The sequence below is a fragment of the Hemiscyllium ocellatum genome, chromosome 6 (assembly GCF_020745735.1).
Source record: "Hemiscyllium ocellatum isolate sHemOce1 chromosome 6, sHemOce1.pat.X.cur, whole genome shotgun sequence".
Classification (NCBI taxonomy): domain Eukaryota; kingdom Metazoa; phylum Chordata; class Chondrichthyes; order Orectolobiformes; family Hemiscylliidae; genus Hemiscyllium; species Hemiscyllium ocellatum.
This window is the reverse complement of record NC_083406.1, coordinates 52,889,779-53,178,136: the sequence shown is the minus strand read 5'-3', so window position 1 is coordinate 53,178,136 and position 288,358 is coordinate 52,889,779. Positions and strand designations below refer to the sequence as shown.

The 288,358-nt window shown below is 42.4% G+C and overlaps 4 protein-coding genes across 9 annotated transcripts; 3 read left to right on the top strand and 1 right to left on the bottom strand.

Moving 5' to 3' along the window:
- The first annotated feature begins 6,267 nt into the window (after positions 1–6,267).
- On the top strand, positions 6,268–6,789 carry LOC132816699 (ferritin heavy chain-like). Its single transcript, XM_060826583.1, has one exon. The coding sequence runs from the start codon at positions 6,403–6,405 to the stop codon at positions 6,736–6,738; it is 336 nt and encodes a 111-aa protein (XP_060682566.1). The 5' UTR covers positions 6,268–6,402; the 3' UTR covers positions 6,739–6,789.
- A 71,872-nt stretch (positions 6,790–78,661) lies between these two features.
- On the top strand, positions 78,662–79,834 carry gja8b (gap junction protein alpha 8 paralog b). Of its 3 annotated transcripts, none has more exons than XM_060826581.1 (2): positions 78,662–79,628; positions 79,695–79,834. In XM_060826581.1, the coding sequence occupies exons 1-2, from the start codon at positions 78,662–78,664 to the stop codon at positions 79,832–79,834; spliced, it is 1,107 nt and encodes a 368-aa protein (XP_060682564.1). The 3 variants fall into 3 exon arrangements, with proteins under 3 accessions (XP_060682564.1, XP_060682565.1, XP_060682563.1); XM_060826582.1 differs by having other exon boundaries at positions 78,662–79,666; positions 79,757–79,834; XM_060826580.1 differs by having other exon boundaries at positions 78,662–79,834.
- A 54,886-nt stretch (positions 79,835–134,720) lies between these two features.
- On the bottom strand, positions 134,721–253,997 carry mre11a (MRE11 homolog A, double strand break repair nuclease). 3 transcript variants are annotated; one of them, XM_060825954.1, is made up of 20 exons: positions 253,945–253,997; positions 253,740–253,840; positions 252,987–253,119; positions 250,891–251,051; positions 244,623–244,710; positions 213,444–213,585; positions 212,229–212,343; positions 211,472–211,657; positions 210,293–210,464; positions 208,432–208,512; positions 200,277–200,403; positions 191,371–191,474; positions 175,678–175,851; positions 172,876–172,938; positions 170,949–171,162; positions 151,971–152,069; positions 147,649–147,704; positions 146,595–146,662; positions 144,802–144,886; positions 134,721–134,874 (listed from the first exon to the last, which is right to left on the bottom strand). In XM_060825954.1, exons 2-20 carry the CDS (start codon positions 253,757–253,759, stop codon positions 134,821–134,823), a joined length of 2,142 nt encoding a protein of 713 aa, XP_060681937.1. In that variant the 5' UTR covers positions 253,760–253,840; positions 253,945–253,997; the 3' UTR covers positions 134,721–134,820. The 3 variants fall into 3 exon arrangements, with proteins under 3 accessions (XP_060681937.1, XP_060681936.1, XP_060681938.1); XM_060825953.1 differs by having other exon boundaries at positions 253,740–253,771; positions 253,955–253,997; XM_060825955.1 differs by having other exon boundaries at positions 253,740–253,771; positions 253,943–253,963.
- Positions 253,998–254,220: 223 nt separating this feature from the next.
- Positions 254,221–269,755, top strand: ankrd49 (ankyrin repeat domain 49). 2 transcript variants are annotated; one of them, XM_060825957.1, is made up of 3 exons: positions 254,221–254,433; positions 263,181–263,437; positions 268,886–269,755. In XM_060825957.1, the coding sequence occupies exons 2-3, from the start codon at positions 263,234–263,236 to the stop codon at positions 269,348–269,350; spliced, it is 669 nt and encodes a 222-aa protein (XP_060681940.1). In that variant the 5' UTR covers positions 254,221–254,433; positions 263,181–263,233; the 3' UTR covers positions 269,351–269,755. The 2 variants fall into 2 exon arrangements, with proteins under 2 accessions (XP_060681940.1, XP_060681939.1); XM_060825956.1 differs by having other exon boundaries at positions 263,126–263,437.
- Positions 269,756–288,358: the final 18,603 nt, after the last annotated feature.

Sequence of the window (288,358 nt, the reverse complement as noted above, 5' to 3'; positions counted from 1 at the left end):
GAAGGGCTTTTGCCCGAAACGTCGATTTCGCTGCACTTTGGATGCTGCCTGAACTGCTGTGCTCTTCCAGCATCACTGATCCAGAAACTGGTTTCCAGCATCTGCAGTCATTGTTTTTACCTCTGTCCCCCATGTTGACTGTCTTTCATCAAACTATGTTTTTCTAAATAGTCATAAGTCCTATCTCTCAGAATCCTTTCCAGTACCTTGCATAACACTGTCTGATCTATAATACCCAGGGATTTCCCTATTTCCTTTCTTGAACAGAGGAACAATATTCGCCTCCCTCCAATCATCTGGTACCACTCCCGTGGAGAGTGAGAATGCAAAGATCATCGCCAGAGGTGCAGAAATCTCATTCCTTGCTTCCCATAGTAACCTTGGATATACCTGGTCTGGCCCTGGGGACTTATCTATCTTGATGTTTCCCTGAATTTCCAGCACATCCACTTCCTTAATATCAATCTGTTCAAGCCTATTAACTTGGTCCACAGTGTTTTCACCATGGTTCTTCTCTCTAGTGAATACTAAATTTAAAAAAAAACTCATTTAGGGCCTCCCCTATCTCTTCAGACTCCAGGCATAAGTTCCCTCCATTATCCCTGAAGGGCGTTACCCTCTCTCTGATCATTCTCTTGTTCCTCACATATGTGTAGAATGCCTTTGGGTTTTCCTTCCGACCAAGGCTTTTTTTGTGCCCCCTCCTAGCTCTCCACATTTTTGAGTTCTTTCCTAGCATTCAATCCTCTAAAGCCAGATCCTTGCTTCCTCAACCTTAAGCAAGCTTCTTCTTTTTGACGAGAAGCTCCTCTACTCTTGCATTCCAAGGCTCCTTCACCTTACCATTCCTTGCCTGTCTCAGTGGGACAAAATTATCCGACATTTGCAACAAGTGTTTCTTAAATAGCCTCCATATTTCTGTTGTGCCTTTCCCATAGAACAATTGTTCCCAATTTATACTTCACAGCTCCTGTCTAAAAGCAGCATAATTTTCCCTCGCCCAGTTAAATACCTTCCCATACTGTTTGTTCCTACCCCTCATTCTCCGGAGTTGCACATTCTCCCCATGTCTGCATGGGTTTCCTCCGGGTGCTCTGGTTTCTTCCCACACTCCAAAGATGTGCAGTTTAGGTGAATTGGCCATGCTAAATTGCCCATAGTGTTAGATGCATTAGTCAGTAGGAAATGGGTCTGGGTGGACTTGTTGGGCCGAAGGGCCTTTCCCGCTGTAGGGAATCTAATTCTAATCTAATCTCTCCATGTCTATGCTAAAGGTGAGGCAGTTGTGGTCACTATCACTGACATGCTCTCCCACTGAGAGATCTAACATCTGGCCTGGCTTGGTGCCTAGCACCAAATCCAATATGGCATCCCCCCACAGTTGGCCTATCTACATATTGAGTCAGGAATCCCTCTTAAACACATCTGACCAAATTAGCTCCATCTAATCTATCTGCATTAAAGAGGTTCCAATCAATATTGGGGAAGTTGAAGTCACCCGTAACAACAAAATTGTTACATCTGCACCTTTCCAGATCTGCTGTCCAATCTGTTCTTCCAAATCTCTGTAGTTATGGGGGGTGGGGGGGGGGGTCTATAGAAAACACCCAATAAAGTGAGTGCTCCTTTCGTGTTAATACCTTCCACCCACACTGACTCAATAGACAAACCCTCCTCAACTACCTTATTTTCTGCAGCTGTGATGCGCTATCTAATTAATTACTCCCCCTCCTCTTTTATCCCCCTCCCTGTTCTTTTTAAAAAGATCTAAACCCTGGAACATCCATGTCTCCTTGATGGCCATAACATTGTGGTTTCAAGTACTGATCCATGCTCAAAGTTCATCACCCTTATTCCTGATATTCCTACATTGAAACAAACACACTTTAACCCATCCCTTTGCCCTATCACCGTGTATCCTTCCTGACATACTCTCTGCATTCTATTTCTGCCATTCGTCAACTACCCTCTCCTCTGATCTGTAGCTCTGGCTCCCATACCCCTGCCAAATCAGTTTAAACCCTCCCGAAGTGCTCTAACAAATCTCCCAACATTATTACCCTCCAGTTTAAGCGGAACCCATCTTTATGTACAGGTCCCACCTTCCCCAGAAGGTACATCAATATATATGTATCTGAAGCCCTCCCTCTTGCACCAGCCCTGAAGCCACGTGTTCGGCTGCACTCGCTCCCCGTTCCTTGCCTCACAAGCTTGTCACACCAGTAATAAGCCTGAGATTGCTACTCTGCTCATCCTGCTTTTTGCCTTCCAACCTAACTCTCTGAAATCACTTTTTAGATCCTCATCCCTTTTCCTGGCTATGTGCACCACAACTTCTGGCTGCTCACCCTCCCCCTTCAAAATCTTGTAGATTTAATTAGAGACATCCCGAACCCTGGCCCTGGGAGGCAACATACCTTTCAGGAGTCTGTTATCAACCAATTACAAGAATGTCGCCAGCATTTGAGGGTTTGAGCGATACAGGGTGACTGAATAGGCTGGAGCTATTTTTCCTGGAGCAGCTCAGGGCTGAGTGATGACGTTGTGGAAGTTTAGAAAGTCATGACGGGCATGAATAGGGTGAATAGCTAAGGTCTTTTCCCCAGTCCCAAACTAATGAGGGCTATGGGCCAAATGCTGGCAAAAGGGACTGGATTAATTTAGGAAATTTTGTCGGCATGGGCACATTGAACCAAAGGGTCTGTTTCCATGCTGTACAACTCTACGACTCTGTGCTCAAAATTCAATATAGAACATAGAACATAGAACAATACAGCACAGAACAAGCCCTTCAGCCCACGATGTTGTGCCGAACATTTGACCTAGCTTAAGTACCTATCCATGTACCTATCCAATTGCCGCTTAAAGGTCACCAATGATTCTGACTCTGCCACTCCCACAGGCAGCGCATTCCATGCCGCCACTACTCCCTGGGTAAAGAACCTACCCCTGACATCCCCCCTATACCTTCCACCCTTCACCTTAAATTTATGTCCCTTGTAACACTCTGTTATACCCGGGGAAAAAGTCTCTGTCTACTCTATCTATTCCCCTGATCATCTTATAAACCTCTAACAAGTCACCCCTCATCCTTCGCGGTTCCAATGAGAAAAGGCCTAGCAATCTCAACCTATCCTCATACGACCTATTCTCCATTCTAGGCAACATCCTGGTAAATCTCCTCTGCACCCTCTCCACAGCTTTCACATCTTTCCTAAAGTGAGGCGACCAGAACTGCACACAGTACTCCAAATGTGGCCTTACCAAGGTCCTACACAGCTGCAACATCACCTCACGACTCTTGAATTCAATCCCCCTGCTAATGAACGCTAATACACCATAGGCCTTCTTACAAGCTCTATCCATCTGAGTGGCAACTTTCAAAGATCTATGAACATAGACCCAAAGATCCCTCTGCTTCTCCACCTTACTAAGAACCCTACCGCTAACCCTGTATTCCGCATTCTTATTTGTCCTTCCAAAATGGACAACCTCACACTTGACAGGGTTGAATTCATCTGCCACTCCTCAGCCCAGCTCTGCATCATATCTAAGTCCCTTTGCAGCTGACAACAGCCCTCCTCACTATCCACAACTCCACCAATCTTCATATCTTCTGCAAATTTACTGACCCACCCTTCAACTCCCTCTTCAAAGTCATTAATAAAAATTACAAACAACAGAGGACCCAGAACTGATCCCTGCGGAACTCCACTTGTAACTGGGCTCTAGGCTGAATATTTACCATCTACCACCACTCTCTGACTTCGACCGGTTAGCCAGTTCTCTATCCAACTGGTCAAATTTCCTTCTCCACTCAAATAACAATCACTTACCTTCCCGACCGGCTTTGCGCTCCGACTTCACTTCCGCCCAGCTCCCGCCGTTCTCTGCTGCGAAAAGACCGTTGGTGTCGAGGTAAGTTCTTAAATAACAATCACTTACCTTTCCGACTGGCTTTGCGCTCCGACTTCACTTCCCCCCAGCTCCCGCTGCTCTCTGCTGCAAAAATATGTTCACAGGTTATTTGGAGTTATAATCCATAAGAAAGATATGCTTGGTGATCTCCTATATTATAAAGATGGTCAAGAGTCAGTGTTGCTTCCTGCATCCATTTAGAATTCTTTCAACTCTTTCCTCATAATTGACTGTATGTTTTTATTAATTTAAATATAACTTTTCTCTTTATCACAATGTTTAAGGTATCTATGTTTGAACATGGATTAAACTCCTTTCCTTAATAACAAACATCAATAACTCTTTCCTTAATAACAAACTTTGTTTACAATATTTCCAGCATTTAAAAAAAATTACATATAAAATTTTCAATTTTAAGAACATTTTAGAATACAGAATGTAAGAGACATTCATGAAAGAAAATAAGTTAACATTTCTCTGAGTTACATTCGAGGACTCAAATGTTTATATTTACCCAAGATATGTTCATGCTGCAATGGTAGCAGGATAAATATCTGAGTAGTGGGGCCAGGCCTGAGGTCAGTCTGTGCAACAACTGCATCAGCAAAAAAGCAGAGTGCACATGCTGTTGAACAGTGACAGCGTGGAACTGAAGTTAGAGATGAAATCATGACTCAAAAAGTGTTGATAAGATTGATGTGGTCAATAAGGTTCAAATACTTAAGGAGAACTAGGCCCCATGGAATGCTCCTCTTCCAATATGTGAGAAATCAGAACACTTCCAATGTGGAAGGTGACTGTGCATCCAAGAAGTGTGTTCAGCTGTAGCTCCTGAATTTCCACATGGGGTGCCTGTTGCTGCAAGTGGACTCACTGTGGAACACCCATGAGGCTGAGAATGCCATGGATAGCATATTTCATGAGCTGGTCATACGACCAGTAAGGGCTATACAGACAGAGAAGAGTTGGGTGACCACCAGAAAGATGAGTAAGCATGGGCAAGCAGTGCAGGAGTCCCTGTGACCAATCCTTCCACAGTCCCTGTGACAATAGTGTTTTGGATACTGTTGAGGGGGGCTGGTATCTCAGGTTATTAGCAGCAGCAGCCAGATCAGTGGCACCACATCTTGCACTGTTGTACAGCAGGAAGGATTGAAGTGTAGGTGAGCAATAATGATAGGAGACTCTATAATCAGGGGCAGATATGCATTCTGTGGCTTCAAGCGAGATCCCAGGACAGTATGTTTCCTCCCTGGTGTCAGGATCAAGGACGTATCTGAATAGGCACAGGATATTCTGAAGGCGAAAGGTAAGTAGACAGAGGTTGTGGTCCATATTGTAGCAATGACATTGGCATTAAGAGAGATAAGGACCTGCAAACGAAGTTCAGGGAATTAGGTACAAAGTTGAAAAGCAGGACTTGTACGCTTGCAATTTTGTTTTTTCATTCATTCACAGGATGAGGGCTAAGGGTGCATTTATTGTCCATCCCTAACTGTTAAGAGTCAAACCACATCGCTATTAGTTTGAAGTCACATGTAGACCAGACAATGTAAGATGGCAGTTGATTTTCCCTAAAAGATATTAGTGAATCCTCACAATAATGTTGTAGCTATTACAGAGACTTAGCTGAAAGAGGGACAAGACTGGCAGCTTAACATTCTGGGATTTAGATATTTCAGGTGTGATAGAGGAGGTATTAAAAGAGGTGGGGTGGAAGGTTACATTATTGATTAGGAAGGATATCACAGCTGTACTGAGGGAAAACACATTGGAGGGCTCATCCTGCGAGTCATGTAAGTAGAGCTTAGGAATAGGAAAGATGCAATAACTTTGATGTGATTTTACTACATACCTCCAATAGCCATCAGTGATTGAGGAACAGATATGTAGAAAGGTTGTGAATAAATATATAAACAACAGGTTATTGTGGCAGGTGATTTTAATTTGCTTAGTTCCAGAAATGTTTCCAGCTGCAGCTCCTGGAAATGTGGATTTTGGAATTAGAGTGGTGGCTGTGTCATTGGAACATCCATGAGGTGAAGTGTCTGGATAGCATATATGGGGAAATGTTCACACTGCAGGCTCAGACTCCACAAGCAGGGAAGGAATTGGTGACCACCCTGCAGAACAAGAGGAACAGGCAGACAGTGCAGGAGCCCCTGCACCTATTTCCCTCCAAGACAGAATTGTGTTCAATGGGAGGAATGGTATCTCGGGGAAAGCACAATAGCTAAATTTGTTGCACCATGGTTGGCTCTGCTGTACAGGGGAAGAGTAAAAGATGTGGGAATGCAACAAAACCTTTCTGTTAATAGTTAATCAGCATTAACAGCTGCATTCCCAGATTAACATGGAGCTCTATGCTTCTTATGCCTACATGTCTATGTATGCCTTCTTTGACTGGATGATGTTGCTCTGAACCACGTTGCCAAATTTTTCCAGCATCAGTCCCATGAGGAATGGGAACATGCAGAGAAGCTGATGAAGTTTCAAAATCAACGAGGGGGCTGTGTGATCCTTCAGGATGTCGCGAAACCTGACCGTGATGAATGGAGCTATACTCTAGAAGCAATGAGGTGTGCCCTCCATCTGGAAAAGACTGTGAACCAGTCTATGCTGGAACTGCGCAAACTGGCTTCTGACAAGGTCGATCCTCATATGTGTGACTTCCTGGAAACTCACTATTTGGATAAACAAGTCCAGGCTATTAAGCAGCTTGGTGATTTCATCACCAATCTGGTCTGTATGGGAGCTCCTCAGAATGGCATAGCAGAGTACCTGTTTGACAAGCACACCCTGGGAGAGAGCAGCAGCTAAACGATCCACCATTTTGAAATCAGTGTGCCTCTAAAACCACCTACAAAATGTTCTTTTCACAAGTGAATGTTTGTTTTTTGTCTACCTTTTTTTGAATAGGGTCAGGTTTTTGGTACTTTTTTCATGGGTAAGGGAATTGAGTAAGGGAAAGCTGAAAGTAAACATGCTTTTGGGTCAAAACTTCAGTGAAACTTTCTATCAAGTGCACAAATTGTGAAGCTATATGGCACAGCTGCTGATTTAAATAAATAAAAGTTTTCAAGTGTTTAAAAAAAAATTGCATTCTCATGGCTAAGACATCTACCAATCACTTGCCAGCCAATCAGCACTCACCTTTCATGCAGTACTGGTTTCCCTACTTTAGGAAGGATAAAATAAAATTGGAGAAGGTTCAGAAAAGATTTACCAAGATGTTGCTGGAATGGAGGGTGTGAGTAATAAAAATAGGCTGGCTAGGCTGGGACTTTCTTTCACTGGAGCATAGAAGGTTGAGAGTTGACCTTACAGAGGTTTATAAAATCATTAGGGGCAACAATAAGACTAGCAATGATCATTTCTCTAGGGTGGAGGAGTTCAAAACTAGTGGGCATATTTTTAAAATGAAAGGACATAGTTTTAAAAAGGACATGAGGGGCAATTTTTCATTTTATAAAGAGTGTGGTTCTTGGTGGAGTAAGGTGGATGAACTTGCAGCATGGGTTTTTACCTAGAACTTTGATGTTGTAGCCATTTTGGAGACATGGATAGACAGGGACGGGAATAGTTGCTGCAGGTTCCGGGATTTAGGTGTTTCAGTAAGAACAGAGAAGGTGTTAAAAGAGGAGGATGTGTGGCATTGTTAGTCAAGGACAGTATTATGTGGAGAAAGGATGTTTGATGAGGACTTGTCTACTGAAGTAGTGTGGGCTGAGGTTAGAAACAGGAAAAGAGAAGTCACCCTGTTGTGAGTTTTCTATAGGCCTCTAAAACATTCCATGTAGAGGAAAGGATAGCAAAGATGATTCAGGATAGGAGTGAAAGTAACAGGGTAGTTATTATAGGGGACTTCAACCTTCCAAATATTGACTGGAAATGCTGTAGTTTGAGTACTTTAGATGGATCAGGTTTTGTACAATGTGTGCAGGACGGTTTCCTGACACAGTATGTAGATAGGCCTACAAAAGGTGAGACCACATTGGATTTGGTACTGGGTAATGAACCAGGCCAAGTGTTAGATTTCAAGGTAAGTAAGCACTTTGGTGATAGTAATCACAATTCGGTTATGTTTAATTCAGCAATGGAAAGGGTTAGGTATGTACCATATGGCAAGGGTTATAACTGGGGAAAGGGCAATTATGATGTGATTAGACAAGATTTAGGATGGGTATGGTGGGGAAGGAAACTGCAGGGATGGGCACAGTTGAAGTGTGGAGCTTGTTCAAGGAACAGCTACTGTGTGTCCTTGCTAAGTATGTACATGTCAGGCAGGGAAGAAGTTGTCAAGCAAAGGAACAGTTGTTTACTAAAGAAGTTGAATCTCTTGTCAAGAGAACGAAGGATGAGACATGAAGCTCAGTTAGGGTGCTTGAAAGTTACAAGTTAACCAGGAAAGACCGAAACAGAGAGCTGAGAAGAGCCAGGAGAGAACATGAGAAGTCTTCTCAAGGAGAACCCTAAAGCTTTCTACAGATGTGTCAGGAATAAAAGAATGTCTAGATTAAGATTAGGCCCAGTCAAGGACAGGCAAGGGAAGTTGTGTGTTGAGTCTGGGGATATACCAATGAATATTTTTCAAAGGCATCAAGTTAAGACAATGTTGTTGAGGAGAATACTGCGATACAGGCTATTACAAAATACGGGATTAAAATCCATAAGGAGGAGGTGTTAACAATTCCGGGAAGTGTAATAATAGATAGATGGGATTTATCCTAGGATTTACTGAGAAGCCAGGGAGGAGATTGCAGAACCTTTGGCTTTGATCTTAATGTTGTCATTGTCGATAGAAGACTGGAAAATAGCAAACGTTGTTCAAGAAGGGGAGTCGAGACAACCCTGGTAATTATAGACCAGTGAGCCTTTCTTTGGTTGTGAGTAAACTGTTGGAAAGGAGAATAAGAGATGGGATTTATAATCGTCTAGAAAGGAGAAATTTGATTAGGGAAAGTCAACATGGTTTTGTGAAGGGTAGGTCATGCCTCACTAATTTATTGAGTTCTGTGAGAAGGTGACCAAACAGGTGGATGAGGGTAAAGCAGTTGATGTAGTGTATATAGATTTCAGTAAAGCATTTGATAAGGTTCCTCACGGTAGACCATTGCAGAAAATACGGAGGTATGGGATTGAGGGTGATTTAGCAGTTTAGATCAGAAATTGGCTTGCTGAAAGAACATAGGGTAGCGGTTGATGGGAAAGGCTCATCCTGGAGTTCAGTTACTAGTGGTGTACTGCAAGGATCTGTTTTGGGGCTACTGCTGTTGGTCTTTTTATAAATGACCTGGATGAGGGTATAGAAGGATGGGTTAGTAAATTTGCAGATGGCACTAAGGTCAGTGGAATTGCGGACAGTGTGGAAAGATGTTGCAGGTTTCACATTGGGATATAGATAATGGGCGACACGGTGGTATAGTGGTTAGCACTGCTGCCTCACAGCACCAGAGACCCGGGTTCAATTCCTGCCTCAGGCGACTGTGTGGAGTTTGCACATTCTCCCCGTGATTGCGTGGGTTTCCTCCGGGTGCTCTGGTTTCCTCCCACAGTCCAAAAACGTGCAGGTTAGGTGAATTGGCCATGCTAAATTACCCGTAGTGTTAGGGGCAGGGGTAAATGTAGGGGAATGGGTCTGGGTGGGTTGCACTTCGGCGGGTCGGTGTGGACTTGTTGGGCCGAAGGGCCTGTTTCCACACTGTAAGTAATCTAATCTAATAAGCTGTAGAGCTGGGCTGAGAGGTGGCAAATTGAGTTTAATGTGGACAAGTGTGAAGTGATTCACAGGACTACAGAGTACTGGGCTAATGGTAAGATTCTTGGCAGCGTGGATGAGCAGAGAGATCTTGGTGTCCATGTACACAGATCTTTCAAAGTTGCCATCCAGGTTGATAGGGTTGTAAAGAAGGCATACAGTGTGTTAGCTTTTATTGGCAGAGCGATTGAGTTTCGGAGTCATGACGTCATGTTGCAGCTGTACAGAGCTCCAGTGCACTTGGAATATTGCACACAGTTCTGGTCACTGCATTATAGGAAGGATATGGAAGCAGTGGAAAGGGTGCAGAGGAGATTTACTAGGATGTTGCCTAGTATGGAGGGAAGGTATTATGAGGAAAGGCTGAGGGAGTTGGGACTGTTTTTGTTAGAAAGAAGATTGAAAGGTGACTTAATAGAGACATATTAGATGATCAGAGGATTAGATAGGGTAAACATGAAGCCTTTTTCCTCAGAGGGTAATGGCTAGCACGAGGGGACATAACTTTAAATTGAGGGGTGATAGATAGAGGATAGAGGTCAGAAGTAGTTTCTTTACTCAGATAGTAGTAAGGATGTGGAACACCCTGCCTGCAACAATAGTATACTCTCTAACTTTAAGGGCATTTAAGTGGTCATTGGATAAACATATGGATGATAATGGAATAGTGTAGGTTAGATGACTTCACAGGTAGCGCACCATCGATGGCCGAAGGGCCTGTACTGTGCTTTAATGTTCTATAGGCTGTGTGGAATGAACTGCCAGAGGAAATAGTGGGCGCAGGTTCAGCTACAACATTTAAAAGATTTTGGATAAGTAGATGAACAGGAAAGTTTGGAGGGATAGAGACCAAACCACAAGCAAATGGATCTCGTTCAGTTTGGGAACATATTTGGTTTGGACTAGTTGACTGAAAGATCTGTTTCCACACTATATGACTCTATGGCACAATCAATGCTTTCCAATGGGTGTGGAAATGAAGGACATCTAACTTTCTGGATAACAAAAATAAAACTAAATGAGGCACAACAGAAAATAATGTAATTATCAAGTTCCTAATATCATGAAATAAGCCGAATTAGAAAGTACAGAAGTACTATTAAAGAAGGGAAAACAATATGGAAATTGATAGAGGGAACACAGAAGTATTTTTAAACATACAGATTTCAAAAGGATAGGCAAAGGCTATTTATGAGTGCTGGAACAGAGATATTCTTGTGTCCAAGGAATTAAATGATCATTTGACATCTTAATGAAGACTCCAGTTTAAAAAAAGGCAGAAGAAATACTGGAAAGGATAAAAGTAGGTAAATGAGATTTTCTTTAAAAGGTTACTGTCCTCAAGATTGAATAGTCACTTAATCCTTACTCCTTAAATTGCAGAGAATTTAGTCAAAATTTATTAAGCCAAAAGGGGATGATGTAAGAACACTGGAGGATTGCAGATGTTCTACACTCCTGTTTGAGAAAGGGAAAATGGACAACCTGAGCAACCAGGCATTCAGTGTTAGAGAAGGTATTCGAGGCAATAATGTACGAAAAATAAAATTCACATTTAGAAAAGTAGGAACTAATAAGCAAAATTCAGGATTAGTATGCTAAAGACAAAAAATATTTGAAGTTAACAGTTACTTTATAAAATAACATGAATAATGAGGATATTATGATTGCAATGGAAATGTAATGTACAAGTACAGAAGGAAAATTATACAGGGCCTTGGTGAGTTTGCATTTGGAATCCTGTGTATAATTTTGATCTGCTAATTTGAAAAAAAGGAAAATTTTGTGTTAGCAGTTGTCAGGAAAGATTCACCTCATTCATTTGTGGGTTGAGGTTCCTGGACATTCACTAACATTCCAGGAGATGGTAATAACAGATATGACTTTTAAGAGGCATTTAGACAGACACATGAACAGGCAGAGATTAGAGGGATACAGAGTGTGTGCAGGTAAATGGGATTAACTTAAAATGTCAGGATCTGTGGAAAGAGTGAACATTTCAAGTACAGTGTGAGTTCTTCAAAGTAGAGTCAGATGGACTTTGGACACTAATTGTGTCTTTCTCCACAGATGCTTCCTGTTTCTCCAGCATTCTGTTTGAGTGACATTTCTAGCATTAGCAGTATTTTGCTGTTGTCAGAACTTATTAAATAATGGAGCAAGCTCTAACAAACCCTGCTCTTAAGTCATATACTCCTGCATATTCTTCTGATTCCAGAAGTTTTTTTAATGTTCCTTGTTCCATGCATGATAAAATTACTGCATTTTCAATAGACTTATTGAATTAATCTGTTAAATGGATCATTCAGCTTTAAAGTATACCTGCTCTCTGCTGATCCTTTCACATTGTTTACTCAGTTGTGTGGGGACTTAGTATCATCAGATCCCAAAGAAATAAAAACAGAAATCGCTGGAAAAGCTCATTTGGCAGCATCTGTGGAGAGAAATCAGAGTTATTGTTTTGGGTCTAGTGACCATTCCTCAGATGTCACTGTTGGAAATGGATGTTTCCAGTAGGCCAATTGCTGATGGACAGCACCAGGCCATCTCACTAGTCAACAGCCCGGTGATGGTCTTGGTACGGCACAACAATAGCCACAGAGCCAGCAGCAACAAGGCCACCATCTTTCTCCTGCTTCATCTTTGTGCTTTGTGACACCCAACAAAGCCACTTCCCATTCTCCAGCACAGCCCAATCAACGGCAAACAGGTACGGTCCTCAGACACTTCCATCCTCACACCCCGATGGCTTGTCCAAGAGGGCGCCAGTGAGGGCGTAGTCTGACTATATTTATGAAAAAAAATCAGTACACATTTATTAATGGTTCTAGTGTTTATGTTGTATTGCTCTTGTGTGGGGCATATTCATTCAGTTAGCAAACGTTCTACTGAAGTGTGAGTACTCCCCCTTTACTAAGATGTTGCTTCAAAAGTAGTTTGCCTCTAGCAGCTACACTAATAGAATTTCAACATTAGTTATCTGATTGTCAGTGTAGTTAAGAAAGAAAGTGACATATTCATGCAGCAGCAATGTGCATCTTTTGATGTATAGTCATAACTGTAGCAAACCCATTTTGTACATCTCATGATCCTACAGGTGAGGCAATGACCAGTTAAACTGGGATGGAGTTAGGCCACAGCACTATACAATTCTGCTTTTGAAAAATCTTTTACATTATGTAATTGTGCACACAAGACCAAAATGATCATTCTCCTCCATTTCTGCTATCTCCAGCAGAATACCATCACCAAATACATACTCCCCTCCGTTTCGCTATCAGCATTGCACAAGGACTATTTACTCTGCGATATCCTGATCCACTCCTCCATCACTTCTGACATTTTCTCACTCCCCCATGGCACCTTCCCATGTATAACACCACACATTCAGCTCCTCCTCACTGTTGAACGTTCCAAACAACACTGAATGACCTGTTCATGTTCCTATGTTTTGATGGTCGTTGAGGATGCAGAATGAAAATTGACCAGTACAACTTCTGAGTATTGTCGTGACATATTTTATTTGAAATTAATATTTGATTTTATTTAATAATGAACTTAAAGCATAATTGTGTTGACATTTGGCTTAAACATGTTTACAATATATGACTTCAGTTTTTTAAATATATGGAGTGATATTTGTCATGAACGGTTTATGAAACGGTTGTTTGGAACTGAAAAGATTCACACAATTCTACATATTACAGCTCATGTTGGTAGGTATTTTTAGTAATACATCTTCTTGTATTTGTTATTGTTATACAGAGAATATTTAATTGAAGGGGTCTTTTGTAGGAGCTCAAAAAATGATTTTATAGTTTATAATTTGGGGAAATTGAATTTCCCCACGGTTTACCAGCTCCAACAAATGAGGCTCACAATGGACTTGTTTTCTCAGACTCTTGTAAACCTTTTCTCAGTGTAAACAAATTAAGTCAACTGGTGTTCAAATGACCTCCAACCAGCTGGAATCATTCTTATTGCTCTGCAGCACAATCTCTTACTGTGTCCACTATGTGACTGTTAGATCTCATGTTTTTCAGCGGGAGCATGAGTGCTGGAAATAGATTCAAAATACGATCTCTTACTTATTTCATAGAACTGTTCAAATACAGCATGCAGCACAAACAAAAGGCGCAAGGTCACGAAGGCACACACAAAAAAAGAAAAACAGAACCAGAACAGGACAGACTAAGAATGAGAGAATCAGAACAGAATCCATGGGCTTCAAAATGGCTTCCTTGATAATCTTTTGTTAGAATGCACACACCCTCCTTTGATTACTATTCATCAGCAGGACCAAGCTGTCACTCTGTGATTGGTTGTCTCATCAATGGCTCATGGCTCAATCACAGTTAGTTATATTTTGAAATTTTTCACAACGTTTTCTGTTGGAGTAACTTTTGCCAGAACTGACAATTATTTAAAAATGTTTCAATACAGGTTAAATAAAAGAATATTGACTTCTGATCAGTTCCTACACAATTATATGGTTTATCACATTCCAATTAATGTTAAAAATCTTAAGAGAGCAAGCGCGAGAGAGAGAAAACCTATCTAATGATTGCTGTTAATCATTGTGGTCTGGTTTGAATCCTTTTCTTAACTAATTTTGGGTCTATAAATATTGATCAAGCAGTTAATAGTGTGAGGTCTAGAATTGTTTTATCTATGGCTTACAGAGTTGAGTCAAATGTTAGTTATGAATTTGAAAGTTGTCATTGCTTTGTCTATGGTTTACAGAACGTTCTTCAAATGTATGTATTAGCTATATCTGTTCTATTGTTCAGATGTCATCATTTGCAAGTGCTAATTTTATTATCTGTGGCTAACTGAGGAAAAATGTTGTCAGCAATAGTTGAGAACAGCCATCTTTTGTTACTCCATGATGGCCAGCCGAAGTTGAATCTGCAAAAATGCATCATTCGAAAAATCCTTTCTCTCTAGGCATTCCAAAGCAAATTTAATGTCAGTCTTTCATGTATCAGATTTTTGCAGATAAATCCAATCACCCAGATTAACAGCATTTCATGCCAAAATCTCCTGGAGTCTACACATGCAGTTGTTCAGCATCAATCAATGTTATTGTATGTAATGGCATTAGATTATGAACATTGGAACAGGAGTAGGCCATTCAGCCCGTTCGAGGCTTTTCTGCCATTCAGTGAGAACATGGCTGATCTGTGGCCTAACTCTACGTTCCTGTAAGGAGTATAACAAACACTACATTGGACAAACAGGAGAAAATTAGCTATCAGGATACATGAACATCAACTAGCCACAAAAAGGCATGACCCTCTCTCACTAGTATCCTTACATACAGATAAGGAAGGACACCACTTCAACTGGGACGACACATCCATCCTAGGACAAGCCAAATAAAGACAGGCACGAGAATTCCTAGAAGCATAGCATTCTAATTGGAACTCTATTGACAAACACATACTCCACCAACTCCATCTACCACCCCCTGAGAAAAGGAACAGAAAGTGACTTCACCACAGGAAATAGCATCACCAACCCAAAGAAACTCAAACATATAAATAGAAAGCAGGAATTTTCAGCATTGCTACACCTGAGGCCCACTGAAGATGTTACCCAGTAGGGTAACGAAATGTCTGGAAATGAACCTTCCTGCTCAGTGAACAAACCTACATCCAAAACCTCAACCTGAGCCACAAATCTTCTCAAAACTCTACATTCCTGCCTTTGGCCTACATACCTTTGCTTAACAAACAATTATTTATCTCAGATTTAAAAACTAACAACAGATGTAGCAGCAACTGTCATTTATAGAAGATTCAACACTATTATGTTATATTTGATGAGCAGAGGGATCTTGGTGTCCATGTACACAGATCTCTGAAAGTTGCCACCCAGGTAAATAGTGCTGTGAGGAAGGCATATGGTGTACTGGGCTTTATTGGCAGAGGAATTGAGTTCCGGAGTCCTGAGGTCATGTTGCAGTTATATAAGACTCTGGTGCGGCCTCATCTGGAGTATTGTGTGCAGTTTTGGTCGCCATACTATAGGAAGGATGTGGAAGCTTTAGAACGAGTGCAGAGGAGGTTTACCAGGATGTTGCCTGGAATGGTAGGAAAATCTTATGAGGAAAGGCTGAGGCACTTGGGGCTGTTCTCATTGGAGAAGAGAAGGTTTAGGGGAGATCTGATAGAAGTGTATAAGATGATTAGGGGTTTAGATAGGGTAGATACTAAGAACCTTTTACCGCTAATGGAGTCAGGTGTTACTAGGGGACATAGCTTTAAATTAAGGGGTGGTAGGTATAGGACAGATGTTAGGGGTAGATTCTTCACGCAGCGGGTTGTGAGTTCATGGAATGCCCTGCCCGTATCAGTGGTGAACTCTCCTTCTTTATGGTCATTTAAGCGGGCATTGGATAGGCATTTGGAAGTTATTGGGCTAGTATAGGTTAGGTAGGATTCGGTCGGCGCAACATCGAGGGCCGAAGGGCCTGTACTGCGCTGTATCCTTCTATTATCCCCTTGAAACTGATTACTAAACTTAGTGATCTCAGACTAACTGGATCCTCAGTTTCCAGATCCACAAGCCACAATCAGTGAAGATTGGGGGCAATATTTCATCTTCACTAACACTCAACGTGGAGCCCCTTAGGGGTGCGTACTCAGCCTCCCACTGTACGCACTGTAAATCCATTGCCAAATATCAGATTTATGCCATTTAAGAGTTCACTGATGACACAACCATAGTTGGTCGGATCTCAGATGGCGATGAAACAGACTACAGATGGGAGGTGCAAGACCTGGGAAAATGGTGCACTGAGAACAACCTAGCTCTCAATGCTGGCAAAACAAAAGAACTCATTATTGACTTTCAGCAGGATGTTACTCGTGCCCCCCCCTACACATTAACAGCACAGAGTTTGAATGAGTGGAGAGTGTCAAGCTCCTGGGAGTGGTCATCCACAACAAGTTTTCTTGGACTCTTCATGTGGATGCACTGGTTACAAAGATCCAACAACGTCACTTCTTTCTCAGGGAGCTGAGGAAATTTGGCATGATGGCGAATACCATTTATCGGTGTGCCATTGAGAGCATTCTGTCTGGATGTATCATTACCTGGTATGGCAACGGTATCATTCAAGATCAGAGACAGTTACAGAGAGTGGTGAACTCGGCCCAGACAATCACAAAAGCCAAATTCCCATCTATAGAGTCCATCTACCAGACCCGCTGTCAAAGAAAGGTCGTCAGCATTCTCAAAGATCCACCCCACCCTGGAAACGTTTTTCTACAATCTCTGCCACTGGGGAGAAGATACAGAAGTCCTTAGGGGTGGCAGAGTGGCTCACAGCACCAGGGTCCCAGGTTTGATTCCAGCCTTGGGCGATTGTCTGTATGGTGTTTGCACATTCTCCCTGTGTCTGCATGGATTTCCTTCCACAATCCAAAGATGTGCAGGTCAGGTGAATTGGCCATGCTAAATTGCCCAGAGTGTTCGGTGCATTCGTCAGAGGGAAATGGGTCTGGATGGGTTACTCTTCGGAGTGTTGGTGTGGACTTGTTGGGCCAAAGGGCCTGTTTCCACACTGTAGGGAATCTAATCTATTGTTGTTAGAATACTGAATGGACTCCCAAACTCTTAACATTCACCTGTACCTGTGTTTTTATTTTTGCCGCTGTTTGTCTATTATTTAACTTGCTTTTTAACTATGTGATCTGCCTGTATTGCTCACAAGACAAAGCTTTTCAGTGTGCCTCGGTACACATGAAAATCAATTCAATTCAATTCAATTCAAGAGTGTTCCATATCTATACCACCCTTTGTGTAGACATTCTTCCCAGCATCTCTTCTGAATGGTTTAATTTTTAGATTGCACCCCCAGATCTAGAATCCCAAACCAATGGGGGTTATTTATCTTGATCTACCCTGTTTTTCCTTTTAATATCTTGAAGATAAGATTACCCCATAAACTTCTAAATTCTACAGAAAACAGGCCTATTTGTGTAATCTCTCCACATAACTTAACCCCTAAAGTCCAGGTATCATTCTTATAAACCTATGCTGTCCTCCCATTGAAGAGTGTGGTGTTGGAAAAGCACAGTTGGTCAGGCAGCATTTGAGGAGCAGGGGAATTGACATTTTGGTAAAAGTTCTTCATCAGGAAAGTTGTACTCCCTCCAAGGCCAATATATCCAACGTAAGGAATAGTGCCCAAATCGGCTGGTTACTCCAAGTTCGGTCTCACAAGTGTTTTATAGAGCTTCAGAATAACATCTGCATCTTTATAATCCAATCTTTGAGATGTAGAACTGAAAACTGTGTTGCTGGAAAAGCAGCGCAGTATCCAAGGAGCAGGAGAATCAACGTTTCGGGCATAAACCCTTCTTCAGGAATGAGGAGGGTGTGCCTTCTTCAGGAATGAGGAGGGTGTGGACCTGACGAGGTAGTCACGGAGGGAGTGGTCCACACCCCCACCAACCCAAATTCCACTCCCAGCACCTTCCCCTGCAACTGCAAGAAATGCAAAACTTGCGCCCACACCTCCCCCCTCCCTTCCTTCCAAGCCCCAAAGGGATCCTTCCATATCCATCAAAAATTCACCCGCACCTCCAAACACATCATTTACTGCATCCGCTGCACCCAATGTGGCCTCCTCTATATTGGGGAGACAGGCCGCCTACTTGCGGAACGTTTCAGAGAACACCTCTGAGACACCCGCACCAACCAACCCAACCGCCTCGTGGCTGAACACTTTAACTCCCCCTCCCACTCCGCCAAGGACATGCAGGTCCTTGGCCTCCTCCATCGCCAGACCATGGCAACACGACGTCTGGAGGAAGAGCGTCTCATCTTCCGCCTAGGAACCCTCCAACCACAAGGGATGAATGCAGATTTCTCCAGCTTCCTCATTTCCCCTCCCCCCACCTTGTCTCAGTCCCAACCCTCGAACTCTGCACCACCTTCCTAACCTGCAATCTTCTTCCTGACCTCTCCACCCCCACCCCCTCTCCGGCCTATCACCCTCACCTTAACCTCCTTCCACCGATTGCATTCCCAACGCTCCTCCCCCAAGTCCCTCTTCCATACCCTTTATCTTAGTCTGCTTGGTACACCCTCCTCATTCCTGAAGAACGGCTTATGCCCGAAATGTCGATTCTCCTGCTCCTTGGATGCTGCCTGACCTGCTGCGCTTTTCCAGCAACACATTTTTCAGCTCTGATCTCCAGCATCTGCAGTCCTCACTTTCCCCTTTGAGATGTAGAAGCCAGCATTCCAATAATCTTAATTCAGAATAGAATAGTTATAGAATCCTTACAGTGTGGAAGCAGACCATTTGGCCCATTGAGTCCATACCGGCCTTCTGAAGAGTGTCCCAGGCAGACGCACCACCCCTACCTTATCCCTGCATTTTCCTGACTACCTCACCTAGCCTGCACATCCCTGGACACTATGGGCAATTTAGCATGGTATTATGACATGGCAGTGAAAATTTCTGTGAATTATATTAAACACCCAGAAAAGCCCACCTCACTCCATAATCTGTTGAAGTATGAGTAACAGAGAACTCCCTAAATTCCACTATTTAAAGAAAAAAAATCAATTTTATTCTTTAACTCCAAAAGTGAATATTAACCAACAACTATTTATAACCCTAAGCTTTCATTCTCTTAAAGGTTTGTTATTTACCTCCAACTCCATAACAATATGCAGATCCAACAAATACCCCTATTAAAATTATATCAATTTAATTTTCAAAACCACATAGCAGCTGTCATCATCAGCTTCTATCTTCTTTCAGCTGAGGATCTGGGTCGTCTTCAGTCTTTTGCTACACAGAGGTTTCAAATGAGCAACACTTTCTATCAAAAGTGTTTTGAAAGTCTCTCTCTCCCTCTATGCATGGCAGGTTGCTCTCTCTCTCTCTCTCTCTCTGTCGCTCGCTAACTCTCAAAATGCCAGCTCCTTTAAACCCCAAACATTGGATCGCCTCATTGCTTCAATGTTGATAAAATAGTAAAATTCAAATACAATTGGATTTTAATGTCCTAGGACATAATTTAAACTGATTAGTTAAATTCAAATGATGGTCAAAACAACTAGTTTACAGCCAAATGTTACATATTTCCAATTTTCCAGTACACTCTGAAACTGATGGTCAGTCACATGACAGTTGCCTGCAAACTCTCACTGTCAAAACAGCCTTCACTCTCTAATACAGTACATGATTTCAACTTCATAACACCTCCCCCTTAAGAAAAAATGAACCATCAAAATGAAAAGATTTTTTTTCTAATTCTTAACCCCACTACAATGAAATACACACATATATATAACATTGGTATCTGTTCAATCTTAATGATACTTTATTCATTAAATCTGCGATAACTCATCTGCCATCACATTCTTATGACCTGCAACATGTACAATTTGTAAATTAAAAGTTTGTAACATAAGACTCCAACAAAATAGTCTCATATTCTTGTCTTTAAATTGTTCCAAGAATGCACGTGGATTGTGATCAGTTTCCATTCTAAATTGGCCCCTCTTAAGGCTTTGCCCACAGGTCATCGTCTCCCTGCCTAACCGAAACAAATTCCCAGCGTCCACCCTTTGTAAGCCATGTAAGTTTCTATTAGACCTCCCTTCAATCTTCTAAACTCTAATGAACACAATCCCAGGATCGTCAGCTGATCATCATATGTTTGATCTACCATTCCAGGGATCTTCCATGTGAATCTCCGCTGGACATGCTCCAGTGCCAGTATGTCCTTTCTGAGGTGTGGGGCCCAAAATTGGACACAGTATTCTAAATGGGGCCTAACTAGAGCTTTATAAAGTCTCAGAAGCACGTCGCTGCTTTTATATTCCAACCCTCTTGAAATAAATGACAACATTACATTTGCTTTCTTAATCAAGGACTCAACCTGCAAGTCAACCTTTAGAAAGTCCTGGACTAGCACTCCCAGTTATCTTTGTACTTTGGCTTTATGAATTTTCTCACCATTTAAAAAATAGTCCATACCAGTATTCTTTTTTCCAAAGTGCAAGACCTCGTACTTGCTCACGTTGAATTTCATCAGCCATTTTCTGGACCACTCTCCTAAATTGTCTAAATCTTTCTGCAGCCTCCCCACCTCCTCAGAACTACCTGCCTGTCTGCCTAACTTCATATCATCGGTGAATTTTGTCAGAATGCCCCCTGTCCCTTCATCCAGATCTTTAATATGTAAAGTGAACAGCTGTGGCTCCAACACTGAACTCCACTTGTCACCATCTGCTATTCTGAAAAAGAACCTTTTATCCCAACTCTCTGCCTTCTATCAGACAGCCAATCCCCAATCCATGCCAGTAGCTCACCTCGAAACCATGGGCCCCCACCTTACTCAGCAGCCTCCTGTGAGGCAGATGACACAAAATGTTTTTGTGTTGTTGATAATGAGGAGGATGGTCCCAGGCTACAACCTGATATTGATCAGCTGGAAAATTGGCAGACCAATGGCAGAGGGAATTTTTCCCTAAAAAGTGCAAAATGATGCATTTTGGGAGGTCTAATAAGAGAAAGATGCTCTCAATCATTAGTAGATACATGAAGAGTATTAAAGAACAAAGGGACTTAGACGCGTGTGTCTAAGACCAAAAGATGCAAGTTTAAAGTCAGGAGCAAATATTTAGAGGAGATCTGAGGAAAACATCTTCACCCAGAAGGTCTTAGAAATATCGGACCTGCTGCCTGAAAAGGCAGTTACTCTTGAAACATTTAAAAGATATTGAGATAAGCACATAAAATGTCAGGACCAAGTGCAAGTAAATAGGATTAGTGTTTATTGGTTGGCATGAATATTTTGGGCCAAGAGGCCTGTTTCTATCTAAATGAGTCTATGACTCTATAAATCACAGAAAGTCCCCCTCCAACTCTATTTTGATTTAGTCCCTGCCCTCCCCTTCACTGTTTGATCACACAGCATTGCCCTTTGATGTGAGGGGCACTGCTTGTCACTGGCCACCCGGGTGTTTTCCTATCTTCCTGGTGGTGGAAATTGAATAAAGATTTGTGCACTTTGTGTCTCTCACTGTGTCTCACACCTGCACACACACCATGGGTGCTGGGGAAAAAATAAGCACTATCACAGTTAGGCGGTAGTGCGACGGTATAGGGAAAAAAATGGCCTTTAAACATTGCCCTTTGATGTGAAGGGCACTGCTTGTCACTGGAAAAAAGAAAAAAAAACAGAACTGTGTTTCACCTTCACTCTTTGGTCACACGGCATTGTCCTTTGAGGTGAAGGGCACTGCTTGTCACTGGACCATTCAGGTGTTTTCCCTTCCAAAAAAAAAAGAAAAAATAAATAAATAAATCACAGAAAGTGGAAGACCATGTTGAGAGAGCAGTTCATAACACATACAGTTTACTGGACTTTATTATTCCGGGCATACAGTTCAAAAGAAAGGAAATTATTTCGAAATTATGTTCTGAGGAAGGGTCAGTCAACTTGAAACATTAACTCTGATTTCACTCCACAGTTGCTGCCAGATCTGTTAAGTTTTACTATCCTTGTCTTTGATTTACAACATCTATCATTTTTTTCAGCTTTTATTTGGAAACTATGCAAAGCCTATATGAAACACTAGTTTTGGCTCAAAGTAAAGAATTACTTGCAGTTATCAGTGCCACACTTTAGGAAGGATGTGAGGACATTTGAGAGAGTGCAAAAAAATTTACAAAAAAAAATCCAGGCGTGAGGAACTTCAGTAATATAGATAGATTAGAGAAATAGGGGCTGTTTTCCCTAGAGACAGAAAGGTTGAAAGACTATTTCATAAAAGTTTTCAAAATCATGAAGTGTCTGCTTTGAGTATATGGGGACAAACTATTTTTGGATTAGTGGTGCTGGAAGAGCACAGCAGTTCAGGCAGTATCCGAGGAGCAGCAAAATCGACGTTTCGAGCAAAAGCCCTTCATCAGGAAGAAACTATTCCCTATTGAGAAAGGATGTCAGAACAATGAAACATTTAGTTTTTTTCCTCATTTATGTATGAATATAACTTCTGGTTCAAAGCCATAGAAGACTGGTTATTTTTAAACTGATCACATACTGAGGGGGATTTGAAAACCCACACATTTCCTTTTTCAGAAATAAACCACACTGGTATTAATTGAAAGGGAAGGGAACTGAAGGCCTTAGTTAATCTTGCCTCTCCTCTTCATAGCATTTTATGTTATAAATATTGTATGGAAGCAAGTTAATGGTTTCAATGGCTCAGTCCTAGTTGCACCTTCCTTTTTCTATATTGACTAGATTTGAAACAACTCGACATCCATACATAAATATGTCAACAATTTGTTCTCGACATTATTTCCTAGATCAGCATTGTTCTGGAAAGCATTTTCCAACTTTAGAAGCTGGTCTATTAAAATGTTTTTGCCATCCATACTCAATAAGTTGTGGAACTAAATGCAACACCCTAGTTTACTTGTAAAAAATTATAATGTGGTTGTTTATTTTTTCATTTTACATTATTCTAATAATGATCAAGTTTGTAATGATAAATAATCTTCATTCATCATTTTGTTCAAGCAACAATGTGATTTAAAAATTAATATGATCAATTTCAGGAATGTGGTTAAATATAAGATAAAGGTAGCACTCGTTAATAGACTTCAGTACTTCATGCTTTCTGATCTTCCACGTAGCAAACCTATGGCTTCTTGAATGGATATGTACTTTCAAGTTGATATGTAGGCCTTATTATCATCGAATCCCTGCAGTGCAGGAAGAAGCCATTCAGCTCATCAAATGTGCACCGACCCTTGGAAAAGCATTCCACTCAATCCCCATCCCCATAATCTGCACTTGTTGACACTACCAGGCAATGTTTAGCAAATCTAATCCACCTAACCAGCACATCTTTGGGCTAGAGCACCTGGAAGAAATCCATGCTGATACATGGAAAATGTGCAGAGTCCAGACAGTCAGACAGAATTGAATCCAGGTTCCCGGCATTGTGATGGAGCAGTGGTAACCATCATGCCACCTCAAATCATAGCAGGTTGTGAGATATCTTGGTAGTTGAAGATCTGGTAGGTGGGTCCTCGGGTGAGCTTTGAAACTGCAAATAGGTTAAGTACTACACCGTGGGCGGCACGGTGGCACTGCTGCCTCACAGCGCCTGAAGACCCGGGTTCAATTCCCGACTCAGGCGACTGACTGTGTGGAGTTTGCACGTTCTCCCCGTGTCTGCGTGGGTTTCCTCCGGGTGCTCCGGTTTCCTCCCACAGTCCAAAGATGTGCGGGTCAGGTGAATTGGCCATGCTAAATTGCCCGTAGTGTTAGGTAAGGGGTAATGTAGGGGCATGGGTGGGTTTCGCTTCGGCGGGTCAGTGTGGACTTGTTGGGCCGAAGGGCCTGTTTCCACACTGTAAGTCTAATCTAATCTAATCTACTTTGGGTGTTTAAGGACTTGCAGCTAGTTTCAGAGTTTTGTTCTCAGGCTGTCTGATCATTCTGATAGACTTGCTGCAACTGCCCATCGACAGCTCTTAGTTTATCTTTTCAAACATACAGGATGACCATAGCTGTCTCACCATGTGACTTTTGACAAGGTCGAGGTTCTAAATAAAGAATTGTGTTACATAAGATTTACACTTCTGAGGCCCACCCAGTCTAATGAACAGTCTGCAAAGACTAGTGGAGAAGATGTCTCCACTAGTAGGAGAGACTAGGACCAGGGATGTAGACTAAGGGTGAAGGGACACCCTTTTAGAACTGAGATGAGGAGCAATTTCTGCTGCCAGATGGTGGTGAATCTCATTATCACAGAGGGCTGAGGAGGCCAAGTCATTGAGTGTATTTCAAACTGAGATAGATAGGTTCTTGATTAAGAAGGGCATCAAGGGTTACAGGAAGAAGGCAGGAGAATAGAGTTAAGAAACACGTGGATCACGATTGAATGGTGGAGCAGACTCGATGAGGTTGAATGGCCTAATTCCACTCATATACTGTATATCTTATGCTATTTTTTGGAACACATTATTCACAGCTGGCCAAGGGAGATATGCCCTATGCTGTTGGCACTCAAAAGACAGCTAAAGACCAGGTACCTGCTCAATCCTATGCAGGAAAGGACCCATGGTTTGGGAATTAGGCACTTAATATATATGCACAAGAAGACAGGTTTGTCAGGGCCACTGGGCAACCTGACACAAAGGTTTCAGGATTGCAGCAAAGTTGTAGGGTCCCTGCATTCTCAGATATGCAAAAGACTGTCTTCATGGACACGATGGCTGCCATGAGGGTCAGGTCCAGCAGTCTCAGAGTCTGCTGTCCTCCGTTACTCCAGCATGTGTGCTTAGCACTAACAGCAGGATGACATGAAAGGCTGGTCCAAAAGGTAAGAGCTCATAGGACCCAAAGAGGCAAAGGGTAGTTGTAGAGGGATGTCTTTGTAATTGGAAGATTGTGACCAGCAATACACCACAAGAATCAGTGTTGGGACCCCTGCTATTTGTTTTGTACATTAATGACTTGCATATGAATATAAAAGGTATAATTAGTGCATTTGCAGGATGACACAGAAATTGTTGGAGTTGTTGGTAATAAGGAGGATGGTCTGATATTGATCAGCTGGTAAATCAGTCAGAGGAATATCAAAGGGAATTTAATTCTCGAAAGTGCAATGCTGTGCATTTTGGGAGGTCAAATAAGAGAAGAATATACAAAATTCCCAAATATTGACTGGGAATACCAAAGTTCAAGTACTTTAGTTGGGTCAGTTTTTGTCCATTGTGTATAGGAGGGTTTTCCTGACACAGTATGTAGACATTCCTCTCATTCCTGATGAAGGGTTCCTGCCGAAACGTCGATTTTCCTGCTCCTTGGATGCTGCCTGACCTGCTATGCTTTTCCAGCACCACTCTAACCTTGACTCTGATGTCCAGCATCTGCTGTCCTCACTTTCACCACAGCATGTAGACACTGCTAACAAGAGGCAAGGCCACATTAGATTTGGTATTAGGGAATGAATCCGGCCAGGTGTTACATTTGGAGGTAGGTGAGCACTTTGGTGATAGTGACCACAATTCAGTTATATTAACTTTCATGATGGAAAAGGATAGACATACGCCAGAGTGCAAGAGCTACAGCTGGGATAAATACAATTATGATGCAATTAGACAAGATTTAGGATGCATAGGATGGGAAGAAAACTGCAGGGAATGGGCACAGTAGAAATGTGGAATTTTATTGATGAGTATGTAGCTGTCAGACAGGGAGGAAGTTGTCGAGCGCAGAAGCCATGGTTTATTAAGAAGTTGAATTGCTTGTCAAGAGAAAGAAGAAGGCTTATGTGGGGATGACCTATGAAGGTTCAGTTAGCACAATTGAGAGTTACAAAGTAGCCAGGAAAGACCTAAAAAGAGAGCGAAGATGAGTGAGGAAAGGGCATGAGACATTGTTGGAGGATTGGATCAGGGAAAACGTGAGAGTTTTCTGTAGGTATACAAGGTATAAAAGAATGACTAGAGTAAGAATAGGGTCAATCAAAGACAATATGGAAAGGTTTATGTGGAGTCAGAGGAGTTGGAGGAAGTGCTAAATGAATATTGTTGTCGTGAGAATATGGAAAAGCAGGCTACTAGACTAGATGGGTTGAGGTTCACAAGGAGGTGGTGTTAGCAATTCTGGAAATTATGAAAATAGATAAATTGCTTGGGCCGAATGGGATTTATCCTCATATTCTCTGCGAAGCCAGGGAGGAGATTGCCAAGCCTTTGATTTTGATCTTTATGTCATCATTGTCTACAGGAATTGTACCAAAAGACTGGAGGATAGCAAATGTTGTCCCCTTGTTCATGAAGGAGAAGTAGAGACTACCGTGGTAACTATAGACCAGTGAGCCTTACTTCAGTTGTGGGTAACGTGTTGGAAAAGGTTATAAGAAATAGGATTTATAATCATCTAGAGAGGAATAAGTTGATTAGGGTTAGCCAACACAGTTTTGTGAAGGGTGGGTCGTGCCTCACAAACCCTATTGAATTTTGTGAGTAAGTGACCAAACAGGTGGATGAGGGTAAAGCCATTGATGTGGTGTATATGAATTTCAGTAAGGCGTTTGAGAAGGTTCCCCTTGGTAGGTTACTGCACAAAATACGGAGGTGATTTCAGTGACTGAAGGTGATTTAGCAGTTTGGATCAGAAATTGGCTAGCTGAAAGAAGACAGAGGGTGGTGGTTGATGGGAAATGTTCATCTTGGAGTTCGGTTATTCATGGTGTACCACAAGGATCTGTTTTAGGTCCACTGCTGTTTGTCATTTTTATAAACGATGTGGATGAGGGCATAGAAGGACGGGTTAGTAAATTTGCAGATGACATTAAGGTTGATACAGTTGTGGTAATAGGTTACAGAAGGACATAGATAAGCTGCAGAGCTGGACTGAGAAGTGGCAAATGGAGTTTAATGCAGAAAAGTGTGAGATGTTTCAATTTGGAAGGAGTAGCAGGAATGCAGAGTACTGGACAAATGGTAAGATTCTTGGTAGTGTAGATGAGCAGAGAGATCTTGGTGTCCATGTACATAGATCCCTTAAAGTTGCCACCCTGGTTGATAGGGCTATTAAGAAGGCACACGCTTTTATTAGTAAAGGGATCGAGTTTCAAAACCATGAGGTCATGCTGCAGCTATACAAAACTCTGGTGAGGCTGCGCTTGGAGTATTGCGTGCAGTTCTGTTCACTGCATTGTAGGAAGGATGTGGAAGCTTTGCAAAGGGTTCGGAGGAGATTTACTAGATGTTGCCTGGTATTGAGAAAAAAATCTTATGAGGAAAGTTTGAGGGACTTGCAGCAGTTTTCATTAGAGAGAAGAAGGTTGAGATGTGACTAAATTGAGACATATGAGATAATCAGAGAGCTAGATAGGGTTGACAGTGAGAGCCTTTTTCAGAGAATGGTGATGGATAGCACGAGGGGGCATCACTTCGAATTGAGAAGTGATAGGTATAGGACAGATGTCAGAGGTTCAGAGATGTTCAGAGAATAGTAGGGACGTCAAATGCCCTGCCTGCAACAGTTGTATACTGGTCAACTTTATGGGCATTTAAATGGGCATTGGATAGCCATATGGATGAGAATGGAATAGTGTCGACTAGATGGGCTGCAGATTGTTTTCACAAGGCAGTGCAACATTGAAGGCCAAAGGGCCTGTACTGTGCTATAATGTTCACATTCTATGTTCTACAATAAATGGTGAGTCCCTCAGGAGTATCAAGGAACAAAGGGACCTTGGTTTACAAATCCGTGGATACCCAAACGTCGTGTGGGTAGTGCTCAAAAGCATAGCGCATCAGGCGGCATCTGAGGAGCAGGAGAATCGACATTTCGGACATAAGCCCTTCATCAGGAATGCGGTTTGTGGGTCAGGGCTGAGAGAAAAATGGGAGGGGGTAGGGTTGGGGGAAAGGTAAATGCAAGGTCTTGCACTTTGGGATAAAGAATACAGGCATGGACTATTTTCTAAACGGTGAGAAAATTCATAAAGCCAAAGTACAAAGGGATCTGGGAGTGCTAGTCCAGGATTCTCTAAAGTTTGACTTGCAGGTTAAGTCAGTGGTTAAGAAAGAGAATGTAATGTTGCCATTTATCTCAAGAGAGTTGGAATATATTAGTGGGCGGCACGGTGGCACAGTGATTAGCACTGCAGCCTCACAGTGCCACAGCGTTCAATTCCCGACTCAGGCGACTGACTGTGTGGAGTTTGCACATTCTCCCCGTGTCTGCGTGGGTTTCCTCCGGGTGCTCCAGTTTCCTCCCGCAGTCCAAAGATGTGCGGGTCAGGTGAATTGGCCATGCTAAATTGCCCGTAGTGTTAGGTGAAAGGGGTGGGTATAGGGGAATGGGTGGGTTGTGCTTCGGTGGGTCGGTGTGGACTTGTTGGGCCGAGGGGTCTGTCTCCACACTGTAAGTAATCTAATCTAATCTAAAAAAAAGCAGCAATATCCTTCTGAGACTTTATACTGGGAATACAATTTTGGGCCCCACACCTCAGGAAGGACATACTGGCACTGGAGCATGTCCAGCGGAGATTCACATGGATGATCCCTGAAATTGTAGGCCTAAAATACAATGAACGGCTAAGGATCCTGGGATTGTATTCATTAGAGTTTAGAAGGTTGTGGGGAGTTCTAGCTAATGCATGGCTTAGAAAGGGTGGGTACTGGGAATTTGTTTCCATTAGGTGGGGAGACTCGGACACATGGGCACAGCCTTAGAATTTGAGGAGGTCAATTTAGAATGGAAATGAGGAGACATTTTGTCAGCCAGAGAGTGGTGGGCTTTTGGAATTCATTGCCACAGAGCGCAGTTTAGGCCAGGACTTTAAGTGTCTTCAAAGCAGAGATTGATAAATTCTTAATCTTGGAAGGAATTAAGGGCTACAGGGAGAGTGCGGATAAGTAGCGTGAAATGCCCAAATGCCATGATTAAACAGTGCAGTTTAAGGTAGCTGGGAAACCGATAGGTGGATGAAGGTAAGGGAGAAGGTGATTGGTCGTGGGGAAGTGCTGGACAAGTCCAGAGGGCGGTGCTGAATTAGAAGCTTGGGACTGAGCTAATATGGTGTGAGGGGAAATGAGGAAGCTGTTGAAATCCACATTTATCCAGTGTGATTGCAGGGTCCAAGGTGGAATAGGAGGCATTGTCCTCCAGGTGTCAGGGGTTAACAGTTTAGAGGTGGAGGGAGCCCAAGATCTACATGTTTTTGGTGAAGAGGGAGGCAGAGTTGAAGTGTTCAGCCTCTTGCAGTGGCAGGGAAAGGTGCCAGGAGTGGGGTATGGGCTGGTTGGGGGTGTGGACCTGACGAGGGAGCCAATGAGGAAATGGTCCATTCCCTCCACGACTCCTTCGTCAGGACTATGCCTCCCAACAGCCCAGTCTCAAGCCTCCAACTGAGCACTACCTTCTGGGTCTGTCCATCACACCCCCTTCCACCCCCTCCCCCCCACCCCTCCCACCCTCCTCCCCCCCCCCAGCAACCGACCTATCACTTTATCCCTCCCCTTCATCCACCTATCGCTTTCTCAGCTACCTTTCCCCCAAGCCCCACCCCCTCCCATATATCTCTCAGCCCAACCCACAAGCTTCATTCCTGATGAAGGGCTTATGCCCGAATTGTCGATTCCCCTGCTCCTCGGTTGCTGCCTGGCCTGCTGTGCTTTTCCAGCACTACACTCTCGACTCTGAGCTCCAGCATCTACAGTCCTCATTTTCTCCTAGCGAATTCTCAAATGTGTCAACATAGGTAGACAGAGGTGGTGAAAAATGCAAATGAGATACTTTCCTTCATTACCTGGGGCATAGGAGTAAGGAAGTCTTGTTACTACATTATTAGACATTGATGGCAACACATGGAATACTATATATGTTTCTGATCATGATTACACTGGAGGGGGGGCAAGAGAGATGACAAGTCTTAGTTATGAGGAGAGACTGGATAGGCCGTGTCTGTTTCCCTTGGAGCAGAGGAGGCTGAGGAGCGATCTGATTGAGGTATATAAAATTATGAGAGTCATAGGAAGAGTAGATTAAGAGAATATTTCCCTGTGGCAGAGCTGTCAACACCAGAGTTGAGAATTGAGTGGTTCAGAGAAGATCTGAGAAGAATTATTTCACCCAGAGAGTCTTAGAAATATGGAACATGCTGCCTGAGAAGGGTAGCAGAGGCAGGTATTTTTGCAACATTAATGAAGCATCTGAATGAACATTTAAAATGCCAGGTCATTTTAGGCTATGGACCAAATGCAGGTAAATGGATAAGTGTAGTTTGGTGTTTGTCAGCATAGGACGGTTGAAAGGTGCTGTATGACTCTGTGACAGGGATGAGGACCTTGAGCTCAAATCCAGGTCACAGGGAGACAGGACAGTGCCAGTAGGTACTCAGCCAAAGTAGGAGTCACAACAGGCCCTGGAAGCATCTCTTGTCAGGGCATTGCAGAGGTGGCCAGACCTTTTACCTCTACCTTCCCAGTTTCCCTCAGTGCTGTCGGAGTTTAAGCCAAGAAGAGTGTATCTGCAATTGGGCAGGTCATACTCAGCATGTTTGGGTCACCATAGCAAACCTCCAGGGCCAACAGGCTCCACTGAGACTGCACTGGGGCATATTGGCAGTGAGAAAAACAATACCTACTGAAAATGCACAGGTGAGATCTTGTTGTAAATAAGATTTCACATTTGTAAATACAGCTGTGTGTGCGAGTGTCTGTTTGCAACTTCACACCAGACATCATAAACCCATCATCCTAAGTTTGAAGTGAGCAGCTCCAACACCAAGTTCAGTCTGTGGGTAAATCACAAGTGACTGCTGTGTTTGTTACTGGACTCCAGCATTCCGGTAAACAAACACAGACATTAGTGGGATTTAGCCACTGTCTTGCATGATCTGGTTAAGAGTGCCTGGGGAAAGGATTTAGACTCAACTCAACAAGATACTTTGAGAACCTAAGTCGTAGACTGCTCTCAGGTGTGTTTCAGCCTTGCTGCGTCTATGTGGTGCTGTTGCTGTTTGAAAGGCCTCACATCACTCGAAATTGAAGCCCTCCTCCTTCACAGATAAAGCAGTTTGAGCTCCAGGTCTCAGAATGCCAGCAGTGTTTGGAGACACTATGATGCATCTGTGTGGCTAAACATTACATGCAAAACATGTTTAGAGAGGTAGTCACAACACAGCTCAAGGGACTAGAGGAAAGATGGAATGGATGACCATCAGATAGTCCAGAAAACAGGCAGGTTGACTTGTGGAAGAATGATATTGTTGCCATCACAAAAGAATGATTGAGGGAAGGGCTGGACTGGTAACAACATTCTGATATATAGGATCTTTAGGCAAAACAGAGGAGATTGTAAAAAGGGTGTGGTCTTACACTCAGTTAGAGAATCAATTGCTGCAATATGGACAGATGTTATCATAGAATCCCTACAGTGTGGGCACAGGCCATTTGGCCCATCGAGTCCACATCAACCCTCTGAAGAACATCCCACCTAGATCCACGCTCTTACCTATCCTTGTAACCCTACATTTTGCATGGGTAGTTTATCTAGCCAGCACGCCCTTGGAGATGGCAATTTAGCAATGCCAATCTACCTAAGCTGCACTTCTTTGGCCTGTGGGATGAAACTGGAACACCCGAAAGAAACCCATGCAGACATGGGAGAATGTGCAAGCTCCACACACACAGTCGCCCCAATAGTGGAATTCAACTTGGTGCTGTGAGGCAACAGTGCAATATCTTGGAAGGGTCTTGAAATGAAGTTTTGTGGGTAGAACACAGGAATGTTAAGGTCAGCCACTTTACTGAGAATGTATTATATGTCCCCAAAGAGTCAGCTGGAGCAAATATGTAGATAGTACACAGAGATGTGTAATTGGGTATAATAACTATACCAGGGAATTTCAACTTTCCCAACATATATTGGGATTGTCATAATGTTAAGGATTTAGAGGGGGCAGATTTCTTGAAATGTATCGGGATGTTTTTTATTTCAGTACAAAGAAAACTCAACAAGGGATAACACAATGCTGAGCTAACAAGAAGGAAAAACCTACTTAACCTCATCTTCAGCAATCCGCCTGCAACAGATGCATCTGTCCATGACGTTATTGGTAAGAGGTCCTTGTGGACATGACGTCCCATCTTCACATTTACGGTGTAAACTATAGTGGATCTAGCAGCTCAAAATTATTCCTCCATGAGGCACTGTTGGCCATCAGCAGAAGTAGAATAGCATTCAACAACAATATGCAATCTTATGTCCCAGCATATCCCCACAGAATCATTACTATCAAGCCAGGGGATCAATCCTGGTTCGATGAAGCGTACAGGAGGGCATGTCAGGAGCAGCACCGGGCACACTGAAAAATGAAAAAACAAGTGATAGATAGAGCTATGCAATCCACAATCAACAGTTCTGATGCAATTCGATGCACTCCATGTGATATCAAGCAATTGTTGGAAGCACTGGATACTGCAAAGGCTGTGGGCCCTGACAACGTTCCAACAATAATTCAGAAGACTTGTATTTCAGGACTTACCCCAAGCCAAGCTGTTCCAGTACATTGGTATTCACCTGACAATGCGGAAAATTGTCAAGGCATGTCCAGTACTCGAGAAACAGAATAAATCCAACCCAGCCAATTACCACCCCATCAGTATACACTCAATAACTAACAAGATGATGGAAGGGGTCATTAATAGTGCTATCAAGCTGCACTTACTTAACAATGATCTGCTTATGCCATTCAATCTGGATTCTGACCTCAGACAGTATTAATTCCCTTAAGAAGTGATTATTCTTGGCATCAAGGCTGAATGGTGCATCAAAGAGCCTTAATGAGACTGGTATCACCAGGAATCAGTAGGAAAACTCTCTGATGATTGAAGTGATAACTGGCACATAGGAAGATGGTTGTGGTTGTTGGAGATCAGTCATCTCAGCTGTGGGACATCTTTGCAGGAGTTCCTCAAGGACCAAGACTATCTTCAGCTACTTCATCAGTTACCTTTGCTACATTATGAAGATGAAATACAGACTGGGTGACTGCTTTGGGGAACACCTACCTTCTGTCCATACAAATGATCCTGAGCTTCCAGTTGCCTCCCATTCACACTTGTGTTCCCTGCCCAATATTTCTCTCTCAGGCCTATTGCAGTGCTCCAGTGAGGCATAGCATAGTGGGTAAAGGAAATGAAATGAGGTGTTCAGGTTCTCAAATTATTGAACTTGATATTCAGTACCCAAGTGGAAACTAGGGAGGGCATCAATCAGGTTGCATTAGCTCATGAATAGAACTGACAAGTTTCACAAGTTCAAGTTCTAAATTGGGGCAAAGCCAATTTTGCTGGTCTTAAACAGGAACTTCAAAAGTTGATTAGGGAGATTGTTTGTAGGCAAAGGGGTGTTTGGTAAGTGGGAGGCTTTCAAGAGTGAGTTAATGAGAATTCAGGGCCAATATTAAAGTGAAGAGCGAGTTTGGCAGGAATAGGGATTCCTGGATAGTGAGAGATATTCAGGCTCTGGTCAAGAAAAAAAAAGGAGACATAAGGCATGTACAGGCAGCTGGGATCACATGAATTCCTTGAGATGTATAAATAATGTTGGAGTACATTCAGATAAAAATCAGGGGAGCTAAAAGGGGACATGAGATGGCTTTGGCAGGTAAGGTAAATGAGAATCTGAAAGGATTCCACAAATACGTGAGGGCAAAAGAGTAACTAAGGAGAGAACAGAGCCTCTAAAGAATCAAAAATGTTGTCTAAGAGTGGAGCCACAAGAGATGGGTGAGATCCTAAATGAATATTTCCTTACTGTTGACAAAAACATGGATACTTGGGAACTCATGAAGGGGACATGAGAGAGCTTTGGAAACTCAGGTTAAGGAGAGTCCAGTAGGATTCTATAAACACGTTAAAAACAAACAGGTAACTAGGGAGAGAATAAGGCCTCTTAAAGATGGGCAAGGCTGCCTTTCTGGGGAACTGCAGGGCATGGGGGAGATACTAAATGAGTATTTTGCAACAGTGTTTACTGTGGAGAAGGATATTGAAGCTTTAGAACTTGGAAAAATAAATAACAACATCTTACTGAGGAGGATGTACCTCTGGAGCCCCCCTCAGACCTATAGTCTCACTACACGGAACACCAACTTACAGACTGGCCAAAGAGCTACACACAAGACTGAAGTACCTAGTAGAAGAGTCACAGCATTCCATTCACTTCACCCAGGAATTCCTAAAAATCGTCAAAAACACCAAAATAGAGGAAGATGAAGCAATGATCTCATTCGACATAACAGCACTGTTCACGTCCATCAACATCGACCTAGCAAAGGAAACACTCACCACACGTTTAGAACAGACCATCACACACACACCAACCACCATCAATCACATTACCAATGAAAACATCATGAAACTAGTGGACCTGTGCCTCACCACCCACTTCACTTTCAACAACATAGTCTACAAACAAACCGACGGCACACCCATGGGATCTCCGCTATCAGGATTCATAGCAGAAGTGGTAATGTAAAGGCTAGAATAAACAGCCCTACCAATCATCAAACCAAAAATCTGGATTCGCTATATAGATGACACCTTTGTCATCACAAAACGAAACAAGATAGAAGAGACATTTAAAATCACCAACAACACCCTCACAGGCATAAAGTTCACCAAAGAGGAAGAAACTGACAACAAACTCGCATTTCTGGACGTCACAGTAGAAAGAAAGGACAAGGAAGAATTACAAACCTGCGTATACAGAAAACCGACAAACACTGACTAAATACTTTACTACACCAGCAACCATCCCAGCAAACACAAACGAAGCTGTATCAGAACACTATTCCAATGAGCCACCACACACTGCAGCACAAACTTCGAAAAACAGAGGAGAACCACCTATATGACGTATTCAAGAAGAACGGATACTCAAAAAACACAGTGCGCAGATTCCTCAAGAACAAACCACGACAAGCAGACAAAACACAGCCAGAAACCCTAACCACCTTACCATATATCAAAGAAGTTTCAGAAATGACAGCCAGACTACTGAGAATCCTAGTAGCACACAAACCCACCAACACTCTCAAACAAAAACTAACAAACTTAAAAGACCCAGTACAACCCATGGGCAAAACCAACGTCATCTATAAAATTCCATGCAAGGACTGCCACAAACACTACGTAGGACAAACAGGAATAAAATTAGCCACCAGGATACATGAACACCAGCTAGCCACAAAAAGGAATGACCCCCTCTCCCTCATAGCCCTACGCACGGATGAAACAAAAAAATCACCACTTCAACTGGGACAACACATCTATCCTGGGACAGGCTAAGCAAAGACATGCCAGAGAATTCCCAGAGGCCTGGCACTCCAACCACAATGCCATAAACAAGCACATAGATCTAGATGCCATCTATCAACCCCTCAGAAAATGAACAGGAAATAACATCACCACAAACCCCAGGAACCCCATCCAGGAGAAAGATATAAATAGAAAGCAGGAGACAACAGCTTCACTTCACTTGGAGGTCGCCACTGATGATGTTATCTAGCCAGGTAATGAAACGTCTGGATATCAAACCTACAATTCAGCGAGCAAACCTACACCCTAAACCTCAACCTGAGCTACAAACCTTCACAAACCTTGCGGAGGATGTACTGGTTGGCTTAAAATGCATAAAGGTGGACAAATCCCTGGGATCTGATAAGGTGTACCATAGAACATTGTGGGAAACTAGGGAAGAGATTTCTGGGCCCATTGCTGAGATATCTATATCATCAGTAGCAATGGTGAAATGCCGGAAGACTGGAAGTTAGCTACTGTGGTACCACTGTTTAAGAAACATGGTAAGGAAAAGTCAGGGAACTATAGACTGGGTGCGCTTGACATCTGGTGGGCAAGTTGTTGGAGAGAATCCTGAGAGACAGGATTTACATGTATTTGGAAAGGCAAGGACTGATGAGGGATAGTCTGCATGGCTTTGTGAGTGGGAAATCATGTCTCATGAACTTGATTGAACCTTTTGAAGTAATGAAGAGGATTGATGATGACAAAGCATTGGACATGATCTATATGGACTTCAGTAAGATGTTCGACAAGGTTCCATATGGTAGACTAGTCAGCAAAGTTAGATCACGTGGAATACAGGGAGAACTAGCCATTTGGCTACAGAACCGACTTGAAGGTAGGAGATGATGGTAGATGTTGTTTTGCCATGTGACCAATGATGTGCTATAAGGATCGGTACTGAGTCCACTGCTTTTTGTCATTTATAAAAATGATTTTGATGTGAACATAGGAGTTATTATAGGCATGTTAGCCTGACATCAGCAGTGGGGAAAGTGCTAAGTTATTAATGATATAATAACTTAGTATTTAGAAAACAGTGACAGAATCAGTCTTAGTCAGCATGGATTTGTGAAAGGGAAATCATGCTTGACAAATCTTCTAAACTTTTTTTTAGGATGTGACCAGGGTGAACTAGTAGATGTTGTGTATCTGGACTTTCAAAGGCGTTTGACAAGGTTCCACACAAGAGATTAGTCAGGAAAGTTAAAGCAAAAAATGAGGTCTGCAGATGCTGGAGATCACAGCTGCAAATGTGTTGCTGGTCAAAGCACAGCAGGTTAGGCAGCATCTCAGGAATAGAGAATTCGACGTTTCGAGCATAAGCCCTTCATCAGGAATAAGAGAGAGAGAGCCAAGCCGGCTGAGATAAAAGGTAGGGAGGAGGGACTAGGGGAGGGGCGATGGAGGTGGGATAGGTGGAAGGAGGTCAAGGTGAGGGTGATAGGCCGGAGTGGGGTGGGGGCGGAGAGGTCAGGAAGAGGATTGCAGGTTAGGAGGGCGGTGCTGAGTTGAGGGAACCGACTGAGACAAGGTGGGGGGAGGGGAAATGAGGAAGCTGGAGAAATCTGAATTCATACCTTGTGGTTGGAGGGTTCCCAGGCGGAAGATGAGGCGCTCCTCCTCCAGCCGTCGTGTAGTTGTGTTCTGCCGGTGGAGGAGTCCAAGGACCTGCATGTCCTCGGTGGAGTGGGAGGGGGAGTTAAAGTGTTGAGCCACGGGGTGATTGGGTTGGTTGGTTCGGGCGGCCCAGAGGTGTTCTCTGAAGCGTTCCGCAAGTAAGCGGCCTGTCTCACCAATATAGAGGAGGCCACATCGGGTGCAGCGGATGCAATAGATGATGTGTGTGGAGGTACAGGTGAACTTGTGGCGGATATGGAAGGATCCCTTGGGGCCTTGGAGGGAAGTGAGTGTGGAGGTGTGGGCGCAAGTTTTACATTTCCTGCGGTTGCAGGGGAAGGTGCCGGGGGTGGAGGTTGGGTTGGTGGGGGTGTGGATCTGACAAGGGAGTCACGAAGGGAGTGGTCCTTGCGGAACGCTGATAGGGGAGGGGAGGGAAATATATCCTTGGTGGTGGGGTCCGTTTGGAGGTGGCGGAAATGGCGGCGGATAATACGTTGTATGCGCAGGTTGGTGGGGTGGTAGGTGAGAACCAGTGGGGTTCACTGGTGCCCTCCACCGCATCTCCTCCACTTCCCGCTCCTCCGCCCTTGAGCCCCGCTCCTCCAACCGCCACCAAGACAGAACCCCACTGGTTCTCACCTACCACCCCACCAACCTGCGCATACAACGTATTATCCGCCGCCATTTCCGCCACCTCCAAACGGACCCCACCACCAAGGATATATTTCCCTCCCCTCCCCTATCAGCGTTCCGCAAGGACCACTCCCTTCGTGACTCCCTTGTCAGATCCACACCCCCCACCAACCCAACCTCCACCCCCGGCACCTTCCCCTGCAACCGCAGGAAATGTAAAACTTGCGCCCACACCTCCACACTCACTTCCCTCCAAGGCCCCAAGGGATCCTTCCATATCCGCCACAAGTTCACCTGTACCTCCACACACATCATCTATTGCATCCGCTGCACCCGATGTGGCCTCCTCTATATTGGTGAGACAGGCCGCTTACTTGCGGAACGCTTCAGAGAACACCTCTGGGCCGCCCGAACCAACCAACCCAATCACCCCGTGGCTCAACACTTTAACTCCCCCTCCCACTCCACCGAGGACATGCAGGTCCTTGGACTCCTCCACCGGCAGAACACAACTACACGACGGCTGGAGGAGGAGCGCCTCATCTTCCGCCTGGGAACCCTCCAACCACAAGGTATGAATTCAGATTTCTCCAGCTTCCTCATTTCCCCTCCCCCCACCTTGTCTCAGTCGGTTCCCTCAACTCAGCACCGCCCTCCTAACCTGCAATCCTCTTCCTGACCTCTCCGCCCCCACCCCACTCCGGCCTATCACCCTCACCTTGACCTCCTTCCACCTATCCCACCTCCATCGCCCCTCCCCCTAGTCCCTCCTCCCTACCTTTTATCTCAGCCGGCTTGGCTCTCTCTCTCTTATTCCTGATGAAGAGCTTATGCTCGAAACGTCGAATTCTCTATTCCTGAGATGCTGCCTAACCTGCTGTGCTTTGACCAGCAACACATTTGCAGGAAAGTTAAAGCTCATGGTATCGGAGGTAATGTATCGACATGGATAGAGAACTGGTTAGCAGGCAGGAAGCAGAGAGCTGGAATCAACAAGTCCTTTCAAACTGCCAGGCAGTGATGAGTGGGGTGCCACAGGGATCAGTGCTGGGACCTCAGCTGTTCACAATATATACTAACTATCTGATTGAAGGAATTGAATACAATATCTCCAAATTTTCAGATGACACAACGTTTGGTGACAGTGTGTGTTGTGAGAAGGATGCTAAGAGGTTGCAGTGTGACTTGGACAGACTGGCTGAGTGGACAAATACTTGGCAAATGCGATATAATGGGCTAAATGTGAGGTTATTGTTACGACACAGTGGTGAACCCTTCTACTAATTAAATCAAACACCCAGAAAAGTTCACCTCACCCTGTAATCTGTTAAAAATATGAGTGATAGAGAGCTCCCAAATTCCAGTCTTTAAAGAAAAAGATTATCAATTTATTTTTTAGCTCTAAAAATGGGCATTAAACAACAACTCTTTAAAACTCAAAGCTTCTTTTCTGTTAAAAGTTTGTTATCTACAAATCAGAATTCACTTACAACATTACTGAATGAAACACAAGGAACAGAAAACAGAATACCAAATAACTTATCCTATCCAAAAACTCAACAGACTAACCCACCTTAATGATGCTGCTCCCACTACATGCAACAATCCCCATTAACACCCCTTGGAACAAAAGGTAAAATCAAACACAAGTTCTTACAGGATAGAAGTCAAAGAGAGAGTACCAACCTGGACCTGATTCTGGGTCCAGTAGCTTTTCCACATTACCGATGAAAAAAAATACTGAGAAAAGCTGAGCTGGGAGAACTGGCCACACCCCTTTCATTAGATGAAAGTTTCACCTAGTTGATTTTAACCTTTCTGCGAATCCTCTTGCACGGATGCCTACCTTGAAGAGGTTCTCCTCTCTGTACAAGGATCTCAGTGACTCTCTCTCTCTCACTGCAACCCCCAGGTGCAATGAGAGAGAGAGTCACTGTGCCCTGAAACTCGTCAACCATGTCCTGAAACAGACTCGCTACCACAGCCACATCTGCTTCCTCAGTGCTTGTCTCTGCAAACAACTTATCCCACTTGGACTCCATATTACATTCAAACCAGCACAGTTTGAACAGGACAACCAGTACAGACTACAAAATGCAAAACCACCAACTACGGTTGTCCTTCAGGATCCTCCGCTCACGCTCGCAGCCATGTACTGCCACCTAACCTCTCAACAGTCAGCTATGCCTCAACTGAGGGCCACACTCTCTCGGAACTGCAAAGGACCCCTTCTGTATTATATCCTAAGAAGAATTCATACTCTCAACAAACAGTATGTCTCCATCATCTCAAACATCAAAAACTATAAGTGCAACAAATTCTTATATATCCACCTCCAAAGCCAGCACTCCTCAAACATTCTAGAAGTTTCCCCCGGCCTCTGGAACTGCTTGGCCACCATTAGCCACCATCCCCACGGTGATCGATGATACCACTTCTGCCCCCATCGCAGCAGCTTCCGCATCCACTTCTGCCCCTCTCGATTTCACATGCACCATGTGTGACAACACTTCTGCCCCTCACATCATTGCTGACATCACACATTCCACGACTTCTGCTCCCCACTACCGACACGCCCCTCCCCCCGCAGATCCCACTGTCAACATCCGCGCCCAACAACCCTGCTAGTGATTCCACCCCCATTCCCCCTACCACCACTCCCACTCCAGTTACAGGCTCCACCTCTACTCCTAGCTCCACAGCTATACCATGTCCTAGGTCCTAACTCCCAGCCCTGCTGAGTTTTCACCATCCCCCCAGACCTCCCCCTCACTGAGGACGAATGATCAGTCCTCAGCAAAGGCCTTACCTACATCCCCCTCCATCCACGCATCAATGAATTCAATACACGTCATGGCGCGAACACTTCTTCCGCCTCCTCCAACTCTGAACTTACTTTTACAATCAGGATTCCCGCCCACCTTCTGAGGGCCCCTTTACCCATCTCCAACACACTCTATCCATCTGGACACCCCGTGCTGGCCTATTAGCCACCCTCAATCTCTTCATTTCCAACTGCTGCCAAGACATTAATCGCCTCAACCTGTTTGACCCCCCTCCCCCCACTCCAACTTCTCATCCTCAGAACACACAGCCTTCCAATCCCTCTGCTCCAATCCCAACCTCACCATCAAAACAACGGATAAAGGGGGTGCAGTGGTAGTTTGGCACATTGACCTCTACACTGCTGAAGCCAGGTGCCAACTCAAAGACATCTCCTCCTACCGCACCCTCAACTATTACCTCACCCCCCCCTCCCCCAATCACCAAAACATCATCTCCCAGGCCATACACAATCTCATCACCTCAGGGGATCTACCACCCACAGCTTCCAACCTCATAGTTCGGGAACCCCGCACTGCCCGATTCTACCTCCTTTCCAAAATCCACAAGCCTGACCTCCCCGGCCGACCCATTGTCTCAGCCTGCTCCTGCTCCACAAAACTCATCTTCACCTACCTCGATACTCTCCTGCCCCCTAGTTCAGAAACTCCCCACATATGTTCGCGACACCACCCATGCCCTCCACCTCCTCCAAGACTTCCGTTTCCCCAGCCCACAATGCCTCATCTTCACCATGGACATCCAATCCCTCTACACTTCCATCTGCCATGATCAGGGGCTCCAAACCCTTTGCTTCTTCCTCTCCTGACGCCCCCAACAGTACCCTTCCTCTGACACTCTCATTCGTTTGGCTGAACTGGTCCTCACCCTTAACATATTCTCCTTTGAATCCTCCCACTTCCTCCAAATGAATAGGGTAGCCATGGGCACCTGCATGGGCCCCAACTATGCCTGTCTCTTTGTTGGCTATATAGAACAGTCCATCTTCCGTAGTTACACTGGCACCACTCCCCACCTCTTCCTCTGCTACATTGATGACTGCATCGGCGCTACCTCATGCACCCACAAGGAGTTTGAGCAGTTCATCAACTTCATCAACTCATTCTACCCTGACCTTAAATTCATCTGGACCATCTCTGACACCTCCCTTCCCTTCCTTGACCCCTCCATATCCATCAATGATGACCGACTTAACACTGACAATTTTTTACAAACCCACCAACTCCCACAGCTACCTGGATTACACCTCTTTCCACCCTACCTCCTGCAAAAATGCGATCCAGTATTCCCAATTCCTCCGCCTCCGCCGTATCTGCTCCCACAAGGACCAGTTCGACCACAGAGCACACCAGATGACCTCCTTCTTTAAAGACTGTAATTTCTCTTCCCGTGTAGTTGAGGATGCTCTCCAATGCCTCTCATCCATGTCCCGCACTTTCGCCCTCAAACCCCACCCCTGCAACAAGGACAGAATCCCCCTGGTCATCACCCTCCATCCTACCAACCTCTGCATAAACCGCATTATCCAATGACATTTCCACTACCTACAAACGGACCCCACCACCAGGGATATATTTCCCTCCCACCCCTATCTGCTTTAGTGGGCGGCATGATGGCACAGTGGTTAGCACTGCTGCCTCATAGCGCCAGAGACCCGGGTTCAATTCCCGCCTCAGGCGACTGACTGTGTGGAATTTGCACGTTCTCCCCGTGTCTGCGTGGGTTTCCTCCGGGTGCTCCGGTTTCCTCCCACAGTCCAAAGATGTGTGGGTCAGGTGAATTGGCCATGCTAAATTGCCCATAGTGTTAGGTAAGGGGTAAATGTAGGGGTATGGGTGGGTTGCGCTTCGGCGGATCGGTGTGGACTTGTTGGGCTGAAGGGCCTGTTTCCACACTGTAAGTAATCTAATCTAATCTTTCCACAAAGACCAATCCCTCCGTGACTACTTGGTCAGGTCCACGCCCCCTAACAATCCACCCTCTTTCCTGGCACCTGCCCCTGCTACCGCCAGAATTGAAAACCTGCGCCAACACCTCCCCCCTCAGCTCCATCTAAGGCCCAAAGGAGCCTTCCACATCCATCAAAGTTTCATCTGCACATCACAAATGTCATTTATTATATCTGTTGCTCGTGATGCAGTCTCTTTTACATTAGGGAGACTGGATGACTTCTCGTAGAGCATTTTCGGGAATAACTCGCAACAATCAACCCCACCGCCCCACTGTCCCCTCCCACTCTGCCGAGGATATGCAGGTCCTGGGCCTCCTCCACTGCCACTCCCTCACCACCTGATGCCTGGAGGAAGAATGCCTCACCTTCTGCTTCAGGACACTTCAACTCCAGGGCATCAATGTGGGCTTCACCAGTTTCCTCATTTCCCCTCCTCCACCTTACCCCAATTCCAACCTGCCAGCTCAGCACTGTCCCCACGACCTGTCCTACCTGCCAATCTTCCTTCTCACCTATCCGCTCCACCCTCCTCTCTGATCTATCATCTTCATCCTCACCTCCATCCAGTTATTGCACTCTTAGCTAGCTTCTCCCCAGCCCCACCCCCTCCCATTTATTTCTCCAACCCAGAGGGTCACTGCCTTCATTCCTGATGAAAGGTTTTGCCCGAAACGTCGATTTTCCTGCTCCTCAGATGCTGCCTGACCTGCTGTGCTTTTCCAGCACCACACTAATCTTGATATCCTTTTCAATGTATGCATTTTTCTTAAACTTGAAAGCCTTCTGACTGAGGCAGTATCTGTTATCTAGTACCAAATTGGCACTAAAACCTTTCAACGTCCAGACTTTTCAGAGTCTATGTCATTTATGTCTGAAAAAAAAGGACTGCGCAACCTTGTTAAAAGAAAAGCTTCATCACACAATGTATAGTTAATAAGTTTGCAGATTACACCAAAATTGTTGATGTGTTGGATATCCAAGAAGATTATCTCACAATACAACAGGATATCAATCAGTTGGGCAGGTGGTCCGAGGAGTAGCAGATGGAGTTTAATTTAGATAAATGTATGGTGCTGCATTTTGGAAAGGCAAATCAGGGCAGGACTTATACACTTAATGGTAAAATCCTAGTAGTGTTGATGAACAAAGACACCTTGCAATGCAGGTACAGAGTCTCTTAAAAGTGGAATTGCAGGTTGACAGGATAGTGGAGAAGGTGATTGGTATATTTGCCTTTATTGTCCAGTGCATTGAGTAAAGGAGTTGAAGCTATACAGGATGTTGGTTAGGCTACTTTTGGAATGCTACATTAATTTTGGTCTTTCTGCTATAGGAAGAATGTTGCAAAACTTTAAAGGGTTCAGAAAAGATTTATAGGGATGTTGCAAAGGTTGGCAGATTTGAGCTATTGGGAGATGCTAATTAGACTGGGGCTATTTTCTATAGAGTGTTAAAGGCTAAGATTTATAAATCTTATACAAGTTTAGAAATCATAAGGGGCATAGATAGGATGAATAGCTATGGTCTTTTCCCCAAGGGTGAAGACAGTAGAGGAGTGGCAGAGGCTGGTACAATTACATCATTGAAAAGGTATCTGATGTGTACATAAATAGGCAGAGTTTAAAGAGATACAGTCCAAATGTTGGCAAATGGGACTAGATTAATTTAGGATATCTGGTCAGCTGGTTAAGTTGGACAGAAGATTCTGTTTCCATGCTGTTCAGTTCTATGTCTCTATGACTGTATGTGTCTTGAGAGAGTCCATATTACAGAAGAGGAGGTGCTGCAAGTCTTTAAACACAAAATCCCCAGGACCGGATGAAGTGTTTACCAGAACATTGTAGGTTGCTAGGGAGGAAATTGCAGGGTCATAGCAGAGACACTTGTATCATCAACAGCCGCAGGTCAGATGCCTGAAGAGTTGATGGTGGCTAATATTGTGCTTTTTTAAAGAAAGATTCAGGGAAATGCCCAGAGAATATAGACCAGTAAGCATTTGTGGTGGATAAGTGTGAGAGGGGATTCTGAAAGACAGGATCTACAGACATTTGGAAATGCAAGGACTAACTTGAGATAGTCAGCATGGCTTTGCGTGTGGAAAATTGTGTCTCATGAATTTTATTAGGTTTTTTGAAGGGGTAACCAATAAAGTAGATGAGGGCAGTGTAGATGTCTACATGGAATTCAGAAAGACCTTTGACAAGGTATCACATGGTAGACTGTTAAGTAAGGTTACATTTCATGGGATCCAGGAAGGGTAGCCAATTGGATACAAAATTGGCTTAAAGGTAGAAGACAGAAGATGCTGGGAAAGGATTGTTTTTCACTCTGAAGGCCTGTGACCAGAAGTGTGCTACAGGGATCGATTCTAGGTTCATTATTATTTATCATTGATATAAATTATTTGGATAAGAATTTAGGAGGTACGGATTGTGAGTTTGCAGATGACACCAAGATTATTGGTATAGTGAACAGTGAAAAGGTTATCTGGGAATAGAGCTGGATATTGATTAATTTGGCTCGTCAGTTGAGGAAGTTTAATTTAATTAAATGTAAGGTGTGTCAAACCAGGGCAGGATTTACACAGTCAGTGGTTTGGCCCTGGGCAGTGTTATAGAACAAAGAGATTTAGGGGTACAGGTTCATAACTTCCTGCAAGTGGAGTCACAGAGAGGCAAGATGGTGAAGAAGGCTTTTGGTATGCTTGCTTTCATTCGTCAGAGCATTGAATATAGGAGTTGGGATGTCTCATTGCAGTTGTACAAGATGTTGGTTAGGCTATATTTCTTTTATTTATACACAGCATGTGGTCATTGCTAGCTAGGCAGTATTTATTGCCTTTCCCTAATTGTCCAGAGGGCAGTTAAGAATCAATCACATTGCTATGGGCCAGGAGTCATGCCTGGAGCCAGACGAGGTAAAATTGGCAATTTCCTTCCCTGCAGGACATTAGTGAACCAGGTGGGTTTATCTGACAATAAGGAATGAATTCCAGATCATTGAATTCAAATTCCATCATTTGCCATGGCGGGATTCATATCCAGGTCCCCAGAACATTACTTGGGGCGCTAGACTAACAATCCAGCGATAATATCACTAGGCCATCATCTCCCCATGCAGTTCTGATCTCCCTAATATAGAAAGGATCTTATTAAACTGGAAACGATGCAGGAAACGACTTACTAAGACACTACTTGGACTTGAGGTTTGAGCTATGAACAGAGACTGGATAGGCTGGGAGTCTTTTCTGTGGAACGTAGAAGATTGAGGGGTGACCTTATAGAGGTCTATAAAATCATGAGAGGGATAGATATGGTAGGTAGCTAACAGTTTTTCTCCAGGAATCTGAAACTTGAGAGCATAGGTTAAAGGTGGGAAGGGAGACATACAAAAGGGTGCAGAGTAGTAATGTTTTCACACAAGAGATGGTGAGTGTCCAGCACAGGCTGCCAGATATAGTGGAGGAGGCGAGTACAATTTTATTGTTTAAGAAACATTTGTACAGGTACATGATGGAACAGGTATGCAGGAGCACAGACCAAAAGCAGGCAAATGAGAATAAATTAATTGTGAAAACTGGGCAGTATTGACGAGTTGGCTCGAAGGGCCTGTTTCCATGCTGTAACCATGCTGTATGACTCTATATATCACCTAGCTAGTGTCAGTTCTGAAGGGTCACCAGACTCAAAACATTAATTCTGTTTTCTCTTCACAGATGCTGCTAGACTTGCTCCAGCAACTTTTGTTTTTGATTCATCAATGGATATTCGCTGATGACTGCAAAATGTTCAACACCATTTGTGAATCCTTAGATATTGAACTAGCCCATATCCAAATGCAATAAGATCTGCAAAATATCCAGGCTAGGGCTGAAAAGTGGCATGTAATAATTTGCACCTCACAAATGGCAGGCAAAACCCACCTTCAATGAGAGAGAATCTAACCATCAGCCTTAGACATACAATGACATTAGAATCACTCCCCACTATCAACATAATGGAGGTTATGATTGACCAGAAAATGAACAGGACTTGCCATATTAATACAGTGGTTACAATAGCAGGTCAGAAGCTGTCAATTCTATGGTGGTTAACTCATCTCCAGTCCCCTTAAAGCTTGTACATCATTTGCAAGGCACAAGTCAGGAGTGAGATGGAATAGTCCCGACTTTCCTGAATGGGTGCGGCTCCAAGAAGCTTGACACGAGCTAGGACAAAGCAGGTCACTTAATCGACATTTCAGCCATAACTTTCAACATTCACTCCCTTTATCACTGATGTTCAGTGACAGCAGTGTATACCATCTCTAAGATGCACTGCTGCAATTTTCCAAGGCAACCTCAGTAGTTGCAGTTACCTTGCAATTTTACAAATTGCAACCTCTAACATCTAGAAAAACAAGGGCAATAAATATACGGGAATACCAGCACTTGCAAATATCCCTCTATGTCTCACACATTTGGCATTATGTTGCTGTTCCTTCGTTATCACTGCATCAAAATTTTGGAACTCTGTCCCCTCACAGTATTGATACAGTCTCCATATCCCAAGGACAGCAACGGTTGAGAAAGGTGCTCAAGACAACCTTCTCTGTAACAATTTGTATTAGATAATAAATATGAACGTAACTAATGATGCCTACATCCCATGAATGAATTTTTATAAGGAAACACTGTTGGCTCAAAGCACAAAATTAAACAGGACACAATATTCAAATCAAGAATTTATCATTATGTTTGCATTTTTTGAAGAGTCCTTTTAAGTATTCATTTCTTGTGTAAAATCTCCTTTCTTGAATGTTTTCACAAAAACTATTTCCCCTCGAGGTACTAGAAGAATTCCCAAAGAGATTATACCTGCACATTGGGCCACTTCCAATTAAGCAGTAGTACTTTTTGTCTCATTTGTTAGTGATAAGTGGGTATCTCTAGTGAGAGCCAGCAGTTTTTGCCCATTCCTAATTGCCTTTGACTCTGTGGCTTCTTGGGCCATTACAGAAAGCAGTCAAGAGTCAATCACATTGCTGTGGGTCTGGAGTCATGTTTAAAGGTAAAGTCACCATAGTCCTGGACCTTAGGGTTGTCCCTCATTTCAGAAAGGTGACTAATGGTTTTTAACCAAGGGTCACCATGTCTCAAGCAGCAGTTGATGTTGAGAAGGCAGCATCATTATCGTGACCTCATTGAAGTCATGCTTTGGTCTCACTGCAATCGCCCAATCAACTGAGCTGACGAACCCCAGATCATGTGCAGACCAGACCAGTGCAAAAGGCAGATTTCAATCCATAAAAGGACATTAGTGAACCCAATAGATTTTTATGACCATCTGCAATGAACTCATGGTGGTTATTACTGAGTCTTATTTCTAAATCCAGATGGATTAAATCAGTTTAAATTCCAAGTTACCATGATAAGTTTTGAGTTCTTGACCCCAAAGCATCGATCAAATGACATTACCACCACAGCACCATCTCCTCTTAGGGCTGTTCTATATCCCTCACCCCCACTGAGTAAATACCCACTTTAGAACTTGATAGAACATGAGAAAAATGTATTTGGCTTGTCTATTCTGTCCATAAGGTGATGCAACCTCTTCAGCGCCTCATTCCTGATGAAGGGCTTATGCCCGAAACGTCGAATTTCCTATTCCTTGGATGCTGCCTGACCTGCTGTGCTTTAACCAGCAACACATTTTCAACTGTGATCTCCAGCATCTGCAGACCTCATTTTTTACTCTTCAGCACCCTCCCCAGTTTCTTGGAATGCCATGATGTAGGGAAGGAAAAGAGGAAAAAACAACGCTGACAAATTGGAAAGCCAAAACAAAAACAGAAACACAACAGATCTGTCAGCATCTGTAGAAATAATAAATATGTTGGATTTTGTATTGTTCATTGGCACTGGAAAAGATGAGATTACTAAGTACATGAAGAAATTTGGAAAGTGGCAGGGGAAAGTGGAAAATTCCTTAAAATCAAACCAATGCAATTAATTTCAAAGAAACATTGGTGAAATCCAAAACATCAAATTTACAAAGAGCAGGTAAATACTTCAGGAAGTGGAAACTATGGTATGTGAAAACATGGAAATCCTTGGAAACAAATTTGAAATAAAACAGGTTTGACATTGAAATACATGAAATGTCTCTGTAAAGCATTCAAAGAGCTGAAGGAATAGTTTGTATTAGCACTCTCACATGGAGTGGTTGCATGTGCTGCAATGGATGCTTCAACAAATTAATTGTATATTGTTCCATCTTCCATTGTAGCTTTTTCCTAAACATTGAGGTCAGCAAAAACACAGAGAAGAGGAAATGGGTGGCGCGCCATACGCAATCAGATCAGAGTAAGATAATCTTTTTGCTGTTTGTGCCCTGATTAGCAGAGGTCGTGGATTGCTTTAATGGTTCAATCTCATATCACGCATGACAAGACCTATTAAATAGAAACATGTTGCTTGATCATGACATAATGTCTTTTTTCAAAATCCTTTTACATTCTGTCCCACATATGGCTGAGCTGTTGCCTCTTCCTATACCAACAAGCAATATTTAAATGAAGGTGCAGCTTTACTGCCTTTTGTACATAGTGATCCAACTGTCAATCATATGACTTTGGAATTCTGGATAAAGCCTGAAGCTAGAAAGGAATATCAGAACAGAACATTTCTGACAAATCTGAACATTGTTGTAAATTATAAAAAAGGCAATCACAAGTGAAAACTATTGAAAGCCAAAGGTGCTTTTAAATAGAACAGCCTCTGCAAAATATCCCTTTCTTATGAATTCAAGATTCTCATTGGATACTATGACAAATAAACCTGAGTGCAGCTACATTCCTTACATTTTAATGTTAATGCAAAGCTCAAGATAGCCCACAACAGCACAAAACTCAGGGCACAAATGAAACATTCAGCCCCAGGCTGATTTATAAGTTGAAGCTGAGTAGGGCTGTGTGAAAGTTGTTTTGCTGTCTGAAAGTTATATTGCTGTCTGACCATGATCTGACTCTTGATTAAGGCTTTATTTCTGCTGATTGAGATATTAATGTGAAGCCAAATTGCTTCGGGCCAATCCAATGATTTGTATGTGAATGGTTACTCAAAGTTGTCCTTCAGTAAACCTATCAGTGAAAATTGCTGGATCAATTATAGAAATGCAATTGGTTTATTCAGGAAGTGGCAACAGCTCAAGCTCAAAGGACTGTGACTTTAAAAGGATTTTGGTTAAATTGCCTGATGCAACAATTAAATTAAGCTAATGGAAACTTTCATTAGAGTTAACACAGCAGAACCCAATAAATATTTAAATGTTACTTAAATAACTTAAGTTCCAATGGTGATGATTTGGAGATGCCAATGTTGGACTGGGGCGTACAAAGTTAAAAATCACACAACACCAGGTTATAGTCCAACAGGTTTAATTGGAAGCTCACTAGCTTTCGGAGCGACGGTCCTTCATCAGGTGATGAAGGAGCGTCGTTCCGAAAGCTAGTGTGCTTCCAATTAAACCTGTTGGACTACAACCTGCTGTTGTGTGAGTTCCAATGGTAATAGACATGTTTGGGTAACACTGACATAGCCAATAAATTTGATGCAGCAATGATGATGTTGGTGCATCATAGCGGCTGCTGATTTCTTCTAGGCTGGACAATCACCTTTAAATTTTAATAAGATACCACCAATATGGAGAACTAATATAAAACAAAATACTGCAACTGCTGGAAATCAGATATGAACACTGAAAATGTTAGAATTACTTAGCAGGGTGGGTAGAATCAATGGAGAGAGAAAAAGAATTAACAGACTCAACTTCCTTTTTCACTAATTATGAGTTGTGTTGAGTTTTTTTGGAGGGTTTTCTGTACGAAGTCTATCAAATTCTCTTGCTGAATTTCACCAGAGACACCACATTAGTTATCCAGGCTGCCCCTATGACATCCCTCACATCTGATTCCTGCACAATTGTACCATGTGCTGTTCTCAGCACACTTGTCACTTGCTGGATAGCATCTAAAAGATTTGCATTCCTCATGTCTGCGCCATCTTTAAAAGATTGGTTTACACCCAGATGAATATTGGCATTCTGGATCTACCCTGCTTGGTCGAGGACATTTACAGATGATATCAGAGGAAGGAAAGGTGGCACTGTGATTTCCCAACAGGGAATTGGAGGTCTTGGTCAAGGGGTTGTTACAAAGTAGGGATGCCCTCTTCCTGGAGGGTACTACCTAGTCCTGCCAGCCTGGTCCAAAGCCTCCATAATTCAGAGGAATGGCCAACACAAGAGCAAGGAGGTCAATAACCATACCTGCTGTGCCAGGGTAAGTGCCACCCTCTTCTTTCTGCTATCTCTCAATGATTCACTCTCTGCTATTGCACCTACCTTTCACAAAGACTCATGCTCAGCAACTCTCATTATTGCCTGCAATATTCTCACTTACTTGTTGTTACCATCTCCATTGTCCCTGCATGGCCTCTGTGGTGACTATTCACTGTCATATCACCACCATTGCCTCATTTTCACCAGCATTAACAGCCATGTCAGCCACCATCATTGCCTTTAATCCTTGCCTTCCTCTCATTACAAGAGAAAACAATCACAGCACAGCAAAGAGAGACCGTACAGGTATAAGGGCTTCAGACATTTTAGCTTTTTATTACCTATAAAGAGAATCCTGTCCCTTGCAGGTGAAGTCAGGCACTGATTCTGTGGAGATGCCGAGACATTCTCCCACCCCTTGCACAAAGGTTTCTACATTATGAGGTGAATGGGCCCTCTATCTTCACTGTGCCTGCTCCCTTCTGACCCATTCATACTACAAGAAGACCTGGCATTGTCAGTCCTGTATAAATACAACAACCCCAGGGTCACCTAACTAAGCTACCAGGGCCACAGGCATCCCTTCACCCCAGCTCCAGAACCAGGGCATGGACTAAGATGGAGTGGGAGGGAGAGGAGAAGGAAGGCCAATTGAGCATATTTTAGTGGCAGGCATGACAATATAGCATACACGATTCTGATGTTTGCATAAATGTTTGTGCCTATCATTTTCCACCTATTCCCTGGCATATGATGTGACCGTCATCAAAAAGTGTAGCGCAGGAGAAACACAGCAGGTCGGACAGCATCTGAGGAGTAGGAGAATCAATATTTCAGGCAGAAATCCTTCATCAGAAATATGGGGAGGGTAATGGCTGCAAGATAAATAGGAGGGGGGTTTGGTGTGGGGAAAAGGTAGCTGGGAAGGTGATAGGTAGGTGTAGGTGGGGGATGGTGATGATAGGTCGGAGCAGAGGGTGGAGCAGGTAGGTGGGATGGAAGATGGACAGGTAGGACAGTGCAGAGATCCCCTGTAGACATTTCCCTCAGCAATAAGTATACTGTTTTGGATACTGTTGGGGGGGAATGATCAAAGTTTGTGAGAAGATTTGTAGCTCGGGTGCTCGTTGTTGTGGTTCTGTTTGCCGAGCTGGGAGGTTTTGTTGCAAACGTTTCGTCCCCTTTCTAAGTGACATCTTCAGTGCTTGGGAGCCTCCTGTGAAGCGTTTCTGTGCTGGTTCCTCCGGCATTTATACTGGTTTGAATCTGCCGCTTCCGGTTGTCAGTAGCTGTCCGCTGCAGTGGCTGGTATAGTGGGTCTAGGTCGATGTGTCTGTTGATAGGTGGATGACCTACCAGAGGAAAGCTATAGCAGACAGTTCTCTGGCACTGAGCCTGACACTGTGGCAAAGAAGGGAAGGGGGCCGAATAGAAAAGTACTCGTGGTAGGGGACTTGATAGGGGAATCGACAGGAGATTTTGTGGTCAGAATTGGGATTCCCGAAAGGTATGTTGCTTCCATGGTGCCAGGGTCCGGGATGTCTCCGATCGGGTGTATAAGGCTTTAAAAAGGGAGGGCGAACAGCCAGAAATCTTGTTACATATTGGCACTAATGATATAGCCAGGAAAAGGATCGAAGATATAAAAAGTGATTTCAGGGAGTTAGGATGGAAACTGCAAAGCAGGATGAACAGAGTAATGTTCTCTAGTTTACTATCGATGCCACGAGATAGTGAGGTGAGGAACAGGGAACGGGCGCAGCTTAATACGTGGCTGCGCAGCTGCTGTAGGAGGGAGGGCTTCAGATATGTAGATAATTGGGATGCCTTCTGGGGAAGGTGGGACCTGTGGGTTGCATCTGAACTGGAAGCGGACCAATGTCCTGGGGGTGAAAATGTGTTGCTGGTTAAAGCACAGCAGGTTAGGCAGCATCCAAGGAACAGGAAATTCGACGTTTCGGGCAAGAGCCCTTCATCAGGATTGAGGAGAGTGTGCCAGGCAGGCTAAGATAAAAGGTAGGGAGGAGGGACTTGGGGGAGGGGCGATGGAGATGTGATAGGTGGAAGGAGGTCGAGGTGAGAGTGATAGGCCGGGGTGGGGTGGGGGTTCTGTCTTGGTGGCGGTTGGAGGGGCGGGGCTCAAGGGCGGAGGAGCGGGAAGTGGAGGAGATGCGGTGGAGGGCATCGTCGATCACGTCTGGAGGGAATCTGCGATCCTTGAAGAAGGAGGCCATCTGGGCTGTACGGTATTGGAACTGGTCCTCCTGGGAGGACCAAGACAGAACCCCACTGGTTCTCACCACCAAGACAGAACCCCACTGGTTCTCACCTACCACCCCACCAACCTCCGTATACAGCGTATCATCCATCGTCATTTCCGCCACCTCCAAACGGACCCCACCACCAGGGATATATTTCCCTCCTCTCCCCTATCAGCGTTCCGCAAAGACCACTCCCTTCGCGACTCTCTCATCAGGTCCACACCCCCCACCAACCCAACCTCCACTCCCAGCACCTTCCCCTGCAACCACAGGAAATGCAAAACTTGCGCCAAACCTCCTCCCTTACTTCTCTCCAAGCCCCCAAGGGATCCTTCCATATCCGCCACAAATTCACCTGCACCTCCGCACACATCATCTATTGCATCCGCTGCACCCGATGTGGCCTCCTCTATATTGGGGAGACGGGTCGCCTACTTGCGGAACGCTTCAGGGAACACCTCTGTGACGCCCGGACCAACCAACCCAACCACCCCGTGGCTCAACACTTTAACTCTCCCTCCCACTCCACCGAGGACATGCAGGTCCTTGGACTCCTCCATCACCAGAACATAACAACACGACGGTTGGAGGAAGAGCACCTCATCTTCTGCCTGGGAACCCTCCAACCACAAGGGATGAACTCAGATTTCTCCAGTTTCCTCATTTCCCCTCCCCCACCTTGTCTCAGTCGATTCCCTCGAACTCAGCACCGCCCTCCTAACCTGCAATCTTCTTCCTGACCTCTCCGCCCCCACCCCACCCCAGCCTATCACCCTCACCTTGACCTTCTTCCACCTATCACATCTCCATCACCCCTCCCCCAAGTCCCTCCTCCCTACCTTTTATCTTAGCCTGCCTGGCACACTCTCCTCATTCCTGATGAAGGGTTCTGGCCCGAAACGTCGAATTTCCTGTTCCTTGGATGCTGCCTAACCTGCTCTGCTTTAACCAGCAACACATTTTCAGCTCTGATCTCCAGCATCTGCAGACCTCACTTTTTACTCAATGTCCTGGGGGGGAGGTTTGCTCGAGTAGTTCGAGAGGGATTAAACTAGTATGGGCAGGGTGGTGGGAACCTGAGCTGTATACCGGAGGTGAGAGTTGATGCAGATGAGGCAATAGCGAGTGGGAAGGATTTTCCTGGGAAGGAACCAAGGTATCAGTTAAAGTGTGTTTGCTTTAACGCAAGGAGGATCAGGAATAAAAGTGACGAACTTAGAGCATGGATCAGTACCTGGTGCTATGATGTTGTGGCCATAACAGAGACATGGGTTTCTAAGGGTCAGGAATGGTTGCTGGATGCTCCAGGGTTTAAAGCATTTAAAAAGAATAGGGAGTGTGGGGGAAAAAGGAGGGGGTGTAGCACTAGTAATCAGAGAGGGTATCACAGCTACAGAAGCTTCCATTGTCGAGGAAGATCTCCTACCGAGTCAGTATGGGTGGAAATTAGGAACAGCAAGGGAGCAGTCACTTCTTTAGGGGTTTACTACAGGCCCCCCAATAGCAGCAGGGAGATGGAAGAAAGCATAGGTCGGCAGATTTTGGAAAAGTGTGAACGTAGTAGGGTTATTGTAATGGGTGACTTTAACTTTCCCAATATTGATTGGAACCTCCTTTGAGCAGAAGATTTGAATGGACCTGTTTTTGTAAGGTGTGTTGAGGAGGGTTTCCTAACTCAGTACGTTGACAGGCCGACGAGAGGCCATTCTAGACTTAGTGCTCGGAAACGAGCCGGGACAGGTATCAGATCTTGTGGTGGGAGAGCATTTTGGTGATAGTGACCACAACTGCCTCACATTCTACATAGCTATGGAGAAGGAGAGGATTAGGCAAAATGGGAGGATATTTAATTGGGGAAGAGGAAACTATGATGCGATTAGACATGAGTTAGGAAGCATGGATTGGGAGCAACTATTCCATGGTAAAGTCACTATAGACGTGTGGAGACTGTTTAAGGAACAGTTGTTGCAAGTGATGAATAAATATGTCCCTCTGTGACAGGCAAGAAGTGGTAAGATAAAGGAACCTTGGATGATGAGAGCGGAGGAGCTTCTTGTCAAAAGGAAAAAGGTAGCTTACATAAGGTGGTGGAAGCTAGGGTTAAGCTCAGCTCTACAGGATTACAGGCAGGCAGGAAGGAGCTTAAAAATGGTCTGAGGAGAACCAGGAGAGGGCACGAGAAAGGCTTGGCAGAATGGATTAGGGAGAACACAAAGGCATTTTACACTTACGTGAGGAATAAGAGAATGGTCAAAGAAAGAGCAGGACCGATCAGGGGTAGCATAGGGAATTTGTGTGTGGAGTCTGAGGAGGTAGGGGAAGCCATAAATGAGTTTTTTGCTTCTGTCTTTATGAAAGAAATGAACTTTGTAGTGAATGAAACTTTTAAAGAGCAGGTGTACATGCTGAAATGGATAGAGATAGAGGAAGCTGTTGTGCTGAAAATTTTGTCAAACATTAAGATTGACAAGTTGCCAGGCCCAGACCAGATTTATTCTCGGCTGCTTTGGGAAACTAGAAATGTAATTGCTTCGCCACTTACGAAGATCTTTTCATCCTCGCTCTCCACTGGAGTCGTAACTGAGGACTGGAGAGAGGCAAATGTAATTCCTCTCTTCAAGAAAGGAAATAGGGAAATCCCCAGCAATTACAGACCAGTAAGTCTCACATCTGTCGTCTGCAAGGTGTTAGAAAGGATTCTGGGGGATAGGATTTATGACCATCTGGAACAGCATGGCTTGATTAAATGCAGTCAACACGGCTTTGTGAGGGGCAGGTCATGCCTCACAAACCTTATATAGTTCTTTGAGGATGTGACTAGAAAAGTTGATGAGGGTCGAGCTGTGGATGTGGTGCACATGGACTTCAGCAAGGCATTTGTTAAGGTTCCCTATGATAGGCTCATTCAGAAGGCCAGGAGGAATGGGATTCAGGGGAACATAGCTGTCTGGATACAGAATTAGTTCGCCAACAGAAGACAGCGAGTGGTAGTAGAAGGAAAATATTCTGCCTGGAAGTCTGTGGTGAGTTGTGTTCCACAGGGCTCTGTCCTTGGGCGTCTATTGCTTGTAATTTTTATTAATGACTTAGATGAGGGGATTGAAGGATGAGTCAGCAAGTTTGCAGATGACACAAAGGTTGGAGGTGTCAGTGACAGTATAGAGGGCTGTTGTAGGCTGCAGTGGGACATTGACAGGATGCAGAAATGGACTGAGAGGTGGCAGATGGAGTTCAACCTGGATAAATGCAAGGTGATGCATTTTGGAAGGTCGAATTTGAAAGCTGAGTACAGGATTAAGGATCGGATTCTTGACAGTGTGGAGGAACAGAGGGATCTTGGGGTGCAGGTACATAGATCCCTTAAAATGGCCACCCAAATGGACAGGGTTCATAAGAAAGCATATGGTGTTTTGGCTTTCATTAAAAGGGGTATTGAGTTTAAGAGTCGTGAGATCTTGTTGCAGCTCTATAAAACTTTGGTTAGACCGCACTCGGAATACTGCGTCCAGTTCTGGTTGCCCTATTATAAGAAAGATGTGGATGCTTTGGAGCGGGTTCAGAGGAGGTTTACCAGGATGCTGCCTGGACTGGAGGGCTTATCTTATGAGGAGAGGTTGACTGAGCTCGGACTTTTTTCATTGGAGAAAGGGAGGAGAAGAGGGGACCTAATTGAGGTATACAAGATAATGAGAGGCATAGATAGAGTCGATAGCCAGAGAGTATTTCCCAGGGCAGAAATGACTAACACAAGGGGTCATAGTTTTAAGCTGGTTGGAGGAAGGTATAGAGGGGATGTCAGAGGCGGGTTCTTTACACAGACAGTTGTGAGAGCATGGAATGCGTTGCCTGCAGCAGTTGTGGAAGCAGGGTCATTGGGGACATTTAAGAGACTCCTGGACATGCACATGGTCACAGAAATTTGAGGGTGCATACATGAGGATCAGTGGTCGGCACAACATCATGTGCTGAAAGGCCTGTTCTATGCTGTACTGTTCTATGTTCTATGTTCTATGACAGTTCAAAAGGGTGGTGCTGAGTTGGAGGGCTTGATCTGGGATTTGGTGGGAGGGGAAATGAGGAAATGGGTGAAATCGACATTGATGCCGTGTGGTTGGAGGGACCCAAAACGGAAGATGAGGCGCTCATCCTCCTGGTGTCGGCTGGCTAGGATTTGGCAGTGGAGGAGGCCCAAGACTTGCATGACTTTGGTGGATTAGGAGGGGGTGTTGAAGTGGTAGGCTACAGGTCAGTGGAATTTCTAGGTGTGTGTGTTCCAGAGATATTCTCTGAAACTTCAATTCTCTTGCTCATCGGATGCTGCCTGTCCAGCATGCTTTTTCAGCACCACACTTTTTTACTCTGATCTCCAGCATCTGCAGTCCTCACTTTCTCCATATCATGTCATCATGCCAGATGTGGTCATTCACTGCAACAACCCCCCATCCATCGTAAAACCAGTATGCTTCTGACCTTGGATAACCCCATCTCACATTATCTCCTTCCCAGCCATTCATTATTGAATCACTCCCTTATGGATACTGTGACACATTCCCTTCACAACTAATATCCTCCCTACTCCATAGCCTGCAATCCCCTCAAATATTAATTTGCCAAGTCTCAATCCAAGGATAATAGCTGCTTTCGATGTCATCCCATGCCTGCTTAGTTGCTGTGGATAGATCCTATGGAATGATCCTGTGCAAGGTTGAAACCTTTGAACAACCTGACTAGATAGTTCCAGGATGAGAAGTGCTGAGATCCCTGACCGGAGGTTATACACGTCCCCAACTATGTTCACCATATCTCTTGCACTGGCCACTATGGAGCCACTCCCCAGATTGCAGAGGCACAAACCTCCTGACCGAGATCACCTTGACCAGATATCTTACCATTGCCAATCCCAGGACTGCAATTGGAGGCTGTCTTTGACTTACCGTGCCAGGTCCCCCTAACTAACAGGAACTTCCATGGGTTTTGATCAGGACAACTCACCTAAAAGTTCAAGATATGGTTGACTACTTGCTGCATATGCAGTGTGTAGAAGTTAGATTGAAGTACCTCATCGCTATACAGCAAGATCACTCCTACCTCAAGCAAGGCTGACCAGCAAGGCCAGCTGCCAGGTTGTGTGACTTCACTAATTGGCACAGCAAAGCAAGGCAAGGCAAGGCAGGGTTGTGCGAGCATGCAAGTAAGTGCTAAGTCAGCAGTCTGTAGTGGAGAAAAGAACAGTCGGAGAGTAAAGATTGCCAGATGTGGGAGAGTCAGAGTCGATAATGTGTGGCGCTAGAAAAAGCACAGCAGTTCAGACAGCATTCAAGGAGCAGGACAGCAGGATTCCTGATGAATTCTCTTCTCCTCAGATGCTGCCTGACCTGCTGTCCTTTTTCTAGCACTACACTTCATCGAAAGAATAATAGAACAGATCTACAAAAAGAGGGAAGGAAGGAGAAAAGTATGAACAGTAAAGAATGTGGCAATGTAATAACTAAGTGAATACTAGATATGCCTTAAAGAGCTGCAAAATCATTAGCAGTCTGAAAAAAATGGAAGGTTGAAAATGATCAACAAGTGTTCATTCCAAAGTTTCCAAGGTGCCTAATCAAAGGATGATGTGCTTCCTAAATTTCTGTTCATCGGGCTTCTTTTGGAGGCTCAATAGAAAGAGGTCAGAGTAGAAATGAAGTGCAGAATTAAAGTGAAAAATGAATAAAAGCTCAGGTCAACTGAATGGAACTGATCATCTTATCTGTACACATGTCCCTAGTGGAAAGTAGCCAGGATTGCAGGAAATTAAAAGATTCTTCTCTGAGAAGAATTATGGATGATGGGAAGGGAAGAAGTCAAAAGGCAAGTTATCGACAATAAGTATGCCAGGAAGGAAAAACAATTCTAAGAGAGGAATAAATCAACTATGACTTACCAAGTTTAGGAGATTATATAACTTGAAAGACAAAGCATGTAAGGAGGCAACATTTCAGTGATAATCCTGAAGACTGGGATAAATTCAGAATTCAGCAAAGGAAGACATAAAGATAATAAAGAGAGAGAAAATTAACTAAGATTATGAACAGATCTTGATCAGTTGGGTCATGGGCTGAAGAGTGGCAAATGGAGTTTAATTTGGATAAATGTAAGATTTTGGTAAAACAAGCAAAGACAACACTTATACATTTAAAAATAGGGCCTTGGGCAGTGTTGTAGAATAGAAAGAGCTTGGGGTTCAGATACATATTTCTTTGAAGTTTGCACTTAGATAGGATGGTAAAGAGGCATTTCACGTGCTTGCCTTCATTGTTCAGACCTTGAGTATAGGAATTGGGATTATTGTTAGAATGGACCAGTTGGACCAAAGGGTCCATTTCTGTGCTATATGTCTCTATAACTATGAGGCTATAACTATGAAGACTAGCAAGGAATATAAAAGTTAACAATAAGACCATATTTAAACATCATAAAAGGAAAAGAGAAGTCAAAGTAAACGTAGGCCCATCACTATCAGAAGAGAAGTAGTATTTGGCAAACTAATGGAGGTCGAGCCAAATAATCCCTTGGCCTTGATGGCTTGCATTCGAGGATCCTACAAAAAGTAGCTGCAGCATTATGGATACATTGGTTATAATCTGTCAAAAAGCCTTGGATTCTGAGAAGCATCGAAGGATTGGAAAAGTGCCAATGCAACACATCTCTTCAAAAAGGGAGGAAAGTAAAAAGCAAGTAACTATAGGCCAATTAGCCTAGCATCTGTTGTTGGAAAAATGTAGGAAGTCATAATTTAATCAAGCAAAATCAGTATGATTTCATAAAAGGGAAATTGTGTCTAACTAAATTATAGAAGGGAACCAGTAAATGTGTTATATTTGGACTTCGAGAAGGCATTTAGCAAGGTACCTCATAAAAGGTGAAGTCATGAGACAACAGCCCATGGTGTTAGAGATATATTGGTGTGGATAGAGAACTGGCTAATGGGCAGGAAACAGTGAGTGGAAATTTGGGTTTCTTTTTGGGTTTACTGACCTGTGACTAGTGAGTTTCCATAGGGATCAGTGCCGGATTCATAACTGCTTACAATACATTTAATGACTTAGAGGAAGGAGGCAAAGGTACTGTAGACAAACTTTCAGATGCCATAAAAATAAGTGAAAAGGCAAGAGAGATAAAAACTGTTTACAGAGAGATGTTGATAGGTTAAGTAAAGAAGTGGGCAAGAAATTGGCAAATAGAGTACAAAACGGAAAAATGCAAAATTGTTTATTTTGGAAGGGAGATCAAAAGTATTAGAGAACAAAAGAGTATTATTTATATAGAGGGAACAGCACAAAGCTGTAATTCAAAAGGACTTGAGGGTACTTGCACGTGAAGTACAGAAAGCTAGCACACAGGTACAGTGTTTAATTAGGAAAGTTAATGGAATGTTGACTCATCTTACAGGTTCATTCCTGATGAAGAGCTCATGCTCAAAACGCCGACTCTCCTGCTCCTCGGATGCTGCCTGACCAGCTGTGCTATTCCAGTGCCACACTTTTCAATTCTGATCTCCAGCAACTGCAGTCTCAGTGGATCTTCTACATATTGACACAAATAACTCCCCTGGATGCACTTCAAGAAATGTGCCCCCTCCCAACTGTAGACAATCCTAATTTATGTTGGGAAAGTTGGAATCCTTGAGTACTGTTACTCTTACAGATCTGTGAACTGTTTACATATTTGATCCTCTATTTCCAGATGACTCTTTAGGTGCCTATAATACACTCCCAGTAACGTAGCTGCACCTTTAATATCCCCAAGTTCCCGTAATATTCCTAAGTTCTATGCACAAAGCCTAATTTTAGGAGCTTTTCAAATTATCATCTCTGCTTGTGGCAGTAATTGACTGCTTAATAAATACCACCCTTTTTGCAATTTCCTCTGTCTTCACTAAAGAATTGAATTGAATTGAATTTATTGTTACATGTACTGAGGCACAGTGAAAAGCTTTGTCTTGCGAGCAATACAGGCAGATGACATTGTTAAGGATCATACATAGTAAATAATAGGTAAACAGCGGCAAAAACAAAAACATAGGTACAGGCAAATGTTAACAGTTTGTGAGTTCATTCAGTATTCTAACAACAGTCAGGTAGAAACTGTTGCAAAACTGGCTGTTGTGTGTGGTCAGGCTTCAGTAACTTCTCCCCAATGGTAAAGGTTGTAGAAAAACATTGCCAGTGTGGGATGGATCTTTAAGAATGTTAGCAGCCTTTTCTTGACAGCGAGCCTTGTCAATGGATTCTCTAGATAGGAGGTTAGCCTTTGTGATTGTCCAGGCCAAGTTCACCATTCTCTGTAACCATCTCCAACCTTGAATGGTACTGTTGCCATGCCAGGTAGTGGTACATCCAGACAGAATGCTCTCAATGGCGCTCCAATAAATGTTGGCAAGGGTATTCGCCGTCATCCAGAGATTACAATCAGTGAGATCTTGCTTTTTAATCTAGTGCCGAGCATCCTGAATTCGTGTTGTAAGACCTCATTCTTCATTTTTCCCATATCATTGTTACCAAAATCTATCACAACCTCTAACTCATCGCCCTTCCCTTTCAGGATACCCTGGACCTGTTCAATGACATCCCTGGCCCTGGCACTCTGAAGGCAACACACTATCTGCAGAAACAGCTATCTGCTCCCTGACTAAAGAATCCCCTATCACTATTGCTCTTCCTTTCTTCTTCCACCCCTCATACAGTCAAGCTGCTTGATGTAATTGAAGTTTATCTCTGACTGCATTTCTCCATGGTACCAGCACCCTCATCAGCTTCCAAAATGGAATGCAGTTAGTGACTGGGACTCCAGAGGACTCTTGCTTTACCTGCCTGTTCTGTCTTGTGGTCATCCCATTTCTTTCTTTCCTCTAGTCCTTTGAGCTGTGGTGTGATGACCTCTCTAAATACACTAACCATGTGACTCTCAGCTTTGCAGATGTGCTACGGTGTCTGCAACCACTGCTTAAACTCCAGACCTAGAGCTCCAATTTGTGCAGCTGGTACAATTTTCTGCACATGTGGTCATCTGGGACACTGGCAACATCCAGGACTCCACATATATGACAAGCTGCACATTCCACTTTGCTGGCCTCTCCTGTCATCTTTAAACTTACAATTAACACCTTAGACTAAAATCATTAGACTTATTTTCCAAGACTTTCTGCTCTATCACTAAGGTTAAGAAAGATAAGATTGTCTTATGAGTAGCTAATCAGATTGCAGCTCTACTGTTTGGAGTTTAGAAGAATGAGATGTGATCTCATTGAAATATATAGCATTCTTAACAGACTTGACAGGGTTAGTGCCCCTCTTGGGACAATCTAGCACCAGACAGCATAGACTGAGATAAGGAGGAATTTCTTCTCTCAGAGAGTTGTGCATTTTAGGAACTCCTTGCCATAGAAACCTGTGGGGGAACAGTCCTAAGTATATTTAAGGTTAAGATAGATTCTTGATTAGATGGGGAATCAGGGGTTATGGGGAAAAAACAGGAAAGTGGCTATGAGGAATGTTGGATCAGCCTTAGAGTCAGAGAGATATGGAGATACAGCACGGAAACAGCTCTATCCATCCAACTCGTCTATGCTGACCAGATATCCTAAATAAATCTAGTCCCGTTTGCCAGCATTTGACCTATATCCCTCTAAACTGTTTGTATTTGTATACTCATCCATATGCCTTTTAAGTGTTATAATTGTACCAGCCTCCACCACTTCCTCTGGCAGCGCATTCCATGCACCTGTGTGAAAAAGTTGCCCTTTAGGTATGCATCAAATCTTTCTCCTCTCACCTTAAACCTATGCCCTCTAGCTTTGGACTCCCTAGTCTGGGGAAAATACCTTGTCTATTTACCCTATCCATGCCCCTGATGATATTATAAACTTCTCTCAGGTCACACCTCAGCTTCTGACACCCCAGGGAGAATAGCTCCAACATATTCAGTCTACCCCTGTAACTAAAGCCCTCTAACCCTGGCAATGTCCTTGTAAATCTTTTCTGAACCTTTACAATTTCACAATATCCTATAGCAGGGAGACCAGAATTGCATGCAGTATTCCAATAGTGGTTCAACCAATGTCCTGTTTAGCTGCAAGATGACCTCCCAATTCCTATACTCAATGCTCTGACCAATAAAGGCAAGCACACCAAACACCTTCTTTACTATCCTATCTATGTGAGATTCCATTTTCAAGGAACTATGAACGTGCACTCCAAGGTCTCTTTGTTCAGCAACACTCCCCACAACCTTGCCATTAATGGTTCTGTTCGCCGAGCTGGGAATTTGTGTTGCAGACGTTTCGTCCCCTGTCTAGGTGACATCCTCAGTGCTTGGGAGCCTCCTGTGAAGTGCTTCTGTGATCTTTCCTCCGGCATTTATAGTGATTTGTACCTGCCGCTTCCAGTTGTCAGTTCCAGCTGTCCGCTGCAGTGGCTGGTATATTGGGTCCAGGTCGATGTGCTTATTGATTGAATCTGTGGATGAGTGCCATGCCTCTAGGAATTCCCTGGCTTTTCTCTATTGGCTTGTCCTATAATAGTAGTGTTGTCCCAGTCGAACTCATGTTGCTTGCCACCTGCGTGTGTGGCTACTAAGGATAGCTAGTCGTGTCGTTTTGTGGCTAGTTGGTGTTCATGGATGCGAATCGTTAGCTGTCCTCCTGCTTGTCCTATGTAGTGTTTTGTGCAGTCCTTGCATGGGATTTTGTACATTCCATTGGTTTTGCTCATGCTGGGTATCAGGTCCTTCGTTCTGGTGACTTGTTGTCTGAGAGTGGCTGTTGGTTTTGTACAGTTATGAGTCCTAGTGGTTGCAGTAGTCTGGCTGTCAGTTCGGAAATGCTCCTGATGTATGGTAGTGTGGCTACCTTGAATGAGTGGATTGCCTTATTAGCAAAGGCTAGATAAGCTAGGCCTGCAGAGGATGAGTCAGTTAGAAAAGTCAGAAGGGACTTGTCTGGATGTATGTTGAAAGGATTGCTCCTCTTGTGGGAGAATCTATATAAAAATAAATTTAAAACACACAAGGCAATTTTTTTCTGTCTAAGAGGGTTATGAGTTTTTGAAATTAGATAGGTCAATCTTGATTTTAAAGGTGATGAAAGATTATTGGGGATATGTAGGAACGTAAATTTGAGATTAAAAACAAATCAGCCATGGTTGATTGAATGGTGGAGCAGGCTCAGAGTGTTAAATGACCTACTCTTGTTCCTTGTTGTTACAGAAAAAGGAACAGGACAGCAGAGGAACAGATCCTTCAGCCCACAAAGACTGCACTAACACATGCTAAAAACCTTTTGTTTCTATTGGGTCTGACTCCATCAATTCCCTGCTAGTTCATCTATCTGTTGAGGTGCCGCTTAAACATTGCTATTGTCTGTGCATTAAAACAATGCAAGATTGTCCAATCTTTCCTTTTTACTAATAGCCTCCAAACCAGGCAACATTCTGGTAAACTATTTCTGTAGCCTTTCCGAAGTCTCCATATCCTTCTGGTAGTGTAGCAACCAGACTACAGGATGACCCCTGTATTCGTGGGTCCAGTTACCGCAGTTTCAGTACCGCAACCCAAACATATAGAAAGGGAACATTCCGGAACTAGGGACCAGGAGGTTTCCATTGAAATGAATGGGTTCACTCCTATCCGGGGTTGTGCGGGCTTCTGCAGTAGGTCTTGGAACGTATCCCCTGCGGTCCGTGGTTGGGGGGTGGGGTGAAACTACTGTATACACAATATTCCATGCTGTAGAATATTCCTTTCTACAGTATGGTGACCAGAACTGCATACAGTAGTGTCCTTCTTTTTGAGGCAAGACATATACTTTTGTAAAATGTGAGGTAGATTTTGGTGTTAAATTGCAGATGGAGTTTAATCCAAACACATGTAAGGTAATGTATTTTGGAAGATCTAATGTAGGAAGGAAGTACACATTAAAAAGTGGAACCCTTAATAGCATCAACGTACAGAGAGAACTAGGCATATAGATCTACAGTTCCCTGAAAGTGGCAACATATTTAGATAAGGTGGTCAAGAAGGGGTATGCTTGCCTTCATCAGTCAGAATATAACAATTGACAAGTAATGTTCACAACTGTATACCTGTTGTCTCTATGTCAGTAGTACTGACATGACCCATATATTTGAATTAAACAGACCTAGCAGCTGTAAAAATGGACATCCAAGACGCAGTATGGACCATGAGCAGCAGTCATTTCAGAGAAGATTCACGAAGGTGATCGCTAGCATAGAGTGAGTGCCTCATAAGCAAATGCTAACAGGTTGGCATTCTATTTATTGAAGTTTAGATTCCATTGAAACAAATAGAATTCTTAAGGGGCTAGACAGAACTAATGCTGAGAGGAGATTTCCTTCATGGGAGAGTCTTGGATCTAAGGGCATAATCTCAGAAAAAAAGGGAGCTAATTTAATACTGAAATGAGGAATTTCTTTTCTCAGATGGCTGTGAGTCTTTGGAACTACTTGACACAAAAAGCTGTGGGAGCACATTCCTGCATATTTAAAGCTGAGATAGACAAATTATTTATCAGTAGAGGAATCAGGAGTTATGGAGAAAGGTCAGGAAAATGAATGTGAGGAACAGCCATGATTCTATTGAATGGTGGAGCAGTTTTGAGAAACGAAATGGTCTATTCCTGTTCCTGTTTCTTAGGGTGCCATGGTCTTAATAAGTAGTCATAGAGTCATAGAACGTAGAACAATACATTTCAGAACAGGCCCTTCGGCCCTCGATGTCGCATCGACCTGTGAACTATTCTCAGCTCACCTCCCAACACTATCCCATCGTCATCCATGTGCTCACCCAAAGATTATTTAAATCTCCCTAAGTGGCTGAGTTAACTACATTGGCAGGTAGGGCATTCCACGCCCTTACCACTCTCTGAGTAAAGAACCTGCCTCTGACATTTGTCTTAAATCTATCACCCCTCAATTTGTAGTTATGCCCCCTTGTACAAGATGACGTCATGATCCTAGGAAAAGTACTCTCACTGTCTACCCTATCTAATCCTCTGATCATCTTGTATGTCTCTATCAAATCCCCTCTCAGCCTTCTTCTTTGAATGAGAACAGGTCCAAGTCTCTTAGCCTTTCCTCATAAGACCTTAATACAGCATGGAAACAGACCTTTCAGTTCAACTCGTCCATTATGACCAGGTTTTCCAAACTAAATAGTCTCATTTGGCTCATATCCTCTAAATCTTTCCTATTCATATACCTGTCCAAATTTAAATTTTGGAACTGCACTTGCATTTAAAACTTCCTCTGACAGTTCTTTCCACATCCAAACCACTTTCTGTGTGAAAAAGTTGCCCCTAGGTCCCTCTTAAATCTTTCTCCCTCACCTTAAAATTATGCTAGCTAGTTTTGAACTCACCTACCCTTGGGAAAAACCTCTAGCTGTTCACCTTGTCTATGTTAAAAATCACACAGCACTGGTTATAGTCCAACAGGTTTATTTGGAAGCACTAGCTTTTGGAATGTTACTCCTTTATCATAACCACCTGATGAAGGAGCAGCTCTTTGAAAACTATGTTTCCAAATAAGCCTGTTGGACTATAACCTGGTGTTGTGTGATTTTTAACTTTGTACACCCCAGTCCAACACCAGCACCTCAAAATCATCACCTTATCTATGTTCCTCATGATTTATGAACCTCTGTAAGGTCACTGCTCAACTTCCTACATTCCAGGGAAAAAAAGTCCCAGTCTTCCAAATCACCCTGTCCGGATAAAATCCTTGTAAACCTTCTTTGCTCCCCTTTCAATATAATATTATGTTTTCAATAGCAGGAAGGATGCACAAGACTCTACACTATGCTCCAAAAGTGACCTCACCAATATCCCATACCACCACAACATGATGTCTCAACTCTTGTTCTCAATGGACAAAGTGATGAAGACCTTCTGTTCGAAACATTGAGTCTCCTGCTCCTCGGATGCCTTTCGACCTGCTGTACTTCTCCAGTGCCACATCTCTTGACTCCCGCTCTCAATGCTCTGACTAATGAAAACAAACATGTTCTTCAGCACCCTGTCTACCTGTGATGGCACTTTCAATTAAATATATACCTATACCTTCAGGTCTCTCTGTTTGAAAACATACCCAGAGTCCTGTCATTTAATGTGTAAGTCCTTCCCTTATTTGTCTTAACAAAATATAATATTTTGCTTTTATCCGAATTTAAACTCCACTTTACTCTCCTCTGTTCAGTTGATCAAGATCCCATTGTATTCTTAGATACTCTTCTTCAGTATTCACTATTCTAGCAACTTTACTGTCATCTGCAAACTTCCTAAATCATATATATTCCTCATCCCTCTGGAACACAGTTGGTCACAGGCCTTCGGTCCAAAGCAAAACCTCCACCACTACCTTCTATCTCCCACTATTAAACCAATTTTGTATCCAATTGGCTCGTGCTTTCTGGCTCCTATGTGATCTAACTTTGCTAATCAGTCTACCATACAGAACCTTGTCAACAGCCTTGCAAAAGCCATGTAGACAATATCTACAAATTAAGTCCCCACCAACAATGTTCCCACGACTGACATCAGACTCACCAGTCTCTAATTCTCAGGCTTTTCCTTGCAGCCTTTCTTAAATAAAGGCATAACATTTGCCACCTCCAGTCTTCTGCCACCTCACCTATGACTGTAGATGATACAAATATCTCTACTCGGACTGCCGCAATTTCTTCCCTAGCTTCCTACAATGTTCTGGGATACTCGGGATTGTGGGATCAGGTCCCATAAATTTATCTACTTTAATGCTTTCTAAGAAATCCAGCACCTCCTCTTCCATAATGTGGATTGTTATCAAGGTATCAGTGTTTATTTCCCCAAGTTCCTTGCTTCCATATCCTTCTCCACATTAAATATTGATATGAAATATTCATTTTGTACCTTTCCTATCGCTGCTGTTTCCAAACATAGACAGCCTCATTGATCTTTAAGTGGCCCTATGCTCTCCTTAGTTGTTCTTTTGCCGGTAATGTATGTATGGATTCTCTTTAACCATATCTAGGTGAAAGTGAGGACTGCAGATGCTGGAGAGTCAGAGTCAAAAATGGTGCTGCTGGGGAAGAGCACAACATGTCAGATAACGTCTGAGGAGCAGGAGAGTCGACATTTTGGGTATTCCTGATGAAGAGCTTATGCCTGAAATGTCGACTCTCCTGCTCCTTGAATGCCGCCTGACCTGCTGTTCTTTTCAGCACCACACCTTTTGACTCTCAACTTTTTCTGTCAAGACTACATCATATCCCCTTTTTGCCCTGCTGATTTGCCTCTTAAGTATACTCCTACTACCCTTATACTCCTCAAAAAGATTCACTTGATCCCAACTATCTAAGAGGGAGTTTAGATAGGGCATAAGCAATCATGGTTAGCTGGGGAAGATTTTTTTTTTAGATTACTTAGATTACTTACAGTGTGGAAACAGGCCCTTTGGCCCAACAAGTCCACACCGACCCGCCGAAGCGCAACCCACCCATACCCCTACATATACCCCTTACCTAACACTAAGGGCAATTTAGCATGGCCAATTCACCTGACCCGCACATCTTTGGACTGTGGGAGGAAACCGGAGCACCCGGAGGAAACCCACGCAGACACGGGGAGAACGTGCAAACTCCACACAGTCAGTCGCCTGAGGCGGGAATCGAACCCAGGTCCCTGGCGCTGTGAGGCAGCAGTGCTAACCACTGTGCCACCGTGCCACCGTAAAGGCATACATAGTATTCTCAAAGTATTAAACAATCAAGGAGCGGAGGAAGTAAAGACAAAAACTGTCATGAGAGAAAAAGTATAAGGGAAACTAATGGGGCTTAAGACCAGTACATCCATTGCATTTTATACGATACATCCTAGGATATTCAAGGAATTAGCTACAGAGATAGTGGGTGTGGTGGTCATTATCTTTCAAGAATCTCAAGATTCTGAAAAAGTCCCAGAGGATTGGAAAACTGACAATTTAATTCCTTTATTTGAAAAGGGAAGGAGACAAAAATGATAGGGTAATTAGCTTAATGTTTGTTATTTAGAAAAGGTGAATGTTTATTTCAAAGGATGCAATAGCAGAGTATTTAAAAATAATTAATATAATCAAGCAGAGTCAGCATAGCTTAATAAAGGAGAAATCAAATGCATTTGATTTCTTTGAGGTGCTAACACCCAGGATAGATAAAGGAGAACCAATGGTATTTAATAAGTTATTGCATTTTTGGCTACATAATAAGAGTCCACGGTGTTGGAAGTAGTACAGTAGTACAGTACAGCGCAGGAACAGGCTCTTTGGCCCACCATTTCTGCACTGACTATGATACCATTCCAAACTAATTCCATCTGCCTGTCCAGAATATAGAGTCATAAAGTCACACAGCGTGGATACAAACTCTTATGACCAACTCATTCACGCTAACCACGTCTCCCAAACTAAACTAGACCCTCTATGTACCTCTTATTTCCTGCCTGTTCATGTATCTGTCTAAGTGCCTTTTAAACATTGCTATCATATCTCCTTCTACCACCTCCCTTGGCAGCATGTTACAGGCACCTACCGTCACCTGTGTAAAAACCTTGCTTCACACATGTCCTATAAAGATATCCCCTCTCACTTAAACCTAAGCTCCATAGTATTTGATATTTTACCTTGGAAATTGGTAAAGGATTCTAAATATCCATCCTATCCATAATTTTATATGCATCTATCAGGTGGCCCTTCAAACCCCAATGCTCTAGTAGTAGATGATCTAAGTTTGTCCAACCTCTCCTTAGATTGTGTTCTAATCTAGGCAACATCCTGGCAAACCTTTATATCACCCTTGCCAAGCCCTCCAAATCCTTTCAATAATGTGGCAAACGGAACTGCACACAATACTTCAAATGCGGCCTAACTGAAGTTTTATACAGTTGAACATGGCTTGCCAACTTTTAATACTCAATTCCCAATTGATGAAGGCAAGGCCTTTAGGGTGCTGCCATTTACTGTTTATTTTCCTCTTGCATTTAACCTCCCATTTGCATGATAGCCAATTTCCTAGATGACATAAAAATATGTGGGAAGGCAAGTGGTAAGGATGACACACCATCTGCAGAAGGATTATATACAGTTTAAGAGAGTGGGAAGAAACTTGGTAGATGGAATACAATTTGTGAAAATGTGACATTATACATTTTGACAGGAAGAATAGAGGAGCTGAATATTATTTAATTGGGAAATGCTGCACCACAGAGGGATTTGAGACTTATGGAATCATAATGTAGTACAGCATAGAAACAGACCCTTTGGACCAACTTGTCCATACTGACCAGACATCCTAATTTGACCTAATCCCATTTGTGAGCATGTAACCCATATGCCTCTAAACTCTTCCAGATGTCTTTGAAAATGTGTAATTATACCTGTCTCTACCACTTCCTCTGGCAGCTCCATCCAGAAATGCATCACCCTCTGCATGAAAAAAGTCCTTTTTAAATTTTTCCCAGCTTAAACCAATGCTGTCGAGTTTTGGATTCCCCCGCCGTAGGAAAAAACATTGGCTATTCACTCTATTAATGATTTTATAAACCTTTACAAGGTTACCCCTCAGCCTCTGAAGGTCCAGGGGAAAAAAAAACTACAGCCTATTCAGCATCTCCCAATAATTCAAACCCTCCAGTCCAGGCAACATACTTGTAACTCTTTTCTGCACCCTCTCAAGTTTAACTACATCTTTCCTAGAGATGGGAGTTTGTGCATAAATCATAACATGTTAGTATACAAGTTCAGCAGGGAAATGGGAAGGTAACTAGAATGTTGGCTTTCATGTCAAAGGCAATGGAGTATGAAAGTAGGGAGGTTTCAGTAAAACTACACAAGACATTAGCCAGACCACAGCTGGAATGCTGTTTTGATCCCCTTGTCTAAGGAAAGATGCACTGGCACTCAGGGCAAATCAGGTTCACTCATCTGTTCGTGGGTATTAAGGGAATTTCTTTTGCTGAGGGATTGAATAGATTGGGCCTAATTTAGAAATATTAAAGATGATCTGTTAAAACATACAAGATTCTTAAGGAGACTTGACAAGATAAGGATGGAATGGGAGAGTGGGAGAGTCTAGGATCAGAAAGCATAATCTCAGAGTGAGGGATTGCACATTTAAAATACAGATAAAAGGAATTTCTTCTCTCAGAGAACAGTGAATCTATGGGATTCTATACTACAGGGACTATCAAAGCTGTGTTGTTAAGTATATTCAGGGCAGAGATAGGCAGAGCTTTTATTACTAAGGGAATTAGGGTTTACGGAGAAAAGGTAAGACAGCGGAGATGAGATCAGCTATGATCTTATTGAATGGTGGAGCAGACTCGACAAGCTGAATGGCCTACTTCAGCTCCTTTGAGGTATTCTCTTATCATCTTATTGCGAGGCAAAATTCTGGTACTGAAAAGCTGGCCCAGCAACACTAGATCTTTCAGTAGCCCCTCTTTCCTATTATTTTCTATCCCATTGCTCCAGCCACAGAAAACTACAACTGTTTAAGATGGGCGGTAAAGACAAACCAGGAAACTATAGACCGGTGAACCTGACCTCGGTGGTGGGCAAGTTGTTGGAGGGAATCCTGAGGGACAGGATGTACATTTGGAAAGGCAAGGACTGATTCGGGATAGCCAACATAGCTTTGTGCATGGGAAATCATGTCTCACAAACTTGATTGAGTTTTTTGAAGAGTAACAAAGAAGATTGATGAGGGCAGAGCAGTAGATGTGATCTATATGGACTTCAGTAAGGCGTTCAACAAGGTTCCCCATGGGAGACTGATTAGCAAGGTTAGATCTCATGGAATATAGGGAGAACTAGCCATTTGGATACAGAACTGGCTCAAAGGTCGAAGACAGAGGGTGGTGGCAGAGGGTTGTTTTTCAGACTGGAGGCCTGTGACCAGTGGAGTGCCACAAGAATAGGTGCTGGTCCCGCTACATTTTATCATTTATATAAATGATTTGGATACGAGCATAAGAAGTACAGTTAGTAAGTTTGTAAATGACACCAAAATTGGAGGTATAGTGGACAGCGAAGAGGGTTACCTCGGATTACAACAGGATCCGGACCAGATAGGCCAATGGGCTGAGAAGTGGCAGATGGAATTTAATGCAGATAAATGCAAGGTGCTGCATTTTGGGAAAGCAAATCTTAGCAGGACTTAATGGTAAGGTCCTAGGGAGTGTTGCTGAACAAAGGGACCTTGGAGTGTAGGTTCATAGCTCCTTGAAAATGGAGTCGCAGGTGGATAGGATAGTGAAGAAGACGTATGGTATGCTTTCCTTTATTGGTCAGAGTATTGAATACAGGAGTTGGGAGGTCATGTTGCGGCTGTACAGGACACTTGTTAAGCCACTGTTGGAATATTGTGTGCAATTCTGACCTCCTTCTTATCAGAAAGATGTTGTGAAACTTGAAAGGGTTCAGAAAAGATTTACAAGGATGTTGCCAGGGTTGGAGGATCTGAGCTACAGGGAGAGGCTGAACAGGCTGGGGCTATTTTCCCTGGAGTGTTGGAGGCTCAGGGGTGACCTTAGAGAGGTTTACAAAATTATGAGGGGCATGTATAGGATAAATAGACAAAGTCTCTTCCCTGGGGTCTGAGAGTCCAGAACTGGAAGACATAGGTTTAGGGTGACAGGAGAAAGATATAAAAGAGATCTAAGGGGCAACTTTTTCACACAGAGGGTGGTACGTGTATGGAATGAGTACCAGAGGATGTGGTGGAGGCTGGTACAATTACAACATTTAAGAGGCATTTGGATGGGTATATGAATAGACAGGGTTTGGAGGGATATGGACTAGATGCTAGATTGGGTTGGGATGTCTGGTCAGCATGGACGAGTTGGACTGAAAGGTCTGTTTCCATGCTGTACATCTCTATGACTAGATCATTTCCCAAACTCCTCTCAATATTGTTTTCCAGTGAAATTGAGATATCTTTTACCATTGTATTTCTTTATCAACATACTCTATATAATGCTTGATGCATTTAATGGTACCTGTTCCCTAATCCCATTCCACAAATGTAAATTTGTCCTACCAAGGTACAATCTGGCTAGTGTCCAGTAACATTTCATTTTAAAATAGACAAAGTGTGAGATCCCAGCTTCTTTTTTAAGACAATAAAGAGATAAGGTTGTAAGCAAAAGATAATAAATATTATTTTACAAAGTTGACACAATTCATATTCTAATATGAACTTCACACGACATAACTATGAAAAGTGCCAACTTTGATCAAACATTATACTGAGCAGAACAAATAGCAAATGAAGTTCAGACAGATCTTGCAGATTCCTAATCAAACACTGCACCCAAATATTATTGACAATATGGGTCATCAAATCTCATTAAATTTTTCCAATAAATTCAGCTTCCTTAATTTTTGAAAATATTTAACTTTGGAAATTCCTCAAAAGCTACAACATCTTGCATTATCTTAATGACTGCTCACATTCCAATATTTCACTCATCTTTCCTAAGACTATAGTTCCATATTTTCTTGAACCTGAACTCTAGTAAATACTTATAGAATTCAAGATTCTTCAAAGACAGCTAACTTTATCAAGTTGATCCTGCTCCTATTTTTCTCCAATCACTGACATATCTCAGTTGTGCAGTAGAAAGACTGCATGCTTCACTCTTGCTGTCAGTTGCATTGAGCTAATATGGACACACAGATTCTCTGAACCTCCACGTTCCTCAGGCTTTTTCCTGAGCTCAAGCACTAATATTTAGTTGCATCTTTTGCTTCAAGGACTTCTGCTGAATCTTAATTGCTTGAAGTTTTCTGCAGCAGCAACATTTATGAATGGAGCCTTTTCATCCTGCTCCTTGATAAATGACTGACCAGCAAACCCAAAGGTAGCAACCTTCTCTTCTAACTGCCCCAATCCAAATGATTAAAACTGACTGCTCAGTCATCCTTGACTTGTTCTACATGACCTACTGAAATCCTCATAATAAAACCTACCCTTATTCCTGCCAACCTTGAATTTTGCAAGAAAACCCAGTTTCTGGACTATTATAAAATTCAGATTCTTGGTTTTCTCAATACAAATGGATGCAAAAATAATGGATTGCATCGCACCTGCATCACACCTTGAATCATCCCCACCTGTTGGTGGGGGCTCTCTCTAATAATCACACTTCTCTGAATGGCAGGGCGGGGGGCAGCAAGAAGGAGCAAATAGATTTGGAGTTGGCAGGAACAGAAATTGAAAGATGATTCACAGAATTTGACTTTTCCATGTTATTTTAATAAAAATCAAAATAAAATATACTAATATTCTCTGAAGAAAGTACATGGGTGAGATTATGACCATGTTGATGTTATCCTATAAGATTGAATCAATCTGCACATGGAATAAGGGCAAGTGTGAATGTCTGGTGGGTGGAATTAAGGTCTGTTTCTTAAATCATACGAAGTTGGAGAGTATTAATGTCCAAAGAGACCGGGTTGTCCTTGCCCAAATGTCAACTCACATTTATGTGATTGAATTCCATTTGCCACTGATCAGTTCATCTATATCTTCCTGTAATCTAAAGCTATCTCCTCACTGTTTACCACTCCAACAATTTTTGGACCATGTGCAAACTTACTGATTAAACCTCCTACATTCAAATCTAAATCATTTATTAGTATCGTAAACATCAAAGGTCCCAACACTGACCCCATGTGATGTGAATGAACACAGACTGCTGGTCAGTAAATGATCCTTCAATCATTACCCTTAGCTTCCTGCCACTCAGCCAATTGTGTATCCAGTTTACCAAATCTTTGGATTGCATGGGCTCTTACTTTTGTTATCAGTCTCCCTTATCAAAAGCATTGTTGAAATTTGAGTAGGTTACATGAAAAGCATTGCCCTCACCTAGACACTATTAACCTTCAAAAATTTCAATCAGGTTGGTCCAACATGACTTCTTAACAAAACCATTTTGAATGTTCTTGATTAATGCCTACCTCTCAAAGTTTAGATTAATTCTGTCCCTCAGAAATGCTCCCAGAGTTTGTCCGCCACCAAGGTTAAACTGACTGGCCTTTAGTTTCCTAGTTTGTCCTTTGGATTTCCTTCAGTCCTCTGGCACCTTAGCTGCACTTAATGGCAGTTCTCTATCTCTTAAACTCAGGTTATTTTCTGACACCAAATTTGGCATTAGGTCAAAACTTATGAGGATGGAGTAGAATTGTTGTCAAATGCTTTTGCTATTGCATGGCAATTGTTGGTGAGAATCTGTGAGAGAGCAAATTATATTCTACAGTTAAAATGAAGAGTTACCATACTATATTCTCTGATACAAGATAAAAGAAATACTCAAACCCAGAGACTCCGTGGCACCTATGGGAGAAGCTTCAGTTGTCTTGTCAGGTTGATATTGAGAACAGGGTGATAGACATTTGATGTAATCACTTGCTCAATGGTAAACTAAAGAGTTTTAATTTCTGTTGGCAAAGAATTCTCCCATGCAGCAGAATCCAGCAGAATTCGAAATGCAATGCTTTCAGCAATTGCTAGAGCAGAGAGATCTTACCTTTAAATGCTGCAACCTTGAATTAGAAGTCTGTCCTCTTCAGCAGAGATGTAATCTTACTGCTCACTATGCTTGCTGCTGTTAACTTGTACTTAGTCAATCCTTGAGCACTGTTTTCTGGAGCTCACTATTTAAGTTACAGAGGAGGATTTATTTTCTGTACTGTAGGCCTACAAAGTGAAAAAGAAAGCTCAGAGAGATTTGATAGAGATTTTCAAAATAAATTAGTTAAGGATAAGGTACTCCTGATCATAAGAGAAACAAGAGCGAGACAACATAAATTTAAGGTGATCTGCAAACAAAACAAGGATATAATAATTAAAATGTGTTTACTCTGTGAGTAGTTAGAATATGGATGGAAGTATTACTTGTAAATGTGGTGGAGGTATTTCAATTGTGGCACTCAAGAGGATACTGGATGATTATTTGTGCAGAAATGACATGGAGAGATATGAGGAAAAGCCAGGGGGCAATAGAACTAGTGCAGGCATGATGGAACAATAGCCTCTTCTGCACCATCACAAATCTGAGTTTCTGTTCAATGGCATCAGGAGTTGCCTCATATCTCTGCAATTGGTCACAAAGCCACAAAATTGCCAAGAGAAATGTGAAAGAGGTCCAAGTGAGAGTGTAAATCACTGTAATATACAGCTAAAAAGACAGGCAATATTTCATCAATATCAGCACTCCTGCTTGTTGGAGCTTCTTATAAGCAAATTGAGTGCTGAGTTTCATATGTTACAGCAGTGACATTTCGAATACACTTGCTAGTTTTCTGGTTGGAGATGAGGATAATCCCCAAATCTCTCCAGCTATCTGTTTGAGACATTTTTTATCAGTTGTCCGTGTTTTTTCCAACAGTTATAAATGGAGTTACAACATTGTGCATGGATGTTGATCCTTACCTGAGAATTCTTTAGACAGCAGGCATGACCAAGCATTGACTCAGGCAGAATATCATATTTGTATTGTCTATTGATTGGAGATGCTAAAAGCCAACATTTTAGTAGTGTGCCTTTTAAATTCCACATTTGGTCTTTTAATCCTATGGCTTTACTTTACTGAACAGATAGGATTTCATCTATGATTGGTGTAGACTGACTATCCCAATTATAGTCCAATCTCCGGGGAATTCTCAGGAAAGAACACAGAGTGCAGTGAGCCGCAAAAAGCCTCATCACTGACCTTCCACTTTACACAACAGAATCTCAGTAACATCTCATCATCAAGACTGTAGCACATTCCAGAGCAAATTGATTGACATAAATCTGGCATAACTTGGCTTAAACTGGTACATGCACATGCCACCCTTTCGCCCTGAAAGGAGCTTCTAAAGTAAAGGCTGGAATGAGTTTGACAACTCTAGACATCACGAATTTCGCTGCGTAAACTTCAAAGTGGCAGCAACAGGCTGGAAAAGCCTATGTGGATCGCGCGCTCAGGTGCTTGTTTAGAGCCGCAAAATTGAGGGGTGTTGGAGAGAGCTGTCTTGGGTGTTCTGCGGCAGTCTGTCTGATGAAGGAATAACCATAATGCTGTGGCAGAGGCAGTTCTGGGGCATCTGAAAGAGAAATTTTCCGAGGGCATTATTCGAGACAGTTTGACAGCTGGGGGATGGGACAAAACGCATTATAATTACCAACTGCCATTAATTCATTTTCAATCCAATTTCCAAAAACTTCAAACCTCTGCGCTTCCTCTGTGTTTGATATTCACGCGATGTTGTGGATTCAGTTCCATGCAAATGTGTTTCCGACAATGTGCCATCGGCAAATCAACAGCTTTTCTGTTTCCTTTCTGATTAAGTTATTGAAAATTATTTGCCACCTCATTTTACTGCAGTGCAGTTGACATTTGATATTAGAGTACATGTCATAAATTTGATTAACTTTAATAAACAATCTGGAGTGATCAAGTTGTTTTGTTGGTAATTGCACGGTAAAGTGAGTTTGTAGCAAAAATAGAAATTGTTGGAGAAAAGCGGAGTCAACGTTTCGGGTCCAGTACCTAACCCAGTGTTCTCCAGCAATTTTCCGTATTGTTTCAGGTTCCCAGCACAGGGACTTCGAAATCATTTCAAATATGTTTGAGCTAGTTGGAACCGCGTAAAGTTTCTTTTTTAACTTGACGTGAAACCGAAAATGAGTTGTGTTTAGATTATGATGTGACTGGGTAAGGCATTCCATAGGGGACGGTATCTAGATGTGTAAATCAAATATATGTATGAACACATTTACATGTGCAATATGTTGGTGTGTCCTTTTCAACTTTAACCTGGGTATATGCTCACTTTGTAAAACTGCAGGATGGTTTTGCAAATAGGGGACACACATTTCTGTGGACCATGCCTTCAACAAGGGTCATGTGAACTGTTGCTGGGCGTGACCCCACAGGTCTCCTGCTGTACGCTGCACGGTTTAAATATTGCTGAAACTAAATACCGAATGCTCAGAGCCCACCGTTTTCGAGCTGTGCGAGATCAGCCTGTATCATTTCCCAAACTGTGTCCCAGGATCCCAGCAACCAGTGAGTTTGAAGTTCAAATTGCCTTTACATCAGCAAGGTGCCAAACTAATGGAGTTGAAATTATCTTCGAGGAGGTGTTCGGTTGGAAAGCGCTATGTTTCCAGTTGTTCTTTGTGTGTTATTTGCTCGGGCTTTTTGAATTAGTTTATTTTGTATTAAAAATAACCTTGCTTGGGAAATATGGGAAACTAAGTGCAGGAACAGGCGCGACAGATTTTTGATTGCGAGATAATACATCGTCTGCAGTGAAGTAAAATTAACTGAATTACCACCCCTTCCCCCTCCCCACACCACCGTTCTTTCATTCAAACCAAATGTATTGTTTTCTTCAAAACAGGTGAGCAATGGGTGATTGGAGTTTCCTTGGGAATATTTTGGAGGAAGTGAATGAGCACTCCACTGTGATCGGAAGAGTGTGGCTGACAGTGTTGTTTATTTTCCGCATCCTTATCCTTGGCACGGCTGCCGAGTTCGTGTGGGGGGATGAGCAGTCTGACTTCGTTTGCAACACTCAGCAGCCGGGCTGTGAAAACGTCTGCTACGATGAAGCGTTCCCCATCTCGCACATCCGACTCTGGGTACTGCAGATCATTTTCGTATCCACGCCGTCCCTGGTGTATGTGGGCCATGCGGTGCACCATGTCAGGATGGAAGAGAAGAGAAAGGACAGGGAAGAAGGGGACAGACAGCAGCACATGAACACTGAAAGGCTACTCTTAGCTCCTGAAGAGGCTCTGAAAGACATCGGCAAGACCAACAAGAGATTTCGCCTGGAGGGGACCCTGCTGAGGACCTATATCTGCCACATCATTTTCAAAACCATCTTTGAGGTGGGTTTTGTGGTTGGTCAGTACTTCCTGTACGGGTTCCGCATCTTACCCCTGTATCGCTGCGAAAGGTGGCCTTGCCCCAACTTTGTTGACTGCTTTGTCTCCAGGCCAACGGAGAAGACAATCTTTGTGATTTTCATGCTGGCCGTAGCCTCGGTGTCCCTCTTCCTGAATTTCGTGGAGGTAAGTCACCTGGGCTGGAAGAAGATCAGGTTTGCTTTCCGAGAGCCTGGCCAGCAGCCTGAAGCCTACCCAGAGCCCAAGCCATACCATTCCATTGATGTTGCTTCGGTACCGAAAGCGAAAGGGTACAAGCTCCTGCAAGAGGACAAACCTACTCCCCCTTTCTTCCAACTGACAGCAGCTGGGGTAGACCTGAGCTCGGTGCCGTCCATCACCTATCCGGAGAAAGCAAAGGGTGTTGGCCCGGTAGATAACCTGGTAAAGATTCATAACGAGACTTTGCTGTCTTACCAACAACATGAAGATGCAGATCCCGAGCAGCAGGCTGAACAGGCGGTACAGGCTGATCCCGATCCTGTCCCACTCGCAGAACCCGAGGAAGAGGGAGAGAAGAACGAACTGGAACCTCTGACAACAGCCAATGAGAGCCTGGCAGATACACGGCCCCTCAGCAGGTTAAGCAAAAGCAGCAGTCGAGCTCGCTCTGATGATTTAACTGTCTGAGGTAAATACCGCTACCAAGAGTGTTCGAGGAGCCTAAGTGTAAAAACCACCGGGAAAACTAATAGCCGGCCTGGACGAATTCTGCGAAGTCTTGAGAACAGTTGCAATGAGCTCAAGACGGAAAAAAAAATGTTCAACTCTTCAGCTCTATGCCTTCGTTTTCACTGAATGACATCGCAACAGTTACACAATAAGAAACCTTTAACGTCTTTAGAAGACCAATAGGACCCCGGTGTTTTTTTTTAAAAGATATTCTCGATGTTTAGTATCAAAGTGTTCAAAGTATTTGCAACTACAGGTACATTAACCAGACCGTTAACTCCCAAATCGATGTGGATCCGAATTCTCACACGTTGAGGTGTGTCATTGGGATGCATAAGTGCCATTTGAAAGATCAAAGTTCAAATTTTGGGCTTTAACTGATGTGCACCTGCCTTGCGCTCAGTTATTCTCGGCCTTTCATAGCTGGGCAGTTAAACCTTTCATTCAGAAACTTGACCAACTCTTCAGCTGTGGAGTGTAGCAACCTTGTGATGACGATCATTTTGAGGAGAGTGGGGAGGGTGTCGCTTCGTAGCATCGGCGAATTCCTAGCCTCAGCAGAAATGCTGCTCTCCTGCTGTTTCATAGAAAGGTCTTGATTATTTAGGTAAATGTTTCCACACTAATACCCATTGCCAATCCACCCCATCCCACCCCTCCCCTCCCCCTGCTTTGAATGGGAGTTTTGAACCATTTATGTACCGATAATTCGAATAAACTACAGTAATCCAAGAAAGCAGTTCACCACCATTTTCTCCAGGGCGACTAGGGACGGGCAGTAAACGCACACATCCATTAATGATTTTTATTTAAAAAAAAAGACGCGTTTGTAGATTATAAAGCATCTCGCCCCGCACTCAGTGTCTACGTGTAGACATGTCAGGTACATTTACTGGAATTTACATTGCTTGCAGTATCCGCAAAAAAGCAAACTCCACGTTTTTTCAAATATAATCAGCAATATCCGAGAAAACAGTCAAAAACCGAAATCTAGCTTGTCAACGTAAAGGGAGGGTTATCTGCCCTTTCCCCCTCATCCGTACAATATTTAAAAAGATGTAAATATAACTGGTTCTGAAATCTACTCAACGAGTTGTGCTCTGTTTCTGTGCATCAAATTTGCATACCATTAGTTATGGCGCAAAATGTTCATATTCGAGTGCGAATGGTAATTGATTGACAAATGTTCAACATGTGAACAGTCAGCTGAACTTCGCCTCTACCAATACTTGAATTTTTTGAGCTTTACAATCTCTAGAATATTGAGCAATAACTAAATTAATTCAAATCCTGGTGTTCTGGAATATTAGGACATCTTTATCATTGGATTCCACTGTAGCACTCAAATTGCTTAGACAAGGGCTAATGGTGCAGCTGGATCAAGTTGATATGGTTAAGTGCTTCATTGAGGCACTAATGCAGCCTATGAACCCCAACTCATCTGAAAGGAACCTGGATTTGGACCTGAAGTACTGTAATCAGCAAAAGTAGGAGGCAGGTGCTGAAAAATGGATGAGGTGTGGACACAACGGGTGGAATGGCCTCCTTCTAAATTGTAAAATTCTATGATTAGGATGGGTGCAGATGCAATATGCCAAATGACCTATTTCTATACTAGAACATTTCTATAAATAGAAAAATGTGAACAGCACTTATAAGATGCAATCTCTTTTCAGAAGAAAATGGATGATTCTAATCCCAAAGAGGAATCAAGATTCCTGGGTGAAAGCAAAAGATTGGGGATTGATGGAGTCAAGTGAATGCAGTACTCTGAGCTTTCATTGTGCAATACCCAACAGTGGCAATGATAACAATGCAGAAAAAGTCAGCTATCCTACTTGAAAAGGCATAAGTATACCTACAGTGCAACAGCAGGCTATTCAGCCCATCAAGTCCACATTGCCCCTCCAAAAAGCATCCCACCCCATCTCTGTAACCCTGCATTTGCTATGGCTAATCCACCTAGCCTGCACATCCCAGCATACTGTGGGAAATTTCACATAACCAATCCACCTAGCCTACCCATCTTTGGACTGAGGGAGGAAACTGGAGCACCCAGAGGAAACCCACAGATACAGAATGTGCAAACTCCACAGAGTCAGTCACACCAATCTGAAATCAAACCCAGGTCTTTGGCACTGTGAGGCAGTAGTGCTAACTGCTGAGCCACCATGCTGCCATAATAGTCACAACTATGACTGTTTATTAAATATGTGAGTAAACCTGTGTTTTACTTTATTACCTCTCTGTCTAGTAACAACTCATCTTGTTTAACACTAAGAACTAAATTTTCATTAGTTCTTTGGGATATTTAGATCATTGAGAGATTATTACGTACATTTCATCCTTGCCTGCCATCAAATGTGAAATGCTCAAAACTTGCAAGAATGATATGCTCCAAATAAAGCATCATAAAAATGCAAAATACATATTACAAATTGTACTACCAATAACAAAAGGTTTACAACTTGAGCTCTTTAGTCTGCTTTTAGTCATGTTATAACTTTGAATTTATAAAACAGTCATGTTCAAAATAAAACATACATAATTTGTCTTGTTTCTACATTTAAAATATCCATTGTTGCCTTCATTACTTAAGTGCATATGACAGACATTGGCATACAAAACGTACTTTTGAGACAGTTACAGTGTTACCTTCAAGGATGAGACAGGCTCTTGTGGTGCATTGATGTTGTCCAGAACATCTGTGTACAAATCTCACATTCCTCGGAAATATAGGTTACAATGTGACTGCATAGGTTAACTATATCATTTTATATCTGCGGACTTGAAGTGGCAATACTACACAGGCTTAAAAAGTCTAACAAGGTTTATTGAAATATTGGATGTCTACATATTTGTATCTATAGTTTGCCTGGTGGTAATGATTGCTGCTTATATAGTAATATAGAATTAGATGTACACTTCCAGGGACATTGGAAAAGAGCAGGGCAGTAGCTATTTTAGATTACTTACAGTGTGGAAACAGGCCCTTCGGCCCAACAAGTCCACACTGACCCGCCGAAGCGCAACCTTCCCATACCCCTACACCTAACACTATGGGCAATTTAGCATGGCCAATTCACCTGACCTGAACATCTTTGGAGTGTGGGAGGAAACCAGAGCACCCAGAGGGAACCCATGCAGACATGGGGAGAGTGTGCATACTCCACACAGTCAGTCGCCTGAGGCAGGATATGAACCTGAGTCTCTGGCGCTGTGAGGCAGCAGTGTTAAGCACTGCACCAAATTGGTAGTTCTTTCTGATAACCAGAGTAAACACAGTGGACCGACTCATGTTCTTTGTTGAATTTATCATGAAGTTATTAGATACACGATTCTTCAGGCGCTTGAGGTTCGCTAGGAACGTGACGTGACGTGACGACAGATGCAGAGCCCAACCGCTTGTATTTGTGGAGTCCATGGACCATGTATGGATTGGGTGTGGGTCTTTTGGGAAGCCTTCTCTGCTTTTGGTTGCACTTCATCCCATGCTCCTGATCTTTGGGCATCCGGTGCAGCGGGAGGGGGGTGGTGCGGGCTGTAGGTCAGAGGACCTCCTCATGGGCCTGGCAAAACTGGTCATAAATCGGTCTAGGCAGCAGGCCATGTTGGGGGTTCATTATTGCTGATAGCCATGGAAGAGGGGCAGGCAACATCCAAGCCAGAGTCTTTGGAGAAGGAGCACATGGTGTCTACTAACTTCCTCAAACTACTCTGGGAAGGGTGCACACCGCAGGTATTGGACCGTTTTATTTCCCCCCCTGACTATTTTTATTTAATCCCTGTCCTCATCTTCACTTTCTTGATCAAACAGCATTACTATTTGATAATGGCATCACTTGTCACTGGCCACTGGGGTGTTTCCTTTCTTCCTGGTGGAAGAATATAAATAAAGATTTAAACACCTGTTGTTCTTCACTGTCATACACACGACATGGGTGCTGGGGAAAATAAGCACTACCACAGTTAGACAGTAGTGTGGGGTAAAAGATGATAAAAGGAATTCTAGTTAACAAAACTGGCTTTGTAAACCAGCCAGTTTAGGAATCAGGTTTTCCCCCAAAAACAAAAGCAGAAACCAACAGCAGTAAACCATTGACTATGACCCAGCCAGCACAGAATCAGTCCCCTAAACAGAGGAGATTCTAAATCTCCTGCTTATGGTATTATTAAATAATAGAGTTTACAAAACAGTTAACATTAACAGCTGTGTACAGAGAAATAACAATATTATAAAAGTGAGAGAAGCAGCAAAGCAAGGCACCAAACCCTACCATTCAACCAGCTTTCAGGGAAATGAGGACAAACCTCAAATCCCACTTTCAATCACAAAACAGTAGCAGTAACAAATACATACAAGACATCCAATTAGATAAAAAGCAGTGCATAGGTTACAGACACCCATCCATCCCTCCCACCTTCCTACCACTCAAGCAGTCCACCCCTGCGTCCCTCCTGGCTCTCAGTCCACTGACATCTTCCAGCCACTCTAGGACAGCCTGTCCCATTTCAGGACGACAGTGATCAGGACACAACCTTCCAGCTTCCCTAATTGCCCTTCACACCTTTCTGCAACCTCCAGGACAGCCCTTCCTGGTACCTGCCAAGGGTGACAGCATGATCTTCTGGCTCTAAGTCTGCCCTGACGTACCATCTGGCTCTCGCCCACCCCAATGCACCATCCAGCCTGTGGACTGCCCAGACACCTTCCAGCCACCTCCAGGACAGCCTGCCCCCTTCCCTGGGCTGCTCTGGGCACTGTCATCCTGAGAAGGGGTAATCGGGATGGGCTATCAGAGAGGTGGTCAGGTGTGTCAGAACAGATGAAAGCCAGAAGGTGCATGGGGCAGGCCAAGATCCAAAAGGCTTGTGAGCTGTCCTGTGTACCTTGGTCCCAGGGAAGGGGGTGGGCCGTCCCACCCTACACAGGGCAGCCCATAAGCCTTCAGGATCTTGGCCTGCCCCAACGCACCTTATGGCTTTCGGCTGCTCTGACACACCTGGCCACCTCTGACAGCCCGTCCCAATTACCCTTTCTCAGGATGACAGCACCCAGGACAGCCAACCCACCTTCCAGCTCTCAAGGTGACCAGCGTCAGGATGGCTTACCCTCCCTCTGGCTTTCGGGACAACCTATGAGCCTCCCAGCTGGCAATAAGGCTGGGCAGACTCTGGGAACACAAAACAGTGCAGTTGATAAGCCCAACAAGCAATACATCTGATTCAATTACTAACAGAGTCCTTTCTGGTACACAGTCCATTCCCAAGAAGGGTCCACTCCAGTATCTCTGACAATGCATTCTGCATAGAGTCTACAACTTAAAGCATAGTCCACTCTTGAAGATAGCAAGTACACACCCCACAGCACAAAGAGGTGTTCAGTCTCCATACAGGCCTGGTTTATCCATAGAGAACCAGTCCCACTCACAGGAACACAACACATTTTGAAGGTTCAAGTAACTCACTGGGGTTTGGTCCACTCCCAAACTCCAGGACACAGCAAATTCTCACCTCCAGCACGCACGCACGCACACAGATGTTCAGTCTTTACAGAGGCCTAGCTCACCAACAAGGGCACCCACAAGAGCAGCTCATCTGGAAAGATGTATTTTCTCAAGGGCTCAGTCCAAACATGTTTTTTAAAACTACCAGACAGCAAGGACTAAGCCCTACCACAAAATCAACAGTCCTTTCACAAAGTAAACGAGAAGAGTAACACACAAGTCAGCCAATGAATCAACAGTTTTCTAATGAGACCAGAGTTACACCTGATACACATTTGACTGATCTACACAGTCATTTAGAAATCAGTCCTCAATTAAAAAATGGAATATCCAATTAACAAAACTGGCTTTGTAAACCAGGCAGTTCAGGAATCAGATTTCTGCCAAAAAAGCCACCAGCAGCAGTAACACATTGTGCTGGCTAGGCCACACTCAGTCAGTCCCTTAAACCGAGGAGGATTTAGAATCTCGTTTCTTTTCTTATATAAAGAGATATGTATTTTATTTTTCTTTTCTTCTTATTTATCCTCCCATACTACTGCCTAACAGCAGTAGTACTTATACTTCCCCCAGTATCCGTGGGGTGCGTGCAGGTGAAGACGGTGAAAGACAACAGGTATATAAATTTTTTATTCAATTTCCACCACGAGGAAGAATCGCCCAAGTGGCTAGTGACTATCAATGCCCTTCTCAAAGGGCAATGCTGCTTGATCAAGAAAGTGAAGGGGATTTAATCAAAATAGTGGTAGAGGTAGAGGGGGAAAAATAAAGCACTCCACTCCCTGCGGTGCCCACCTCTCCCTGAAAACCAAGGGTGTTGGTAGACAGTGTGCTCCTTCTCCAGGGACACCTGGGCACAGGCATAGCTGCAGAAGAGGGGCAGACAATCTGCCATAATTACCCTGTCCACAGCCCTGTTCATGACTAGTTGGCCAGGCCCAGGAGCAGGCCCACAAGAAGGTCCTCTCGCCTATCCTCCCCCCTCCGCACCAGGTGCCCAAAAATCAGGAGCATAGGACTGAAGTGCAGCCAAAAGCAGAGGAGAAAAGAAAGCTTTGACAAAAATTCAAAGAGGGAGTGCAAACATCCACACCTAATATATGGTCCACCGACTCCGCAGCACCACAGAACAAGCAGTTAGTCCATGAACAATCTTAATCTGCAGTTGCAGCAGAGTGTTGCATGCAACACTTAGATCAGAGAGAAAAAGGGGCAGGATTCCTACATAAAAGAGCCCTCCACTGGAGACCCCCCACCACCCAGTGGTAATTGCACACGCCAATGCATGTATTAGTAGTGGATAAGGGGAAAAATAGAAAAAAAATTGGTGGATGGTGTGTAGCAGCAGTTGATAAAGGGTCCGCCATTTTACATCCCTGAAGGGAATAAAATTAAAATTGCGGGGGTGGATCAAGTTGTGGGGCATAGGTTCCTGCAGGAAGTACAGGACCTTAGGGCCCATGTGAAATTCCATCCAGGTAGGGTTGAGCACAGACTGCACACCTGAGCATCCTCAACTGGTGCACTGTATCAGGTCCAAGCATCACCGTTTTAAGGAGTGAAACGACAGTGGCCATGAACCAGACATCTACCACTGCCCTGCTCGCTATATCCTGTGGCAGTATCCAGCCCAGATGCCCACCACATCCCTGACCCTGGTCACCCCTGCAACCATGGCCCTCCCCTCCGACAGCCACTCAAACCAATGGGTACAGATTCATGAGCAACAGCTCCCTGACATCAGCCACTACTCCTGCCGGAAGGTAGGCGCAGTGCGATTAGACTATGTTCCAGTAATCAGGTCCTGGTAAAAGACAGGCAGTGTCCTGAGACCGACTTCCGAACAGTCATAATGAACAGGAGCTGCTTGTCATAGTTGAGGTTACACAACTGGTGGAAAATTTTGCTGCAAGGCCTGAAGGTGGAAAATCATCACCTGGATGTGGATGCACACCAGCAACCGACCACCCTCCTTAACAGGGAGACTCCGGACCTGCGCAGTGATCCAGCGAGTCTTTTTGTCCCAGAAGTGAACCAACATTCTCTGGATGTTGGCAACAAAACCAAGAGGGACCAACTAGTACAACATGTCAGCCACCAGCTGGTTTGTGACCAGCACTCTGCTCTTGTAAGACAGCACTCAGCAGTACTGTCTGGCAGCCTAGGTGAGCTGAGACTTTGGCCTCCAGCTCTTGCTATTTGGCTGGCCAGAATTCTTCAGCTGTAGTAGACCCACCCAGATAGGAGATGGGTGGTACTCCAGCTGAAACCCCATAACTCCTCTGGCAGAGCCCACCCACCACAGACCAAATGAGCAGTCCAGAACATTTGGCCCAGTTGACAACGTGTACACTCGTGCATCCTCCCCAGGTCAGCTGGGAAGGAGCAAGTCAGGGAGACCACACCCATGGAGAAAGTGAGGACTGCAGATGCTGGAGATCAGCTGAAAATATGTTGCTGGAAAAGCACAGGTCAGGCAGCATCCAAGGAGCAGAAGAATCAATGTTTTGGGCATGAGCCCTTCTTCAGGAAGCCCGAAACGTTGATTCTCCTGCTCCTTGGATGCTGCCTGACCTGCTGTGCTTTTCTAGACCACACCCATGCTCACACCGCTACTTCCTCAAGGGAGGCAGGAAAGACTCCACACTCAGGGAATACAGCTAGCTGGACAGGGGGCAGACCTGACATAGTGCCCCTTCACTTTGGAAGAGGAGTATCAGTGACCCATTAACTTTAACCAGACGCTCTGCAGCATCTGGTCAGCTCCTCTCAAGTTACAGAAGCATCAAGCCTTCTGTGTCCCCTGGGCTGAGCTGCAGCAGGTTCACAGACTTCTACAAGCATCCTTGCTGGATGGATCCGGAGAGAACAGATCCGTGTAATAGAATTGAATTTGGGCCCTGATACACCCCGCAACAGAGACAAGCACCCATTGTCAGCCAGCAGCACAGTGAACCGCTGACAGGTGCCACACCTTTTTCCAGCAAGTAGAAGGGGGAAACAGTGGTCCAGGTCCTGGTAGAGCTGAATCCACGACTTCAAGTACTCGCCCTGGGACTTAACGAGCTGCAGGTCCCGGAGCCTGGCCTTCACTCCATACACCTCCCACAGGGCCAGGTCCACATCAGGCTGACCAAAATGTGACTCCAGAACAAGCACTTCCTTCTCCAACTCAACCCCCTCACATACTGCTGACAGAAAATGTGAGCCTTGCCCATGTCCCATCATAGCCTCAAAGGGGAAGCTTCCCCGCTTCCTTCTCCAGCTGGCCCAGAACTGACAAAACAAGTCCCAGAACAGGTCATCCTCCAGCAGCAGGTTGTTAAATTGCCAGTATATGGACCTGAGCTGGGTGCCAAACTGGAGGAATTCTACCCACACTTTATGTGGTGTGTGTAGCATCTGCCACATGGAGGCCACTGGAAAGCAGGAGGCATAAGCCTGTGAAATATACAGGTGGTCAATTCTAGACACTCAGACTCCAGGCCTCATGAAGGTGAAGGCAATGGAGTCAGCATGGAGATTCTGCCAGATGTCCAGCAGATTGAAGGACTTGACTATGGCCCACAACCACCTCCCCCACATCAAACCAGACCAGGCACTGCCCTGGTCCCTGTCAGAGGATGCAGTTAAAATCTCCCAAGGACAACACACTGGTCTTCATCAATGGAGGCAAGATGAGCAGACACTTCTCCACAGAAGTGTGTTTGACTCTGACAACGGGAGCTAGTCATTCACAAAGTGGAGCACCACACCTCCCAGCCAAACCATCAGGTAAAACAAGTGGCCTGGTACAAGCTCTCTGACCCCCTCAAGATCTTCAGCTGAAAATGTGGGGCCAAGAGGATAGCCACCCCACAAGATCTGCAGATGAAGTGACTCATGTAGACACTGCACCCACCTTGCCACTCCAGGAGCCAGGTGGCTTCATCTCCTGGAATAGCATGGATTTCTGGCAGGAAGCACGCTGCATATTTCCTGACCTGAAGGGCCGAGAAGGCCTGGAATCTGCATTGTGAATCCCTGCTGCTCCTCTTGTTGAGACTGGGTAGTGGTCTTCACGGTTTGTGCGAAGATTTGTAGCTCGGGTGCTCGTTGTAGTGGTTCTGTTCGCCGAGCTGGAAGTTTTTGTTGCAAACGTCTCGTCCCCTGGCTAGGAGACATCATCAGTGCTCTGGAGCCTCCTGTGAAGCGCTTCTTTGATGTTTCTTCCGGTATTTCTAGTGGTCTGTCCTTGCCGCTTCCGGGTGTCAGTTTCAGCTGTCCGTTGTAGTGGTTGGTATATTGGGTCCAGGTCGATGTGTTTGTTGATGGAGTTTGTGGACGAATGCCATGCCTCTAGGAATTCCCTGGCTGTTCTCTGTCTGGCTTGCCCTATGATAGTAGTGTTTTCCCAGTCAAATTCATGTTGCTTGTTGTCGGAGTGTGTGGCTACTAGGGATAGCTGGTCGTGTCGTTTCGTGGCTAGTTGGCGTTCATGTATGCGGATTGTTAGCTGTCTTCCTGTTTGTCCTATATCGTGTTTTGTGCAGCCCTTGCATGGTATTTTGTAAACTACATTAGTTTACATGAGCAAAGCCAGGCAGCATCCAAGGAGCAGGTGAATCGACATTTCAGGCATAAGCCCTTCTTCAGAACTGAAATACTGGATTGTTTTGGGCAGCACAGCGGCACAGTGGTTAGCACTGCTGCCTCACAACACCAATGACCTGGGTTCAATGCCCACCTCAGGCAACTGTGTGTGGGGTTTGCATATTCTCCCCATCAAACTGAAATACTGATGTATCCAAACCCTGCCCTGGGACAATCTGTGGGGGAGAGGGCTCCCATGCCAGGGTGAAGCTGGTACAGCCACAAGGGCATTGTTGTGCCAGTGTGGACAAGGGTAAGGGTCCAATCCTGGGGGGAGGGGATTGGGTGCAAGATGTGCTTGGTCTTCTGTCCAACTGGACGCTCACTCCACTCCCCACCAGAGGTGGAGGCACTAGGAGCTTTCACTCCACTGACAGGCCCTTTGCCCGGGGTGGGGGGTGGGTGTAGAACCGAGAAGAGGGGGAATAGGTGTAGCAGCACCACCCGTGACTGCCATTGGAGGCTAGGCAGCATTCTGGGTGGGGCAGTTCTTTATATGCACCACCTTGCAGCACAAGTGGCACTGCGTGTGGTCCAGAGGATGTGGTAGGCCGCACCCTCACAGCAGAGGGTAAGAGAGCAGAAGATGGGGGGGCAGAAGGAGCTCGCTGGCAATGAAGGGCAGGACATTGGAGATCATTAACCTCAAAAAATGGTCAACGGGAAAGAATGTCCCATCCACACAGGGAGCCCCTTCTGCACAGCCAGGTGGACTGCCTGCTCAGTCCTCAGGAAAAATACAGCCTTCCTGTACATCTGGGTAGCAGCAATGTCCAATGGGCTGACCACACTAGCCATGGCCTTACAGCAGACCTTGATGGTCATGGTGGGATGGGGATAAGCATTATCACCCAGGCATTTAGTCAGATGCCTGAAAAGGTGTTGAGATTGTAACTGGGGCTGGAGCAGCTGAGCCTAAGGGAGAGGCTACTCTGGCATAGGTGCGGTTTTGCCTGCTGTCTTAGGGCTCGCTATGTTGAGCTGCTTCTCAGGTGGTCTTCCTCTTTACGGGCCTTGGGTAATGACAAATTTTATGGCTCAGGCAGCAGCAGCCCTCAGGTCTGGATGGGCTGCCAGGCAGCAGCGACAGTGTTTAGGTATAGGCAAAGCCCAGGCTGCAGTGGGAACAGGCCCAGGCTGCAGCAGTGGTAGCTGCTCATGCAGTTGTACACAACTCTAAAAAAGGAAAAGAAACTCTCCTCAATGGAAACCAACAGCAGCAACAACATACTGACTGTGCCCCGCCAGCACAGAATCAGTCCCCTAAATTGAGGGAATTCTAAATCTCATTGTTATATTAATTTTATTAACAGTAAAAAAAGTTAATAAACAGAAAGCAGTTCACAATAATATATACAGTTTGAGAGATGAGGACAAACCTCAAATCCCACTTCCATTCATCACAAAAAGATAACAGACAGACAAGACAGTACAATCAAATGAGAAACAGTGCATAGAACACAGACTTAATATAGCTTAAAAAAGACACCCATTCACACCACAGTGATCAGACAGTTCTTGACTAACCTTGCTGTAGGACAGTCCGGTCTCCAGCCACCCTGCATAGTGTCCGACCCTCCCCAGGCCTGCTTTCCTTCAGGCTGGAGGTTGATCACCCAGCTCCCAATTTCCCCATGTACTGACGATTACCCCAGGCTGGTGGGTGGCCTTCTGGTTACCTTGCGTACTGACTGACCCTCCCCATCCCACTTTCTTCCGACATGCTCATCAGCCACTGTTTCCTGGTCACCCTGCATAGTAACCAACCACCTGCTTTCCTACAGTTGGGCTGTCAGACTTACAGCACCCAGCCACATTGCGTACCGACTGACCCTGTCTCCTGGCCAGTGTTCCTATGGACTAGCCATCGGCTGTCCGGCTCCCAGTCGCTTTGCGTACTGACAGGAAGTCCAACTGGGGAGGACCAATGGGCTGCCATCGGCTGCCTGGCTTAGCCTCCGTGTATTGAACAGCCTTCCCTATACTGACTTTCCTGTGAGGACACTATCAATAAGCCTGCCCATCCCTGGCCTGTTAGTCATTGACCCCCAGCCTGCCCCTCCCTGTCGGAACACATTCAGCTGCCTAGCCCCCCCGTCACCCTGCATATTAAACAGACACCTCCCCAGCCCACTTTCCCCCAGTCCAGTCATTGACCCTCCAGCTCCCAAAAACACCCACATATGACTAGCCCACTCTGGCCTGCACTCAAACAATTACAAACCCACATAACAGTAACAATTCACAAAATCCTCAATACAGTTTCCAGTACAACAGCAGAGTCCAAACCCAAACTCCAGCACCCTGCAAATGCTCACCTCCCAGCATACAGAGGCATTCAGTCTCCATAGTGGGCCTTGTCCTCCCTGGAAGGGCCAGGCCTTTATCAGGGAAAGTACGTTGTGAAGCTGCAGTTAACTCTTAGGGGTTTGGTCTACTCAAGGGCATACACATACACATACACACACAGTCTGCAGAGGCCTGGCCATCTAAAGTACCAGGCCCACTCTCAGGAACAGTACATTGTAAAGGTGCAGTTAACTCACAGGGGTTGGATCCACTCGAGGAAGCAATTGCTCACATCCCAGCACACAGATATTCTGTCTTTACAAAGGCCTAGTTCCCCACAAAGGACCTGCCCTACCCATACAGAACCAGCTCATCTGGAAAGTTTATTTTATCACAAGGACTCAGTCCAAACACCAAAAGAAAAATGGAAACATTCAAAAAAACAACCAGAGTGCAAGGGCTAGGGCCAATGGGCGGAAAAGTAGCAGATGAGTTTAATTCAGATAATGTGAGGTACTGTATTTTGGGAAAGCAAATCTTAGCAGGACTTATACACTTCATGATAAGGTCCTCGGGAGTGTTTCTGAACAAAGAGACCTTGAAATACAGGTTCATAGCTCCTTGAAAGTGGAGTCACAGGTAGATAGGATCGTGAAAGGGCATTTGTATGCTTTCCTTTATTGGTCAGAGTACTGAATACAGGAGTTGGGAGGTAATGTTGTGGCTGTACACTACATTGTGTGCAATTCTGATTTCCTTTCTATTGGAAAGATGTTGTGAAACTTGAAAGGGTTAGAAAAGATTAACAAGGATGTTGCCAGGGTTGGAGCATTTGAGCTATAGGGAGAGGCTGAACTGGCTGGGGCTGTTTTCCCTATAAACCTTAGAGGTTTATAAAATTATGGAGGAGCATGGATAGGGTAAATAGTTTAAAGTCTTTTCCCTGGGGTCATGGACTCCAGGACTAAAGGGCATAGGTTTATAGGTTTCAGGTGAGGATGGGGTGGTGGGGGATATAAAACAGAACTACAGGACAACGTTTTCACACAGAGGGTGGTATGGTATTGGAATGAGCTGCCAGAGGAAGTGGTGGAGGATGGTACAAGAGGCATTTGGATGGGTATATGAATAGGAAGGGCTTGGAGGGATATGGGCCAGGTGCTGGCAGGTGGGACTAGATTGGGTTGGGATATCTGGTCGGCATGGACAGGTTGGACCGAAGGGTCCGTTTCCATGCTGTACATCTCTATGACTATGACTATGACTATGACTATGTCCAGCCATATAAATCAACAGTCCTTTTCTCAAAAGCAAAAGAAGAGAAAAAAAAGTGTAATGTACAGGCTGTAACCAGCCAGTGAAACAACAACTCCAAAATGAGAAGTTACACCTGTAACACATCATTTAAAATCAGGCAGTTTAAAAGCCAATCCTCAATAAAGGAATGCCAGTCAACAAATTGGCTATATGGTTCAGCCAGTTCAGGAATCAGGTTTCCTCCCAAAAAACCAGCAGCAATAACACTGCCTATGACCCAGCCAGCACGCACAGTCAGCCCCCTAAACTGCAGAGACTCAGCCTCCTGGTTAATTTTATTAAACAATGCTAACTGTTTTGTAAACTCTGTATTAAACAGCTATATAGAGAGAAAACAGCAATTTTGCAAGGGAGAGGAATTGCAAAGCCTGGCCCCAAACCCTACCATTCAACCAATTTTCAGGAAATGAGGACAAACTTCAAATCCCACTTTCAATTATCACAAAACAATAACAAATACATATAAGACAGTCCAATTACATAAAGTGCATAAAATACAAACCTGCCAGCAACCACCCATCCTTCCCACCTTCCGCCTCTCTATCCACCCCATGCCCCTTTCTGGTTCTTGGTCTGCCTTGACACCTTCCAGCCATCTCTGACAGCTCTCCCAGTACCAGCCCGGGATGACAGTGCTGAGGACAGTCTACCCACTTTCCAGTTCTTGGTCTGCCTCTACATACCATTTGGCTTGCACCCACCCAAATGCACTATCCGACCTGTAGACTGCCTTGACTCCTTTCAGTCACCTCCTTCCCTGGGAGGATGGCACACAGGTCAGCCCACAAGCCTTCCAGATCTTGGCCTGCCCCTAAGCACCTTCTGGTTCTCAGCCGCTCTGACACCTTCCAACGGTCGAGGATAGCCCGTCCCAATTACCCCTTTTGGGAAGACAGTAGTCAGAACGATCTACCCATCTTCTGGCTCTCAGGCCAACCAGCATCAGGGCAGCCTATTCAACTTCACGTTCACACATCAGCTTACCCACCCTCCTGCTCTCAGGGTGACAGCTTTCAGGATGACCCATGAACCTCCCAGCTCACAGAGAGGCCTGCAGACCCAGGGACACATGCAGTACAGATGATAACCCCAAGCAACAAGAGAGTAAGTTACCAAAAAAAAAGAGTCCCTTCTGGTACACAGAGTCCATTACATTTTGAAGAGAACTGTTTATGGTAGAGTCTATTCCTAAGAACAGAGTCCACTCCAGTTTACAAAGTGCATTATCAGAAATAGAGTCCACTCCAAGCTGCAGAGTCCATTGCTAAAAAGAGAGAGTTCACAACTGTAGGCAGAGTTCACTACTGAAGGCAACAAATGCACACCCCACAGGTGTTCAGTCTCCATAGAGTCTTGACACAATATGTAGACAGGCCAACAAGAGGTGAGGCTATACTGGATTTGGTTCTAGGTAATGAACCAGGCCAGGTGTTAGACTTGGAGGTAGGTGAGCACTTCGGGGACAGTGACCACAACTCAGTGACTTTTACTTTAGTGATGGAGAGGGATAAGTGTGCACTGCAGGGCAAGAGCTGCAGCTGGGGGCAGGGAAATTATGATGCGGTGAGGCATGACTTAGGATGCGTGGATTGGAAAAACAGGCTTCAGGAGAAGAACACTAATGATATGTGGAGATTGTTCAAGGAACACCTATTGAGTGTCCTTGATAAGTATGTACCAGTCAGGCAGAGAGTAAAGGGTCTTGTGAGGGAGCTGTGGTTTAATAGGGAATTGGAATCCCTTGTGAAAGGGAAGAGGGCTGCCTATGTAAAGATGAGGCGTGAAGGTTCAGTTGGGGCGATTGAGAGTTATAAGGTAGCCAGGAAGGATCTGAAGAGAGAGCTAAGAGCAGCGAGAAGGGGACATGAAAAGTCCTTAGTTGGTAGGATTAGGGAAAACCCAAAGGCTTTCTATAGGTATGTCAGGAATAAAAGGATGACTAGGGTAGGTATCGGTCCAGTCAAGGATAGTAGTGGGAAGTTGTGCGTGAAGGCAGAGGAGATTGGTGAGACACTAAATCAATACTTTTCGTCAGTATTCACTCAGGAACGGCACTCTGTTGCTGGTGTGAATATTGAGTCACAAGTGATTAGAATGGATGGCCTTGAAGTATGTAGGGAGGAGGTTTTGGGAATACTGGAAAGGATGAAAATAGATAAGTCTCCTGGGCCTGATGGCATTTACCCTAGGATCCTCTGGGAAGCTAGGGAGGAGATAGCAGAGCCATTGGCCTTGATTTTTATGTCGTCATTGTCAACGGGAATAGTACCAGAAGACTGGAAGATGCGAATGTGGTCCCCTTGTTCAAGAAGGGGAGTAGGGACAGCCCGAGTAACTATAGGCCAGTGAGTCTCACTTCTGTTGTGGGCAAAGTCTTAGAGAGAATTGTAAGGGATAAGATTTATGAACATCTGGATAGGAATAATGTGATTACGGATAGTCAGCATGGTTTTGTGAAGGGCAGGTCATGCCTCACAAACCTTATTGAGTTCTTTGAGAAGGTGACTGAGGAGGTGGATGAGGGTAAAGCAGTAGATGTGGTGTATATGGATTTTAGAGTAAAAAAATGAGGTCTGCAGATGCTGGAGATCACAGCTGAAAATGTGTTGCTGGTCAAAGCACAGCAGGCCAGGCAGCATCTCAGGAATAGAGAATTTGACGTTTCGAGCATAAGCCCTTCATCAGGATGAAGGGCTTATGCTCGAAACGTCGAATTCTCTATTCCTGAGATGCTGCCTGGCCTGCTGTGCTTTGACCAGCAACACATTTTCAGTTGTATATGGATTTTAGCAAGGCGTTCGATAAGGTACCCCATGGTAGGCTAATGCAAAAACTACGGAGGTATGGCATTGAGGGTGCATTAGAGGTTTGGATTAGGAATTGGCTGGCTGGAAGGAGACAGAGGGTAGTAGTTGATGGACTAGGTTCATCTTGGAGTGCAGTTACTAGCGGTGTACCACAGGGATCTGTTTTGGGACCGTTGCTGTTTGTCATCTTTATAAATGATCTAGAGGAGGGGCTTGAAAGCTGGGTGAGCAAGTTTGCGGATGACACAAAGGTCGGTGGAGTTGTGGACAGTGAAGAAGGATGTGGCAGGTTACAGCGGGATATAGATAAGTTGCAGAGCTGGGCAGAAAGGTGGCAGATGGAATTCAATGTAGCTAAGTGCGAAGTCGTTCACTTTGGTAGGAGTAACAAGAAGATGGATTACTGGGCTAATGGTAGGCTACTTGGTAGTGTGGATGAGCAGAGGGATCTTGGTGTCCATGTACACAGATCTCTGAAAGTTGCCACCCAGGTAATAGTGCTGTGAGGAAGGCATATAGTGTACTGGGCTTTATTGGTAGAGGAATTGAGTTCCGGAGTCCTGAGGTCATGTTGCAGTTGTATAAGGCTCTGGTGCGGCCTCATCTGGAGTATTGTGTGCAGTTTTGGTCGCCATACTATAGGAAGGATGTGGAGGCATTCGAACGAGTGCAGAGGAGGTTTACCAGGATGTTGCCTGGCATGGTAGGAAGATCGTATGAGGAAAGGCTGAGGACTTGGGCCTGTTCTCATTGGAGAAAAGAAGGTTTAGGGGAGATTTGATAGAGGTGTATAAGATGATTAGGGGTTTAGATAGGGTAGACACTGAGAACCTTTTACCGCTAATGGAGTCAGCTGTTACTAGGGGACACAGCTTTAAATTAAGGGGTGGTAGGTATAGGACAGATGTTAGGGGTAGATTCTTTACACAGCGGGTTGTGAGTTCATGGAATGCCCTGCCAGTAGCAGTGGTGAACTCTCCCTCTTTATGGTCATTTAAGCAGGCATTGGATAGGCATATGGAAGTTATTGGGCTAGTGTAGGTTAGGTAGGATTTGGTCAGCGCAACATTGAGGGCCGAAGGGCCTGTACTGCGCTGTATTTTTCTATGTTCTATCAGTACAGAACCAGGCCCACTCACAGGAACACAGTACACTGTGAAGGTGCAGTTAACTCACAGGGGTTCAGTCCACTCCCAAACTCCAGGATACAGCACGTGCTCACTTCCCAGCACACATAGGTGTTCAGTCTTTACAGAGGCCTAGTCCTAGGGCCAGGCCTACCCACAGGAACAGCTCATCTGAAGAGTTGTATTCTTTTCCCCCCAGGACTCAGTCCAAAATACCAAACAAGTGAAAGCACGTACAAAACAAAAAAGAAAACTAGAGTGCAAGGACTACGTTTGCCACAAAATCAACATTGCCCTTTTCTCAAGGTGAAAGAGAAAAGAGTAACAGGCTGTAGCCAGCCAGTTAAACCGTTCCCTAATGAGAACTGAGTTACACCTGAAACACATTTACTGTATAGATCAGGCAGTTTTTTTAAAAAAAAACAACCTTCAATAAAAATGAATACCAGCTCATAAACTGGCTATATAGTTCAGCCAGTTCAGGAATCAGATTTCCTCCAAAAACAGAAACCAACAGCAGTAGTACACACTGACTGTGACCCAGCCAGCACAGAGTCAGTGCCTAAATGGAGGAGATTCTAAATCACCTGGTTACTTTAAAAAAAAACAAAACAGTTTAAATTAGGGAGAGGAATGGCAAAGCCAGTCCCCACATCCTACCATTCAACCAGTTTTCAGGGAAAAGGACAAACCTCAAATCCCAGTTTCGAATCATTACAAAAAACAATGACATTTTTTTTAAGAAGTGCAAAAACACAGACCTCCAGCAAGCCATCAGTCCTTCCCACCTTCCAGCCACTCTAACGCAGCCCAGTCCTATATCCCTTCCAGCTCTCGGTCCACCCTGTCACCTTCCAGCCATGTCTAGGACAGCCAGTCCTGCTTCCCAAAACACCTCCCTCCCAGGATGACAGTAGTCAGGATAGCCTGCCCAACTTCTGGCTTCTCCAGCCACCCATCACACCTTCCAACCACCTCTAGGCCAGAAGAGAGTAACAGATAGGGTGTAAAAAGCCAGTGAAACAACAATCCCCTCATGAGAACTCAGTTACATCCAAAACACATTAACTGTGCAGATCAGATTTGAAAACCAGTCCTCAATAAAAAGGAATAGCAGTTAACAAACTAGCTATATGATTCAGGTTTCCTCCAAAAAAAACAAACAAAAACCAACAGCAGCAATACCACACTGACTGTAACCTCAACCAGCACAAAGTCTGTCCCCTAACCTGAGGGGATTCTAAATGCCCTGGTTAAACTGGTCAGCCAAAGCTTTCCTAATTGTCCCTAGTTAACAACCTCAATCTCAAAGTTAACAAGATCCAGCTGGTTCCAATCACTATCTCCACCCAACCCTCATTGTCTGTGAACACGTACAATCTCAACCAGGCAACTATCTTCATTCACCAAATTGTTTTGCAAAGTTGTAACTTACTCATTCTTTTGATTCACCAATATACAAACTGTTCTTACCCTATTTAAATTTCTCAAAGGTATTTGGAAGCCTGTACAAATTTCTTGGCCTGGATTTTATAGTGGCAATATTAGCAAAATTGTCAGCATCTCTTTCATTACTTTCCCTGGAACTGACAGCCACCTAAGAATCTGCACAGATATCAAGTAAAATGGAAAGTCAGCAGTTGCTGACAGTAAACCTATACCCTGCCATTGACTGGTGGATAGATATTCTGGCAGGCAGCCATCTCCAGTGCAAATGATTTGACAAGAACTTGTATTACCAAGTTGTTACTCTCACTGTAAAAAAGCCTTGAAAATATACCATTATATTAAATGAAGTGAACATGGATGATAATGCCTGATGCAAAGTTCCAACCTGAAATGTCAACTCCCCTGTTGCTCTGATGCTGTTTGACCTGCTGTGTTTTTTCCTGCTCCACACTTGATCAACTCTGACTTTCCAACATCTGCAGTCCTCACTATCTCCAGAATTACTGATAGACAGGCAAAAGGCCCTGAAAAACTCACATTATATTAGTGGATTATCAAATTTTTATGTACTATTTCTAGACATTTTAAAATCAAAATTCCCTTTTATAAAATTTCATCTTTTTTATATGAATCCAATTATAATTATTGATTTGAATATGTGAAAATTTCAATTTAAAGTAAAGGATAGTAATTACTTTAAACTTCTGAATTTATTGTGATTACTTTGATGTAATTGGTTGCTTAACTGTTTGTGAACACCACTGTGCTGCATTCTACCACATCCCAGGACTTGGTGTCAAATTTAACCTACTGTCAGGGATAGGGAAACCACACCATAGAGATTATTACATTTTAGTGGAGAGCCATCTGTGAGGACAACACCAAGTGTCCTTCCTTTGTCACTGACCAAAAACTCTTAAGTCATTTATAATGATTCACTCTACTGACAGAGGCAGCCTCATGGCTCCATGAGTACACTGCTGCCTTACAGTGCCAGGGACCTAGATTCAATTCCAGCCATGGGTAATCTTGTGGAGTTTGCACATTCTCCCAGTATCTATGTGGGCTTCCAGTAGGTGTTGGGGTTTCCTCCCACAGTCCAAACATGTTCAAGTTAGTGTAGGTTGGTTGGCCATGCTAAATTGTCCATAGTGTACAGTAATGTGCAAGCTGGGTGGATTACCCTGTGCGACTACAGGAATAAAATAGGGGTCTGGGTCTGGGTGAGATGATCTTCAGAGGGTCGGTGCAGGCTTCATGGGCCAAATAGCCTCTTTCTGCATTGTAAGGCTTCTATATGATTGGCAAGGAAACTGAAAATATGAAAATGTATGAAAATGTTCCAAATCTTTTTCTAGTATCTAAAATAAGGTGGTAAACAAAGCATTAAAATCTACAGTTTCAAACATTGGATCTATCTAGCGAATTACTGTTTGTCTTAAATTCTAAGGTAAAGTGCTTAAATCTTTCTTCAGAAAGAGGCAGATAAACAATAGGGTATGTTTTGTCTAATAATGAAATTGTTTTGGCTTTGTGTAATATAGAAACTTTGCTTAAGACAATGTTTCATAATGATACACTCATAACGCTTGAATCGGTTAGAAAATAATTGTGTGCCTTAGGGAATGAAAGGAGCAAGCAAATCAGAGTAACAGTGAGAAAGAACAAACAAAAGAAATACTCTCAATTGTGTGGGACAATGCGACACATATAAATTGAGCCATAGTACAATAGAGACACAGACAGAAAATGAGCATAATTGAGAGATGGAGAAAGAAAAACTGTGACGAAAGATTGTGAGACAGAAAAACAACAGACAAGAAACAGAAAGAAATTATTAATGTGAAAGTGAGGATTAGAAAAAAGACTAAAGTACAAGATGGAACAAAAGTCAGTAGACTGAATTTTCCATCCAGCATCAGTTCCCCAATGCCATGCCAAGCTATCCATGTTGCCAGAATACTGATCAGTGCAACATTTTAGGAGATTTTCTAATTACTGCTCTGTGTTCACAGTTTTTTCAAAACGTCACAACTGATGGTCCCCTCAGGATGTGCATAACTGCTACAATCATTACAACCTGTGGTATGATCACACGTCGTCAGCAATTCAAAGCAGGTTCACTAGGTTGATTGCAGATCCAGTGGGTTTCTCAAATGTGGAGAGTTTGACAAGGTTAAGCCTGTACTAGTTGAAGTTTGGAAGAATGAGAGGAGATCTTATTGAAACAGCTAACATTCTTGGTATAGCAGGTAGGTGGGAGTGCTTGACAGGATGGATGTGAAGAGGTCATTTCCCTTTTGTTAGGAGAGTCTAGGACCAGAGGGTCTGGACCAGAGAGTCTAGACCAGCTCTGAGAATAGGGGGTCACTAATTTAAAACAGTGATGAGGAAGAATTTCTTCTCTCAGAGGTTAGCAAATCTGTGGATTTTTTTACTGTGGAGATCTGCAGAGAATGCATCATTAAGTATATTCAAGACTGAGAAAGATGGATTTTATTTAAAGGAATCAAGAATTATGAGAATACAGCTGGAAAGTGGAGTTGAGCATGATCAAATTAGTTACGATCTCATTAAAGAGCAGAGCAGTCTTGATGTGCTGAATGGTATATTTCTGCTCTGTCATAATAAGTCTTTTAGTCTAAAAATACTGTGATTTTATAACAGAATAACTATAAATAGCAGATAAGACTTAATAAAAGGTAAGTGAATTTAAAGGAAAGAAACTAAAAGAGAAGAATTTATAAAATAAGAGTTTTTACAAGGTGATAGGCTATAAAAATTCTGAAAGCAATAAATGACTACAGAATGAGTGACTATGAATTAAAGCATTTTGCAATAATTTTATGCAGATCAATGTTATTGAGAATTAATTACGAATTGAAACATAAATACGAAGTTTTTAAAAATCTTTACAACATTCTACATTGAAACTGCATTTATGAATACAGAGAATAGGATTATGAAATTAGATGGGTTTAAAATACTTTGACAGTAAAAACTTTGATCAACACATTTGAAGAAATGTAAAATCATGGAATTCTTCCTAACAAAGTTTAGATCAGATAAAGAGCTGGTACAGATCAATAGTGGATGTCAAGGAGGAAACAATTTGAGATATAAAGTTGCTTTAAGGTTAAGCACCAAATCTGAGAGAGAACAATTTAATACACTACATTACTACATAGGTCCATTAGCAGATCACATTATCAATCCCCAGATATTAAAGGAATAGGCAGACAATGATATTAAAATCTTTGACAACTTCTATGTACACTAAACATAAACGGTCTATTGGTTAAAACATACAAATATGGAGCTTTGCAAACAGAGTTGAAAACAGATGGAACAGTTGTTCACATGCTGCTCAATCTTTACTATATCTTTTAAGGAAGATTCAACTTACGAAAAAGCTATCCAAATCAACTTGGCAATAGAGGCCAAGAAAATCATCAGAAAATCCTGCAAGGAGAAGAACGAGTTCTCTGAGGACAAACAAAGACGATCAACTTCAAAAGTTACATATACTTTAATCAATTGTATGATAAATCAACACAAAATATAGACAATGCTGCAGATGAAAATATGCCATGTTAATGTTGCAGTGCAAAAAAAAAGTGAGCAAACACAATGTCTAGCTAAACACAATGTACTTAACCGAATTTCCACAAAACCGCTTTTATATACTCAAACAGGTGTACTGTATTGTGGGAGCAAGCAACACTGCTGGGTACACACCCAAACAGGTGTACACAATGGAAACAAACATCACTGTGAATATATTTGAACAAGTATAAACAATTTATCCAAACATCAGGCGGGATACATACATGAACAGGTGTACACAATGGCCAGATACTCATGAACAGGTGTACGTAATGAAACCAAACTTTAGGCCAGATACACACATGAACAGGTGTACACAACGGAACCAAACATCACTACTGAGTACACACTTGAATAGATGGACAAAGTTAAAAATCACACAACAGTGGGTTATAATTCAACATGTTTTTTGGAAGCACTGGCTTTTGGAGCACTGCTTCTTCATCAGGTGGGTGTGGAGCAGAATAATAATACACAGAACATACAGCAAAAGATCACAGTATCGTATAACTGAAATGAAATATTGAACAAACCTGGGTTGTTGTTAAATCGTTTATCTTTTAGAATGGGTTGCAGGTTTCGGTTCATTAGTATGAATTTCTTTTAAATCACCTTCTCAAGATAATTTAAGGTTTTATAACAAAAGGTGACATCTCAGCTCAGACAATGCATTAAAGGCATGAGGTTAGATACTAGCTGTGTCCCAATCTTGAGTCAGACTGGTTCTATTTCCAAAGTGGAGCAGCCTCAGTATTCAACATCTACAACTACCAATCTCCGAGCACCATCCCACAGCTCATCCGCTTTATTCACGACCACAACATTTTCATCTTTGACAACCAGTTCTTCATCCAGACACATAGAACAGCCGTGGGGACCAAATTTGCACCCCGATATGCTAACATTTTCATGCACAAGTTTGAACAAGACTTCTTTGCTGCACAGGACCTCTAAACAATGCTATACACCAGATATATTGACGACATTTTCTTCCTCTGGAGCCATGGTGAGGAGTCACTGAAACAACTACACAGTAATGTCAATGAGTTTCATCCCACCATCAGATGTACCATTGACTAGTCCTTAGTATCTGTCTCATTCTTGCAAAAATGCATCTCCATCACGGATGGGCACCTCAGTACCTCACTCTATTGCACACCCACGGATAACATCAGAATGCTGCACATCTCTAACTTACATCCTAAACATGTTAAAACAGCCATTCCTTACGGACAAGCCCTGTGCACACACAGGATCTGTTCCATTAGAATCCCTACAATGTGGAAACAGGTCCTTTGGCTCAACAAGTCCACATCGATCCTCCGAAGAATATCCCACTCAGACCCATTACTCTACCCAATCACTCTACATTTCCCATGACTATTGCACCTACCTACACATCCCTGAACACTATGGGCAATTTAGCTTGTGCTTGTACACCTAACCTGTACATCTTTGGATTATGGGAGGAAACCAGAGCACCCAGAGGAAACCCAGGCAGACGGGAGGAGAATGTGCAAACTCCACACAGATAGTTGCCTGATGCTGGAATTGAACCTGGATCCCTGGCGCTGTGAGGCAGCAGTGCTAACCACTGAGCCACCATGCCACCCCAGATGAGGAGGAGGAAAGTGACAGACACCTGAAGGTGCTCAAGGATTGCCCTCATAAGAACAGGGTACAATGATCAATTCATCGATAACCATTCCGACGTATCACAGCAAGAAACCATAATGACCTCTTCAGAAGATAAAAACGAGGTTGCACCCAATAGGTACCCTTCCAGTACTTCCCAGAAACCAACAAACTATGCCATGCTCTTTACAGCTTACAACACTTTATCGATGAGCATCTTGCTATGACCTTCCCTATATCTCCAATTTTTGCCTTTAAACAACCACCAAGCCTTAAACAGATAATTGTATGCAGCAAACTGCACACATTCACTCACACTCTCTCTATTTCTCTCTCTCTTTCTCTCTCTCACATACACGCTCACTCACATAAAAGTCTATAGGGTGGATTTGTATTTGCAGAACTATATTTGCAGAAACATTCTATTTTGCTGAAAAAATGCACAATCTGCAGTCAGTCGATACAGTCAGTCAATCCATGTAATATTTTATAAATTCCACTTTGGAAATGGAACCAGTCTGACACCAGATTGGAATCCAGCCAGACTCTAACCTCACACCTTTAATGCATTGTCTGAGTTGAAATGTTATAAAACCTTAAGTTATCTCAAGAATGAATCAGTTGTCCACATTGGAATCAAAACATCAATGCTGTATACACACATGAAGGGGTATAAATAGTGGAAACAAACATCACTGCTGGTATGCACCTGAGGAGGTATAAGCAGTGGACACACATGTCACTGCTGGACACATACTTGAACAGGTGAACACAGCTGACCTAAACATCACAGTTGGGTACCTAACCAAAATGGTGTACACATTGGAATCTAGCATCACTGTAGGTAACACAACTGAACAGGTTTACACTGTGGTGCCAACATTATTGTTGATGTACAACTGAATAGATGTACACGGTGAAAGCAAAGATCACTGCGGTCTACACATCCAAACAGGTGTGCATAATTGACGCAAACAAAACTACTCGGTCCACAACTGACCAGGTGTAGGCAATGCAACCAGGCATCACTGTTAGGTACACATTTCGAACAGGTGTACAAAGTTGATCAAAGCATCACTGCAGGGTATACACAACCACACAGGGTTACACAGTGGACCCAAAGATTATTGCTAGGTACACGCGTGAACAGATATGCAGAATGGAATGAAACATCATTGCTGGATACACACCCAAATAGTTGTACGCAATGGACTCAAATACCATTGCAGAGTACACACTTTAACAGTTACACACTTTTGACACAAACATCACTCTTGGGTATATAACCAAAAAGGTGCACAGTGGAACCTAGCATCACTGCTGGGTACATAACTGAACAGGTGTACACAGCAGGACCAAACACAAAGAACAAAGAACAAAAAACAATACAACACAGGAACAGGCCCTTCAGCCCTCCAAGCCTGCACCAAAACATTTTGCCCTTCCACACTAAAACTGTCTTCACTTACAGGATCCGTATCCCTCTATGCCTTCCTATTCATGTATTCATTCAGTTGCTTCTGGAATGCTACTATTGTGTCTGCTTCCACCACCTCCTCTGGCAGCGCATTCCAGGCACTCACCACCCTTTGTATGAAGTACATTCTTCGCACATCACTTTTAGATTTCCTCCCCTGCACCTTGAACCTGTGTCTCCTCATAATTGACCCCTCCACGCTGAGAAAAAGCCTCATGCTTGCCACTCTCTCCATGCCACTCACAATCTTACAAACTTTTATCAGGTCACCCCTCAACCTCCTGCATTTCAATGAAAACAAACCCAGTCTATCCAGACTTTCTTTGTAGCTAAAAGCTTCTATAGCAGGTAACATCCTGGTAAACCTTTCCTGTACCCTCTCCAAACCATCCACATCTTTCTGGTAGCATGATGACTAGAACTGTATACAATATTCCAAATGTGGTCTAAGTGAACTTCTATAAAGCTGCTGTATAACTTGTCTATCCTTATACTCAATGCCCCTTCCAACAAAGGGGCTAAAAGCATTTTTTACAATCTTATCTACCTCTGCTGCTGCCTTCAGTGATCTGTGGACCTATACACCCAACACCATTTAAATACTCCTAAGGTATCTGCCATTCACTATATAATTTCCACCTGTACATGACCTTTCAAAATGCATCACCTCATACTTGTCCAGATTAAATTCCATCTGCCTTTATTCTGCCCAAGCCTCCAACTAATCTACATCTTGCTACATTCTTTGACAATTGTCCTTGCTATCCACAACTCCACCAATCTTTGTATCATCCACAAACTTATTAATTAGATCAGCTATGTTTTCCTCCAAATCATTTATACAGACCACAAACATCAGAGGTCCTAGCAAAAATTCCTACGGAACACCACATGTCACAACCCTCTATTCGGAAAAGCATCCTTCCACCATTACCTCTGTCTCCTGTGACTAAATCAGTTCTGTACCCATCTTGCCAGCTCACCCAGTACCTGCTGCTTTTGTACTAGTCTGCCATGAGGGACCTTGTCAAAGGCTTTTCAATGTAGACAACATCAACAGCTTTTCCCTCATCAATCATCTTTATCAACTCCTGAAAAATACTCGATCAAGTTAGTGAGGCACAATCTCCCCTGTACAAAACCACAAATGAGTCCATTTGCTTCTAACTGCATATCGATCTTATCCCTGAGAATCTTTTCCAATAATTTCTTTACCACTGACGTGAGGCTCAGAAGCCTGTGATTGCCTGAATAATCCCTGTCAACCTTTTTAAACAATGGGACAACATTGGCTATTCTCCAGTCCTCACCTGTGGCCAAAGAAGATACAAAGATGACTGTCAAAGTTTCAACCATTTGTTCCCTTGCCTCCCTCAATATTCTGGGATAGTTCCCAGCAGGACTCCCAGACGTATCTACTCTAATACTTTTTAAGATGCACAACATCTCTTCCTTTTTAATCGCAGCTTGGCTTAGAAATTTGACACTCCCTTCCCTGAGATCATCCTCCACCAATTCATTCTCTTTGGTGAATACGGACACAAATAATCATTTGGGACCTCACCAGTCCTCTTGGCTTCACACATAGATTGCATCCTTTGTCTTTGAGTGGGCCAACCCTTACCCTAGCTATACTCTTACATTTTATATGTGTGTAAAAAGCCTTGGGTTTTCCTTAATCCTGTGGTAATGATTTTTCATGATCCCTTTTAGCCCTTCTAATTCGTTCTAATTCAAAGTTCTTTCCTACTTTCCTTGTATAGAACATATAAGATAGAACAATACAGCACAGTACAGGCCCTTCAACCTCTGATGTTGTGCCAGCCTTTTATCTTACTCTAAAATCAGACTAACCTACACACTTCATTGTACTAACTGCCATGTGCCTATGCAAGAGTCGTTCAAACGTCCTAATGTACCGGACTCTACTATCCCTGCTGGCAGTGCATTCCACACATCCACCACACTCACACTCTGAGTAAAGGACCTATGTCTGACATCTCCCCAAACCATCTCCTAACTACCTTAAAATTATGCTCCTTGTGATAGACACTGCCATCATGAGAAAATGGCTTTCCATCAATCTATGCCTCTCAACATCTTGTACACCTCTATCAAGTCACCTCTCATCCTTCTTCAGTCCAATAAGAAAAGCCTTAGCTCCCTCAACCTTTCTTCATAAGACATTCGGTCCAGGCAGCATCCTGGTAAATGTCCTCTACACCCTCTCTAAAGCTTCCATGTCTTTCCTATAATGAGGCGACCAGAACGGAACACAATATTCCAAGTATGGTCTAACTAGGGCTCTACAGAGCTGCAGTAGAACCTTATGGCTTTTTAACTCAACCCCCTACTAATGAAAGCCAACACACCATGCGCACTCTTAACAACCCTATCAACCTGGGTGGCAACTTTGATGGATCTATGGACATGGACGCCAAGATCTCTCTGTTCCTCCACACTGCCAAGAATCTTGCCTTTAACACTGTATTTTGCATTAAAATTCAACCTTCCAAAGTGAATCCTTTTACACATTTCAAAGTTGAACTTCATCTGCCACATATCACCCCCGATCTGTATCCTGTCAATATCTCACTGCAACCTACAACAGCCCTTCACTCCACTAACGTTCATGTGATCAGCAAACTTACTAACCCATTCTTCCACTTGCTCATCCAAGTCATTTTTTACAATCACAAAGATCAGATAACTCCTCTCTATCACCCCTTCAGCCTCCCGAAAGATCTGAAGTTCATCCAGCTCCAGTTCTCTAATGCAGTCTGTGAAGAGTTGGGGTTCACTTCTCACAGGCAAAGTCAGCAGGGACACCATTGGTGACCCTTACCTCCCACATCCTGCAAGAGGAGCATGCAACTGCCCTAGCCTGCATCCTCTCTGCTCTAAATTACCAAAAGAGATTGAATAAATGAAAAAAACACAAAAGAAACCCTTACCATACCAACTCTCCACACATGGTCTTTTTTCTTGGTTAGAGGAGGAAGACAGGTGGGAGCTACTACTCGTGTAGTGTCTCAGGTTTAGCCACAGCCCAAATATATTAGTTCACGTACCCAGCAATCCCCGTATCCACCCCCACTCCAATTGAGCCTTCACTCCACCTATTTACCTCCTCTGCACCCGTTCCGGCCATCTCCGAGGTGTCGGCTGAGGTTATTGCCGCCCATAGTGTTGTGTTATAGAGCTGTTTGGCCCTTGACAATTTGCTAGTGGCACAAGGTGACACCTGTGCTGTTATTGACTCCGAGTGCTGCCCGTATATTCCAGATGCCTTGGACAATATAACTATCCTAGCAGATCACAGACGCATGGAGGTGGATAAAACCCATCAGGAAGGGAAATAGTTTCATGATTATAACCGCCCAGAGTGGCTATGATGGCTACAAGTTGGATCTTGGGGCTCATATCTTTTGCATGCCTTCCTCATGTTCATTGTCATTGTCATCGCTTGTTGCATTGTTATGGCTGCCCTTAACTCATGTTGTAAAATTTTGACAGTGAACCCACTTTGAATCGCCTGTGAGTCACCCCCTTTCTGGCCCCACTGATGATTACTGGATGTAGATGGTCTGTTCGTCATGCTCCCGTATGTCTCAGGTAACAAGGGATGACTGAAAACAGAAACTAACTAAAGAACAAATAACTAAAGAATAAATAACTAAAGAAGAAATACTTGTAGAAACAAAGGTGTGGTACGCATTCCCAGAAACAGTGATCTCTGTGTGCATATGTACAGAACACAAGAAACAGTCTTTTGCGGGCTTTTTTTGTACATGTCATCCAGACTGTAAAAACTGTTGTTCCTGTTGTTCTGGGAGTGACAGCATGGTCAAGTCCTATGGTTAGGGTCAGAATCACATTGCCCCTCCCAAAAGCTTTTGATTTAATAAATTTGATTCACATCATTCCTGATGAAGAGCTTTTGCCCAAAATATCAATCTTCTTGCACCTCTGATGCTGCCTGACCTGCTTTGCTTTTCTAGCACTACTCTAATATTGGCTATTCTCCAGTCATATGGACATCACCTGTGGCCAGAGGATACAAAGGATACAAAGATGCCAGCCAATGCTCCAGCAATTTGTTCTCTTGCCTCCCTCAATATTCTGGGATAGATCCCATCAGGAACCAGGGCTTTATCTATTGTAACACTTTTTAAGATGCACAACATCTCTTCCTTTTTAATAACACCTTAACTTAGAAATTCGACATTCCTTTCTGTAAGATCATCCTCTATAGAACATGGAACATTACAGTGCGGTTCAGGCCCTTTGCCCTCGAAGTTGCAGAGACCTGTGGAACCAATCTGAAGCCCATCTAACCTATACTATTCCATTCCTGTCCACTTGCGTATCCAACAACCATTTAAATGCCCTTATAGCTGGTGAGTCTACTACAGTTGCAGGTAATGTGTTCCACACCCCTAGCACTCTCTGAGTAAAGAAACCACCTCAGACATCTGTTCTATATCTATCGCTCCTCAATTTAAAGCTATGCCCCTTGTGCTAACCATCACCATCTGAGGAAGAAGGCTTTCACTGTCCAACCTATCTCAGACTCTGATTATCTTATATGTTTCATCTAAATCATCTCTCAACCTTCTTCTCTTCAAGGAAAACAGCCTCAAATCCCTCAGACTTTCTTCATAAGACCTACCCTCCACATCAGGCAACATCCTAGTAAATCTCCTCTGAACCCTTTCCAAAGCTTCCACATCCTTCCGATATTGCGGTGACCAGAACTGCACACAATACTCCAAGTGTGGCCGCACCAGAGTTTTGTACAGCGGCAGCATGATGCCATGGTTCTGAAACTCGATGTCTCTACCAATAAAAGTCTAATACACCACATGCCTTCTTAAGAACCCTATCAACCTGGGTGGCAACTTTCAAGGATCTATATACATGGTCACCGAGATCCCTCTGCTTGCCTACACTATCTAGAATCTTACCGTTAGCCCAGTAATCTGCATTTGCAAATTTGCTGATGACACAAAGCTGGGTTGCAGGGTGAAATGTGAGGAGGATGTTGTGAGAATACAGGGTGACTTGGACAGGCTAGTTGAGTGGGCGGATGCATGGCAGAAACAGTTTAATGTGGATAAATGTGTGGTTATCCACTTTGGTGGCAAGAACAGGAGGGCAGATTATTATCTAAATGGGGTCAAGTTTAGTAAAGGGGAAGTACTACAAGATCTAGGTGTTCTTATACATCAATGAAAGCAAGCTTGCAGGTACAGCAGGCAGTGAATGACGTGCTGGTCTTCATAATAAAGGAATTGAGTAGAGGAGCAACGAGGTCCTTCTTCAACTGTACAGGGCCCTGGTGAGACCGCGCCTGGAGTATTGTGTGCAGTTTTGGTCTCCAAATGTGAGGAAGGACATTTTGGCTATTGAGGGAGTACATAGATCCTAGAAAGCTGCCACCCAGGTTGATAGTGTTGTTAAGAAGTCACATTATACAATATCAAGAACAATATAATCTGCTCTCTAGCTGCTACTAATAGGTATTGCTCTAAGAAATTATCACAAAATAATTTGATGAATTCCTCACCCAGGTTACTGCTGTCTTCTGACTTTTTCCAATCCAAATTAAAATCACCCATGGTTGTTGCTACCTGTTTATCACAAGTACCCAATATTTCCTCTCCTATATGTTATGGCATTTTGGGTTACTGTTAGGGTGCCTGTAGACCACTCCCCCTAATGAATTATTTTCCCTATTATTCCTCATCACCACACAAACTGCTTTACATCCTGATCTCCTCAATCAAGGTAATTGCTAATGATTAACAGCGATATGTGTCAGCGGAGGCTTGGAGGGCTGAAGAGTCTGCTTCTTTGCTGTATTGTTCTTTGTTCTAAGATTTGACAGCATTTAGTCTTAACATCTTGTACACTTAAGATGTATTGCCCTGCACGAAAATGGGATGGCAGTAACATAAAAGATGACAAAATCTGTAAGTTGATCCAGTCAAGTTATAGACTGGTAGCATTGCATTGATGTTGTGGTCAAACAATCACAGGGTCAAATTTGTACATTCTAAATTGACCCAGAACTGGAAATCTCAGACCTGACAGAAATTTGGCCAAACTAATTTAAACAGTCGCAAATAGTGATCAGCTACTCAGAACAGTAGCAACCAAGATCAATGAGGTTACAACCAGCCCAAGGGTTGCGTATTGGAGATGCATCAATCAGTTGGTCTGGCATCTTAACCGCCCGAGTATGTGCACTTTACACTTCGTGGCACAGCAACAATAAAGCGTTTTGGTGCAATCCCATCGGATGATTTGAACTCATTGACCAAAGGTCACAGAAGATTCTGGAAGGTCAGGAATGAAGGGGGATCAGTCACTCCCTCAGCAACAGTACAGCAAAGACTTCACCTGGCCCAGCAACAGATCTCCCAGAAATTGGTGTGGGTGGAGGGTGGGGGGGGGGGGTGCCCTGAGGAAGAGAGGAATAGATAGGTAGAGAGAGAGAGAGCGAGCCTGCCCTGACTCCTGTGAGATCCAGCATCATGGAAGAGAACCAGCTATACATAATAGAAGAGATTCCAATGGGCTAGCTCGAACATGAGGATCATTGAGGTAATTTCCTTGCTCAGATGGGTAGAGCTACATAGAGAGTAAATGTGGTGGGAATTTGGGAAATCCTCCTATATAGTTTTAGTAATGAAAACTCTCTTAATAAAATCGAGTTAAACCATAAACCGAATTGTCTGATGCTACGATGTTGTCACGTACAGGTAATGTACAAGACTTTATGTAGGTAAAGGTGTCATTGTCCACCTCACCAACAAGAGAGTTTGGATAAAATATTTTTAATACATAAACTAGTTGAAGTGTCAAAGCATGGACAAGAAGGTTCTCTACGTGCCTAACTGCAGAACTATACAATGCATAGCACTTCAATGCAGCAATAAGCCTTGTGTTAGGATCAAGTGGCAGTACATCAAACAGCATCCATGGAGAGAATGCAAAAGAACATTTCAAGTCTAGATGATTCTTCATCAGAAGTGTGGACAGTGTGAGAGTTGGAGTAATGATTCAAGATGTGCATAAGCATAAGGGGCAAGAAGGTGACCAAAAGAAAATGGCTGACATATGAATTTGACTAACTTAGCTATAGCAGCAGCACTAACGCATAGTAGGTAGCAGAAGTGGTAAACAAGTTGCAGCTGGTTCGAAGCAAGACCACAAGGTCAGCAGAAGTCAGAAAACAAGCAGCTAGACAGATAACAGAATAATGAAGCCCCTTGACAGATAACGAAACCAGACAATGGGCGACCTTACTCATAGCAAAACAAGTCCAGGCAGGAAAACCACAAGGCCGACATTTATGTCACAAACGAACCTCGTGACTGATAACGAAGGACGACCGTTGAGAAACAACTTGGAGTGGACAATGGGCGGTTGTCAGCTGCCTGGACAAATTGTAAACACTTGAGGGGGGGCATGTGTCCAGCTGCGCTTGCAAAATTGGGGTAAACAAGTAATGGAAAAGTACCGGTTACTCAAGATTGAGAATCACCTGACTCAACAGGGGGTGGAGTTTAAGGGTATATCAGGGGATGCTTTGTAACGATCAGGGTCCCTTTCTTTGAGGGGTACCCAACTCTGCAGACTTGCTAATTGCTAATAAACTTTGTTTTCCTGAATTTGTCTTGAGCAGACTTTTTACGTCTCACAGACAGAGCTGAATTAATGCAATAGTTAGTTGGGGTGGGGGGTTGTTGGGAATGCTGGGGGAGAAAGAATGTTTTTAGTTCAGATTAAGTGAACGGAATGTGACAATGACAGAACAATGTTGTGTCTAACTGCCAGACTGGAAAGAACAGACAGTACCACTGGAGTGGGGCAAGGGGAGAAAGGATATGGTGACAGAGCATGTAACAATCAAAGCTAGAAGAAAGTGAAGGAAGGGGTTCACAATTCGAAGATGCTGAACTCAATGCTGAGTCCAGAAGGTTGGAAAGTGCCCATTTTGAAGATGAGATGTTGCTCCTCCAGCTTTTGCTGTGATCCACACATTGAGGACAGACAAATGGGTATGTGAGCAAGACACTGTTCTAAAATTACTGGCTATGGGAAGGTTGGGGTCATGCTTGCACATGGACTGGAAGTGGTCTGCAAAGCAGGCACAGGCACCCAGTTTGCATTTGGTTTCTCCAATATATAGTAGGCCACATTGTGTGCAGTGAAGTTTGAGGAGGTACAGGTGAAATGTTGCTTCACCTGGAAAGACCATGTAGGCCCTTGGATGGTGAGCAGGAAGAAGGTGAAGGGGCAGATGTTGCACCTTCTGTGGTTACATGGGGGGGTGGGGTTGGTGGTCAAGGACTGGACTAGGGTGCCTTGGAGGGATCAATCCCTGAGAAATGCAGCGGGGAATGGGGGTAGATGTGTTTGGTGGTGAAGTTCCATTGGAGTTGTCTGAAATGGCAGAGAACAATTCTTTGAATGCAGAGGCTGCTTGGATGAAAAGTGAGAACAAAGGGGACCTAATCCTGCTGTTGTGAGTGATGGGAAAGGGTGGAAGCACGGGTGATAAGTTGGATGTAGTGGGTGCAGTAGATGCAGTCAACCACAGTGGGTAGGAAACCATGGTTATGGAAGGTTTTGGAAGGTGGCATCATCTGAACAAATATGATGTAGGTGAGGGAACTGGGAGAATGGGATGGAATGTAGGGTGGGAAGAACTGTAGTGAAAATAGCTATGAGATTCAGTGGCTTTTTAGTTGGTGCAGGTAGATAGTTTATTCTTTGAAATGGTGGTTAACACAGCTTTCAAATGGTCGAGTGCCTCCTGGCACGGTTCTGTCCACCAAAACTATGTGTTCTTCTTCAGCAAATCGGTTAATGGTGCCACTACACTGTTGACATTTGGAACAAACTTCAAATAGAATCCATTCAGTCCTAAGAATAGAAGCACCTCTTTCTTTGAGGTTGGTCATGAAAATTCGTCGATGGCCTTTGTCTTTGTGTTCCCTGGGGTCAACCTTCCGTGACCAATATAATGTCCCAAGAACATCACCTCTGCTTACGTGAATTCAGTTTTATTAAGTTTATCACCAGTTTTGCTTCTCATGGTCATTCAAAAAGCTTTGCCAACTGGACCATATGATTTTTCCAGGAATTACTAAAGATCACTACATTGTCCAAATAGACTGCACAGTTTGTTAACCTAGCGACAACTCTGTTCATGAGTCTTTGGAATGTGAAGGGTGCATTCTTCATTCCAAAGGGCATCACTTTAAACTGATACAGTTCATTTGGGGTTACAGCACAGAAATTTTTTTTGCCATCTCTGATAAAGGTACCTGCCCATAACCACGCAGTAATTCCAACTTGATGATGTAACTGGCTTGTCTGACTTTTTCGATACAGTCCTCTAATCTTGGTATTGGATATGAGTCCAGTTTTGTAACGGCGTTGATCTTCCAATAAATCACGCGGAATCGTTGAGTCCTATCCTGTTTGGGAACTAAGATGATCAGCGAACTCTACACACTCTTGCTTGGTTCGATGATGCCCTCGTCGAGCATGGCCTCCACCTAAACTTGGACCTGCCTGGCTTTGAAAGGATTACACCGATAGGAGTGTTGTTTTATTGGAGCAGTAGTCTCTACATCTACTTCATTTGTCCTCCTCATCTGATTCTTATGTATGTCATATGTTTTTATACTGCAGTAACAAATCTTTCAACTCTGTTCTATGCTCCTGAGACAGATAGCTTACTAACCTATCCCATTCCTCAAGGACTTCATTTCGTAATCCATTTTGAGGCTCTTCCAAATCCACAGCATCTGGATTTGATTCCCCACCCTGCGGGGCAGTAACTAACACCTGTTTCTCCAGTTCTTTCTCTCCAGTATAATATGGTTTCAACATGTTCACATGACATACTCAATACCTTTTTTAAATATGGCATCTTTACTAGATAGCTCACCTGACTCAACTTTTTCTCAATTTGATAGGGAACACTAAACCTGGCTTTGAAGGGATCTCCTATCACTGGAAACAGTACTAACACTTCCTCCCCTCGGGAAAATGTCCAACTCTCAGAGCTTTTATCTGCCACTTCCTTCATTCTACGCTGTGCCCTCTTTAGATGTTGTTTAGCTAATTCACCTACTCGAGTTAATCTCTCCCTCACCTCCGATACATAATCTAAGTGTGAGATCTCCAGCTTTGGTTCTGTCAATTTTTCTTTAATTGATTTTAAAAACCTCTCACCTCATGCCCGAATATTAACTCAAAGAGAGTAAACTGAGTAGATTTGTTTCGGGCATCTCTAATGGCAAACAATACCATTTGGACACCTTTAACACAATCATTCAGGTAATCCTGACAGTATACTTTCAACATGATCTTCAAAGTCTGAAGCCACCTTTCTATACCTCCCTGGGATTCAGGATGATATGTATTGGATTTTAAGTGCTATATACATAAGCTATCCGTAACCTCCTTAAACAGCTTAGCAGTAAAATTTGACCCTTGATCCAACTGAATGTCTCTGAGTAGCCCATACTGTGTGAAGAAAGCTACTAACTCCTCTACTACCCTTTTTGCCTTGATACTCCGTAATGGAATTGCCTCCGGAAATCTGGTAGACATATCCATTATGGTTAACAAGTTCTTGTTCCCACTTTCCCAAGTTCTTGGGCGGGGGTGGGGGGGTGGGGGGGGGGGGGGGGGGCCTACACAATCAATTATAACCTGCATGAAATTTTCTTCAATGTGGGAATTAGCAATGAAGGTCCTGGTTTTATTAAAGCTTGTGGCCTACCTACCATTGGCATGTATGACACATACGGCAAAGGTAACCACATCCTTGTGTATTCCAGACCAATAAAAATGTTTTTGTATCTTAGCCTGAGTCTTTTGTACCCCTAGGTGACCTCCTACAGGTAGTTCATATGCTACCCATAACACCTCCCCTCTGAGTGCTACTGGCAACACAATCTGGTGCACTTCAGCCCATTTCTCCTCTGCACTAACCTGCCGTGGACAGCATGGTGGCTCAGTGTTTAGCACTGTTGCCTCACAGCAGCATAAACACGGGTTCGATTCCTGCCTCGGGTGACTATCTGTGTGGAGTTTGCACATTCTCCCTTTATCTGCGTGAGTTTCCTCCCACAGCCCAAAGATGTGCATGTTAGGTAAATTGGCCATGCTAAATTGCCCATAGTGTTCAGGGATGTGTAGGTTAGGTAGATAGTCTGGGGTAAATGTAGAGTAGTAGAAAAATGGGTCTGGGTGGGTTACTCTTCAGATGGTCGGTGTGGACTTGTTGGGCTGAAGAGCCTGTTTCCACACTGAAAGGATCCTATGATTCTAACAAGCTGAATTCCTGGAACTGACACTCTGTCAATCACTCCCACTGTAACTTCCCCAGTCTTGAGTTGGCACTCCAACCTGATTTTACACAGGGGAACACTAAATTTCTGTCAATCTATCCCACAAATTACCACACTCTTGAGTAACAGATCAGACCCATGTGTGTATTTGCTCATCCCTTACTATCAGCGACTGGTTAGATCCTGTATCTCTCAAAATTATAATTTCTTTCCTTCTCCCCTTTGTTCTTTCTGAGTAAACTTAACCCAAGAGGTGAATTCTTTGTAGAAATCAGATACTAACTCCATACCAAACCTCTGCCTAGGCTGTACACTCTCCTGCAGTTCCTCAGCTCTTCTTGGTGTCTTCTTTACTACCTTCACTAATCCACTGACTTAGCTTCTTTTACAACATCTTTTCCCACAGTGCCTTTCTTTAACGACCAGCACTGTGACTTTACAGTGCACCTTTTCCAAGTACGCTTCTGAAACGGCCAGCACGGTAACTTTCTGTGTCCCACTCCATTACAGTGAAAACATCTGAGGCCTTTTGCCTCTTTTTAACCCTCTTGGGCTTCTTTAACATGTGGTAAATTCTTCCCAATGTTCTCTACTCTCAGTTTTGTGGTGTAGGATCTCCTCTTCTCCCAACTTCCATCCCCCACAGGATGACATTCTGGCTAGAAGCTTGTCTTATGCACCAGCATCTGCTAATTCTGCTGCCCTTCTCACTGCCTGAACTTTCTGTTCCTCCTCATATATTCTTACCATCTTTGAAAGTGGGTTTTAAACTCCTCCAGCAGAATAATCTCTCGTAGAGCCTCATGGGTCTTATCTATGTTTAAAGCACACACCCATCTATCAAAATGACTATGTTTAATTCAAAAGAATTAAGCATAAATCTGACCTGATTCCTTTCAGATGAAAAGAATCAGTCAGAATAAAGACAATGAATCTCAGTCCATAAGACTGTCAGCCTAACTCATCATACAGCTATAAAAACAACAGCTGAAGTTATTTTGCAGTAATTAAAGCTTTTTTAAAAAATGACTAAGAAATAGATTCCAGTTAAAGATTGTTCAGATAATCACAGAGATAAATTCCAACATAATTATTCATACAAGTATACACGAAGATACATTGATAACTAAAAAGCATTAGGGGAAAAGATTCAAACATAGATGTGAAAGTTAGGTAGTCTCACCTGGCATATCCTGTGAGAAACAAATGGCTTGAAGCTCATAGTCAAAGAATGCTAACTGTAGAGGTAATTACAAAACCTTATATATAACTAACTTTATGAATGTTACCAATCTAATAGCAGTTAGTTAGAACCAGCTGTCTGTTGTATATTTTATACATAATTAGGACAGTGGAAAAATATAAAAGGAGAAACAGAATTTGATGGAGATATGAAAGGAATATAATGGGCAACAGGATTCAAGCTGTCCTTAGATATAAGCACGTTCTGGGAAGCAAGTCGAAGAAGTACAACCAGTAACTGTGGAATGTGAATTAATAGTATGCATTGGAAGATCTCTAAGGCCTGGAGATGACAATATCTGTTAAACATCATGACATCATGGTAATCTAGGTCTGTTCACAGGAGTGTCTATCGTCGATTACATGTTTCACAGGATTAGATGTATAGAATAACAAAAAGGGCACAGTAACTACATTGAACATAGTTATTGTAACACAAATTGTATAAAAATATTGTATTTCACTGTAAACACTAGAGTGTCATTGATCTCTCTCCCAACCTGATTTAAAGACTAAGAGAACAATTGGTTCTCACAGCAAGGCCAAATTTGTGGGGAATCTTTGTCCTTCCCCCAGCATGAACCAGTGATTGCTTCATAAGAATAAAGACTGCCATGTGCTCGAATCTAACCCACCTCCCGAGTCTTTGTCCCTGGTTGGTGGGGGTGGTTTTGCTCCTATAAATTGGCGAGCCAGCTAGGAGCCTCTCTCTGAAGTCAGCATATCTTGGGCCATGATTTGGGTGAGTACGTTTATTCACCCCATGTTTAGGTAAGTACGGCATTTGCTCTGTGAGAGCTTCTATCAGTCAGGACATAAAAAAATATTTTTTAATTGACCAACAGGAACTACAGGTGTGATAACAAAGGCCTGTACTAACAGGAGAGTGCAGGCGAGGCAAAAGGATTGTCTCAACAAAAGCCCATGGTGATGAATAGGTACCAGCATTAAGTCAGCACACAAGGAAAAAGGACTGGGCAGGTCTCATAAATAAGCGCCAATAGAGACAACAGGCTGTCTCACCCATAGGCCTGTGCTAACTACAGTAATAAGCACAGGAAAGGTGAGAAGGACATCTTGCCTCAAACAAAGGACTGTGCTAACGAATAAGCGGAGGAGTGACAATGGATTGTCTCAAAAAAAAGCTACAAAAAAACTCCAGAAGAATGTGAGGAAAGGACCGGGAAAAAACCCAATGGGGTCCAGACCTATCCATTCTGCAGACTGTGTTTGAGAAAAATAAAGCCTTAATTAGGGACATGAAAAGACACAGAAAGGGTTAATCATCCTTGCAGCTCTGTTTAAACAGAACACCAAAAAGGCACAGAAACAAGCTAAAATAGCTAGAGTTCATATGTGAGAAAAAGAGAGTGGAAGATTGGTTCTAGCTAGTTTGCTAAATGTTGTAGAAGTATTTTGTTGTCTGGTTTTAATGCACTTTTGTTGGTTGCTACATGTCATCTTGTACAATTTATGTGTTTTTGTTCCCTGGACTTCGAGATCTGTTAGCGGTGTACCACAAGGATCTGTTTTGGGACCATTGCTTTTTGTTATCTTTATAAATGATCTAGAGGAAGGACTTGAAAGCTGGGTAAGCAAGTTTGCGGATGACACGAAAGTCGGTGGAGTTGTGGATAGTGAGGAAGGAAGTGGTAGGTTACAGCGGGATATAGATAAGTTGCAGAGCTGGGCGGAAATGTGGCAAATGGAATTCAATGTAGCTAAGTGCGAAGTCGTTCACTTTGGTAGGAATAACAAGATGATGGATTACTGGGCTAATGGTAGGCTACTTGGTAGTGTGGATGAGCAGAGGGATCTTGGTGTCTATGTACACAGATCTCTGAAAGTTGCCACCCAGGTAAATAGTGCTGTGAGGAAGGCATATGGTGTACTGGGCTTTATTGGCAGAGGAATTGAGTTCCGGAGTCCTGAGGTCATGTTGCAGTTGTATAAGACTCTGGTGAGGCCTCATCTGGAGTATTGTGTGCAGTTTTGGTCGCCATACTATAGGAAGGATGTGGAAGCTTTAGAACGAGTGCAGAGGAGGTTTACCAGGATGTTGCCTGGAATGGTAGGAAGATCGTATGAGGAAAGGCTGAGGCACTTGGGGCTGTTCTCATTGGAGAAGAGAAGGTTTAGGGGAGATCTGATAGAAGTGTATAAGATGATTAGGGGTTTAGATAGGGTAGATACTAAGAACCTTTTACCGCTAATGGAGTCAGGTGTTACTAGGGGACATAGCTTTAAATTAAGGGGTGGTAGGTATAGGACAGATGTTAGGGGTAGATTCTTCACACAGCGGGTTGTGAGTTCATGGAATGCCCTGCCCGTATCAGTGGTGAACTCTCCTTCTTTATGTTCATTTAAGCGGGCATTGGATAGGCATTTGGAAGTTATTGGGCTAGTATAGGTTAGGTAGGACTCGGTCGGCGCAACATCGAGGGCCGAAGGGCCTGTACTGCGCTGTATCCTTCTATGTTCTATGTTCTATGTTCTATCTGTGCCGACTTTGAAGTTAGTTTGCATTTTGGGAATCTGGGGTAATTTAAAAATGTGGTGTGTGCTTCTGTAAGTGGGAAACTTAATGCAATGTCCTTTTAAAAAGCTATCAATGCTTGTTCAAAGCATAAATTTGCGATAAAATGTTGACAAAAATTTGGTTTATGAAGCTTAGTAAAAATTTACTGTTTGGAATTGGCTCAGTGTAGTGTTTGGACTGAGGAAATTCTAGAAATTACCATTTTTGGAATTTCATGTTTTAGAAATAGTTAACTTCCAAACACTGTTTTGATACATGAGTGAATCATTACATTTGCACATTGCAAATGTACTTTGGTGTGAAAGTATACAAGTAATTGGGAATTTGGAATTTTGGAAATGCAATTATGTTTCAACAAAATTTTAATGGTATGTTCTAAAATCTGAGAAAACCAATAGAGAAATTAGGAAGGGCAAATTGAACAAAGGAAGTGGTTTTTTTGTTAAAGTATTACATTTTTTTGCAGTAGGTGGAGAGTTGGATGATGTAATTAGAGTTTACACTCCACCCCCTTTTTTGAATCAGTAGTAGTGTAGTTGTTCAATACTAATTAACCAGTACTGTTTGATGAGAAAGGATGACAGTTGTTTATTTTTCAGTATTAGAGAAGTACTGTGGAAACATTAGAAATATTAGGTATTAGAAATTCCAATGTATAAAAATTGTTAGTGACTTTGAGAGAATAAACAGAATTTCACATTTGGACAAATTTACATCGAGATATCAAATATCTAGAGTTATCAAGTAACTTTAAAAAAAAGGGACATCTCAGAGAAAGAACAAAGCATGTTTTTTCTGAACTAAACAGAAATGTTTGACTTCTGTTTTAAAATATTGTAAGATTAAGATCCATGGGCTGCAAATCTCCTCAGATGGCTAGAGTTAGATAGGTGATAATAGTTAAATTGCAAAATTGGATGATATGAAGTAATTAAGGATGAAGAGCACTGACAGAAGAAAAACATATTAGAGAATGGGTCTCAGACACCTAGTTGACAAAAGGGTTAGTAGTTTGGAAGAGCACAAAAACATGGTTTAAACGATAAGACACTGACACCTCATCAATTGAGAAACTGATTTTAAAACAATGAAAGTAGTATTAGTGAAAGGGATGGGAAACATAGTCCGAAGGTAAAGCCTGATGAACATGAGAGCTGTACTGTTTCATAACATGAAACTGCAACTAAGTTGGGTGCTTACATATGAAAGCAGTGCCACTCTGTGGTACAATTGTTCACAAAACTGGCAGATTAAAGAAGTATTTTCAAAATGGATACAGATGAAGACAGCTGGCGAAATTCTGAGTCCATGTATAATGTTATTTTGCTGTTACTGGGAGAGGTGGTCTGTTGGTAGGGAACTGGAGGGTAAAATAAAACAAATTAAGGAACCTGAATCTGGAATGTATTGAAATTTAGAACAAATTATGTAAATATATTAACTAAAAAAGATTTAGACAATAATTTTCTTACCTTAGTCAGGTGACATTATCGAAAATGAAAAAAAAATGTTACTGTTAGAGGGATAAGACAAGTCTTAGGACTGTTTAACTATTGTAGGAACTTTGTAGAAAATTACAGCAAACTAGCAAGAACTCAGCAAGGTTGGGGGATGGGGGTGTGCTAGCTCAAAGAAAATTGAATGAGGACCTAAGCAAGAGATGTCCTTTGTCAAAATCAAAAACTGGCCTCTGCACCAGCACTAGGACTTCCTGACCTGAAAAAGCCCTTTCACCTCTTTTGCAGTGCTGGAAAGGGCAATCAGTCTGGAGTATTGCTACAGAGACAAGCTCCAGCCTGTGGGATACTACTTAGGTAAAATAGATCTAGTCATGGTGGGACAACACTTGAGTGTTTGAGTCATCTAAGATGCTACAACATCCTGCCCCTTGACACAGCTAGGGAGGATGATATTACACTCCTCACATAGTATAATCCGGCTATTGGAAGCTGGCAAGTTGAGAAGTGTTACGGCGAGCCAAATGGGAAGCTGCACTCTCGCCAGGAGACAAATACGTGGAAGGGGTTAAAGTTAATAGATGTGAATCAAGAAGAATAGAAACATAAATGTATTCCCCTCATGGAGCAGGAAGGAGAGACAGGGTTGAGTTAAGAAAGAGCAAATGGACCGGCCAAATATAAAACGCATATTTGTAGATGGGGTGCAGAAGTACTATAAAGCTGAGGCCCAGTTCCTCCACCTCCACTGCATCTGTTCCCAGGAGGAGCCATTCCACTCCAGAACATGCCAGATGGCCTCCTACCTCAAGGTCCACAATGTCTCCTCCCACATGGACAACAATGCCCTCCAGCATATTTCCTTCACTTCCCACACCTCCACACTTGAACCTCAACCGTAACAAGATTAGAACCCCTGGTCCTCATCTTCCACATCACCAGTCCCCAGATACAACATATCATCCTCTGCCATTTCTGTCTCCTATAAACAGACCCCACTCCCAGAGATATATTTCTCTCCACACCTCTATCAGCATTCCACAGAGAATATTCCCTCGGTGATGCTCTTATTAGGTCCACGCCCCCGCCACCAACCCTCCCTCTCTCCCGCCACCATTAGAGATCTAAAATCTGCACCCACACCTCCCCCCTTGCCTCCATCCAAGGTCGCAAAGGATCCTTTCACATCCAGCGGAGATTTTCCTGCACATCCAAACACCTCTGATGAAGGACTTTTGCCCGAAACATCAATTTTCCTGCTCCTCGAATGCTGTCTGACCTGCTGTGCTTTTCCAGCACCACTATAAACTAGACTCTGATCTCCAGCATCTGCAGTCCTCACTTTTGCCTACCTCATCTACTGTGTCCATTGCTCTTGATGTGGTCTCCTCTACAGAGGGGAGAAAGGACGTCAAATTGTGGAATGCTCCAGAGAATATTTCCAGGACATGCACCAAATAATCCAACCACTTCAACTCAACTCACCCTCCCACTCCACCAAGGACATGAAAGTCCTGGGCTTCCTCCACTGCCAAATACTAGCCAGCCGACGCCTGGAGGTAGAATGCCTCATCTTCTACTTAGGGACCCTCGAACCACGTGGCATCAATGTCGATTCCACCAGTTTCCTCATCTCTTCTCTCCTATCTTATCTGAGATTCAACCCTCCAACTTGGTACTGCCCTCTTGAACTTTTTCCACCTGTCCATCTTCCTTCCTATCCTCCCCACCCTCTGCTCTGACCAATCACCATCACCCACCTATCACCTTCCTAGTGACCTACCCCTCAGCCCCACCCCCATCCCATTGATCTCTCAGCCCCCTTGGGCAACCAGCACCCCCCTCACCCACATTCCTGATGAAGGAATTATGCCTGAAATGTCAATTCTCCTGCTCCTCAGATGATGCCTAACCTGCTGTATTTTTCCAAAGCCTCACTTTTTGACATGAACACAGACGGTGTAGTCTGTGACTACATGATGGGATGAACAAGACAAGATTATGTTACCTCAGGTGAAAGTGTAATTCAGCATGAGACCCTAGTCAAGGGTTTAGCGGCCACGGGAGGCAGCAGTATTTAAGCACAGAGAAAGATTCAGACACCAAAGCAGAGAGGAAATGACTATGCAGAAAGTGTAGCAAAAGCAACGTAAGAACAAGAAGTTCTTACAAGCAGCCGTTAGAGAGCAACAAACCAGCTCAGAGGATAAAGCAGAATGGATTAAAAATGGAGCAGCATTAGGAGCAGATGATATTTGGAGTAAGGTGGTCACTCCCATATTCTGTCAACAGATCCTGTGCAATGTTGACCACGGATGAATACATATAGGGTAATGACACAAAATGACACAGGTAATACCTACTTGCTCGTGGTGGAAAGGAATGTGAAGAGAGAGCTAAGTTTTGCCTGAGATGCACTGCATGTGCACAGGCAGAACCAGGACAGAAAATTAAAATCAAAATGAGCCATCAGTACCATCCACAGGGACCATGGGAACACATCCAAGTGAACTTTATGGGACCACTCCCACAAACTCAAAATAAGAAATTCTGTCAACCAATTTAGCAGATAAATAAAAGCTTTCCCCACAAAGATCTGTACTGCAACCTTGGTGACAAAAATATTGGCAGCTGAAATAATATACATGTTTGGGGTTGGGGTAGGGAGTGGGTGGGGGAAGAGGTTGTCATACAACTAGGCTCAGATCAAGGGAGAGTCAAGATTAGAGTGTTGCTGGAAAAGCACAGCAGGTCAGGCAGCACCCAAGGAGTAGGAAAATCGACACTTCAGGCAAAAGCCTTTCATCAGGAATGAAGCAGGGAGTCTCCAGATGGAGAGATAAATGCGAGGCGGGGGGAGCTGGGGAGAAGATAGCTAAGAATGCAATAGGTGGATGGAAATGGGGATGAAGGTGATAGGTCGGAGAGGAACGTGGAGTAGATAGGTGGGAAGGAAGATTGGCAGGTAGGGCAGGTCATGAGCATAGTGCTGAGCTTTCAGGTTGGAACTGGGGTAAGGTAGGGGGAGGGGAAATTAAGAAGCTGGTGAAGTCCACATTGATGCCCTGGGGTTGAAGTGTTCTGAGGCAGAAGGCGAGGCATTCTTCCTTCAGGCGTCGGGTGGTGAGTGAGTGGCGGTCAAGGAGGCCCAGGACCTGTATGTCCTCAGCAGAATGAGAGGGGGAGTTGAAATGTTGGGCCACAGGGCGGTGGGGTTGATCGGTATGGGTATCCGGGAGACGTTCCCTAAAGTACTTTGCGAGAAGGCGTCCAGTATCCCCAATGTAAAGGAGACCGCATCGGGAGCAACGGATACAATAAATGACATTTATGGATGTGCAGGTGAAACTGTGATGGGTGTGGAAGACTCCTTTGGGGCCTTGGATGAAGGGGTGTGGGGAGATGTGGACGTAGGTTTTGCAATTTCTGCGGTGGCAAGGGAAGGTGCCAGGCGGGGAGGGTGGGTTGTTGGGGGGCGTGGACATGATCAGGTAGTCATGAAGGGAACAGTCTTTGTGAAAAGCAAATGGCAGTGGGGAGGGAAATATATCCCTGCTGGTGGGGTCCTTTTTTAGATGGTGGAAATGTCAGCGGCTTATGCAGAGGTTGGTGGTGTGGAAGGTGAGGACCAAGGGATTCTGTCCTTGTTGCGGTTGGAGGGGTGGGGCTTCAAGGCGGAGGTGCAGAATGTGAATGAGATGCATTGGGTGGCATCTTCAAACACATGGAAAGGGAAATTACGGTCTTTAAAGAAGGAGGCCATCTGTGGTAGAACTGGTCCTCCTGGGAGCACATACAGCAGAGGTGGAGGAATTGGGAATACGGGATAGCAATTTTGTAGGAAGAAGTGTAATCCAGGAAGTTGTGGGAGTCGATGGGTTTGTGAAAAATGTCAATGTTGAGTCGGTTGTCAGTGATGGAGATGGAGAGGTCCAGGATTAAGGTTGGGTGGAATGTGTTGGTGAAGTTGATGAACTGTTCAACATCCTCGCGGTGGTGCCGATGCAGTCATCAATGTAGTGGAAGAAGAGGTGGGGAGTGGTGCTGCTGTAACAATGGAAGATGGACCGTTCTACGTAGCTGACAAAGCAATAGGCATAGTTGGGGCCCATGTGGGTGCCCATGGCTACCCTTTTTGTCTGGAGAAAGTTGGAGGATTGGAAGGGGAAATTGTTAAAGGTGAGGACCAGTTCAGCCAAACAAATGAAAGTGTCAGTGGAAGGGTACTGGTGGGGTCATTGGAAGAGAAAGAAATGGATGGCTTGGAGGCCCTGATCATGGTGGATGGAGGTGTAGAGGATTTGGATGTCCATGGTGAAGATGAGGCATTGAGGGCTGAGGAAACGGTAGTCTTGGAGGAGGTGGAGGGTGTGGGTGATGTCTCGAATGTATGTGGGAAGTCCTTGGACTGGGGTGATAGGACAGTATCGAGATAAGTGGAGATAGGTTCAGTGGGGCAGGAGCAGGCTAAGACAATGGGTTGGCCTGGGTACTCAGACTTGTGGATCTTGGGAAGAAGGTAGAACCGGGTGATGCGGGGTTCCGGAACTATGACATCAGACCAAGGAACCCACTTCACAGGCAAGTAGTTGAAGGAAGCATGTAAACTCTTGGCAATAACATAAAAGATTATATCCCCTGCCAACAAAAGAGCTCAGGTATGGTAGAGAGAATGAATAGAATGCTGAAAAATGCTCAGACCAAGGCAAAGGTAGGTGAAGGAGTTAAATGCACCTTTTCCCTACCAGCCATTCTGATGGTACAAAGGGAAATGCTTTCGAGGGTCACTGGACCAAAACTCTTTGAGCTCATTATGAGATGAGCAATGACACTCCCCAGAAGCGAATTATAGGGGGAGCAGAACTCACTAACAGCGAGGGACAAGTAGGGCAGCACAGTACCTCACTTCAAAGGGCCTGGTGAAAATAATGCCAAGCAAGGGAGCCTGGTCCCCCCGTTGGGACAGACGTCATGAGGTAATATTGTCAGGTAACAGGAGTGAAAATGTGTTGCTGGTTAAAGCGCAGCAGGTCAGGCAGCATCCAAGGAACAGGAAATTCGACATTTCGGGCAAAAGCCCTTCATCAGGCTTTTGCCCGAAACGTCGAATTTCCTGTTCCTTGGATGCTGCCTGACCTGCTGCGCTTTAACCAGCAACACATTTTCAGCTCTGATCTCCAGCATCTGCAGACCTCACTTTTTACTACTAGGTAACAGGAGTGCACTTAATTATGAAAATAATCCGGGATTAGTGGTGCTGGAAGAGCACAGCAGTTCAGGCAGCATCCAAGGACCAGCGAAATCTACGTTTCGGGCAAAAGCCCTCCATCAGGTATAAAGCCAGAAAGCCTGAAGCGTGGAGAGATAAGCTAGAGGAGGGTGGGGGTGGCCGTCTTGGAACACTTCAACCCCAGGGCATCAATGTCTACTTCAACAGTTTCCTCATTTCCCCTTCCCCCACCTCACCCTAGTTCCAAACTTCCAGCTCAGCACTGTCCCCATGACTTGTCCGGACTTGTCCTACCTGCCTAGCTCCTTTTCCACCTGTCCACTCCACCCTCTCCTCCCTGACCTACCATCTTCATCCCCTCCCCCACTCACCTATTGTACTCAATGCTAATTTCTCCCCACCCCCACCCTCCTCAAGCTTATCTCTCCACGCTTCAGGCTTTATTCCTGATGAAGGGCTTTTGCCCGAAACATCGATTTCGCTGCTCCTTGGATGCTGCCTGAACTGCTGTGCTCTTCCAGCACCACTAATCCAGAATCTGGTTTCCAGCATCTGCAGTCATTGTTTTTATCTCCATGAAAATAATCCTACCTAACTAAGAGTATATAGAAATTAATAGGATAACATTCCATCCTGCTCGTCTAGTATGTTCCCTCTCTCTCATCTTTCCCTTTTGCAGGTTTTAAGATCCCTCACCAATTGATCACTGACAGGCACTTGGAACAGGATCCTCAACCCCTGGATAGCAGGTGGAAATGATTAAAGTCATTTGTTAGGGCAGCATGGTGGCTCAGTGACTAGCACTGCTGCCTCCTAGCAGCAGGGTCCCAGTTTCGATTCCAGCCTCCGGTGACTGTGTGGAGTTTGCACATTCTCTCCATGTCTGTGTGGGTTTCCTCCCACAGTCACAAAGATGTGCAGGTCAGGTGAATTGGCCAAGCTAAATTGCCCATGGTGCTAGATGCATTAGTCAGAGGGAAATGGATCTGGGTGGGTTACTCTTCGGAGGGTCGGTGTGGACTGGTTGGGCCAAAGGGCCTGTTTCCAACACTGCAATGTTGACTGTAATTAAGAATATTACTGATATTAGCATAAGCATGAAGATGCTAATCCTCTGTGGGCTCCTTGTGGTTTTGGGGAAGGATATAAATGCCCAAATGGGGCAGGAAAATATAACATCAATAGCACCCACTACTGGGTCCAGTCGAAGTCAGCAGGATATGACCTGATCACCTTTGTTGGCTGGTACTAATCCTCACAATAGCCCTCTTTGTCACACAGACTAGCACTTCAGAAATAGGGAAACCCAATGGTGTGATTTGTGAGAAAAAAAAATGGATCCTAAAGGGCTAGAAGTGGGAATTAGTAACTGTACTCAGACATACATCATCACCAGCTTGTCATCAATTCACAATGATACCTGGTTGACCTTCAGGAAACGCACAAGTGAGGGAATGTTCCAACAACACTGGTACCCGAAATCGTTATATCTATCCCCAACAATTTGGAGGAAATTATCGATTTAGCTGATCACATCTTAAAAGAAATGAACAAACTTAAACAACAGCCATCTTCAACCCTATGGAGTTGGGTAGCAGGGTGGCTGGGACCCTGGGGAATGCTTATTGTCCAGATAACAGTAATTTTGATGGTATCAGTATGTCTGTATTATCCTGTTTATGGCTTACTCAAGTAATTTGTTACAATAATGAAGAAAATGACTGTGGAAGAGCCACAGATCAAGAAGGTAGCCCTGCTCTGTACCACCAAAACAACAGAGTTCTAGTGGAATGACTAAAGAAAATGACCAGCTCATTATATGGCGGGAATAGGATCGTAGATGCAACATCGCCGAAAGGAGACTACTCACGGATTTTGCTTTGGACTTTTCGTTAATAATGTCCCTATGGCCATAATCTGACCTAGGCTCAAAGGGTGGGGGGGGATCTATTGGAGCTGCCCATATTTGACAGATATAAAATAACTGACACACTGATTAAAACACAATTAAAAGCCTGCTGTAGTATTTAAGTCAAACAATGGTATCTTTGAGAAGGGGTTATTCCAAGGCAAAAGGGAGCATTGCATGAACAACAGCTGCAAGGAGTGTTGGTAGAGACAGGCTTGATCAGAAATGTCCAAAGATCGAGTGAAGATTTGTAACAAACATTAAAGGAGGAGGTAAACCTCTACCAACCAACACAGATGAACTAGTGACTGTGGCTTGTAAACATCTGGAGAATTAAAGAAGTTCATTACACTACAACAAGTGATTGTTTCCAGTCTCGATGAAAATATGTTGTCCCATTAGATGAAAAGAATCAGTCAGAATAAGGCCAATAAAACTCAGTCCATAAGACTATCAGTCGAACTCATCATACAGCTATAAAAACAGCTGAAGTTATTTTGCAGTAATTAGAGCTTTTTTAAAATTACTAAGAAATAGATGCTAGTTAAAGATTGTTCAAATAATCACAGAGATAAATTCCAACATAATTATAGACACAAGTAAACAAGAAGATACATTGATAACTAAAAAGCATTAGGGAAAAGATTTAAACATAGATGTGAAAGGTAGTCTCACCTAGTATATCCCATGAGAAACAAATGGCTTGAAGCTCATAGCTGAAGAGTGCTAACAGTAGAGGTAATTACAAAACCTCACGTATAACTAACTTTACAATAGAAATGAATGTTACCAATCTAATAGCAGTTAATTAGAACCAGCTATCTGTTACATTTTATATGTAATTAAGACAGTGGTAAAATATAAAAGGAGAAACAGAATTTGATAGAGATATGAAAGGAATATAATGGGCAACAGGATTCAAACTATCCTTAGAGATAAGCAAGTTCTGGGACATGTTCAAAGAAGTAGAGCCAGTAACTTTGGAATGTGAGTTAATAGGATGCATAGGAAGATTCCTAAGCCTGGAGATGACAATGTGTGTTAAACATCATGAGATCATGGGAACATAGATCTGTCCACAGGAGTGTCCATCATTGATTACGTGTTTCACAGGATTGGATATATAGAATAAGGGAAAGGGCACAGTGACCACGTGATTGTTGTAACACAAAATATATAAAACTGTTGTATTTAATTATAAGTGCTACAGTGTCATTAGTTAATATCGAAAGAGAGATCAAAGATTACAAGAACAACTGGGTTCTCACATTTATGGACGGCACTGTGGTACAGTGGTTAGCACTGCTGCCTCACAGCGCCAGAGACCCGGGTTCACTTCCCACCTCAGGCGACTGACTGTGTGGAGTTTGCACATTCTCCCCGTGTCTGTGTGGGTTTCTTCCGGGTGCTCCGGTTTCCTCCCACAGTCCAAAGATGTGCTGGTCAGGTGAATTGGCCATGCTAAATTGCCCGTAGTGTTAGATAAGGGGTAAATGTAGGAGTATGGGTGGGTTGCGCTTTGGCAGGTCGGTGTGGATTGGTTGGGCCGCAGGGCCTGCTTCCACACTGTAAGTAATCTAATTGAGGTCAGATTTGGGAGAGATCTTTGGCCTAATCTCTGCATGAACTGGTGACTGCTTCAATAAGAGTAAACACTGCCAAGGGCCTGAATGCTGCTCGCCTCCTGAGTCTTTGTTCCCGGTCAGGATGAGGGATTTCACTCCTACAGATTGGTGAGAGCCACGAGCCTCTCCTTGAAGTCAACATATTTTGGGCCACAATTTGGGTATGTTTATTTAACACACTTTTAGGTAATCATTGGAATTTGTCGTTTCAGACCTTCAAGTAAGTTGGATACAAAAAAAAATCCTGCCTGTCTCCTGTGCCTTTGTCCTTGGTCGGAGGGGTGGGGGGTAGAGTTGTTGGCATGGTTTCGCTTCTACACAAAGGATTCATCAGTCCCAAACATTTTAAAATTACTAACCTACCTGCCATTTCGCACTGTATCAAATACTTTCTGAATGCCCACACATAAAATATAACAGTACTCCACAGCACTACTCTCATCCATCGTCTGTGACATCTCAATTATATTTGTCAGACATGACTTACTCTTGACTGTCCAGTTTTTTTTTAAGTTACATTTACCTAACCCAATCTTATCCATCAGTTTAACCTCAGTGATGTCAAACTAACAGGACTATAGTTTCTTGGATTACCTTTTGTCCCTTAAACAAGGTTGTAACATTTGCAATCCTCCAGTTCTCCTGCAACTAATCTGATGTTTAGGCCCGGAAAACGTCAGTCAATAGCTCCGCAATTTGCTCCTTTAAGTATCTCAGCAAAATAGGATGCGACTCATCCGGTCTTACTGACATCCCTACTGGGAGTGCTGCTAGCCCTTTTAGCACCTCGTTTTTATCTATCACTATTCTATTCAGTTGCTCAACACCCATAATTTCAACTAGGCCATTATCATCTTATAATTTGGTCAAACAACATATTAATTTAGTATTTTTGCCACATCCTTTGCTTCATTGAGCAACTTACTTTACTTGCTCCTTATAAGCCCCACTCTATCCTTCACTAATCTTTTACTATTAATATGTTTGAAGAACATTTTATCATTTATTTTAGTGGAGCCTGACATCCTTTCCTCATGCTTCCTCTTAGGAGAAAGTGAGGACTGCAGATGCTGGAGATTCATTCCTGAAGAAGTACTTATGCTCAAAACGTCGATTCTCCTGCTCCTTGGATGCTGCCTGACCTTCTGCCTTTTCCAGCAACACATTTTTCAGCTCATGCTTCCTCTTAGCCTCCTTTATTTCAGTCATAGCTTCTCGCCTATGTTTGAGTACTGATTTCTATTGCTATTATTCCAGTATTCATTACATGCCTTTCTTCTTCCTCATTAATAATGAAATATTTACAGAGGATTGGTTACAGACACCTACAGGATCTTGTAACAGAGAGATAACTGAGAATGACAAGACATTGATTTCATCTCCCAGATGTATGGCATGGCATGTCAGGATGGCAGCAGAACAAACACCACTAGTTTGACTAGCTAAAGAATGCTTGGCAACGTATATTTAAAGAGAACCTTCACAATTATGAAACCATTTTGAGTGAAGCAAAAGAGGTTGCAATGGATTCGGGATTACTGGTGATGTCTGGCTGCCCATTGTCCCGTATGGGCGGGAAGAAGCTATGTTTAAGAGTAAAATCTTTTGATTTTTTTGTTGAAGTGTGCTGGTGGACTTCTGGAATGTCACCCCATGCAATTGGTAGTGCAGAGGGGATCTGGCAACCATCTGTCATCTGGTGGATTTTTGCTGAATCACATCTTTTGACAATAATGTCCTGCCTTGACTGAAAATGCAAGGGGGCCAGCAGACACTTGCGCTTCAAAGGCTGAGGCTAGGGGGTGGAATAGCAACTCAAGTTCAGGAACCGTTGGCATAATAAGTCACTTCTGTGAGGCATCTCAGGGTTGGTCATGGGGAAACAGAGTTTAAGGCAAGGACAGGGAAGTGACTTTCAGCTTCCCTCATTTGCATTCCCTAATACCCATGATTGGTACTGACCAAGGCAAAGGCTAAATGCTCATCTGCCCCCAAACATCGCAGGTAGGTCACCCCATTTTACCAAACAGCTGTCAGTGTTCTCTCCTTTTGGAAATACAGTCACTTAGTGGTGGCATGAGGAGATATTAATTGGTTATTGAGGGCCTAAATCGGTAATGGCCAGGAGGGTGGAACTTGAGCTTGAGCTCCTACAACTTAATCCTGTGGTGATAGGAAGGGGCTGGGTATCTCCTGTTGCCAACCACCATATATACTATGTAAAAGTCGATCTCACGTAAAAGTCAACCCCTTATTTTTGCCCAAAAAAAATCTTGTATTTTCCATATATCTCATGTAAAAGTCAATCCTGCTATATTGCATTATAAACCTCTTACAAAGAAAACTTCATGTTCCCATCAACGTACAAATAAAGTCACATTCATCACAATAACTCCATTCATTGTACTTTAAGTACAATATTGTGTCTCTATTCCTTCATTCATAACTCTACTTAGCTCACTTGGTTTACTACAGCACATTTTGATTCAGTCAGTCAGACTGGCTCTAAGTCTATCAGTACTTCTCAAACTTTGTTCACTATACATGCAAAGGTTAATATCATTAGGAGGTTAATCATTTAATTGTGCCAGACCTGAATTTAAAAAAGCACAGCAGGTTAGGCAGCATCTCAGGAATAGAGAATTCAACGTTTCGAGCATAAGCCCTTCATCATGAAGGGCTTATGCTCGAAACGTTGAATTCTCTATTCCTGAGATGCTGCCTAACCTGCTGTGCTTTGACCAGCAACACATTTGCAGCTCTGATCTCCAGCATCTGCAGACCTCATTTTTTACCTGAATTTAAAAAAAGAGATATACTAGCTACATAAACCTTTAATTCTTTGACAAATGTGTCAATGTCGTTATGATTCATTACACAAAATAAATGGGAAGAAAATGGAAGAATTTGGCAGAATTTAATAAATGTTTCATTAAGTGCGCCATTTTACCAGGCCACGACGTTGAAGAGTGTGATTTTGCAGGATTTCAATGAATCTTTGTCATGTTAGATTTTCCTACCAGTACGTACAAATAAAATTTACTACCAGTAATTCATTCTTGTGTCTCGTGCTTTTATCTGTTAATTCTCTTTACCGTAATTCAGTGTTTCTTCTTTACCCAGGATACAGTATTAAACTGTCTTCCACATCCCACCCCACTTCAAAACATTGCAGACTGTTTCTCAGGTGGGAAATCTACACCCCAAAGGTCAATACTGATGCTTTTAAATTTTATAAAAATATTACACATTTAAGTTTTAAAGATCCAAATGTGCATATTAAAATGGGTATTTAATACAAGGCTCTAAGAAGTCTAATATGTGAAATATGTAAAATATCAAAGAGTTTAAGTTTCTGAACATTTACACAAGAGCAATCCTTCTTCAACCTCTTGCAGATTCATGAACATTAAGAAAAGACTATTCAGTGGATTAAACCACCCCAAAGTAACCAGGCAAAGCATTTAAGCTTTTTTTAAATTTAAAAATGATTTACATTGAATATAGATCTATAGATGGAAAACAGTTCTGTAAATAAGCAAAAATCAAAGTACTGTATTCACATCCACTTAGCTATCTAATTATGTGTCAGATAACATGCTTAAGCAAGAACAGTTTTGAAAAATCTTTTGTTATATATTTATTGTCACTGAAACCATTAACAAAATCTTCCAGAATATAAACCATCAGCACATTATGAGGGTTTGATTAGTTGTTATCTTCTGTTTCCTTTGGCGGTTGCAGAACTTTTAAAGGGATCAAATTCATCCTGGGAACAAATACATAAGGTAGATATAAATTAGAATAAATCTCTCTGAACATAAGTGATCTAAAATTCCAGTAATCTAAACACCACATCAATTAGGATGTGTCTGCCAGAAATTCAAATCAGTTAGATGTTTATTCAATATTCACATTTAAAATAAGCAATTAACCTTTAAACTAGTGTAGTGGTAAACATTAAAAAGACATAGGTACATTAACAGTCGAAAATGTGGTGCTGGAAAAAAAAGCGTAGATCAGGAGAATTGACATTTTGAGCATAAGCCCTTCATCAGAAAATCTCCTACTCCTCGGATGCTGCCTGATCTGCTGTGCTTTTCCAGCACCACGTTCTTGACTCTGATCACCAGCATCTTCCGTCCTCATTTTCTACGAGTAGGTACATTAACATTAAGAATTAATGCTTAGAAGTAGAATGTTTGACATGCAAAAGTGTTATTTTGGTAACCTGCTGTATTGGTTAACTCAGTTTGTTAGTACCGAATTAACAATAGATACAATATCCAAAAAGTCAAGATGTCTTTAGCCAATTAAAAAAGGGATTACCCAGTAAAATGTATAAGTGTGATTTCAAAAATATGTTGATTTGTTGTTTTAACAACTCCAACGCACTAAAATAGATAGTCATTTATGACTGAGTGATATCTTCTTTATATCGTCTAGTCTACGGAAAAGCATTTCATCTTAATGCTACTTTCAATAACTTAATGTATGAAATACAAACATGAAGCAGTTTATTGTAGAAAATAGAATAATGTGTGGGGAAAATAATTGTCATACTAAAAGAACAGGTTGGAATGAATGCCCAAAGTTCAGTCCAAGAAAGAGGATGTTAAAGGTCGCATCTTTTACATGTTTGGACTTCCCAAAACTCTTGGTAATCTAAGATGGATGACAAGAAAAAAATTGTGGCTGTAAGACATATTTGAGGTACAGTGTTGAAGCTGATTTCCTCACATTACAGGAGCATTAATTACTGTTTTATAAGCTGTTGCACTGTTTTGGTACTTTGGGAAAAAGATCAAAACAACAGCACATTAAAAAAGGAGGAAGAGACACAAAGGTAGAGATAGCAGAGATCGAGAGAATCCTTAGAGTATAAAGGCAGTAGGAGAATTCTCAAGAGGGAAGTTAGGAGGGCAAAAAAAAAGACATGAGACAGCTTTGGCAAAGAGGGTTCAGGAGAATCCAAACAGATATTATAAATACATTAAGGACAAAGGGAGAGAATAGGGCCCCTCAAAGATCAGCAAGGCAGCCTATGTGTGGAACTACAGAAATCAGAATCCTGCAGTGTGGAAACAGGGCCTTTGGCCCAACAAGTCCACATCAACCCTCTGAAGAGCAATCCTCCCACACCCATTCCCGCTACTCTAATACTCTACATTTACCCCTGACCTAACCTACACATCCATGAACACTATGGGCAATTTAGCACAGCCAATTCACGTAGTCTGCACATTTTGGATGGTGGGAGGAAACCCACACAGACACAGAGAGTGTGCAAACTCCACACAGAGTCAGAGGCTGGAATCGAACCTGGATCCCTGATACTGTGAGGCAGCAAATGGGGGAGGAGGAGATACTAAATGAGTATTTTGCATCAGGGAGAAGGGCATGGAACATATAGATTATGGGGGAAATAAGTGGTGACATCTCAAAAATGTCAAAATTACTGATGTGATGGTGCTAGATGGCCTAATGCATAAAAGGTGGATAAAATCCCCAGGGCCTGATCGGGTTACTGAAATCTGTGGGATGCTAGGGAAGTGATTGCTAGGCCCCTTGCTGAGATATTTGTATCACTGATAGTCACAGGTGAGGTGTTGGAAGATTGGAGGTTGGTTAACTTCATGCTACTATTCAAGAAGGTGGTAAGGAAAAGCCATGGAACTATAGACTAGTGAACCTGTCTTCAGTAGTGAGCAAGTTGTTGGAGGCAATCCTGAGACAGGATTTACATGTATTTGGGAAGACAAGGACTGATTAGGGATGGTTAAAGCTTTGTGCGTGGGAAATCAGGTCTCACTAACCTGACAGTTTTTTGAAGTAGTAATGAAGAGGATTGATGAGGGCAGAGTGGACATGATCTACAGACTTCAGTAAAGTGTTTGACAAGATTCCTCATGGTAGACCTATTAACATCCACATGGAATACAGGGACATCTAGCTATTTGGATACAGAACTGGCTCGAAGGTAGAAACAGAGGGAGTGGTGGAGGGTTGCCTTTCAGATTGAGGCTTGTGACAAGTTGAGTGCCACAAGGATTGGTGCTGGGTCCACTACTTTTTATTGTTTTATGTAAGTGATTGGGTGTGAACATAGGAAGCAATTTAGCACAGCCATTCCACCTAACCTGCACATTTTGGATGGTGGGAGGAAACCAAAATTGTAGGTGGAGCGGCTAACGAAGAAGGTTACCTCAGAGTGCAATAGAATCTTGATCAGATGGGCCAATGGGCAGAGGAGTGACAAATGGAGTTTAATTTAGATAAAAAGTGGGGTGCTGCATTTTGGAAAGGCAAATCAGGACTGGACTTGCACACTTAAGGGTAAGGCCTGGGGGGTGTTGTTGAATAAAGACCTTGGAATGCAGGGTCATAGATTCTTGAAAATAAAATCGCAGGTACATATGATAGTGAAGGCAGCATTTGATATAGAATAGAGTATAGCACAGTACACACCCTTCAGCCCAGCATTGTTTGTGCGGAGCATTTATCTTATTCCAAGATAAAGTTACATACCCCTCAATTTACTGCCTCCCATGTGCTTGGCCAGCAGTCTCTTAAATGCCTCTAATGTCTCTGACTCTTACCACTGTTGGTAGTGCATTCTACACACCCACCACCTCTCTGTGTGAAGAACCTACATCTGGCATCTCCCCATACCTTCCTCCAATCACTTTAAAATTATGCCTGTATTAGTCAGAGCACTGAGTATAGGAGTTGGAGGTCATGGTATGGCTGTACAGGACATTGGTTAGGCCTCTTTTGGAATAATATGGGTAGTTCTGGTCTCCCTCCTATAGGAAGGATATTGTGAAACTTGAAACATTTTAGAAAACAGTTGCAAGGATGTTGCTCGAGTTAGAGAGTGTTTGAAATATTGGGAGAAGCTGGATATGCTGGGGCTGTTTTCCCTGGAGGTTCAGCGGCTGCGGGGTGACCTTTTAGAGGTTTATAAAACCATGAAAGGTATGGATGGGGTGAATAGACAAGATCTTTTCTCTGGGATGGGGGTGGGAGTCCAAAACTAGAGGATATAGATTTAGGATGACAGGGTAAAGATTTAAAAAGGGACCTAAAAGGGCAACGTTTTTATGCAGAGGGTTGTGAGTGTGTATGTATGGAATGAGCTGCCAGAGGAAGTGGTGGAGGCTGGGACAATTACAACAACATTTACAAGACATCTGGCTGGCTATATGAATTGAAATGGTTTAGGGGACATGGACCAAATGCTGGGAAATGGGGGTAGATTAATTCATGATATCTGATCAGCATGGACCGAAGATCTGTTTCCGTACTCTCTTTATGACTGACTTCACAGCATATTAAAGGACTTTTGAGATGCAGTCACTTACAGACAGACAACATGGCAGTCATTTCTTATTCATTTAGGGCTCACAACCAATATTGAAATAAATAGCTAGGTTGTTGGTTGAGGAATAAATATTCACCACAAGAGAACTTTTACCTTTCTACTTTGATTTGTGCAGTGTGAAGATTTGTATCATGTGAATCCGAAAACAGGGTTTCATTCAAACGATGATCGGTTGGATTTTTGCAGAGTCATGGGGACTCCACAGACCTACAAAACAGTGAACAGAGTTCCAAAATTCTGGCCCTGGCGACTTCAATTTTTACTGGTACTGGCTGCATATATTCCAAAGAGAATGCTTTAAGGGAGTTTGTATCTCAGCCAACTAATCTATAATGATGTTTGGCTGAGAACTGAAGTTCTTATAAAAGTTGCAACTTATTGAAGCATGGAAGTAAAAAACATTGCTTAACTGGTGACTTCAATTTCTTAGCTCTTTTTAGCAATGGGTCAATAACTATTTACAATACACAAGTTAAAAATGTGAGGTGCTTATTATTTGTCATTAAAAGGTCTGGCTGATAGTACAATCCATAAAAGTGTCAGTGGTGGAAATGTTTCGTGCAGTTTCACATATGCAATCGATCAAGGAAATGTCATGAGTTAGTATGCAGAGTATGAGAGACCATCAGAAGGACGCACGCACAATTGACATTTTAGGACAGCATTAGAGTGAGGCAGTTGAAGAAGGGGTACTTGAAGCTCAGTTTCAATGAAACTCAGCTATATCATGCAGATGGTGGTGCATGTATGGAACAAGTTGGCTAGAAATTTAGGTGGTTACAATTACATTTGAAAGGCACCTGGATGGGTATATGAATAAGAGGGATGTGGGCCAAATGCTGGCAATAGGACTAGGTCAGATTTGGTTGGCACAGACGAGTTGGATTGAAAAGGTCTGTTTCTGTGCTGTATAACAAAAACTAATTATTAGATTAGATTAGATTACCTACAGTGTGGAAACAGGCCCTTCGGCCCAACAAATCCACACCAACCCGCCACCCACCCATACCCCTACACCTAATACTACGGGCAATTTAGCATGGCCAATTCACCTAACCTGCACATCTTTGGACTGTGGGAGGAAACCGGATCACCCGGAGGAACCCACGCAGACACGGGGAGAATGTGCAAACTCCACACAGTCAGTCGCCTGAGACGGGAATTGAACCCGGGTCTCTGGCGCTGTGAGGCAGCAGTGCTAACCACTGTTCCACCGTGCCGCCCACGGGAGGTCTCAAAACAAATTATTAGGTAGGTCACAAAACAAAAATGGAAGAACCTCAATAGAAAATCTGAATATATTTCCAATATGTTGTTTTACTAACATACCCTTGTGGGTGCCATTTCCTCCTGGCAGCATAGGGAGAATCTGACAAAAGGAGCAGTGCTCCAAAAACTTGCTATTTCAAATAAACCTGTTGGGACTAAAACCTGGCATCGTATTACTTCTGACTTTGTCCACCTAAGTTCACCACTGGCACTTCCACATCTTAATTGATAGGACCCCTCTCATTATATTAAGAATCTTTATTACTCTGTTCAGCATCGAAATAATGACATAACTGCTAGCAAGTTGGAAACTAATGAAAAACCTTTTGTGCATTCACTGGTATGTTCAGAATTTCAAATGCACAAAAAATTTGATTTAAATTGCTGGTTATAACAAATATTTGTAAGCATTCTTAAGGCACTTTTTAGCATCATATCAAATTAAACTAGTCAACATTAAGTCTAAATATACAAGTACAGAAACAGTAGCTTCTTCCTACAAGATCAATATTTGCTTCAGCCCAACTGATTTGAAATATAGTGGATAGGTAGACATAATTGTGATAAATATGATAAAGGCAGCTTATTTTGCCCATCCAACACTGTAAAAAATGCAACTGCAGTGACCTACTTTAAAAAGTTACAGATAGTCATGATATTCTCAGAAAAGGTGCTAAAATATGCATTAATTGTGCCCATTGTTAAACAAGTAGCCTATTAACAGACTTACCACATTTCTTATTTATGTAGAGATGGAAAAACCCATGCCAAACTAGACTGTTCCTATGGTATACAAAGACTTAAAATTGATTGCCGAGAGGCACAGCAACCATTGAGTCATTGAGGCATACAGCACAGAAACAGACCTTTTGGTCCAACTCATCTGTGCCGACATGACATCCCAATCAGATCTAGTCACATTCGCCAACATTTGGCCCATCTCCCTCTAAACCCAATGCAAAAGTCAGAACTGCATATGCTGGAGATTAGAGTAGAGAATGTGATGCTGGAAAAGCACAGCAGGTCAGGAAGCATCTGAGAAGCAGGAGAATCAACATTTCAAACATCAATAGTCTGGTCCTTCTAAATCCTTCCTATTCATATACTCATCCAGATGGTTTTTAAATGTTGTAATTGTACCTGCTTCTATCGCCTCCTCTGGCAGGTTGTTCTACCTCACCACCCTATTGTGAAAAAATTACCCCTCAGGTCCTTTTTAATCTTTTCCTTCTCACCTTAAACCTGCGTCCTCTAGTTTTGGACTTTCCCATCTTAGGAAAGAAATCTTGACTATTCTCCCAACCATGCCAGCATGATTTTATAAACCTCTAAAGGTCACCCTCAGCTCCAGGGAAAATAGCTCCTGTGTATACAGCTTCTCCCCATAACTCAACTCTCCAGTCCTGGCAATATCCTTAAATCTTTTCAGCACCCTCTCAAACTTACCAACATCCTTCCTATAAAAAGGACAACCAGAAATGCACACAATAGTCTAAAAGCAGTCTCAATGTCCTGTGCAGCTGCACCACGACATCTCAATTCCTATCTGCAATGTTCTGACCAATGAAGGCAAGAATGCTAAACGCCTTCTTCACTATCGTGTCTATTGCAGCTCCAATTTCAAGGAATTATACACCTGCACCTCAGGTCTTTGTCTGGCAACACTCGCCACGACCTTACCATTAAGTGTAAAAGTCCTGCCCTGGTTTGTCTTATCAAAATGCAACACCTCATATCTATCTAAATTCAAATTCATCTGCCATTCCTCCTCTCACTGGCACATTGTACTCAATCTTCAATGCCCACTATATCACCTATTTTGGCGTCATTTACAACTTACTAACGTTATAGAGCAGATCAAACCTCCTCAAAATATTCAGAAGATAGTTCAGACTTTAACTGTTTCTTATTTTAAAAAGGTAAATGTAAGGTGTTGTGTTCTGGCTGCAACTTGATTGTCTTAAATCCAGTGGTTTGACCAAAAACACACTTGATACATCCACTATGGTTAAAATACAGAAAAAAAGGAATTCGGATAACTTTATTCTATTGGAAAGTTTAACAGAATAATACTAAATTAACTGTTCAATATAGTAACATACCATAAACGCAACCTTGGCAAAAGGCAAATCACATGCAATTCCCACAGCCAAAGAAGAAACAAAATCAAGAGAAAATTCTGACAGGATGTAGCAGCCAGGAAAGATTTACTGCAACCTACAATGCTGCTGAGACCCTAGCAAAAACTATGAACTGCTGAAAGCTAAAATTAAACATCCCAGTTCAGTGAGAGCTTGACCTCATCTATATAGGCTTCACAAGCTGTTTATTCTAGTAGACCACTGGACACTTAATACCTTTCATTAAAACAAAAGGTCAGGACAAAGTAACCTCTTAAAGCTATGGTATCTTCACACTAATCATGCCTCCTGCATTCAGATCCAAATTATTTACATAAAATGAAGGCAGGCAGTAAACCCAGCATCAGTTCCTTGTGGCACACCACTGGTCACAGGCCTCCAGTTCAAAAAGCAATCCTCTATCCCCTTTATCTCCTACCTCTAAGCCAATTTTTATTCAATTGACTAGCTCTCCTGGGTCGCGTATCATATGATCTAACTATATACTAACCAGTTTTACCATGGAGAACCTTGTTGAATGCTTTGCTGAAGTCCAGATACACAATGTTTAGCGCTCTGCCTTCAATCATAGAGTCATAAAATCATAGAGATGTACAGCATGAAAACAGACCCTTTGGTCCAACCTGTCCATGCTGACCAGATATCCCAACCCAATCTAGTCCCACCTGCCAGCACCCAGCCTATATCCCTCCAAACCCTTCTTATTCATATACCCATCCAAATGCCTCTTGTTGCAATTGTACTAGCCTCCAGCACTTCGTCTGGCAGATCATTCCATACACGTACCACCCTCTGCGTGAAAATGTTGCCCCTTAGGTCTCTTCTATATCATTCCCCTCTCACCCTAAACCTATGCCCTCTAGTCCTGGACTCTCCAACCCCAGCGAAAAGACTTTGCCTATTTATCCTACCCATACCCTTCAACTTAGTAAATCTCTATAAGGTCACCCCTCAGCCTCTGACGCTCCAGGGAAAACAGCCCCAGCCTGTTCAGCCTCTCCCTGTAGCTCAAATCCTCCAACCTTGGCAACATCCTTGTAAAATTTTTTCTGAACCCTTTCAAGTTTCACATAGGAAGGAGACCAGAAGCCCACGCAATATTCCAACAGTGGCCTAACCAATGTCATCTCTTCAGAAAATTCAAGTTACTGAGACACTATCTCCCATGCACTATGCCTAATCAGTCACTGCCTTTCCAAAGGGGATGTAAATCCTGTTCCTCAATCCCTTCCAACATTACCCACCACTGACTTAAGGCTCACTGGCTTTTCCTTCCAGCCTCTCATATAAAATGCCACATTAGCCAACCATCAGTCTTACAACACCTCAACCATGACTGTTGATCATACAAACATTTCAGGAAAGGTCCCAGCAATCTTTTCCCTAGCTTCCCAAGTAGTTCTAGGGTCCTGGGGATTTATCTACCTTTATGCATTTTAAAACGTCCAGTACTCCTTCTGTAATATGAATCTTTTTCAAGACATCATTTACTTCCTCAAGTTTTCACGACCTTATCCATAGTAAATACTGATGTGAAATAAACCAAACTGCACAAAATTAATTATGCTTTACATATCACAGCATGCTCCAACAACAAACTGCGCATGTTCAAATATTAAAATAGTTTTCAAATGCCTTGTCAAAGCGATATTACATTTCCCATATTGGTTTGGAAATCTAGTTTTAGCTATTGTCAAGTATGTTTCAGTGGAATTTATTAAAGCATGATCATTAAAAGTTGCAGAGTTTTGATTATTGGTGTGAAAACTAAATGAAAATTAACCATGATTTACAAGATACGAGTTAATATTTGCAACCATCATTGTAACTGCAACACTCTGTATAACAAAAATCAGTCAACTCATTTCAATCATATGCTGCTGAAAAATTCAGTTCCAAATTCTCTCACTATGTAAAGTTTGAACCCTTATGCTTTCTTTTTATCAACAGGTCTTCCATACTTGTCCGGCCACCTTTAATAACTTATGTATATATCCACACAGGACACTCTGCTCCAGCATACCCTTTAGAATAGTATCCTACCTCCACGCTCTTTGCATCAAAGTGCATCACCACACACACCTCTCTGCACTGAATATTATCCAATTTCATCATCAACAGATGCCATCTTTCAGATGGACAGCACTTTCAAACATTCAGAATCTCTCACCTGCCACAAAGCCAAATGAAGTACAACAACCAAGCAGTATTGGTTCTTTTAAGTGTAAAAGGTGCTAGAAGTTGAGTACCAGCATTTCAAAAGCTTTCGATTAAATCATAGCAGCATTCACCTCCCAATGTGACAACATTAAAATCAAGAAAAGTTGCAAGGACAGACTTAGTAAAAGAATTAATCAGTTTAATGTCAATGGTGGGTAAGGTTTAGAGACAACAGTCAAGGATAAAACAGACTTTGAGAAAGTCTAACTCAAATCTGTAAAAAGGCAGATTATACTCTAACATAACTGAATACTTTGAAGAAAAGCATGACAAAGTATTAGATAGGAGAAAGGGTAACAAAATTGAAGCTTATGCAATAGAGAGGTCTACATTGCCTTAAAAAAGATAGAATAAGAACAGAACAGAGAGATGTGGTAAATGGTCATTTGTTTAGTTGGAAGATGCTAGTCAGTGATGTTAGTGAAGGGTAAGTGCTACAACAGTTCCTTAGTTGATTAGTATTAATGATTTGAATTGTGCAATACAGGTTAAAATGCTACTGAACTTGAGGTATGTAACAGAATGCACAGACAAGGTAGCAGATGAAATTTAATTCAGCTGTTCTGATGAAAAAAAAAACCCATTCACCCGAAACATTACCTCTGTTTCACTCTAGATGTTGCCTGACCTGCTGAATACCATCAATAAGTGAACAATCAAGAGGAATAAAAGTAGAAATTACCTCATCATCGTCATCATAAAAATTTACTCCTTTAGACTGGTTTTGTGAGCCTCTTCTACTGAAAGATCCTGATCCACTTGAATTCCTTTTTAAATGAAAAAAAGATCACAAATCAACAACTGGAATAATTATCTGTTTGAAATTCAAAAAGGGCTGTTTCATGAAAAACACACACATTTCTATAGAGGACGTCTTGTGATGTAATGGATAGCATCAATTCCTTGACTTCAGTTTTGCTAACCCTCCTTGATCAAATGCTGCCTTAAACTCAAGGGCAGTCACTCTCACCTCTTGAGAATTCAGCTCTTTTGATCATATTTCAGTGCAGTCAAACAACTTTTAATGGTTCAACCTTAATCTGAGCACAGGACTGGTCTTCATCAACACCCGTGTGTTTGTTCACAGGGTGCTTCCAATGTCCTTCCCACAGTATCTCAAACTTTTCTGTATTCCAGTTTAACATTTGTACTCCTGGAAGGTTCCAATTATGTGAAACACAATGATATCAGAACATCTCAGGTAATGATGGCATCCTGGGTTCTCCTGCCCTAGTGTCATACATGAGACAAACACGGCATTTCAAAACTGCTACTGCACTAATGTGCCACGATGACCTGAAGACAGTTTGGAGAAAGAAGATCTGTTAAAAATAAAGGAGAGGTGGGGGTGGAGAACCTGACTACTGAAGACTTGAGGCTGCAATGAAAATGTGTAGATTGCTGCTGTGTGGCAGTGCTGGATGTAATTTACACAGCTTCATCTGTGCACTCTCTCCCTTGGCTGACAGGCAGATTTTGAAGTTTTAAAACTGGAGAAAAAAATGTGTAAAGAAAATTGCTTCACACCAATGCTGCATGTTGCCTGACCACAATTCAGTATAGAAACATGACTTTAAAAACCCAACTACTATACCGGAGTAACCCAATTTAAAAAGAAACGCCGAAAATAAAAACTATTGACTCATTTACTAGTTTGGTTGGTATTTAATATTCAATTCTCTTGTAGAACAAATACTTTTCAACAGAGCACTTAAAATCATTTAATCAGTATCTGTACATGGAAGAAACTTATTTTGAAGACCTACTTAAATAGTCGCAAACAGAGGGGGAAGACTACCCTCAGCATACTCATTCTTAGAGTCTGGAGCCCTGATTATTTTTTATAGGCAAAATGATCAGATTTACAGCAGCTAAAGGTTTTCTTTACTTCTGATGTTTCACATATTTCACTAGGGGTTGGTTAATTCAGTTGGTGACCTCAACAGCGTGGATTCAATTTCTGTTCCAGCTGAGGTTGCCATGAAGATCCCACCTTCTTGATGTCATCCCCTCAGCTAAGCCACCACTGTTCATCTTTAATGAGAGTGCAGCCTTATGGTGCTCTGGGACAATGGCAACTTCACTTTTCTTTATTTCACATATACCGAAACTAGAATTAAGCAGCACGTTTAGATTAGATTAGATTACTAACAGTGTGGAAACAGGCCCTTCGGCCCAACAAGTCCACACTGACCCGCCGAAGCGCACCCACCCAGACCCATTCCCCTACATTTACCCCTGCACTTAACACTACAGGCAATTTAGCATGGCCAATTCACTTGATGTTTTTGGAAGCCTGCAAATTACTTTCATTAATCGGATTCAGTTAATATTTGTCTACAAAAGAAGTACTGTACATTCTTAAAAATGGAAATCAGCAAATTCTAGATGTCTTCAAGTCTCCAGCTGTTATTCATTCCCAAACTAATAGCTGTTAACATCACATTCTACTATATGAGAATGAAGTATGCATACCCCTGATTTTGTTTTGCGAAGCTGGATAGACAAGATTCTTCCATATCTGAATCATCACTAATTATGACCTGTAAAATAAAATTTAACAAAGAGTTAGGAAGTTTCTTCAGGGTTTTCAAAACTTTGAGATATAAAACAGGAACTGCTGAAAATACATAGTAAAACACCAAATCTGTAGAGTGAACACATTCATAAATGGAATATAATGCCTCACTCCAGAATTTGCCTGGGAATTGGAGAGAGGGCTATTTGGACATGAAGTGATCGATGGAGCCATGGAGATTCCTAACTTGAAGCAGATGAAGTCATAACTTGTGCCATCATGAATATTTTGGGGCCTGGCATACATGAAAAAGGCAAATGCTTCCACCATGGTTGGTGGTGTCCTTCACTTTGCACAATACCACCTCTCATCCAATCCCTAAATGTACAACCTCTTTTTCTTCTAGTCTATCCACCACTCTGGTAGAGAAAAAACAAGCTAAATGCCTCCCATACTCACCTGCCTTCTACTGCTCAGTGTATTATGGCAATGGAAGTACATTAAGAACCTGAAGTGGTCTAAAAAGACCTTAATCTGTCTCCACTGCCACTGGGCAGTGGGAGATGGGCATTTATTGGCTTCTTTGGTCAACAAGCTTTAGGGTAGACAGACCTACGGGGAACCTCACCTATTCCATAGTAATGTGGGGACCAAATGGGAGTGGGCGGGAAGGTGGGTTCTCAGTTGCCATGTGTCACTCATGCCTAAAACATACTTAAAGGGCCATAAAATCTACCTTCATGTGACTGGAATACTACACTTTATTTTTGACTTCAAATGCCACTATCTGCTGTGGTGGGATTAAACTAACTTCCCAGTGAGTCTCTAGATTACTGGATGAGCAACAATGCCATCGCGCTATTACTTACTTCCTAATGTTAGACTCTAACACCCCTTGATCTTAAAGCTACACCTTGGTCTTGATTCCCAGCTGCATGGTCATGGTAAATTGGATTAGCATAAATGAAATGATCATTTACAAAATAAGTTGTAGACTACTTAACATTTTACCTCCTCAGGACTTTGATGCAAAGTCTGTGCTGTGCGTCGACTAGATCCTTTAAAAGCTGAAAAGAAAAATTGTTTGGTTACTGGTAATCAACATTGAGGAAAATATTCTGTTATATAATAGAAAATTATGGCAAGCCACAAGTAAAATGGCAGCTTCAAAACCTACAACTTCTACAAACATTCAATTCATTTCAAGTGTTAGTCAAGTCCCATGGATTTGCCCACAGTGGTCTCGGACTGCAGTATGGTTTCCGATGCTTAACCAGTTTATTGTTTATATATCATAGCAAATTTTGCTGAAGTAATATCAATGATTGATAAAAGCTAAAATACAACTTCATTTTAATACCATCTACTTGCTACTTTAAATTGCTTGCATCAAAAACGGTTGTACTAAGATAATTTACTCAATTTGAAGTCAATTGCAATGAATTATTAGATAACTTAAAGTATGAATACAAAGTTCAACAATGACTAAAAGACTGTAAAGTTTGCATTTTTCTTATTTCCTGTGGTAAGTTGCTTGTTCATGTTGAGTTGCACTGTCAAAATCTAAACTCAGATACACAATCATAAGTATCAAAACACTCCAAATACCCACATCTACTCATCCACTGCCAAAAAATATGGCTTGAAATAACATCTAATAGCTTAACCAATATAACATTATGAGTTTGGTTCAAATCCACAATTTTCAGAACATGACTCAGTTATGGCTTGGTATGGATAGCACAGTGGTTAGCACTGCTGACTCACAGCACTAGGGACCCAGGTTCAACTCCATGGGTACTCTGGTTTCCCCCTCCACTGCCCAAAGATGTGCCGGTTAGGTGAATTGGCCATGCTAAATTGCCCATAGTGTTTAGGGGTGTGTAAGTTAGGTGCATTTGTCAGGGGAAAATGTAGCAGAATAAAAAGGTATGCAAAGTGGGTGGTAATCTCCAGACTACATCCACGGTCACATGTGAGTGAGGATATAAACAGGAAGATATGGCAGATTAATGCATGGCTGAAGGATTGGTGCAGGTGACCTGTTCAAGAGGGGCAGGTTGCACCTGAACTGGAGGAGACCAATATCTTGACGGCCAGGTTTGCTAGTGCTACAAGGGAGGGTTTAAACTAGTTTGGCAATGGGGTGGGAACATCAACAGCAGGGATGCAAGTGCGAGGCTCAAAAGGAGATACAATAATCAGAAACTTTAAGTTGAAGAGACAGGTCAGGCTGGAACATGACAGGGAGCAAGGAATGCCTATTGGATTAAATCGCACCTATTTCAATGCAAGAGGGCTGACAGGTGCGGCTGATGAACTGTATGAATAGGTACGTGGGATTGGGATATGATAGCCATTACAAAAACCTGGCTAAGGGAGGGGCGGCTTAATGTGCCAGGGTACAGGCGCTTTAGGCAGGACAGAGGTGGAGGAAAGAGGGGAGGGGGAACAGTTACCTTTTGATTAAGTGTCACAGCAGTTGTCAGAGATGAAATAACTAAAGGACCATCCAGTGAGGCTTTGTGGGTGGAGCTAAGAAATAAAGGGGATGGTGATGTTGTGGTTTGACTATAGACCTCCATATAGTTAACAGGAATTAGAAGAACAAATATGCAGGGATACTGGGGAGACTTACAGGAGCAATTGGATTGCCATAGTAGAGGATGTTAATTTTCCTAACAGACCAGGACTGCTATATCCATTTATATGCATGAAGGTTTGGATTGGGTGGGATTTGTTAAGTGTGTTTAGGGAAGTTTCCTCAAGCAGTATATCCTACTTGAGAAGAGGCAAAACTCTACCTACTCTTGGGAAATAGGCCAGGACAGGTAACGGAGGTTGAAAGTGGGGAGCACTTTGGTCCCAGTGACCACAGTTCTATTAATTTTAAGATACTTATTGAGAGGGACAAAACTGGCCCACAGGTTCAAAGTCAAAACTGGGGCAAGGTGAATTTTGATGGAATCAGTCAGCAGCTTGCAGGGATTGATTGGAGTAGTTTATTTACAGGCAAAGGGGCCCCTGGCAAGTGAGAGGCATTTAAAAAGTGAGACAGCGAGAGTTCAAGGTCTATGGGTTCCTGTGAGGGTGAAGGGTAAGGCTCGCAGGAACAAGGAATTTTGGATGTCAAGAGATATTGCTGCTTTGACCAGAAAGAAAAAGGTGGCATAGCTCAGCTACAGGTAGCTAGAGTCAAGGGAATCCCTTGTATATAGGGGATTCAGGAGTTTACTGAAGGAGGAAAAATCTGGGGGCATGAGATAATCTTCTCAGCCCAGGCTAAGGTGAATCCAAAGAGGTTATTTAAGTATATTAAAAGGAAAAAGAATAGCTAGACAGAACAGGACCCCTCAAGGGCCAAAGTGGACATTTGTGCATAGAACCACAGGAAATGGACACAGCCCTCAATGAATATTTCTCCTGTTTACCCTGGAGACAAACCATGAAGACTTGGGAAAGTTAGTGAAGATACCTTAGGGACAGTTCATATTGCAGTAGAAGTGGTATTGGGTGTATTAGATTTATGAAGGTGGATAAATCTCTTGGACCCAGCCAGACCAGATGTAAGTAAGGAGGCTAGAGAAGAAGTTGCAGAACCCGGATTGATATTTCTGCATCATTGTTAGCCATGGGCGAGGTCCTGCAAGACCAGAAGGTAGCAAGCGCTGTGCTCTTATTCAAGAAGGGCTGCAAAGCAAAACCAGGGAACTATAGACCAGTAAGCCTAACATTTGTGGTAGGTAAGTTACTCAAGATGATCCTGAGAGATAAGATACATGAATTTGGAAAGACAGAGTTGGATTAGGAGCAAATTAGCTTCGCTTTGTGTGGGAGACCATGCCTCACAAATTTGTTAGAGTTCTTTGATTAAGTGACCAGGAAGGTTAACGAAGGTAGGATAGTAGTTGTAGTCTATCAAATGCCTTGCTGAAAACCATATAAGCTTCCACATAGTAGGCTTCTCTGGAAGGTTAATCACATGGAATCTAGGGGGAGGGCTGGATGATAGGAAGCAGAGGATAATATAGTGGAAGGATGATTGTTGGACTGGAGTGCCTCAGGTGTCAGTGCTGGGCACATTACTGCTTGTTATTTACAATGATTTAGAGGGGAAATGTACAAGGCATGATTAGTAAGTTTGCAGATGACACTAAAATAGGTGGTATTGTGGATAGTGAGGAAGGTGATCAGAAATTGCTTGATTAGCTGGGGAAGTGAGCTGAGAAATGGCAAGTGGAGTTTAATAGATAATTTTCAGGTCTTGCATTTTGGAAAGAAAGATCAATCAGGGCAAGAGTTTTCATGGCAAATGGTAGAGCCTTAAAAGAAAATAAAAAGGAAGAAGGACTGACCTCAGAGTTCAAGTGCAGGATTCTCTGAAAGTGGAGTCACAGGTAGACAGGACAGTGAAGATAGCATTTGGCACACTGGCCTTCAGGTCAGGGCACCGAGTATAGAAGTTGGGAAGTTACACTGCAGTTGTATAGGACGCTGGTAAGACTGCATTTGGAGTATTGTGATCAGTTTTTGCCACTTTGCTACAGGAAATATGTTATTGAAGTGGAAACAGTGTAGAAGAAACTCAAGCATGTTGCTAGGACTTAACTGTGAGTAATAGGGTGAGATTGGACAAGCTTTTTCTTTAGAGTGGGTGGGGGGAAGGGGGGGAGGGATTTATAGAAGAGCATAAGATCATAGAAGCATGGATAGGCACTTTTCTTCCCCCCAGGGTTGAGGAACCAAGGACAAGTGGGCATTAGTTTAAAAGGTTAGGAGGGGAAACAAAAAAAAGGAAACCTGACAGGCAGAAATTGGTGCTCATATGGAATCAGCTGTTAGTAGAAATGGTTTAGGCAGGTACATTTAAAAAGCATTTGGACAAATACATAGGTTTTGAAGGATATGGGCCAAGTGCAGAGGAACAGGGTGACTGTGAATGGACATGATCAGCATGGACCAGTTTGGGCCAAAGGGCCTGTCTGTGCTGTTGGACTCTGACTAAATTTTGACATTTGCTCCAGTCAAAAAGGTAAGCCATAGATAGAACCCAGAGAACAGGAAATGTGCAACATTTGACTACAAGTCTATAACAATTCATGCAACTACTATATTTAGTAGCATACCTAATATAGTAATACAGATAGTGTAATGCTCAGCAGGACATTAAAGTAGTATTTAAAGCAGATTGTTAATGTAACCTTTACAAAAGTTAATTGCAGTGGGAAATAAAAGAAATGCTGAATTTTGTAAGGAACATCTTAACAGCATATTCTGAATAAAGGATAATATTCAAACTATATTCAGTGGCTTGCAGACATAGGTTGACCTACCATCCATGATAAACTTATTCTTTACAGGAGTAACGACTGGAGCTTTGTAAGTCCTGCTGGAGAACTTACATTCGTTGTTAGTTTCTCTTCCGCTATTCCCTAATGAATAAAAGGAGATTATTCAATATCTCTACAATGTATAGCATTGAAATATATTAAAACAAAAATGCAATTTTTGCAGTTATTTTCCATCAAGTCAGAAATGTCTCCTTGAACATTTTGAAAAACAGAGAAGTTGTTAAACAATTAAAATGTGTTTACAAGCATTAAGAATCTTTAAGTTTGGAAAAAAAGTTAATTTTCATATCAGATCAATTAGTCATTTATGTTTGCATATTCCTTGTGCAGTTTTTCTAATATGAACCATTTCAGATCCCTACAAAAATGAACAAGGGTGTGCTTTGGAAACAAATCACTGACAGTCTCCTTGACTAGATGTCACTTAAAATGGATGTGAAGCAAATATAAAACATACCAAATCATTTGTAAATTTTTTAAAGTATTCATTCATGGGACAAGAGAGTCGCTGGTTACTCCAACATTTATTGCGTAGGGCAGTTAAGAGTCAACCACATTGCTGTGGGTTTAGAGTCACATGTAGGCCAGACCAGGTAAGGATGACAGTTTTCCCTCTCTAAAAAGAACATTAGTGAAGATTTTTCCGACATTCAATGGTTTTGTGTTCATCATTCTCTTAATTCCAGACTACTATTGCATTCAAATTCCATCATCTGCCATTGTGGGTTTAAAACCAAGAACTTTACCTGGGTCTCTGCAATAATAGTCCAGCGATAATAGCCTATGGGCATCATCTCCCCACAAAACTGAAATACTTCTGAGAATGGGGATCAACTTATAGACGGAGTATAAAAATGTGAACCACCAGTGTAAGTGGGCAAAAGAAAAAAAGTATTCTGTTCTCTCCTTGTGAAGATTTGTGAACGTGAACCTTGCGGAGACACAAACCTGTCTTTTGGATGTGTCTTATGTTAAAGCTCCTAATTAAGTTATAGTTTGGAGTTATTTCTTCATTAGCTAGCTCTTGATCTTATTCAAGATGTTACATCCCATACTAACAAATTGCTATTTTTGCATAAACCAGCAACCATAAAGTAATCTATAAATTCACTCTATCCTTATCCATCCAACGATTGACAAGAACTTACACAAACACGAGCAGGAAAATCGACATTTGAAAATTACTATAGGTTCGATAATATTCTTAGTCCATTATCCTGAATCTTGTTTTCTCATGTCCATTGGTTTTCATTAAAATGGTTTTTTGAAAGTTTCCACTCCACTGTTCGGATGCTTGTCGGATTGAAATTCATAGTCGGTATGGCATAGTTTGTATTGATGTGTTTGCCACTGACTGGTGAATTATTAGAGATTAATTATTCTGGCATCATGATCCGAGTGGTATTTTGCCACAAAGCAGATATTTTCTACCCATAAAAAATTGATACAAAACCAGTTGTTGCTCTGAAATGGGCCATTTAAGTGATAGAGCTGAAAATGTGTTGCTGGAAAACCGCAGCAGGTCAGGCAGCATCGAAGGAGCAGGAGAATTGACATTTCAGGCATGAACCCTTCTTCAGGAATGGCTCATGCCCATTTAAGTGATAGTACAGGTAGCTCTAGGCTTGTGCAACCCCGTATTATAGAAAAATCGTTTGAAGTGTTGGTGATGTAATCATTTACAGCCAGCACACTTTAAAAATTCACACAGTTCAGAAACAGTGTCCCCAATTTGTCAATTGAGTTATAGAGAATTCACATAAACAAAATGTGTTATAGCAGAATTACCTGTATACCTATTCCATTTCTATTGGCAATGTAACCATTCTGACAATTTTGGAGTTCATTTTGACACATGCTTCTCAAGATCAGGTCAGTGGCTGACCCCTTTAAGGATGATTTCTTCTATTCTTGCATCAGTATTCACAAATCAAATTCTCTTGCTACACTACATTTGATAATTCAGCAAATGGTATGAATTTAAGTTTTAAACCAACTTCAAAATTTCATTTTGCTGGGACCCACTTCTGTTAATTGCTCAACATTCATAAGATTAGAGAAGTATTTTTTTAAACTTGATTTGTAGTATTTATCAAATTATGATCAAACAAGGAGGCATCTATAGGAAATTTCCTCCATTACTTTTAATGAGCACGAAAAGAAAGAAAACAATAACCCAGTTATATGATTAAAACCTATCTATTGCCATTTATTATCAGTTGAAATTAACTGTATCTTTTGCAAAATGACTTTTACAGTGAGGGCACCCTTAATACAGTTCACAAAATTGACTAAACTGATTCAAAGAGAAGCCTGTTTGGGTGTAAGGCAATTAAGCAGTTATAGAGTGGTGCTGAAAAAGCACAGGTTAGGCAGCATCCAAGCAGCAGGGGAAAGAAAATGGACGTTTCAGGCAAAAGTCCTTCATCAGGAATTAAGGCACAGGCTTCATTTCTGATGAAGGACTTTTGCCCGAAACATCCATTTTTCCTGCTCCTCTGATGCTGCCTGACCACCTGTGCTTTTCCAGCACCACTCTAATCTAGAGTTGAAAATGTGTTGCTGGTTAAAGCACAGCAGGTTAGGCAGCATCCAAGGAACAGGAAATTCGACGTTTCGGGCATAAGCCCTTCATCAGGGCTTATGCCCGAAACGTCGAATTTCCTGTTCCTTGGATGCTGCCTAACCTGCTGTGCTTTAACCAGCAACACATTTTCAACTGTGATCTCCAGCATCTGCAGACCTCATTTTTTACCCACTCTAATCTAGACTCTGGTTTCCAGCATCTGCAGTCCTCACTTTTTCCCAGTTAAACAGTTATGTTAGTCCCCTACCACAAACGAAAATAATGACAACTCACTATGTGGTAACTAAACTATTATAAATCTGTTAAATATATTACTTTAAGGACTTGTAATTTTTTAAAAAAGGGGCATAAAGCAGTTACATAAAGATTAGCAAAGATACCTGGAACAAAAACTGGTTTATAATTGTAGCAACAAAAGCTTTTCCAAAGTCGATCCAAAACTTCCAAAAAGCCTTTAACAAGGTAACTTTCACCACATCACTCCATAACTTAGGTTTAAGACCATTAGACATAGGAGTGGAAGTAAGGCCATTCGGCCCATTGAGTCCACTCCGCCATTCAATCATGGCTGATGGGCATTTCTACTCCACTTACCAGCAATCTCCCCGTAGCCCTTAATTCCTTGTGACATCAAGAATTTATCAATCTCTGCCTTGAAGACATTTAGCGTCCCGGCCTCCACTGCACTCTGCGGCAATGAATTCCACAGGCCCACCACTCTCTGGCTGAAGAAATGTCTCCATATTTCTGTTCTGAATTGACCCCCTCTAATTCTAAGGCTGTACCCACGGGTCCTAGTCTCCTCGCCTAACGGAAACAATTTCCTAGTGTCCACCCTTTCCAAGCCCTGTATTATTTTGTAAGTTTCTATTAAATCTCCCCTTAATCTTCTAAACTCCAATGAATACAATCCCAGGATCCTCAGCCGTTCCTCGTATGTTAGACCTACCATTCCAGGGATCATCCGCTGGACACGCTCCAGTGCCAGTATGTCCTTCCTGAGGTCTGGTGACCAAAACTGGAACAGTACTCCAAATGGGGCCTAACCAGAGCTTTATAAAGTCTCAGTAGCACAACAGTGCTTTTATATTCCAATCCTCTTGAGATAAATGACAACATTGCATTCGCTTTCTTAATCACGGACTCAACCTGCATGTTTACCTTTAGAGAATTTTGTGGTATCAATAGAAATGAGAGAAGACACTTGATTAGTGAAAAGTTAAAAAAAAAGGACTGTGGTTTCCTCCCACAGTCCAAAGATGTGCGGGTCAGGTGAATTGGCCATGCTAAATTGCCCCTAGTGTTAGGTAAGGGGTAAATGTAGGGGTATGGGTGGGTTGCGCTTCGGCGGGTCGGTGTGGACTTGTTGGGCCGAAGGGCCTGTTTCCACACTGTAAGTAATCTAATCTAATATCAACACCAGGTTTTAGTCCAGCAGGTTTATTTGGAAGCACTAGCTTTCAGAGCATTGCTCCTTCATCAGGTGATTGAGAATAAAGACTAAGAATTTATAGCAAAGGTTTACAGTGAGTAATTGAAATTATATATTGAAAAAGACCTGGATTGTTTAGAATGACTATGCTGGTTTCAGTTCTTTCATCGGAAATCGGAAAACACCTTTGTTTAAATGTTACATTCTCCAGTGCACTTCAACAATTGGTGTCATGTCAGCTCAGATAAAGGTGTTGAAGGTGTTAACTCCCTGAGAGGCTCGGTCTGTGCCACAATGGTCAGACTGATTAATAAAAAAGATTTACATTGTGGCACAGACAGCCTCTCAGGGAGAGAACACCTTCAACACTTTCATTGGAGCTGACATGACACCAATTATTAAAGTGCACTGGAGGATTAACTTTGAAAAAAAGTTTTGCAATTTACATATTAAACTGAAACCAACATGGTTATTCTAAAAGATGAGACTTAAACAATCCAGGTCTTTTTCAATATGTAATTTCAGTTACATCACACTGCAAACCTTTGCTATAAATTCTATGTCTTACAATAGTGTACTCCACAACCACCTGAAGGAGCAGTGCTATGAAAGCCAGTGCTTCCAAATAAAACTGGACTATAACCTAGTGTTGTGATTTATTTTTTTTAAAAAACTTGTACACCCCAGTCTAACACTGGTGTCTCCAAATCACAACTGGATGAGTATTGGACTTTAATTCCAAGGCTTTATAGTTAATAGATATAGCTCAACTGGAGACATTAGTAGTGGTGTGCCCTAGGCATTGGGCCCAAGTCCACTACTGCTCTTAATGCTTTTCAATAAACGCCTCAGCTTTATGGAGATTACGGTTAGCAGTCTGAAGATGACAACATTTGTGCAAGGGTTAAAACAAAAGACAAGTGAAATCAAATTAATAAATATTTGGATGTGCTTGGGAATGGACTACGGTCAGGTCAACAAGACATGAAAGAAATCATAGTTGTTTTAAAGGCAATGCTTCTTGATTAGTTTTTAGATTAGATTAGATTACTTACACTGTGGAAACAGGCCCTTCGGCCCAACAAGTCCACACCGACCCGCCGAAGCGCAACCCACCCATACCCCTACATATACCCCTTACCTAACACTACAGGCAATTTAGCATGGCCAATTCACCTGACCCGCACATCTTTGGACTGTGGGAGGAAACCGGAGCACCCGGAGGAAACCCACGCAGACACGGGGAGAATGTGCAAACTCCACACAGTCAGTCGCCTGAGGCGGGAATTGAACCCAGGTCCCTGGCGCTGTGAGGCAGCAGTGCTAACCACTGTGCCACCGTGCTGCCTGTCTCTTTTAAAAGAGACTATGTCTATGTCCAGATTAGAATGGCGCTGGAAAAAGCACAGCAGGTCAGGTAGCATCCAAGGAACAGAAACAAAACAAAAACATTTCAGGCAAAAGGCCTTCATCTGGAATTCCTGATGAAGGGGTTATGCCTGAAGTGTTGACTCTCCTGCTCTTCAGCTACTGCCTGACCTGCTGTGCTTTCAGCATACACTTTGAATCTGCTCTCCAGCATCTGCAGTCCTCACTTTCTCCTAGTATACTGGCTGTGGATAGCCAGCTCAGTCAGTCCCCTGAACTGAGGAGAGATTCTAAATCTACTGGTTACATTGGTCAGCCAGGACTCTGGGGTAGTTAACCCAGGCCAATCAAGGACCTCAGTCAACAAGGTCCACTTGGTTCCGATCATTACATTCCTTCCTCACTAAGTCCAGGGATGAACACTGGTCTTTATCATAACCTTTCCAGCCAAGTTTTTACCCCAGGTCTGTTTCCTCTGATTTGGAGAGCACGTATCAGACCATTGCCCACCTCTTGCAGCCATAATGTCTCAGGAGAGTATCCTCCTTTTCTGGCAGGAGAAAGTGAGGACTGCAGATGCTGGAGATGAGAGCTGAAAAATGTGTTGCTGGAAAAGCGCAGCAGGTCAGGCAGCATCCAAGGAGCAGGAGAATCGACATTTCGGGCATGAGACCTGCTGTGCTTTTCCAGCAACACATTTTTCAGCTCCTTTTCTGGCAGTAATGGTATAGAGACTGTATTCACTTCAGTCTTTGTCATTTCCTCAATACTTGTCGGAGGGGGAGAACCAGTGACTTGACAGGCCTTCGGGCTGTTCGGAGGGGCCAGGCACGTTTTGCTCCTGCCCAGTTTGTGAGGTATCAAGGCGATGTTTCAGATGATCCAGGTGTTTGTTCAGAACTAATCACCTACCCGAACTTTGTAAAGTCAGGTCCTTGACTAACATCAACCTCACCTCGCATCCATACAGGACCATTTCCATGGTTCTGACACCAAACTTCTTCCCCTGAAATAAATTGTCTCTCACTTAGAGGCAGCATATGGCTAATATTGGCATCCCTGCCGCTATTTCAACACCCCTCCCCGGCCCAGGAATATTAGGTTTACTCTGGTGCGGAGTCTTCTCCCCATCAGCAATTCTGCTGTAGCTATCCCTGTTGTGCGTGGGGTGGTCCTAGAAAAAGAAACGAACAGGAGCCAGGAAAGTTTGGTATCCATTTACGCTATAGGCTGTTTCATTAAGCCTGCTTCAACATTTGGATGGATGGAAGGAAGGTAGGGAGCTGAATGCCATTGGAATTTAGGAAACATTCAAATTATATGCTGGTAAGTGACCAATGTCCATGACTAATACTTCAGAGTCCCTGTATCATGAACAACGCTCGCAGCTTCTCAGTGGTCATCCGTGTTTGCTGACCAAATGTTATGCATATCCAACCATTTTGAATGGGCATCCACAACGACCAGGAACATTGAGCACATAAAAGGATCAGCATGGTCAGCATGCAGAGTTGAGGTTGACATGGCCATTCACACAAATGTGAGGGCATAGCTGGTAGCAATTCTATGTTACTGGCACTAGGAACCAATGCAGCTTTGTCAGCATCTAAACCTGACCACCAGGCAGCTTCTTGCTAGCATCATCTTTGAAACCCCTGGATGTCTCTGGTGAAGTTCAGCCACTATTGGACAGTGATCTTTACTCAGGACAATCACCCTTGCTCCCTATAGCAACAGGCCATCCTCAACAGTGATCTGGTCTTTCCGGAAATGTTTCAATGCATGTTGCGATTGCTCTTTTGTTTGCCCCATTACCACAAGCTGTTCTACTTTCACTAGTAGAGAATCACTTTGTCAGTGATGACCGAAAGGGTGTCCACAAAGTATAAAACCAAAATGGACTCTTCCAGGGGAAATCACCACTGGTGAAGTATCTGCTAGTGGGAGGCCACTCAGGGCATCTGCATTAGCCACTTGACTTTCTGGACGGCGTTCTTTCTTGTACTTTTACACACTGAGAATAAGGGCTCAACTCTGAATTCTACATGGAAACTATGGGCAGCACAGCCTTGCATTCTTCTGTAGCCCTAGCTGGGGTTTGTGATCTGTTACTATGGCAAATTCTCATCCGTTAAAAAAAAAGGTACTGCTGGAACTACCTCACAAAGATGACCAATTGCTCCAATTGGCTGATGCCGAATGGATCTATGTCCAAAGTTCAGGAAGTATACACTATTGAGTGTTCCTGTTGGGCTAGTGAGCCAACATTACTTCAGTGCTATATGTGGTGGCAATGCATGTCAGCACTTCCTATTATTTCTGATCATAATGCTCCAACATGTTGGATGACAATAGCTTTGTTTCCCCACTTCCCAAGAAGGCTACTTCTTCCCTATGGAGGAATTTCCAAGGCTGCCCTGTTCGACCAGTAGGTGTAAGAGTGCCAAGATGGAGGGCAATTTATGAATGAATTTTCTGTAATGATTCACTAAGCCAAGGAAAGACCTAAGCTCTAGTACAGATGAGAGCTGGGCTCCTTTGTCCACCCTTACTTTCTCTTCCAAGAGGTGTACCCTAGTTTTGGCAGCTCTGTAACCTGAGTAGATCAGTTGCAGTGCCTGGAACACATTTTTCCCCAATCTAAGGTACATGCCCATCTGGGAGAAACATTTAAGCATATGTCCAAGTTCTCTAATGTTCTTTACTGACTTTCCCTATTATTAGTACATCTAGATAAATGGCAGCCTGGAATAGCCCCTATAAAAAATGTTCTCCATGATGTGCTGGGAAAAAATAATGTGCAGGCTGGTGATACTCCAAATATCAGTCTGGTATAATACCTTATTGGTATTACTTGTAGCAAACTTCTGAAACTCCTTAGCTTGTTGCAATTGCAGGTAGGTATGGCTCATTTCCAACTTCAGAAAGGACAGCACCCCCCACCAACTTTGTGTACAAGTCCTCTACACAAGGGAATGGGTATTAATCCATCTGTGAGCAGCTGTTTGCTTAAAATCCTCAAAAAAATAGACTGGACCATCAGGTTTCACAAATCAGTATGACTGATGCTGCTCATTCTACAAACAGCAATGTTTTGAGGATTCCTTTAGTTTCCAGTTTCCTGATTTCCGCTTCTACTTTTGCCGCAAGGCAAAAAACACTAAGTGGGCCTTTTAAAAATCTTGGAATGGCTTCCTGGTCAACATCTAAAGTGGCTTTGCCAGCTTCATAGTACCCAGCCCTTTCTGAAAAACTCCTGGAATGTTCACTACAACTTCACTAAGGCAACCATGTTCTAAACAAAAACAAAGTGTCGAGACAATCTAGGTGAATCTTTCTCAACCAATTCCATCCTAGTAGGCTTTTGGCCCAAGCCTTGTACTATCAGCAGTGGTAACCACACCAACTGCTTCTCATAGGAGACCAAAACTGAAGTTGTAACCTTAATCTGCAGTGGTTCCCCAGTGTATGTTCTCAGTTTGGCAGAGGTCTTGCACCAACTTAAGGATTGGACACCCGAGCAAAATCTTGTTAAAGAAATCTTCTGCAAGCACAGATACAGCTACACTGGTACTGACCTCCATGGGAACAGGGTGACCAGTGAACCAAACATGAATTTTAAATCTGTTTTGATTTGGACATTGTTAAGCAATTTAATTAATCCAACCACATATAGGGGTATTTTCCATGGTGTGCACTCACCCAAGTAGAACATAGAACAGTACTGCACAGAACAGGCCCTTCAGCCCACGATGTTGTGCCGACCACTGATCCTCATGTATGCACCCTCAAATTTCTGTGACCATATGCATGTCCAGGAGTCTCTTAAATGACCCCAATGACCCTGCCTCCGCAACTGCTGCTGGCAACGCATTCCATGCTCTCAGAACTCTGTGTAAAGAACCCGTCTCTGACATCCCCTCTGTACTTTCCTCCAACCAGCTTAAAACTATGACCCCTTGTGTTAGTCAATTCTGCCCTGGGAAATAGTCTCTGGCTATCGACTCTATCTATGCCTCTCATTATCTTGTATACCTCAATTAGGTCCCCTCTTCTCCTCCTTTTTTCCAATGAAAAAAGTCCAGGCTCAGTCAATTTCTCTTCATAAGATAAGCCCTCCAGTCCAGGCAGCATCCTGGTAAACCTCCTCTGAACTCTCTCCAAAGCATCCACATCTTTCTTATAATAGGGCAACCAGAACTGGACGCAGTATTCCAAGTGCAGTGTCACCTAAGTTTTATAGAGCTGCAACAAGATCTCATGACTCTTAAACTCAATCCCCCTGTTAATGAAAGCCAAAACACCATATGCTTTCTTAACAACCCTGTCCACTTGGGTGGCCATTTTAAGGGATCTATGTACTTAGATATGTACCCCAAGATCCCTCTGTTCCTCCACACTACCAAGAATCCTATCCTTAATTCTGTACTCAGCTTTCAAATTCGACCTTCCAAAATGCAACACTTCACACTTATCCAGGTTGAACTCCATCTGCCACATCTCAGTCCATCTCTGCATCCTGTCAATGACCCGCTGCAGCCTACAACAGCCCTCTATACTGTCAAGGACACCTCCAACTTTTGTGTCATCTGCAAACGTGCTGACCCATCCTTCAATGCCCTCATCCAAGTCATTAATAAAAATTACAAACAATAGAGGCTCAAGGACAGAGCCCTGTGGAACACCACTACCACTCGCTGTCTTCTGTTGGCCAGCCAATTCTGTATCCAGACAGCTATGTTCCCCTGAATCTCATTCCTCCTGACCTTCTGAATGAGCCTACCATGGGGAACCCTATCAAATGCCTTGCTGAAGTCCATATACACCACATCCACAGCTCTACCGTCATCAACTTTTCTAGTCACATCCTCAAAGAACTCGATAAGGTTTGTGAGGCATGACCTGCCCCTCACAAAGCCGTGTTGACTGCATTTAATCAAGTCATGCTCTTCCAGATGGTCATAAATCCTATCCCTCAGAATCCTTTCTAACACCTTGCAGATGACAGACATGAGACTTACTGGTCTGTAATTGCCAGGGATTTCCCTATTTCCTTTCTTGAAGAGAGGAATTACATTTGCCTCTCTCCAGTCCTCAGGTATGTGAATGAGTTCTCTTCCTCACTTCAGTCCTTGCAGTACATCTTTGCTGTCAAGTCTACATACCGGCAGCAACTATTTTGGCTTCCCTGTCCAGATTCTCGAATTTTTTAGCCATTTGGCGGAGGCTCAGCTTTGTTGTGGAGTTTTGCTGTAGGCTGGCCTAGGAACCTTCAGTTCAGGATATTCCCTGCCTGAGCCTCTGCAATTGCCTACACAAGTGGCATTCCCTAACTCAGTCAGACAGATGACAGTGTCCACTTCCATTGGGATGCCCTGTAGTTCCACATTCTATTTGCCACTTTTATAAAACAAGACTTTAGCTAGTGGGCTCTTCTGCACGGTTACATCATTAATTCCACATACCTAGTGGTCTCAGTGCATCTCATTCAGACTTGACCCAAAATTATATTCCTGTCAGTTTTAGTGTCAGGTGCCTCTAGGAAAGTAAAGCTCTTTATAACCAAAAGTGCTGCAGGTCTGCAAGCAGTCGGAAGGATTATTTGCTGCTTTTCGTCTGCCACAATGTCATTTGTCCAGAAAAATAAATTGCATTCTTTTCAAATACTGGGTCCAATCTTCCACAGCAGGATTAACTGTGTCAAGCTTCCTAAACAAAGGCACAATGTCAGAAATGCTTGCAACCCGACATTTTCAGTGCTCTTTTTTCTCAACACCACTAAAAATAAACCGCACAGAGGCTAGTATCCTGTCACCAAGTCACCGTTTATTTACTTCTGCACTGTACACTGATGTGGCCAACAACCTCAGAGTTAGTCTCCTGAACTGAGGAGATTCTAAACCTACTGTTTATTTCTATTTTATGAAATGGCACAAACAGTAACAATAAACAATAGCAGTATTCACAAAAAAAAAGGCTATTTACAGGATAAAGGGACAGCAAGGCAAAACCCCAAACCCCACTGTACAACAGGGAAGTGAGGATGCACCTCAAATCCCAACTTATATTAAGGAAAGAGTAACAAACCAAGACCCCTCGGAATCCTAGTAGCACACAAACCCACCAACACTCTCAAACAAAAACTAAACTTAAAAGATCCAGTTCTATCAACAAACACTTCGACCTGGACCCGATATACCGGCCACAGCAGTGGACAGCAAGAACTGACAACCGGGAGCGGCAGAGACAAGCCACTATAAATGCTGGAGGAAACATTGCAGAAGCACTTCACAGGAGGCTCCCAAGCACTGAGGATGTCACCTAGAAAGGGGACGAAATGTTTGCAACACAAACTCCCAGCTCGGCGAACAGAACCACAACAATGAGCACCCGAGCTACAAATCTCCCAAATTTTGAAGACCCAGTACAACCCATGGACAAAACCAACGTCGTCTACAAAATTCCATGCAAGGACTGCCACAAACACTACGTAGGGCAAACAGGAAGAAAGTTAGCCACCAGTATAAATGAACACCAGTTAGCCACAAAAAGACAAGACTCGCTATCCCTACACACGGAGGGAAAAAAAACCCACAATTGCGACTGGGACAGGCTAAGCAAAGACATGCCAGAGAATTCCTAGAGGCCTGTCATTCCAACCACAACACCATAAACAAAAACATAGATCTAGATGTCATCTTTTGACCCCTCAGAAAACAAAACAGGAAATGACATCACCACAAACCCCAGGAACCCCATCCAGGACAAACATATAAATAGAAAACAGGAGACAACCGCTTCGCTTCACTTGGAGGTCGCCACTGATGATGTTACCTAGCCAGGTAATGAAACATCTGGATATCAAACCTACGGCTCAGCGAGCAAACCTTCACCCTAAAGTAACAAACTCGTACAAGACAAACAAATAAAAGTCAATAGAACAGACCCCTGGCAACCGAGCAAACCACATAACCCAAACACCAATCCCATTTTTCATGAAACTGTACAAAATACAAAAACAGTTGACAACAAACAAAAGCAGTTCACAAACAAATTACAAGGAAGGGGCAGCAAGACCAAACCCCATTGTGTAATCAGTTAACAGGGAAAGGAGGGCGAACCACAAACACCACCTTCAGTAAAAAATGAAACAGTAACAAACAGGCAAGACAGTCCAATCAAATAGAACACAGAATACATTCCCTCCAGCATCCCAGCAAGCCACCCACCCCTCCCACCTCACCTATTTTGTATTTTTAATAAACTGGCTTTTGAGTCAACCAGTTAAGAATCAGGTTCTCCAAAAAAAAACCAACAGCAGCAGTAACACAGTCAGTCCCCTAAACTGAGGAGATTCTAATAAAATATAACCAGGAGATTTAAACAGTACAAAATACACAGCTAACAAACAGAAAGCTGCAGTTCACAAAAAGAAACTATATACAAGGGTAAGGGCAGCAAGGTCAAACCTCAAATTCCACTTCCAATAAATCATAAAGATAACAAACACAGACAAGGCAGTGCAATCAAACAACAAATAGCTATATTGGGTCTGTGTTCTAGTGAAAAGACACCTGACACTAGTCCCCACATATACTGATCAGCCCATCCTGTGGGAGTCTTCCTGTAGGACAGTGGCCAACCTGCATTATGACCGATCCTCCCCAGACCTACTTTCTTCCATTAGTGGTGCTGGAAGAGCACAGCAGTTCAGGCAGCATCCAATGTGCAGTGAAATCGATGTTTCGGGCAAAAACTCTTCATCAGGAATAAAGGCAGTGAGCCTGAAGCGTGGAGAGATAAGCTAGAGGAGGGTGGGGGTAGGAAGAAAGTAGCATAGAGTACAATGGGTGAGTGGGGTAGGGGATGTCGGTGATAGATCAGTGAGGAGAAGGTGGAGTGAGTAGGTGGAAAAGGAGCTAGGCAGGTAGGACAAGTCCGGACAAGTCAGGGGGACAGTGCTGAGCTGGAAGTTTGGAACTAGGGTGAGGCGGGGGAAGGGGAAATGAGGAAACTGTTGAAGTCCACATTGATGCCCTCGGGTTGAAGTGTTCCGAGGCGGAAGATGAGGCGTTCTTCCTCCAGGCATCTGGTGGTGAGGGAGCTGTGGTGAAGGAGGCCCAGGGTGTATGCTTTGCTCCCAATGCGGTCTCCTCTACATTGGGGAGACTGGGAGCCTCCTAGCAGAACGCTTTAGGGAACATCTCTGGGACACCCACACCAATCAATCACACCGCCCCGTGGCCCAACATTTCAACTCCCCCTCCCACTCTGCCGAGGACATGGAGGTCCTGGGCCTCCTTCACCGCCGCTCCCTCACCACCAGATGCCTGGAGGAAGAACGCCTCATCTTCCGCCTCGGAACACTTCAACCCGAGGGCATCAATGTGGACTTCAACAGTTTCCTCATTTCCCCTTCCCCCACCTCACCCTAGTTCCAAACTTCCAGCTCACACTGTCCCCCTGACTTGTCCGGACTTGTCCAACCTGCCTAGCTCCTTTTCCACCTATCCACTCTACTCTCTCGTCCCTGACCTATCACCTTCATCCCCTCCCCCACTCACCCATTGTACTCTGAACTGCTGTGTTCTTCCAGCACCACTGATTCAGAATCTGGTTTCCAGCATCTGCAGTCATTGTTTTTACCTACTTTCTTCCAGGCTGGTTAATGACCACCCAGCTCCCAGTCACCTTTGTACTGGGGGACTACGCCAGGCTGCTTTCTAATGAGCTGTTTGTTGGCCTTTTGACCTCCAGCCACTCTGTGTACTGACTGACCCTCCCCAGCCCACTGTCCTCCAACACTGTCATTGGCCACTGGCTCCTGGTCACCCAACGTACTAACCAACCACACCTGACCTGCTTTCCTACATTTGGCCTGTTAGCCTTTCAACACCTGACCGTCCCGCATACTGACTGACCTTTTCTCCTGGCGAGCATTCCTACTGACCAGCCATTGGTTGTCTGTCTCCCAGCCACCCTGAGTACTGACTGGTCCTTCCCCAGTCAGCCTTCCTATGGACTGTCTGGCTCAGCCTCCCTATGTACTGACTAGCCTGTCCTATATCTGCTTTCCTGCGAGGATGCTATCAGTTACCTGGCCCCAACCAACCCACATACTGACAGGCTCCTCCTGGCCCACTTTCCTCCAGACTGTGGAAGGACCCTCCGGCCTCCAGCCAGCCCATGTACGGGCTGACCCTCCCCAATCAGCTTTCCAGTGGGCATGCTGTCAGCTGCCTAGCCCCCAGCCACCCTGCGCACTAACAGTACAACCGCCGCCCCCCCCCCCATCAACTTCCTTGCCCGGAGACATGGTACATTGGGGAAACCGAGCAAAGGCTACGACAACGGATGAATGGGCACCGCACAACAATCAATAGACAGGAGTGTTCCCTCCCAGTTGGGGAACACTTCAGTGGTCCAGGACATTTAAACTCAGACCTTCGGGTGACCATCCTCCGAGGCGGACTTCGGTACAGGCAGCAGTGAAAAGAGGCCGAGCAGAGGCTGATAGCTAACTTCGGTACCCAAAGGGAGGACCTCAACCGGGACCTTGGGTTCATGTCACATCACAGGTGACCACCATTGCACTATACACACACCGAGATACTCCTATATATACACACACACACACACTCACTCCTATACATACACAGACTCACATATACACACCACAAACCCCCTTACGGACACACACACTCCTACACTCACACATGCACCCCCTCACAGACAGAAGACACTGCACTCACTACATACATTTTCTCACACTCACAACCCCTAACCCAGACAGAAACACTCACACAGACAAAGACCCAAATGCACACATATATTTTGTGGGGTGAATCTGTACTTGCAGGGTTACATTGTCCTTTGCTCAAAAACTGCATGAATTTATGTAAAACTCCATTCTCTCACTTTTTAGATTAGAATCAATCTAAACATCGTGGCATAGACAGAGAACACAGGGGGCTAACACCTTCAACATATTGTCTAGCTATCACCATTGTAAACAGCTAACCTGAAAATGCAACTTTTTAAAAAAAGTTTTGTGATTTAACATGAAAGAAGTGAAACTATCACGGTATTCTAACAGATGAAAGGCTTAACAGACAATCAATTTTTCAATGTATAATTTCAGTAAATTTTTGCTATAAAATCTGTGTGTTAGGATTGAGCCCTCCACTACCACCTGATGAAGGAGTGACACTCTGAAAGCTAGTGTGCTTCCAATTAAACCTGTTGGACTATAACCTGGTGTTGTGTGATTTTTAACTTTGTACACTCCAGTCCAACACCAGCATCTCCAAACCCTAAATTGAAGAGATTCTAAATCTCCTGGTTGTGTCAGTCAGCCAGTTCTTTCCTGATTGGCCCAGGTTAACAACTCCAATCAAAAGCTCATAGTCAACAAAGTCTACCTGGTTCCAATTACTACAGTTAGTCATTGACATGGAGGGCTGTGCAGGCCAAGTCATTGTGTGTATTTAAGATTTGGAGGTGCCAGTGTTGAATTGGGGTGGACAAAGTTAAAAAATCACACAACGGCAGGTTATCGTCCAACAGGTAAATGCACTAACTTTTGAGGCACTGCCTATTCATCAGGTATTTGTTGCATAACCACCTGATGAAGAGGCAGCACCTTGAAAGCTAGTGTTTCCAAATAAACCTCTTGGACTATAACTTAGTGTTGAATGTATTTAAGACAGAGATGGATAGGTTTGACTCTGGGTCTATCTCTCTCTCTCCTAGTGCGGCCTGACCAGTGTCCTGTAAACTGCAACATAACTTCCCAACTTCTATACTCAATCCCCTGACTGATGAAGGCCAGTGTGTCAAAAGCCTTCTTCATTGTCCTGTCTTCCTGTGACTCCACTTTAAGAGAACTGTGAACTCCAAGATCTCTCTGTTCCACTACATTCTTTCGACCCTGCCGTTCACCACGAAACTTCTACCTTGATTTGACTTTCTAAAATGTACGACCCCACATTTATCTATATTAAACTCCATTTGCTATTTCTCGACCCACTTACCCAGCTAATCAAGGTCCTGCTGCAATTTCTGCTAACCTTCCTCACTATCCACCATACTGCCTATTTATTGTCATCTGCAAACTTACTAACCATGGCTTGTACATTTTCATCCAAATCATTGATATAGTAAGAGGATCAAGGGTTACAGGGAGAGGGCAGGAGAATGATGTTGAGAATTATATCAGCCATGATCAAATGGCAGTGCAGAATTGATGGGCTGAATGGTCTAATTCTGCACCTACATATTATAGTCTAATCACATTGTAGCCTATCTCAAATGATTGAAACAATTAAAACACCTCTGCTTACACTCCAAAGGTGAGAAAAATAAAAGTGCCAACCTACTTCTCTCACCCTTTGTAATTGCCAGGCAATAACAAACAGCCACAGATAACTGCAAGTTAATGTGGCCCAGTAAAAATGAACGCAAGCATTATTTGCAAAAAGCAAGGTTGAAAGAAACAGAGTGGCAGTGTTGCGGATGTTACCATGCTGAGAACACTCAAGGTTCATGACTAATGTAACTATGCTGTGTTGAAAGCTAGTAGTTTTACAAAAAGAACCAAACAATGCTTCTTTAACTGTTGATCAGTCCATCTATCAAATACTTTCATTTCCCCAAATGAAAGCTGACATAGTTGCCTCAGGTCCAAACAAAGAGCTAAAGGAAGGATTCTTGATTTAAAGAGCATTTACTCCTTAAAAAGGTCCAATTGTTTCACAGCATTTATTTTTAGGAGGTGACCAGCCTTGGGGTTTAGTAGTTAAGTTAACAGCTGGATATTGTCACGACTGATTCCAGAATACTAACAGATTTGTGGATGACTACAAACATGAGGTTAAAATATTCATGTGTTGCGTGACAGACTCGATAATAAGTAATTCTTTATGCTACAGAATTGTGTCCTGTGGAACACACTGCTGACTAGTGTGCTTGGTGCTAATGCTAGGGATGTCCTCAACTTAACCAAAGGTCCACATGATCTCACAGACTGGTTTTAACCATCTGAAAGCGTCAGAGAGGAATTTTCAAAAGAATATTTTTCTTTATTGATTTGAATTTCTTGGTCTCTCCCAGAAGGTTGAATGTGAGAATAATTCAGGTGGAAAAATAAATATTTAGCTATAATGGCACCGTCATTATTGTATGGAACCAACATGATAGACCTAGTTTAGTTTGTGAAGCTTGGTAAGCATGGACGAGTTGGACCATATGGTCTGTTTTCATGCTGTAGGACTCAATGGCTTTTCTTGCCTGTCAACTATGTTTAGAGTCATAGAGTCCTACAGCATGGAGACAGACCCTTTGGCCCAAACCGGTGCATACCGACCAAAATGTCCGTCCACGCTAATGCCATTTCCCTGCACTTGGTCCATATCCTTCTAATCCTTTCCTATCCATATAGTTGTCCAAATGTCTTTTAAATGATGTTAATGTACCCGCCCCAACTACTTCCGTTGGCAACTCATACCAGCCTCTGTGCAAAAAAAGCTGCCCCGTTTCCTTTTATTCTTTCCCTTCTACCTTAAACTGATGCTCTGTTGTCTTCGATTCCCCAAAACTAAGTGCATTCACCCTATCCATGCTTCTCATGATCTTAAACACCTCTAAAAAGCTCCCCCCACCCCCTTAGTCTCTGATGCTCTAAAAAAAAAGTCCTAGCTTGTGCAACAACTCCCTATAAACCAGACCATTGAGTCGAGGCAATATCTTGTACATTTCTTCTACACTCTTTCCAGTTTAATAACATCCTTCACAAAGTGATCATGACTGAACGAAATATTCCTAGTGCGGCCTGACCAGTGTCCTGTAAACTGCAACATAACTTCCCAACTTCTATACTCAATCCCCTGACTGATGAAGGCCAGTGTGTCAAAAGCCTTCTTCATTGTCCTGTCTTCCTGTGACTCCACTTTAAGAGAACTGTGAACTCCAAGATCCCTCTGTTCCACTACATTCTTTCGACCCTGCCGTTCACCACGAAACTTCTACCTTGATTTGACTTTCTAAAATGTACGACCCCACATTTATCTATATTAAACTCCATTTGCCATTTCTCGACCTACTTACCCAGCTAATCAAGGTCCTGCTGTAATTTCTGCTAACCTTCCTCACTATCCACAATACTGCCTATTTATTGTCAACTGCAAATTTACTAACCATGGCTTGTACATTTTCATCCAAATCATTGATATAGATAACAAACAGTAATGGGCCCAGCACCGACAACTGAGGAACCCCACTAGTCAGAGGCCTCCTGTCCAACAAACATCCTTCCACTATAACCCTTTGCTTCCAACCATTAAGCCAAATTTGAATGCAGTTTGCCAGCTTGCCCTGGATTCCATGTAAATTAATCTTCCAGAGCAGCCTACCATGTAGAACCTTCTCAAAGGCATTTCTGAAATCCACATAGACTATGTCTACCGCCCTGCCCTCATCAACATTCCTGGTCACTTCATCAAAGAACTCGAACAAATTTGTGAGGCATGATCTCCCAAATTGTGAAGTATGTTTGTATAATATAAACAATTCTTACTGCTTCCTCTTCTGGATCCTCCTCTTGCTGTGGAAGAACTTTGGCCTCTACTGCTGGCCCTTCCACGACCTCTGCCTCTCCCTCTGTTAGCTATGGGCACGCTACTTTCATCAGAATCTGCAGCTTTTTCTTCAGAAACGACCATGTCATCATCACTAATTAATGAAGAGGTATCTTTTCCTTCAGTTCTGTGAGCTCTGGCTCTACTCATTGCCTTTTAATTAATGGAGAGAGAAAAGACAACTGTCCATTAGAAAAAGGTTTATTGTAATAACATTAAGCAAGTATTATCCATATTAATTTGACAGTTACCTGGTGCCAATATCCAGATTATGGGCTTGGCTGATATATACTTAGTGATGCTATCTCTTTGCATGTATTAAAATATTATGGGGATCAATTTGAAGAGAAATTGGAGAGAAAGTCAGCCAATTTAACTCCTGTGAAGCAGAACTGGGATTACCGTTAGAAGATACGCATTAAAGTTCTGAAGTTAATATCTTGACACTTGTGTTATTAATATTTATGCAACTTATCAAGATTACTTTGATAACAAGGTGCACACATCTAGAAGAAGGGCAGCAGGTGCGTATTGATACCACTGCCTGCAAATTTCCTCCAAGTCACACACTTTACCAAATTTGAAATGTATTGTTACTATTGTCATTCATTCAGTCACTGGGTTAGAATCCTGGAATCCCTTCTTGAAAAACACTGAAATTTATCTACAGAATAACTGCTGCAGCAGTTCACGTGATCTTCTCATGGGTAATTACGATGGGCAATAAATAAGGGAGAAAATACAAAAAACCAAAATGTTTGAAAATATGCATTATTCATTCCTTTTATATTGCAGGCCAATTTGCCATGTTCACCCCAGTCTGGTTTGCATTATCTTGCTCCTCATGAAACAATAGCTGAAGGTTTTGGTACAAATTAATTTAAATCAATTTCTAATACCAACAGCATTGCTACTTTAAATACCTAATTTATAGAACTCGTTGTCTTAATAGGCTGAATAACACATTCTCTAGAATTTAATAAAAACAGAATCTAATTCAGTGACTGAATGAGTGATAATAATGATGACATATTTCAAAGTTAGGAAAGTGTGTGACTTGGAGGAACTTTGCACGTAGTGATGTCCATATGCATCTGCAGCCCTTCCTCTAGATTACCCCAATTTACAGAAATGCAGTTCACATTGTTGGGCTTACTCCAGTGATTTGGGAGCAAGAGCAATTTGGGGCTTAATACTATTTGACAAAAATCAACAGATTACAGCTTTTAGTTCCTGGTTAATGATGAATTTACTCATTAAGTTAAGCAGAAATTGAAGGATTGAGATTTAATCAATAAGAACACCAGCCAACATTCATTATCCTGATCATTATTCTGTGACGTCAACTGAATTGTATACAATTCAAGTGGATACACAATCAGGTTCAGCTCTGACACAACTGAGTGAATTGTTCTCTAATGTTCAGTACTCATGTTCACACATCATGAATGGACATTTGAGCAAAATACCAGGGAGATGCTGAATTAACCATCCTGATAAAATTACAAAACATGCAGACATTAGAATACCATTCCTTTTGAATTCAGCAATTGTGTTATAAAGCTAAGCAGACATGTAAGGACAACATGCTCTTATTTGCCTGAAAATATTCATGGATTACAGAGTACTCAGTATGACATCTATATTTAATTACTGGAGAATCTTTATGGGTTTGGAGAAGTCAAATCTGTACCCATGTGTATACAGGGCAGCAACAGTACATCATTCTAAAATCTGGAAATATTTTAGTTGCAAAGTTTGCACAGTCCAAGTCCAGATGCAGTGTGTAAAAGGCAGAGTACAGCTGTGATATTTAATTAAAGACTTGAAAATTAATACTGAATCACTATATAGAAAACAACTTGCCTCTTGAACTTCTTCATCTTCTTCAGCTGTGTTTTTTCTCCGGGTTTCACGAAAATGGCGAACCTAAAAGTTAAAGATGAGTTAATTTATGAAATACCTAAATAATAAACAGAAACCACAGCATCAACCCAATAACCAGACAAAATGATACATTCTGTACTGATGAAGGAACCAATTATTGTTCAGATAGTTAAACAGAATATTTTAAGTATGTGACTTATGAAGTTTTTATATTTCTAATAATCCTCTCAATTGTTCTGTTGCACAAAATTCACTTTAATACAAAATCACATAGATTTTGACAAAATGAGCTCTCTGAACTAAAGCGTAGAGGCTATGGGGAAAAATATGTTCATAGAGTACAATCTAAAAGTGGTCTTACACAAACTTCTTGCTCAAGGGACTTAACTATCCTTATGTTTTTCAAACTTTTCAGCACACCCTCCTTCTTAACATCAACCTGTTTGAGCATATCATCCTGTTTCATGTTATCCTTACAAGGTTCACTAAGTTGATTCCAGAATTGAAGGCTTATGAGGAGAGACTGAGTAGACTGGGATTATATTCATTGGAATTCAGAAGAATGAGGGGGGAATCAGAATTCTATAGAAATATATAAAATTATGAAGGGAAAAGATAAGGTAGAAGTCGAGAGAATGTTTCCACTGGCAGGTGAAACTAGGACAAGAGGGCATGGTATCAAGATTAGAGGGAGCAGATTTAGGACTGAATTGAGAAGGAACATCTTCATCCAGAGGGTTGTAAATCTGGAATTCCTTGCCCAGTGAAGTAGTTGACTCTACTTCAGTAAACATTTTCAAGTTAAGATACATAAACTTTTGAACAATAAAGGAATTAATGGATATGGTGAATGCACGAGTGAGTGGAGCTGAGTCCACGAAAAGATCAGCCATGATCTTATTAAATGGCAAAGCAGGCTCAGTAGGCCAGATGGCCTACTGCTGATTTAGTTCTTATGTTATGTATAAAAATAATGCAGATATAGGAAGAAAGCAGAAGATTGGCGCTAAGTAATGATTTTATTTAATGAGCCAGCGCAAAAACGAGGTGAATAGCCTCTTTCTGTGCTGCAACATTAATTCTATGATACATACTGGGGTATGGTTGTATTTGAATTGATCATTGATTGACATCCTCCCCAACTGCATATATTCACGTGAGAACATGAACAATATGCTGTACGATCACAACTAGATTTGTATTTGTTGTCACTTGATGCACACCTTTCCAGAACATCAGTGGTAAGGAGAATTTCTATTTTCTCTTCTTAACCAAAGGGGCAACAATCAACTCAGCAAAACCAGGAATTACATTTGAATTGGTATGATCCCACACCACAAGTGCAGGCTCAGGATTAGCACTGCGACACCACAGCGTCAGGGACCCAGGTTCAATTCGTCTCGGGCGACTCTCTGTGTGGAGTTTGCACGTTCTCCCTGTGTCTGCGTGGGTTTCCTCCGGGTGCTCTGGTTTCCTCGCACAATCCAAAGATGTGCAGGTCAGGTGAACTGGCCATACTAGGTTTCCTTCGGGTGCTCCGATTTCCTCCCACAGTCCAAAAGTGTGCAGGTTAGGTGAATTGGCCATGCTAAATTGCCCGTAGTGTTAGGGGCAGGGGTAAATGTAGGGGAATGGGGTCTGGTTGGGTTGCTCTTCGGCGGGTCGGTGTGGACTTGTTGGGCCGAAAGGCCTGTTTCTACACTGTAAGTAACCTAATCTAATCTAAAAAGGTGTTTGGTATGCTTTCCTTTATTGGTCACAGCATTGAGTATTGGGAGCTCATGTTGCGGCTGTTAGGCCACTTTTGGAATATTACATTCAATTCTGGCCTCCTTCCTATCAATTGTGAAACTTGAAATGTTTCAGAAAAGATTTACAAGGATGTTGCCAGGGTTGAAGGATTTGAGCTCTAGGGAGCTCGAGAGAGAGGCTGAATAGATTTGGTCTGTTTTCCATGGAGCATCAGAGAGTGAGGGGTGACCTTTTATAGGTTTATAAAATCATGAGGGGCATGGATAGGGTGAATAGACAAGGACTTCAACTGGGCCACATGTAAACAACCTGACCTATCTGACCCCTCTCCTATCATTCACAGTATCAGGTTTAGGGTGGCTCGCAGGCAGCCAGCGGAAAATGGCACAGCACCCTTTTCTATGGGTCCACTCAACTGGCTTTTCAAGGATTTGATACAGAACCATTGTCATCAGTCATTCTTATGAAGTTGGCATTAAGGAAATTTTTAGATTTGGATTTGGATTTGGATTTTGCAATTGATCCTTATTCTGTTTTCGAGCAATATTTATATAAATTTACTTTCTCAAAGTTACCAGGTAGTAACTCGGACCAGGAAGTCCACTCATCCTTTTCACTCCATTGTCTAAGGACTAATATAGAGAATAACAGCAATGATAGACTTACATTTCTTGCGTGCCATCATCTGATAATAAGACTGACTGTTCAACAAGATTAATTTTCCCTCATTCACACCTTGATATCTCTGTCCCCAGCTTTGTTCTAATCTGGCTAGTTGCAGTGCCATGGGATCCTGCTTTCCTCAGTTACTATTCTTGCACAACGGTTACAGACTTCAACACAGATGGTGAGTAACGGTTTTAGCTTTCCACCTGATGATTCAGCATTTATTTATTTTGATTGCTCATCTGTGAAGACCCTTGGAATATTTTCCCAAATTACAGTTGTTTTCCATAACAAAGCAATATTTTGTTGAAAGCCAGTATTTCATGATATAGATATGTGTTAGAAAATATTCAGGTAATTTACCTCTTCATCAATCTTGTCTTCAGTCGCATCAATGTGCCGATCCTTCAAAAACCGTTGTGTCTTTTCCAACTGAAATTTTACCAGCTCATCAATAGCATCTTTTTCTTCTTTGTCAACAAACTCTTGCACAGCTTCTCCCATCCCTCTTTCAGTCAATAGTGATAACTGGACATTCTATAGAGAAAAAGTAACATCTCAGTTTCAATAATCTGCACATATTTTGTCAACAAACATTGGATCGCATATCACTAACCTACTGGAAATGTCACAGGATGGGGTTGGGATTACTGTTCATCCACATCTGCTGTAAAGCTGCTGCTTTTAACTCAGAGGAAACTAAACAAATAGGCTAGGTTTGGAGCAGTACTGCTACCAAAGGGGACACAGCTAAGATGAAGGGAAACACTGTGGGTGGCACGGTGGCACAGTGGTTAGCACTGCTGCCTCACAGCGCCTGGAGACCCGGGTTCAATTCCCAACTCAGGCGACTGACTGTGTGGAGTTTGCACGTTCTCCCCGTGTCTGCGTGGGTTTCCTCCGGGTGCTCCGGTTTCCTCCCACATTCCAAAGATGTGCAATTCAGGTGAATTGACCATGCTAAATTGCCCGTAGTGTTAGGTAAGGGGTATATGTAGGGGTATGGGTGAGTTGCGCTTCGGCGGGTCGGTGTGGACTTGTTGGGCCGAAGGGCCTGTTTCCACACTAAGTAATCTAAACTACGGTGTACATAACTACAAAGGGGCCATTTGATCTGTGACATGTTAGAACCAATCTGTAGGAAGTAAAATCCTAGTCAGTCAATGATTGAAGGAGGTTTCAAGATGCTCAGTCAAGAGGCAACTTTCCTTATGCATGGGTAGAGTTTCTACTCATGGGAGTAAGAATAAATAAAATAACCAAAAGAACTCCAAATGCTGAAAACTCTAGAAAGAAAAATCAGAAATTGCTGCAAAATCTCAGCAGGTCTGGCAGCATTTGTGGAGAGAAATCAGAGTTAACCCTTCTTCAAATTTTCAATTAATTTACTTACTTACTTAGACTTACAGTGTGAAAATAGGCCCTTCGGCCCAACAAGTCCACACTGACCCGCCGAAGTCCAACCCATTCCTCTACATTTACCCCTTTACCTAACACTAGGGGCAATTTAGCATGGCCAATTCACCTGACCTGCACACCTTTGGACTGTGGGAGGAAACCGGAGCACCCAGAGGAAACCCAGGCAGACACGGGGACATTGTGCAAACTCCACACAGTCAGTCACCTGAGTTGGGAATTGAACCCGAGTCTCTGGCGCTGTGAGGCAGCAGTACTAACCACTGTGCCACCATGCCACCTTCTGAGGTTTTCCAGTAATTTCTATTTTTGCTTGATAGAATAAGAATATATAGTCCATCTGTTAGAAAATAGGGCAGTAGTTTTCAACCTGTGTGCCGTGGTATATTGGTGAGCCACAACAAGATGAGAGGTGCACCTCAAAAGTTTCAGGAAGCAATGCTGCTTCACTCAGCATCAAGGTCTCATCTGTGTTGCCAATCTCCTCCAGTATCTGCTAACATTAGGCTTGTGCATGCACAGAACCAAACGTTCAGTATGAGCATGTACATTGATCGTGTTTTTCCAGTATGAAAAGAAACTGCACATGAAAGAGATGCACAACTGAAACAGCCGGTAAACTGACTGCCTGTCTGTACATGTTTCCACATTACCATGGATTTTAAAGTGAATATTTTTTCATTGTTTTTTGTTATGCCAGTGATTCAATTCTTAGCCTCTCTAAAAAATACACAAAAGCAGTGGAGTAACATTTGCAGGCAGCCCTCCCCACATCATGTGTGTGCACCATGCATACCGGCAGGCTTTGTTTCCCACCAACTAGGAAATTGCAATTGACTCTTTGCATTTTATTCAGGTCCATTGCTCATGCATAGTTAGAAATAGTTGAGTTGACAAGATTTTGAAAATATGCCTGTGCTCACAGTCAAAGATGGATTTGAAACATTACTGCTTTTGATTCTTCTTTAGCTTGTTGTGTGTACTATGTTGCAAACCCCTCAAGTAAAGCCAGACCCATAGCAAGTGCAAGTAAATATGACATACATGACTAATTAATTCAGCTGAAGAAAGTGGGTATACCATGAAACTCTTTGTCTCATTGAAGTCTGCCTTGACACGAAAAAACGTTGCGACTACTCAGTTAAGTGACAGTTCTAAGGAAAGAGGTGGGTGAGACAATCAATGCTAACCTCATCTCCATTTACCGCCACACAATGCCTAAAGATGTATAAAGACCTTAGAAGAGTCCCCAATGTATGTGAAAGCACAGGTTTACATGAAAATTCTGTAAAGCTGATAGACATAATTCACTTTTATATCCACCATAGCTTCACGGGTCAACTTGCCCGGTTCTTGGAGAGGCAAAGAAATGGAAAAGACATTTAAAAAGCCTGAGAGGAGGCACACCAAGTTCCTAATCCCTTCTCACCTTCATGGGAATTAAGTTTTGGGTAGTAAGTTCCATAAATGACCTTCCTGTCCACTGCCTACTGAAGTCATTAAGTGTCACTGCTCAGAGTAAACCAACTAAAAGCAGACCTGCTACAAGCATCCCTCCTTGGGAAACAAGACTGCATAGCTTGTAATGTAACACGGCTTCAAACAAAAATAATGGAGGGTATACATAGAACAGGTAATTGGATACTGAGAGCCCCCTATTGGCTTTGCTTCTGACACCCTTGGCCTTCACTGCTTGCAAATGCACCCTTAAAATCATCCGCAAGTCCCAAAGATCGCTTAGCTTGGTCTGGGTTTTCATTCTCAGCAGCAGCTGTGGCCTTCTGGAAACTACCAAACACCACAGCTGCTGGTTTTGATTGGTTGACAGTACCTGGCAGTAGGGATTTCAACCCTTTCAAGAATGTGATTCTAGGCAAGATGAGCCATTGCCCTCTTAGTGCTCGATGGGAAGAAGATTTCAGCTGGCCTTCCTCCCAAGAGGTGTCTTGGTGCTTTAGTGGTACTGAGTAAGTCATCTGCCAAACTGAGAGGACTTTGCCCACAATGTGGGCATGTAAATTAACAAGCATGAGACAGGAGCTGTGTCAAAGGAGAGGTGTTTAAATGTAATGTACTCACAGTAGAACAAGGCAGGCATCTGTAAAAAAGTGCAAGTAGTTGCAATCCAACAAAAGTGCAAGTAGTTGCAATGAGGCCTCTCAGCACCAGGGACTCAGGTTTGATTCTAGCCTAGGGTGACTGACTGTGTGGAGTTTGCAAATTTTCCCCATATCTGCATGGGTTTCCTCCCACTGTCCAAAGATGTGCAGGCTCGGAAGATTGGCCATGCTAAATTGCCCAGAGTGTCCAGGGATGCGCACACTAGGTGAATTAGCGATGGGAAATGCAAGGATAGGGTAGAAGTGTGGGTGGGATGCACTTCAGAGGGTTGGTGTGAACTTGATGAGCCAAATGACTTGCTTCCACACTGTAGGGATTCTATGATCAGATTCCTGTCTGCGTAATTATCTATTGTAAAGGGAAAGGGTGCCTAAACAAGCAGTAATGAATAGACACAGAAGGGAACCAAGAAAGTACAAAAAGGCAGCATCACACCATTGAAAATGTGTTGCTGGAAAAGCGCAGCAGGTCAGGCAGCATCCAAAGAGCAGGAGAATCGACATTTCGGGCATAAGTCCTTCTTCAGGAAACATCGATTCTCCTGCTCCTTGGATGCTGCCTGACCTGCTGCGCTTTTCCAGTAACACATTTTCAGTTCTGATCTCCAGCATCTGCAGACCTCACTTTCTCCTCGAGCATCACACCACTGCAGAGAGATAATAGAGGCAGTAACACATGGAGAATAACATCTAAAATTAGTGCTTTTGATATAGTCTGTTGCTGCAAAGTTCTAATATTTAGCTGCAATATTGCCAAAGTGGTATGTGCAAGTCAACTCAAAAAGTAATTTTCTTTCTTTGTTCAAAAGGAGGATCTTGCAAATCAGATTACATGTACTCAGAAGTCCTAACAAAACCCCAAATTCTGTTGTGATATTTCATGTATTGGAACAGTAGCCCAAATGCATGAACCTGAGCGGATCTGGAATACAATACAAATAAGTACTAGTGATCAAATTGTTTCATGAGGCATTAAAGAGATAACTTTAAGCATCTTTGGGGTGGTACGGTGGCTCAGTGGTTAGCACTGCTGCCTCACAGCACCACAGAACCGGGTTCGATTCCCACTTCGGGTAACTGTCTATGTAGAGTTTGCACATTCTCCCCATGTCAGTGTGGGCTTCCTCCGGTTGCTTCGGTTTTCTCCCACATTCCAAAGATGTGCAGGTCAGGTGAATTGGCCATGCTAAATTAGCCATAGTGTCAGGGGTAAATATAGGGTATGGGTACTCTTCAGAGGGTCGGTGTGGATTTGTTGGGCTGAAGGCCCTGTTTCCATACTGTAGGGAATCTGATCATCTACACAGTCTAGAGACCTCAGATACCAAGGGTCCAGTCTTGAAAAGAATAACAATAAGAGAACATTTGAAATGCAAGCAGTGGTAACAATTTCCTTGTGTAATGACGATTTATGTTCACACTGACATGCTGAAAAGGTTGTGCATTCTGATGATTTCTTGAGCAATGTTGTTGCTCCTTGGTCCTGGCAGAACCACACATAGCAGCAAGTTGGAAGAACATGCAGGGACAGAACTATGAACCTGGGGTCCCTCATTAAGCATCTACATGTAGGCGACACATAAGAACATGTGTGATAGATGTCGTCTTTATGGATTTCAGTAAGGCCTTTGATAACGTTCGACAGGGTATGCTACACTGGAAGGTTAGATCGCATGGAATCCAGGACGAGCTGGTAAATTGGATATAAAGTTGGCTTGATGGTAAGAAGTAGAAGGTAACAGTGGAGGTTTGCTTGTTGGACTGGTGCTCTATCCACAAAGGCTCATTTGGGCAAGGCTCACATCCACATCTTCTGTCAGGAGTACGTGAGAGGGTCAACAAACAGGCTGAAATGTAGGATCAAGGAGTTAGAGAAGGAGGTCTTTGACTTTGAATCATGTCTCAGTCAGATGTGAAGCCAGTCTTGAAGGGGCGTGTATGAAGTGAGGAATGGTGAGCTCCGATACCTGCAGTTGGATTCCAGGGTGCAAACATGGGGTCACAGATCTGGCTCCTTGAGGACTTGGACTGTGACTTCTCCTTCTACTATTCACTGGAAAAAAAGGCACTTCATTAGAAGCTCCTTGTGCTGCTGGCCAACAATGGGTCCCTCAACTCTAATTCAGAGGGCATCAGAGCCTAGATCAAATATGATTATATGGCATTGTTCTCTCTGTACCTGTCCAGCAAGGAATCTCAAGAGTTTTATGAGAGAAGCTGCCACAGGTCAGCCTGGGAGATGTTCAATGCTCCAATCACCTTTGAGGAGCTGACTGGTGCCCTCATCCGGCTCTCAAGGGGCAAATCCCTCGGCTGGATGGGCTGGCATGGAGTTCTTCATGGCATTCAGGGAAGTCCTAGGGTGGGGTGCGACTGTGCATGGGACCTGAAGGAATGTTTTGTGGCTGAACAGTGCCCTTTTCTTGGTGCAAGGTGTTCATTGTCCTGCTGCCTTGTTTACTTAAGAACTGGTATCTTGTCTTTCTCAGCACGGATCACAAACTTTTCAGCAAGGTGTTGTCAGCTCGTCTGGGATCCAGGCTAGACCATATGATCCACCATGATCAATCATACACCGTGCTGGGCCGGATGATCCATGACAATGTCCATCTGGTCAGTGACCTGATCCATTTTTCCCACAGGACTGGTCTATAGAATACCTTCCTGTCAATCAGGGGAAGGCATTCAACAGCGTTGATCACAAGTACCTACTCAGGACTCTGCGAGCATTTGGGCTTGGGACCCAGTTCATTGCCTAGATCTGATGTCAGTACACCTTCCCAGAGTATGTGATTGAAGTTAACCGGTCCTTGACAGCGTTCCATCATTTGGTAGGGGAATGCATCAGGGTCGTAGCTTGCTCAGCCAGCTTTATTCCATGGGTGTATAGTCTTTCCAATGCCTCTTGCGGAGGAGGTTATCACCGTTGCTTTTGTGCAGGCTGGGCACTGAGGTGGTTCTTTCTGCCTATGCCGACGACATGTTCCTCATGACCCAGTTGACCTCAGGAGGATGTATGAATGCCAGGTGTTGTAGTCAGACACGTCCTCCATCAGGATTAACTGGGCCAAATGTTCTGAATATCTGGTCAGTCTGCAGCAGGTGGATTCCTTAACAGAGGAGTTACAACGGTTCAGCTGGAGTGTCACCCATTTCCTCTCTCTGGGGGTCTATCTTAGTCTAGTCGAAGAGTCCTGGCCGGCAAATTGGCAGCAGCTGGAGGCCAAAATCTTGACTCGCTTAAGCTGCTGGATAGGACTGCTCCTGTCTGGTTTAAACCCAACTGGTGGCCTCCATGCCATTGTACCGGCTGGCCCTTTGACCCTTCTTCCTGGTTTTGTCACAAAAGGCCAGAAAATTTTGTTTCATTCCTTCTGGGACAAAAAGGTACACTGGGTCATGGCAGCGGTCTGTGACTCCCCATTGAGGAAGGTGGTCAATCGCTGGCGTGCCTTTGCACCCAGGTGGTGACTTCCCACCTTCAGACCTTGTAAAGATATCTTTATCTCGAGCCTCCTCCCAGATGGTGCGCGTGGCGGTGTATTTTTCCACCAGGTGCGTGACCTCAATTACATCACGCACTCCTGTTTATTGACCAAGAGGGTCTGCAAGTTGCCCTCAGAATTCTGCCAGTCTTTCACTAGGGTCTGATCAATATCAGGAACATAGTCAACTCGCCCTGGGCCTTCCCACCATCAGGAGTAGCAGCTGTCATCAGGGAGCCATACCTCACAAACCCACATCTTTACCATCATGACTTTGAGTGGCTGGTGGCAGGGACGGCCATATCAGCGGGGGTGACCAGAGTCAGGAAATTGCTGGTAGAGGAGGCCTAGGTTGGATGTAGGTGCAGGAATTGGCAAGCAGGATGGGGAGGGACATCCAGCTGGAAACTGATGTCATTTCTCACCTGAAAATGCCAAAGCACAGACATGTCTTCGTGCACGAGTTGTAGGATACTCAGGTGTGCAGCTGAATCTATGTACCCTGCTCAGACAGAATTTCACTTTGGCCGCAAAGTCCTAAATGTCCCTCAGGAGCCTGCGCCCCACAACCTGAGCCACCTGGAAAATCACAGGTCAGGCAGCATCTGAGGAGCAAGAGAATTGACATTTCGGGCATAAGCCCTTCATCAAGAATTTCTACCTCCTGCATATGTGTTGTGTCTCTTTCGGGGAGGCATAACAGCAGTTCCTGTGTAGACTGCTGTTACACACCATCCACCTAGGCTCTTATGTCTGCCACATGGATACGCCTTGGTGTGCTTATTTGCCTTTAGTAGTTGGGTGGGGGCGGGGAAATTCCCTGTGGAACGCTCCCTACACTGGAGTCCTCCCTCTTTCCCTCAGGAAACTGGGTGGAGTGTGTTGCATGCAGCAGTCACATGGAACAGCAAATTAGGGCAGTTAACAGACAGCGCAATCCATGGATTATGTATATATTTGCTGTGGGTGTTCGCACTCACTTTTTAGTTATTTGAAAAACACCTCTGTACTTTTCGTTGAACTTCAGCCCCACAATCTTGATTTTTGGGCACCCGGTGCAGAGGGGTGTGGGCAGATCGGAGGACCTCCAACAGCAGGTTCAGGTAGCAGGCTATGGAGGGGGTAATTTCTGCCAACAGCCTGCCCTCTTCTGCAGTTATGTTTGAGCCCAGGTCTCCTTGGAGAAGGAGCATGTGGTGTCTACCAATGCTCTCGATGCCTTTTAGGGAGAGGTGAGCACGGCGGGGAATAGAGTGCTTTATCTCCTGATTCAACTCCATTTGATTGTGGCCCCTCCTTCCCTCCCTAACACTCCCCTCACTTTTTAGATGATAACATTGCCCTTAACAGGCTTTGCTTGTTAATGTTTCATTAGCCACATTGTTTTCTTGATGGTGGAAAAATGAATAATAAAGTCTTCGCACAATGGTGTCTTTTTAACCATGTGACTGTATATTAAAAAGAACACTATATACAGCCACAGGTAATTCAGGGGAAAAAAAATGAAAATAAAAATTGAGCAGTAGGGGCCCTCTTGTGGTACAATGGTAGTGTCCTTATGCCTGGATGAGAAGGACTGTGTTCAAGGCCTACCTGCTTCAGAGACATGTAGTGAATCTCTGAACAGGTTGATTAAACAATTAGGAAAGAAGAAAAAAAGGCTCTGTTGGGGCCCTATTGTGGTATTAGGGTAGTGTACCTACCTCTGGATCTGGAGGGCTCAGTCCAAGTCCCACCTGTTCTCAGAGGTATGTAATGTCATCTCTGAACAGGTAGGTTAGAAAAATTGGCTCAATAAAGAAAAAGAAAGGCCCTGCTGAAAGTGCACAGTTACGAAAGAGAGATCACATCTAGAAAGAGACATAATCGAGTGAGTATATAGCTCAGGGAATTTGGTGGCAATGTGGGAAGCTGGTGCAGGGAGGAACAAGGTAATTTTTGTTTGCTTTTTTTAAAATCTCATAACTTGTAAGGTTCTTTTTAAACAGGATAACTGAAGCCCAGGATCAGAGGCCCACTACATGCATTACATCACAGGTAAACCACAAATTCAATGGTTGGTAAAAATTGATTTGCTTTTAAATAGAATGTTAATAGGGAAATAAAAACCAGTATACAGTTTTTAAAATAAAATTAGGAACTGAGTGATTCAGAATAAAAGCCAGGTCAGGCAATGTGTTGTAACAACATGATGTAGGAGCTGGTGAACCCCATTGTGATTCAGTGTGACCGCACTCGTTGCAACTTTTGGTCGCTTGAGAAACTCCAACTCAGAATTGATGAGCTACAGTCTGACTTTTGAACACTGCGATTCATCAGGGAGGCAGTCACACCCACCTTAGATCAACTGTCTCAAATTCAGTTAATAGTTAGGGTCAGGACAGTGTGATTACAAACAAGGAAGATACAGGGATCCAGGAGGCAGTGCAGAAGGAGTCTCAGCCCTTGAGTTTGTCCATCGGCTTACACATCCCTGCTCCCTATATAACTGAGAGTTGGGGCTATACAAAGGATCACATGGTGGTAATAGGGACACATTCAAGAGGGTGAAGAAAACAGAAATGTAGTTGTAATTGGCAATAGTGTAGTCAGGAGAATAGATACTTCTCTGTGACCAGAGTCAAGTGTTCCAAGGCTTTGCTGCCTGCCTGGCGGCCGGGTTCAGGAGATCTCATCTGGGTTGCAGAGGACATTGGATTGGGAGGAGAAAGATCCAGTTGTCATGGTCCATGTAGGTACCAAAGTTATAGGTTGAAAGAGGAGCACTTGGCTGAGTTAAACAGCAAAACCAGAAATATAATAATCTATTTGTTTTAAAATAGTTATGGAAAAGGATAGATATGATCTAAGAGTTAAAATTCTAAACTGGAGTAAGGGCAATTTTGACGGTATCATGCAAGAACTTTTAAAAGTAGACTGGGAAGAAGCTATTCACAGGTAAAGGGGCGGTTGGAAAGTGGGAGGCCTTCAAACATGAAATAAGTACAGTCCAGAGGCCCTGTTCCTATTAGTGTGAAAACCAAGGCTGGCAGGTATAGGAAATGCTAGATGACTAGAGAAATTGAGGTTCTGGTTAAGAAAAAAAAAGTATATGACAGGTATAGATAGATGGGATTGAGTAAAAGTACAAGGCCAGTAGCAGTATACTCAAGAGGGAAATCAGGAGGGCAAAAAGGGGACATGAGATTTCTGCTCCTATGTATTATGGTCTTATGGAATGAGCTGCCAGAGAAAGTGGTGGAGGCTGGTCTAATAACAACATTTAAGAGACATATCGATGGATAGATGAATAGGATGGGTTTAGAAAGCTATGGTAAAAACAAGGACTGCAGATGCTGGAAACCAGACACTAGATTAGAGTGGTGCTGGAAAAGCACAGAAGGTCAGGCAGCATCCGAGAAGCAGGAAAATCGATGTTTCAGGCAAAAGCCCTTCACCAGGAATAAAGGCAGGGTGCCTGCAGAGTGGAGAGATAAACGAGACGGGCATGGGGGTGGGGAGAAAGTAGCATAGAGTACAATAGGTGAATGGGGGTGAGAATGGAGTGATAGGTCAGAGAGGATGGTGGGGGAAGGTAGCAAAGAGTACAATGGGTGAATGAGGGTGGGGATGAAGGTCAGAGAGGAGTGTGAAGTAGATAGGGGGAAAGGAAGATAGGCAGGTAGGACAAGTCATGAGGGCGGTGCTGAGCTGGAAGGTTGGAGTTGGGGTGAGGTGGGGGAAGGGGAAATGAGGAAACTAGTGAAATCCACATTGATGCCATGGGGTTGAAGTGGTCCGAGACGGAAGATGAGGCGTTCTATGGGTCAAATGCTAGCAAATAGGACTAATTTAATTTAGGATATCTGGTCAGCATTGATTGGACCAAAGGGTATGTTTCCATCTGGCACAACTCTATAACTCTGGATTGCTACCTGAGCCACAACCAAATTGGCAATGGGTCAACAAGATTAAAGAGATAAATGCATGGCTTAAAGATTGATGTGGGAGAAATGGGTTCAAATTCGTGGGACACTGACACCTGTCAAGGGGAAGAAGGCAGTTGTTCCAATGAGAGGGGCTTGATCTGAATCATGCTGAGGCATTATGAATCACATAACTAGGGTTATGGAGAAGGCTTTAAACTGAAGTGGCAGGGTAGGTTTAGTTGTATGAAAAATTTTGGAAAGAGTTACAGGAGGGATGGGCTCAGCAGAGGTTAAATTTTCCTGAACAATTAATAGAACAAAGAGAATGGAAAGAGTCAGGAATCCAAGTTGACACATCAAATAAGGGGACAATTATGAGAAAGGGGGACAGTCAACGCAGGGTGTTGTATTTAAATACAAACGTTCTACAAAACAAGGTAAATGAGCTTGTAGAACAGATTGAAATTGGCAGGCATAATAGTTTGGTTATTACAAATGTAGCTGTAGGGGAAATCAGGGCTGAGAACTAAATATTCAAGGATCTATATCCATGAAAACAATGGGTAGAGGGGTTTGGATTGCCTTGTTAGTACGAGATTAAATTAAAATTATACTATGGCAATAAGTGATATAGTATAAAATCTGTGTGGGTAGAGTTGAGAAACAGCAAAGGGAAAAGCCATAAGAATTGTGTACGGACCTCCTAGCAGTACGCAGGACATGGGAAAGTAAAATAAATTAGGAGGTAGAAAGGAATGTAAAAAAGGCACTGTTACAATAATCATGGGGGACTTCAATATACAGATGGTTGGAAAAATCATGTTGGTAACAAATCTCAAGAAAAGGAATCAGTAGAACGTCCATGATATGGTTTTAGAGCAGATTATGTAGAGCCCACAATGGAACATGCAATTCTGGATTTGAAGATGTATAATGAGACAAACTCAATTCGTGAGCTTAAAGTGAAGGAACCTCTATGTGTCAGTGACCATAATATGATAGAATTCACCCTACATTGAGAAGGAGAAGATTGAATCAGATCTAAAGGTATTACAATTGAGTAAAGATAACTACAAAGACACGAGGAAGGAATTAGCGAGGGTTGATTTGAAGGGAAGCTTGGCAGGGAAGATGGTGGAGCATCAATGACAGTAGTTTCTAGGGATAATCCAGGTGGCACAGAAGAAATTCATCCGAAGGAAGGAGAAACACATGAAGTGGAGGATGAGACAACCATGGCTGACAAGGGAAGTCGGGACAGCAAAAGAGAAAGCATATAATATGATGAAGATTAAAGGGAAGCCAGAGGATTGAGAAGACCAGAAGAGTCAGGGAGCATCCCAGAAGTTTGAAAAACATCCCTCTTTAAGAAAAGAGGGAGGCAGAAAACAGGAACCTATAGGCTGGTTAGCCTAACATTGGTCATTAGTAAGATTTCAGAGTCCATTATTAAGGATGAGATTGTGGAGTACTTGGAAGTACATGGTAAAATTGGGGGACTCAGCATGGCTTCATGAGGAAGTCATGCCTGACAAATCTGTTTGAATTCTTGAGGAGGTAATGAGCAAGTTAGACAAAGGACAGTCAGTGGACATAATCTGTTTGTATTTCCTGACGGCCTTTAAACAGGATGCCACACAGGAGGCTGCTGTATAAGGTAAGAGGACATGGCGTTAGGGAAAAGGTACTGGTATGGACAAAGGATTGGATGACTGGAAGAAGACAGTGTGGATTAAAGTGTTTTGTCCGGATGGTAGCTGGTGGAGCTCCGCAGGGGTCAGTGTTGAGACCTCAACTATTTACATTATACATTGACAATCTGGATGATGGAATCAAGACCATTGTTGCTAAGTTTGCAGATGACACAAAAATAGGTGAAAGGACAGATAGTTTTAAGGTAGGAGGAAAGCTGAAGAAGGACCTTTACATGCTAGGCAAGTGGGCAAAGAAGTGCCAGATAGAATATAATGTGGCAAATTGTGAGGTTATATATTTTGGTAGGAAGGAAAGAGGCCGAGAGCATTTTCTAAATGGGGAAAAGCTTTGGAAACCTGAAGTGCAAAGGGCCTTGGGAATCCTACTTCAGGATTTTCTTATGGTTAACATTCAAATTCATTTGTCGGTTAGGAAGGCAAATGCAATGTTGGCATTAATTCCAAGACAGCTAGAATACAAGAGCAGAGCTGCACTGCTGAGGCTGTATAAGGTTCTGATCAGAGCACAATTGAAATATTGTAGACAGTTTTGGGTCCCATATCTAAGGAAAGATGTGCTGGCATTGGAGGTATTCAGAGGAGGGTTACAAAAATGATCCCAGGGATGATGGGCTTGTCATATGAAGAGCGATTGAAGATTCTGAGTCTGTACTCCATAAGACCATATGACATAAAAGCAGAAATTAGGCCACTCAGCCCATTGAGTCTGCTCCGCCATTCAATCGTGGTTGATAAGTATCTCATCCCCATTCTCCCGCTTTCTCCCCGTAACCCTTGATCCCTTTGATGCTCAAGAACCTATCTATCTCAGTCTTAAATATACTCAGTGACCTGGCCTCCACAGACTTCTATGGCAATGAATTCCATAGATTCACTCTCTAGCTGAAGAAGTTTCTCCTTACGTATGTTCTAAAAGGTCTTCCCTTTACTCAAAGGCCTTTACCCTTGGGTCTGAGACTCTCATACGAATGAGAACATCTCCCCAACATCTACACTGTCCAGGCCATTCAGTGGCTTGGATGTTTCATTTAGATCCCCATATCATTGTAAACTCCATAGAATATAAAGCCAGAGTCCTCAAACATTCCTCGTATGTAAAGCTATTCTCATGAACCTCCTCTGAACACACTCCAGGGCCGGTACATCCCTCCTGAGATATGGGGCCCAAAACTTCATACAATACTCCAAATGTGGTCTAACCAGAGCCTTATTAAGAGCCTCAGAAGGACATCCCTGATTTATTCAAGTCCTCTCAAAATAAATGCCATCATTACATTTGTGTTTCTAACTAGTGACTTAACCTGCAAGCTTATCTTCACTGAATCCTAGACTAGAACTCCCAAGTCTCTTTACACTTCAGGCTTCTGAATTTTCTCCCCGTTTAGAAAATAGTCCATGCCTCTATTCTTCCTACCAAAGTGTATGACCTCACACTCCCCCACATTGTACTCCATCTGCCACTTCTTTGCCCACTCTCCTAACCTATCCAAATCCTTCTGCAACCTCCCCACCTCCTATATGCTACCTGTCCCTCTACCTATCTTTGTATCGTCTGCAAATTTAGCCAGAATGTTCTCAGTTCCTTCACCTAGATCGTAATGTATAAAGTGAGAAGTGGTGGTCCCAATACTGACACTTGGTCTCGAGAAGGACCCTGTCATCCCACTCTCTGCTTTCTGCCAAGCTTTTATCCACACCAGCACCTTGCCTCTAACACCATGGGCCCTTGTCTTACTCAGGAGCATCCTGTACAGCACCTTCTTGAATTCCAGGTTGAGAACATCCATTAGCTCTCCTTGGTCTAACCTGCTCACTACTTCCTCAAAGAATTCTAGCAGATTTGCCAGGCATGGCCTCCCCTTAATGAAATCATGCTGACTTTGCCCTATTTTATCATGGACTTCCAAGTATTCAGAAGTCTGATCCTTCACAATGGATTCCAGGATCTTACCCATGACTGAGATTAGGCTAACTGGCCTGTATTTTTCCATCTTCTACCATCCTTCCTTTTTAAACAAGAGTGTCATCTTAGTGACTTTCCAGTGCTCTGGGTCCCTCAATGGAGTTTAGAAAGATGGGGGGGGGGGGGAAATCTGATTGAAACTTACAGGATACTGAGAGGCCTGGAAAAAGTGGACATGGAGAAGATGTTTCCACTAGCAGGATTGACCATGACTCAGGGGCATAGCCTCAGAGTGAAGGGACGATCCTTGAGAACTGAGATGAGGAGGACGTTCTTCAGTCAGTGGGTGGTGACTCTGCAGAACTCATTGCCACAGAGAGCTGCGGAGGCCAAGTCACTGAGTGTATTTAATAGAGAGATAGTTGGTTCTTGATTTAATAAGGGAAATCAAGAGTCGCTGGGACAAGACTCCATTGCTTGAATGGCCTAATTCTTCTCTTTTATCTTATGATCTTATTCGGAATGTAGTTTGAACATGCAGTAGCATAGAAATCTTAAAATAGCATAATAAGTGCACTAATAAAAAATTCAAATAATTTAGATTAGATTACTTACAGTATGGAAACAGGCCCTTCGGCCCAACAAGTTCACACCCACCCACCGAAGCGCAACCCACCCAGACCCATTCCCCTACATTTACCCCTTCACCTAACACTACATTCACCTAACCTGCACATTTTTGGATTGTGGGAGGAAACCGGAGCACCCGGAGGAAACCTGTGCAGACACAGGGAGAATGTGCAAACTCCACAGAGAGAGTCGCCTGAGACAGGAATTGAACCCAGATCTCTGACGCTGTGAGGCAGCTGTGCTAACCACTGTGCCACCGTGCCACCCACAATTTAACCTGGAAATTTTATTTCCTAATTTTTTCACACACAATAACGATTTCCACTTATATCATTCTTTTCCCCATCATCAGAATGGTATACTTCAACAAGCAATAATGTAGAGTAACTATGAAATTTTATTATTTTTATTCTGCATCTATATCACAGCATTCAAATTTTCTAGTTTATATGCCTTATTTCAACATTTGTCATATAAACACAGCAAATTTGTAGAACTAAATTTATTGTATGATTAGAACTTCTGATGGAAAACTGAATTACTAATGCCTACTTTATCTATATTTCATTCTGTAGCAAATTTTCTCATTTTCTATTCTAAAATTGAAAGCAAATAGATAACCAAATAACTTTTGCTGTGATTGCTGGTATGTCCAAAATAAAAATTTAGTAGCAAGAATTAAAAGCAGCAATTACATTTAAGTATTTTTTTAAACCGGACTAATATTGATAGTGCATTATGTGACAAATTAGGTAAACCTTGAATTTCGGAGGCCGATTTTGTGTAATTCAATTTTTCTTCAAACATTCATTTACATATATGAAGAGGAATTTTTGATGTACATAATTAGTTTAGACTTTGAAAATGTCATTAACTTACTTTCTCGGCAGTCTTGAAATACTGTTTGACCAGATCCTCCACTCTTAAGGTTATTATTTCTGAAGATTTATTTGCAAATTTTTCAAAATTAATCTGTAGATCATCTGTGAAAATCAAACAAGAAAACAAATTGCCAATCACCAAATTATAGTGCAATATTCCCCATCAAAATAATTGGCCTGGCACTGACAATTGTAAATCGTGCAAAAATTCAGACAGAGAGCAAATATTTAATTAAATATAAACACCCAAATATTACTGCTCAAGTAGCATTGCTCCACTAGCTTAGACAAGTGGAAGGCTGGAAGAACACAGCAAGCCAGGCAGCATCTAGAGGTGGAGAAGTTGATGTTTCGGGTGTAATCTTTAAGATTTTTTGTCAAAGTAACACGTTCCACCACATTCTGTTGAAATACCAGCTGTATTTTCCACATTAATTTCAGATTTAATTTGCAACAGAAATCTAATTCTAGGCATAAGAAGGTCAAGTACCCTGTTTAACAATGTGTTTATTATTGACAAAAAGGCACAAATGTGGAGTTTTATTCATTTAAATTTTCATTTTTTGGGGGTTATTGTATAAGTTTGCAAATGTTAATTTTCCTACCCCCAACTTTTGTTTTTACTTTCTCTCTCAGTAGAATTCTTCTTGTTCACTGTCACTCAGTCCTTGTTCACTCAGCTCAGAAATATTTATCTCTCAGTTATCGACTTTCATTTTCAGCAAATTTAATGGCAGATATTTTAATCTTTGGGGTTACAGGATAACGTTAGGTATGGTTCCAGTTTTGGGTCAGATATTTAATTTGAATTAAACTCTGTACACATAATCAAAGTACTCACTGAACAGTACTATACTGCAGTCAACTGCACTGTGAACATAACAAACTGGACACATTCACATTTAGTTCAATTGAACAGTGGATGACCAGGGATGTTATGACCTTGATCAAAAAGATAAAGGGAGCATAAATAAGGTTGAGGAGGAAGGGAACTGATGAAGCTCTTGAAGTATATAAGAAAAGTAGGTAAGAACCTAAAGGAGGAATTAGAAGGGCTAAAACGGGTCATGAAAAGTTGTTAGCAAACAGAATTAAGGAGAATACCAAGGCTTTATATACATATATAAAAAAAAACAAGAGGGTAGCCAGGGAAAGGGTTGGCCCACTCACAGACAAAGGAGTTCTATGTATGGAGCCAGAAGAGGTAGGTGAGATCCTAAATGAATACTGTGTCGGTATTCACCAAAGAAATTTGAATTGAGTTGAATTAGCCTTCCTGTCACGTACTCAAATGAGTACAGTGAAAAGTTTGTAGTCGCCACATTACAGCACCATCTTAGGTACAAAGGTACCAAGGTACACGTACTTAAGATCAAATTCTTAAGAAACAAAATAAATAATTAGCAAAGTAAAGAAATAAACAGTGGATCATAACAGGTTTTAGGAATAATTTAGAAAAATAAAGTTACAAGTTCTGAATATCAGTGTTTCTGACCCAATCCTTGCTGGCACCTAGCCTCAAGAGAGACCTCTGCCACTGCCTGCACTGGACCCACCAACGTAGGCGTCGCTCCACTTTAGGCACCATCTCTTCACTCCTGGGCCCACTTTGTTGATGCCACTTCAGCCATACTCATCCCTGAATAATTATAGCTTGGAGCCTCTACATTCACATACCACTTCTCAGATCTCTTTGTTGCTACTGTGGAAGATGATCTCAGAGAAGGGAGTGTCAAGTTTCTAAGCCAAGTTGTTATTAAAAAAGAACAGGTGTTGTGTGTTTTAGAAAGTATCAAGGTAGATAAGTTCCCAGGTCCTGATGGGATCTATCCCAAAATATTGAGGGAGGCAAGAGAACACTTTACTACAGCATTAACAGACATCTTTGTATTCTCTTTGGCCACAGGTAAGGCCCCAAAGTACTGGAGAATAGCCAATATTGTACCATTGTTTAAGAAGGGTAGCAGGGATAATCCCGGAAATTATAGTCCTGAGTTGTCATCAGAAAATTATTGGAAAAAATTCTCAGGGACAAGATCTATAAGCACTTTGAAGCAAATGGACTTATTAGCAATAGATAACATGGTTTTGAACAGGGGAGATCGTGCCTCTCTAACTTTAACAAGTTTTCTGAGAAGGTGACAAAGTTGATTGAGGAGGGAAAAGCGATTGATCTTGTTTACATGGACTTTAGTAAAGCCTTTGAAAAGGTCCTTCATGGCAGACTGGTACAAAAGCTGCAGTCACATGGTATCAGGGGTGAGCTGGCAAGATGGATATAGAACTAGCTTAGTCACAGGAGACAGAGGGTAGCAGTGGAAGGATGCTTTTCTGAATGGAAGGTTGCGACTAATAGTGTCTACAGAGATTAGTGCTGGTACCTCTACTGTTCGTGGCCTACGTACATGATTTGGAGGAAAACGTGGCTGGTCTAATGAATAAGTTTGCAGACGAAACAAATATTAGTGGAGTTGCAGATAGTGAGGAGGATGTCAGCCGATACAGCAGGATATGGATCAGTTGGAGGCATGGGCAGAAAAGTGGCAGATGGATTTTATTCTGGGCAAATGTGAGGTGATGCATTTGGAAGGTCAAGTACATGTGGAAATTATACAGTGAATGGTGAACCCTTATCTGGCTGTGCATGTCCACAGATCACTGAAGGCCACAGTGATAAGGCCTATGGCATGTTTTCCTTCAATGGAAGGGGCACTGAAGTGTAAGGATAGTCAAGTTATGCTGCAGCTTTACAGAACTTTGCTTAGACCACTCTTGGAATATATGTACAATTCTGGTCGCTGCACTGGCAAAAGGATGTGGATGTTTTGGAGAAGGTACGGAAAAGGTTTACCAGTTTGTTGCTTGGTAGGGGGGATTTTAGCTACGAAGAAAGTTTGGATAGACTGGAATGCAGGAGGTTATGGGGCAACCCGATAGAGGTTGGTAAAATTGCAAATAGCATGGAAAAGAGTGAAAACAATTAGACTTTTTTCAGGGTGGAGAGCAATTACCAAGGGACATAGGTTCAAAGTGCAGAGGGGCAAGTGTACAAGTTTTCATTAGTGTCAATAAAATTTATTATTGACACTGTTTCTAGTCAAAATTTTCTTTATTTCACACTGGATGCGGGAAATTATTTAATTTGTAAATCCTCTCTGGAAATTTCTATGAACCCCCAGGAATTCATGGTGTCCAGTTTAGGAAGCAATAGCTAAATTGATGGATTTACTTTTGCCTAAAGTAACAAATACGCATTAATATAAATAGCTATTTGAAGGAACAGAAGACAAATAGTGCTTAAAATACACTCTGTTGAAGCTTTTCATTTTGCATTCATCAGGACAAATCACAAGTAATGCATTTATACTGTAAAAGAGCAGAGTACTGGTTGTTTGGAAAGTGAATTCTGATTGGTAGAGATCTAGCGCAAAGAATGTACCAGACAGATAATAACTGAAAGTTAACTGACAACCTTTGTTCATTTTAGGTCAGACAGGCTGACTCATCAAGATATTGGCTGAGGAATGAATGGCTGATATCTAATTTTGTGAAGAAAAGCAGCTGCTTTGTGAAAGACGACAAGAAATAATAACAGGAATAGGTCACTCTACCTTTTGACCCTGCTCCACCATTCAACAAATTCATGGCTGATTCCAACACTCTTCAGATGCACTTTCTTGCCCTTTTCCCTTTGATTATCTCATTCTTAAATATACACAAGGAGTCTATCGGCCCAGCTATGCATGACAAGGAGTTCCAAAGACTCTCAACGCTCTGAGAGAAGAAATTGGCATCCCTTAGTTCTGAGACTGTGTTCTCTTGTCTTAGACTCTCCCATGAAGGAAAACATCCACTCAGCATTCACACTGCCATTCCCCTTAAGAATCCTGTCTGTCTCATTCTCCTCAATTGTCAATTCCCAATTTGTTTAACCTTTACCATAAGACAATCCCTCCACATCCAGGAATCATTCTGATGAACCTTCTCTGAACTGTCTCCAATAAAATAACATCTGAAGTAAAAGGACCAAACCTGCCTACAGTACTCCAGATTGGGTTGCATCAGCACCTTGTAAGATGTGTACACATATTCTGTTTGCAAAGAACAGGGTCCTGTGTCAGCCGTTGTTTTTCATTTAAAAGGTGATCTTGGAATTAGACTCAAAAACAGAAATTGCTGGAAAAACTTGGAAGGTTCTGAAGTGGATCCAATACGTTAACACTGCTTTCTCTCTACAGAAAGATGCTGCCAGATCTGCTGAAATTTATAGCAATTTCTATTTTTGTTAGAATGAGACTGTTCTATTCCTTTTAAGTGAAGCCTTCAAACAAAAATAAAATTCTTAATGCATAAAACAGAGCTTCAGAAATTTAAATGGTCACTAATAACAACAAATAAAAATTAAATTGTCACTAAATAAAAGCTACAGTTATCATTTAAGGACCAGTTGCCTGACAGGCAATTACTGAAAGCCTGATATAAGCGCAGTACCGCGTGCAAATTGATCTTCTTTGGACTTTGCAGCAACTCAAGGGTCACTATGTAGAATCTGCAACTTTCTTTTTCCAATTTCAAATTCAGTGCAAATTCTTATTTCAATAAATTACTGAAAATAGAAAAATACTCCCTAATATCAATCCCACTGATTGCAAAAAGCCATTACAAACTGGATAGCAAGAGTGGAATGGAGAACATGCATTTGTGTTTATAAAAAGGATGGATGACAGAAGATTTAATAAATAAAACTCTGACATTTCTTCAAGAGACTGATGCTACTAAAGTTATGACAACTTATTAGTTGTGTTACAGGATGAATGATCCACAGGCTGATGAGCTGAAATCCCAGCATCGCAACTTAAGAACTTTAATTTAATTTTAAAAATCTAATTTAAAACACTGGCATCAGAAGAACTCTCTCATTCATTTGATCAGTACTTAAGCAATCACTCCTTCAACCAGATCGCTTTCCTTTCAACAGTTGATGGGTTAGATTCTGCCTGAGCAAGGATTCTTATCTTAGGTTGTTAAAGCAAATCCAATAGTTGCTTGCCCTATGCACATAAGTTCCAGATCCATACGTAGGGCCCAACACATTGTTTTGCCGCAATTTTTAATATGTTGTTCATGGAAAGTTGGGGAGGGGGGAGCTGTTGTGTGAGAGGGTGACAGGGGACACCCATAATTCTATTCAGAGGGGAAGTGAAAGTTTTTGACACAACAAAAGTGAAACAGTACCAATATAATTTCAAGTCAGTATTCTGTAAAATTTGGAAAGGAAGGGTGATGCTCACATGCACCTGCTGGCCTTCTTCTACACGGTAAAGAACACGGGTTTAGAAGATGCTGCCACAGCAGCATTTGCTGAGCTGCTGCAGTACATCACACAAATGGTACACACTGGTGTTACTGTTCATCAGTGATGAAGTTAGGGGATGTGGTCCCAATCAAGCAGTCTGTTATTGTCAAAATTCGTAAGCATTGTTGAGGCTGCACTCAGACAACCGAGAAGGAAGTGAGTAACTTGCTGCAGGATTCCCAAGCTGTGAACTTTCTTGTAGCCACAGTATTTATGTGGCTGGTAGAGTTCAGTTTTTGCTTAATTGTAAGTCTAGGATGTTGATAGTGAAGAATTCAGTTCATCAAAGGCAATACTTAGATTCCCTCTTGTTAGGAATGGACATTGTCTGATATTTGTGTGACACAAATGTTACTTGCCACTTAACAGCCAAATTCTGGATGTTTTCCAGGTCTTCCTCCATATGGACATGGGTGGCTTTAGTATCTGAAGAGTTGCAATCAGCACTAAAGATAGGGCAATAAACAGCAAACATTCCCATTTTGGCTCTTAAGATGGAGTGAATATTATTGATGAAGAAACTAAAGATGGCTATGTCCAGGACACAATCCTGCAGAACCTCTGCCGAAATGATCTGGAATCGAGATGACTGACCCCAAAAACCATTAACATATTCCTTTTTACTAAGCATGGTTTCAGCCAGCATAGTGTTTTCAATCTGATCCCCTTTGGTTCTGGTTTTACTACATCTCCTTGATTCTATATTTAGCCATAGGCTTCCTTCATGTCAAGAGCAGTCAATCTAACCGCACCTCTGCACTCAGGTTTTTCATTCATGTTTCTACCTAGGCTGTAATGAGGTCAGGAGTTAATTGGTCCTGGCAGAACCAAAACTGAGTACCTATGAGTAGGTTACTGCTTTGCAAATGCTGTTGGATAGCACTATCCTTGGCCCCCTGATAATTGAAAGTAGACAGAAAGAGCAGTAAGTGGCCAGCTTGGATTTGTCCTGTTTTTCTGGAGGGAACATACTTGGGCAATTTTCTACATTGTTGGGTAGATTCACCATTGTAAATGTAGTGGTGCAGCTTGCCGAGGGGCACAACTAGTCCTGGGGCACAAGTCTGCAGTACTAATGCTAACATGTAGTCAGTATCTGGTGGCCCAGTCATGTTTCTAGATATTGTGTGGAGTGAATCAAATTAGAGTCACAGCGATGCACAGCACAGAAACAGATCCTTCGGTCCAACTCATCCTTGCTGACCAGATATCCTAAACTAATCTCATCTCATTTGCTAGCACTTGGCCCATACACCCTTCCTAAACTTGAAATAGCCTCCATCAGTTCCTCTGACAGCTCATTCCATACACGCACCACTTTCTGCCCCATAGATTTAAATTTTCCCCCTCTGAACCTAAACCTACGCCCTCTAGTTCTGGACTCCCCGACTCCAGGGGAAAAGACCTTGTCTATTAATCTTATCCATGCCGCTTATGACTTTATAAACCTCTGTAAGGTCACTCCTCAGCCTCCGATGCTCCAGAGAAAACAACTCTAGCCTACTCAGCCTCTCTTTATAGCTCAAACCTTCCAACGCCCTTGTAAATCTTTGTTGAATCCTTTCAAGTTTCACAACTGAAGGGAGACCAGAACTGCACGCAAGATTCCAAAACCCAAAATTGTTTGAAGATTGACAGCTGTGATGATTGGGACCTCAGGAAGAGGTTGAGATGCATCATTTTTGAGTGAACATTGTTGCCTTGTCTTTTGCACGGACATGTTTGCCTCCCGCCGCCCCCCATCATTGTAGCTAGAGATGTTTCTGACATCTACACCTCTTACTAGTTGTTTAATTGAGCACAACCATTCACAACAGTATGGATCAGGACTACAAAGCTGAGAGCTAATCTGTTTGTTGTGGGATCACTTAGCCCTGCCTATTACATGCTGCTTCCACTGTGTGGTATGCAGGTAGGCATTTTTAAGGTACGTTTGGTGTAGTTCCTGGTATGCCATCCTGCATACCTCATTGAATTAGGGTTGTTGTCCTCGGTGGAGAAAGTGAGGACTGCAGATGCTGGAGATCAGAGCTGAAAATGTGTTGCTGGAAAAGCACAGCAGGTCAGGGAGCATCCAAGGAGCAGGAGAATCGACGTTTCAGGCATGAGCCCTTCTTCAGTTGTTGTCTTCGGTTAACGGTAATGGTAGAGTGGGGGGACAAACCATGAGGTGAACTGTCGGTGAACATAATTCTACTACTGCTGAACACCCACAGCACCTCATGGATGCCCAGTTCCTAAATTTATTTGATGTCTGCCCCGTTTAGTGTGGTGATAAATCCACAAAACATAATGGGGGCATATCCTTAATGAGAAGATGAGATGCTGTTTCAACAGTGACTTGCAATGATCATTCCTACAGATACCATCATGTACTGACATTTCTGGCAAGTCAGTTTATCCCTTTCTATGATTACCACATCACCCTCTGACCCAGTCTGGCAGTTATTACCTTTAGGACTCAGCCAGCTCAATCATTAGTGGTGCTACTATGTCAACTTTGGTTCTGAGCATTGAGATCCTTCACGTAGCATCCAAGGAGCAGGAGAATCGACGTTTCAAGCATGAGCCCTTCTTCAGGACCTGAATATTCTCCTGCTCCTTGGATGCTGCCTGACCTGCTGCGCTTTTCCAGCAACACATTTTCAGCTCTGATCTCCAGCATCTGCAGTCCTCACTTTCTCCTATTGGGATCCTTCACCAAGAATGCATTCAATGTCCTCTCACCCTCATGGAGGATTACTGACTCATCAGTAGAGGGCGGTGGTAGATGATAATCAGTGGGATCTTTCCATACCCCGTATTTAATCTGATGCCATGAGACTTCATTGCATTAATAGTCATGTTAACAACTCCCAGAACAACACCCTACTGACTGAATAACAATTGTGTCTTCGACTCTGATGGCACTGCCCTGTTGGTAGAACAGGATATATCCAGGGAGAGTGAGGATGTTGCACTCACGGATAATGTCAGGCAGTTGCTTGAGTTTACTGTAGGACATAATGAGTTCTGGTGCAAGGCCCTAGCTACTAGTATGCAGCGCTTTGCAGAGTCAACAGATCTAGGTTTGCTGTGGTCATCTCAAATTCCTGAATCATGCTGGGTGTCCCAACCAGTTTCATTCCTTTCTTTTGACTTTGCAGCAGTTTAGTACATTTGAATGACTTTCAAGACCATTTCAGTGCTGTAGTTAAGACCCATCAACATTTTGGTCAGTGTGGAGTCATGTGTAGGCCAGATTAGGTAAATACAGGAGACTGCCTTCCCTAAATGGAATTAGTGATCCAGATGGATATTCCAACAATCAACAATAGTTACATGATCACCACCTTTTAACTCCAGATTTTAGTGAACTCAAATTTCACCATTTGCTATGTTAGGATTCGAACCCTACCCCAGAATATTAGCCTGGGGTCTGCATTATTTGTTCAGTGACACTCCATTACTGCATCCTCATGAAATTGCAGTGCAAAAGCCCACAGAATGTTTGTGGGATGATACAAATTTATCAAATGTGTGTTGCTGACCAAACAACTCAGGCTTACCTTTTTTATCTTTCTGATCCCTATGCCGGAAAAAGTGAACAATGTCCTTAGGGTTGGCAACTCGTTCTACAAATTTTTGGCTAAATCGAAGAGTACTGAAAGGTTCAAATCCACCACTATAATCCACCTGAATCACATCAAAGAAAGAAATCATACAACTCAATACAATTTACGTTTCAATTTGTGACAAATTGTTGAAATAATTTGTGAACAAAGTCATTACTTTCTTGATATTTTTAGATTCATGAAGAAATTAAGTTGCCTAGAATTCAAAGCATATTGTTTCTCATAAAAATAACTAACTGAATACTGCTCATGACAACTGTGCTAATAACATTTTTATCAATTATGATCAAAATGTCCATAACATTTTGTATCCAACAGCCAAACATAAAGATCTCAAAAGTTTACCAATTAAAATTTTCTGATGAACTCCAATTAGTCTACTGCAGGACAATTCAACTTGACTGTTTGCTGTAATTTCTGAAACTTTACATAAAACTTGTTTGATTCATTTTCATGTTTAAAGCCTTATAAAATAAGATGTGCATTTAGATTGCATTTTCCACAATCTCAGGACCTTGAATTAAATTTTGCAACAATTTGAAATGTAATCACTGCAATGGGAAATAATCGAGTCCTTAATGTATATGCTTATAAAAGATGACACATCATTAAATCAATCATCTCTGCTCTATCCTACATAGTTAAAAATCACACAACATCAGGTTATAGTCCAACAGGTTTAATTGGAAGCACACTATCTTTCGGAGCGACGCTCCTTCATCAGGTGATTGTGGAGGGCTCGATCGTAACACAGAATTTATAGCAAAAATTTGCAGTGTGATCGAACTGAAATTATACATTGAAAAATTGATTGTCTGTTAAGCCTTTCATCTGTTAGAATACAGTGAGAGTTTCACTTCTTTCATGTTTAAATCACAAAAACCTTCTTTTTAAAGTTGCATTCTCGGGTTAGCTGCTAACAATGGTGATAGCTAGACAATATGTTGAAGGTGTTGGCCTCCTGTGTTCTCTGTCTATGACCTGATGTTTAGATGGATTCTAATCTAATAAGTGAGATAACAGTGCTTTACAGAAATTCATGCAGTTTTTGAGCTCAGAGTTCTACAACTCTACAATTAAACCTATTGGACTATAACCTGGTGTTGTGTGATTTTTAACTGTGTACACTCCAGTCCAACACCGACATCTCCAAATCATGACTATCCTAACATGTTATCATACCATTACCACTACACTCTATTTTCCATAAAGTCATCAAGGTCAAAACAAATCTTCAATCCAGAAAAGAAAACTCCAATTCACATTTTCACGACTTAATTCAAAGAACTCTTTGCAATGGAAAACCTTTTAATATCTAGTTCTCTGCTTTCATAAATTAATGGCCCAAGTCTTCCTTAAAGCATATAGCTGAAATGGCCTGCACAAGTGGACCAAGATAATCCTTTCATCTTTAATTAAAAAGATGTCAAACAAATCCAACCGAAGTTTATGCTAGGGGTTTAAAAAACACTTAACTGGAGAAAGGCCAATTTCAGGGGGTTGAGAATGGGCCTGTCCCAGGTGAACTGGAATGCCAGATTAGCAGACATAATTATAATTGAACAATGGACTGCCTTTAAACAGTTGATGGGCCAAGTACTGCTGAGGCACAATCTCACAAATGAGAAAAAGGAAGACAAAACTAAGCTTGATGAGGAATGTAATATAGAAACAGATGAAGCAGAAAAAGAGTTCACATGATAAATATTAGGCTGTTAACATAAGTCAGAACCAGGCTGAAAACAGTAACCTTAGGAAAGAACACAAGAAAAGAATGGAAATAAATAAGACTTATAAATAGGAAAAAGGTCAGTAAATAAGAGGGGCGGTGACAATTAGGAGCTAAAAGGAAACCTACGTATAGAAACAGAGAACTTACCTGAGATACTAAATTTGCTGTTTGCATCTATGCTTCCCAAACAAGATGCTGAAGTCAAAGTGAATGAGGTAGTTGATCATAGAACAGGGAACAATACAGCACAGTACAGGCCCTCCAGCTCAAGATGTTGTGCCGGATATTTATCTTAAACTAAGATCAACCTAACCTCCACATCCCTCAATTTACTGCCATCCATGTGCTTGTCCAGCAGTCGCTTAAATGTCCTTAATGTCTCTGACTCTACTACTACCATGGTAGAACAGGGACAGGAATGGCTGTTGCAGGTTCCAGGGTTTAAGTGTTTTAGTAGGGTCAGAGGTGGGGGTAAAAGAGGAAAGGCGTGGCATTGCTTGTCAAGGATAGAATTACAGCGGTGGAAAGGACGATGGATGAAGACTCACCAGCTGAGGTAGTTTGGGCTGAGGTTTGAAATAGGAAAGGTGAGGTCACCCTGTTAGGAGTTTTCTACAGGCCTCCTAATAGTCCTAGAGACGTAGAAGAAAGGATTGTGAGGATGATTTAGGAGAAAAGTGAAAGTAATAGTGTGGTTGTTATGGGGGACTTTAACTTTCCAGATATTGACTGGGAAGGCTATTGCTCGAGTACGTTAGATGGGTTGGTGTTTGTCCAATGTGTGCAGGAGGGTTTCCTGACACAATATGTAGACAGGCCAACAAGAGGTGAGGCCATACTGGATTTGGTTCTGAGTAACAAATGAGGCCAGGTGTTAGAATTGGAGGTAGGTGAGCACTTTGGGGACAGTGACCACAATTTGGTGACTTTTACTCGCGTGATGGAGAGGGATAAGTGTGCACCACAGGGCAAGAGTTATAACTGGGGGCAGGGAAATTATGATGCGATGTGGCATGACTTAGTATGCGTGGCTTGGAAAAGTAGGCTTCAAGGGAAGGGCACAATCGATATGTGGAGCTTGTGCAAGGAGCAGCTATTGAGTGTCCTTCATAAGTACGTACCTGCCAGGCAGGGAGAAAAGGGTCGTGTGAGGGAGCCGTGGTTTAATAAGGAATTGGAATACCCTGTTAAAGGGAAGAGGGCGGCCAATGTAAAGATGAGGCGTGAAGGTTCAATTGGGGCAATTGAGAATTATAAGGTAGCCAGGAAGGATCTAAAGACAGAGCTAAGAGCAGCAAGGAGGGGACATGAAAAGTCATAGGTTGGTAGGATTAGGGAAAACCCAAAGGCTTTCTATAGGTATGTCAGGAATAAAAGAATGACTAGGGTAGGAATAGGTCCAGCCAAGGATAATAGTGGGAAGTTGTGCGTGGAGGCTGAAGAGATTGGAGAAACACTGAATGAATACTTTTCGTCAGTATTCACTCAGGAACAGGACATTGTTGCCGATGTGAATATTGAGTCACAATTAATTAGAATGGATGGCTTTGAGGTATGTTGGGAAGAGGTATTGGAAATTCGGGAAAGGGGGAAAATAGATAAGTCCCCTGGGCCTGATGGCATTTATCTAGGATTCTCTGGGAAGCAAGGGAGGAGATTGCAGAGCCATTGGCCTTGATTTTTATGTCCTTGTTGTCTACAGGAATAGTGCCAGAAGACTGGAGGATAGCAAATGTGGTTCCCTTGTTCAAGAAAGGGAGTAAGGATAGCCCTAGTAACTGTAGGCTGGTGAGTCTCACTTCTGTTGTGGGCAAAGTCTTAGAGAGAATTGTAAGGGATAGAATTTATGAACATCTGGATAGGAATAATGTGATCAAGGATAGTCAGCATGGTTTTGTGAAGGGCAGATCGTGCCTCACAAACCTTATTGAATTCTTTGAGAAGGTGACTAAGGAGGTGGACAAGGGTAAAGCGGTAGATATGGTCTATATGGATTTTAGTACGGCATTTGATAAGGTTCCCCATGGAAGGCTACTGCAAAAAATACGGAGGTATGGCATTGAGGGTGAGTTGGAGGTTTGGATTAGGAATTGGCTGGCTGGAAGACAGAGGGTAGTAGTTGATGGTAAAAGCATCAACTCATCTTGGAGTGTAGTAACTAGCAGTGTTCCGCAAGGATCTGTTTTGGGACCATTGCTGTTTGTCATTTTTATAAATGACCTGGAGGAGGGGCTAGAAGGTTGGGTGAGCAAGTTTGTGGATGATACGAAAGTCGGTGGAGTTGTTGACAGTGAGGAAGGATGTGGCAGGTTACAGCGGGATATAAATAAGCTGCAGAGCTGGGCAGAAAGGTGGCAAATCGCGTTCAATGTAGCTAAGTGTGAAGTGATTCACTTTGGTAAGAGTAACAAGAAGATGGAGTACTGGGCTAATGGTCGGATACTTGGTAGTTTGGATGAGCAGAGGGATCTTGGTGTCCATGTACATAGATCTCTGAAAGTTGCCACCCAGGTAAATAGTGCTGTGAAGAAGGCATACGGCGTACTGGCTTTTATTGGTAGAGGAATTGCATTCCGGAGTCCTGAGGTCATGTTGCAGTTGTATAAGACTCTAGTGCGGCCGCATCTGGAGTATTGTGTGCAGGTTTAGTCACCTTACTATAGGAAGGATGTGGAGGCACTGGAACGGGTGCAAAGGAGGTTTACCAGGATGTTGTCTGGTATGGTAGGAAGACCGAATGAGGAAAGGCTGAGGCACTTGGGGCTGTCTTCATTGGAGAAAAGAAGGTTTAGGGGTGACTTGATAGAGGTGTACAAGATGATTAGGGGTTTAAATAGGGTTGACAATGAGAACCTTTTTTCACGTATGGAGTCAGCTATTACGAGGGGGTATATCTTTAAATTCAGGGGAGGTATGTATAGGACAGATGTTGGGGGTAGATTCTTTACTCAGCGAGTCGTGAGTTCATGGAATGCCCTGCCAGTGGCAGTGGTGGACTCTCCCCCTTTATGGGCATTTAAACGGGCATTGGATAGGCATATGGAGGACAGTGGGCTAGTGTAGGTTAGGTGGGCTTGGGTTGGCGCAACATCGAGGGTCAAACGGCCTGTACTGCACTATATTTTTCTATGTTCTATGTCTATGTTATAGAGCTGCTGCAGTAAAACCTCATGGCTCTTAAAATTAATGCCCTGTTGAGGTATTAAATAGAATGAAAAAAAACGGTTGAAGAGTACAAGAAAAGCTAGCTATATTTAAAATTTACATGTCACCACGAGACGATGCCAAGGATGAAAAGGGAATGAAGGATAAAAATTATGGAGAATGAGCCATCTTCCATCAATACAGGGGCACTACAAGATGAACTACAAATGTTTCATTCTTTTTAAAAATTGACTGATCAATTTTAAATATAGTTAGGCTTTCCAATATCACCACTTCAGCAATTTTTAGTCCATCCAGTATCTCAATTATGTCTTTCACATTTTAAAAAAGATATAAGTAAGGGTGTAATCTGTTTAACCTATGATGGAAAAGCTTTCTGAAATGATGGTCCAGGAGGAAGTTAGTAGTTACAGTCATTCCTCTATATCTGCAAGGATTCCAAAATAACAAAACACATTACTGAATGGGCAATTCCAGTGTCAGAATAAAGTGAGGACATCAGATGTTAGAGATCAGAGTCGAAGTGTGGCACTGGAAAAGTATAGTAGGTCAGGCAGTATCCGAAGAGCAGGAAAGTCAACATTTCGGGCATTAGTCCTTTGTTAGGGATAAAAAAAAATGACTGCAGATGCTGGAAACTAGATTCTGGATTAGTGGTGCTGGAAGAGCACAGCAGTTCAGGCAGCATCTGAGGAGCAGTAAAATTGACGTTTCGGGCAAAAGCCCTTCATCAGGAATACAGGCAGAGAGCCTGAAGGATGCAGAGATAATTGAGAGGAGGGTGGGGAGAAAGTAGCATAGAGTACAAAAGGTGAGTGGGGGAGGGGATGAAGGTGATAGGTGGGGGGGGGGTGGATAGGTGGAAAAGAAGATAGGCACGTAGGACAAGTCATGGGGACAGTGCTGAGCTGGAGGTTTGGAACTGGGGTGAGGTGGGGGAAGGAGAAATGAAGAAACTGTTGAAGTCCACATTGGTGGGTTGAAGTGTTCCGAGGCGGAAGATGAGGTGTCCTTCCTCCAGGCGTCTGGTGGTGAGGGAGCAGTGGTGAAGGAGGTCCAGGACCTTCATGTCCTCGGCAGAGTGGGAGGGAGAGTTGAAATGTTGGGCCACAGGGCTTGTGGTGGATTAGTGTGGGTGTCCCAGAGATGTTCCCTAAAGCGCTCTGCTAGGAGGCGTCCAGTCTTCCCAATGTAGAGGAGACCGCATCAGGAGCAACGGATACAATAAATGATATTGGTGGATGTGCAGGTAAGACTTTGATGGATGTGGAAGGCTCCTTTAGGGCCTTGGATGCAAGTGAGGGAGGAGATGTGGGCACAGGTTTTGCAATTCCTGCGGTGGCAGGGGAAGGTGCCAGGATGGGAGGGTGGGTTGAAGGGGGGTATGGACCTGACCAGGTCATCACAGAGGGAACGGTCTGTGTGGAAGGCGGAAAGGGGTGGGGAGGGAAATATAGCCCTGGTGGCGGGGTCCGTTAGGAGGTGGCAAAAATGTCAGTGGATGATTTGGTTTATGCGAAGGTTGGTAGGGTGGAAGGTGAGCACCAGGGGCGTTGTTAGGGTTGGATGGGTGAAGTCTGAGGGCGAAGGTGCGGGATGTGGACAAGTTGTGTAGGAGGGCATCTTTAACCACGTGGGAAGGGAAATTGCGGTCTCTAAAAAAGGAGGTCATCTGGTGTGTTCTGTGGTGGAATTGGTCCTCCGGGAAGCAGATACAGCAGAGGCGGAGGAGTTGGGAACACGGGATGGCATTTTTGCAGAAGGTATGGTGGGAAGAGGTGTAATCCAGGTAGCTGTGGGAGTCGGTGGATTTGTAAAAAATGTCGGTATCAAATCGGTCGTCATTAATTGAGATGGAAAGGTCCAGAAAGGGGAGGGAGGTGTCAGGTAAATTTAAGGTCAGGGTGGAATGTGTTGGCGAAGTTGATGAATTGCTAACCTCCTCATGAGAGCACGAGGCGGCGCCAATGATGCTGACTTTACATGTACAAATTGTTAAGTATGGAAATGCAAATGAAGAAGGTTGCTAAAAAAGCATATAGGATCCTGAGTTTTATATGTGAAGGAGCATACAAAAGCAGCAAAGTGCTGATGTAGCACTGGTTTGACCTCAACTGGACTACTGGATATAGCAATTTAAGGGGAATACTGACCAAGAGCTTTAGAAAGCATGCAAAAAAGCAAATTTCCATGGATCAAAGACTTCAATTACATGAAGGAACAGGAATTGTTAAACTTAACGAGATTAAAAGATGATTTGATTAGGTGTTCAAAATCATAACGGATCTAGACAAAGTCAAAGCGGATAGGGCAAAACTGTTGGTAGTGGAATCAAGAACCAGAGGACACAGATCTAAAGCCGTCAGCAAGAACAACAAAGATCAAATAAAGAAAATTGCTTTTATATACTATGTGGTTAACATCTGGAATACCCTGCTAGAGAGTGCTCCAGGCAGATTCAGTTGTAGTTTTCAAAAGGGACTCGGTAAGTAACTGAAAGAAACATTCCAATGGGCTCTGTAGAAACAGTTGTGAAGAGGAGCTAGCTAAATTTCTCTTTCAGGGAAGAAATCCAGCACATTTTGAACAGGTTAAATGGTCTCCTCTGTGCTGTAATGATTATGTGATTCCTGTACCACTACACAGCATCACTAAGTTAAAGGCCTGGATTTCTTGTCCAAGTATCAGAGTACCTAAAATTAGTGAACCCACAACTGAGCCTTTACCAAGACTTCTATATTCCCAACTTTGAGAAGGTCAAAACAGAACTCAAAATGTGGTTTCACCAAGTTAAAAAAAGAAACCAAAGCTAAAATTGGCATGAGCAGTAATACAACAATGACAATATTGAATTGACAATCAACTTTATAATATAATGGATTTGCTTTACTATTCTTTTAAACAATAATCTTCACCATATTGATTATACACTTTCAACTGATCCATTCACTACTACTTCCAGGCCTTTATTCTATTTAGGAGCCTTGAGCATTCGAACGTGTTTTAGACAGAATTGTGAATATACATGTTACACAACTCAAAAGAATATCTATTCGTGATATTTTACCCATGATAGAAATAACCCTTACCATCTTAGTTCTTCAAAATTAACTTTACTTTCATTTTTCTGCTTACCCACTTTACCTGCAACTTATAAAAAAGGCTAATCCATTAAAAAAAAACAATACTGACTCTCAATCTTATTAGAGGCTTTTCTGGTTGACGAGGGTTTCCTATTCGCTCTCTTTCAGCAACATCCAACATTCCTTCCACCTACAAGATAAATACAGATGACAATGTGTGTTATCATTCAATTAGTTCAAAATAACAATTGTCCAATAGAAACTAGTTCAGAGTCTCTATTGCAATAGTCTCAATATTTGCTCTGTAGATATTTATCACGTATTCTACTTAGGTATGCTAAAACATTCTCAAACAATCCATAATAAAATTTAAATTAACTGTGGCAATAGAAGTGCACAATTTCTGATCATACTTATATGACCATAGTGCAAACATTCTGATATAAGTAAGTATAAATAAGTTTCAGTGAATTCACTGTAGTTTCTACAGCGTTGTCATGTTACAGCAACACAGCATTTCGAGAAGTGCATGGATAGATTCAGAACTGTGCCTTCAATTGTGAAAAAAATCATTCTCTGGAAGGGAGGAGATAGATTCTTGCTTATGAGTCCAACATGAATAAGTTCGTTCTATGTGGGGAATTTGTTGTCATTCTCAAGTATTGATACAGATCAATTTAGGAATACAAACTGCTTAATGTGCTGTTTTAGCACTCACCCCTGTCCTACTACTTCCAACAGTTCATTAGTTGTGACCTTAGTGGTGGTTCCAAAATCTATTTTCATACATTACTGTTATCATAGTATGTTTGGTGTCATTTATGAATATATTTATAGCCTGTCATTGCTTTGAGGGAACAAAATAACAAAAAAATTCAAATGTCAGGAGAAAGTGAGGACCGCTGATCTTGGAGACAAGAGTCAAAGTCTGGCTGTGGAAAATTACAGCAGGTCAGGCAGCATTCGACGAGCAGGAAAGTCAACATTTCTGGCATAAGCCCTTCATCAGGATTGCTGAAGGGCTTATGCCCAAAATATTAACTCTCCTGCTCCTTGGATGCTGCCTGGCCTGCTGTGCTTTTCCAGCTCCAAACTTTTCAATTCAAGTGTCAGACCCACCTATTTATACTTAGCACATAAGAATATATCAAAATCTTGTGCATCATTGCCAGGGCTCCTTCAGTAGAAAAAACTGCCAGTCCACCAGGTGAACTTACATTGCTGAAATGACACTGCCAAAAGTTTGCTATATCCCCAAAGGATTCTTTGCTCATACTCTTATTTCTTTCTTTTTATGATTAATAAGACTAGTTGGATGCTTGTCATAATTTCACTCACAAAATCAATTTATAGAGAATTTGATCAACCAACTTAATGAAGTACAATTGCTACAAATCAATTAAAATAAGTGATTTCATCAATGCAAGTAAAGAATACAGTTTAATTATGCTTAAATACTTAGGGTTCCAAAGATACTTAGGCAAATGATTACATTATTACATTGTTACATTGCAAACGAGTGCGGAATTGAGAGAAAAAAATAAGAATCATTAGTACCAGTATCCTTGACTAAACAAGAATGGTTTTTGGCAGAACCAACTCAAAAACATTAAGAACTGAATCACTCTACGGAAATACAGTAAAAAAAAATCAAAGATCAATTCCAAATTTTTCAGCTCCTATTTTCTAAATTAGAAAATGACTATGTATGTTAACACAGCTCCTTGAAATATTTCAATCATGCTTTGTTCTAGTTCCTGATCACCAATGGCAGGCATCATACATTGCCAAAATAAGTCAAACCAAAGGCTTCTGCTAAAATCATCAGAAATTAGGAAGACTGCAAGCATTCTAAAGGGCTCCCCCAACAAAATGCAATCTTAGGAGAAAAGTTCTTACAATAAGCTCAGCACCATCTTCTGCAGTGTGGCTTAGGTTGGGAAATGACTTGCTGTATTCTATTGATTTACCTTCTCTACACAGAAAGCCTCTATTTTCTGTGTGACTTTGGGATGATCTGGGTTAAATATATCAGGATAATCTGCAAGGACAACATCTTCAATAAAGAACTGGCGAACTGTTTTCAAAGGAATCTTCCGCATGTTCATTTTCTTTCCTTTAATTCGCAACAGCCCAATGTGTCTGAAAATCAAGAGAAATAAAACTTTATAAATATCACTACTAACAAACTGATTAATGTCATCCATGTTGACCTCACCTAATTGTGACTCAATTATGTAGACTTTAAAGCAATTCAACAGATATTGAAGTGAATGTTTAAAATCCATGTTGCTCGACAGCATACCATTAACTCAGCACATAAATCTGACAGGATTGGTAAGCTGACCACTACATCCAAATTTCTTATATACTTCGTGCATGAATCTCTGCACTAGTAGTACAACTTCAGCATTTTTTTGAATTCTGGATAACAGATACTTAAAAGTGAAATATGCTTAAAATTCAATATGTTTTAGACTGCAATTTAGTCATTGCAACCAAATGGCAGACCCAGAAATATCAGTGGGAGAAATCAAACTTGACAAGGAAGGGAAACTAAAGGTAATCCTTTTTTTTCTCCAATGATATTTAGTTCATGGATCACATAAACAGGTTGCTATACTGTGACTTTATTACTGTGGATTTTTAAAAAATCTATCCACTAAATAAATAGCAGAATGTGTATGTCATAGCTCTCAGTTTCTTAAAACGAAAGTTGAAAGAATCATTTTGTATAGCAAGTAGTCCAGTATATCTTAATATTTTGTTTGCTTTAATACATATAAAGTGTCAAGAAATTTCTAATTTAGTACAGTCGAATGTCAAGTCAAAGTATTAATTTAGTGGGAAGAAAGTTAGTTAAGTTTTCAGAGCATTATCAGCTCAAAGATTGCAAGCCACATCATACCAACTTCATTCAGACAAATATCATAATTCTTTCATCATTGCTGGGGGCCTATCCTGAAATTTCTTCTTAAAATCATTATGAGAACATCCCTCAGATGCCTTTTGCAAGAATAGTTTACAAGGGCAGCTAATCAATATCAAACTTTTAAAAATATATTTCTAACAGTGAGAAATGCCTCTCAACTATCTCTACAATTGTGTCAGAATAAGATTAGCAAAGTAGACTGTAAAAAGGCATTTACTTCTTTACAGCTTCTCCTGGAGAAAGAGAAGTAACAACTGTACTTCCGGGCTGTGAGACATAGAACAGCTGCTGTTCATTTCTTGTTGGAGCTATTTTACACTCATGTTCATGTCCCCAAATAACAAGGTCCAGAAAATCATCCAAAAATTGCTCAGGAATGTAATTAGTGGCTCCATGTTTGCTCCTGTTAAGGAAATAACAAATTGCATAAACATTCAAATATATCATATTCATCTACAAAAGGTATTTTTAAATGGAAATACTCGCAATACCAGTGTAAAATTTCTGATTCACTTCTTTAAAAGCACTACCGACACAAAAGTAAATATTTTTGCACTTTTAAATTAGTTTCTTCAACAGCTCAATTTCTTAAAGAGATCATGGCAAAATTTACTAATGGCAGGTTTCATTAAGAATTTTTTCTTGAAGGGAGTTTTTTTCCAGCATTTCTAGTGGTTCAGCGATATTCACATTCCAAATACCATCACATCAGAGTAATAAAAGCTTTTACTGCTTTCTCTTTCATAACATTTGGCATTATATGTTTTTAACTCCCCGATGTCACCTAATGACTTCTCAATTATAAGCAAATGCACCAAGAAAAGTTCTGAAATATCACACCAGAATTTTTAAATTAATGCAGACATCAATCCAAGCAATGATATTCAATCTTCTCCCCTCATCCAATCTTCCAATTAAATTTGATTGATAATGTTATTTTCCACCAAATCATTCATTTATTTGTTTTTTCTTACCTGTTTTGATGAATGACAAATATGTTAAACCAGCTGTCTTCATCTTCCTTTGGCCTAAGCATAGTAACTTGCTTGTTTACAAACATTCTGTAAAGGCGCTCATCTGGGATGGCTCCTATGAAATCATACAGCACACACAGTACTTTAACAAAATTCAAAATTGATTTCAAGTTAAATAAGACACATTACTTTTTAAAATCACAATTCTTAAATTCCTACAACTACACTGATTGGCATTACTTGTACCGAACTCAAACAATTGTACTAAACATTTTGAAAATAGTTTGTTGACTATCCCCCTCCCCAATCATAATTTCTCTAAATCTCAGCATCTGCTAAATTTTAAAATTATAGATTCAGGTAACAGCTGATATAGTCATAGAGTAATAGAGATGTACAGCACTGAAACAGACCCTTCTGTCCAACTTGTCCATGCCGAACACATATCTTAACCTAATCTAGTCCCATTTGCCCATATCCTTCAAAACCTTTCCTATTCATATATACATCCAGATGTTTTTGAATGCTGTACTTGTACCAGCCTCCATTACTTCCTCTGGTAGCTCATTCCGTACATGCACCAACCTCTACATAAAGAAGTTGCCACTTAAATTTTTACCCTCTCACCCTAAACCTATACACTCCAATTCTAGACTCCCCAATCGCAAGAAAAAGGTCTTGTCTATTTGCCCTATCCATGCCCCTCGTGATTTTATAAACCTCTAAGTTCACTCCTCAGCCTCCACATGTAGCCTTAAGAGGGATCCTGTTCACTGATCAGAACATCCCAACAGTGTCACTAGTCTGAACCTAAGTGAGGACAAAACAGAGTCGAATTAGCCACTTGACCTTGTCAGATGGATAGTCTGTGCTAGTACGGTTGTGCTGGTTACATCTGGCAAGGTTGCTCAGAAGCAGGAACAAACTGCTGAGCCACGTAACCACAGGTGTTCTAATGAGCAAGTTCATCTGCTGGTGTGAACCACTGCTCATCTCAAAAAAAATCACCACAAAGATTTTAATGTTTAATTTAATATTTAAGAGAAATTGTCTGCTGTATTTGGTTACGTAGTAAGGTTCAACACTTTATAATTAACTCAATGTGAAGAATTTTGGTATTGCAGAAAATACAAAAGAAACCATAAAAATGCATGCTCTTAAAGCAGACATGAGTAAACATGAGTGTTGTGTTTAGACTAAACTCAAGAATCTCACCTAACCCATACAGTGCCAGCTTAGTATTTCCTTTCTGCATCAGAACAGGGCTAATGTCAGTCTTCTCCACAGACAAAGACCGACCAAAATGATTTACCAATCCAGCACAGCTCAAAAGATCCAAGGCACACAGGGCATCTGCCTAAAAAAAAGAAAATTTTCCAGTAAAATTAAGATGCAATATATACTGAATCAAATTCGAAAAAATAGAATGAGAGGGCCCAATGACTTTCTCCATTGTTTTTATTTGAATCCTTCTTTTACATACCAAATAAACCTCAGAATAAATAATTGGCAGTACAGTGATTAGCACTGTTGCCTTACAGTGCCAGGGACCAATGTTTGATTCCAAGCTTAGAGTCATAGAGTTGAACAGCATGGAAATAGATCCTTCATTCCAACACATCTGCGATGACCAGATATCCTAATCTGACCTTGTCCCGTTTGCCAGCATTTGGACCACTTCACTTTAAACCCTTCCTATTCATATGCCCATCCAAGTGCCTTTTAAATGTTGCAATTGTACTTGCCTCCACCATTTCCTCTGGTGGCTCATTCCAAACACACACCACCCTCTATGTGAAAATATCACCCTTCGGGTCCTTTTTGAAATCATTCCCTCTCACCTTAAACTGATGTAGTTTTGGACACCCCAACCTACAAAAAGACATTGGTTATTCAACCAATCCATGCTCATGATTTTATAAACCGCTACAAGGTCACCCCTCAGTCTCCAGTGCTCCAGAGGTAAACATCACAGCCTATTCAGCCTCTCCCTATAGTTCAAATCCTGCATTCCCAGCACCATCCTTGAACATCTTTTCTGCAACCTCCAAGTTTAACAATATCCTTCCTATAGAAGGATGACCAGAACTGTATGTCGTATTCCAAAAGTAGCCTCACCAATGTCCGGTACAACAGCAACATGACATCTCTGTGTGGACTTTGCACTCTCTCTGTGTCTGCATGGGTATCTGCTGGTGCTCTGGTTTTCTCCCACAGCCCAAAGGTATGAAGGTTAGGTGGACTAGCTATCCTAAATTGCCCCATAGTATCCAGGGATGTGTAGACTAGTCAATTAGCTATGGTAAATTCAGGGTTGCATGGATAGGGTGGAGGGAGGTCTGGGTGGCATGCTTTTTGGTGCATGATGGGCTGAATGGCTTCCTTCGCACTTTAGGCATTCAATGAAAACAAAGAACTCCAGGTGTTGCAAATCTACAGCAAAAGCAGAAATGTCTGGAAAAACTTACCAAGTCTATTACATATGTGGAGAGAAACAGAGTAAACATTTTGATTCTGATAACACTCAACAATGTGGGAGGTTGTGAATTTAGTAGAAAGGGAAAAAACAGCATGCATAAAGTTTCTGAAGATAAAATTGTACTGGGCCAGTGAAGAATATAAAGAAAGCAGGAACGAACTGAAGCAGAATTAGGAGAGCAATTAATGGTAGGGGCTTAGGTAGTGTTTTACAACAGAGGGACCTGGGGTGCAGGTAGATTAATCTTTGAAGTTTGTGTCACATAGAGACAGGGTAGTTTAAAAGGCATTTGGCATGCTTGTCTCCATTGCTCAGTTCTTTGAGTACAGAAGTTAGGAAGTCATGTTGAGGTTGTACAGAATATTGGTCAGGTCTCTACTGAAATAAGGCTCATGCCCGAAACGTCGATTCTCCTGCTCCTTGGATGCTGCCTGACCTGCTGCGCTTTTCCAGCAACACATTTTCAGCTCTGATCTCCAGCATCTGCAGTCCTCACTTTCTCCTCTCTACTGGAATACCTTGTCCAGTTCTAGTTGTGCAGTTACAGCATGGATATTATCAAGATGCAGAGGTTCAAGCTGAAGAGATTTACAAGGATGTTGCCGAATATGGAAGGTTTGAGTTATAAAGAAAGGCTGGATAGGCTGGGACTTTTTCACTGGAACATAAGAGACTGAGAGGTGACCTGATAGATATTTATAAAATTATGAGAGGTCTAGATAGCTAATGGTAATTGTCTTTTCCCTAGGATGGGAAATTCCAAGACATTTTTAAAGTGAGAGGAAAAGAATTTAAAAATCACACGAGTAGCAAATTTTTTTTATAGAGAGGGCTGTTCGCATGTGGAATGAGCTTTCTGAGGAAATGGTGGATGCATGTACAATTACAATTTAAAAGACATTTGGATGGGTACATGAATAGGAAAGATTTGGAGGGATATGGGCCAGGAGCAGGCACGTGGGACTAGTTTAGTTTGGGATTATAGGCAGCATGGACTGTTCCTGTGCTGTTTGACTCTGTGACTAAGAAAGGTTGAAAAGAATCTTAAGGCATTCTATCCATACATTAAAAAACAAGGGGATAACAAGGGAGAAGGTCAGACCACTCAAGAATAAGGGAGGGAACTGTGCATGGGGTCAGAAGATGTGGGTGAGATCCTAAATGAGTACACTGTATCAGGATTCACCCAGGAGAAAGATATGGAGGATAGTAAGATTAGTATGGAGTATGCTGATATGCTCGAGCATTTTGAGATCAAGAAAAAAGTGGTGTTGCGTCTCTTAAAGAGCATTGAGATCAGTCCCCAGGGCCCAATGGCCCCAGGTTATTGAGAGAGGCTAGAGAAGAGATTGTTGGACCCTTGACCAAGATCTTTGTATCCTCACTAGCCACTGGAGAGGTCCTGGACGACTAACAAGTCTCTAATGTTGTTCCTCTGTTCAAGAAGGGAAATAGGGATAATCCAGGAAACCACAAACCGGCAAGTGTCACATTGGTTGTTGGGAAGCCACTGGAGAGTATTCTTAGAGATAGGATTTATGAGCATTTGGAAAAGCATGGCCGAATTAGGGACAGTCAACATGGTTTTGTGTGGGCAGGTCATGCCTTACTACTTGATTGAATATTTTGGGGAGGTAACGAGGGTGATGGATGAGGGTACAGAACCACTTATTTCTTGATCTCAAAATGCTCTAGCATATCAGCATGCTCCATACTAATCTCACTATCTTCCATATCTTTCTGCTGTGTGAATACTGACTTAATGTACTCATTTAGGATCTCACACACACCTTCTGACCCCAAGCACAAGTTCCTTCCTTTATCCTTGAATAGTCCGACCTTCTCCTTTGTTGTCCTCTTGTTTTTTAATGTAAGTATAGAATGCCTTGACATTCTTTTTAACCTTTCTTAGTCATAGAGTCATACACATGTTATTTACATGGATTTTAGTAAGACTTTCAACAAGGTCCCTCATCGTAGACTATAAGGAGAGGCTAGAAAAATGCAGCATGTTTTCTCTGGAGCAGTGGAAACTTGATAGAAGTCTATAAAATTATGAGATGCATAGATAAGGTTGACGGTCAGAATCCTTTTCCCAGAGTTCAAATGTCTAATACCCAGGGTCATGCACTTAAGGTGCGAGGAAGAAAATTCTATGGAGATGTAAGGGGCAAATTGCTTACACAGTGAGTGGTAGGAGTCTGAAATGCGCTGCCAGGGTGGTGCTAGAGACAGATACAATAGGGGCAACTTAGGAACTTTTAGATAAGCACATAAACATGCAAGGAAGGAGTGGAAGGATATGGACCAAGGGCAGGCAGGAGGGATTAGTTTAATTTGGCATCATGTTTGACACAACATTGTATGTCGTAGTATTCTATGACTTAGATGTGTGTAGGAAAGGCTGGTAACTAAGTTTGCAGGAGACACAAACTTGGAAATTTTGTTGTGAAGTGGACATAAGGAAATTGCAGATGGATACAAATAGATGAGTAAGTGGGCAAAAATGTGACAGAGTATAAATTTGGGAAAAGGTGAAATTGTTTACTTTGTCACAAAGAATAAAGAAGAGTATAACCTAAATGGAGAACAATTGCAGCACTCCAAGCTGCAAAGGGATCTAGTTGTTCTAAGTGTACAAATCACAGAAAGCTGTTATGCATTTATGGCAGTGATTGCAAACGCTAATGGAATGCAGAAGGGAGGGGAATTCACTGAACATTTTTAAGGTTGAGTAGACTTTATAAAGCAACAAAATAAAATGTTATCAGATGTAGATGGGAATGTGTAATTCAAGACAAACAGATCATCCATGACCTTACTGAAAGAAGAAGCAGACTTGAGGAGCCAAATGGCCTACTTGTGCCCCTAATTTGTATGTTCATTTTCTGCTAATTTTAACAATCGTAAACTGCAGCTGAGAGCTACATGTGCTATTTAATGTTTCCAGTGGACCAGTTCATGCAAGACGAGCACTGGTTAGTAGTAGTTGTCTACTACTACTAAAATCACAGGTAAAGTTACTATAGCCCCCCGAACGATAAAGGCTGTTCTTTCATTAGACAGACCTGACTGGTGTAGAGTTTAACCGGAAGGTCACCATGCCTCAGACAAGGGGCAAGGTTGAGAAGGTGAACCTTCATGGTCACCCCAACCCATGCAGAAAACCAACCAGTGCAGTTGGCGTCATTCTGTATCGCAAATCAGGCATCCAGGTAACTGAGCTATCAAAGTCATCCTGCACCTCCTAACGGCGATGTGTAATTCAGGCTGCAGCATGTGCTTAAGCAGCTTAGGGAACTTCACTAAAGCAAAAAAAGCCTTGATATAGGAGACAGGCTCTCTATCTTCAAGGAATCAGGTAGTCCTTATTAATTTCATTCCACACTGTAAGTAATCTAATCTAATCTAAACAGACACAGCAAACACAACAGGAACTGACACCATCACAATAAATGGCAGTAGTAGAGCCCAAGAATATGGGTAGAGTACTGTAAGAGTTCAATGATATCACACAAGTCAATGCACTATATGGTATATCCTCAAATCCATAAATGAACCACAAGCTTCAGACACAGCTGAATGCACCACAGCCCCCTCACTTTCCTGACAATATACTCTTGATTAATCACAACTCAAAACTAACGTGCAAACTGTGGCTTCACTTGACCTTTACACATTTGACACCAACATCCCATACATTTATACACTGCCAGCTTTGCAACTACAACAGACATCACGCATGCATGTTGCATCAGGTTCAATGACAGGCCAAGATATAGCATAATTGCAGGTTGCAGCATCTTTGCCAGTACAAAAAAGCATGGATGCATGTTCCTTACCCTTATGGAAGAGACCACGCTCAACATCATTGAAGCAGTCATAACAGAGCTTACATCCAAGGTGGTTTTGGCATTTGTTGCCAGCACTGTGACAATGCTGTGCTTTAATAGATCATTTTGTCCTTTTTTTGTGAAGAGAGTTTGTAAGGGAGAGGTCCAAGCCATCTACCAAAGCCACTAGGGTAAACAGCTTGTGAGGCGATGAGGTTTTCTTTTTAAAATGTTGGAACAGAAGCAGCTGGATGGGAGTGACCAGCACTCACAGACTAGCATTTTTAGATTTTAGCTAGTTTTTTGGTTTAATTTTAAGCAATTGTTGTTGTGGGCTTAAAAAAGTGGGAGCTTCTTTTCCTTCTCTCAATTATAGCCAAAAACTAGAGGTTCTCTTCCTAGTCTGCTAGATTGCATGTGAGACAAAAACTGTTTTTATGAACTTGCCTTTTTGCCAAATGTTTATGTGATGTTACTATTTTTGAACCATTAATTATTGTAGTTACTGTATCTATTATTCTGTAGGTATTCCAATAGAATTAAGTTATTCTAAGGTCTTCCTTCTTGTGTGATATTTTAACTATAGTGTTTAAATAAATACTATTTCGCTTAATGTCCAGTAGTTTGACCAATCGAATTGCATCTAGAACACAGCATATTAAATTGGCCTTTAAAATAAGAAAATATCAGGGTCGAGGTTATCTTCCTAAAATATTTTAAGGGGGTCTGGTCAGGATCAAAATCTCTAATGCCAGGTTGGGTTTAGGATTATTGAGCTTGAATGGCAAATGTTAATGTCTTGTGTTTCACATGTTGAATTTGGTTAGTTTAAACAGAATGTACCTTGTGAAGTAGTGGCCCTTTCAGTCAATGAGTTTTCTGGGGGTGAAAGAAGTCACTCCTGGAGTTTTACAGAAAGTGAGCAAGGCACAGTTTTTGAAAGTGGCAGACCAGCTAGAGCTGGGGTTGCCTTTGTCCTTGCGAAAACGGGAGGTAATTGCAGCAATAGCTCAACATTTACAATTGCTGTAAATGCCATTAGAATTTTTGGAAAAGACTAAAATTCAGTTGCAAATGAAGCCACTTGAATTATAGGCAAAAGAAAGAGAAAAATTAAATGAAACAGTTTGCATTATGACTAAAAGTGGAGGCTAAAGGAAAGAATAGCCGTAGCATTAGAAAAAGAGAGGAAGACCATTGCAGAAGAAAGGAAGAGACGAAAAGCCCATATGGATGCCCATGGCTACCCCTCTGGTCTGGACTGCATCGGCGCCACCTCGTGCTCCTGCGAGGAGGTTGAGCAATTCATCAACTTCCCCAACACATTCCACTCTAACCTTAAATTTATCTGGATCATATCTGACACCTCCCTTTCCTTCCTGGACCTTTCCATCTCCATTAATAACAACCAACTTGACACCGACAATTTTTTACAAACCCACCGACTCCCACAGCTACCTGGATTACACCTCTTCCCACCCTACCTCCTGCAAAAATGCCATCCTGTATTTCCAATTCCTCTCCCCTCGCCATATCTGCTCCCAGGAGGATCAGTTCCACCACAGAACACACCAGATGGCCTCCTTCTTTAGAAACTGCGATTTCCCTTCCCACGTGGTTAAAGATGTCTTCCAACACATCTCGTCCACATCCCACATCTCCGCCCTCAGACCCTATCCATCCAACCGTAACAAGGACAGAATGCCCCTGGTGCTCACCTTCCACCCTACCAACCTTCACATAAACCAAATCATCCACCGACATTTCCGCCACCTCCAAACGGACCCCAACACCAGGGATATATTTTCCTCCCCATCCCTTTCTGCCTTCCGCAAAGACCATTCCCTCTGTGACTACCTGGTCAGGTCCATGCCCCCCTACAACCCACCCTCCCATCCTGGCACCTTCCCCTGCCACCGCAGGAATTGCAAAACCTGCGCCCACACCTCCTCCCTCACCACCATCCAAGGGTCTAAAGGAGCCTTCCACATCCATCAAACTTTTACCTGCACATCCACCAATATCATTTATTGTATCCATTCCTCCCGATGTGGTCTCCTCCACATTGGGGAGACTGGACACCTCCTAGCAGAGCGCTATAGGGAACATCTCTGGGACATCCGCACCAATCAACCATACCACCCTGTGGCCCAACATTTCAACTCTCCCTCCCACTCTGCCAAGGACATGCAGGTCCTGGGTCTCGTTCACCGCCCCTCCCTCACCACCAGACACCTGGAGGAAGAACACCTCAACTTCCACCTCGGAACACTTCAACCCCAGAGCATCAATGTGGACTTCAACAGTTTCCTCATTTCCCCTTCCCCCACCTCACCCTAGTTCCAAACTTCCACCTCAGCACTGTCCTCATGATTTGTCCTACGTGCCTATCTTCTTTTCCACCGATCCACTCCACCCTCCCCCTTGACCTATCACCTTCATTCCCTCCCCCACTCACCTATTGTTCTGTATGCTACTTTCTCCCCACCCCCACCCTCCTCGCATTTATCTCTCCACCTTTGAGGCTGCCTTTATTCCTGATGAAGGGCTTTTGCCCAAAATGTCGATTTTACTGCTCCTCGGATGCTGCCTGAACTGCTACGCTTTTCCAACACCACTCTAATCCAGAATCTGGTTTCCAGCATCTGCAGTCATTGTTTTTACCTGCCTGCAGACAATGTTTCAGGAACCTAAGGAGGAAACCTGGTCAAACATACATTGAGCTAGAAAGGATCAAAGTAATTTTGATAGGTGGATAAGGGCACTGAAAATATGATACTCTTATAGAGATAATTATTTTGGGGGAGGTCAAAAATTCACTTCCTGAAGACTGAGACCTCATGTGGAAGATCAAAGAGTTAAAGCTGCAAGATTAACAGCAGAAATGCTTGATGATTATAAGTTCATTCATAAATAAACATTTGGCTTTCAACATCAATGTCAATCTGTGAGGAAAATAAATTCTGGATAGAGAAATTCTTAGGTACTAAGGGAAAAGAAGATCTTATTGAAGATAGTAAAGACAGTTTACCACAGGGTAAAAAGGAAACCCATAGGGGGAAAGAGAAGTTAAAAAAAAGCTCAGGTATTTTCACTGCAATAAAGTGGGCCACATGAAGCCACAGTGTGGGTGACTTAGAAAAAGCAATGGGAAGATAGATGTGGGAAAACAGGATAAGCCAGTGAGCTCTTTTGAAGTATTAAAGGAAAATACAGTGGAAGCTAAAAAGAAATTGAATGCATTATAATGTACAACCTGATCAGGGACTGGTTGAGAAGAATTTTTTTTAGATTAGATTACTTACACTGTGGAAACAGGCCCTTCGGCCCAACAAGTCCACACCGACCCGCCGAAGTGCAACCCACCCATTCCCCTACATTTACCCCTTTACCTAACACTACGGGAAATTTAGCATGGCCAATTCACCTAACCTGCACATCTTTGGACTGTGGGAGGAAACCGGAGCACCCGGAGGAAACCCACGCAGACACGGGGAGATTGTGCAAACTCCACACAGTCAGTCGCCTGAGTTGGGAATTGAACCTGGGTCTCTGGCGCTATGAGGCAGCAGCGCTAACCACTGTGCCACCGTTACCTGTCTTAAAGAATTTACTTGTCTATGCTAGAAGGAGCAGTTAAGAAATTAAAATTTTATGAAATATGGGAGCAGGTCAATCGTTGATAGTAAGAGCTGAGAAAATATGTAATTCAGAAGGACTATTGCCAGAAAAAATAGTAATATGTGGAATTCACAGTGAGGTGAGAAGTGCTCCATTACATGAAGCGAGTTTGGAGAGTTTGGTGAATTCCAAGAATACAATTTATCCTTGATCATGATATAGCTGGATTACAGATAGGAGTGATGCCTACTGTGGTTGAAAAGCTAGAAGTACATCAGGCAACTGAGATGTTACAGGAAGTATATCCTGGAATTGTTTCCTAACTGTGTGAATAAAAAGGTCACAAAGCCACAGGTTAAATCAGAAGGACAAATTAAAAGATAAAGATAAGGAAGTTGAAGTATAATTATAAGAGATCATGTTTCATCAAATGGTTGAGAAAAAATGTAAACAGGTGAAGGACAAAGTGGATATTTTTAACTCAGAAAAATTAAGTGAATTACAACAGAAAGATGGAATCGGAAGCAGTTGTATCAAAAAGCATACACTGAAGAAGAATCTGAGTGTATCCCAGAATGTTTACTATTTTAAAAATAACATCTTGATGGGGAAATGTGCATTCAAATGGATGAAAAATGGACAGATGTTCACCAAGTTGTTTTACCGGTAGAGTACAGAAAAGGGATATTGCAAAATTACTAGTATGAGCTCATTTGGGAGTAAGGAAAACTCAAGCCAAAATACAAAAACATGTTTATTGGCCTGGACTGCATAAGCATATGATTGAATTTGGCCGGGCCTGTTATATGTGTCAGATAATTGGGAAAATCTCAGACAGAGATAAAACCAAAACCTTTAATATCCATTTCTGCGATTGAAGAACCTTTTACAAGAGTCTTAATTGAGCGCATAGGACCCTACCTAAAACAAAAAGTGGGAATCAGTATTTGCTGACCATAATGGATGTGCCCACTAGATTTCCAGAAGCCATTCCATTACTCAATATCATGGCTAAAAGGACTGTAAAAGAATTACTCAAATTTTCCACGTGATGTGAACTACACACAAAGATATAATCAGATTTAGGGTCAAATTTTACATCAAAATTATTCAAGGAAGTTATGGATAGCTTAGGACTAAAACCATTCAAAACCAATGTGTACCATTCAGAATTGCAAGGAGTGGTGGCATCAAAAATCTGCAATGTTACTGGTGCAGTTATAGAGTTAGTGTTACTTCCAGGAGGTGACACTTTAAAAGTGAGGTTTAGCAGTCTTTCTCAAATAGAAAGGAGATTGATTGAGGTGAATTATTTGATAAGAACACTAGATATACAGAAAACTCAGTGTGTGTGTGTCAAGTTTTGACTGGGAAGGAAGGCAAAAAGGAGAATGGGTTACTGGTTACAACACAGAGTGACGAACCAAGGTCAGATGATTCTGAATTTGACATTCCTCAAATTCAATAGGACAATGAGGAAGTTCTCAAAAATTGGGATAAATTATTGAGTTAACTTCTATACGAAAATCAAAATGACCTGACAGTATTATAATCACATGGGGAATTATGAGGGAATAAGTACTCATCTAATTATGCATTATGTAAGTATAAGAAATGTTGTTAACCTTTCCTATAACAACATTCCTAGACTTAACCCTCTAAAGTTGGCACAGGTTCAAACAGAGATTAAAGGCATATTCAAAAGACAACATAATCGGTGAGTTGCAGCAACTGGAGCCCATCCATATTATTACTGCCAAAACCAGATGTTAACCAATGAATGGACTAATGCAAAAATCAATGAAGTTACAAAATCTGATTCATATCCTATTCCGCATTTGGAAGACCACATTGAGAAGGTAGGGCAAGCAACTTGTATTTCCAACAAGATACCAGCAGGTACCTTTATCTGAAAGAGCAAAAAACCAATTTTAGCTTTCATGACACCAAATGGACCATACCAATTTAAAGTCATGCCATTTGATATGAAAAATGTGCCAGCGACATTTCAAAGATTAACCAATGAAGTAATTTCTAGATTATGCAATTGTGTGGTGTACATCGATAACCTGCTAATTTTTAGTCACACGTGGAAAAAATATTTGCAGCATCTATCAGAATAGCTTGATCAGCTTCAGGAGGCAGGCTTGGTGATAAATCTGTTCAAGAGTGAGTTCACATGGCTCACTTTTTTAGACCAGTGGTTAGCACTGCTGCCTCACAGTGCCAAAATGGGTTCAATTCCTGCCTCGGGCAACTGTCTGTGTGGAGTTTGCACATTCTCCCCACGTCTGCATGGGTTTCCTCCGGGTGCTCCGGTTTCCTCACACAGTCCAAAGATGTGCAGGTTAGGAGAATTGGCCATGCTAAATTGCCCGTAGTGTTAGATGAAGGGGTAAATGTAAGGGAATGGGTCTGGGTGGGTTGCTCTTCGGAGGGTCGGTGTGGACTTGTTGGGCCGAAGGGCCTGTTTCCACACTAAGTAATCTAATCACTTTTCTGAGCCATGTCATTGGATATGGACAGAATGCCCCACAGGATATGAAAACAAAGGTTATTGGAGAGTTTCCCAACCATCAAAGATGGTTAATCAAATACTACAATTCCTGGGATTGTACGGTTTTTATCAGAAGCTCGTCCCAAATTTTAGCAGTGTGGTGTTCCACTGACTGACTTGCTGAAGAAGTATAGAAAATTTTAGTGGACAGGAGTCTGTCAGAAGGCATTTGACAGCCTGAAAGTTGTGTTAATGGCTGGTGCATTGTTAGCCACACTTAAGTCAAGCAAGCCATTCAACTTGACTATCGATGCGAGTGATGTGGGTGTTGGTGCTCTTACAAGAAGATAATAAGAAGAAAGATAGTCCTACTGGGCATTTTTTCTGAAAAATAAATGATCAATGGAAATACTTCATGATTAAAGAAAGAAACCCTGAGCTATGATTTGGTATGCCAACATTTCAACATTTATATTTCCAATAATGTGCCTGAGACAATTCTACCTACTGATCATAACCCATTCAAGAGTTTGGAGAAATTTAAGGACAAAAATTCCAAACTGCTTCGATGGAGCTTATTATTGCAGTTACTCAATTTGAACTTTATACATGTGGCAGGACAAGAGAACACAATTGTCAATGCATTGTCATAACTTTGATAAAGAAAAACGGAAGCGTTCAGTGGCGGGAATAAAAAACTGAATGTTTGCATGCTTAGAGGGAATGTTATATATATGTCCTGGGTTTTTTTTTAAACAGAGGCTGTAAGGCAGAGGCACTGAGCGATCTACCGAAATCATTGGAATAAATAGCTGTGAGGTCTTGAGTTTTTTTCAAAGTTGAAACAATAGAAGCAGCCTGAAATGGTGTGGTAGGCTCTCACAGACCAGGATTTCTAGTTTTGTTTTTGATTTTAGATTAGATTACTTACAGTGTGGAAACAGGCCCTTCGGCCCAACAAGTCTACACCGACCCGCCGAAGCGCAACCCACCCATACATATACCCCTTCCCTAACACTACGGGCAATTTAGCATGGCCAATTCACCTAACCCGCACATCTTTGGACTGTGGGAGGAAACCGGAGCACCCGGAGGAAACCCACGCAGACACGGGGAGAACGTGCAAACTCCACACAGTCAGCCGCCTGAGGCGGGAATTGAACCCAGGTCCCTGGCGCTGTGAGGCAGCAGTGCTAACCACTGTGCCACCGTGCCGCCCTTAAGCAGTTGCTTTGTGGGGTGTTATGAAGTTGAAGTTCAGCAACTTCGATTAACCAAACGGGACAGGCAGGGAGTATTTTGTTCGGATAACTGATTGTTCAGATAAAGGATAACGTTTTTACGGGACCTTGAGATCTTGTTTAGATAATCCGAAATTCGGATAACTGACAGTCGGAATACAGAGGTTATTCTGTACTGTACCTTTAAGAGAGAGGCAACAATTTTCTGAACTGAGAGATTTCAAGCACCTGTGTATACAATTAGATGGTAGTCCTAGAGCGTACTGGAAAATTGAAACCATGTAACATGGATATGTGTGTATTGTTTGCTGTTTTGACAACAATTCAAATTTAACCAGTTTCGATTTTGCAGGATACTAAAACCCAATCAAGTTTGAATTTATTGTTTTGCCAACATTGAACCAATGAGACTGTCTGATGTTGGGGCTATAGGAAGGAGGACATTTTGAAAGTTGGTCAGACAGCAACTGTCATAGACAGAAAAACTGCCAGAGAGCTAACTGCCTATCTAATAACTTGCTCTCAAAAGAAAATATAAAACACTCTCCTTCAAAGGTACATTTCGAAGTAAAGTTTATTCGCAGTAAAAAGAAAGACAATAACTCATGGAGATCAGCAGAGAAAAACTGAAGACAGTAGAGAAGATAAAAACTGTGATTTTGAGATAAAGTTAATATAATTTTAGTGAGTTTTGAGAAGATTTATAATTCAGGCTGAGGTTCTGGATATAAGTATGTTCGCTAAGCTGGAAGGTTCGTTTTCAGACGTTTCATCACCAGACTACGTGAGCCTCCAATCAAGCACTGGTGGTATAGCTCGCTTTTTATCTATGTGTTTAGGTTTCCTTGGGTTGGTGATGTCATTTCCTGTGGTGATGTCATTTCCTGTTATTTTTCTCAGGGGGTGGTAAATGGAGACCATAGCAGGTTAGCGCAGAGGAGAAATGGACAGACGTGTACCAGATTATGTTGCCGGATGCACACAGACAGGAATTATTACGGGTAGCACATGAATTACCAGTAGGTGGTCACCTAGGGACAAAGAAGACTCAGGCCAAAGTACAAAAGCACTTCTATTGGGCTGTACTGCGCAAAGATGTTAAATTTTGCTATACATTTCATGTGAAATGTCAAATGGTAGGCAAACCACAGGCAGTAATAAAACCAGCATCTTCGTTGCCAATTCCCGCATTTGAAATACCTTTCACATGGGTTATGATTGATTGTGTAGGTCCACTCCCTAAAACTAAGAGTAGCAACAACTATTTGTTAACCATAATGGATGTGTCTACCAGATTTCTGGAGGCAATTCCATTATGGAGTATTAAGGAAAAAAGATTGGTGGTGGAGTTAGTACCTTTCTTTACTCAGTATGGGCTACCCAGAGAGATTCAGTCAGACCAAGGGTCTAATTTTACTGTTAGGCTGTTTCAGGAAGACATGGATAATTTAAGCATACAGCACTTTAAATCAAGTGTGTACCATCCTGAAGCCCAGGGAGCATTGGAAAGGTGGCATCAGACACTGAAAACCATGTTAACATCATATTATCAGGATTACGCGAATGATTGGGATAAAGGTATTCCATTCGTATTGTTTGCCACTGGACACGCCCCAAATGAATCCACTGAATTTACTCCCTTTGAGTTAATATTTAGATATGAAGTGAGATGGCCTCTGAAACTAATTAAAGAAAAATTGATTGAACTAAGGTTGAAGATCTCACACTTGGATTATGTATCTGAGGTGTGGGAGCAATTAAACCAAGTAGGTGAGTTAGCTAAACAGCATCTGAAGAGGGCACAGCATTGAATGAAGCAGGTAGCAGACAAAAACTTTAAAATTGGGGATACCATTATCAGTTACCAGTGTTATAGAACATAACAGCGCAGTACAGGCCCTTCGGCCCTCAATGTTGCACTGACCTGTCATACCAATCTGAAGCTCATCTAACCTACACTATTCCATATACGTCCATATGCTTGTCCAATGATGACTTAAATGTACTTGAAGTTGGTGAATCTATTACCGTTGCAAGCAAAGCACTCCATACCCTTACTACTCGCTGAGTAAAGAAACTACCTCTGACAAATGTCCTATATCTATCACCCCTCAATTTAAAGATGTGCCCCCTTGTGCTCGTCGTCACCATGCTTGGAAAAAGGCTCTCCCTGTCCATCCTATCTAATCCTCTGATTATCTTACATGTCTCTATTAAGTCACCTCTCAACCTTCTCTTTAATGAAAACAGCCTCAAGTCCCTCAGTCTTTCCTCATAAGACCTTCCCTCCATACCAGGCAACACCCTAGTAAATCTCTTCTGCATCCTTTCCAAACCTTCCACATCCTTCTAATAATGCAGTGACCAGAACTGAACATGTTACTCCAAGTGCGGCTGCACTAGAGTTTTGTACAGCTGTAGCATAACCTCATGGTTCTGGAACTCGATCCCTCTATTAATAAAAGTGAAAACACTGTATGCCTTCTTAACAACCCTGTCAACCTGGGTGGCAACTTTCAAGGATCTGTGTACCTGGACACCGAGATCTCTCTGCTCATCTACACCACCAAGAATCTTACCATTAGCCCAGTACTTTGCATTCCGGTTACTCCGACCAAAGTGAATCACCTCACACTTGTCTGCATTAAACTCCATTTGCCACCTCTCAGCCCAGCTCTGCAGCTTATCTATGTCTCTCTGTAACCAGCAACATCCTTCATCACTATCCACAACTCCACCGACCTTAGTGTTGTCTACAAATTTATCAACCCACCTTTCTACGCCCTCATCCAGGTCGTTTATAAAAATGATGAACAGCAGTGGACCCAACACTGACCCTTGCGGTATGCCACTAGTATCTGGACTCCAGGATGAACATTTCCCATCAACCACCACCCTCTGTCTTCTTTCAGCAAACCAATTACTGATCCAAACTGCTATATCGCTCACAGTCCCATTCTTCCGCATTTTGTACAATAGTCTACTGTGGGAAACCTTATCGAACGCCTTGCTGAAATCCATACACAACACATCAACCGGTTTACTCTCATCTACATGTTTGTTCACCTTCTCAAAAGAACTCAATAAGGTTTGTGAGGCACAACCTAACCTTCACAAAACCGTGCTGACTATCCCTAATCAATTTTTTCTTTTCTAGATGATTATAAATCCTCTCTCTTATAACCTTTTTCAACAACTGAAGTAAGGCTCAGTGGTCTACCAGGGTTGTCTCTACTCCCTTTCTTGAACAGGGGAACCACATTTGCTATCCTCCAGTCTTCTGGCACTATTCCTGTAGACAATGACGATTTAACAATCAATGCCAAAGGCTCGACAATCTCCTTCCTAGCTTCCCTGAGGATCCTAGGATAAATTCCATCCGGCCCAGGGGACTTATCTATTTTCACACTCTGCAGGATTTCTAATACCTCTTCCTTGTGAACCTCAATCCCACCTAGACTAGTAGCCTATATCTCATTATTCTCCTCGACAACATTATTGTTGTTGCCAGTATTGTTACCAGTGGAAGGACATCCCTTCAAAGCCAGGTTTACTCGTCCCTATCAAATTGAGAAAAAGTTGAGTCGGGTGAACTATCTCGTAAAGATGCCGGATAGGAAAAAAAAACTGGATCGGGTATGTCATGTGAATATGCTGAAACCTTGTCATAATAGAGAGAAGGAACTGCAGAAACAGGTTTAGTTATTGCCCTGTAGAGTAAGGAATCAAGTCTATATGTGGATTTTGACGTACCTCAAAATATGTTAAATAATGAGGAAGCTCTTGAGGAATGGGATAGGATAGTGAGCTATCTGTCTCAGGTGCAAAGAACCCAATTGAAAGGTTTGTTGCAGAGTATGAGGACATATGCAGGAATAGAATGAGAAGCACTAATATTATTGTCCATGAAGTGAAGTAGGGAATTGGTTCCGATGAAACAACACCCCTACAGATTTAATCCTCTCAAAGCCACATGTGTCCAGAATGATGTGGGTGTGATGCTCAACAAAGATATTATCAAACCGTGTCAGAGCAACTAGAGCTCACCGATCATATTAATTGCCAAATCTGACTGGACTCAATGATTTTGTGTCAACTATCGGAAGGTCAACACCATAACTAAATCAGACTCCTATCCAATAACAAGGTTGGACAATCTACTTCTGAAAATGTGTTGCTGGAAATGTCAAATTTCCTGTTCCTTGGATGCTGCCTGACCTGCTGCACTTTTCCAGCAACACATTTTCAGCTCTGATACTCCAGCATCTGCAGACCTCACTTTTTCCTGGACAATGTACTTACTGCATAAAGTTGGATTTACTGCATGGTTATTGGCAGATACCTTTATCAGAGAAACTAAAAGAAGTTTCTGCGTTTGTAACCCCAAATGGGCTATATCAGTTCAAAATGATGCCTTTTGGAATGAAGAACGTATCAGCCACATTCTAAAGATTCATGAAGTGAATTGTGGACAGATTAACAAATAGTGCATGTCATTGGGTGATGTTGTGATGTTGTGATGTTTAATGAGTCATGGAAAGATCACATGATAGAGTTGGCAGAGCTCTTTGAACAATGAGAAGCAAAACTGGTAATGAACTTAAAGAAAGCTGAATTCACGAAGGTAGAAGTGACGTTCTTGGGACATAACATTGGACATGGAGGGCTGACCCCAAGGAATGTGAAAATGAAGGCCGTCAAGGATTTTCCATGGCCATCCTCGAAGTTAGTGGTACTTTGATTTATGAAACTAAGCGGACTCTACTGGAAGTTTGTTCCAAACTTCAACAACATGGTGGCACCACTGATAGATTTATTAAAGCAGACCTCAAAATTTGGGAATGCCAGGAGACATTTAAGAACTTAAAAGCTGTATTTACCACCGCATCAGTTTTAGCTACACCAATTTTTTTGAAACCCCTCAAAATTGCAATCGATGCTAGCGATATAGGAGTTGGAGCTGTTCTGCTACAGGATGATGATGATGGAATTGATCGCCAATTGGCTACTTCTCAAAGAAACTCAACACCCACCAGAGAGAGTATTCTACCATCGAGAAAGAATTTTTGAATTTGGCACTGGCCTTACAACATCTTAATGTCTACGTGACAAAAATGTGTCAGAGATAGTTGTGTACACAGACCACAGAATTAAAGACAAAAGTATGAGACTATTTCGTTGCAGTTTTATGTTACAGACTTTTAATTTACATATCATACATGTTGCAGGTTGTAGAAATATGATAGTAGATGCATTATTGCGCATTTAAAAGAAAAGGTGCAGATAAGATTGGACAGTATCGATTCCAATAACTTAGGTTAATGACATATATATTTCACAGTAATGGGATTAAGAATTAGAAAAAAAAGCCCTCTTTTCATTATGTTGGTAGATTTTTTTTCTGAGGGGGAAGGCGTTATGGAAGTTGAAGATGTGTATTGTACCTTCCAGAGAGAAAGAATGCTTTTCTGAACGAAGTATTTACAAGTACCTGTGCCTATGACTAGATGGCAGTCCCAGAGTGTATTGGAAAATTGAAAATATATAACATTAGACTTTGAAGCGGATACCTGAGTTTTGATTGCTGTTTTGACAACAATTCAAATTTAACCAGTTTAAATTATGCCCCCCTGCATACTAAAACCCAACTGAGTTTGAATTTATTGTTTTGCCAACATCGAACCAATGAGATGAACCAATGTTGGGGCTATAAGAATGCGGATATTTTGAAAATTGATCAGACAGCAATTGCTGAAGAGAGAGAAACTGCCAGAGAGCTAATTACCCATCTAACAACTTGCTCTCAAAGAAATTAGAAAACACTCTCGATCAAAGGTACCTTTCCATATAAAGTCTATCCGCAGTAAAAAAAAAGACGATCCAGCGAGATCGGCAGCAGGAAAATTGAAGACAGTGGAGAAGACAAAGACTGTGTGATTTTGAGATTAAGTTAATGCAACTTTAGTAAATGTCTTATTGGAACAACATAATTTTATTGAGTTGGAGTCAGATAGTAAGCAATTAAGAGAAAGGGGGACTTAGATTTATGAATACTTTTTGTTTAATGTTTACTGTTAGACTTGGGAAATAAATTAATGTTCTTTCCTTTAAATAGTGAAATTTAGGAGTCCTTTGTCACTCATATTTTAACAGATTACAAGGTGAGGCGAGCTTTCTCTGCGTGTTTGGTTTAATTAACAGAGGCCTCCCTGTTATAACTGTGGGCTTGAAGAAGTGCAAGGTTTTTTTCCCCTCTCTCGATTACAGCCAGAAGCTGGGGATTCTCTTCCTAGACTGCTAGATTACATGTGTGACAAAATCTGTTTTTCTGAATTTACCCTTTTGCCAAAGGGACATTACTATGTGGGAACAGTTAACTAGCAATAGTTACTGTATCTGGTATTCTGTTAAGTTGCCCAATAGTTTTAAAGGTATTCTAAGTTCTTCTTTCTTTTGCTGTATATTAACTGTAGTGTTTAAATGAATTGTATTTTGCTTTATATCAAGTAGGGGTTTGACCAATCAAATTGTATCTAGAACACAGTATGTTACATTTTCCTCAAAAATAAGAGAACGCTAGAGTCTAGGCTACCTTCTTAAAACACTTTGAAGGGGGTCTGGTCTGGTCCATAACACTATCTTCCTACCTAAGCTGGTTTTGCACAACTCACGGCAACTTAGGGCGGCACGGTGGCACAGTGGTTAGCACTGCTGCCTCACAGCGCCAGGGACCTGGGTTCAATTCCCGCCTCAGGCGACTGACTGTGTGGAGTTTGCACGTTCTCCCCGTGTCTGCGTGGGTTTCCTCCGGGTGCTCCGGTTTCCTCCCACAGTCCAAAAGATGTGCGGGTCAGGTGAATTGGCCATGCTAAATTGCCCATAGTGTTAGGTATGGGGTATATGTAGGGGTAGGGGTATGGGTGGGTTGCGCTTCGGCGGGTCGGTGTGGACTTGTTGGGCCGAAGGGCCTGTTTCCACACTGTAAGTAATCTAATCCCTTTCACCTCAACTCACTTTCTTATCATTTACAAACTACAGGTAGTAAAGCATTATCTCTTGCCTTACCACCGTGCACTCACTGGCACCATACTCAAGCCTTTGTGCACAATAACAAAGAATTAAAAATGGCTAAGCAGTGGCTCTAGAGCATGACTTACAAGAGTGGGTTAGAGATCAGGAATCTTGTAGCAAGTGATTTCCCTCCTTGCTCTCCAAAACCCTGTCCACCATCTACACCTATGATGGAATAACCGGGATGAGTGCAGCTCCAACAACACTCAGAAGCTTGACACCTTCAAGACAAAGCAGACTGCTTCGTTCCCACTATGTTCACAAACATTCTGTAACTTCATCTTAGAGCTATAACTGATGCTCAGTCACAGCAATGTATACAATCTACTAGATGCATTGCAGGAATTCCTCAGACAGCACTTTACAAACCCACAATCACTACCAACTAGAAAGAGAAGGTTGGCAGATACATGTGAATACTACCACCAGCATGTTCCCCTCCAAGCCACTCAACATTCTGAATCGGAAATATGTCACGATTCCTTCACTATTGCTGGACAAAATCTTGGAACTCCATGCTTAACAGCATTGTAGATCTACCTACATGAAACACTACTTTTAAGAAGACATCTCATCAGCACCCTCACAATGGCAACCAGGGATGGGCAAGACATCTGACAGGCAATAAATGCTGGCCCAGCAATTCACCTGAACCACACTTTGTACAATTAAATAGTTGCTGGATTGCGGTACATGTAGTTAGATGGTATCTCACATGCCTCAGTGGTACAATCATGTCTGCAGCCAGTTCTTCATAGGATGCTCCTTACACCAAGTAGTAACCTACTGAGGGTAAAGAAAGATGGGAAAAGCCAAAGCAGCGGTGATTAGATGATAAAGTCAACTATTTGGAAACTTCACTCACATGCTTATAGGATTGTCTTACAAAGTGCACCCTGAAAGGCCAAACCATTATGATTAACGATACACCTGGCTGGCTTGTAGACACATGGATTGCAACATGTATGCAATTGATAACATCCTGGTCACAAAGCCTCTGATCTTCATGGCTTGACTGGATGCATCTGTTTTGAACTTGATATCCTGGAATACTCTTTGATACAATACTGGTAGAGTGGCTGATAGACTGGAGATGGAGGAGTTAGCAATACCACTCAACCTGTTCTCACCGTCTTTAAAATGGGCGGCATGGTGGCACAGTGGTTAGCACTGCTGCCTCACGGCACCAGAGACCCGGGTTCAATTCCCACCTCAGGCAACTGTCTGTGTGGAGTTTGCACGTTCTCCCCTGGACTCCTCGGGGTCCTCCCACAGACCAAAAATGTGCAGGTTAGGTGAATTGGCCATGCTAAATTGCCCATAGTGTTAGGTGAAGGGGTAAATGTAGGGGAATGGGTCTGGGTGGGTTGCTCTTCGGAGGGTCGGTGTGGGCTTGTTGCGCCCAAGAGCCTGTTTCCACACTGTAAAGTAATCTAATCTAAGACATCTGACTGATACATTTCTGGGCAGATGATAGCAAAACTTAACAGACACTTATGACAGAGCCCTGAAATCAGCAAGACACAGCAAAACCAAAGTCACTATCATGACCATATGCCATGGGTGATCTCCAATCCGACTGGCCTAATCAGGTCATCCTCAGCCAGGGTCAACAGGTTAGTGCAGTGCAGCCTTCAGAGACACCACCTCTCCAACAGGTCTATGAAGCTGATCGTAAGCGTCTGGTGCATATGTGGGATAGCACCTTCTTCTAGGTACAGCCATTAGGTCAATCCCTGTACTGCATCTTTCTTACAATTTTGTAGTTTGGCATTGGAAAAGTTAATGACTTACTATCATTATCTTCTCACAGACTCACAGATGTTTACAGCACAGAAAACCACTTGACCTATCATGTTATGTCTGTGCCAGACTACACAAATCCCATTTTCCAGTTCTCAGCCCATAGAGCTAGAAGCAATAGCAAAACAAGTACTTAAAATGTTGCTTGAATGTTATAATAGTTTCGGAACAGACCAGAAAAATCTTATTCATGTTTACGGGCCGTTCTGCTGTAACATGCATTCGTTAGCGCAAATTGTCTATAATGCGATCGAGGAATTATGGACATTGTTTGAATAATGCGAACATTCTACTGAATGGGTATAACAATTTTCCATTAGCGGTTTCCTGCAGCGCAATTTTCTATAGTGGTTTTCCATAGCGCAATCTATAGCGCAAGGTTATAGAGGGACACAATTGTCGCGTTATTGTAAAATAACCTGTATATCAAACAAGCATCTAGAACCCCTTAACTCTCTCAAGTGAAGAAATTCAGTTTAGAAGTTCTAAAATATTAATGATCAATGTAAAGTTTTTAAACTACACTTATGGTTTTAAACAAATATTCGGTCTGTTGTGGAGTTGAAAGTGTGTCCTGTGAGAGAGAGGGAAAGTTGAAAAGTGTCATGTGGCTAACTGCAGCACAGAGTGTGCTGGATAATTTGAAGATGTAACATTTGGCTGTGAAACAAATTGGTGAGATTTGTTGCTATGTTTCCACAACAAATCAAATTCAATCAGCTTAAATTGTACCCCAAGATACTAAAGCCCAATCAAATTTTGACAACATCAAACCAATGAGATGATCCAACGTTTTCTGGTATAAAAACAGGCATTTAGCCTGAGAGGCTAAGAGGCTGCCACATACACACAATCCGCTAACCATCTCACTGAAAGGTACCTTTTTCATATGAAAATCTTTGCAGTCGAGGACCGAAGATGATCCAGAGGAAATCTACAGACAGAGGAAGTTTGACACCTAGACGGCAACTGGTGCTGAAAATTGATTTGCTATAAATTTAATATAGGCTTTATCGGATCAGTATATTGTTATAAAGTGGGAGGTAAAGTGTTAAGACAAAAGAGGCTTATTGTGTAGATAGTTGTTGTTTAATGTTTTTTTTGGAGTTAAAGAATAAATGTTGTTTTTCTTTGAATAGTGGAATTTGGGTAGTTCTCTGCCCGTTTCTACCTCCTGCCCAAAATCCACAAACCTGACTGCCCCGGCCGACCCATTGCCTCAGCTCGCTCCTGCCCCACCGAACTCATCTCTGCATACCTCGACACGGTCCTGTCCCCCTTAGTCCAAGAACTCCCCACCTACATTCGGGACACCACCCATACCCTAAACCTCCTCCATGATTTTTGCTTCCCCGGTCCCCAACGCCTTATCTTCACCATGGACATCCAGTCCCTGTACACCTCCATCCCCCATCACGAAGGACTCAAAGCCCTCCGCTTCTTCCTTTCCCGACGTACCAACCAGTACCCTTCCACTGACACCCTCCTTCGACTGACTGAACTGGTCCTCACCCTGAACAACTTCTCTTTCCAATCCTCCCACTTCCTCCAAACCAAAGGAGTAGCCATGGGCACCCGCATGGGCCCCAGCTATGCCTGCCTCTTCGTAGGATATGTGGAACAGTCCATCTTCCGCAACTACACTGGCACCACCTTTTCCTCCGCTACATCGATGACTGTATCGGCGCTGCCTCGTGCTCCCACGAGGAGGTTGAACAGTTCATCCACTTTACCAACACCTTCCACCCCAACCTCAAATTCACCTGGACCGTCTCAGACTCCTCCCTCCCCTTCCTAGACCTTTCCATTTCTATCTCGGGCAACCGAATAAACACGGACATTTACTATAAACCGTCTGACTCCCACAGCTACCTAGACTACACCTCCTCCCACCCTGCCCCCTGTAAAAACGCCATCCCATATTCCCAATTCCTTCGTCTCCGCTGCATCTGCTCCCAGGAGGACCAGTTCCAATATCGTACAGCCCAGATGGCCTCCTTCTTCAAGGACTGCAGTTTCCTCCCAGACGTGATCGACGATGCCCTCCATCGCATCTCCTCCACTTCCTGCTCTTCCGCACGAGCCCCGCCCCTCCAACCGCCACCGGGACAGAACCCCACGGGTTCTCACCTACCACCCCACCAACCTCTACATAAGCATATCATCCGCCGTCATTTCCACCACCTCCAAACGGACCCCACCACCAGGGATATATTTCCCTCCCCTCCCCTAACAGCGTTCCGAAAAGACCACTCCCTCCGTGACTCCCTCGTCAGGTCCACACCCCCCACCAACCCAACCTCCACTCCTGGCACCTTCCCCTGCAACCGCAAGAAATGCAAAACTTGTGTCCACACCTCCTCCCTTACTTCTCTCCAAGGTCCCAAGGGATCCTTCCACATCCGCCACAAATTCACCTGCACCTCCACACACATCATCTATTACATCCGCTGCACCCGATGTGGCCTCCTCTATATTGGGGAGACAGGCCGCCTACTTGCGGAACGTTTCAGAGAACACCTCTGGGACACCCGGACCAACCAACCCAACCACCCCGTGGCTCAACACTTCAACTCCCCCTCCCACTCCACCAAGGACATGCAGGTCCTTGGACTCCTCCATCGCCAAACCATAACAACACGACGGTTGAAGGAAGAGCGCCTCATCTTCCGCCTAGGAACCCTCCAACCACAAGGGATGAACTCAGATTTCTCCAGTTTCCTCATTTCCCCTCCCCCTACCTTGTCTCAGTCAAATCCCTCAAACTCAGCACCGCCTTCCTAACCTGCAATCTTCTCCTGACCTCTCCGCCCCCTACCCCACTCCAGCTTATCACCCTCACCTTGACCTCCTTCCACCTATCGCATCTCCAACGCCCCTCCCAAGTCCCTCCTCCCTACCTTCTATCTTAGCCTGTTGGACACACTTTCCTCATTCCTGATGAAGGGCTTATGCCCGAAACATCGAATCTCCTGTTCTTTAGATGCTGCCTGACCTGCTGCGCTTTTCCAGCAACACATTTTCAGCTCTGATCTCCAGCATCTACAGTCCTCACCTTCTCCTCCTAGTTCTCTGTCATTCATTTTAACAGATTATGAGATGGGGTGAGCTTTTCTGGGTATCTGGTTTAAATTAGCAGAAGGGTTTACCCCATGTTTGGGGACTTGTCCAGGATTTAGACGGGTTGAGATATATCCAGTCTGAGATTTGGACAGATTTGAATAGATTTGGGGTATGAAAGATCCCAGCAGATTTCAACACTTGCCCATTAGTGACCGAGATCTTTAAATAAAAACGTAGGTGAGACAATTTGTTTAATTATGGTTACTTGTGGTTGGTTAAATTAAAAGTGAAAAAAAAAGACTCAAAATTGCTAAAGGGGTTCTGGGATTGGAATATGATTCCCAAATTTGCTAAGAAAGTTTAGAAGGAAAAAAAACCTTACTTTTAGACTAATAAAGAGTTTAGAATTGCGTTTAACAAAGGACAGAAGTAAAGTTGAAATCGTAAGGGAATTACTCAAACACTTAGGTGTGTCAGAGAAACAGACAAGTGCAGTAGAGTTAGAAAAACTTAAATTACAGTTGAGGACAATGGAGTTATAAGAGAGAGAGAGAGAGGAAAGAGAAAGGGAGAGAGAGAGAGAGAAAAAGAGAAAAAGAAAGGTAAAAGAAAAAAAGGGAAGATTCTTAGCTGAGCAAAGAGAGATATAAGAAAGGGTGAGAGAAAAAGAGAGAAGAGAAATGGAGCTAGTGAGGTATTTGTAGCATTGTTGGATAAGGGGTCAAGAGATTATGAAGAGGACAAACAGGCTATTTTAAGTGCTAATGAATTGGTTACAGAAGCATTTAGGCAGCGGCTCAGAATCCTTAAGAAGGTACCAGGTCAGGCTTATGTTGAGTTCAAAAGAATTAAACACAGTCATTTTGATAGATGGACGTAGGCATTAAAAATAGATAGGACCAATGAAATCTATGAGAAATTATTCTGCTGGAAGAGTTTAAAAACTCACTTCCGGGGGACGATAAGAATTCAGGTGGATGAACAGAAAGTTCAGGAAATAAGAAGGGCAGCAGACAAGATTTGGATGCGAGCATAAGAGGTACAGTTAGTAAGTTTGCAGATGACACCAAAACTGGAGGTGTACTGGACGGCAAAGAGGGTAACCTCATATTACAACAGGATCTGGACCAGATGGGCCAATGGGCTGAGAAGTGGTAGATGGAGTTTAATTCAGATAAATGTGAGGTGCTGCATTTTGGGAAAGCAAATCTTAGCAGGATTTATACACTTAATGGTAAGGTCCTAGGGAGTGTTGCTGAACAAAGAGACCTTGGAGTGCAGGTTCATAGCTCCTTGAAAGTGGAGTCGCAGGTAGATAGGATAGTGAAGAAGGCGTTTGGTATGCTTTTCTTTATTGGTCCGAGTATTGAGTACAGGAGTTGGGAGGTCATGTTGCGGCTGTACAGGACATTGGTTAGGCCTGTTGGAATATTGCATGCAATTCTGGTCTCCTTCCTATCGGAAAGATGTTGTGAAACTTGAAAGGGTTCAGAAAAGATTTACAAGCATGTTGCCAGAGTTGGAGGATCGGAGCTACAGGGAGAGGCTGAACAGGCTGGGGCTGTTTTTCCTGAAGCATCAGAGGCTGAGGGGTGACCTTATAGAGGTTTACAAAATTATGAGGGGCATGGATAGGATAAATAGATAGCCTTTTCCCTGGGGTCAGAGAGTCCAGAACTAGAGGGCATAGATTTAGGGAGATAGGGGAAAGATATAAAAGAGACCTAAGGGGCAGCTTTTTCACGCAGAGGGTGGTACGTATACGTATATGGAATGAGCTGCCAGAAGATGTGGTGGAGGTTGGTACAATTGCAACATTTAAGAGGCATGTGGATGGGTATATGAATAGGAAGGGTTTGGAGGGATATGGGCCGGGCGCTGGCAAGTGGGACTAGATGGGGTTGGGATAGGTGATCAGCATGGACGGGTTGGACCAAAGGGTCTGTTTCCATGCTGTACATCTCTATGACATGGCAGATGAATGCATGCTAGGGCATCAGACAAGGTTTAGCTTCCTGAAGAAGGGCTCATTCCCGAAACATCGATTCTCCTGCTCCTTGGATGCTGCCTGACCTGCTGCGCTTTTCCAGCAACACATTTTCAGCACTGATCTCCAGCACCTGCAGTCCTCACTTTCTCCTAGAAGGTTTAGCTTCTGGCAAGAATTTCATCCTGCGAGGGATAGAAGTTGGGAGATGGGGAGATCCTACACTATGAAACAGAGTAGAAAACTCCGGTAATTGTTTACCACAACTTAAAAAAAGCCCAAGAGGGTTGAAAGGAGGTGAAAGGCCTCAGGTGCTTCCACTGTGGTAAAGTGGGACACGAAAAATTACAGTGCTGGTTGTCAAAGAAAGGCAGTGTGGGAAAAGATGTGGTAAAAGAAGGTAAGCCGGCATTAGTGGAAGTAGTAAAGGAAACCCCAAGAAAAGTCGTGGAGCTCCAGGACAGTGCCTAGGCAGGGGCTGGGTATGGAGTTAGTGCCTGATCTCTATAAAGAATCTACCTCTTTGGGTAAAGTTTACTCAAAGAACAGGGGGAGAAGGACAAGAAGTTATAATTTTGAGAGATACAGGATCTAATCAGTCTATACTAAGAGATGAACATATTTGCATTCTTTCTGACCTGTTACCGGATAGAGTGGGAATTTGTGCAATAGATGGACTGAAATTTAGCGCTCAGGTTGGAGTGCCAACTCAAGACTGGGGAAGTTAATAGTGAGAGTGATTGACAGAGTGTCAGTTCCAGGAATCCAGTTTGTTCTTGAAAACAATTCAGCAGGCTCCAAGGTGGGAGTGACAGCCCTTGTTGTGGAGAAGCTCAAGGAAGACCAGGCAATTGAGGGGGTAAAAGAAAAATACCCTTGTATTTTCCCAGATTGTGTAGTATCAAGATCCCACTACCATAAGTCACAGCACAAAGCAAAAACTAAAGAGAAAGATGAAGGATTTGAGGTTCAGTTAACGGACACCCTGTTTGTCATATTGGTGCAGGAAAAATCTGAACAGGCAGAGGGACAGGCAGAACTCTTTAGTCCTGAAAGACTAATATTCGTGCAACACAAAAACGAGGCTAAAAAAAGATATATATGGGGATGCGTACTTAGAAAAGGAGGCAGAGAAATTTTCTGAGGGTTATTGACTGAAAGATAGAATCCTAAGACGAAAATAGACACCATCAACTACAGGTTAATGCAGAGGAGAAATGGGCAGAAGTGCACCAGATTGTGTTGCCGGTAGCATACAGACAGCAAGTGTTATGGGTAGCACATTAACTACATGTAGGAGGTCACCGAGGGGCACAAGGTCAGGCTAAGGTACAAAAACATTTCCATTGGCGTGGAATGCACAAGAATGTGGTTAACTTTTGCCGTACATGTCATACATGCCAAATGATAGGAAGCCACAGGCAGTCATAAAACCAGCATGTTTGTTGCCAATTCCCGCATTTGTAGAACTTTTCATGCGGGTTGTGATTAATTGTGTCGAGAACCAAAACTGGGACCTAGTTTTGCGAACCCTAATGGATGTGTCTACCAGATTTCCGGAGGCAATTCCATCATGGAGTATTAATGCAAAAAGGGTGGTAGAGGAGTTAGTAGCTTTCTTTACCCAGTATGGGCTACCTAGAAAAGTTCAATCAGACCAAGGGTCTAATTTTACTGCTAGGCTGTTTAAGGAAGTCATGGGTAGCTTAGGTATGCAGCATTTTAAATCAAGTGTGTATCCCTGAGCTTTAGAAAGATGGCATCAGACCCTGAAGACCATGTTGTCAGTATACTGTTAGGATTATCCAAATGATTGGGGTAAAGGTATCCTATTCATATTATTTGCCATAAGAGACGCCCCAAATAAATCCACTCAGTTTACTCCCTTTGAGTTCATATTCAGACACGAAGAGAGAGAGGCCCTTTGAAATTAATTAAAGAGAAATTGACAGGACCACATACTAGGATTATGTACCAGAGGTGAGGGAGAGATTAAATCAAATAGGCGAGTTAGCTAAACAGCACCTAAAAAGGGCACAACATAGAATGAAGCAGGTGGCAGATATAAAATTCTGAGATTCGGACATTTTCCATAGGGATGATGTATTAGTATTGTTACCAGTGGTAGGAGATCCCTTCAAAGCCAGGTTTAGTGGTCTCTCTCAAATTGAGAAAAAGTTGAGTCAGACTGGAAAAAAACTGTATCGGGTATGTCATGTGAACATGTTGAAACCTTGTCATAATAGAGAGAAGGAACTGGAGAAACAGGTGTTAGTTACTGCCCACAGAGTGATGAATCAAATCCAGATGTTGTGGAATTTGATGTGCCTCAAAATACATTAAACAATGAGGAAGTCCTTGAAGAGTGGGTTAGGTTAGCAAACTCTCTGTCTCAGGAGCAAAGAACGCAGCTGAAAAGTTTGTTATAGCAGTATCAGGACATATGTAGGAATAAGATGGGGAGGATGAATGCTACTGAGCGTGAGGTAGATGTAGGTAATGCTGTTCTGATAAAACCCCTATATGCTTAATCCTTTCAAAGCCAGACAAGTCCAGAAGGAAGTGGACACGATGCTCAACCAAGATATCACTGAACCTAATCAGAATGAGTGGAGTGTGCTGATCATGTTGGTTTCCAAACCTGATGGGGCTCAACGATTTTGCGTGGACTATTGGAATGTCAACATCGTAACAAAATTGAACTCATATTCAGTACCAAGATTAGAAGACTGTATCAAGAAAGTTGGAGAAACCAGTTACCTCACAACCAGTTACCTCAGATACCTTTACCAGAGAAAGCAATAGAAATTTCTACATTTTTTTACCACAAATGGGCTAGACCAATTCAAAATGATGCCACTTGGAATGAAGAACACCCCTGCCAAATTCCAAAGATTCATGAACAGAGTTGTGGCTGGGTTGTAATATTATTTTCGAGTGGGAGATTGATAAATTGTTAAGACAAAGGAGGTTTATAGTGTAAATAGTTGTTATTTAATGTTCTCTTTCAAAGTTAATGAATAAATTGTTATTTTTTTTCTTTACATAGCGAAATTTGGATGGTTCTCTGTCACTCATACTTTAACACATTACAAGGAGAGGTGAGCTTTTCTGGGTGTCTGGTTTAAATTAGCAGAAGGGTTTACCCCGTGTTATAAGAAGTCAAAAGAAACAAAGGCAGACATACCCAGCAATTTCTTATAGCATTATACTTTGATTTTGTAGAAGCAGCTCTGCTGCTGGTGTGGAAAATAAAGAGCATGAAAGAATGGGAAGGGTTAAAGCATGGACTCCACTGCTGATCTGTTGCAAGGGGTCTGTGGAATGCAAGATGGAATTAGAATAGTGGAATGCTCTTCCACCAATTTGCAGAGTAAGGTTGAGGCTGAAAGGTCACTATGGCAAGATTAAATAACAAAGTTAGTAAAGTTAGCCTCACTTGTTGAGTATCATTATGACAAGATTGGGACCATGAATATTTGGGACATGACATTTAATATCTAATTAATAGTTAGTAGAGTCAGTCTGCTGGAGACTATTGACAATAAATATCTAATCATGGCATTAGAATAACATTAAATAGAATGTAGGAAAATCTATAGGGGCACAACTAAAGAGATGATAGGAACTAACGTCACTGGTTTATTGTGTAGCTAGAGTGAGGTACTTTGATTAATTTAGTTGGACATGCTGATAAGCTAACGGAAACATGATAAAAAAAACTACGGACCCTGAGGTTCATGGGCACTTGAGAATCTGCTTTCTCAATGTCACGGTTTTTTGTTTGCAAATAAAAGACCTATTTCTTGAAGAACTCTCTGCGTTTCCTGGTGATTCTCTACATTTTCTCCATGACACTGACTGCTGTTTCTGAGAACTTTGCACTCTTGCTGCTCATCTTAACTTTGCTCACAAGTCATACACAGTTCTGTCACCAGTCAACCTCCTCCTGGGCCCTCATTTTGCTCGATTCTCACACAGATACTGCCTGCCTGTTTGGGTCCTCTCCTGGCTCATGTCTTTCTCATATACAGTCATGGAAATGCCACTATTCCCTTACCTTTATTTATCACTTAACTCTTTGTTGATTGAAGCTATTGCTCTAGGCACTACTTTTCATCAATCTAAAAGCCAATTCTACTGAGCAAACATATTATGCTGCCATGTACAATTTCACGAAATGATAAAGCTGCAACTTCAGAATTTTTTTTTAAATCTCTCAAATACTTCTTTCACAGGGGCAACATCAACATTTGTTCAATCATACAAGGTCAAGGACCAGACAGTGAAAATAATTAGAAAGGTGACATATTTTATCATCTTCCATTTTGATCTACTTGTATTGCCTAAATGGCTGACAAGGGCAGATTCAGTTGTGGCTTTCAAGAAGGAATTCAATAAGTACCAAAGGGAATCCAAATTTCAAGACTTATGAAGAAGCTTAAGGAAGTGGAACCAGTTTGCTTACTTTTGCAGAGAGTTAGTCAGACTCAATACATGTGGAGACCATCTGGCTTGCTGTCATCATGCTAAGATTTCATGAAATTCTTCCTCATTGCAGTTCAGATGAAGCAGACTAGTTCTTCTTCCTTTTCACTGGATGTCCCTTGTCAAAGTCTACAAGTTTTCAGTAAAAGGTATCAACTTGTACACAAACCTTTAAGCAATAGTTGCACTGTGCCTTTGGTCAAGCATTACAACTTTGGTCTAAAAAAAGCCAGCATGGATGAGAAAGACCAAATGCTGCTTTCTACCATTATGATTCTGTAATTTCAGTTTACAAAATAAATGAATCTTACCCCTGTAGGATCGTCATGGTTACCATGAATACTGAAAACTGGAGTAGAGATGTTTAAGTTTCCGTCATGATAATTTACCCATGGAAATCTGTAAAAAAAAAGTTATAACAGCAAAGTGGTTTCAGTTTTTTATTAAAAAACCAAGCCCAAACTTTGCCCCTTGAAGGACAAGAACAGTATATATACTGGGGTAACAGCTCTTCAAGTCACATACACCAGCCTTGGTTGGAACCAGATCTTTGCTATCAGAGCCTAGGAATTAACTGTCAATCATTATTAATTGGTGTGTTCTCCTGACACCATCTCTATCAACCAGAATTCACTTGCCAACCAATCAGCATGCTCCTCCCATACAGTATAAATGTTGTTTTTCCCTTATATTGTGAATTGCCCTGATGAATGCAAAATAAAAAGCTTCAATAAAATGGATTCTTTTGTTAGCAATATTCATATAACTGTTCCTTCATGGTCAAGCAAAGTCCTGGCACTCCTTTGTAGCACTGTGGCTGCACCTACCTGAACCTATGGCAGAAGTTCAAGACAGCAGCTCCCCACCACCTTCACAAGATCAACAAAGAATAAGCAAGAAATGTTGGCCTAGGTGTACTGTTTTATTTTACACAGTTTGCTCTTTATTTTTGTGAGGAGCCTCAGGTTTAATTTCCAATTTGTGCTGAATTAATCTCAGCTAGTGTGGTAGTCATTTCTTCTCTGGTGCGATAAGTGTGTTCCTGTGCGATCCCACGCTATCTAAGAATCACAATACAAATAACACTTAAAGTGTTGCTCATGCAAACACACTATACCAACACGTCTTAAAAGTTTATTTTTTAGAACCAGCGTCCCCTATTCATCAATTGCCTTACAGTGAATTCAAATTGACAAAACGTGCATAATAGCAGTACGACCTGTAATTGGAACAAGTTGATCTCAATTTGCTGGGTTAAATAATGTGGTTCAAGTTGTTCAAGGATACAATCACATTCAACTGTGATGGTCTGGAGGTCAAATTCACTGTACTCATCAAGATATCCTTAAAATGCTTAGCTAACTTAAATATTGGAGAAAGCATTTTGGAAGGGAATTAAATCAATTGTTTAATAGATTGAAGAACATTGTTTTGGTACATTGAACTGGATTCTGGGTTTTAATGTGCTGTAGAATGGAGCCTTGGCAGGTTCCTGGAGTGCATCATATAATTAATCCACCATTTGTTGATACGTTGGTTGTCGAGACAATAAACGTTCAAGGTTATGAGTAGAGAATCGATCAAGTTGATTTCTTTGTCCTGGACTGTGTTAAAATTCTGAAGCGTTGTTAGAAATGCACTTATCCGGGCAAGTGGAAAGTACTCCATCACACTCTCAACCTAAAGCCTGTATCCTTTGTGTATGGGAAACAGGCTTTAGAAACTCAACAGGTGAATTACTCGCTGCAGAATTCCCAGCTTCATCTAGCCACAGTCTTTATAATGGTTCAGCTACCTTTCCGGTCTTTGGTAACCCCAGTATATCAATCGTGGGAGATTCCACTGGGAAATACCATTGAATGTCCTGAAGTGATGCCTAGATTCTCTCTTGATTGAGATGGTACTTGCCGGGCACTTGTGTGGCATGAATGATGCTTGTCAATTTTCAGCTCAAGCCTGGATATGTTCTCCAGATCTTGCTGCATTTGTATATGGACTGGTTCAGTGTTGTAAAGTGCTCAGCGTACATCTCCACTTTTGAACTTATGATGAAGCAGTTAAAAATGGCAGGGCCTGACACTCCTCTGAATAACTACTGTAGACATGTACTAGAACTGATAGACCTTCAACAACCACATTCATCTTTGTGTTAGCTGCGACACCGACCAGTGGAGAGTTTCCATCTCATCACCATCCCCCTGCCAACCAAATTCTCATTGTCTCCAGTTTTGCTGTGGCTTCTTGATACCACACATAATCAACTGCTGCTGTGATGTCAAGGACAGTCATTTTTACCTCACATCTGGAACTCAACACACTCATCCATGTTTGATTAAATTTATAATTAGACCAAAGGTTGAGCAGCCCAAGCAGAACTCAAACTGAACACTGGTGAGATTAATTCTGTGCTGCTTGATAGTCCTTTTTTAATTCTTCTGAAGCACGGTGTATGGCAAAGGTCCTGACATCATCCCAGTAGTTGATTTGAAGATGTTGCAGATTTAGTTATGCCATATGCCAAGCAGTTCCAATATTTACCAAAAAATAGTATTTTCCAAAAGAACACAATGCAATGAGACCAATTTTGCTCAATTTAGCATGTCCTTAAGAATATAGCCAACTTGGTTAGTAGTGGTATAACTGAGCCAGTCTTGGGGATGGTGTTCAGTCATTCACAGAATGTGGGTATCACTGGCTACATTTATTGCTTATTCTTCAGCACATTCCTGTAATTCTTGAATCACCAGACATCTTCCTTCCCTAATGGATATTAGTGAACCAGATGGGTTTTCCCCAACATTTAACAATGGTTTCATGGTCACCATTCAATGAAATGAATTTTTTTACTGAATTCAAATTCCACCAATGGCTATGACAGGATTCAAACGCAGGTCCCCAAAACATGACCTGGGTTTCTGGATTAATAGTCCAGCAGCAATTCCTGTCCTTGGCTAAGATGTGCCATCTCAAATATATTCTGCTCCTTCCAATTGGTGTTCAACTACTGAGAGAAATTGAGTAACAAGAAGTTTCCATGCTCATTTTTGATCTGATGCCATGAAACTCTCTGGGTTCAGAATCAATTTGAGGACCACAAGGTCACTCCCTCCGGAATACCACATTGCCTCTGCTGGATCTGTCTTGCTGGTGGGATAGACCAGTGCAACACTATCTCACTGAGGGATGGTGGCGATGTCTAGGACATTAACTGCAAGATATGATTAGGTTAGTATGAAGGGGTTAGCTCGTTGCTTGACTGATCTGTGAGACACTTCTCCCAATTTTGCAACAAATCACAAGATGTGAGGAAGGATGATTTTATAGGATCAGCTGTAAAAGGCATGCATTTATTATTTCCTGTATTTAGGATTCTGCCAGATGCCACATTCAGTTTTCTTTCTTTTGACTTTTTTCAAGCAGTTTTAGTACAACTGAGTGGCATGGCAAGCCAGTTCAAGTAGCAGTTGCAAGTTAACTATACTGTATAGCACAATGCAACATCTCATCAATGCTGCCAAAAGCATGCAGCACCAAGAGTGCTTCATCAATGTGGAAAGGAAAAGGACATCTCCTATGCAAACAAGATGTTGACTTAATTTTCACTGATTGTCTAGGGCAGGTGAGGTGATTTTGACAAGAAATCAAGATTTAAATTCTAGAAGCAAAGTATTCAGCTAGAGATTCATTTACAGAAAAATAAGCAAACTAAAACAAGTTAATTTATCTCAAATATATTTTGTTTTAGCAAGATATAGAAAACATTCAGAAGCTGTTCTTTAATCTTAGAGAGGGAACTTCCATGACTCCATTGTATACAAGAGAAAGAGTTCTTTGCACACTGGCAAATCACTACAAGTAAGTTGAGCAAATATGTAGCAAAATTGAACAAAACTAAATAAGACACTAAAATGGAAAAATATTTAGAAAGGCAAAATTTCAATCCTCCAGTTCAACCATCCAGATGCCAATTCAGCATACTCAGTACTAGCAGACATAAATTAAAGTGTCCTAAAAGGTGTCATGCTACTAGGCAAAAATAAGTACTTTTGCATAACATACCTGTTCACGCCAACATTAATTTAATTGCTTATTGGATTTTACTACATGAACAAAAATATGATCAGCAGACACCACCCCAGGAGAACTTGATTGTTCCCAGATTCTACGTTGGATTGTTTTACTAAAGCAACCCACTATAGTTTATTCTTAAAATTATTATGCAACGAAATAACAATTCGAAAAGATAAAAAGCTTAAGAGATGGTGAGAACACTTAGATTTTACAGTTCATTTAACTATCACAAGATTCTCTATATTTGATGCAAGCTTGCTCGTGGAGTTGGAAGGTTTGTTTCCAGATGTTTCATCACTCTACTAGGTAACATCAGTGAGCCTCCAGTGAAGCACTGGTGGTAAGGCCCGCTTTTTATTTATGTGTTTAGGTTTCCTTGGTCATTTCCTGCAGTGACGTCGTTTCCTGTTCTTTTTCTCAGGGCATGGTAAATGGGGTCCAAGTCAATTTGATAAGAGTTCCAGTTGGAGTGCCATGCTTCTAGGAATTCTCGCGGGCGTCTCTGTTTGGCTTGTCTTAGGATGGATGTGTTGTCCCAGTTGAAGTGGTGTCCTTCCTCATCTGTATGTAAAGATACTAGTGAGAGTGGGTCATGTCTTTCTGTGGCTAGTTGATGTTTATGTACCTTGGTGGCTAATTTTCTGCCCATTTGTCCAATGTATTGTTTGCTACAGTTCTTGCAAGGTATTTTGTAAATGACATTAGTTTTGCTTGTTGTCTGTATTGGATCTTTAAAGTTCATTAGCTGTAATTTAGTGTGCTAGTGGGTTTATGGACTACCATGATGCTAAGATGTCTGAGTAGTTTGGCAGTCATTTCTGAGATGCCTTTGATGTAGGGCAGGAGTGGCTAGGGGTTCTGCATGCGTTTTGTCTGCTTGTTTGGGTTTGTTTTGAATACACTATATAGGTGATTTTCCTCTGCTCTTCGTAGTTCTTCTGTGCTGCAGTGTGTAGTGGCTCATTGAAATAATGCTCGAATGCAGCTCTGTTTGTGGGGGTTGAGAGGATTGCTCCTGTAGTTCAGTGTTTGGCCTGTACGTGTTGTTTTCCTGTAGACGCTGGTTTGAAGTTCCCCATTTGCTGTTCGCTCTACTGCGACATCTAGGAATGGCAGTTTGTTGTTGTTTTCATCCTCTTTAGTAATTTTATGCCAGTAAGAGTATTATTGATGGTTCTTGAAGGCTTCCTCTAATTTGTTTCATTTAGTGATGACAAATGGCATCCACGTAGCGGACCCAAAGTTTGGTTTGGATGGTTGGCATAGCTGTTTGTTCGAGTCTCTGCATTACTGCCTTTGCTAGGAACCTTGATATCGGAGATCCCATGGGTGTTCCATTGGCTTGTCTGTAGGTTTTGTTGTTGAAGGTGAAGTGGGTGGTACGGCATAGGTCCAATAGCTTGACGATGTTGTATTTGCTGATGAAGTTGGTGGTGTTTGGTGTATGTGCCTTTGATTCTTCTAATAATGTAGTCAGTGTCTCCTTGGTCAGATTGACGTTAATGGATGTGAATAGGGCTGTTATGTCAAAGGATCAGATACTGAACTATAGATGCAATCATCCCAACATCCACAAAGGAACTGCAGTAAACGTTATTTCAATGAGCCACCACACACTGCAGCACAGAGGAACTACAAATAGCAGAGGAAAGTCACCTATACAGTGTATTCAAAAAGAACACATACCCAATGAACACAGTCCGCCGATTTCTCAGCAACAAACCCAAACAAGCAAAGAGCATGCAGAAACCCTAGCCACTCTCCCCTACATCAAAAACATCTCAGAAATGACTGCAGCCTACTCAGATCTCTTGGCATTATGGTAGCCCACAAACCCACCAACACACTAAACTGCAACTAATGAACTTTAAAGGCCCTATATAGACAACACGCAGAACCAATATCATTTACAAAATACCTTGCAAGAACTGTAACAAAAACTACATTGGACAAAGAGGTAGAAAACTAGTCACCAGGATACATAAACATCAACTAGCCACAAAAAGACATGACGCACTCTCACTAGTATCTTTACATACAGATGAGGAAGGACACCACTTCAACTGGGATAACACATCCATCCTAAGACAAGCCAGAGACATGCACGAGAATTCCTAGAAGCATGGCACTCCAAATGGAATTTTATCACAAACACGTTGACTTGGATCCCATTTACCATGCCCTGAGAAAAAGAACAGGAAATGACATCACCAATCCAAGGATATCTAAACACATAAATAAAAAGCGGGCCATACCACCAATGCTTCACTGGAGGCTCACTGATGACGTTTCCTAGCATGGTGATGAAATGTCTGAAAATGAACCTTTCAGCTCAGCAAACAAACTTACATCCAGAACCTCAATCTGAGCGACAAATCTTCTCAAAACTCGCTAATTCTCTATACTTACATTTCTTGGCAAGAATGGTAATTTGATTATATCAGTCACCAGGAAAACTGAACTTAATAAATTATAAACTTAAAATGTCTAAAATCAGAAAGTACTTACTTGCTAAAAGCAAAATTAACTGACTGGTCACTTAAAATTTCGAAGTGTATTGGATTATCGCCCATGCAATATTTTCTCAATAGCTCCATACAGGTATGCAATGTCTTGCGAGAAGGTTTGTTCTCATGAAAGAGATCACCACCCAACAATATAAAATCTACCTAGGTGGAGGAAAGAAATGGAATAAAATACATTTCTGTCTCAATTCTGGCTGATGCAAAGCAAAAATAATGTAAATGCAAAGTTTCCGTTTAGCTGCAAGAACTATTTTCTACACTAAATGTTAGACTAATTAAATGACATATTGTAACAATTGTCTGACACAATATTAGATTAGATTAGATTACTTACAGTGTGGAAACAGGCCCTTCGGCCCAACAAGTCCACACCGACCCGACGAAGCGCAACCCACCCATATCCCTACATTTACCCCTTACCTAACACCACGGGAAATTTAGCATGGCCAATTCACCTGACCTGCACATCTTTGGACTGTGGGAGGAAACCGGAGCACCCGGAGGAAACCCACGCAGACTCGGGGAGAATGTGCAAACTCCACACAGTCAGTCGCCTGAGTCGGAAATTGAACCCGGGTCTCAGGTGCTGTGACTAACCACTGTGCCACCGTGCCGCCCACAAATGTGCAAATGCGTCCAACAGATCATGAAAATTCTCAATTTAGCATCTGAGCAGAACTTTTGTGGCTTCTCAGTAAAACAGCTTTCCTGACCAAGCTATGCCTTGGTGCTCAGCAGCTAAGTTCAGAGCAGCCCGGGTAAAGTCAAGTCAATTATTCTTTCAGATAGTGAGCAACAAAAACAAACAGCTTTGAGTTACAATAATTCAACCATGAACTCCTGCCTCCCTCATATTTTTACTCAAGAAATTAAGCATGAAGGTCAATTGAAGAAAAATATTATACACAATCTTCAGAGTAAAACTAAAGCAAGTATGACAGAATCCACAATCAGGAAATGTAGGCTCAACAGAAGATTCTGCCAATAGTTCAAAAATATTGAATAATTTGTAAACAAATTCACAACTGTGAGGGATCTATCTTAAATGCAACAATATATGACAAAAAAAACATTCTTTTCATTCAAGGACCAGTGGTCAAGATCAACAGCATTTAACAACTTACATCTATATCGCATCTTTAAAACAGAACAAAAAGTCCCAGTTCATTGCAAAGTGAAAGAAAGTACACTACAAACCAAAGTGTAATTAAAAGTGGGATGACCATATTCTTGGTTAAAGATCTATTGGCCAAATATAATTTATAGTTGTAATTCAAGGAATATGAAATAAAATATGATTTACATTCAATTCTATGACATACAGTTCCTTGGCATGTTAAAATTATTGATTTGACCTTTCAAGCTTCCTCCACTATTCAATAGGATCTTGGCTGATCATTCTACTCAGTACCTTGTTCTTTCTTTCACCATATCCTTTGATCCCTTTGGAACCCAGGAACTAAATCTAACTCCTTCAAAACTTTCAATGTTTTAGGCTCAATCACTTTCTGTAGCTGAGAATTCCACAGGCTCACAAGTCTTTGGGTGAAGAAGTTTCTCCTTCCATTTATAATGGAAACTGTAAGTATGAATCTCAAGAGTAGTCAAATACACCTTTGCCACTTTGAGGCTCTGTTGACCATTCGTAACTTTTAATTTATATAAAACTCTCCTGTTATCTCAAATGTACTCATTCTATACCTATTCCTGGCAGTATCTCAGCTTCAATAATCAATACTGGCTTCAAGTCACCAAGTGCTTCACTTGCTTCACTTCTTCAACACTTTGCATTTTTGGAACCTGAAGCAGCCTAGGGTTTGACCTTTGTGAATTACCTTGGGATACCTTTTCTTTTCTACATGCTACATGAATATAATTTGCTGTTCTTTAACTCTTAACTAAAACACTCACACAACTCATTTAAAATTATCGTAAGTATTTTGTTGTAGTTAATACTAAATTTCAAATAAACTATAGACTCCTGCAACAGGTTAGGAATTCTGACTGAGATACAGCAATAATTGCTTGAATGATTGCTAGTGTTATTACACAACATTAACACTGTAAATGGTGACTTACCACATTTTCCTGTGCACATCTTAAAATCTCATCAAAAGTAACAAGGGTATCATTACCCCTTATGGCATCTTTTTCCAAATAGCCCAGATGAAGATCAGTTGCAATCAAAATTTTAAAAGTATCCTCATCATCCCTGTAATTACAAAACAGAAAATTAATTCACATTAGAGAAATCCAAGGGATCAAACAACACCTTTCTGAATAAAGTGACCTAGTTATTGGTAGTACATGAGTCTAAGATTAGTTCAAGTCCTCTATTTTTCATTCCATCCCATACTTAAAAAGGGTAGACAATTAGTCTACTGCACCAAATCTTAACATTTCCCAGACCTATAACACCCAAACAATAACTTACAATTTAACAAGATAACTAAAATAAATGAATAACTTTAAAACTTAGCATCAATATTCAATTATATTAGAGAATTCAGACATGCAACTGAACCGGTCCTGGCAATGCCAAATTCGAGGTAGTGGTATCTCAATCTAGTTCGCTTTAAGTATTCTCTACATAGGAAAAGACGTAAGCATTCGGGCAAATCAGCAACCTACTACTTCAAGAAACTGGATGAGATGGCCAGAACTGACGAAATCCAAGGGTGCAGGTTCTTTCCCCAGAGAGGCTCAAGGAGCCATGAAGCTCTGCAAAACTCTTTAATCTCTTTCACCTAAAGTGACTTTCAAAAATTAAAGTACAAAACCAGATTTTGAAATATAGACTGAGCTACAAATAAACTTTGCTCCATAACTTACAGATTACGTTCAGCACTCATCCTGTTCAACAGCTGAAAGTAAACAAACACACAGCTCGATTTATGACGTTTTCATACAGATCTGGAAACGGAATAAAATTTCTGAAAGAGGAAAAGCAGAATTAAGTTAGCAGTAAGACCAATAATTAAGCAGCCACGCAATCAAGAATAAACCCTAGAAAATTCCCCAGCGAGAAATCAAACACCAAAGCTCGCCTCTTCCTCGGCCCCACACATGGAACACAACGAGGCTCAATGGCCCAAACCTGGGAGACAGCCAATCCACTTCTATTGGCCAATCAAAATTACCGTCCAAACTGACCAATCAATGCTCCTAGACTTGACCGATCGAAAGCCGCCATCCCTGTTGGCCAATCGCCGCCCCAGAAACCGACCAATCAGTCACCGCTCCCGAGAACGACCAATCATGGTCCTCGGAGTTGATCAATCGTTTCGCCACCAGGAGGCGGAGGAACACATCTATTTAACCGAGGCGCGGTTCATGGCGTTGGTGGATGATTGTGTTTGTATTGGTGCTGTTGCCTTTTAATTTGGTTTTAGTGAACGATTGGAAACTGCGGAGTTCACGTGTTTGTGCACAATTTTCTGTCCATAATTGAAATTCCCTATTCCTCCGTACAGTTGAGTGGTTTGTGAGACTACTAATTAAGAGTCAGCAAGCCCGGGTTCCAGAGGTATGTAATAACATCTCTGAATAGGTTAATTAGAATTTTTTTTAATGCCTGTGGCTTGTTCTTAACCCATAGAGTATGGGTGATGCTGGTAAGGCCAACAAATAGTCTTAAAATTGGTGACTTATTAGTGCATTTTAGAAGGCACTTGACATTACCGTGGATCAGGAGTCACGAATAGGTATGGATGGGAAAACTTCCTCCTCGAGAGGACATTTTAATAATATTTACAATACTTGGTAACTGCCTCTGGAATGGTGATTTGTCAAAATATCTTCATTTCTCCGATCTATTAACTGAACGTAAATTCAACTAACTACTGTAGTTGGTTGGAGTTCCTGCCCTGCAATAGTAAAAAAAATTAAAATACAGATCATACTGAAAAAAAACAAATTGATGGTGAATCTCAAACCTGGTAGTGTTAGTGGAGACCAAAACAGTATTAATGTTTTGAGTAAAAAGTGAGGTCTGCAGCCCAAGATGTTTGCTGAAATGAAGAAGGTCAAATCCAACTAGAAATATTCAGATTCTGCCAGGCCAACTGTGTATCTTCAGTAGGTTTGTTTCTTGTTTCCTGTTGATTAATCCAGAGGGCCAGACTAATGGCATTAATACATTGCTATAGTGTCCTGTTAAAGAGTAAGGATTTTAATTTGATTTATTTATATTCATGTGCATTTTGTTATGCTAGTGTTGCTACTATATTAAAACAAAAATAAACTAAAATGTAGAATGTAAAAGCAGGAAAGTAGCGTTCAACTTTACAGTCTGAGTTCTCCATTGTGGGCCATGGATCTGGTGGCCAGACATGTTGTCCTTATTGCTCTGCTGCCACTAGAGTGAAAGTCGCTACTCTTCAGTGCCATCTTGAGACTACTGACTGAGTCCTTGATGGACCTTGCCTTACTGTATCAGTCTAAACTTGCTGCTGACTTGAGTCCACTTCAGGCTCGTGTCACTGATGTTACCTGGTCTTGCACTTGGCAAAAGCTGGTTGCTGCCACCCATTATATCTGTCAGATGCAGATGTTGCTGCAAAACCAAACACTCCTCTGCTGCAGCAGCTGAGTTGTATCTAGGACTGCCTCAGTGATGCAGAGTAGACCAGCAGGAGGTTGGAAGAAAACAGCAGGCCAGGCAGCATCAGGAGGTGGAGAAATTAATATTTTGGGTGTAACCCTGGTTTACTTTAGGAGCCCAAACCTTTCTCTGATGCAGCTGTTGTGAATTAGTGCTTCTGGGGCCCACCAGCTATCGCTGTGACTGAGCTTCTGAAGAAGTCAGGTTTTTTTTTAAAAAGGGGGGAGAAACAAAGAAAAACAACAGATGAGCTGTTGGCTTGAAGCCCTTTTCCACTTTCAATTTAGGTTATGGTTTTACAATGCCTGACAATATTAATTTCTCTTAAATGTATTTAGTGGGATGTGGGTATCACTAGCTGGCCAGAATTTATTGCCTGTCTCTAGGTGGTGTTGAAGGTGCTAGTGAGCTGCTACCTTGACCATTGTAGTCCATATATTGAAGGTTGATGCACAATGCCTTTTAAGAAGGGAATTCCAGGAATTTGTTTATTTCCATACTTAAATGTATGAAATCAAAATATCAAGCTACCATAGTGGGATTATTAGTCCAGTGACAGAATCACTATACTCCTACCCCTATCTAGCTGCCAGTGCTTGGTACTTTCCTTTATTGATCAGAATATTGAGTACAGGAGTTGGGAGGTCATGTTGCAGCTGTACAGGACATTGGACAGGCTACTGTTGGAATATTGCGTGCAATTCTGGTCTCTTTCCTATTGGAAAGATGTTCTGAAACTTGATAGGATTCAGAAAGGATTGACAAGGATGTTGCCAGGGTTGGAGGATTTGAGCTATAGGGAGAGGCTGAACAGGCTGGAGCTGCTTTCCCTGGAGTGTCGGAGGTTGAGGGGTGACCTTATAGAGGTTTACAAAATTGAGGGGCATGGATAGGGTGAATAAGCAAAGTGTTTTTTTCCCCTGGGCTCTGAGTCCAGAACTAGAGGGCATAGATTTAGGATGAGAGGGGAAAGATGAGACCTATGGGATAACTGTTGCCTGCAGAGGTGGTATGTGTATGGAATGAGCTGCCAGAGGAAGTGCTGGAGGCTGGTACAATTGCAACATTTCAGAGGCATTTGGATGGGAATATGAATAGGAAGGATTTGGAGGGATATGGACTGGGTGCTGGCAGGTAGGACTAGATTGGGTTGGAATATCTGGTCAGTGTGGATGGGTTGGACCAAAGAGTCTGTTTCCATGCTGTACATTTCTGGCTCTATAATACTATCAATCTTAAGATTACAACTGACTGGGATAGCACTCTGGAAATTGAGCCCTGCTATTTCCAGAGTGGTGACAGAAGTGAAGTCTCCTTGTCCGCTCCATTAATTGGGGGGTGACCCCCCCACTTTGCTTCCTGAACTCAATGGTCAGCTCTTTAGCTTTGACATGAAGGGAGAAATTTACTTTTGCAGCACCAAGTTTGTCTCTTTCCTGGATATTCTCTTGTCATTATTTGATATCCAGCTTACAATGGGAGGGTCATCAGTGAACTTGTAGATACAGTTGGGATGGAATTTTGACCACAATGTACAGTAGGGGGCTGAGTCAACAAGTTGAGGATTGTGTTGAAGGTGCTATTGCTTCTCCATTGAAATTGAGGATCCAGAGCAGAGACCTAGGTCTGAGTTTGGCAATTAGTTTGTTTGGGATTATAGTATTGAAAGCGGACCTGTAGTCAGTAAGTAGGAGCCTGACATATCCTTTTGTTGTGCAAGTGTTCCAGGGATGAATGTACGATTGGGGAAATAGTGTCTGCCATGGACCTATTGTGCAAGGGATCAAGGGAGTCCAGAGTTGATGTGAGCCATGACTAATTTCTTAAAGCACTCTGATTGAAGAGGCTGGAATATTTGCCTAGATTGGGCTAAAGTAAGAAATCTGCGGTGTAATGCTCATAATGGAAGTCAGTTTTATTAGAAGTTATCCAGCTGTGAAGAGTGAGGGGAGAATTGAAGTTAATTATTAGTAGCTGAGAACTTTGAATTTTCTTGGCAATGAAGTATCCACTTGGGGATCAGCAAAAATATAACCGTAGTGGGAGACTTCGCAAGTTTAGATAATGGACTTTCTTGCATCATTTGCAGTATGTTAGCTCCCAAATAGTCATTACACAACACTGCTTTTTGTTTTTTTTCTCTGTTTTTTGTTTAAAAACTGAAATCTTGAGTGATCTTGTCAGTCAGCCACTGGAAGTTCAAATATATACTTTTAAAAGTTACCTGGCTCTAGGGGATTTATCATATTTACATCATACCTTTAGTTGGGTGTCAGTGCATTGTTATCTTGGAGGAAGAGGCAACAATGCCAGAAATGCAGTAAGTGGTGACCTCACCTGAGCAACTTTACAAACCTCACAGGCAGTTGAATCATCTTTCCCTGATCTGTCTCTTTTAGATTTTAAATATTTGTAATTAGGATTGCATTAAATAGTTTCTAATTTCAGTCATTTGTATCTGATACAGCATCAAATCTTTTTAGAGCACTTTTTGAATGTGGAAAAATATTTCTTTCGATGCTTAAATGATAATTCAACACGGCTTTTTGTGAAGACTTTTTTTATTGATTTTGAGATTTGGGCATTGTTGGGTTATTGCCAGAGAGTCAGATGTACAGCATGGAAACAGACCCTTTGGTCCAACCTGTCAATGCTGACCAGATATCCCAACCCAATCTAGTCCCACTTGCCAGCACCTGGCCCATATCCCTCCAAACCCTTCTTATTCATATACCCATCCAAAGGCCTCTTAAATATTGCAATTGTACTAGCCTCCACCACATCCTCTAGCAGCTCATTCCATACATGTACCACCCTCTGCGTGAAATAGTTGCCCCTTGGGTGTCTCTCTTTTTTAAAATATATCTTTCCCCTCTCTCCCTAAACCTATGCCCCCTAGTTCTGGACTCCCGACCCCTGGGGAAAAGACTTTATCTGTTTATCCTATCCATGCCCCTCGTAATTTTGTAAACCGCCATAAGGTCACCCCTCAGTCTCCGAGGGAAAACAACCCCAGCCTGTTCAGCCTCCCTATAGCTCAATCCGTGTAAATCTTTTCAGAACCCTTTCAAGTTTCACAACATATTTCCGATAGGAAGGAGACCAGAATTGCATGTAATATTCCACAGTGGCCTAACCAATGTCCTGTACAGCCACAACATGACTTCCCAACTCCTGTACTCAATACTCTGACCAATAAGGGAAAGCATACCAAACGCCGCCTTCACGATCCTATCCACGTGCGACTCCACTTTCAAGGAGCTATGAACCTGCACTCCAAGGTCTTTGTTCAGCAACTCTCCCTAGGACATTACCATTAAGTGTATAAATCCTGCTACGATTTGCTTTCCCAAAATGCAGCATCTCACATTTATCTGAATTAAACTCCATGTGCCACTTCTCAGCTCATTGGCCCATCTGGTCCAGATCCTGTTGTAATGTGAGGTAACCTTCTTTGCTGTCCACTACACCTCCAATTTTGGTGTCACCTGCAAACTTACTAACTGTACTTTCTATGCTCACATCCAAATCATTCATGTAAATGACAAAAAGTAGAGGACCCAGCACCGATCCTCATGGCACTCCACTGGTCACAGGCCTCCAGTCTGAAAAACAACCCTCCACCACCACCACCCTCTGTCTTCTACCTTTGAGCCAGTTCTGTATCCAATGCTAATCAGTCTCCCATGGGCAACCTTGTCGAACGCGTTACTGAAGTCAATACAGATCACATCTACTGCTCTGCCCTCATCAATTTTAGTTACTCCTTCAAAAAACTCAATCAAGTTTGTGAGACATGATTTCCCACACACAAAGCCTTGTTCACCATCCCTAATCAGTCCTTGCCTTTCCAAGTACATGTACATCCTGTTCCTCAGGATTCCAACAACTTGCCCACCACTGAGGTCAAGCTCACCGGTCTATAGTTCCCTGTCTTGTCCTTACCGCCCTTAAACAGTGGCACCATGTTTGCCAACCTCCAGTCTTCCAGCACCTCTCCTGTGACTGTCGATGATATAAAATTTCAGCAAAATCACTTCTCTAGCTTCCTAGAGTTCTCGGTTACACCTGATCAGGTCCTGGGGATTTATCCACCTATAACTGTTTCAAGACATCCAGCACTTCCTCCTCTGTACTGGACATTTTGCAAGATGTCACCATCTGTTTCCCTGCAGTCTCTATCTTCCATATCCTTTTCTACAGTAAATACTGATGCAAAATATTCATTTAGTATCTCCCCCATTTTCTGTGGCTCCACACAAAGGCCACCTTGCTGATCTTTGAGGGGCCCTATTCTCCCGAGTTATCCTATTGTTCTTAATGTATTTTTAAAAACCCTTAGAATTAAGGAAAATCCGATTTGCCAATGCTATCTCATGTCTCCTTTTTGCCCTCCTGATTTCCCTCTTAAGTATACTCCTATTCCTTTATACTCTTCTAAGGATTCACTCGATCTATCCTGTCTATACCTCACATGCTTTCTTCTTTTTCTTAACCAAACCCTCAATTTCTTTAGTCATCCAGCATTCCCTATACCGACCAGCCTTCTCTTTCACCCTGACAGGAATATACTTTCTCTGGATTCTTGTTATCTCATTTCTGAAGGCTTCCCATTTTCCAATTGTCCCCTTACCTGCGAATATATGTCTCCAATCAGCTTTTGAAAGTTCTTGCCTAATACCATCAAAATTGGCCTTTCCCCAATTTAAAACTTCAACTTTTAGATCTGGTCTACCCTCTTCCATCACCATTTTTAAAATGAATAGAATTATGGACGCTGGCTCCCCCATTGACACCTCAGTCACCTGTCCTGCCTTATTTCCCAAGAGTAGGTCAAGTTTTGCACCTTCTCTAGGTACATCTTACATACTGAATCAGAAAATTGTCTTGTACACACTTAAGAAATTCCTCTCCATCTAAACCTTTAACACTATGGCAGTCCCAGTTGATGTTTGGAAAATTAAAATCCCCTAACATAATTACCCTATTATTCTTACAGATAGCTGAGATCTCCTTTAGAAGTTTTGTTTCTCAATTTCCCTCTGACTATAGGGACGGTCTATAATACAATCCCAATAAGGTGATCATCCCTTTCTTTTTTTTCAGTTCTCTGGATGCATTTCCAGAAATATCCTCCCTCAGCACAGCTGTAATGCTATCCCTTATCAAAAATGCCACTTCCCCCTTCTCTTGCCTCCCTTTCTATCCTTCCTGTAGCATTTGTATCCTGGAACATTAAGCTGCCAGTCCTGGCCATCCCTGAGTCATGTTTCTGAAATTGCTATGATATCCCAGTCCCATATTCCTAACCGTGCCCTGAATTCATCTGCCTTCCCTGTTGGGCCCCTTGTGTTGAAATAAGTGCAGTTTAATTTTATTAGTCCTACCTTGTCCCTGCCTGCCCTGACTGTTTGACTCACTTCTGTTCTCAGCTATACCCGTCTCAGATTGATCTCTTTCCCCACTGTTTCCTGGGACCCCCCCCTCCTGGCTGCCACCTTACCAGTTTAAATCCTCCCAAGCAGTTCGAGCAAATTTCCCTGCCAGTATATTAGTCCCCTTCCGATTTAGGTGTAATCCGTCTTTCTTGTACAGGTCACTTCTACCCCAAAAGAGATTCCAATGATCCAAAGATGAATCCAGATATTACTACCCTTGAGGACCTTTTTAAATTTCTGCCTAATTCTGTGATCTCCCTTCAGAATCTCAAACCTTTACCCTTCCTATGTCGTTGGTTTCAATGTTAACAATGACCTCCTGCTGGCGCCTCTCCCCATGAGAACATTCTGCACCCTCTCCGAGACTTCCTTGATCCTGGTACCAGGGAAACAACACACCATTCTGCTTTTTCTCTACTGGTCACAGAAATGTCGTTTTGTACCTCGGGCTACAGAATCCCCTAACACGATTGATCTCTTGGAAGCTGACGTACCCCTTGTTGCATTAGAGCCAGTCTCAACACTAGAAACTTAGCTGTCCGTGTTATGATCCCCTGAGTATCCATCAACGCCTACATTTTCCAAACAGCATATCTGTTTGAAATGGGCATATCCACAAAAGACTCCTGCATTGGTTGCTTACCCTACTTGCCCCTCCTGGAGTCAACCCATCCATGTGACTGTATCTGAGACTCTTTCTCTCCTCCACCCCCCCCCCCCCCCACCCCCACCCCCGTAACTGCCATCCATTACACACTGTTGCAGTTGCAAATTCCTTGTTGCTTCTATCTGTCTCTCCAACTGATCTACTCAATCTGATAAGATTCGCATCCAACAGTATTTATGGCAGATATAATCTGCAGGAACCCTTAAACTCTCTTTAAACTCCCACATCTGACAAGAAGCACATATCACTGCAAAGACCATTTTTGCTCCTTCACAATCGACAGACCCAAAAAATAACACCGTCTTATTCCTCTACAAACACTGCCCCACGTTAAATTAATAGCTGTGGCTGATATTTTAAGTTTAATCAAGAGACTTCTCTCCAAAAACACACAATCAAGAAAGAACCCACTGTACTCACTAATACAGCCTTTCTCTTGGACAGACTTAAAACATCAATTAACTTATCTGATTCTGTGCTATGAACTTTGGTCAACAGTTCCTCCAAGATTAGTTGTGAAATTCACTGTTTGTTTGTTTGTTTGTTAATTTTCCCAGTAATCCTTATTGCCCCCAAAGGTGCTAGTGAACTGACTACTTGAACTGCTGCTGTCTTTGGACATTAAGTACACCTATAATCCCTGTTATGGAGGGAATTCCAGGATTTTGACCCATGATCTTTTGAAGGAACGATAATATATAATTCCATGTTAAGTCTGTCTGTCTGTAGCTTGATGTTCCCATGCATCTGCTACCTTTGTCCTTCTAGATAGTAAAGATTCTGGACTTGGAAATTGCTTATGTACTGTTCTCTTAACCCTTCACATCAGAGTTTTGACTCTGATTTCCCCCTTTTTTTTTAAAATGCTTAAATCCTAATTGGTCTGTCTTCATTGTGTCTCATAATATTTGTAATTAGAGTTTGATGTTCCACTGAGGGAGTGCTTTTGTGAATAGATATTACCAGTTTTCTTCCCTCTCTATTGAAGATTAACAGCAGCAACTTAATGATCAGGAGATTAGAATCCAATGCTTTATAGGTTTTCCTATGAGGAAAACTGTTTACTTGTACAAAATGTCAAATATTTTATTAATAATCTTCTCTTTCCTTAAGAAATTATAATATTAAGACCATTTACAAGACTTGCTACCAAGGAGAGAAGCTAATATTCAGCATGCCATATTTTTTAGTCTTTCTTTCAGGACCCAGAGACAATTTTTTTTCCCACTTGTTCCTGCATGTAAAGGTCCATCAATCTGTCTGGGTTGCTACCTACTTTTTCTTTCATTCTTTTCTGTGAAGTAAGATAGACACCAAAATTGTTTTTTATTTAGCTAAAATAGATTTTCTACAGCCTTAAAGTACATGACATGAGTTCACAAATGGGTGTAAGGAAATGGATTTGGAGGCAATATTGCCTGTGGCTATTAGTACACAGCAGATCTTGTTGAAAGTGAATTAATATTTTCAGGCTAAGTTGCCATAATTATCCTAACTAATTCCATTTCAGAAGATGAATGGACAAGAGAGAAATAATACCAAAGTGTTTCTTGCAAAACCTTCAGGAGAAAATCTCTCATCTGGAGAAAGTTCAAATTTGGTGCCTACCACTGAAGGAATGACAGACTTTCCAGATTACTTCAATCAATTTGATCTATTAGAGACACATAGACATCTGATACCTATGGGGACACAAAGCATGTGGCCTGGAGAATCAGAGGAGGAAGATGAGACTGAAAGTGATTCGGATTTTAAAAAGAAAGAGATGGACTTGGAAAATGATCCAGCAAGTCTGTTACTCTGGGCATCTCAGAAAAATCAGGTAGGTCCTAGAGACAACTGTGCATGGAGATATTTAACCCCAAAATAAGGTGGGATTTGATCAGGTGAGGAATTTAATCTCAAAGACCAGATCCCAAACCACACCTACCTCCCTTGCTCATCTGACTTTAATTGAGGTAGGGTATCCCAAGCATTTGGGTTAGCACTTTAACTAATGAAGTTGCAAGCTTTATTCAGCATTTCATATTTAATTATGATTGGCCAGATTTCTAGAGCCAGATACTGGTTGTCACACTGATCTAAATTGCACTTGTTCCACAGTGAGAGTCTTTACTCCTATGCCTGGATGTAGCATGTATATTTGGGGGAAAATGCTGTGATTGCCTCCCTTCTTCCTCCCACACCCCAGCGTGGGATTGCAAAAGTAGAGACAGAAGCACTTGCAGACACTTTCAACAAAGGACCAACCGAATGATACATCCCATTATCCCAAGATGTCAGTGTCAAGCATTTCAGTTTACAGCCAATTCCATTTGCTCATTATGATATCGAAATGGTTGAGCACATTGTCTTCCCTTGATATTCCACTCATGTTGTCACTGAATGTACCATCACTAATGTCCTGGGAGAACAATTGACCAGAAGCATAACTGGACCAATCACTAAACAATATTTCAGAATCAAATTTCCAGCATCTGCAGTTCTTTTTACATGAATACTATGCCTGCAAGAACAAGTTAGTGGTTTGATGTTTTGTGGTGAGTGGTGCACTTAGCTTCTGAAAATGTTTCCAATATCAACAAAGCACCAGTCACGAATGTGATTAGAATACTCTTGCCCAGGTAAGTGCAACTCAACACACTCAAACAGCTCTGCAGCATCCTTCACAGATCAGCTCACTTGATCAGAGCCCTAATCCATCAGTATAAACAGTGTGTTGCAATGTGTACTATTTAAAAGATGTACTGAATCAACAATTTTTGTTGACAGCACTTCCCAAGCTATTAAGTTCTATCACCTAATGAACAAGGCAGAAGTAGTATGGGAAGACTGGCAATTGCATGTTCCCTTAAGTTTCTAAGTTTGATGTCTATCCCTATTTCTTCTCCATCATAAGCTCTGATCCTGAAACTCCTGCCAGCACTGGGTATATCTCGACCACATGGACCAGGCAGAAATTCAAGAAGGCAACTCACTATCTGACCTTGCCCAGTGCAGTTAAGGCTGGGTAATAAATTCTGCACTGTCAATTTTGCGTACATTCCATGAATTTAAAAACTCCTTCCTGCACAACCCAAATAGCTGTCAGTGAGGCCTCTTCTAACCTAGGGACCAGCACTTAGATGCATGTCTTCCAGTATCAGGCTCCTCAAAGATGCTTGCCATCCAGCTGGAGGCTGTCTCTTCATCTCAGGCTCTAGATTTGAGAACCAATTGACATCATTCACCTACCAAAGCATGTAGGGTACCCTGCCTTCTAGATCTCCAAGCCTGTCTAAAGCTGTGCAAACGTTTGAAATCAGTATCCATGAGAAAATATCTGGGAGATTTGTAAGCAGATCTCTTTCCATTACACACACACGTTTATCCGGGACACTACAAATGTAACATGATAGCAAGACTATACCTAGATATGAAGTGATTCTGCCCAAAATATCGTTTTTTTTTTTTCCCCCCCTCCCTCCCGCTGTGCTTTGGCAGTGCCACAATTTCTTGGCTCTGATCTCCAGCATCTGCAGTGCTCACTTTCTCCTAGAACTGAAAACTTCAAGCCGTCATTACCATTCTCATTTAAATGTTCTATTAACTGTTTATTCAAATGACTACAATTTCAAAAATTATATCTTTAAACACTTGTAATAGATCCTTGCTGTCTTACAGGGTAAATGCACAAAGGTGAGTTATAGCTGAAAATGTGTTGCTGGTTAAAGCACAGCAGGTTAGGCAGCATCCTAGGAACAGGAAATTCGACGTTTCGGGCTAGAGCCCTTCATCAGGAACCATAGCCTAGGAATAGTTTGTCTTCGCAGCTGATTGACATGAGTTCAGATTTTGCTGCAGCAGTGCAATTAAATGTAGCAGCCCTGTTTGGCCTCTGCTTTTCAGTTCAAAAAGATTTTTATCATCCAGTATCCTTTCTAGGAGACTGATGTATAATTTATTAAGGATTGGACTTTGACATAACATCAGCAGAATAGTATGCAATATCCATTGCAGAAGAATTTATACACAGTTCTCCAATCTCTTAACATTTGTGGAAGATCAGAAACTACCCTGGTAATTTTCTACTGAAATGTCACTCCATTCCTCCTCTTGGAAGATATCATAGGACTGAGCATCAATGGAATGTACTTCAGCATGTCACCACATTACATTAAGAAGCAAAGAGGAAAAGATGTTTGCTTTGCAAAAAATTCATTTAATCCAAGTAAACAATAGCTTACCTCTACAACACTGTTGAAACATTGCTATTGCTTTTGCCCTAAATTTCACGGTCATAGCTTGCTCTCACTATGATTATTCAAATGCATAAATTCACTTAATCGCTTCTAAAAAAAGCTGTATGACATAGTTTACTAAATTGACCTTTTTATGTTTAGCTATTGAAATCTTATTTGATATGTTGACAGATAGCATTTATTCCTTAGAGCAGACTGTTTACTTGTATTTTGACTATTAGAACAAAATACAGATATAATTTGTCTTGGTTCTTTATTGTGCTTTACTGTACAGCCACTTCTTGGGCATGGTGAAACAATCTAAAGTTGTTAGAAATGCTTTTCTAACATCTTTCCCATTTTGGAGGGAGAAGATGTGCAATAAAGGAGAGAACCACAGTTGTGAATGTGGAGAATAAAGATTGCAAAGTAGTACTTGCCCTCCTTTTTTGAGCTTATCTTCGATCCAATATTGTTCTGTGGCCCTAATCAGGTTGCTCTTCCACACTCATTTAGAATCCTAGAATAGAATCACTGCAATGCCAATGATCATACAACAACATCAACTATTTATCCCAATCTGGCCTAGTCCCATTTTACTAGCATTTGGCCCATATCGCACTTTATCCCTTCCTTTTCATTGACCCATCCAGATGTCTTTTAAGTGTTTATAACTTGTACCTGTTTCCACCATTTCCCCTGTCGACTCATTACACACACACCTCCCCCTCTGTGTGGAAGTTACTCCTCTGGTCCTTTTTTTTTAATTTGAATCTGAATTCTCACCCTAAACTTATGCCCTCTACTTTTTGGACGGTTCCATCCTAGGAAAAAAATCTTGGCTATTCGCCCTACCCATGCCCATTATGACTTTTATAAACCTCTCAGCTCACCCCTTAGTCTCTGACTCTCCAGCAAAAATAGCCTCCACCTACTCAGCTTCTCCCTGTAATTGAAACTCTCCAGTCCCAGCAGCAATCCTTTTAAATCTCTTAGGTTTAACAACAACTTACATAGAAGGATGACCAGAATTGTACACCATATTCTCCATGTTCTGAGGCCATTTGGCCCATCAAGGGTGCACTGACCTACTGAAGTGTATCCAATCCAGATACCACCCCCCACCAAAAAACAATCCCTGTAGCCCCACAATTACCACAGCTAATCAAGCCAACCTGGACACTGGAGCAATTTAGCGTGGCCAATCCACCTAACCCACATGTTTAGTCGGTGCAAAGCACCTGATTGAAACATCTGCAAATGCAGGGGAAAATGTAAACTCCATATAGACCATTGCCTGAGGTTAGGGTCCCTGGTGCTGAGGCAACAGTGCTAACCACTATGGTACTGAGCTGCCCACTACTTCTGTTCTACTTTTCATATTAAATTTTGTTCTGGCTCCTTTTTTTTTCAATTCTTTAAAAATGTTTTTTCCAAATAGTTTATAATTGTTTATGCCTCCTTGGCTTTGTGATTAAAAGATTACAATTTACATTTTCTAAACAAAGGTTGTTTCTCTTCTCCAATTGACAATCATTAGTCTCTACCCATTTTCCATTATCTTGGCAACCAGTGGAGACAGTATTTAACTATTAACCCTCTGTATCTTATCATTTTAAGAATTTTTTATTTTGACCATATACAACTTCAAAATAGAAACAGGAGGATGCCATTTGGCCCTTTGAGACTGGTCTGCCATTTATTATGATCATGGCTGATTGTTCAACTCATTAGCCTAATCTTGCTTTCTCCCCATTCACCCAAAGTGCTATAACTAACTTCCTTTTGAATACATTCAACATTTTGGCATCCATATTTCTGCAGTAATGAATTCCATAGGCTTGCCACTTCTTTTTAGGTTAAGGAATGTCTCATCTCCATCCTAAATGGTCTATCCAGAGTCCTCAGTGACCCCTGGTTCTGGAGACACCCACTATTAGGAATATCCTCCCTGTCTCATCCTGTTAGAATTTTAAATGAGATACCCCCCCCACCTTACTCGTCTGAACTCCAGTGAAAACAATCCTAACTTAGTCAATAGGTAAGTCCATAATAAGTCCTACCATCTCCAAAATCCGTCTGGTAAACCTTCAGACTCTAGAGCAAACACATCCTTTCTCCATAAGGAGACTAAAACTACATGTGATGTTACACACCATATTCTAGGTGTTAATCTCTTCAGTGCTTGTGAAACACATTGGGACTTACTGAGGATGTGATAAGGTAGCATGCAGATTTAAGATTTTTTTTGTTCATTCTTAAATTTTCCTGCTTTAGGCTTTAAAAATATTGAATACAATTTTCAAGCCTTTCTAACTTTCTCAAACACATTTTTTTTTTTAGTGAAATTTCAATATTAATCCTTTTTTCTATATACTGTTGATGCCCCAAATGACATGACATTAGCTGTGGTTAAACCAATATGTACAAATTCAGTGTTACTGCTTTATTTTATTTGACTGTCCTTTGAATTAAACAGGATTGTCTTCCATTTAATGGGCTTTTAATTCTAGGTTATATCCACACTTCTGGAGCTACCAGTTTTTCTATTTTAAGATGTTACTATTTCCAAAATGTGGTTCTATAACCCAGTGTTCCCTGCTTCATATTTCTTGAGTGAACTTTCTCTTCCACATCCCATCCAATTATTTTCTTCAGTAATCTACATGATTTCTTAGTTTACCACTCTCTCTACTATTTCCTTTTGTGTTATCAATCAAACTTGTATAAATACCACATGATGTCTCAGGGCAAACCCTCAATGATGTAATGTCAATCTGAAATTCAGTAAGTGTTGGAGGCCTAATTCTAATTAATTTTTTCCTGATTTTAACTTATTGCCATTTTTTGCAGCAAGAGTAATTTAGTAATGATTAAGTGTTTCTATTCAAAAATGCATTAAGCAGTTGTCATCACCAAGCTGTCAATATTTCCACATGTGCAAGATGATCTCAATTTTCAAAGATGAAGGAAGAAATAAAACAGCACTCAATGTGTTTAAATGTGCAAGAACAAATATATTAAAATTAGTTTTCTTATTTTAATTGTAGGTTTCAATAGTGAGCAGACTTCTCTCTGAAAATCCCAGTCTGGTGAATGTTAAAGATGATGACGACTACACACCACTACATAGGGCTGCCTATAGTGATCATATAGAGGTGGTTCGTGAGCTGATAGCTCATGGAGCTGATGTGCATGCTCGCACTATCGATGGCTGGACACCTTTGCACAGTGCTTGTAAATGGAACAATGCAACAATAGCCTCGTTTCTTCTACAGCATGATGCAGATATCAATGCCCAAACAAATGGTTTGCAGACTGCATTGCATCTTGCTTCAGGAAGTAAAGACACAAAGGAAACAATTGAATTGTTGTTAATGAATCGCTATCTCAATTCAGACCTAAAAAATAACTTGGGTGAGACAGCGTATGATGTTGCACGGAGAACGAGTATTTACTATTGCCTCTTTGAAATTACAGAACACTGCACAAATTCTGTACCTGAGCCTCAATGATCTAGTTTAATGTAGATTTGTAAGTTGTATCATTCACCTGAACATCAGAACAGATGTCTATTAATGGCCAAGAAACCTATTTGATTCAGAAATTAGGATCTATTTTGAAGCTTGAAGCAGTGTTTGTTTTTTTATATTTATACTAATGTGTTATCACTTTAGAAAGTGTCTTTGCAGTGTAAGAATGCAAATGTCCTCTTTCAATGTTTGCATCCCCTTTGTGATGGGTTGAGAAAACTGCAACTGGTTGTCTTGAGACACTAAGCTGAAATCCTGTTTGCTGTTTCAGGTGGACATGAAGCATCACATCACTATCTCCGTAAGAGAGCGCTACTGTATTCAACATGACTGTATTATCTGGTCATAGTCACATTGCTGTTTTAAAGGATTGTAATGTGCATAAAATGGTATTTCAAAAGTACTTAATTGACAAAAGCATTTTGTGACCTGTTTGTGAAAGGCATCACCTAAATGTAAAACTTAAATTTTACAATCTTACTCCATTTCCCAGAGCTGGAGGATAGAGAAAGCTGAGTTAATCAGGAAAGTGCAATTAAGATCCAGGTAAGCTGATCAGACTTAATGGAGAAGGCTCAAGGACTAAATGGCTTATGCCTGCTTCTTGTTCTTATTATTTCCTAAGTGACTGTAAGAGTTGCTGATGTGGGAACTAGAAAATGTTACCAAAGGTGCTCTTTCAAAATCGCGTTTGCCATACTGACCATTGACCACCTCCAGGTAGATGGAATGGTTTTGAAGTATTGTCAGTATTGCAATGTAGGGAACTTGAATGTTAACAGCTAATTTTTAATCACATTTGTCCTTTCCTTAATAAGGAAGGTTAGTTTAAAAATGTTGTACTATTTATGCTTTTGAGATGTAGTTATTGTAGATTTTCCAAACCATTTTTAAGTGTCATTCTATTTTTTAAAAAAGTGAACTTATGACTAGATATCAGAGTGAATGACAACAAAGTTAATGTAACACTATACCTCAACACCAGAACCCCAAAACATTTCTGCTGAAAAACATAGCTGGAAAATTGTCTCAAGTCAAAATAGAGTGCCAGAGGCTTTTTAAAATTATTCAGAGAAATCTCCATTTAAGACAAGTGACCAGGAATGATGACTCTCAAACAATCTGTGGATTTTTTTCTGTCAAGGGTGTTTTCTAGACACAGACAGACAGACAGTCAGTCACCCTTCAGAATCCCTACCGTTTCCCATCCTCTGTTGGCTCCGATGTGGACAATGATCTCTCGCTGGCCCCTATCCCGAGTGAGAACATTCTGCACCCTCTGAGACATCCTTGATCCTTGGATGCGAGCATAAGAGGTACAGTTAGTAAGTTTGCAGATGACACCAAATTTGGAAGTAAAGTGAACAGCGAAGAGTTACCTCTGATTACAACAGGATCTGGACTAGATGGGCCAATGGACTGAGAAGTGGCACATGGAGTTTTTAATTCAGATAAATGCGAGGTGCTGCATTTTGGGAAAACAAATCTTAGGACTTAATGGTAAGTTCCTAGGGAGTGTTGCTGAACAAAGAGACCTTGGAGTGCAGGTTCATAGCTCCTTGAAAGTGGAGTCGCAGGTAGGCAGGATAGTGAACATAGAACATAGAAGGATACAGCGCAGTACAGGCCCTTCGGCCCTCGATGTTGCGCCGACCGAATCCTACCTAACCTATACTAGCCCAATAACTTCCAAATGCCTATCCAATGCCCGCTTAAATGACCATAAAGAAGGAGAGTTCACCACTGATACGGGCAGGGCATTCCATGAACTCACAACCCGCTGTGTGAAGAATCTACCCCTAACATCTGTCCTATACCTACCACCCCTTAATTTAAAGCTATGTCCCCTAGTAACACCTGACTCCATTAGCGGTAAAAGGTTCTTAGTATCTACCCTATCTAAACCCCTAATCATCTTATACACTTCTATCAGATCTCCCCTAAACCTTCTCTTCTCCAATGAGAACAGCCCCAAGTGCCTCAGCCTTTCCTCATAAGATTTTCCTACCATTCCAGGCAACATCCTGGTAAACCTCCTCTGCACTCGTTCTAAAGCTTCCACATCCTTCCTATAGTATGGCGACCAAAACTGCACACAATACTCCAGATGAGGCCGCACCAGAGTCTTATACAACTGCAACATGACCTCAGGACTCCGGAACTCAATTCCTCTGCCAATAAAGCCCAGTACACCATATGCCTTCCTCACGGCACTATTTACCTGGGTGGCAACTTTCAGAGATCTGTGTACATGGACACCAAGATCCCTCTGCTCATCCACACTACCAAGTAGCCTACCATTAGCCCAGTAATCCATCATCTTGTTATTCCTACCAAAGTGAACGACTTCGCACTTAGCTACATTGAATTCCATTTGCCACATTTCCGCCCAGCTCTGCAACTTATCTATATCCCGCTGTAACCTACCACTTCCTTCCTCACTATCCACAACTCCACTGACTTTTGTGTCATCCGCAAACTTGCTTACCCAGCTTTCAAGTCCTTCCTCTAGATCATTTATAAAGATAACAAAAAGCAATGGTCCCAAAACAGATCCTTGTGGTACACCGCTAGTAACTGCGCTCCAAGATGAACATAATCCATCAACTACTACCCTCTGTCTCCTTCCAGCCAGCCAATTCCTAATCCAAACCTCTAATGTATCCTCAATGCCATACCTCCGAAGTTTTAGCATTAGCCTACCATGGGGAACCTTATCGAACGCCTTACTAAAATCCATATACACAACATCTACTGCTTTACCCTCATCCACTTCCTTGGTCACCTTCTCAAAGAACTCAATAAGGTTTGTGAGGCACGACCTGCCCTTCACAAAACCATGCTGGCTATCCCTGATCACGTTATTCCTACCCAGATGTTCATAAATCTTATCCCTTACCATTCTCTCTAAGACTTTGCCCACCACTGAAGTCAGACTCACTGGCCTATAGTTGCTAGGGCTATCCCTACTCCCTTTCTTGAACAATGGGACCACATTCGCTATCCTCCAGTCCTCTGGTACTATTCCTGTTGACAACGACGACATAAAAATCCAGGCCAATGGCTCTGCTATCTCCTCCCTAGCTTCCCATAGGATCCTGGGGTAAATGCCATCAGGCCCAGGAGACTTATCTATATTCATCCTTTCCAATATTCCCAAAACCTCTTCCCTGCATATTTCCAGGGCATCCATTCTAATTATTTGTGATTCCATATTCACATCAGCAACAGTGTCCTGTTCCTGAGTGAATACTGATGAAAAGTACTGATTTAATGTCTCTCCAATCTCCTCCGCCTCCACACACAACTTCCCACTACTATCCTTGACTGGACCGATACCTACCCTAGTCATCCTTTTATTCTTGACATACCTATAGAAAGCCTTTGGGTTTTCCCTAATCCTACCAGCTAAAGACTTTTCATGTCCCCTTCTCGCTTCTCTTAGCTCCCTCTTTAGCTCCTCCCTGGCTACCTTATAACTCTCAATCGCCCCTACTGAACCTTCACGCCTCATCTTTACATATGCCGCCTTCTTCCCTTTCACAAGGGACTCCAATTCCTTACTAAACCACGGCTGCCTCACAAGGCCCTTTACACCATGCCTGACTGGTACATACCTATCGAGGACACGCAGTAGCTGCTCCTTGAACACTCCCCACATCTCATTAGTGTTCTTCTCTTGAAGCCTGTTTTTCCAATCCACACATCCTAAGTCATGCCTCACTGCATCATAATTTCCCTGCCCCCAGCTATAGCTCTTGCCCTGCGGCGCACGATTATCCCTCTCCATCACTAAAGTAAAAGTCACCGAGTTGTGGTCACTGTCCCCGAAGTGCTCACCTACCTCCAAGTCTAACACCTGGCCTGGTTCATTACCTAGAACCAAATCCAATATAGCCTCCCCTCTTGTTGGCCTGTCGACATATTGTGTCAGGAAACCCTCCTGCACACATTGTACAAACACCGACCCATCTAATGAACTCGAGCTATAGCTCTCCCAGTCAATATCTGGGAAGTTAAAGTCCCCCATAACAACCACCCTGCTACCTTCACTCTTTTCCTGAATCATCCTCGCAATATTATCCTCTACTTCTCTAGGACTATTAGGAGGCCTGTAGAAAACACCTAGCAGGGTGACCTCACCTTTCCTATTTCTAACCTCAGCCCAAACTACCTCAGGTGGCAAGTCCTCTTCCATCGTCCATTCCACTGCTGTGATACTGTCTTTGACAAGTAATGCCACGCCTCCCCCTTTTTTACCCCCATGTCTGATCCTACTAAAACATTTGAACCCTGGAACGTGCAACAGCCATTCTTGTCCCTGTTCTACCCACGTCTCTGTAATGGCCACAACATCGAAGTCCCAGGTACCAACCCACGCTGCAAGTTCACCTACCTTATTCCTTATACTTCTGGCATTGAAGTATACACACTTCAGGTGTTTAGTGTGCTTTCCTTTATTGATCAGAGTATTGAATACAGGAGTTGGGAGGTCATGTTGCGGCTGTACAGGACGTTGGTTAGGCCATTGTTGGAATATTGCGTGCAATTCTAGTCTCCTTCCTATCGGAAAAATGTTATGAAATTTGAAAGGGTTCAAAAAAGATTTACAAGGATGTTGCCAGAGTTGGAGGATTTGAGCTATAGGGAGAGGCTGAACAGGCTAGGGCTGTTTTCCCTGGAGCATCAGAGGCTGAAAGGTGTCCTTTGTAGAGGTTTACAAAATTGAGGGGCATGGATGGGATAAATAGGCAAAGTTTTTTTTTCTCTCCCCTAAGGTCAGGGAGTCCAGAACTAGAAGGCATAGGTTTAGGGTGAGAGGGGAAAGATATGAGACCTAAGGGACAACATTTTCAGAGGGTGGCATGTGTATGGCATGAGCTGCCAGAGGAAGTGGTGGAGGCTGGTACAATTGCAACACTTCAGAGGCATTTGGATGGGTATATGAATAGGAAGGGTTTGGAGGGATATGGGCCGGGTGCTGGCAGGTAGGACTAGATTCCAGATTGGGATAGCTGGTTGGCATGGACGAGTTGGACCGAAGGGTCTGTTTCCATGCTGTAAATCTGACTCTAACTCTAAGCAAGTCTAATTTAACAATTTTATATGCAATTTCTATGTTTACAACAGTACTGAATACAACGTAGTTTCACTGTTGTCTGTCTTAAATTAGTCTGAGCCACAAAAGGTAACATCTTTTTGCAGTGTTAAACCTATCTCTCTAGATGGTAATTGAGGCTCTGAGCAATTTCAACCTATACTTTTCTATTGATTATGACTCTGGCTCCATCCCTGAAAAGACTTTAACTATTATTCTGGCACATACTGGATTCAGAAATTATCTCTGGCAACCAGTTATTTGTCAATATGAGTTCTAATTAACGGAACAACTTATGTCAAGTGTTGTGACTGGTAACCTGTCAACATACAAAAAAAATGTATGATTTTCTCAAATGGGATGATCCAGATGTTACGTAATCAATGCAATGATTTTACAAATGTTTACACTTAATACTTGCGCAAGGTGGAAAGAAAATCAAAGCCCAAATCTACAGTGAAGCTGTTTAAAGTGGTTGCTTGAACTTTTTTGAAAAGCCACCAGAAGCTCCATAGAATCCATTATCAATATAAAATGTTGAATAGAATCAGACATCGTAGGACCTGATATGATTGTAAACTACAATGGTTTAGATTAGATTACTTAGTGTGGAAACAGGCCTTTCGGCCCAACAAGTCCACACCGACCCGCCGAAGCGCAACCCACCCATGCCCCTACATTTACCCCTTACCTAACACTATAGGCCATGCTAAATTGCATGGCCAATTCACCTGACTCTCACATCTTTGGACTGTGGGAGGAAACCGGAGCACCCGGAGGAAACCCACACAGACATGGGGAGAATGTGCAAACTCCACACAGTCTATCACCTGAGGCAGGAATTGAACCTGGGTCTCTGGCGCTGTGAGGCAGCAGTGCTAACCATGGTGCCACCGTGCCGCCCACCAGAGTACTAATGAAATTTACTTCATAAATCAAGGACAGCACTGCACATTCTGCATCCACATAATTTCATTCCCAGACTGGCAAGGCCAATAATAATTGGTCTCTTCTGCCCACTAGCAAACGCAAGAGATCACGTTGCCTACACAGTATCACAAGACATCAGTGATAGCCTCACAAGCCTTGTGCCCCCTGCAAGTTGACTTACACAATTTGAGTGCTTTTGTCATAGTTCTTTGTCCAATTGAAAGGAACATATTCCTTAGGAATTTGTTTAGTGAATGAAATGTTATCGAATTTGGTATGAATTTTGTGGTAATTCTTGAATTACCAAAATATTTGACTTCAAATATATTGAGGGATTAGAGCATTTCTTATTCTTGACTACTCCATAATCTTCAGGAATCTTGATTCCTGAAGAAGGGCTGCCCAAAACGTCGATTCTCCTACTTCTTGGATGCTGCCTTGTCTACTGTTTTTTTTTTCCAGCACCACATTTTTCAGTTCTGGTCTCCAGCATCTGCAGTCCTCATTTTCTCTTATTCCATAATCTTTAGAGAGTTTTGAAATATTTCTCATTTACGCACTTTTACTTAACCCCAATGCTTTTCCAAATTTTGCAGCAACTCTTTCAGTCTGTCACCATGCTCTAATTTGTTTAGAGCTGAAAGAAACATGATTTAAATAGCACACCACTTACTCTGTTCTTTGCAGAACTTAGTTCATTGTCCCTTAGAAATTTCAAGGGCTAAAGAAACACCAAATGCAGCACTATGAAACTGATAGTCTTGTGTGTATTAATAGCCAACTGTAGACTGGAGGCTAGAAGAACACACGTGCATGAGGAGGTGGAGAAGTCAACATTTGGGTGACCCTTCAGGACTGTGTAGATGTTTCGGGTGTAACCCTCACCACCTGATGCTGCCTGGCCTGCTGTGTTCTTCCAGCCTCCTGTCTGTATATTTTGGATTCCAGCATCTGCAGTCTTTGTTTTGTCTCTAACTTTAATAGCCAACCATGGCACACATCTCATTCATGTTTCAAACAGGCATTATCAGGACTTATTTCAATTTAGATTTGGTAAAGGTACTCAAATAATGAGGATCTCACCCGTGTACTTATCAAAAATCTGTTCCTTGTGATGGAAGGATCGAGATGCAGAAGAGACTAGAGGTATTGGCAAAAGAAGCAATGGAGATTTAACAGGAAATAAATGTTAGCATTTAACTCTTGAATTGGTTTGTTGGTTTCAATGAACACTCTCTTTGCTTCAACGTAGAAAGAGCTTGCTCCTATTTAAATTGAGTGCTGAAAAGTTGTCTTTCTAACAAGGTTGGTTTCACAATGATGGACAATTTTGATCATTGCTCATTGTATGCGACTGCAACTAAAACCCTTCTAATTATAAGAATTTTTCTCTCCTTAATTATTGCATCTAATTTTTTTTTGAACCGTCATTAACTAACTCAACTTTTCATAATAGCACACAAATCGTACTACCTGCTGTGTCTCTATTTACCTCTATGTATACCAAAGCTCCGACATTATTTTGAACACAATGTATTGAACGGTTCCACTGGACATTCTTGTGCTTCTCATCATGTGAATCTCAACATGTGTCAACATGCTGCTGTTCAACAACTAATGTTTCCTTCTGCCTGCATTTTCTCTTGACTTGAGACTTTCTGTGGCAAGGTGATGACTTGCAATGTTAAAACTCTGCCATAAACACTCTTAACAGAACTTTGTATCAGTGCCACTAATCAGGTGGACTCCTGTGTTGTTGGGCCTTGTGCTTACACATCTTTAGCATGTTTACTTCAGCACATGGCTGATGGTTATTAACTCTAATTTTTCTTGAGTCACATTCTTTCATGACCATGGGCATTGCTGTTTGCAATTTTGGAAAATCTTCAAACATATCAATGCAACCAAGACCACAATGATGGGCAATTAATTCTCTGCTCCAAAATAATGGCTTTCTTTAAAATCCAATGGATTGGGCTTGCAGTGCTGCTCATGTTTTTTGAAAATATCCTTCTGCAGCATTTTTTTTTTGGCTAGGGATGAACAAATTCCTGTGTATCCCATACACATCCAACCTGATTCAGACCCCTTTTTCATTTCCGATACTGCCTGAATAACAGTTGGAATGTCCAAGCATTTGAGAATACGGTTTGCCAAGAAAAGCATACCACTTCATATAGATAGCCAAAGCTTTTTGGTATATCCTGGATTGTACATGTGTATTGACCTGAGCAACAACACCGTGCATATATCTTGCTCCATGGCTCTGATGTTAACTATTGGCCCTACTTTCCCTGCCATTGGCTCCACTTGGCTACAGCACCCATCAGTACCTCCTGGGGGGGTGGGGGGCCAAAAACTTTGGAGGCTATCCATACTCAACTGCTGCTTCAGCATCAGCTCAATCCCCTGTTGCACCTGGAACAGCTGTGTCCATGTAAAGCCGCAGGCCAAGAAATGGCTGCAGCTCAGAGGCCCTTGTCCCTGGGAATGACAATTAGTCCAAACATCTGATTTCTATTTAAAGATTACATTGTGGTGCTCTATCTAGGATCTTGAATCACAAATAAAAAAAATCCCAGTCTTAATAGGACTGTCGGACATCCTGTTCAATCTAAGAACTGGCTCTGAGAGAGCTGGAGCAGTGTGTGAAGGACTCTCTGTTTTGTGTTAGGGAGAAGAGGAGAATAAAGAAGAAAAAAAACAAAACTCCCAGTCTTGGTGATCTAAATCCAGCTTTGTGGTCTGGGGATTTCGCTCTCGTGCTCTCTCCAATCCCCAGCGAAATGTTGTCTATCCACTGACACTCAGCAGCCTTGTTAAATATCGATCCAGTCATCATCCCATAAATGCCAAAGCGATCTGCACAACACCTGTGGCCAGTACCTGCTCCTAATAACAGCCAACCCAGTTTGCTTTTTGAAAATGTGCAGTTAGTTAATAATTCAACTCTTTGAGAAATGGGCTCTCTAGAATTATCCTAACTTACTTATTTCTTTTGGCTCAGACAAAGGAGTTAATCAAAACGTTGCAAGTGACTCCTGTCATACCTCCTATCTATTGTTCAGTATAGATGTTCCTCAGGCATTTGGATAGAAATATTCATGTTGGTTATGAAACTTAAAATTGAAAATTTGCATTTCATGTCCAAGCGCACATTTTAAAGTTAGTGTATTTTCTATATAATACCGTACCTTGTGGAAATTATACCAAAGCCTCAGGTTTATATTGAGATAATGTGAATCAGCTTAATCCTTTCACAGCTTTACGGATGTTCAAATGACAGAATTCAATATTTTTTTTTGTTTCAAAAATTACATTTATGTATTGTTTAACAACTGAATATAAATGGGAAACTTGATTGTTATCATAGGATTTTACAAATGAACTTTAGGACCCCTTGTTCAATTTGAAACTAAGTCCTAATCTGTGATGAGATGGTTTTGTTTCTTGTTTTCTCTCCCTTTAATTGTATGGAAGGATGAATGTTATTTACATACATGTAATATAACTATGGAGAAATCATATCACCATGGTCTTAAAGCTGAGGAAAAGTGAAAATCTCTAAGTTTATGCTTAATTTCTTTGATGCAATTTATATCTATAATTCTGAATTTTTCTACAGTAAGGCTGTTTTTATATAATAGTCCACTTAAGAATTTACAAGACGTGCCTATGATCCAGAGACAAAAGCTACAAGAAGCCAAATTAATATCTTTTGCATACATTTTCAGATGACCTGATACTTTAAATATCATAAAACCTTAAGACTACAAGATGCAGGAGTAGATTTAGGCCGTACAACTGATTTGAGTCTAAGGCCTCTCAGTATCCTGTACGTTTCAATCAGATCCCCTCCTCATCCTTCTAAATTCCACTGAGTACAGACTCAGAGTCATCAACCACACTCCTCCATATGACAAGCCCTTCATCCCTGGGATCATTCTTGTAAACCTTCTCTTCAACCCATCCAACTCCAGCACATCTTTCCTTGGATACAGGACCTGAAATTGCTCTCAACATTCCAAATCCAACTTGACCAAAGCCTTAAACATTCTCAGCAGTACATCTCTTCTCATTTTCTAGCCCCCTTTGAAATGATTGCCAACATTTGCACTTATCCGTCAAACCAACTAAACCTGCATATTTACGTTGAGGATCTTGAACTAGTACTCCCAAGTCCCTCTTTGTTTCTGAAGCCTTTCCTCATTTAGAAAATAGTCTTCACTTCTACTTTTCCTACCAAAATGTAAAACCTTATACTTTGTCATGTTGTATTCCATTTGCCACTTCTTTTCCCACTCACGTAGCATGACCAAGCCTTTCTGCAGGCTCTTCACTACTACCTGAACCTCCACCCATCATTGTGTTTGCAATCTTAGCAACAAAGCTGTCAGTTCTGTTGTCCAGATAACTAATGTATAACATGAATAGTTGAGTCCCAGCACTGACTTCTTTGGAAACTCTGACTAGTCACCAAATGCCATCCTGAAAAAGACCCCTTTATCCCTACTCTCTGCCTTCTGTCAGTCAGCCAACCTTCTATCTGTGCCAGGACCTTTGTTACTAACTCAATGAGCTTCACCTGTGTGGTGCCTTGTCAAGGGCTTCCTGGAAATCTAAATAGATCGCATCCACTGGCTTTTCTTTGTCTAACCTTTTCACATTACCTATTCAAAGAATTCTAATATATTTGTCAGGCATAGCTTTCCCTTGAGAAAGCTATGATAGACTGCAGCATCAGGAATCTGAAGTCATCAGATTCCTGAAGAAGGGCTTATGCCCGAAACGTCGAATCTCCTGTTCCTTGGATGCTGCCTGACCTGCTGCGCTTTTCCAGCAACACATTTTCAGCTCTGATCTCCAGCATCTGCAGTCCTCACTTTCTCCTATGATTGCACCCTGTTTTACATTGCACTTCCAAGTCCTCCACAATCTCTTATCTAAGAATGGACTTTAAAATCTTACCAACAACAAAAGTCAGCCTCCTGTCTTTGCCTCCCTCCCTCAAACATGGGCAGCACATGAGCCCCTTTCCACTCTCTTCTGGAATCATCTTGACTCCAGCAATTCCTAAAAGATCACCACCAATGTCTGTACAATTTCCTCAGTTATCATCTTCAGAACTTTGGGGTATGGGCCATCTGCTTCAAATGATTTATCTGCCTTCAGACTTTTCAGCTTCCCTAAAATCTCCTTAGTGATGGCTACTACGCTCACCTCTGCCCCATAACTGTTTTGAAATTCTGTCATGTTGCTGATGTCTACCACTGATGCAAATACCTATTCGATTCCTCCACCACTTCTGAAGCCTCTTTTTTCTTTTCCCCAGCGGTCCAACACAGGAAATAAGAGGTTAGCTTCTTTATTCATTCGTTACTGGCCTGGCCAGCATTTATTTCCCATGCCTAATTGCCTAGAGGCCAGTTAAGGGTCAACCACATTCCTGTGGGTCTTGAGTTGCATGTAGACCCTACCAGTTAAGGTTGGCAGTACCCTTCCTGAAAGGATGTTATTGAACCAGATGGGTTTTTCCAACAATCGACAATGGACCTCATTGGCATCTGAATTTCAGATTTTTATTGAATTTGAATTCTACCATCTGCCATAGTGAAATTTGACCCCAGGTCCCCAGAATGTAACGTGGGTCTCTGGATTAAAGGTCCTGTAATAATACCACTAGGCCATCATCTGCCCCCCAGCTTGTTAGCTGAACCAGTAGTGTTCTGCAAATCAATCACCCAGTCTGGATTTGGTCACACAGCATAGAGTAATATGGGCATGAATAAAGTCTACTAAATTGGAAGAAGAATTCTTAGATTGATATTGTACCTGGATGGAGGGTTTGTGGCCTTCAATGATAAGAGAGGAGTTAAAAGGTCAAATGTTGTATTCCCTGTACTTGTATGGAAAGACACTATAGGAATTTGACAGGATGTTGGGGATGATTTGAAAAGTGCAGGGAACCGGAAGATGTGTTTGCTGATGTCCAACTGGAGGCAGCAAGTTTACCTTTTTACACTGGAGAGATGGCAGAGGAACCCCTAAAATGGTTCCAACAGGGAGGAAAAAGAGTAGAATTCTGGTAAATGGTTTAGCCAAATTTGAGAGCCTGACCAACTATTCTGGGATGGGGGGTAACCTCCTATCCTCTAAGCAAAAAGGACATTTCAGAAGCACTATTGTGAAAGATTTATATCATCTGAACAGATTTAAAAAAAAGTGAACATAGGAAAATTAATGTAGTCCTTTAAAGTGTAGTTAAGTAGTTGTGGGAGTGAGTGAGCTTAAAAGAATATTGATTGTGCATTAATCATCTGAAATGGAGACATAGAAGTGAAGAAAGGTGAAAGGGAAAAGATGTTCAATAAATTTATTAAAAGATTATTTGGAGAATGTACCAATGAGTGTAAAGAGACGCCTGTAAATGTCATATACTTGTTTCAAAAGGGAATTCGATAAGATGCCACAAAATGTTAAAGTGCAATACTCAAGTTGAGTGGTAATTTACTAGCTTGGATAAAAGATTGCTTGATGGGTAGAAAGAGTCTGGATATGTTGAGCATTTTCAAGTTAGCAGGCTATAACTCATGAAGTACTTCAGGATCACTATTGGGGCACAGCTAGTTAGAGAAGAGCCACAGTCATGGCGTCTGCAGGGACCAGTCTGAGGAAGAGCAGCAGCACAAAGTGAGAATAAAATTCACTGAGCTCGGAGCATGGGCTAGTCTGTGGGGAACAGTTGGAAGGAATAGCAACAGCATGGACTGAGTTATAACTCACTGAACTTGGGGAGCATAGCCTAGCCTGAAGGGAGCAGATGAAGAAGTAGCAGCGGCACAGAGTGAGTATATAACTCAGCTCAGGGAGCACTGCCTAATCTGCGGAAGTGGTCAGAGAAGCACTAGCAGCACAGAGTATAAAACGGAGTGTTGGGAGCGGTTGGAAGGCAGAACAGCAGCTACATGGAGCATGTAGAACTCAGAGCTCATGGAGCGCAGCCTAGTCTGTGGAGAGCGGTTGGCAAAGCAGCAGCATGGTGAGTATAAAACTCAGGGCACATGGTAACTCTGAAAAGTACTGGAGTGACATCACATGGAAGCTGTGACTTGATTGGCTGGTAGGAAATCTGCACTGTTTGTTTGAAAAAGAACATAGCAGAAAAATATTAAGAAATTATATAAACTAATACAGTAACTGAGTAGAAATGGCTGGGGAGTTGACACGCTGTAGCCGTATGATGTGGGAGCTGGCTGATCCCATTGCGAGTTGCATTGACCACATCTGCAGCAAGTATTGGTTGCTGCAGGAACTCCGGTTCAAAATTGATGATCAGGAACTGAGCTTAAAACACTGCGGCACATCTGGGAGGGGGAGAATTGCCTGAATGCTTTGTTTTGGGAGGGTGGTCACACCTGGTAGATTGAATTTGAATTTGAATTTGAATTTGAAATACTTAATCAGTGATAAGGACAAAATTTGTGCTGGAAAAGCACAGCAGGTCAGGCAGCATCCGAGGAGCAGGAAAATCGATGTTTCGGGCAAAAGCCCTTCACCAGGAATGAGGCTGGGAGCCTCTGGGTGAAGAGATAAATAGGAGGGAGGGTGGGTGAAGAGATAAATAGGAGGGAGGGTGAGACTGGGGGAAGGTAGCTGAGTATGCAATAGGTTGATGGAGTTGGGGGTAAAGGTAATAGGAGGGTGGAGCAGATGGGTGGGAAGGTGGAACAGGTAATGAGGACTGTTGAGCTGGAAGGTTGGAACTGAGATTTAGGGGGAGGGGAAGTGAGGAAACTGGTGAAGTCCGCATTGATGGTTGGAGGGTCCCAAGGGGGAAGATGAGGCATTCTTCCTCCAGGTGTCGGGTGGTAAGGGAGTGGCAGTGGAGGAGGCCCAGAACCTGCATGTCCTTGGCAGAGTGGGAGGGGAAGCTGAAATTTTCAGCCACAGATCAGTGGGGTTGGTCTTCTCTGAAGCACTCTGCAAGAAGGCATCCAGTTTCCAATGTAGAGGAGACCACATCAGGAGCGACTGATACAATAAATGAAGTGGAAGTGCAGATGAAGCTTTGGATGTGGAAGGCTCCTTTTGGGAGGTTGGACAGAGGGAAGGTGTGGGTGCAGGTTTTGCAATTCCTGCAGTGGCAGAAGAAGGTGCTGGACGGGGAGGGTGGGTTGTTGGGGGGGAGGGGAGTGTGGACATAATCAGATAGTCGTGGAGCGAGTGGTCTTTGTGGAAAGCAGATAGGGGTGGGGAGGGAAATCTATCCCTGCTGGTGGGGTCTGTTTGGAGGTGGCAGAAATGTTGGCAGATGATGCAATTTATGCAGAGGTTGGTGGGGTGAAAAGTGAGGACCAGATGAGTTCTGTCCTTGTGATTGGAGGGGTGGGGTTTGAGGGCAGAGGTGCAGGACATGAATGAGATGCGTTGGAGGCCATCTTCAACCACCTGGGAGGGGAAGTTGCAGCCTTTAAAGAAGGAGGCCATCTGGTGTTCTGAGGTGGGACTGATCCTCCTGGGAGCAGATGCGGCAGAGAGGCGGAGGAATTGGGAATACAGGATAGTGTTTTTGCAGAAGGTAGGGTGGGAGGAGGTGTAATCCAGGTGGCTGTGGGGGTCGGTGAATTTGTATATTTTAAAAAAAATGTCAGTGAGTCTGTCATTGTTGATTGAGAGGGGGAGGGAGGTGTCTGAGATGGTCCAGGTGAATTTTAAGGTCGGGGTGGATTGTGTTGAAGTTCCTGAAGTGTTCAACCTCCTCATGGGAGCATGAGGTGGTGTCGTTGCAGTCATCAATGTAGCAGAGGAAAAGGTGGGGACTAATGCCAGTGTAACTACAGAAGGGTGTAACTACAGAGGATGGACTGTTCTATGTGGCTGATGAGGAGGCAGGCATAGCTGGGACCCAAGCGGATGCCCAAGGCTTCCCCTTTTGTCTGGAGGATGTGGGAGGATTTGAAGGAAATATTGTTGAGGGTGAGGACCAGTTCAGCCAAACAAATGAGTGTCAGTGGAAGGGTACTGTTGGGGATGTCAGGAGAGGAAGAAACTGAGGGCTTGGAGATCCTAGTCATGGCAGATGGAGGTTTAGAGGGACTGGATGTCCATAGTGAAGATGAGGCTATGGGGGCCCAGGAAATGGAAGTCTTGGATGAGGTGGAGGGTTTGGGTGATGTCCCAAATGTATGTGGGGTGTTCCTGGACTGGAGGATAGGACAGTATCAAGGTAGGGGAGACTAATTTGGTGGGACAGGAGCAGGTTGAGCCGATGGGTCGGCCTGAGTAGTCAGGCTTGTGGATATTGGGTAGGAGGTAGATTGGAGCAGTGCGGGGTTGGAACTGAGGTTAGAAGCTGTGGGTGGGAGATCCCCCTAAGGTGATGAGGTTGTGTATGATCTGGGAGATTGTTTTGTTTGATTTGAGGGGGTGAGGTCATGATTGAGGTGAATTCAGGTTGGCACCTGGCTTTGGCAGTGTAGAGGTCAGTGTGCCAAACTGCCACTACAGCCCCTTTGTCTGCTGGTTTGATGGTGAGGTTGGGTTTGGAGCAGGAGTGGAGTGCTTGAGGGTGAGTGATCAGAGTGGGAGAGGGTGGGGGGTGGACAGGTTGAGGCAGTCAATGTCTCGGCATCTCTTGGAAATAAAGAGGGGAGAGTGAGTAACAGACTGGCATGGGGCACCACTCTAATCTTGACTCTAATCTCCAGCATCTGCAGTACCCCCTTTTGCCTAGTGATCAGGACAGCAAAGTATGACTGCAAGTGAGGCAGGTTTGGGAATCCTTAGTTTGGAATGGAGGAGCCTCTGCTCTTGACACAGTCCAACAGGTATTAGGTATTTGCTGCCTGTGTGGATGAGTGAAAGGATTGCAAGGAGGTTGAGCCAGCTAACCACAGCAACATCATGCAGGAGGCCTTTCAAGAGTGGCTAGCAGAAATACAAGTGGTGGTTGTAGAGGATTCTATAATTAGGGGGATAAATAGAATCCTTTGTAAGCAGGATCGACAGTGCACCTATGTTGCCTGCCTGGTGCCAGGTTTCATGACCTCCTTTGACCAGCTTGAAAGGATATTGGAGCAAGAGGGTGAGGATTGTTGTGGTCTACTTTGGGACAAACATCATTGGCAAGAGTAGGAAGGAGGACTTGTTTGGGGATTATCAAGTGCTAGGAGTGAAATTAAGGAACCGGTCATTAAGGGTTATAATCTCCAGATTACTTCCCGAGTTTAGAGATAAGAAAATTAGGCACTCTGCATTATTCATTTGACTTCAGCAGTTTAAAAGCATGAGATGTTTAAACATACATTGGAAGGAGCTACTAAGAGACCTTGATCTTTTGCAAAATGTTCAGTTGTAAGACTTTTTGCTGCCTTGAGAGGAGGTGATGATGTTGGAGTAATGTCACTGGACTAGTAATGATAAAGCTGGGGTTAAGGTTTTGGGTTCAGAGGCTCAAATCCATTATGGCAGTCAGTGAGGTATAAATCCAATAAAACCTGAACTTACAAGCTAGTCTCAGTAATTATGACCATGAATCAATTGTGGTAAAACTTCATCTGGTTCATTAATGCCCCTTAGGAAAGGAAAACTGCTGTACTTAGGGCAACATTTTCAATATTTTAAAAAAAAGCTGTAAATCAAGAACTGGGAAGGTGTGAAGACTCAAGAAAATTACAATCACTTGGAGAGCGATACTGAGAAATTTGTTGAACCTGTGGACTGTCAAGTCCTCCGGGTCCTGGTAGACTTGATCCTAGCTTCATTCAAATTAAGTGAGTTAATTGATGCTTTGGTATTAATTTTCCAAAGTTGTCTTGATTTGAGAAGTTCCATCAAACAGGAATCTCTCCATTCAGAAAGGGATAGATGAGGAAATCAAACTATATGCTATTTACCTCAATATCTATCATGGAGAATGTTAGATTTATCATTAGAGTATAGTTGCATACTTAGAAATCAAAGTAATCGTAGTCATAGAGATGTACAGCATGGAAACAAACCCTTCAGTCCAACCTGTCCATGCTGAGCAGATATCCAACCCAGTCTAGTCCCACCTGCTAGCACCTGGCCCATATCCCTCCAAACCTTCCTATTCATATACCCATCCAAATGCTTCTTAAATATTGCAATTGTACCAGCCACCACCACTTCCTCTGGCAGCTCATTCCTTACACAGACCACCCTCTGCATGAAAAAGTTGTCCCTTAGGTCTCTGGACTCCCTGATCCCAGGGAAAAGACTTTGTCTATTTATCCTATCCAAGCCCCTCATAATTTTGTAGACATCTATGTGATCACCCCTCAACCTCCAATGCTCCAGGGAAAACAGCCCCAGGCTGTTCAGCCTCTCCCTATAGCTCAAATCTTCCAACCCTGGCAACATCCTTGTAAATCTTTTCTGAACCCTTTCAAGTTTCACGTCTCCTTCCAATCAGAATGATGTTCAGAATTGCACGCATTATTCCAACAGTGGCTGAACCAATGGCCTGTACAGCACAACATGACCTCCCAACTCCTGTACTCAATACTCTGACCAATAAAGGAAAGCATACCAAACACCGCCTTCACTATCCTATCTACCTGTGACTCCACTTTCAACGAGCTATGAACCTATATTCCAAGGTCTCTTTGTTCAGCAACACTCCCTAGGACCTTACCATTAAGTGTATAAGTCCTGCTAAGAATTGCTTTCCCAAAACGCAGCATCTCTCATTTTATCTGAATTAAACTCCATCTGCTACTTCTCAATGCATTGGCCCATCTGGTCCAGATCCTTTGGGTGGCACGGTGGCTCAGTGGTTAGCACTGCTGCCTCTCAGCACCAGGTTCCCAGGTTCAATTCCAGCTTTGGGCAACCGTGTGTGGCGTTTGCACATTCTCCCTGTATCTGCATGGATTTCCTCCCACAGACCAAAGATGTATAGGTAAAGTGAATTGGCCATGCTAAATTGCCCCTAGTGTTAGGTGCATCATTCAGAGGGAATGGGTCTGTGTAGGTTACTCTTCGGAGGGTCGGGTGGACTTGTTGGGCCAAAGGGCCTGTTTCCACACTAAGGAATCTAATCTAATCTAATTTTGAGGTAACCCTCTTTGCTGTCCATTACACCTCCAATTTTGGTGTCATCTGCAAATTAACTAACTGTACCTCTTATGCTTGCATCCAAGTCATTTATGTAAATGACAAGATGTAGAGGACCCAGCACCAATCCTTGTGGCACTCCACTGGTCATAGACCTCCAGACTGAAAAACAACCTTCCACCACCACCCTGTCTTCTACCTTTTGAGCTAGTTCTATATCCAAATGGCTAGTTCTCCCTTTAGCAAGTTTAGATCTCATGGGAATAATCAGTAAGTGTCAACACAGTTTCCTCAAAGGGCAACTGATATTAGTCCTTTTATGTGATAAAATAACATCGATGAAGAGGAGTCTGTAAACATAATATGCTTGTATTTACAGGAAGTATTTGATAAGGTGTCACATTAAAGATTATTGCATAGAATTAAAACTCATGGAACATTATCATGAGTAGAAGATTGGCTGACAGATAAGTGTGGGCAGAGATGAATCTTATCCTCAGTGGGAGGAAGTGATAAGTATAGGCCCACAGAAGTCAATGGCCTTTGAATTTTTACAATTGACATTGATGACTTCTGAGTGGAGCAAAGATTACACTATGATGTTATGCTTCAGTCATACAGGACATTGAGACCGCATCTTGAATACTGTCTGCCGTTTTGCTCCTCTTCAGAAAGAATGTAAATACATTAGAGGCAGTTCAGAGAAGTTTTACAACATTAATAGCTGGAATGCACCTTATGAAAATTCATGGATGGGCTAGGTTTGTTTCCAATTGAGTTTAAGAGTGAATGGTGGCTTGATTGAAGTGTAAAGATCTGAAATGATCTTGACAAGGTGAATGTGAAAGAGAACACTTATCTGTCCTGAAAAGATCCTAAGTGTT

Excerpts from the sequence above, each read along its gene's own strand:
- LOC132816699 (XM_060826583.1), top strand. The coding sequence starts at position 6,403 with ATGAAGTTTCAAAATCAACGAGGGGGCTGTGTGATCCTTCAGGATGTC.
- gja8b (XM_060826580.1), top strand. The coding sequence starts at position 78,662 with ATGGGTGATTGGAGTTTCCTTGGGAATATTTTGGAGGAAGTGAATGAG.
- mre11a (XM_060825953.1), bottom strand. The coding sequence starts at position 253,975 with ATGTGTGGGGCCGAGGAAGAG. Across the intron at positions 212,344-213,443 it reads GCTGGCACTGTATGGGTTAG|GAGCCATCCCAGATGAGCGC; the intron begins GTGAGATTCTTG and ends ATGATTTCATAG. Across the intron at positions 134,875-144,801 it reads TTTATGATGACGATGATGAG|GATGAATTTGATCCCTTTAA; the intron begins GTAATTTCTACT and ends ATTTGTTCCCAG.
- ankrd49 (XM_060825956.1), top strand. The coding sequence starts at position 263,129 with ATGAATGGACAAGAGAGAAATAATACCAAAGTGTTTCTTGCAAAACCT. Across the intron at positions 263,438-268,885 it reads GGGCATCTCAGAAAAATCAG|GTTTCAATAGTGAGCAGACT; the intron begins GTAGGTCCTAGA and ends TTTTAATTGTAG.